The sequence below is a fragment of the Prorops nasuta genome, unplaced genomic scaffold, assembly GCF_024137725.1.
Source record: "Prorops nasuta isolate Cenicafe-Biocafe unplaced genomic scaffold, Cenicafe_Pnas_1.2 PNAS00004, whole genome shotgun sequence".
Classification (NCBI taxonomy): domain Eukaryota; kingdom Metazoa; phylum Arthropoda; class Insecta; order Hymenoptera; family Bethylidae; genus Prorops; species Prorops nasuta.
In genome coordinates, this window is record NW_027116801.1 from 10,821,916 (window position 1) to 11,110,273 (window position 288,358).

The 288,358-nt window shown below is 36.6% G+C and overlaps 25 protein-coding genes, 3 long non-coding RNA genes and 1 pseudogene across 51 annotated transcripts in view; 17 read left to right on the plus strand and 12 right to left on the minus strand.

Annotated features, from left to right (window-relative positions):
• Positions 1–5,513: 5,513 nt before the first annotated feature.
• On the minus strand, positions 5,514–7,691 carry LOC136772787 (protein FAM200A-like). The gene has a single exon (XM_066725914.1). The coding sequence runs from the start codon at positions 7,689–7,691 to the stop codon at positions 5,514–5,516; it is 2,178 nt and encodes a 725-aa protein (XP_066582011.1).
• A 7,974-nt stretch (positions 7,692–15,665) lies between these two features.
• On the plus strand, positions 15,666–17,756 carry LOC136772789 (protein FAM200A-like). The gene has a single exon (XM_066725915.1). The coding sequence runs from the start codon at positions 15,666–15,668 to the stop codon at positions 17,754–17,756; it is 2,091 nt and encodes a 696-aa protein (XP_066582012.1).
• A 1,562-nt stretch (positions 17,757–19,318) lies between these two features.
• Positions 19,319–20,269, plus strand: LOC136772790 (uncharacterized). The gene is made up of 4 exons (XM_066725916.1): positions 19,319–19,334; positions 19,435–19,461; positions 19,592–19,785; positions 19,866–20,269. Exons 1-4 carry the CDS (start codon positions 19,319–19,321, stop codon positions 20,214–20,216), a joined length of 588 nt encoding a protein of 195 aa, XP_066582013.1. The 3' UTR covers positions 20,217–20,269.
• A 279-nt stretch (positions 20,270–20,548) lies between these two features.
• Positions 20,549–21,533, minus strand: LOC136772920 (putative nuclease HARBI1). The gene is made up of 2 exons (XM_066726171.1): positions 21,331–21,533; positions 20,549–21,252 (listed from the first exon to the last, which is right to left on the minus strand). Exons 1-2 carry the CDS (start codon positions 21,464–21,466, stop codon positions 20,696–20,698), a joined length of 693 nt encoding a protein of 230 aa, XP_066582268.1. The 5' UTR covers positions 21,467–21,533; the 3' UTR covers positions 20,549–20,695.
• Positions 21,534–28,843: 7,310 nt separating this feature from the next.
• Positions 28,844–31,693, minus strand: mTerf5 (mitochondrial transcription termination factor 5). Its single transcript, XM_066725635.1, has 7 exons — positions 31,523–31,693; positions 31,209–31,455; positions 30,972–31,102; positions 30,462–30,762; positions 29,940–30,370; positions 29,617–29,841; positions 28,844–29,552 (listed from the first exon to the last, which is right to left on the minus strand). The coding sequence occupies exons 2-7, from the start codon at positions 31,395–31,397 to the stop codon at positions 29,297–29,299; spliced, it is 1,533 nt and encodes a 510-aa protein (XP_066581732.1). The 5' UTR covers positions 31,398–31,455; positions 31,523–31,693; the 3' UTR covers positions 28,844–29,296.
• Positions 31,694–36,091: 4,398 nt separating this feature from the next.
• repo (reversed polarity) lies at positions 36,092–40,173 on the minus strand. The gene is made up of 4 exons (XM_066725195.1): positions 38,978–40,173; positions 38,814–38,892; positions 38,167–38,390; positions 36,092–38,035 (listed from the first exon to the last, which is right to left on the minus strand). Exons 1-4 carry the CDS (start codon positions 39,387–39,389, stop codon positions 37,422–37,424), a joined length of 1,329 nt encoding a protein of 442 aa, XP_066581292.1. The 5' UTR covers positions 39,390–40,173; the 3' UTR covers positions 36,092–37,421.
• Positions 40,174–72,238: 32,065 nt separating this feature from the next.
• Argk1 (Arginine kinase 1) lies at positions 72,239–79,153 on the plus strand. Its single transcript, XM_066726184.1, has 4 exons — positions 72,239–72,316; positions 77,178–77,538; positions 77,700–78,074; positions 78,265–79,153. Exons 1-4 carry the CDS (start codon positions 72,276–72,278, stop codon positions 78,610–78,612), a joined length of 1,125 nt encoding a protein of 374 aa, XP_066582281.1. The 5' UTR covers positions 72,239–72,275; the 3' UTR covers positions 78,613–79,153.
• LOC136772935 (phospholipid scramblase 2-like) lies at positions 78,763–92,047 on the minus strand. Of its 6 annotated transcripts, none has more exons than XM_066726186.1 (7): positions 91,915–92,047; positions 88,518–88,631; positions 82,674–82,772; positions 82,095–82,312; positions 81,142–81,297; positions 80,693–80,854; positions 78,763–80,591 (listed from the first exon to the last, which is right to left on the minus strand). In XM_066726186.1, the coding sequence occupies exons 2-7, from the start codon at positions 88,600–88,602 to the stop codon at positions 80,568–80,570; spliced, it is 744 nt and encodes a 247-aa protein (XP_066582283.1). In that variant the 5' UTR covers positions 88,603–88,631; positions 91,915–92,047; the 3' UTR covers positions 78,763–80,567. The 6 variants fall into 6 exon arrangements, with proteins under 6 accessions (XP_066582283.1, XP_066582282.1, XP_066582285.1 ...); XM_066726185.1 differs by lacking the exon at positions 91,915–92,047 and adding an exon at positions 91,126–91,235; XM_066726188.1 differs by lacking the exons at positions 88,518–88,631; positions 91,915–92,047 and adding exons at positions 83,043–83,631; positions 86,328–86,419.
• Positions 92,048–92,225: 178 nt separating this feature from the next.
• Rap2l (Ras-associated protein 2-like) lies at positions 92,226–98,240 on the plus strand. The gene has a single exon (XM_066726572.1). The coding sequence runs from the start codon at positions 93,433–93,435 to the stop codon at positions 93,976–93,978; it is 546 nt and encodes a 181-aa protein (XP_066582669.1). The 5' UTR covers positions 92,226–93,432; the 3' UTR covers positions 93,979–98,240.
• A 175-nt stretch (positions 98,241–98,415) lies between these two features.
• Positions 98,416–101,443, minus strand: LOC136773138 (uncharacterized). Of its 2 annotated transcripts, XM_066726570.1 has the most exons (2): positions 100,940–101,077; positions 98,416–100,824 (listed from the first exon to the last, which is right to left on the minus strand). In XM_066726570.1, the coding sequence occupies exon 2, from the start codon at positions 100,817–100,819 to the stop codon at positions 98,441–98,443; it is 2,379 nt and encodes a 792-aa protein (XP_066582667.1). In that variant the 5' UTR covers positions 100,820–100,824; positions 100,940–101,077; the 3' UTR covers positions 98,416–98,440. The 2 variants fall into 2 exon arrangements, with proteins under 2 accessions (XP_066582667.1, XP_066582666.1); XM_066726569.1 differs by having other exon boundaries at positions 98,416–101,443.
• Positions 101,444–101,784: 341 nt separating this feature from the next.
• Positions 101,785–103,399, plus strand: Adi1 (acireductone dioxygenase 1). The gene is made up of 4 exons (XM_066726571.1): positions 101,785–102,195; positions 102,611–102,730; positions 102,806–102,985; positions 103,080–103,399. Exons 1-4 carry the CDS (start codon positions 102,073–102,075, stop codon positions 103,209–103,211), a joined length of 555 nt encoding a protein of 184 aa, XP_066582668.1. The 5' UTR covers positions 101,785–102,072; the 3' UTR covers positions 103,212–103,399.
• A 141-nt stretch (positions 103,400–103,540) lies between these two features.
• LOC136772791 (ribonucleoside-diphosphate reductase subunit M2-like) lies at positions 103,541–106,289 on the minus strand (annotated as a pseudogene).
• Positions 106,290–116,714: 10,425 nt separating this feature from the next.
• Positions 116,715–118,365, plus strand: LOC136772456 (RING finger protein 32-like). Of its 2 annotated transcripts, none has more exons than XM_066725463.1 (4): positions 116,715–116,821; positions 116,917–117,509; positions 117,682–117,826; positions 117,903–118,364. In XM_066725463.1, the coding sequence occupies exons 2-4, from the start codon at positions 117,334–117,336 to the stop codon at positions 117,963–117,965; spliced, it is 384 nt and encodes a 127-aa protein (XP_066581560.1). In that variant the 5' UTR covers positions 116,715–116,821; positions 116,917–117,333; the 3' UTR covers positions 117,966–118,364. The 2 variants fall into 2 exon arrangements, with proteins under 2 accessions (XP_066581560.1, XP_066581561.1); XM_066725464.1 differs by lacking the exon at positions 116,715–116,821 and having other exon boundaries at positions 116,876–117,152; positions 117,227–117,509; positions 117,903–118,365.
• A 3,992-nt stretch (positions 118,366–122,357) lies between these two features.
• LOC136772473 (uncharacterized) lies at positions 122,358–126,730 on the plus strand. The gene is made up of 5 exons (XM_066725484.1): positions 122,358–123,470; positions 123,807–123,941; positions 124,118–124,389; positions 124,746–125,003; positions 125,810–126,730. Exons 1-5 carry the CDS (start codon positions 123,389–123,391, stop codon positions 126,278–126,280), a joined length of 1,218 nt encoding a protein of 405 aa, XP_066581581.1. The 5' UTR covers positions 122,358–123,388; the 3' UTR covers positions 126,281–126,730.
• Positions 126,731–126,877: 147 nt separating this feature from the next.
• On the minus strand, positions 126,878–130,467 carry LOC136772474 (adipose-secreted signaling protein). 3 transcript variants are annotated; one of them, XM_066725487.1, is made up of 5 exons: positions 129,941–130,467; positions 129,410–129,441; positions 128,976–129,093; positions 128,253–128,390; positions 126,878–128,191 (listed from the first exon to the last, which is right to left on the minus strand). In XM_066725487.1, the coding sequence occupies exons 3-5, from the start codon at positions 129,038–129,040 to the stop codon at positions 128,008–128,010; spliced, it is 387 nt and encodes a 128-aa protein (XP_066581584.1). In that variant the 5' UTR covers positions 129,041–129,093; positions 129,410–129,441; positions 129,941–130,467; the 3' UTR covers positions 126,878–128,007. The 3 variants fall into 3 exon arrangements, with proteins under 3 accessions (XP_066581584.1, XP_066581582.1, XP_066581583.1); XM_066725485.1 differs by lacking the exon at positions 129,410–129,441 and having other exon boundaries at positions 129,941–130,466; XM_066725486.1 differs by lacking the exon at positions 129,941–130,467 and having other exon boundaries at positions 129,337–129,441.
• Positions 130,468–130,806: 339 nt separating this feature from the next.
• LOC136772478 (uncharacterized) lies at positions 130,807–132,798 on the plus strand. Its single transcript, XR_010822465.1, has 3 exons — positions 130,807–130,933; positions 131,264–131,356; positions 132,058–132,798. It is a non-coding gene; the product is annotated as an uncharacterized lncRNA (long non-coding RNA).
• Positions 132,799–134,446: 1,648 nt separating this feature from the next.
• On the plus strand, positions 134,447–136,889 carry LOC136772476 (B2 protein-like). The gene is made up of 5 exons (XM_066725489.1): positions 134,447–134,603; positions 135,416–135,497; positions 135,600–135,688; positions 136,312–136,417; positions 136,592–136,889. The coding sequence occupies exons 1-5, from the start codon at positions 134,550–134,552 to the stop codon at positions 136,669–136,671; spliced, it is 411 nt and encodes a 136-aa protein (XP_066581586.1). The 5' UTR covers positions 134,447–134,549; the 3' UTR covers positions 136,672–136,889.
• A 327-nt stretch (positions 136,890–137,216) lies between these two features.
• On the plus strand, positions 137,217–138,582 carry LOC136772477 (general odorant-binding protein 83a-like). Its single transcript, XM_066725490.1, has 5 exons — positions 137,217–137,344; positions 137,758–137,833; positions 137,914–138,002; positions 138,076–138,181; positions 138,365–138,582. Exons 1-5 carry the CDS (start codon positions 137,294–137,296, stop codon positions 138,439–138,441), a joined length of 399 nt encoding a protein of 132 aa, XP_066581587.1. The 5' UTR covers positions 137,217–137,293; the 3' UTR covers positions 138,442–138,582.
• Positions 138,583–140,046: 1,464 nt separating this feature from the next.
• Positions 140,047–141,545, plus strand: LOC136772475 (general odorant-binding protein 83a-like). The gene is made up of 5 exons (XM_066725488.1): positions 140,047–140,198; positions 140,503–140,584; positions 140,795–140,883; positions 140,956–141,061; positions 141,285–141,545. Exons 1-5 carry the CDS (start codon positions 140,136–140,138, stop codon positions 141,362–141,364), a joined length of 420 nt encoding a protein of 139 aa, XP_066581585.1. The 5' UTR covers positions 140,047–140,135; the 3' UTR covers positions 141,365–141,545.
• Positions 141,546–142,129: 584 nt separating this feature from the next.
• Srp72 (signal recognition particle 72) lies at positions 142,130–145,063 on the plus strand. Its single transcript, XM_066726009.1, has 8 exons — positions 142,130–142,413; positions 142,498–142,615; positions 142,698–142,953; positions 143,032–143,511; positions 143,579–143,941; positions 144,008–144,312; positions 144,517–144,726; positions 144,802–145,063. The coding sequence occupies exons 1-8, from the start codon at positions 142,323–142,325 to the stop codon at positions 144,935–144,937; spliced, it is 1,959 nt and encodes a 652-aa protein (XP_066582106.1). The 5' UTR covers positions 142,130–142,322; the 3' UTR covers positions 144,938–145,063.
• A 48-nt stretch (positions 145,064–145,111) lies between these two features.
• Positions 145,112–151,930, minus strand: LOC136772839 (coiled-coil domain-containing protein R3HCC1L). Of its 5 annotated transcripts, XM_066726004.1 has the most exons (9): positions 151,746–151,930; positions 151,411–151,513; positions 150,358–150,507; positions 149,430–149,602; positions 149,049–149,163; positions 147,754–148,729; positions 147,447–147,687; positions 147,074–147,310; positions 145,112–146,363 (listed from the first exon to the last, which is right to left on the minus strand). In XM_066726004.1, exons 2-9 carry the CDS (start codon positions 151,488–151,490, stop codon positions 146,299–146,301), a joined length of 2,037 nt encoding a protein of 678 aa, XP_066582101.1. In that variant the 5' UTR covers positions 151,491–151,513; positions 151,746–151,930; the 3' UTR covers positions 145,112–146,298. The 5 variants fall into 5 exon arrangements, with proteins under 5 accessions (XP_066582101.1, XP_066582103.1, XP_066582102.1 ...); XM_066726006.1 differs by lacking the exon at positions 150,358–150,507; XM_066726005.1 differs by lacking the exon at positions 151,746–151,930 and having other exon boundaries at positions 151,411–151,699.
• Positions 151,931–152,165: 235 nt separating this feature from the next.
• LOC136772406 (protein ST7 homolog) lies at positions 152,166–154,515 on the plus strand. Its single transcript, XM_066725360.1, has 2 exons — positions 152,166–152,878; positions 152,957–154,515. The coding sequence occupies exons 1-2, from the start codon at positions 152,452–152,454 to the stop codon at positions 154,078–154,080; spliced, it is 1,551 nt and encodes a 516-aa protein (XP_066581457.1). The 5' UTR covers positions 152,166–152,451; the 3' UTR covers positions 154,081–154,515.
• Positions 154,516–155,294: 779 nt separating this feature from the next.
• fwd (phosphatidylinositol 4-kinase beta fwd) lies at positions 155,295–162,585 on the minus strand. Its single transcript, XM_066725359.1, has 11 exons — positions 162,447–162,585; positions 160,905–161,151; positions 159,890–160,728; positions 159,707–159,824; positions 159,497–159,631; positions 159,260–159,426; positions 159,036–159,166; positions 158,718–158,948; positions 158,019–158,620; positions 157,452–157,924; positions 155,295–157,380 (listed from the first exon to the last, which is right to left on the minus strand). The coding sequence occupies exons 2-11, from the start codon at positions 161,087–161,089 to the stop codon at positions 157,193–157,195; spliced, it is 3,069 nt and encodes a 1,022-aa protein (XP_066581456.1). The 5' UTR covers positions 161,090–161,151; positions 162,447–162,585; the 3' UTR covers positions 155,295–157,192.
• Positions 161,249–163,727, plus strand: LOC136772407 (uncharacterized). The gene is made up of 3 exons (XR_010822450.1): positions 161,249–162,423; positions 162,508–163,444; positions 163,527–163,727. It is a non-coding gene; the product is annotated as an uncharacterized lncRNA (long non-coding RNA).
• A 5,822-nt stretch (positions 163,728–169,549) lies between these two features.
• On the plus strand, positions 169,550–172,820 carry LOC136772763 (uncharacterized). Of its 2 annotated transcripts, none has more exons than XR_010822514.1 (4): positions 169,550–171,218; positions 171,286–171,464; positions 172,076–172,588; positions 172,691–172,820. It is a non-coding gene; the product is annotated as an uncharacterized lncRNA (long non-coding RNA). The 2 variants fall into 2 exon arrangements; XR_010822513.1 differs by having other exon boundaries at positions 172,648–172,782.
• A 1,262-nt stretch (positions 172,821–174,082) lies between these two features.
• Positions 174,083–182,237, minus strand: LOC136772762 (ATP-dependent RNA helicase DDX54). Of its 2 annotated transcripts, none has more exons than XM_066725888.1 (10): positions 181,930–182,237; positions 181,472–181,848; positions 181,084–181,399; positions 180,807–181,017; positions 180,321–180,736; positions 179,908–180,239; positions 179,692–179,830; positions 179,457–179,607; positions 178,692–178,878; positions 174,083–174,791 (listed from the first exon to the last, which is right to left on the minus strand). In XM_066725888.1, exons 1-9 carry the CDS (start codon positions 182,050–182,052, stop codon positions 178,694–178,696), a joined length of 2,250 nt encoding a protein of 749 aa, XP_066581985.1. In that variant the 5' UTR covers positions 182,053–182,237; the 3' UTR covers positions 174,083–174,791; positions 178,692–178,693. The 2 variants fall into 2 exon arrangements, with proteins under 2 accessions (XP_066581985.1, XP_066581987.1); XM_066725890.1 differs by lacking the exon at positions 181,930–182,237 and having other exon boundaries at positions 181,472–181,661; positions 181,726–181,838.
• A 404-nt stretch (positions 182,238–182,641) lies between these two features.
• LOC136772222 (angiomotin-like 2a) lies at positions 182,642–191,947 on the plus strand. 5 transcript variants are annotated; one of them, XM_066725055.1, is made up of 12 exons: positions 182,642–182,728; positions 183,530–183,644; positions 183,732–183,913; positions 184,132–184,590; positions 184,679–184,968; positions 185,059–185,459; positions 185,527–185,672; positions 185,745–186,067; positions 186,166–186,300; positions 186,371–186,552; positions 186,704–186,858; positions 187,719–191,947. In XM_066725055.1, exons 2-12 carry the CDS (start codon positions 183,566–183,568, stop codon positions 188,616–188,618), a joined length of 3,252 nt encoding a protein of 1,083 aa, XP_066581152.1. In that variant the 5' UTR covers positions 182,642–182,728; positions 183,530–183,565; the 3' UTR covers positions 188,619–191,947. The 5 variants fall into 5 exon arrangements, with proteins under 5 accessions (XP_066581152.1, XP_066581156.1, XP_066581154.1 ...); XM_066725059.1 differs by having other exon boundaries at positions 186,371–186,504; XM_066725057.1 differs by lacking the exon at positions 182,642–182,728 and adding an exon at positions 182,767–183,061.
• On the minus strand, positions 190,999–195,905 carry LOC136772223 (cytochrome P450 4C1-like). Its single transcript, XM_066725060.1, has 13 exons — positions 195,518–195,905; positions 195,245–195,426; positions 195,058–195,167; positions 194,898–194,988; positions 194,085–194,270; positions 193,900–193,993; positions 193,638–193,740; positions 193,467–193,584; positions 193,285–193,394; positions 193,153–193,221; positions 192,931–193,099; positions 192,670–192,849; positions 190,999–192,587 (listed from the first exon to the last, which is right to left on the minus strand). Exons 2-13 carry the CDS (start codon positions 195,396–195,398, stop codon positions 192,424–192,426), a joined length of 1,548 nt encoding a protein of 515 aa, XP_066581157.1. The 5' UTR covers positions 195,399–195,426; positions 195,518–195,905; the 3' UTR covers positions 190,999–192,423.
• A 15,698-nt stretch (positions 195,906–211,603) lies between these two features.
• Positions 211,604–288,358, plus strand: part of LOC136772432 (uncharacterized) — a 154,392-nt gene continuing 77,637 nt past the window's right edge. For 4 of the 5 annotated variants that reach the window (XM_066725403.1, XM_066725406.1, XM_066725407.1 and 1 more), the window contains exons 1-2: positions 211,604–212,039; positions 212,847–213,216. The gene's annotated coding sequence lies outside the window, so the exon portion shown is untranslated. Of the gene's footprint in view, positions 212,040–212,846; positions 213,217–269,036; positions 269,170–288,358 lie in introns of all 5 variants that reach the window. The other variant, XM_066725404.1, reaches the window with a different exon arrangement.

Consider the following 288,358-nt stretch of genomic DNA (forward strand, 5'->3'; position numbering starts at 1 on the left):
TTTATATATTAATTAAATGCTAATACTTGTAAGCGACAGTACAAATTTTTCGCTAACCCACAAAACACCAAATATTTTAAAGACATCTTTTAGGTGTCTTTTAGTCAATTAGATGACTAAAAGATGTCTATAAAACCACTTTTACTCAAGTGTGCTGTATGGGAAGTTACCGATAGATTTTTATTCTTGGGGTGCTTTGGACACCACATGCGCTTACTGATGAGTTAACAATGTGTAGTATTAATTTGTTTCTTTTTGCAGAAATACCAATTTCCTGCGAAATGGTTCCCATCCTCGCACAAGTTTCATCTCCGATGGTATGCAAACCAGAAGAATTTAGTAAGTTTTTAACATATAAATGTTATTATATATAATATTTATTATTTATAGATGTTAAAATGCTCTTCTATTATTTTTATAGATTTGAAGGTTCAAGATTAAAGACCTCCACCCCCATCGAAAAGGGCAAGGCGTCGAGGGAGAGGTCTCTAAAGAATCGACACTCAGGTAATTTTAATACAATTTTTATGAAATTAATTCGTCATTTTCTTCAGTTTTAATTATAACAAATTTTTCTGTTATATTGTAGATTTCACCGTGGACAATGAGCCCATTCGTAAGTTTCATTTTTCTAATAGTAATATCAATATCATGACATTAAATGTAATATGAAACTTATCTATTTATTTTAGCTATAACATCGACAACGCCCACAGCATGGGAGAGGTTCCAAGGGAAGAAGAAGCAGCCTACGTGTAAGTAACTTGTTGTCAGTCACATGTAGTTAAATTTAAAATTTTATGTATTAATTAATAGTTAATTGGAATTTATTTTGATTTTTTTTTAGGCTCCAAGGCATCTTCTTCCCGTGGAGAATCATTGGCGTCAGGTAATATTGTACTTTTAGAATACATACAAATTTATTGTATTTCTCATTAATGTATAGCATTCGTTTCTTAATTTTCCATGTTTCTCTTTGTTTATTCAGCAAAAGAAACTTCGACGCGCGGACGTGGAAGAAAGAGGGTGGGAGGTGCCCTTAACTTCGACGAGAAAGTAAGTTCCCATAGAGCAGCTAGTGGCTTAAAGACATCTTTTAGGTGTCTTTTAAGTCAATTGAATGACTACAAGATGTCTATAAGACCACTTTTATAGTCAAGTGTGCAGTATGGGTTTATCCAAATTTCCCAGATAGCCTTATCCGATTGTGCAAAAGTAAACGAAATTCTGCTACAAAATCCAGTCAGCAAAATGACACCATATTGGAAACAGAATCTGACTTGTCAGTTTCTGCTAACAGATTAACAACAATATGATATCGCTTTATGCGGCAGAACCTACAGTACATTTGTAGCAGAAACGCAAGTGAACATGCAGCAGATTTACAGCAGGAACGCAGTAGACTCTGCGGCAGAGCCTGCAGCAGATTTGCAGCAGAAACACAACAGACTCTGCGTACTTGATTTAAATGTCTTACGCCGTGTAACGCATGCACAGAACGATAAACTTAACGGCATGTGTTAGTACAATGTAGTCACTAGGTGGTGCTGGTGCATCGTTTAAAATTTTATGAATTTTATTACAAATAAAATAGGTTCATTAAACAATTATAAAAATAAAATGAATTTATGTATTCTTCAAATAATAGATTTTTATTTAATACTAATAATCCTTCACACATATTATTTAAATGATACTATATAATATTATATATTCATATGAGAGTACTCTATATCTAGCGATTATTCGAGTTTATAACATGCAAATTAGGAATGTTTGTTCATAATTTTTACTTTCTTTTCTTTCTTTAGTTACTCGTCATACCATTGTTTCTGTCTATTTTGAACAATCTTGTCTTACATCATTTAAAACTTTTGAATGGTTTTGATACTTTCTTATCTGATAGGTTCTCAGGTATACATTGTAAATTATACATATTATTATTTAACTTTATGGAAAATCAAAACGTTATTTTTAAGGACCGATAATAGTTCCTTTGATTTCAAATTTATCAAAAAGAATTTGTGTTATATGTATTATGAATATGAATGTGTATTCCTGTAAATATTTTATAATGTAAGAAAAAATAATTCTGGTAATAAAGATTGAAATGAAACGCTTTAAATTAAAATAAAATGTTTTTATTGAATTTTCAAGAAAATTATCCATAACTAGATTTAAACAACAATTTAAAACCATTTAAAGGGCGCACATACACCGCGTAAAAATTACTGCTTTATTTTTGTTTTGAATCTGCTGTCAGAGCCTGTACTGCAGACCCTGTCGCAAATCTGTTAAAAATCTGCGCCTAGGTTATGTTTACAGATTCCGTTTTGTTTTTGGCGCCATTCTGCTAGAAGGCTAGTATGTGCCAGTTCTGACAGCAAACACCAAGTCAAATGTTTCTATAGTTGATAGCAATCTGACAACAAAATTTGAGCATTTCTGTTGGCAATTTGCTAGCAATCTGCGCACAAAATGTTATCTGGGTAATTAATATGATTGTTCGAGATCGGGAGGAGCAACAATGCTGAGAAGTAGATTCCACATTTTTGCTATATCTCCCTGTCTCTATTGCGTTCACAGGGGACGGCTAGACCAACAGCGTGTAGCCGCTCCTCCTGTCTCTCTCTATCTCGCACCGCGGCGCGCTTGCGCGTCTACAGGCCCTGGCGCGTCGCGGCCGCGGCACAGCTTGCGCGCCTGACCACTAGATGGCCAGCGCCTCGAGCAGCTCTCTCGCTGGCAAGTTTCGTGCCGCGGAATTATATAGATGGGTCCTTGATAAGGACCCCATCGCACCTCAGCCTTGCTCAACCGACTGCCCAACCAGCAGCAACCGCAGCAACAGGAGCAGCTTTTTTTGACGCCTCCACGGCAGCGCCTCCACCAGGCAAACAAAGAGTGCCTCCACCGGCGAACTCATTGGGTACCATATTTTGGTAAGTATCACCCAACCACCCACCGCCTACCAAGAGGGGACTACCCCTCTGCGGCAATATCCTACCTCCTAAGGGAAAATTCTCCGGGGACTACCCGGGAGAAGTTAACCCTCTCCTTCCCCTCCACACTGTCTCCGAGGACTCCCTCGGACCCAGTGTTCCGACCAGAGATGTTAACTTGTGGGAATTCGGTATCCCCACCACGCCGCCACTAGCTTGCACGCACACAGTGCCAGCGGTACATCGGTGAGCCAACCCCACTACTGTCGCCGCTCGCTGGTCACGCACACAGCTACATCGATACGTGCGTGTCTCGGCTTTCGCCGTTGAAGTTCGGTTAGCTCCGGTGAGGTATGAGTACGAGAGGGATGAATATAATTTTCTCGGACCTCTCTTTCGCTCTCTATTTCACCTAAGTTTAGCCAACGAGCCGCGCGAAACTCCTTTTCCAAGGGTGTCGGCCGGCTCGATGCGCTCGTAAGAGAAATTTATTTTTTGACAATTATAATACAGGAAAATTATTAAATGTTACTATAATTTAACAATTATCCTTAAAATTGTAAAAAATTTTTGTATATAAACAATTATTATGAGATGAAATAAAACTAACAAAGAAATAATATTATCCGTGTAACTAATTGAAAGAAAAAACCCTTATTATATTGCACAAAATGATCACTGAAGTGTGACATTTAAAATTAATTAAATAAAAAATTCTACGAGAATACATGAGATTGATTAATTTGAAAAAATGGTTAAAAATGAGGTAAAAACTCGACCATTTTCTTGCAACATCACTGTACCGATGGTGATTTGGATTTGCAAATATCACAAAATTGTCCAAAATTCATCAATTTCCTATGAAATGCAAAAATCTGACATAATTTCTATGATGAGAGCCTAATAAATGAAAATGTGGGGCGGCTAGGATGTTTCTTCGGTTACTTTCTTGTATGGTACACCTATAAGCGAATGAAATCTCCTAAAAAATATGCCAAAATAATGGCAGGAAATAAAATTGCGCCTTAATATTACAATGTAAAATACAATGTCAAGAAATAGCTCAAACTAACAATTTTCAAACTTGTTTCATGCAAAATTTTAGTGTAGGAGGTACTTCCGCCTTGAAAATTTTGCAAATTCATGTATAATTGTTGATAAATAAATAATTATTGATCCAGAATGCACTTAAAATAAAGGATTATTAAAATTGAGTTTTACACTATGAGCTTTAAAAATCTGACTTTATTTCTATATTGAGAGGCAAATAATTCCGTTGGTCAAGCTTCTTGGCTCTTTTTTCGGCCATAATCTGGTGTAAAATGTCCGAATGAACAAATAGATACTATAAATGATAACCAAATCACGTTGGAATCAAAAGTTGGCTTTCATAGCTATGTTGCAAAATCAAGCCTAGAAATGGCTAAAATTGTCCATTTTCAAACTCATTTTCTACAAAATTGGAGTGTCGTAGCCGCTTCCGGTTGGATTTTTTTGCTATTTCAGGTATAATTGTCAGTAATAATAATAAAAATACCCTCTGATTGCATTGGAATTGAAATATTCATGCAATTGAGTTTTACACTATGAGAATAAAAAATCTGACTTTAAGCACATATTGAGAGGCAAATAACTCAATTTCTCTTGCTTCTCGGCTCTTTTTTCGACCATAATCTGGTGTAAAATGTCCGAATGAACAAATACATGCTATAAATGATCACAAAATCACCTTGGAACCAAAAGTTGACTTTCATAGCTATGTTGCAAAATCAAGCCTAGAAATGGCTAAAATTGTCCATATTCAAACACATTTAATGGGAAAGTGGAGTGTCGTAGCCGCTTCCGGTTGGATTTTTTTGCTATTTCAGGTATAATTGTCAGTAATAATAATAAAAATACCCTCTGAAAGCTCTGAAATGGTAAGTTTATTGAAATTCAATTTTACCCTATGAGAATCAAAAGTCTCTCTGAATCTCCATACTCAGCGAATAAAGCTTGTTGAATTTCTCTTCGTGTTCCATGAAATATTTCCTATTGGAAAAATGAAAACAATTTTTAATTGTAAATTGTTGCAGTGTTTTTTTTTTTTTTTTTTTTTAAGGGAAAAATGCATCCTGGCACACTTAGTATTACGGAAACATACATTTCTTCCTATTGTGTTCTTTCATTACACAAAAAGTTATAAAACAGTTGTGTAATGTAAGTTCAATTGTTGGAATGAATATATATTTTAGCCGTATACTAAATAGTGTGGGACTCACCATCTCCATGCTTGTGTCGAATTAATATACTTATTAAGTTCGAACTACATGGTTCTTCTGACAGCGCCTACCCACTAAAAAACCCTCCTTTCGCGGTTTACGTATTTTTTCGGTCAATTTTACGTATTTTCTTTGAACTGTCGAATCCGTCAGACACTATTCTCATTTGTCGAATCCGTCAGACATTTTTTCACTTGATTTTATAATTGTCGAATCCGTCAGACATTTTTTCACTTGATTTTATAATTGTCGAATCCGTCAGACATAGTTTCACTCGATTTTATAATTGTCGAATCCGTCAGACATTCCTTCAATTATCGTAAAGTACTTCGTCATCAAAATCACCATCAATATCATCATCGTCATTTGTGTATCCATGAATTGTAAGAGTTACCTTATTTTCGACGTAACTTCTTGCGTATAAATTATCTTTTTCAGTTAATTTTATGTGTTTTTTACTTATTGGCATTGTAATGCTATCATGATTTGTACATTTCAAATAATTTTTAATGACGCAAATTGCATTTAAAGTAGCAGAACTTATACGATTCCTTTTTTTCGTTTTGACATCAGGAATGATTGAAAAGCACCGTTCTGCTTCTGCATTCGAATGTGGAAGTGACCGTACTATACACGATAGTAATTTCAACAAAGGATATTTTTCCTTCCTTTCACATTTAGTTTGCGAAATTTGTATCCACATGTCATCGAAGGAAAGTCTAGACCATTTATATTTCTGATCTGCTGACTCATCGTTAAATAAAGAAAACCATTCTTTTTTTAGCTCTATGTCATTTTTTATACCAAATGTATTGCCAATTTTTAATAATGCTGCAGCCGATGATTCTCTATCTGAGTTAAAAAGTGAGTTCTCGTTATCAAGAACTGTAAAATTTTTATAAAACTCATCATGTATTGGGAAACGGTTACGAATTTCGTCAGCAGCTTTTATTAAAAGTTTTAAACAATTCTTTTTAATATCATGAACTTGCATTTGCGTTAACGTTTCTTTACTCTTTTGGTCTTGCAGATATTCTTCACAATCATATCCTACGTTTATATCTTCCAACGGAATAATATTAATATCCTTGGAAAAATTAATATCACAGAAATTTGCTTGAGCTATGCAAAACTTCAATAATGCAGGTTTCATGAAATTTCTTAAAATAAAAATTAAACTTTCAACCGATTTTGGCTGCAATAAATGCAGTTTTGTTTCGCGTGCTTGAAACTCGGCATTAAAAGTATTGAACTTATTTAAAATAAAATGCAGAAAATACAAATACGCTTTAGTTTCAGCGTTCTGCATACATTGGTGCAATTCATAGGCTTGCATATTATTTTCTGAGGATTGTTCTAATAGAAAGTTATTTAGAACATCCCAATATTCTAATACACGATCAATACATTTATAGCGAGTAAGCCATCGAGTTTCGGCATGCTTCAACAAATTTGTTATTTTTCCTGCAAAACACCTTTGAAATTCCCGAAATATTGCCGTCCGTTTAGGGCTTCCGCTCACGAAATTAACAATTTTCTTCACAAATTCTTCCGGGAATGAAGGTAGCTCTTTACAAGCAGCGGAAGCAACGAGTGACGATAAATGACATATGCATGGAAACGTTATTATATTTGCATTCTTTTCTAATATTTTCGTTCGAAAAGACGAATTTCTACCGATCATAACAGATGCATTGTCACAGGCTATTGCTAATATTTGGCTTAATGGTATTTGTTTTTTTACCATTTCATTATTAAATGCGGAAAATAACTTTTCGGCCGAACAATCTCTTGCGTCAAGATTTATTAATTGCAATAGACGTGTTTGAATTTGCAATGACGCAGGTTCAATATACCGAACCATTATTGAAAACCATTTTTCATTTGTTAAATCCGAAGTCTCATCAACAAATACCGAGAATTTTGTATTTTGTAACGTTTCCGTGAGACTTTGTGTTTCTTCGCGACAAACCACATTAGTTATAATTTTTGATAATTTAACACGTCCTAATGTTATGGCTTGTAGTACTTCCGGTTCCTTGCCTATCTGTTTAAACATATTAACCATTGCGGAGCTTGCTATATACGGGATATTATGTTCTACAAAAAACGTTGACAATCTTATTTCCGCTATTTTAACGCGTTCAAGAAAATCAAATTCTTTTTCCTTCGAAAATTCTGCGGAATTAGATGAGCTACTGGAGCCTTGCGGAATATGCCGATTTGAAAATTGAACAGCATTTTGCACGTGAATGCTGGAGGACTCATGTTTCTGAATTTCCGAATAACCGCAATTTAAAACTTTATCGCAAATTAAACAGTGAAACTTACTACTGTCATCAGGTATCGGCTTTGCCCACTTCATCCAAGATGGGTTCAAATCATACCAATGATATTGAAATTTCTTTTTGTGGCTGCTTTTTCTCTTTTGCGGATTGGAAGACATTCTAGTCTTTTTTGATACCGGGCTATTTTCACTGGAAGACATTTTCCACTCTTCCTATCACTTTAATCACTTTATATCACGAAACTGTCAATTAATCCGAACTTGACAAATTAATAGCTTTAAGGCAAATGCCCAAGATACAAAGGCTTCATCTACTTTTATACATTTATTAAATTGTGTACAAATAAAGGCAGAAATGGGGTAAGGTTCAACGATTTGTAATGTAGGGTTGATGACCTGACGGATAATTAATTAGTTGGCATTAAAAAAAACTGATAGTTTCACTGGGAATCGAACCTGTGACAACAGGATCAGCATTCTTATGCGCTATCCACTCACCCACTACACGACTTCCCCAGAAAATTAAAAATTTCCGATATAAATAGCCAACAAGCTATTAGTAATAAATTGAATTAATAAATAATTCAATTAATAACAAATTCTTTTAGTCTAACTGCCAAATAATATTTTATTAAAGCATATAAAATATTTACGCATTATCGCTTAGATTATATAGACGATAAAGTTTTAACTATCCAATGGAGCCTTGTGGTGTAGTGGGTAAGGCGTCAGACCTCTGTACCGTAGGACGTGGGTTCGAATCCCACTGCAGTAGTCATTTTTTTCGTAAAGATTTTCATGAAATAATTAAAATATTATTAAATGTAAGTAATACTTAATTTATTTCAGTATCGGAAATTAGAAATTTAATTTATATCGCGTTAAGAAGAATTCCAAATCGGTTCCTTCTCGATTTAAAAGTTACGGTTACTGTAATGTAGAAGAACTTGTATATAATACACAGGGTATACAGTAAATAATAAAGATGGCAAATAGAATAAAGCAACTAATCATGTGAAATAATATCTCCAACAATAATAGGTTCTCATGTAACAATTGTGTTAGAAAACCAATAGGACACCTTGTATATTTAATTTGAAAAGTATTGTGGTGATTTGGTGAAGACGAACTTCGTTGGTACCTCACTCGTATCTTGAATCTCGACGGATTAACTTCGAAAGCAGAAGCAAAGGAAGGATAATGTAAGTACTTTCAACAGTATTCAATAAATTTTTGACATTTCTCTCACTTTACTTTCTCCATTATAATTGTCTCATTTATCGAATACAAAAACCTTTTCCTTCATATAATAATTTCAATTCTTTTTGTTTGTTACAGAATCATGGCCGAACCTATGCCCAATGGGAATGGTGAGTGGAAACGAACTTTTTAGTAAAGTCTATTTTGCAAATAATAAATTTTATTAATGATTATCTGTTACAGAAACTACAAAGGATCTCCTGCGAATTATAAAGGAGCGGGTGGAGGAGAACGGGGTTCTCCTCCACCAAATTAAGGAGCGGCTGGAGCGGCTGGAGCAGCAGCAGCCACAGCAGCAGCAACTGCAGCCGCAGCAGCAACTGCAGCTGCAGCAGCAACAACAGCAGCCGCAGCAGCAGCAACTGCAACTACAGCAGCCGCAGCAGCAGCAACTGCAACCGCAGCAGCCGCAGCAACAGCAGCAACAACAAGTGGCAGTGCAAGCGTTCGTGCCTGCCACTCAGGCGGCGAGACCCGGCTATATACGTAAGCATTAACCATCTTAAATTTATAGTTCAACATTCAAAAATTTCCATTTAAAAACCATTGCATTGAATAGTTATTAGAAGCATTAGATTATTTATTACAATGGTATGGAAATATAAGAATGTTTTCTATTTTTTTGTTACAGCCCGAGCTTCTAGTAGGGGCAGCAGCCGGACACATTATTATAGCCGGGTCAGGGAAGAATACCCTAGCCGGGGAAGGCCCCGTCAACGTCCTACGGGATATTTTATTTATTATGAATAAATGTAAAAAAAAAAATAAAAAAAATTAAATGAATTTCTAAAATGTATTTATTTCATGAACCCTCTTACCCCTATATTATTTCACAGAAGGAGCACACTTATAGATATCAAGAATGCAGATAAGAAGGTTTGATGAGCTCCATTATAGTCATTTAAGAATATAATTTACCAGCATAGCCATGAGACCCAACATTTGATCGTAGCCTGAATTGATTACTATAAATAGCATCTATTTGTTCATTCGGACATTTTACACCAGATTGTGGCCGAAAAAAGAGCCGAGAAGCAAGAGAAACTGAGTTATTTGCCTCTCAATATGTGCTTAAAGTCAGATTTTTGATTCTCATAGGGTAAAATTGAATTTCAATAAACTTACCATTTCAGAGCTTTCAGAGGGTATTTTTATTATTATTACTGACAACTATACCTGAAATAGCAAAAAAATCCAACCGGAAGCGGCGACGACACTCCACTTTCCCATTAAATGTGTTTGAAAATGGACAATTTTAGCCATTTCTAGGCTTGATTTTGCAACATAGCTATGAAAGTCAACTTTTGGTTCCAAGGTGATTTTGTGATCATTTATAGCATGTATTTGTTCATTCGGACATTTTACACCAGATTATGGCCGAAAAAAGAGCCGAGAAGCAAGAGAAATTGAGTTATTTGCCTCTCAATATGTGCTTAAAGTCAGATTTTTTATTCTCATAGTGTAAAACTCAATTGCATGAATATTTCAATTCCAATGCAATCAGAGGGTATTTTTATTATTATTACTGACAATTATACCTGAAATAGCAAAAAAATCCAACCGGAAGCGGCTACGACACTCCAATTTTGTAGAAAATGAGTTTGAAAATGGACAATTTTAGCCATTTCTAGGCTTGATTTTGCAACATAGCTATGAAAGCCAACTTTTGATTCCAACGTGATTTGGTTATCATTTATAGCATCTATTTGTTCATTCGGACATTTTACACCAGATTATGGCCGAAAAAAGAGCCAAGAAGCTTGACCAACGGAATTATTTGCCTCTCAATATAGAAATAAAGTCAGATTTTTAAAGCTCATAGTGTAAAACTCAATTTTAATAATCCTTTATTTTAAGTGCATTCTGGATCAATAATTATTTATTTATCAACAATTATACATGAATTTGCAAAATTTTCAAGGCGGAAGTACCTCCTACACTAAAATTTTGCATGAAACAAGTTTGAAAATTGTTAGTTTGAGCTATTTCTTGACATTGTATTTTACATTGTAATATTAAGGCGCAATTTTATTTCCTGCCATTATTTTGGCATATTTTTTAGGAGATTTCATTCGCTTATAGGTGTACCATACAAGAAAGTAACCGAAGAAACATCCTAGCCGCCCCACATTTTCATTTATTAGGCTCTCATCATAGAAATTATGTCAGATTTTTGCATTTCATAGGAAATTGATGAATTTTGGACAATTTTGTGATATTTGCAAATCCAAATCACCATCGGTACAGTGATGTTGCAAGAAAATGGTCGAGTTTTTACCTCATTTTTAACCATTTTTTCAAATTAATCAATCTCATGTATTCTCGTAGAATTTTTTATTTAATTAATTTTAAATGTCACACTTCAGTGATCATTTTGTGCAATATAATAAGGGTTATTTCTTTCAATTAGTTACACGGATAATATTATTTCTTTGTTAGTTTTATTTCATCTCATAATAATTTTTTATATACAAAAATTTTTTACAATTTTGAGGATAATTGTTAAATTATAGTAACATTTAATAATTTTCCTGTATTATAATTGTCAAAAAATAAATTTCTCTTACGAGCGCATCGAGCCGGCCGACACCCTTGGAAAAGGAGTTTCGCGCGGCTCGTTGGCTAAACTTAGGTGAAATAGAGAGCGAAAGAGAGGTCCGAGAAAAGTATATTCATCCCTCTCGTACTCATACCTCACCGGAGCTAACCGAACTTCAACGGCGAAAGCCGAGACACGCACGTATCGATGTAGCTGTGTGCGTGACCAGCGAGCGGCGACAGTAGTGGGGTTGGCTCACCGATGTACCGCTGGCACTGTGTGCGTGCAAGCTAGTGGCGGCGTGGTGGGGATACCGAATTCCCACAAGTTAACATCTCTGGTTCCGACCCTCAAGTCCAGGGCTCTCGAAAGAGTCGGGTAGCGGGAGGGGTAGCATTCACCCTAGGGGTTGGGGTGGCACGGAGCCACTATCAGTGAAGCCAGATCGTGGACGGACTTTCGTCCCCACCACGCCTTCTGCTGCGCACGCAGCTCTCACACAAAGAAAGCAGCTGCTAGGTCCGTGAGATGCTTCACCAGCCGTTGCACGCACACTCTTCCACCGGGACATACGTGTATCGGTCTTCCCCGACAAGCTTCGGTAGATCTCGGGAGCGAGAAGGAACGATGTCGAATCTCGGACCTCTCTCTTTCTTTATACTATGTTTACCAAACGCGACTCGCAAAGCAAAACAAAATCCTTTTCCTAATGCTTCGGTATAAAATTACCGAAGGTCCCAGCCCGAAATTCAAACTTTCCTAAATTAGTTTTAATTATTATAAAATGCTATATGCAGCCATTAACTTATTAGATTTAATAATAAATACATAAAATGCGTTCTTACAATGTAAAATGGGTTGAGGTATAAGAAACTCAATGTTTATGTACTAATCTGTTAACAAATGCATTTTTATATTTATTATTGAGTCCAATAAGTTAATAGTTATTAAAAAAAAAACTCCCCGTAATGCAAAAAAATGGAAAAAAAAAAATCTCTGCCAGGAATCGAACCCGAGCCCACCGCGTGACAATCTGCCATCGTACCGCCTGCGCCACGAAACTCACTTATCGTTGAAAGGGTAAAATAGCCTTTTCTCGGCTAACTCCAATTCTTTTATTAATTCGTCATAAACGATAAAGAATTAGCTGAAATAATAAGAACATTTATTTATACAGTATTATTACATATGACCTATTTTTTTTTAATTTGAAGCACACATTTTACATGAAGATACGATAGTTTAAGGGTAGTATCCATGCAGTACTTTAAATACAAAAACTGTATTCATATGTTCCTCTGTCATAAATTATTCTATTACACGTAACATATAATATTGCTTACTTTATTCGTGATCGGGGGTGTTTACATTTTCCGGTGACAAACTACTTACTTTTATAACTTGATGATCGTGGTTAAATCTTTCGAATATACCTTTACATATTAAATTGGTGAGAAACTATACCAATTTCGATATGAAAATATTGTTATTTAGCCCAGCTCTTATGGGTAGCTCTAGCTGTTAAAGTGACATTTCAGTTCTTATGGAGCAGCTGACTCAACAGTTTCAAGCGTAAGTATACTCTTACTTCTCTCAGTATATAATGTAAAATTTGAAAAGTATAAAATGTCTTGTGTAATATTTTAGCATAATTTACACAAGGCAGTTATTACTAAATTAACAGTTTTTATTTATGTTTCATTTCATAATGTATTTTTCAGAATGTCGAGCGACGAATCATCGTTAGAGAGTAAGTACAATTATTTTTTCACCTTCCAGCACATTCTATATTTTAAGTATTCTTTTTATTAATTGAATGAATTTGTTTGTCTTATAAGAAATGGAAGAAGAATTGGTTGCCTTGGCTGGGCCGGCTGAGGTGGGTCCAACCACCAACCAACGTATCGCAACGTTGGAAGAGTTGGTGGAAAAGCTGCTGAAGGGGCTGCAACAACAGCTGCAGCAGCAGCAGCAACAACAGCCGCAGCAGCAGCAGCAACAACAGCCGCAGCAGCAGCAGCAACAAGAGCCGCAGCAGCAGCAGCAACAACAGCCGCAGCAGCAGCAGCAACAACAGCTGCAGCAGCAGCAACAACAGCTGCAGCAGCAGCAACAAGAGCCGCAGCAGCAGCAGCAACAACAGCCGCAGCAGCAGCAGCAACAACAGCAGCAGCAACAACAGCCGCAGCAGCAGCAAATAATGCCGGCGCGTCACCGTAAGTATTAATATTCAATATATTTATTTATTATTTCTCCTCTAGTCATTTATACTATCTTTCTTTCTCATTTGCCATTTGTGCGTCGCTTTGGTAATGTGTTCCTTTATGTAGTAAAGGATTCACACACTTCGGTCACACACAATTTACTATCATAAATGTTTCTTTTCGTTATTTCTTTATAAATTAAATTATACATTTTCCAATATTTTACAGATAACAAATATGGTGGTGGAAAGGCGCGCCGGCATTGGGCACAATTGCGCGGTGGAGGAAGAGGACGAGGAGGAAGAGGAGGAAGAGGAGGAGGACAAGGAGGAAGAGGAGGAGGACAGGGAGGAAGAGGACAGGGAGGAAGAGGACAGGGAGGAAGAGGGTGGGGTGGTAGAGGGTGGGGTGGAAGAGGGTGGGGTGGAGTAGGAGGAGGAAGGGGATGGGGAGGGAGAGGAGGCTATGCTCCAATAATAAAAAACTATTATATAAATTAAAAAAAAAATTAAATAAAAAATATAATTAAAATTAAATCGTTTGGTGAAATTCATTTTTATCTCCCTATTACGTATTTTAACCCTTATAAGTACAGTGGTACTTACGGTGTACCACATATGCTATTGGACATTTATCTCTGTAAAAGTTTTATTTATTAGTATCTATAGATGGTTATAGGTTTTTTTAAAAGTTAAGAGGTTTTTCTACAATACTCTCTCATAAAAATTACCATTTAATTTGTTATTAAATTGTTATAAATAAACAAACAAAAAAAACGATGATATTTCAGAAAAAAATCATTATAGAGCTTATTTAATGTTCAATTTTTACGAAAATTTAGACTTGGGGGTTTTGAGGTATGCTGATTACGATTCCGGGGTCACATTTTCAAAATTCAAAATGGTGGATTCAAAATGGCGGATCGAGAAATTATTTATATCACATATTCTGCTCTAAAAATAACTACTCGGGGGTTTTCGTGGTCGCTGAATATAAATCTGTTAGTAGAATTTGTCAAATTACGTTCGCACACTCGAAAGTAACTAGTATTATAATTATCTGCTGCTTAGTCAGAATTTTGTATTATTTGGAGGGTGAAATGTAGTCTTTTAACATTTTTCCATATCGAAAATTTAAATTTCCATCTAATCCATTTAAAAATAAAAATTCTACTTGCAGATTCGTATTCAGCGACCCCAAAAACCTCCGAGTAAGAGTTTTCATGTCGAAATAGTTAATAGAAAAATGTAAGCTTCTAAGGGTTAAACATTAAAGGTACCATCTTTAGGTGACATGACATTTTTAAAATAAAACAACCAAAAAATATTTATCGGTGCGTTTAGTGTTAGTAATATTACCGATTAGAGCTTAAAGCAAATATCGGTATTACATAATTTTATAGTTAATAATACTGTTGCTTCAAATATACATAGTTAATATTAATATTGAGAACAAGATAGTTACAAGTATTTGCATTGATATGAAATATATATATATATATATATATTATGTAAGAAAATAAAGTAATCGAGCATTTTTTAATTATCATATAAAACATCATAAGTTATTCAATTACACGTAACATATATTATTACTTAGTTTGTTCGTGTTAGATTTGCTTTCAAACTAAGTTGAAAAAAGAAAAGAAAATGAATATCATTTCACGAGAGCATCGTCTAACATTGTCTGTTTATCTAAGAACTATCGGAAGGTTGTGTAGCGTAGGTGGTTAGGTGCTTGCTCTATACGTTGAACGTCGCAGGTTCGAGTCCTCTTAAAGATTTTCCCTTTTTTTTTATTTTGATAATTGCCTAGATAAATTTCACCTGTATTTGAATCCAAGATGTAAACAATAATACGACTTTTCAGCAAATATCTATGTGTCTCGTTCAGTCGGTTTCAATCGGTTGAATTGAACGACTTAAAATTAAATACGCGAATAAAGTTTTGCAAATTTAAGTAATTTATCAAACGTATTTTTCTATCGTATTTCAAAAATTTAATAGCACATAAATTTTTCACGTTAATATCAATAGTGTTTTGGTTGGCTTTTGTGTACCTTACGTGAAAAGTGATTTTTGTGTTGAGGATATTTCCGGCTAGTTTCATAAAGGATTAAATATTCATAATTGTGAGTACAATATTTATATAATACAAATAAATTGTAGAAAAATGGATATTGAATTAAAAGAAAAAAAGAGATCAAGTAAAAAGTTCCAAATTGATTGGTATGACGAATATCCATCTTGGGAGAACTGGGTGCTTAGAGTGACCGGTAGAGACGATTTATTCGTTTGTCTTGCATGCGGAAAAATGTATTCTTGCGGTGTTTCACAGATTCAAAGGCACGCAGGCCAGAAAATTCATATAGAAAATATGATAAAGAAGGAAATTCCACTCGATGACGAAATAGCATATCCCACTACATCTGAAAATGATCAATTTCGTTTTAATGATAGAGTAAAAGCAGCTGAACTTAAAGTGGCAGCGTTTTTCGCAGAGCACCAAATACCATTTAAAAATAGTAGAGAATTACTTTTATTATTTCAAGAGATTGGTAAAGAGCCGGACGTTCTTCAATCTATGACTTTGGGAAAGACAAAAATAAGAAATATTATTACTAAAGTCTTATGTCCCTATGAGACAGAACGAGTAAGTGAAGATTTGAAACGTCATAGATTTTCTGTTTTTGTAGATGAAACTACAGACAGTACGAACGAGAAAAAAATGACTCTTATAACAAGACATGTGGACAGTAAATCATTGCGTACACAAGATAATTTACTGTATTTAATTAATTTAGACGCAAAAGACTGTTCTGCGGACAAAATTTTTAATGCATTCAAGAATGAATTGAATAAAAGAGAGATACCTCTAACCAACATCATTGGATTAAGCTGTGATAATGCATCAGTTATGATTGGAAGAAATGACTCTTTCAAAACAAGGCTTTTAAATATTTGTCCACAATTGATAACAATGCCATGCATTTGTCATTCTTCAGCATTAACAGCTTCTAGTGCATGTAAGACATTGCCAAACGAATACACAATTTTCATAAAAAAAATTGTGTCTTTTATAAATGGAAGTACTAAAAGATTTGCTATATTTAAAGAATTTCAGGAATCTTTTGAAAATAACACTAAAAATTTAGTGAAGTATGGAGAAACGCGTTGGCTTTCGCGTCAAAAATGTATTGAACGCATTCTGGAAAAATGGGATACTATACACAAGTTTTTGGTAGAACAGCAACTTGAAAAGATCAAAGAAGCAGAGGAATTGTTAATTATAATGGAAAATAGCGAAACAAAAGCATATTTATATTTTTTGGAAAATGTTTTAAGAAAATTTAATACTTTTAACGCTCTGTTTCAAAGTAAAGAAACAAAAATTCACTTACTGAATAAATGTTCCAGAAATTTTCTTTTATTTTTCTTGCAAAAATTTATTAAACCTATATTATTAAAGCAAGATGTATTTTTGCCTTTTGTACGCAATGCAAGATTTTCAAGAAATGAAAACCTTCTTCCTATAGAGACCATTAATGTAGGTCCTAATTGTGCTAGTTATTTGACAATAATGTTGAAAGAAAAAAAAATTACTGAAGCACAAGTGAAAACAATTCGACAGAATTGTTTATCCTTCTTCATAAAAGCAAGTGAAGAAATTCGTGATCGCTTCCCTATATTCGATAATTTATTAGAAAATCTGAGTATTTTTGAAAAGGACGTGACATTATTTGATCAGGATCGAGAAGCTAGTAGCTTCCAATTAATGCAAATATGCCGTCGATTAGGAAATTACAATGAAAATGAAATTATAAACGAATGGGAATCTCTAAATGTAAAAGAAAGCGATATTAGAAAGAAATATTGGTCAAAATTAGAATTTGATGACATGTGGATAGCAATATGTTCTGCCCAAAATGAAAAAGAGGAATTGAGATATCCACAATTGCGGAAATTGTTAAGCGTAGTGAGATCTCTTCCTCACTCAAACGCTGAGGCAGAACGATGTTTTTCTATGCTACCCGATATTAAAAGCAAGAGAAGAAATAGGCTTGTGCATGAAACAGTTAATGCTACGTGTGTCATCAAATATGCACTTAGAATAAGCAATGAAACACCTATCTCTATGAATATCACAAAGAAACACTTACAAATAATGAAAAATAATTTGTATGAGTCACATAATGTTAAACCAGAGAGTAGTTTACATGTATATACTTATAACGAGAGTGATGATGATATAGATTATGAATAAAATAAAAGTCTGCTTTGGCGACTACTTTGCAAAGCTTATATGCACAATAATTAAGTCTGCTTTGGCGACTACTTTGCAAAGCTTATATGCACAATAATTAAGTCTGCTTTGGCGACTACTTTGCAAAGCTTAAATAAGAAAATTAAGTCTGCTTTTTGGCGACTACTTTGCAAAGCTTCAATGAAAAATTTCAGTCGTTTCTTCGCGACTACTTTGCAAAGCTTCAATAAAAAATTTCAGTCGGTTTTTCGCGACTACTTTGTAAAGCTCATTAAAATTAAAGTCTGTCTTTGACGACTACCTCGCAAAGCTTTGAAATTGTCAGTCTGTTCTTAACGACTACTTTGCGAGGCAAAACTAAGAATATTAATGAAATGAAATATCTTTAGGTACAGAGGATTGTTTAGTGGGTAGAGTTTGGGCCTTAAAGATCCAGGGAGTTTGAGCCAGCGTGTAATTCCCGACACAAAGGTGATTCCTGGGGGCCATGAGTCCCACACTATCAACGAGCAGACAAATTCCTACCATAATTAATTGGAAGGATGAGCCTACTGGTTGGTGTGCGTAAAAGCATTTTAACCTCTTAAAAAGAAAGAAAAAAAAATCAATCCAAAAAGACTATATCCTTCTTCAATGTTTGTACATTATTCCTCTTTCGTGTCACAGCTTCAAATTGTAAACCTTATGAAGACTGTATTTCCAATCATGTTTTAAATATTTCTTAATATATATCGAAAACAACTCCAAATTGTACAAAAATTGCGTATTGAAAATGTTGCGTGCAAAAGCGTATAACGAAAATACGGTGTGCACAGCAGCTCTATAAATTTAAAAGCACATGAAAACGTAAAAAATTCTGATTGATGTTGCTAACATATGTATCAATTAAATACGTTGCCGTTTTACAAATTTTTTCCCCCATAATACATAAAAGATTATTTTCAACAATAACTAATTGTCTTCAATTGCAAAAGCCTTCTTTAAACGATAGACTTTGTATACTTTTCGATCTATTGGATCGATCAGCTGTTTGACTGTACGAAATTTCTAAGTTCAATGGCCTTTAGGCCCGGTGTCACAAGCCTTGATTAACTTAAGTTGTTGATTAAGAAGTACTGACAATCACTACAAAATTAAAATAAGATACACCGAGACATCAGTTTAAGTTGTCGGTACTGAGGTGTGAATTGTTAGAGAGTGGTTGGAACGAAGGAATACTGTGGAATATTGGAATAGTTAGGAGAAGGAAAAAGTAAATTGCAACAATTTAAATATAAATTTAATATTGAATTGCATGATATAACGGTAAGCCTAGTTGTAAATATAAATTGAATTTTTTAAATAATAAATATATTATATATATTTGTATTAAATTTATTTATATCAAGAGTATTGTGTTTTCACAGATTGTGTTTTATATTATATATCATGGCTGTCTTTAAGAGACAAACAAATTTTAATAACGTTGAAAAATTAGCCTTAATAGATTTGGTGGATAAATATGCTAGCATAGTAGAAAATAAAAAAACTGATGAAGTTAAACCAATAGAAAAAGCAGAAACATGGAAGAAAATAGCAGCAGAATATAACTGCATCTCGAACTTAGAGAATAGAGATGAAAGAGCCATTAAAAATTTATGGACTAATTTAAAAGCAAACACAAAAAAACATTTTGCAGAATTAAAAAGGCAAACAAATCTTACAGGTAACTACATATATATTATAAAAAATAATATGCATAACTAATTTATTTAAAGTGGACATTAAGTGGTGATTTTCTTAAATGGTTTGTTTCAAAGACCATTTAACATATTAAAATCAATTTAAAATTATAGGTGGTGGACGTTCAAATGTGAAACCAAATATCATATTTGAAAAAGTATTAAATATAATTGGGCATTCAAGTGTTTTCGGTTTAAACAATAGTTTTGATTCTGATGCAATAGAAGGTACAGGCACAGTGTGGAATATTATGAATGTACATAAAGATGAAAACGATGATCCAGATGATCCAAAAGAAATTTATCAGGTAAAATACTTGAACTTGTTTCTTTTGTATAATCGTTTTGATTACACATTCTCTATTAAGTATATTATTTTTATTAACAGTATCTTTTAAAGGACAATGAAATTAATGAATGGAAAGATTGGAATCCAAGAAAGTTATCACAGCCTATTAGTAATCCTTTAAAAATGATTGTTAAGGGAGATTCTATAACTGGTGTGAAAAAAAAGAATAACCACAAAATGCTGACCGAAACTCAAAACATATTATTGAATTCTAAAATTGAATTAACAAATTTGATGAAGGAGAATTTAATTCATAAACAAGCAATAGAAAAAAATGTCATAAAGGAGCAATTACGAAATGAAAAGTTAAAAGGAAGATTGTTAAAAGCAGAGCTAAAGAAATTAAATCAACAGGAGGAAGACTTCGCTTCAAGTGACTTATCAAACTGAAATCCCAATAAAAGTTTGAAAACAACAAAAGTTCAGAAATTTTAGATTTTATTAAGAAGTATATAAAGTTTATTAATATAGTATAGCGGGGTTATTACATAATTTTTGTTTTAATTTATATCAATGTGATATGTGCAATGTGATATATGATTTACATATGTATTGTAACCAGTTTATAGTACCAATGTGTTAATTACAAAATATTATTTAGCTATGTTTAAGATCATAGAGAAATAAAAGAAATATATTTTTGTTTTAATTAAAAAGTTTAATAAAATGAATTTAATTCTTACATCATACGTTAAAAACGTATTGTTTATCCTTAGCTTTACCATAACAGTTCAGTTCTAAAATTTTAAGGCGACGTATTTATCTAATTACAATATTTTTTATATTTATATATCCATTTAACTTTACAGTTATTATATTATTTACTAACGTCTAAAAGCAAACTCCTCGGATTTCCTTAAAGCAAAACATTAAATATTTTGAAAATAGTGATCTATTAAATATCTTCTTTCATCGTTATGCAGAAATTCATTTCCTTGTTCTTGTATTATGGCATTATATAAATTAGGATCAAAATCTTCAACATCTAATGTATGTCTTAATATATTATGTAAAACAGCTGTAGCTCCTATAACTGCAAGAGTTCTTTGCACTGTTTTAAAACGTGTTCCGATAGATAAAACAGGAAAACTTCTTTTCCAAGTTCCAAAACAACGCTCTACCATAGAACGAGTTCTAATTTGTGATTCATTGTATAAATTTTCAGCATGCGTTACAGGATTTTGCAAAGGTGTCATCAAGTACGGTAAGTTTGGGTAACCAGCATCTCCTAGCAATAGAGCGTTCCCAAATTGTCCAGCTTCAAATCGCGCTTTTATTGTAGAGTGATTAAATATAGTCGAATCGTGTGCTGATCCAGGCCAACGTGCTACAAAATCTATTATTTCTAATTTAGAGTTTGCAATGACCTGTACATTTATTGAAAAAATACTTTTCCTGTTTCGGTACAGTTCAGAATCATCCCCACCTGTTTCATTAACATTGGTTAATGATAGAAAATCTCAACTTTTTTTTTGGAACAAAATATTTGACAAATGCATCTTACCATATGATTCAATTTTTACATGTGTACAATCAATAGCGCCTATAACCCTTATAAATCCTGATTTTTGGAAATTTCCTTGCTGCATCCCCAAAATTTCATCATTATTTACGGGGAATTTTATAAATTCAGAATGCATATTTGCAATAAGTGGAGAAACTCTGTGTATTATTCTCTGAGCAGATTTTTTACTGAAGCCGCAAAAATCTGCACAAGTTACCATATAACATCCAGTAGCATAAAAGCGTAAGCAGGCAAGTAATTGATTAATGGGTAATATATTAGTTGATCTGCAATAAAATAGGGTATAAATAATCTTGCTTTAAAAAATTATGTGTAGCTTTATTTTGTAAGAAGAACATTTTAGTAAACATCTTTCAAATTGAGGTTGTTGGCTATAGATAATTTTATTATAGACTATTGCATTAGTACAATAAATTAAATTAAAGAAAATATATTTTATTCCAGAATGAACTATAAGATATTTGAAAATTTATTCAGGGTAAATTTCAAGTAAACTTTAAACTAATTTACACAATGAATTAATGACATTATTATCTGTCATCCTTTACATCATACAAGTTTTACTTTGAAAGTCTAGCTATAATAGTATAATTAAAAACAAAAATATTGGATTAAACTAACCTTGTTCCATTTTGGTATATTAAACCTCCATATATTTTTCTTAGAACCATTATAAATTCATTTTTGGTAAGACGAAATCTTTCTCTAAAATCATCATTATTTAATATATCAAACCAATTCTTTTGTTGTCTAAAAGTTCGTGTTTCTTCTTTTTGAGCTTGAATATATAAGTTCACTTGTTCATCTTCCTCTTCTTCATCTTCCATCCATTCCAAAATAAACTCTGTCAGACTGTTGTTCATGATAATCTTCAAAATTAATAAGTATCAATAAAAAGAAGCAATATCAAAATTACTACTTAATGTTTCTTCTGCTTGTTAAATGTCATATACAAAAATTAATTTGTCGTGGAGAATCATATTTTTCAAAAAAAACTTCGTCATAAAATACACTGTGTAGCCAAATAAATATATATCATGTATTTAATTGACATTATAATTGTGCGAAATGTTTCTTCAAATTTACTTGTAAATATACTCCACAAATTTTTTCTTGTTTATCTATGTTCTTTAAGTTATCATTTATATTATAAAATATAAAAATTTGTAAAAATTCAATACTCTTGATAAAAATAAATTTAATGCAAATATATATAATGTTTATTATTTAAAAAATTCAATTTATATTTACAACTAAGCTTACCTTTATATCATGCAATTCAATATTAAATTTATATTTAAATTGTTGCAATTTACTTTTTCCTTCTCCTAACTGTTCCAATATTCCACAGTATTCCTTCGTTCCAACCACTCTCTAACAATTCACACCTCAGTACCGACAACTTAAACTGATGTCTCGGTGTATCTTATTTTAATTTTGTAGCGATTGTCAGCACTTCTTAATCAACAACTTAAGTTAATCAAGGCTTGTGACACCGGGCCTTAGTGTTTCTATACGATGCCAAACAATATTTATAATGCTATCATTTTCCCGCACTATATTCATCGCACGCTCTCTCTCGCACACGGTGTCTTAGCTATTTGTTGCGTAACATATATTGTGTCTGTTTTATTTCGTACCTTTAAAGCAGACGTTTTGATCACCTGTTAATAAGGCATGTAGTTTCCTAGTCATAAAAACGCATTGTTTTGACTGCTCGCCTTTACTCGGTCTGTCGACCGTGTTTACTTTTAAAGATCAATCTGCCGAATTTCGGTGCATCAACTGTACAGAAATAAATCGATCACGAATAAAGTAAGCAATATTATATGTTACGTGTAATAGAATAATTTATGACAGAGGAACATATGAATACAGTTTTTGTATTTAAAGTACTGCATGGATACTACCCTTAAACTATCGTATCTTCATGTAAAATGTGTGCTTCAAATTAAAAAAAAATAGGTCATATGTAATAATACTGTATAAATAAATGTTCTTATTATTTCAGCTAATTCTTTATCGTTTATGACGAATTAATAAAAGAATTGGAGTTAGTCGAGAAAAGGCTATTTTACCCTTTCAACGATAAGTGAGTTTCGTGGCGCAGGCGGTAGGATGGCAGATTGTCACGCGGTGGGCTCGGGTTCGATTCCTGGCAGAGATTTTTTTTTTTCCATTTTTTTGCATTACGGGGAGTTTTTTTTTTAATAACTATTAACTTATTGGACTCAATAATAAATATAAAAATGCATTTGTTAACAGATTAGTACATAAACATTGAGTTTCTTATACCTCAACCCATTTTACATTGTAAGAACGCATTTTATGTATTTATTATTAAATCTAATAAGTTAATGGCTGCATATAGCATTTTATAATAATTAAAACTAATTTAGGAAAGTTTGAATTTCGGGCTGGGACCTTCGGTAATTTTATACCGAAGCATTAGGAAAAGGATTTTGTTTTGCTTTGCGAGTCGCGTTTGGTAAACATAGTATAAAGAAAGAGAGAGGTCCGAGATTCGACATCGTTCCTTCTCGCTCCCGAGATCTACCGAAGCTTGTCGGGGAAGACCGATACACGTATGTCCCGGTGGAAGAGTGTGCGTGCAACGGCTGGTGAAGCATCTCACGGACCTAGCAGCTGCTTTCTTTGTGTGAGAGCTGCGTGCGCAGCAGAAGGCGTGGTGGGGACGAAAGTCCGTCCACGATCTGGCTTCACTGGCCACTATAGCTCTAGGAGAAGTAGGCCGAGGGGTAAGGGGACTTCCCCTTCCCTAAAAACACTTCTCCTATTTCGCTTCCTCCCGTAGCTGGGGATTTTACTGGGGAATAGTGGGGAATACTCCAGGGAAAATTGCCCAGTCCGGGAGCTTCTTAGTCCGCGTTCCTTTCTGGGAATTCTGTTTTCTGGGGTTCTAGGGAATCTTCGTAGACCGAAATTCCCTAGAAGTTGACGAGAGAAAATTCCCTAGAAAGTCGATCATTAGTCTAGCGGTTCTTTTGTAAATATATTGTAAAATTTTGTACATTTTATTTATTCAAATAAAAACTACTTTTATCTCTTATCTTGGCTTTGAATACTTTATTCTAGAATAAGACCTTCCCTTCTGACCACAGGTTCGGAGCCAACTTGGGACATTGTTTCGCACAATGATAGTTAGCAATATTCTTTTCATCTAACCAACCTCTCTTTTTCTTTTCGAATAGTGATATGATTTATTAGTTATTAACGATAGTGCTTCTATCGTTAATAATAGTTAGAACTTTATTCTTTTTCTTTTCCGTTTTCTACTGACGTTCGAACAGTATACGGTAGCATAATACTGTACTGTTTATATCACCGGTGAGAACTCACCTTTATCATGACATCGAATGCCTTGTCGGTAACCGACAAGCAGCGCCATCTCTACGAACAAGCATGAATTACTAATTACTACTTTAAAGCATAACTGAATAAGATGAAATACATCGAGAAACAGACCAAAACGCGTTAATGAATTCTTAAAAACAGGTGCAGAAATAGAAAGAAATGAGGAAGAAGCATTTTCCTAATAGCAAAGAAGCATGACAATCGAAAAATAGAAACAAGGCGTTCGATGTCATAGTGAAGGTGAATTCTCACCGGTAATATGTTTTTAGGTGCAAATGAAAGCTTTTTTAAAACCATTTTAAAAAAAGCTTCACTTAAATAATGGCAGTAGATTATTCGTCGAGAAAAATCGGTTTGAAAATTGGGATGCCCAAATTAGCTGTATAAGAGATTAATGCCTCGACGGCTGTATAGGCATGACTTTTCTACTTTTATGTACTTGTCATGGAGATACTATCGTGTCTTTTAATAATAATTAATAAATATAGATTTAGTATAAAAATTTATTCTCTTTGGCTCTCTCTCTCTCTCTCTTTGTCTCTCTCTCTCTCTTTGTTTCACTCTCTTTCTCTCTCTTTTTGAAAAATAAATTAAAAAATGTTATCTTTCCTCTTAGATGGATAATGAAAATGTTTCTGGCGCTGCTGCTCCGGTTTCACCGACGGCATCACTCCACGCCGCCGCCTCCACCACCACCTCACCGGTGGGTGATGCCGTCGTTGAAATTATGATGCCAACTAGAGATGCTGATATTGTATCAATATATCGTAATATCGATATTTTTATGAAATTGTTCGATATTTTATACCGATATTTCTAGTGACAATATTTAGGTGTATCGATACTGAAGCGCTAATATCAAAATTTTTTTATAAGTTTAGAATGAGATTAAACTGAGAAAAGTTAACGGTGCCATTTTTTCTATGATTGCTTTGCTGTAAAGCAAGTTTTAAAAACAATCACACTGTACAAAATATTAGGTAATTATAATTAAATATATTTACTTTAATGAATTGTTTTTAAAATTATACAGATTACATAATTTTTTCTTATATTTTAAACTTAATAAACTTTTTCTTTATTTTTTTCAGCTTCACTTTTTGAACAATATTTATACCTCGATCCAAATAATATATACTACCCTCTATAAAAGTATGCATACCAAATTTCCTAATACCCTATTCCACAAATAATATAAGATAATAGTGATTTTATAAGTATATTTTATTTCTTTAGCAAATTATAATAAGTTTCCTGCAATACTAATATGCCATATATGTGATAAGAAAAATGACTGCTTTCATATGTATATTTGTGTGCAAAATATATTAAGTTATTATAATAAAAACTGGATAATATTTACTAACCGAATAATAGGTAATAAAGTAATTCTCTAAACTATAAATTATCTCATTATAATAATATCACTGCATGAATTTGATGAAAGTTTCAAAAATTAAATAAAAGTATTTGTTATAAATAAAAGATCACAAAAGTCAATGTATAAATGAAAATGAATATATACTTTCTTAATTCCCTTATACAATACTGATTAAAATTGTCGTCTCAGCTGCAGTTATATGATGAAGGCTCATCCATCGCACCAAAAATAACATCCCATCCTTGTCCAGAACAATAGAACCTTATATGATTTTATTACCTTATATCTTTAAATTAATTTAACCTGTAAATATAATTCGCCATCAAGTATTTATTTTTTTCCTTTGATATATATAATTTATTATTGTATTAAATTATACTTATTTATAATAGTAAGATTCCATTGTCTTCTATTATTATTAATTGGTGTTATTTTTTATCATTTTTTTAAAAATATCAAGCTGGGTCATCACGTTTGACAACTACGCTAGCAATATTAGTAATATCGATATTTTGGGATCGATTTGTCTCCGTATCGATAATGCTGGCTTTGATATATTTTGATACTAATATCAATAATTTCAGAAATGCAGGTGTTTTGAATTCCATCAAAACACGTATTATATGCGGAAGCCGGTACACGGCATCCCTTATGAGACGCTATTGAATACTCGCCTTTATGACAAACCTTAAACTCCTCTAGTCCTCCCCTCCACTTCATTGATTGGTTCGGAAGAGTCACGTGGTCACCGCGTTGGTGCAAAGACTGTGAGGTTCTTCGCACTCTCTCTCATAGGCCGGTATTCATAGTCGTTACTTATATTTAAGACCGACTTAAGCATAGGTTATCTTTTTCTATTACTGTTAGGTGAAAAAGGACAATCGATACTTTAAGTCAGACTTAAATATAAGCAACGACTATGAATACCGGCCATAGATTCTCATCCAGTAAGACCCTTACCGGGATGCCGTGTATCGGCTTCCGCATATAATACGTGTTTTGATGGAATTCAAAACACCTGCATTATATGCTATCGGCCGATACACGGCATCCCTTATGAGATGTTGTTTGTTTTCTACTGGTGACCTCCCCCCTTTTTTTTTTTTTATTTTTTTTTTTTTTAAGACTCAATGCTATGTGACGAATAAACTTTAATTTTCTTTGAAAAATAATCAACTCCTCTATGACAAAATAAAAACTCTTACATCTTCTTAAATAACACCTTTTTAAAATAAAATTTTTATCACAGTCGTATTTGGTGCTTACAATAACTCTTAATCCTAGATAGGCTGAAAATTACTTGTCTCCTTTCTAGTAGGAACTAAAACCTCTTTATAATAATGTCTTCTAAATGTATCAGCCCTCCTCCAATTTCCTCTTCTCAAAATCTCTTCAACAGGTAGATTGTCTAACCAGCCTCTTGATGCTACTGCTGCTCTGCAAGTGCCCGGAGATGCGTTAATATCTGCGTCCTTCAGTACTGAACGAATCCAATTTCCAATCATTGTGGATGATGCAGGTTTCAAACCTCCAGCCAATGTAATAAATAAGGAGTCTGTGTTCCCGTCTCTTCTTCTTAATTCTGATTTCTTAAGCATTGCCCTGATCATGGTGATTGGGCACAGCCACACGTTTGTGTTCCTTGTTAGTTTCCATCCTGTCTGAAAGAAACCCGGTCTGTCTTTGATCCAAACTCTGGCCACAGAATTATTTCAGTTCCTGTATAAACTAAGAATCTCCTTGAAATTTTCAACAGGGTCAAGTCGTGCACTCTTCTTTCTGAAAGCAGTAGCAGTAAAGTTGCCGTCCTTCTTGATAGTTCGAATAACGTTAATCTCTCTGTGCCCTTCTTCAACCACTCCACAAGTCTTTCCGTGTCCCAGACCTCGGAGCTAATCTCCTTTGGTTTTGCCAATCCTATCGACTTTAAAACTCGTGAAGATAAGAAACCTATTGATTTCGTTATTCCTTTCTCTCCTGAACAGTATGTCAGTATGGCTGATTTATGTAGTAAAATAGTACTAAATGCCAACCCCTTTTCTAAGAATAAATGAGCTAAAAATCTTGCCAACTGACTATCCTCTGGTGCTCTGGCATTAACCTTATTTTCGGTACACCAGACGATCCACCTTTTAATTGGAGTCTGCGGGACCGAGTATTCACTGGTATTCACCACTGAGGGCACTGAGTTTGTAATCAGTAGCTGGCACTGGCAGCACATACACTGAAAAGGAAAAATAGTTTTACGTTCAGTACCGAGTACCGACGGCAAAATGGAAAACCTTAACCCCCCACCAAGGTCCTCGGCCCTCGCCCTATACTCCTAACGGGAAGGGAAAAAAGGATAGGAATAAGACTACGCATCCAAAGCGGAAATACGTAGATGGGTTATTATAGAATTTAAAGGAACCGGGTACCGTAATCGAAAGGTAAAGACAGTGCTAGTGCACTCCAAAAAGGAAACAGGGCACTAGTCCCTGCTCCCTACCTCGAGTCTCGAGTTCTCGACAAAGTCGAGAGAGCGAAGTCTGGCGCGGCTCGCAAGCTTAAATACTTCTCGCGCAAAATTTAACTAGCGAGAAACACTCGCGACTGAAACGGCCATCTGGCGGCGAGTTGCCAAAGTGGGGAGCGTGGATTTTTACATTTTAAAATTTGGGAACAGGTATAAAAATACCCATTGTCCATGTGTGTATGTGTGTGTATTTGAAAGAAAATATATTTTTGTTACAGAAAATCATGTTTAAAGTAGTAATCGATCGAAGTAAGCGCTTTCTTAACATGCAACGTCTAATATGACATTTTAATTTGGTTAATTTTAATTTTATGTGAATGCTATATATTTATATATTTTTTTATTTTATAGATAATATGGGCTTCACACATTTAATTAGGTTGTATTTTATTTAGTTTGATATTCAACAATTTTTTTTCAGCGAATATTTGTACTTTTTACAAGAATTAATGTAATACTTTTATTTGCAAAGTAGAGTTTCTACTTTCTATATTGTTGTTATCTTAGTATTAGCTTTTTAATTTATTATATCTTATTGCCTAAGAGAAAAAGAGAGTTTAAAACGGTAAATTTTCTTGTATTTAATTAAATTTTGTATAGCAGCTCTCATTAGCTTCCTATTTACATATTTACAGTTTAGCTAATTTAAACTATAGAGTTTTATCACTAGACCACTAGCTAAAATCTCGTGTTTCAAATTTTTTATCAATATAATTTTGAAAGTTTTTTAAATCTTCTGCTATAGTGGGCTCTATCTTCTCCTTAAAACTCCTCTTAATTTGTTCTTTAGGCCAGACACCAATTCCACTAAAATGATTTTCTTTTTCTATAAAATATACACATAAAGCTAAATATTGTGAAGGAGTATAATGTAATCCTTTCATTGAACATTCTTTTGCAGCTATTAAAAGCGTGTCTTGTATTTGTTTCCTAAAATTAATTAGTTATTTAATAAGTAGTTAATATACATTAAGTTGTAATAATACCTGCTTACCATGGATAAAGAATAATATGGATTTGTTTTTCAATATCTTTTAATGAGAATAGCTGCTTCAAATTTTGTATAGAATGGTTTATTTGATATACAGACACTTGCTGCCAAGAAGGGTGACGCTTAATTTCTTTTACCAGAGAGAATTTGTCCTTGCCAAATTCTTTTATTATTGCATACTTTATAGCATTTCCTATAAAAATATAATGGAAATCTGATGTCAAAAACCTGTAAAAGATTATTAATTTTATTCAACATGTTTACTGCAAAATAATGAAAGTCTTTTTTTTCATTTTAACAATAATAGATATATGAATATAATTTACCTTGTAAAATTCTTATCACTTCCTAATAAAAACTGTAAGTGACAATATTTAACACACTCAAAGTGTCTTATTTTATTTAAACGCTGCTTTACCACATTGAATCTTAAAATAATAGAGAGAAATCTTGGATGATTTATCCAAAAATGTAATAATTCATCTTCCAAAATTTCATTCATAATATTATTAAATTTTACATCACTTATCATAATAAAAACAAATAAAAATTTAAATATAGTTTCATCTGAAATATTGTACATTCTCATACTTCTTAACAGTTTAACCACTTCATCCCATTTTACTATAAGTAATATAGGTTTAATTGCAACTATTTCAGACCAAGACTTATTCCCTATTCTTATTTCTTTTAAATGATGCAAATTTCTAGTAACAGTATTAATTTCACAATCCAAAACAGCTGCATTACTTTTAATCTGAAGAAAAAAATGTTATATTTGAGTAATTATTTACTGGATATAGCAGTTTTAAAGAAAGGCTTAACAAATTTCAAAATGAAAAACTTACTATTTCTGGAGACATATTTAATTCTTTAGTTAAGAATTCTATAAGGTATTTCAACTTTTTTAAACTTCTGTATTTAGATATGTATCGTTTTTTAGTTGTAGTAATATGTCCTATGGTATCCAATAATAACTGATTTTTACACTGTTCATATATATCCTTGACTGAGGCTTCACAAGACATTTGTATTACATCAGTACTATATCCAAGGGACTGAAGCAAATTATTTGCTATATCGTGGGTAGTCGGAACATCACATGATTTATGAAATTCAATTAAAGGTAGACTCATGTATTTCTCAATGCTGAAAATGAAGTTTAAAATGGATTAAGGTTGGATGTCTTAATGATACCATGAAATATCAATTAACTCTGATTCTATTATAAATAATTGGAAAGGCTTAAACTAATAAAAAAATCAATATCTGTAACCTGTATGTAATTATTACTAACTCGCTAATTATTTTAGATACTATTAAATATTTAATAAATATAATAATTTTATAATTATTACTTATAAATAATATCAAATTTCAGTTCGTTTACTCCTAATTCCTGAAGTAAACAACATCGTTGCTCAATTTCTTTGGTCGAAAGCTTAACAAATTTTGTATAGTTCTCTTTATTAAACTTAATATTATATTTCTGTAAAGAAAAAAGGATACTGTCAGATTATATTTTTTTGATGTTGATATTTGACATATTCACTTAAAAGAACTACGATAATATTCAGCAAGTTTAATTTACTTACTTTTTGCAATCCATAGTATTCGCCATAATTATTTAAAAATTCTGTGTCAAATACTATTTTCGCTTCTACAGCTTCATTTGTATTGCTGAGTAGGTTGCTTAAATTATTAGATGTTCTTTTATTGATAAATGAACGAATAATGTGTGGTCGTCGAAATGAAATATTTTTCAGTAATGTAGAAGAAAACATGTTTTATGCATTAACCATGGGCATTAACTATCAAGTTTTATGTCAACGTGTGTGTCGGCTATAAAATATTTATATAGGTTATATTAAAATAAGGATCGTATAGCCCTTTACATAAAAGTTCTTACCACGAAGTGACATTTGATTAACGTTTAATTTTTATGCTAAAAATGAAATAACGAGACTAACTTAAATGTCAATGCTTATTATTAAGCTTTTAATTATTTAAATAAAGCATGACAAAATTTCACCGATAGCCACATAACCACACTCACATCGTTAGGACTTAGGTATGTACATCGGAGCAGGGGCTGCACCGGCTGCAGGGGGGTGACACTGCCGTGTTAAGAAGTGGGGCCGTGATTGCAGCGCCACCTAGGAACTATGAGATTTTTTGGAGGAACTAACCGGGCTTTTCAGTATGGACCTGAGACACGCGTTTGCCAACACCAGCGCCGCCTACCGGTAGGGATTGCCTCGGGACCTCGCATGAGCAATCTCCCGTTTCATCTCTGGTACAGTTTCGGCCATTAATCTTGCGTCAGGCGAGGGGAAGTAGAAATTAAAGGGGTGAAGGGATATCTAGGGAGTTTGTCCGTAGCTGTCAAATGGCGCGATTAACCCTCAATTATGGATTGTAAACAAAAGTAATATTTTCGGAAAACGATTGCGGAAAAGAAGGAAGAATTTTAATACATAACAGAGAAGAAGAAATATATCAAATGAGTATAAATTAATAAAAAAAATGAAAATTATTGTGAATTTTTAAGAAAATATACTTTGTGGCTATTTTATTTTTGTTACAGGTGAAATCCTGTTATGATGGCTTTCTATTAAGGAAAAAAGTTCTTATAAACAAATAAGTGCAAAAGCATTAAGATATGAAGTATTTCTGTGTGGCCCAGTCATTTCGATAATTGTGACTTAATGTTATGATAGTGAATGTGTAAGCGATTAGTGTATATACAACAAACTCTTATTGTAAATTTAATAATCTTGTATGACAATGTTTTAATTGCTATTATTTTAAATTAAAGCTAGTTTAATTAACATATTATTTTTATTTCATCCCTTTCACAAAATTCTAAACACACATGGTAATTACCTATTCTTGTAGTAGTCATATATTCGTTAAATTACTTACAGAATTACAGCTGTTTATATTTGTAAAGCATAGCTGTTTGTTGCAATGATTTTTATTATTCAATGTGAGACAAATTGCATTGGGTTTAGGCAAATGTCTTATTGATCCGCCACATCCTTCCATATCTTATGTAATATTTATTTGCCTTGTTAGTTCTTTCTTTTAGTTTTCAAAATATACCAATATTTTTTTGCTATTTTTATATACACTCAGATATGGCTATTCTATTGAATAATTAATCTTATAAATGTCAAGATGATTGGTAAACCATTGTTCTATTAAATTTGAAGAATGAACACTTGAATTATTTTACTTATAATGTTTGGCATCTCTTCCATAGGATTTATATTTGAGAGGATGTTGTTCTCCAGTACATTTAAGTATACTGCTGAAATCATCTTGCTTTTAGCTTCAAATAATTCACATTTGGATATCCTTCCTCAATATATAATACATATTTTGTTAGTCCTATTTGTTTGTGAAATTTATCTGTTCTAAAACCTTAATTAATCCAGTTACTAGATATATAAAATATCATTTGCAAAGAATTGATATCTTTCTATCAATCTTAACAATATCATAATAGATGAAATGAAATAAGTATTCTATATTCAAAATGGATATCCATGCGTGTAGTTGGAAAACTATTTGAAGCTGAAAACAAGATGAACTCAGGAGTAGTATTGTCAGATCTGTGTGTATGTATAAATGAATAAAAAATTAATGTTATATGTTGTAGACTAGAAGAAAATAGTGTAACAGAGCCAAATAAATGTCGCATAAGATATGGAAGGATGTGGCGGATAAATAAGACATTTACCTAAACCCAATGCAATTTTTCTCACATTGAATAATAAAAATCATTGCAACAAAAAGCTATGCTTTACAAATATAAAACAGTTGTAATTTTGTAAGTATTTTAACGAATATATGACTACTACAAGAATAGGTAATTACCATGTGTGTTTAGAATTTTGAGAAAGGGATGAAATAAAAATAATATGTTAATTAAACTAGCTTTAATTTAAAATAATAGCAATTAAAACTGTCATACAAGATTATTAAATTTACAATAAGAGTTTGTTGTATATACACTAATCGCTTACACATTCACTATTATAACATTAAGTCACAATTATCGAAATGACTGGGCCACAAAGAAATGCTTCATATCTTAATGCTTTTGCACTTATTTGTTTATAAGAACTTTTTTCCTTAATAGAAAGCCATCATAACAGGATTTCACCTGTAACAAAAATAAAAAAACCACAAAGTATATTTTCTTAAAAATTCACAATAATTTTCATTTTTTTTATTAATTTATACTCATCTGATATATTTCTTCTTCTCTGTTATGTATTAAAATTCTTCCTTCTTTTCCGCAATCGTTTTCCGAAAACATTACTTTTGTTTACAATCCAAAATTAAGGGTTAATCGCGCCATTTGACAGCTACGGACAAACTCCCTAGATATCCCTTCACCCCTCTAATTTCTACTTCCCCTCGCCTGACGCAAGATTAATGGCCGAAACTGTAACTACATAAAATAGTTGAGTTCGGAATTAAACTCTTTTCACTCCGACGGAGCTTTCCCTAGAATTCCCTATTCACTCCGTCTAGTAATTCTGTGTCCGGGAGCAAGTTAGAGAGTGAATAGGGAATATGGAAGAGCTGTGATAGCTAATTGCTATTCTATCCCCACTTCTAAAAGGAAAATAGGGGTAAGGATAAATAAGAAATATTGGCACTAATTGGGAGCTCCGTCTGACTAGTTTAAGCGGGAAAGAAGCAAAATTGACAAATGTTGGTTTCATTATTTTGGAATTAAATTTCAAACGTTTGTTTATATAAATCTAAGGGCCTGATAAAGTAAGTGAAATAAAATTTAAAATAATACAATATCGTGTATAGTTAAAAAATTAATCTTTTATTTCTTTTTAACAGTTGTTATGAATAATGAATATAGTTCGTGTAGACTCTACCAATTTTAATTTAATTTATTTTGATAACTGTCTTCTTTCAATTAATTGCAATAATTTAGTAGTACAGCAAAAATGAAAAATTCCAGTAGCAACTTTATCCCTCCATATATTAATATAATTTTATAAACTACTCACTACTTTTTTCTTGCAGTAGGACATCCATTTTTATTTTATCAAAATAAATTAAATTAAAATTGGTAGAGTCTACACGAACTAAATTCATTATTCATAACAACTGTTAAAAAGAAATAAAAGATTAATTTTTTAACTATACACGATATTGTATTATTTTAAATTTTATTTCACTTACTTTATCAGGCCCTTAGATTTATATAAACAAACGTTTGAAATTTAATTCCAAAATAATGAAACCAACATTTGTCAATTTTGCTTCTTTCCCGCTTAAACTAGGCAGACGGAGCTCCCAATTAGTGCTAATATTTCTTATTTATCCTTACCCCTATTTTCCTTTTAAAAGTGGGGATAGAATAGCAATTAGCTATCACAGCTCTTCCATATTCCCTATTCACTCTCTAACTTGCTCCCGGACACAGAATTACTAGACGGAGTGAATAGGGAATTCTAGGGAAAGCTCCGTCGGAGTGAAAAGAGTTTAATTCCGAACTCAACTAATGAATAATAAGTGAAACAAGGAACAACAATGTATCTGCGCACGCAGCCATAACGGAAAGATTTAAAAAAAAACCCGCGAACTTATTTAACCCTATACAAAATTAAAAAGTAAACTCACACAAATATCAAGCCAAACGTTTACAAAATATCACATGGATAAATAAATAAGAATTAAACATAATTGCAATACATAATATGTAAAATAAAAATTGATAAAAAATTATTCCAATTGTTGTATTAACTTTCCCTCTATCTTATCCATGCTGAGAAATTGCAATAGAAATAAGAAGCTGTGTCGAGAACGATGCTGGGATGTGCATCTCCGAGATCTCATTTGAGTACATTTTATCGTGATAGGTTTTACTAGAAACAGATTGCACTGCAAATGCAACTAACTGTGATTTTCAAAATTATCTTTATTTCTTTACCACAATCAACCGGACAATCTCCTAATCTCTACTTCTTTTACTTGATTACAAGCGATACTCTTGTCGTACATATCTTTCTCCTCAACACTGCTCACATAGTAATGGCGCCAACCACACGTAGACCTCTGTAACACGCCATCTATTGGTGCCCCTTGATTGGTCAGTACATCACCACGCTAGTCAGTTCGTTTCAGCGCCATATTCAAATGTACAAATTAACTATAATTAACTTAACATATCGTAATAATTAGTATACCCGAATAATAAAAAAATAGGTGGAATCTTAAACTTTTCAAGATCGGCCATGAGTCTGTACTATCTCTAGAGTATTCTCATGCAATTTCAAAGAGATTGGTCCAGAGAATAATTTTTCGTGGAAAAGTAAATGTTCCCGCGTAGTACATGCATAATCATACAAAGATCTCAAATTAGCTGAAATTTGATTATTTTCATAATTTGTAGGGTCTATTTAAAAAAAGGGATTTTTATTTTCAATAAAACCTTTATTATTAAATATGTCATATTTAGAAAAAAATAACGTTGAATTGTAAAGAGTATCTATAGAATAGACAGCATACAGTAAATATTTAAAAAGGCACTGGAATGCTCTATAGAAATTATTCACATCAATTCTAATACATTTTATTTAAATCTATACGAGCGTTCACTCTACTTATGTTTTTACAGACTATTCTGCGTATTATTAGCAATATAATAATTTCTCTTACAGAAAATATAAAGTATACTTTGATTTTTATGAAGCTGCACAAAAAAGTCTTATATCAAAAATTATTTCTTTGTAGTAAAAAATTTATTTGAAGATTCTTATATTCTCTCGATGAACCTGTCTCAATTTTAGACATTTTTTTTAATTTTGCAATATATTGTACATTAAGTGAACGTTTTTGGAGCATTGATGAGAATTTAGTCTTGATACTATATGTTTAAAAATTAATTATAATATTATGATTCTTTGTGTATATACAGCTTATCGAGTAAATAAAAGCAAATTATAGTACAATTCAAGCAACAAAAATATCTTACATTATTATCGATATTCCTCGCAAGAAACTTGTACAAGACAAAACCCTCTTTTAATTTTCTTCTTCCCTTTATTATTTAATTCCTATAGTAAATAACAATAAGAGCTTTTCATGAGCTATCACGTACCTAATATATACAAGAGTATTACAATATTATAATGAAACTCATGCAAAATATTAATAATCAAGATTTAAAACATACACATTCGTCATCGAAATATTTAAGATAATTTACTTTTTATTAAGTATCTATTACTGTTTAAAACAATATTATTAGAATTCTACTCATTCTATTCATAGAATAAAATTTATTGGAATATTTTATCCATATAAACAATAGAGGAATGAAACAATATACTACATTTAAAATACGTACGTCATTAAAATTATCACTAATGTTATTAATATCATTATTGCATAATAACAAAGCCAAACACAATTTGAGTTATCATTACATACTTACTAATTTACACAAGCAAAACACAAATGTGGGTGATATTGTGGTGGTATAGCGCTTACCTAATAATATTCGATAGAAAATCACATCATTATAACATGTACAATGCTGATATGATAGGAAGAAAAAATTGTACAGTTGAGAAAGAATTAATGTCACGTTTTTAAATAATTTAGGTAGACGAAGAGAATATCCAGTAATTTAATTTCGATTACTTGTTATTTGAACGTGAAATGAAAAGAGTATTCTACAATGTACGTATTTACTGCAACAGAGAATTATATAGACAATTAATCCCCATCGTCTAGGAAAGTACAAATTTTTGGACGGAGATATCGAGTCAATTCAAAAAAGGAGGTAATTGTACGTAGCTTTGTTGAGTATTAGGTTCGGTTTTAACCATAACTTGATCCTTCAGATTTTGTCGTCCAGGTGGTGAAGGAATTCCATAGTCTTGCTTCTGATCTTGCTGTTGTTGTTGCTGTTGCTGCTGTGCATAATCCGACTGTTCGTGTTGATACTTGTCGGCAGGGCTGAGCCCACTCACGTACTCGAGTTGTTTGTTTTGTTGATGCTCGTCCTCCGGCATGGCGCTGCCTAGATGAGTGGGGGGTGAATGCGTGCTCACCATGTTTTGGTAATCCGCTCTCGTCATTGGAGGAGGAGGACTGTTACTGGCGTTCATGTAGTCCTGGTGAACACGCATCGTATTGCCGGACGGTGCGGAGAACAGTGATGCGTCGTGCTGCGGTAGCATAGTTGCGTAGGAATAAGCGGATCCATTATTGCTTGGCCCCCCGAAAGACGTAGAGTAAGGCGAATTGGATGGACTCAACAGGTTCAGATGCGGCGCTAGATCGTATGCCGGCGAGTACGCCCAAGCATCAGGAGGCGCAGCTGCCGTTGTTGGTGATGCAAATGGATTCAAAGTATTGTTCAACGACGTGAACGAACCTGAAATTTGGAGCAACCCTTTTTACTTTTTTCGATTTTTTCTATCAAACTGCTGAAATCTTGTAATTTCCATTTATTTTTATATTTTCCCAAATGCATTTTAACTTTGAAACAAAAAAGATGTTTAATACCTGACAGGCCAGGGCTTGCTGATCCGGTAGCCATATAACCGGCAGTTTTACGGGGTGGCTCTCTCTTTCGCCACTTTGCTCGACGATTTTGAAACCATACTTGCACTCGGGATTCGGAAAGCGCCAACTTCATGGCAAGTTCTTCCCGGGCAAAAACATCCGGATATGGAGCACGCTCGAAGGCCCTTTCCAATTCTTCCAGCTGATACGCCGTAAATGTTGTCCTGAAAATTTACATTTGTACACTCACTAAACAAAGTTTTCACTGAATTTTATTGCAGAATGATCAAAATGCGAAGACTCTGAGGACCATATGTCGAAGAGAAAAAGTGAACGCGTTCTTTTTTTATCGGAACACTTGCGTTTGATTTCAAGCGTAAAAAAGAAGACATGCGGTATGATAGGGGTATCGTTAAAAAAATACAAATTCAAATTGTTTCACCCTATTAAAAATATTTAACTGTCTTTGTATCATTCCCAATTGCTCTCCCTTGACCTTTTTTAAATTAGATATAATTATAATAAACTAATTTATTCACAATATTACATAAAAAAATCTGAATAACCAGTCCTTTGCTTTCCACATGCAAAAAGATAAAATCAATTTATTGTATCAAATCAATCTTGTTGTCATATCATACACGTACCTCGTTTTTTTCTTTTTTATTCCATTGTTGTCCGTCTTTTTTTTGGAATCCTTCTTAGTCGGCTGTACTTCAGCGCTTACTATATATTGAAATATTAAAAATTTATTTTTTGTCATTCTCTACTCGATTATTTTCTATTTCGGTGAAAAAAAAACAAAGTTTACCTGGTGCTAAGGAATTCATTGGATCATCCGCTTTTCGTTTGAGAGCATTTCCGAGTTGCAATCCTTGCTGAAGAGTGGTAGAAGTAGGGGCTGATGTCGTAGAGGTGGATGTCGTCACATCCTGCGCTTGTGCCAGTGGGGCGTACATCCCGGCAAGTTCGAGTTCCTTTAATTCTTTTTGTTGTTGCTGTTGCTGTTGTTGTTGCTGCTGTTGCAGATGATGATGGGTGGCTTGGTGATGAGGAGGACTGTTGGATGAGTCTAGCTTGTGCAGATGGCCGCCCGACGGCATTAATTCAGCTGCGTGATGTCCTCCGTGCAAACCCAGCATCACTTGAATGCTGTGTACACCTGTACCGCTTCGACCACCAAAGTCAGAGAAGATCGGGTCGTCGAAAGGACCACCGTCCATACTTTAGCTCGTTCGTCTCTCGCTCAACGATCTCTTTACTCACTTTTGGACTCTGTCCCTTTCTCACTCTTCCTCTTCCTCTCTCTCTCTCTTCTTCACCAAATACCCAATCACCACTGATCAATAAAATGTCGATACAACGATTTGCCCGGTAAGGAATGATTAGTGGCGGTTGTATTTTGGTGTGACGCACAATTATGCAAAAAAGTAGAGAGGGTCGCGCCTTGGCGATTGTCGCGGGTGGCGCGTAATGGAATCTGAACCAATTGCGATCAATTGTTGGCGGTTACGATTAATTTTTATTAGTTTCAAGCGAAGTTAACGAAGAGTGCGCGACCGGTACAGACAGAGGCTCAATAGCTAACTGGATACTGGTTACTGCGGGACGAATGAGACGAGTTGAACGCAGAACAGCGAGACGAGAGAGTAGCACCGAGGGACCGTGGCTCCGGAGCCGAGTAGTAGGGTAGTACTAGTGAGTACTGTTGCTGTATTCGAGCGGGAGACACGCTTACACCACCGACGATCTCTCCGAACTCCGCTAATCAACGGACACTCACACAGGTTTATATTTTCAACGATGTACCGAAAAGGCCGCCCCCACACATGGGCCTCCGCCAATCATGACGTGACTCCTCTCTCCGACCCGCGGAGCCTCTTCCAGTTCCACCAAGGGACGCGCCGATATTATGCGGGCATTGCGGCCATGTCCCACCGCGACTAGCTAGCCTCCGATATCTCAACCTCTCCCTCTACTTTACCATTTTGCCCCTTTGCCCTCTGCCTTACCACTCCCCCCTCCCATCGTCATCATCGCATCCCCTCCCCCCCCCCCCACCCTCTACCAACAATTCCATCATTTTTCAATCCTTTCTCATCCTCTTCTCCTTTCAAACTTTTTGCCAGCTATGCTCGACGCACCACGGACAACCACCATGGCTCCCAAGAACGACCGCCCCCGATCCGCAACACTTGCAAACCTGTGTGCTCAAGCCCTACGAATACCCAATTGAACACATTCGCATGCGTACGCGCGGGCGCCCATGAACACTAGGGTACGTGGGAATCGGACCCTCCGATTCGATTAGCTCCATTGCCCTCTGTCCTATCCACGAAATGCAACTGTACTTAATGAAAACTATACACTTGGATGATTATATACTTGATCTTTCACATTTCCTCAATGATTTTCCTGCAGAATGCTGCACGATTTTCCAATAATTGCAATATCGAGGTATTATAACCCAAAAACTGCGTAATTTCTCTTCTTTATGGGCAGGTTCGAGAATCGAAGTAATGTTGTTGCACACAAACACAATAATTAGATGTAGTACACTTTTCGATACACCTTTTCGAAGATTTACTCGGAAGAAATTTTTAAAAAGATTGACTGGTTTTTGTCTTGATTATCGTTTCGTCAGAGAGAGGGCAAGACTCGTGCAGGATCGGTTGCGTCGGTAGCGGTGGGATTCTTGGCGGTTTTTCGCCGTTTGAAAGGGGATGGTTGAAGATTGTAGGGATTTTGGATGGTGAAGAAAGTAGAAAAGAAAAGAATCGTTTAGTTGAGATCCATGTCGGTTGACCGGCTGCATGGTACTGAGCTCTTAAGCGCAGACTCAATGAAACCAGCAATCGCCAGGAATTGCCTCGAATTGGCCCAATCAAACTACCCCCATTCCATGTGTACACGCCTGTATTAACTGCTAATTTCATCGCTGCTAATTAACGCGCGACGTGTTGATTTAATCGCACCCGTGCCATCTACGGCAGTCTTGTTCCCCGCGCTCGTAGACTCGTTCGATCGACTGATTCGTCAACATCCTTTCGTACGTAAAACTTTAAACTTACGATCATCCTGTATACCTACACAACAATGTTATGAATCTTCAATGTTAACTTACAACTTTTGTAACCATTCATCAACCACGCCGATCCTTACGCCGAGTGGAACTTGGTTAGGTTATACATTTGGCAAACCTTCGTTTTGAAACTGACAACTCACAGATGGGGTTGCGGGGATTGGGAGATTAGCGCTTGTTTGGTGCAGCGGCAGGATTCCAAACTTATGGTTAAGAAGTAGATGGCTTGGCCTACTACAGGGACTCGTGAGTTGGGCGAGCGCAAGAGCGAGAAGTCGGTAACTTAACTGGCCTAAATGGGTTTAACTCGATGTGATTTTGCTGGCGAACCACTAAATTGAACGAATACGAACTAAACTGAACTCAACTAAGCTAATCATATCACATTACTAGCGTTATTAGCCGAGCGACGATATAAGTGAAGGTCCGGTGATGCCAGGCTGCAGTACCGGGTCGCCTCCTGCACTGACCCTCCACTCGTTTCTTCCTATTTTCCCTAGAAACACACATAACCTATAACCCATAACCTAACATCTCTTGCATCTCGAGAAAATTCTTTCACTTTCTTATCTGCCATTGTACCCAGATTCCTTTCTACCTGCCATATTGCACATTTTCTACATTCAGTCATCCACCTGTGAGATTCCAAAGGTTCTCGAACGTTATCTGGTTTAAACTGTATACTTACAATAGAAAAACTCGATAACTTTTGTGCTATACTGACCAGCGGCAGTACCGATTAACCTCTCGCGCCACCGCCACCACTCCCCCACTTCTTTCTTCCAACAAAATCAGAACATTTCAAACATAACCTAACTCTTCTTTCATCTCGAGACGAAATACTTTCTTTCATCACTGTATCTTCCACTTCTTTCCCACTTATCATATTTTACAATTCGTACAGTTTACACTGTAAATTTTCAATGCATAACGCCTTCGGTAATTATTGTGCTAAACTGATAATATCTGTTCATGTGCCGGTTTATGTTCTGTGACATTCACGCATAATTATGAACAGAGTGAACAGAGTATTGAAGATCAAATTACGAAATTATTTATTATTAACTGAGTGTGAATTGTGTGATATAGTGAAAATAGTGTTGAACAATAAGATTTTTATTCCATTCGTAAAGGACATTAAAACAGCTGATGTAAATTCGTGTGCCATTTTGTTAGGCAAATTCCGGGTACGTTCGCAACTACCCGAGTTGAGCCGAGGATACCCGAGGACGAAATATAAGTTTACCATAATGTTTCATGATGTGCTATACCATCAATGTCAATAGATCTTCAACAAAATGAATTTTAATCAAGAGTTTACACTTCATTTTTTAATATTATATTGTGTGAAATATAATATAAATAGAAGTATTGGAATATTTTTATCTAATGATTTTATACAAGTTTTCAATAAATATTTAAAACATTCATTAAACTAGTACAATTGAGTCATATTCTCTGTTTTTAGTTTTTTCAATTATTACCTAAAATTTCTTAATGTATTATAAATGAAATTACAATTTACAAAATCATTTGCAAATATACACTTAGATTCATACATATGTAATCTTTTTAAGTAAGCACACATACAAAACATTAAAATATATAAAAAATATATTTAAAAAAATCGAACTCTTTAAACCATTCAATAATATTTCAATAATAATACATATTTTGCATATAGAAGAGTCCAATTTTTTAAGTATACTTTCTTCGCGCGCGTTTTAATCTAAAATTATCAAAAGCATTTATTATTTTAAAAAATATAATATACATCATGAAGTATAACTAAACATTGTATAATAGAGAATTCTAAGATCTAGTCCATCCTTAAAAAGGTGTAAAGAGTTATAAATTCTTTGATTCGATGCTTTCAATTACTCAAGAATCAGTAGAACAAATTGTAGCCTTTACCCATTGGTCAGACGCCGTCAGTTCAAACGATTGAATAATATAGGGTGCTTCGATTAACACATTCGCTGCCACCGCTCTAATTTTTCTCAGGAAACATGAAAGTTTTGCTTAGATTTGACTCGGAATACATTTTTGGATGATTCTATACAGTAAAATTTAATGAGTAGCCTACAATTATTTTTTAAGTATGTCTCTCGCTGGATGCGCTGGTACGTGAAGGACTTTACTTTAATGTTTTTTTTATTAAGTAAACTTTCAAATCAATACAACCCATAGAGCACCAAATGACTTAAAGACATCTTTTAGGTGTCTTTTAGTAAATTGGATGACTAAAAGATGTCTATGGGACAAATTTTAATCAAGTGTGCTGTATGGGAAGTTTACAATCCTGTAGAAATTTAAATCAGTATTATTAATTAGACTTTATATTTGATATTTATTTTCCCTATTTTATTTCCCTCTCCTATTTATTATTTCTTTTCTATTACGAATTAACCATACACCAGGTATATGCATGATAGATATATCAAAGTGATCATACGACGAATTTTTTTTCTAGGAGCCAAAATCATATACTCTCTCAAAAGAAATTCTTCAAATAAATGTACTTTGATAAAATAAATATTATAAAATTATGTATATATTTATTTTATTTCATTTATTTCGATTATATCCCAGTCGAATGAAACATACAAAAATATAAATCATTCATAGAAATATCAAATAATATGTCGATCGTTTTGTTCACACTTGATGTAATAATGCATAATTATTACATCAAATTAAAACTTGTATAACTTTTATGACAACAACAATTAATAAGAACTGTGCTACGTTTGAAACGCGACTTTTGTAAATAGCGTGAATCAATGTTAGATTTATACTGAATTTACTTAACAAATTTCTGCCTAATTATGAACGAACAGTCCAGCAGACCCTTGGCTGTAAATATTCCAAATCTTTCTAGTGTCAATTTTTCTTCCTCCAAGGTGAAGTTGATACCGTTAAAATTATGCGTAGAAAGTGCGATACGAGAATAAATTATAACTAACCAATGACAAATCAATGACATTATTTTTGTGCATACACGTTATTAATAACAATTCCTATAGTATTTGTTCCCTCAAGATTTTTCTATAAACTTAATCAACTATAAATTTTGATTATGAGCATTGGCTGGAAAATGTATTTTCAATTTGGAATATTATTTTATAAAATTCAAAGTTTAACAATGAAATATTCGCTAACTGCACAATTATTTGTGTGCGTGTTTAAACCATATTGCAGATAAAAATTAAAATAAAAACACTTTAAAGTACAATTAACCACACATGAATTAAAATATTTGCCAACAATTTTTTCAAACTACATCAACAAATATATTGGCGAACAAGATAAGTATAAACCTAGATTTTTACAGTAGAATTATACAAAAACAATTGTATTTATTACTAGATGTATATAATAATAACAATAAAGCTCCAAGTCACCAACCAAATTTAGATATATAACAATTTTTTCAATAAAATAAAAGTTTTCCTATAAAAATCGTTTTCTCCACTGAACCGCAAAGTTCGAAATATCCAAAAAAATAACTTCTATAATTCTTAAAACTAAGAAAAATCGAAGAATATTGGGAGTGAGAGTAGAAAATTAAAAAAAAGACTAAACGTTACAAATAGGTGAGAGACCATAAAGGCTGTCTATCGACAAGAAGATAATGGTGCGAGTTTCGTCTGGTCTTCCGAGAGCTTCTCAACGATAGTTTTAGTATATTTTTTTGTCTTCCTTCTGTAGAGACCGGTAGGTATGTCGCGCGGCATGCTGGTATTCCTGTGTGGTTGCAAGCATACAAGCAGGAGCGCCAATTGAGCCTGTTAACGTCAATTGAACCAAATTGTCTCAATTGAAGATAATTGCGCGGAGGCGACGGGGTAGCTGCGACTCTTCTCTCTGCCTGTCTCTCGTTTACGTTCTAACGCATAAAACGTTATCTCGAACACAGCGATATTTCGTGTATTGGTCGGTGATGCGAGCGAGAGAAAGATGGTACGTATACGTGTATGTGTGGTTCTCTTCTCATGACTATTTTTTTCTTCATTGTTCAACCTAGGCCATTGCTATAGTTGCCCCATCTTTGCCCTCTGTCTCTCACTCTCGTGTACGTTGCACACACGCACATGTATCGCTATACTCACGTTCCCCCTCCTCCCCCCTCTTTGCCACCCATTCTCCCATGTATATTACACACACACACCAGTGTGTATACTGCGCTGCTCACTTTCCTCCTTCTCGCCTCCTGCGTACCGCCTCTACGTCTACGTGCCATGGCTTCCACGTCAAAACGCACGCCCTTCTCAACGCGGCTACGACCACCATCCCAATCACGGAATCATGCCGGCTTACAACTAGAAGCAGCTTTTCAATGAAGACCAACTGCACCCGTGCGGAACAAACTGCTTTTATTTAAATACATTATGCTTTATTATTAATTTACCTATTTTTCTTCGTCATTTCTGCACGATCAACTCATTATCGTTGTTGTAACGAAACGCGTGGTTTATTGTTCGATATTTATTATTGTTATTACTATTATTATTATCGAGGAGATTCTGATTAAAGGGAGAATTGGTTTTAATCCAAATCTCATTCGACGACTCGATAAGTCCTTTAAATCAATACAGTCGTTAGGATTACTTCAAGAATCAGAGCTTTTTGCTGCATAATTACGAGTTAGTTTGATGTAATTAGAAACTTTATAACAATGTGAATGAAAGATTCGAATGAATGGATTTAATTTTGAGCAATGCCTTACGATTTGTATAATTTTAATTAAATTTACTTTTTGTTGCAAAATGAAAAAAGGCAATCATTTCAAACGGTGTATTATAAATTTGGTACAGTAGAAATTACTAATAAAGCGACGAGAATTCTTATGATTGTATTGTCGAAGAATACAGACGCGTCAAATAATCAGTTACGAAAATTGCAAAAAATTAATTTGAAGAGTTTTTCTCAAAATAGTTAAACTATTATTATTATCTATGTCAATATGGGGACTTGGCACCCACATAGTGCTTCAAGACCGATTTTAGGGATTTCGGTATTATAGTTTTCCTTCGCCCTCATGCGATGCCGTGAGATCCACCGTTCACCTATATATGCCACCCATATTAGTCATCCTTCTCATGGTGGTATAATAGATATATAATAGCGTGTGTACGTAAGTATACACTGCCTATGGATCATTGACAGACCGAGCAAGACGTATTTCTATACAATTGTGCTTCGTATGGTCTTCACGTGCATACTATATATATATGTATACCGGTAGCCATTTACTCTAATCTCGACCTTACCACTCACGATCCTGCATTGACGAAAATTTTTAATAGTCCCCCCCCCCCCCCCTTCATAATTTTCTCATGCAAGATTATTTTGTTTCTAAAACGCTCAGCGAAAAAAAATTAATTCCTTTGTAATATATTCGCAGACTTCCTTAAAATAACACAAATGTTTAATTTGGATCAATCAATCAACGATCCACGTCACTTGACACTGTACAAAAGTTTATAAAACATTCAAAGTCAGAAATGAATAGAAAAAAGTTAATAGAGTATATAGTGCGATGTATATATACATATACACATATAAATACACGTCGTTTCCTGATTAAAGTGACGGAGCTACATCCGCTGTTCTTCGCGTTGCTATTCACATGAAGGGTGTTCCTTCCATTTCTATCTTTACCGCATTTCGGTTCAGCAATGGTAATTGGCACCAATGGAGCAGTCGTAAACTGTAAGGAATGGGATATGACTTTTCCAAATTATCTCTTCTATTTTATTTTTTATATAGAACATTTATAAAATATTAATATTAGAAATTCTCAATTAGTCTGGACTAAAGAAATTTGTAAAAAAATTTTTAATAACGAAGAAATTAATACACAACGAATATTCACAAAATGCTATATACAGGGTGTTTCGTATAAAATTGGAAAGTCGATAAATATAAGCAGAGAAATATATTTTAAAGAAAGAACTATCAAATATCTCGAAACTTATTATTAATTAATAATATTTGATTCAAAATATTATGAATAATTTATTAACTATACTGACAAGTGTTGATTATACCAGCGATTGACCAATAAAATACCTTGAATCAAAGCATCTATATAAGTTTTAATAACTTTTTAATTAAACGTTGGAATTAAAAAATTTAAAAAGACTTTGTTTTTCAAATTTTCTCGTCTATATAAATCTATTTAGTTTGCATGATAAGATCGTAAAACCTGTACAAGATTTTATGAGCGATAAGAAAACGAGAGGTATTTGGCACCTGTAGCGAGATTGGTTATTGGAATACGTGGGAGGGGGGGGGGGGGGATGCTTGAGTGTGAGAGATTCCGTCCATCGACGATTAGCCAACAGCAGCAATGCAACAATAACAACACAGACCCTCATGTTCCGTGAGAATAGCGGGAGCTACTTTGGTACGAATTCACTTTCTCATAACGTCGAGGGCTGCATAGGGTGAAAACCCTGAAGCCGCGGGCCAGTCCCGCATCTAGCCTACATTTTCTATATGGCCCTATAGTACACACATATATATAGATATCTTATATAGGCATATTATACACATAGAATGGCACGCAACTGCGGGTGGGAATTTCGACAAGTATATCCATGAATTTGTACGTTCAGAGAGAGATCGTCTATACCACATTGTAAACTGCACCCACATCAAAGTCATTTTTGATATTAAATAGTGGGTATATCTGTCCTCCTTACCAAGTTTTATCTTACATCTTTAAAACCCCCTATATGATACCTACTCACTTGTAGATCATTCTTGTTTACACTATATCGACTCTTTCCTTAAAAAAGCATTTTAAAATTGCTGAAAAAAAGAAAAATGATGGTAAATATTTTCTTTTTTGTTATAATATAATGAATGATAGTGATTTTTTCTAAAAAGACATTTTGTATTATAGTTTTCCAACTGATTTTAAAATGTCAGTAAAATTTGCAATTGAGTAAAGGAATTTTATTGGAATTGATAAGGAGTGTTCGGCGATAAAAGATATAATTTTGTTGTATAAAAAAATGGAATGGTAGTTTTTTTTGTATTTTAAAATTTTATTTATTTTATTATAAGGATGTGTAAAACAAAGTTTAAATGGTGCATTTGCAATGAAGGTATCATAAAGATGCTTGGCTGAGAATGTCGTGTGAAGGGTTAGTTAGTTTCCACTGCTCCCCTGTGCACGAACCATATGTTTTCATGTTCAAGTATGCTGGCCGAGATGACTCTTCCTGACACGCGACCCGCAGCCATCAACCACTTAATTGATCACGTATTTTTTCGTGACTCGAGGAGAGACGGATAAGTGCTCATGCCATTTTAGTTATATGTATAAGAAACCATCTTTACTGCAATACTACATTTGATTGCAAACATCAATGGATTAATTCTTCCTCGCGTGAATTTCGACGCGTGTGAAATGTAATTTAGATTAAAATCGCAACTTTAGAGTTAAAGTGGCAACTAATGGCTGAATTATCGTTGTTAAATGTTTTTTCTTTGTTCATGTAAGAGAAAGGTTTATGATCCATAAAGAATTTTAATGAAAATAATATTTTATTTCTTGTAATGAAAATTGTAAAGGAAAAAATATCGATACACAATCCACGTTTTTTTAACGATTTTAATTATTTTCAAGATGGAACTTGTATTTATTTTGTTTTAATTTTTAAAAATAACATTGGGAATTCAGTTTCATATATATACAGTTAGAAGTGGATATATTTCCAGTATTACTGCGTAGTTTATATGTTATTGATATATACAAAGTAATTAAATTACCTGAAATTTACTTATTAAATAAACGACCGAAAATAAACTTATGATTTTAGAGTTTATTGAGTCAAACTTGTGGTTTCAATATATATTTTGCACAATGGAAAGATTGAATGTATATTTAATATTATTCAATTTGAATTAACGAGATAAGTATAAGCTAATATTTTCCATTCTCTTTAAAAAATTATTTCTTTAAAATACTATAATTTATATTCGTTTAAAAGATTATTTTATAAAATCAAGTAGAAAACTAGCTATATGCTCCGACATGCAACAACATCATCAATAATCAAGTGGTAATAATGACAGTTTGTACATAATACCATTTGTAGGTAAATGTCGCCATCTGTTTTATCAACTAATGAAGCATGTAGCGCAGCCCCCAGACCAGCAGCGCTATCTGCTGTGTAACGCTAGGAACCTAAGTGTGATAAAAATTTAAAATATAAATTAAGAATCTCAGTCATAATTATAATAGAATAGATACATAAATATCTCAATTATTAAACTTAAATATTCATATAAGTTCAACTTTTTTTGTCGCTATTAAAAAAATTTTAAATAATCTTTTCAAATTTGTGGAATTTGTGAGAGGTTGTACACGTAATTTTAACAGCATAATACATACAATGTAATCGTTTATTACATCGTAATTTTATTGGTTGAGTTAATAATAACATCAGCAGAGTCTCAATTGAGAATTCTGTTATTGAAACAATACGAATAGCATAATGGATATTGATTGTCGCTTTGTATTAGAGTCCAGCAGAAACATTTCTGAAGACGAAACTTTAGACAAGACGCGTGTCTGAAAATATCAGCTATATTCTCTCTTGACGGGAGAGCAGAGCTGAGTGAAATTAGCTGGCACGAAGGAAATAGATTAGTACCATACCAAAAACAATATATCTCTTCTCTACAACAAAATTGAATAGACAGGAACTTACGTACATTAGCTGCTTTAAGAATGCACAGCCTCTTCTAAAACTTAACCTTCAATATCTGTTATTTTCTTCTTTCTCTACTGAAAATTGACAATACTTTGATAAAATTTTTCACATGAAATCATCTCTCCTCTATTCTTTAATTCATGCATACAGTCGGTTTTTTTTATTTCAGAAAATTTGTAAATAATCTTATTCTCTTTGCAATAAACATTGTTGACAAATTTGTTTCGTTGGTCGAGCAGCTGGGTATTTATACAGATAAAGAGAGCTCGAAACAGCAATTCTTTTAGCTCTAAAATAGCACACAGCTTTATGACTGACTCCCTGGATTTCGCAGCGGAAGGCAAATGCGTCAGGTCAAAAAACCTAGTAGGAGTCAATTAGCATTCTCTCAAGTGTCTAATACGTAACGGTCTATGACTGTAATCTACTGAAACAGTGAAATTCCCAGTTAAACAAACATTCTTATGCAGTTTTTACCAACAAATTCCATTATTCACAAAAAATAAATTTTCTATATTGCAATCTATACATAATCGTTATCGTCAAGTACTCTCCAAACAAATGAAATTAATTGTTGTAAAAAATGTCAACAATCTTTAAGTGTACTTTAGCTTTACAATATTGAATTGTTTGTTTTCTGTGCAGTTAGAGTGATCAATCATAAACATGCCAGTTTGTGACTGAAAATGAAATCATAGTAGTGCTCTTGCGCGGTCTCTCATAAACACAAGTCCAATCACATTGCAATGACATTGCGTCATAATACTCATAATCGCATGCCACTGGCCACGTAGTATATGTAAGATACATATATAGTATATAGTATAAATGTATATTCGTATCACAGCTCTTTGTACTCATAAGGTGAGGTGACTAACATAATTCATCAGAAGTTGTACATACCTTAAGGAGAATAACCGTTAAGCCTTTATAATCTGATATAGCATTGAACTTGCAGGCATGTTTCATTAATATTTTTACAATTCCTAAAATAGTACAAAAGCATTTCAACAATATTGCTGAACTACATGTAAGCTTAGTGCTGTTAGAGTAGTTCATTGCACTTTTTAATTTTAAACAATATCCTTATAACCTTAAATTTTAAATTCTGTAATACGATCTTTGATATAAGGGGTTATGATACCGATATTTAAAGTTTTACGTTAAAGGAAGAAACATGCTTCTTTAATGACATTTGTATAATCATTTGTTTCTATTCTGATCCATGTAATTTAAGCATTCGGCAGAATATACTAATTATGATTTAAACGATTGGTTAAAATAATTGTCAAAAGACTTGCTGGAGTGACTGTACAACAAGATTGTGGTGATCTCTCAGTTGGTGCAGGAAGACTTTAGTTTTGCTAAAAAGAAGACCGAAACAATTCATGCACACTACTCGTGGACTCTGAATACTCTGCAAACGTATTTCGGTCCTTTAGCAACACGGCACTGGCAGTCGACAATCTCACGACTCACAGCTTTCCAGTCTATTGCTGCTGCCAATTTACGAAAATCACCTTAACTCTAATTCTGTTCTTAGCTACAATGTAATTTACAATAGTGCTGTAATAAATTTCTAATCTCTCTCTTATTTCTTTAAATACTTTTATCCTTCGTCTTATAGCAATTAATTATGCATAAATTAATATTTTATTAGAAAAGGATTATTTTTAAGCAAAATTATTTTTTAAATAAATTATATAAATGTAAACAGTTTTCGAACACTGGGCCAACCAAAAAAGTATCAACATTAAGGAAGCCAAGATATTGGGCCATTTTCGTGTAAAAATCATTTGGTTTTCATTTGCCAAGGTGAAGAAATCTCTCTCGCTGTGACTTGATCCGCAGCCAGTAGAACGATCACAATGCAACGGGGCAATTAGATTTAACATTTGACGAACCTTGAACCGATACAATGTAGGGCTATGAAGAAATAAGTTTTTTTTTGGTCTCGATAATTTTTTTTTCACTTTGTGACAAGGTTTTTAAAATTTTTATGTTAAGGTCTAGACAGTGTCGGCTATAGTAACCGTAGAACCCTCGGCAAGACTGGAAATTCCCCTCCTCTTTATGAATAAATCTGGAAAGTAAAAGTAGAAAATTACTGTATAAAATATAGTATAAAAGCATATTTGGCACAAGGTTTCGCGTTGGCGTGGAAAAGAAAACGTTAACACCTGGTTTCTGCAAGCTCATATCTACAAATGACGCGGGCTAATGTTTCCGAAAAGCTTCTTCATATTCTTCGCCTGCAAAATAATAATTATAATTCCCTTGACCTTGAGTTTTGCCATGATTCTTGGACTGGCCCATCGAGTTCTTCTCGCTTTGCCAAAACTAAATCAGCGCTTGACGTTATTACAAGTGACAAATTTACATTGAAAACAATAAATGACGCGCTTGGGTTCAGCAATAGACATAATCGTTTTAAACAAATATTATCTGGCTGACAGAAATAGTCATTAGAGTTTCTATGCTATACACCTAATAATAAATTTAAAAAACCTGTGTATTTTGTTTTCCTTTATTGAAAGTTTTATATTTTTTGTACGCAAATAAAAATAATAATCAGTTGCAATTAATTTGTGTGGTTTATAGCCAATTTGTTAATAATTAATAAAATTTTTAAGCCAGTTATTAAAGTACCTTTTACATTTAAATAAATCGAAAAAAAATTTGTAAATTACTTTGCGAACAAATCTTTTAAGAGTATCTTTTAAGAGCAATTAAATTTTTATGTATTTTAAGGATTTTTTATGGATTTATTTTTCTACGTTCATTTAATTTCAGTATACTAATTACTTTAATTACTATAATAAACTTATTCGGAGATTCTGTAATGAAATTATTATGGATAAACTATGTAGTGTCACATATTCTGCCTTAAATCGTTTATCAAACAGATTAGCTTATTATTTATTACAGATGTAACTTTACCGGTGTACTACCGCTGCATTCTTTTTGGAAATAAAATCGCTGACGCATTAGCTATTTCAGAATACTTATTACAGTGAGTTAACGCGACTAAATGATACTGAAAAACTGTAATTTTTTACAATACAAAAGAAAAACAAATTTAATTTTAAGACTGGTATTTTTTTTATATACAAAACTGAACCTCTTCATTTATGTAAATTAAATTTAATAGCTTAAAAGTTTTTCATATGTTTAAAAACTTCATCGTTGAAATAATTTTATTTTATATATTATAAATAATAAAATAATTCGTTCAAAACGTTTAAAAAAATTACCAAAAGCAAACGAGGGTCTGGAAGGAACTAACGGTTTAAAGAACAGGTGAATACAAACAGGTGACACGGGAACAGGTGAAAATCTTCAAAGGAGATTTTATACTGTTAAAGATAAATAAAAATACGGAATGGAAAAATCTTACCGATTTTTACAGTTATTCTTTTTTAAATAATAACCAGAAACTTCCTTATCCGGAAGAATCGCTATGCTTTAAGGTAAGACGTAGCAGTGAGGATTAAAAATCATAAAGCACGAGAAATGGCAGCCGAGGAGCATGAAAGTAGTATGGGAACAAAATATAGCTGCCAGTTGTATCTATAAGAAGAGTATTATTGTTAGCGGGAGCGAAGCATTTTCGCGGAAAACATCTTTCCGTGGAAGAGCAGCCAGCGTTACGTAATTGGTGGCAAAGTGGTTACCGTTGTTGAGTGCAGCGTCGATTCGGCCACCGATGCGAGCTCTTATTATTGCGAGGCTTCAAACGTTCCAATAGCAGCGGTGCTCGATTGTCCGAGACATTGACATTGAACCAACAATCTCCATATTAAAGCTCTCACTCCTCTTCCTCTTAAACCAGCTGTTCATATCAGCAACCAAATCAATATACTTACTTACTTCCAACAAACTCGATTATCCTAAAAATATCTCTCTGGTATTTAGTCAAGACTATCAATTATTTACCCTTCATTAAAAATTCGCTTTTGGTAATGTACGGGATTAACACTGGTATAACTGAAAAACACAAAAGATTGAAAGATTTAAAGATTAGTGATTTTTATATTGCAGCGAATTATATACAGTATGTGATAAGTAGGGAATATTTTAATAAAAAATAGGTTAATCTTTTGGAAAGTCCTATTGATATAATAGGGAAGGTGGGTATGTAGGTTTTGGTATTGATCTACCCCACGTTGAGGCGACCTTTAACATCCCCTCTTCGCTGCTTCCGCTAGTAGAACAGAGTAGGATGTCTAGCAATGAGGAAAAGAGAAGGATCTACCTCCTAACACTCCTAGCGCGACCTACAACACAATCAAAGTCGCTCAGCTGATTTCATAATAGTCATACGTACTCCCAGAATGTGGTAAACCCCTTCCCGCTAAAGCACATTATGACCTACATTGCAATTGTGAATCAATCTGTGCGTACATTCACACAATTCCTCTTAAACCATTTATATTTTCATAATTTCTTGCCGGTTGTAAAATTCTTCTCGAAAAATTTTGTACTGCACTTTTTTCATTCTTATCAAAACACTGGATTTAATAATAAAGTGTTTAAAACTCACTGGTATATTTTGCAAAGCTTTGACGTTCATGAGACAGTTGGTAATAAAGTATATCGATTTTCTTCTGTAATCTGTGCATAATCCATAACATCATTATTCTTTTCTTCGAATTATTATACTTACAGTCCATGTTACATGTTACCATAGCATTAATTCGAATAGGGCTGTGGTAAGCGAATCACGTTTTTGCTGCAGAAAAGATGAGTTAGTAACACATACAGTTATATGATTTGTATTTGAGCTGAAGAAAAGTAAAAATAAAGTGAATTGTCGTTTGCAAAAATATATACTAGTACCGTTTATAAATACATCAAAGTATACCTATAATATCAAATATCTAACATTTTTAAGGCCCACGGAGACGCCACACTAAATTGTTTATTTACGATAAAAATGGAGGTAAAAGAACCTATTTTCGCCTAAGATAGTTTTAAGAAACAAATATCTTTCTAAAGTTTGTTAATGCTTGATTAAGTTTATAAACATTAGGTATATTATCTAACAAAGAGTAAGGTGTGGGAGAAAAGTGAAGTAAAAATATCTTCAGGCAGCAGCCAATACATTCCCGGATGAAAGTGGAGGTTATCGAGTCGAATAACTGTGAGCATCACGTGACGGGACGCGGGAAGAGTGAAAAAATTAACGATTGTCAAGACAAAGGAGAGAAGGAGATGAAAGGTTATGAAGCACTGAGAAAGAATCAGGGAATATACAATAAGGGCTAGGCTATGGTTTGATAATGGGTTCGACAATGATCATGGGAATGAAGAACGAAAAGTTTAACCAGTGGAACGTATTTGCGAAGGACGTGGACGAGAAGGAAACGAGAGCTGAGTAGAGCGAACGGGGTACGAAAGGGGTTTTGTGGAAGGGGTATACGAGGGAGACGATTGGCCGAGTGGGTAGACTCGCAGAGCGAGAGGAGAGAACAAAAAAAGAGAGGAGAGGGCCTCGCTGTCGCGAAGCGCAGCGCCAACTACGATCGCCGTTAAATCCGCGCCACTTCGTTTCCGACTGGTGTATTCGCTGGACGTGTACATACCACACTACACATTTGCAAGGCTCCTCATCTCTATCTTCTCATCAACCGCAGTTTTCTTCCTCCACGTCTGCAAAAAGGTAGGCCAGACACTGCAAGATTATTAATTTCTCTATAAACTCAAATATTTTGATCAACTCTCGACGGTTACGTTCATTCAAAAGTCTCCAATAAATGAATGTCTTTTGGATCCTAGCGATCTTTCCTCCATTCTTCCTGGAATTCATGAATCAACCACTCGTCTCGCGTACTTCTTTCGAATGTACTTACCTTCTATGATGCAACGTAAAATTTCTTTCACGAGTGGTGACATTGTTGCCAAGTGGTATTTATCGACACCTACTGTTCATCTCATCGATTCGCAATGCTGCTCAAGCTGGTTTGTCTCCCTACCGGTGAATTCGATTTTCTGTAATATATTTTAACGAATAATTTGATCAAATATTGTGTAGGTTTCGTGACGTGTCATACTACATTTTAAACAGAATAAGCGAATGCCAATTAGTTAGTCGTAAATTGGTTCTGCAGCTCTTAACATCCTTACAAGAATTCCTCTTGGACTATGGACTACGTACCGGTTTATAGGTTAGTACCGGTTAGAGGGAGAACGGTTCGATCCGGTACAGGCAGGTTACACTAACAGCGAAAAACCAATAGGGATCTAGGAACTTATATTACATTCGACATTTTGTACAGTGCTTTTTCGTTCTTGAGATTCTTTGAACACATTTGATGCTTCTCAGTTGTTGTCTCACGCGTGCCCAATGACCTAAAAGGTTTAACTCGGGTTTAACAATGTTGCGCACGCCATTCACCAAGCTCACCTTTGCACACCAATTAAATCATACTTGTTTATTTTTTTTTTGTTTTTTGTAAAATAAGCATAATTTTATACAAAACTTTTTCACTCTAAATATTATATACTGTATATCGTACAGTATGATATTGCAATATATACTTATTCAAAATTATAATTGGCCAAAAACTGTAAATCTCAATGTAAATATTATTGTAACACTAGCTGCTGGTAAGTTTTGCATTATGATTCATTACAAATGCATTATATAAGATATATCTCCTAGATCTCTGCAAAAAAATGCGCATTTGGTAATTTGGTCATTGTTGTTAAATTAACACCTGTATATTGCATGATTAAATAAGTCGGAAATTAGTAGAACAAAGTACGCACGTATAATTCATGAAAATAAATAGGCGTTGCTTCAAATTTCCGCTTTCCAGATCTTGTCAAAGTACATTGGTGGCTTATACATGTATACAATTACATATACGTATAGCACGTAATATCTATGTGTTGGACGAGACGAGTGGGTGCAGTCCGCTTACGTAACGCCAGGGATATCCGTGCTTCTCAAGTCCTTTTTTTGGCTAAACTATCAAGTTGAAATGCATTTAGATCAGTAATAATTCATTATTTTAGTCGGTACCTCTTAATGTTATCTACGATAAATTATCCTCGAGTATAGTAATCATCCTACCAAAATAAAACAATAACATTATTAAAAAATTCTTCCCTACCAAAACCTACAAACCTACATATTAATTAACAAATATATTATAATTAATTAATTATCACCAAAACTATTAAATATTTTACAATATAGGGGAGCGTACATCATAGATATTTAATATTAAATCAAAAATACGATCGGGGAAAAAAACGTGATTGAAAGTAACGAAATGTAAGCATACATTTCTTTAGAGTAAATTCGTTACGCCAGACGGCCGGAGATTCGTTTGAGCGAAGCATATATATACGTGCATTATGCATTTAGTAATTTAAAACGGAAATTGATAGTTTGCTGCCAGCCGATCGTGGATGTCTCTGTTAGAAATACGTTACACGTATGTATACAGCACACAGGGGTATGGGACGTGGTTCTTTTCTATACGCGTCGTTAATCGATCTGCTTTATCGACCGGGCGTGACTGGAACGATCCAAGCGTTCGATTTGGTTACTTAAATGGCGTCAATAGGCGGGAGAACGAGATGGATGAACGACTAGATTACTATAAAACGAATGACGTGTCTCTTTGATTCTTTTAAGACTCAAACCATGTGTGACCTCTGTCTTCATATCGCTTCATTCTTTTTTTCTTGTATGTGTATACACATGTTTCATTGATAAAGTAAACAAGGTAAGCTAAATACATCACTGTAATTAACAATCTGCTCTGCAGTAAACGTAAACGTGCTCTCTTGGTAGAAAGAAAGATATATCTTACCTTTCATTCTTATCTGATTGATCAAAAACTGTATAATCTTATTTTTTTGTCCATGATAAGCAATAATTAAAGGAAATTCAAATCGAAGACCACTCGTAGATTAATTTCCAATGACACGACAATGACGTCGTTCTTACCTTCGCTTATCTGTATTTATACCATTGATTTTTTCAGGATGATGTAAATTTGATTCCTATCTTCATCGATGGTTACATGTATTATGTTGGAGAATTTAGGACACGTACGCTTAATAGCAAGTCAATATGCAGATCAAATATAGTTCTCTATGCACTTTAGGAATGCTTGAGAACTATCGATTATACGACGAGATTTGTTTTAAACCAACGGCGTACAGACTCGTATGAAATTTCAAGAAATAAGGATTGGATGTTCATCGGCTTAAAATGTTTGTTTTGACTGTAAAAATGCTGTATATGATTGACCTTGAACAGTTGTATGTTGGACAGGAAAAAGTAATCGAACAGATTTGGAAAAACGAAAATTCTAATTGTTATTTATTGTGTAAGCAAGAAATTGTCGTCTAATAGTTATTTTAAGTTAAAGATGTAGGGGAAGGCTATTGTAATTGCGTGACATTGATATTAAATCGATATAACGTTTTCGCTTACTAATATTATACTTCTGTTAAGTCGTTAGTTTTATAGTGACATACAGACCTGATCCTTGGCATATTGTCGCGACATTTTACAACTATTTAGCATAATTTTAGGAAGATTACTCATTGAATAAAGGTAAAATGACTAGTTTTCCATTGCTTTGCCTGTTAACGTGTTTAAACGCGATAATACGTAACAGCTCTTGCTGTACACAGCAAAGTTAAAAGTTTGTGAAAGTAGTCCTATACTTTATTAATATAATAGTCTATTTTGAAACAATACAAGCCAGAGGGTAAATTCGATTTCTATTTTTTTATTTTAAAGAAATTTATAAGATTTATTCTAGTTTATTTATAACTAACGTTACTTAACATAATAAAAACTTTTGAAGAAAATATAATAACTGTTAAGTGTTAAGTCTCGTAGAAAAAAACGTAAACAAAGCTTTTATGGTTATCAAAATTAAGGGGGTATATTTTTATCATGTTTCACCAATAAATGGTTGTTAGTAAATGTTAATAAAAATTGTTTACTTGTTATATTACTCGTAAACATTAATGTGTCATATTTTTTGTTGCATCGGGGTTTTTTTTTAATACTAAACAACTTTATTACAAATTTTTGTAAAATACACGTGAAGATATAATTAGGTGAGGTGTGCAAATTAGATATCTCTCGTCCTATAATATTGTGTTCAAACGAGTTTTGCAGGACAAATTTAGAATTCATACACACGTGTGGCTCTTTCAATTTTCAACTTACACAAGAATATACCAATCTAGACAGATTCACATGCCAAAAAATTGATGGAGTTCCAAAATTAGACAGAGCGAATGTTGCATTGATTTTTTTTTTTTTTTTTGTATTTTGTATTTTGTAACATGTCAAGTTTAGAAGAAATCAAATGTTAGAGCTTTGTTTATTCTCAATAAATCCAGAAAATTGTTCTTCAAAGTTTTAAATAAAATTGTATAAATAAGTAGAATTATTGACAGCTCTCGAAGTGATTGAATTAAAAATAACCAAGAACAAAGTGTTTGAAAAACGTGCTGCTGTGTGCGATCTGACACGGTTGAAAGTCTTCCAAGTGGGCTTATGCATACATGCTTTATAATCCTAGCCGTGGCTTCTTTGTGTAGGTTTATATTTACATAGTAAGGTAAACACGAACCGAGCAAAAACTGAAAAAAAAGCAAGTATAAAAGGTAACATTTTTTTTGTTGAAAATTCAACTCAATTCCAGCGAGTTTCACTATTTATATGCGCTTTTCACGACTAGTAATAAAATTGTATGCACTTTTTTATAAGAATTCAAACAGTTTGTGCTTATAAGCAGTAGTTACGAATATTTGTATTGTCAAATACAAATTACAAGAATTTATTTGATTCTGTCAATTGAAATTAAGCAGGTAGTATTTTTAATTCCAAGCTGGTAATGAAATTTAAGAATTCTCGATATTTTACTAAAGTTATGTATAAAAGTATAAATTTTATATAATTTTCAAAAATAATGTTTAAACTTGGAAAAATATTGGGAATATCTCGACGTAAGATAACCAAAAAATACGCGGTTACCATCGCGTACTCTGTGTCCTATACTGTAAGTTGGGACTCCAGCCAAGAGATGGCGCAACGAGCACTTGTTGATTGGAACGCTGGCAAGTTCCCTACGAATATCTGTTCTATCGGTATCCGTGAAATTGAAACATCTGATAAAATATCAGCCCTTTGATTGCACATATTCAAAAATATTTAGATTTTTCCCCTTTGTTAATTCTGCCATCGAAATTACAAGGATAAAAAGTTGTTTATCTTTGCAAGGAATTCAGAGGGTTGGCTATCGAGTAACCAAAAATAAATGGAACTCTTTCATAATTATTCTGAAAATAATTTTTTGAACACTGACGGAGTATGGTTTAAGTTTAAGAATATTACGTAATCTTTATTGAAAACAGCGAGAAGAGATTCCTTTAAACCAAAATGTAATCCCAAAAATAAATTTGCTTCTGGTGGGCGACAAAGTTATTTCCTCCACAGTCCAAAAATGTTTGAACTTGGTTACATAATTCGGTGGTTGAAAGGTAAACATCTCGTAAATATCCAAGTTTCTTTTTCAAACTGTAAATCGCCGTGATCTCTCCAAAGTTGAATTAATTTAAGAGTTACTGTTGAGTTTATGATTTAGTTCTATGATGAGAAAACTTCGGGGGTTTAACGAAATTCGAGGAAAATGTAAAAACCCCACAAATTACTTTGTTTTTAATCATCGATCCACTGAATGACTCTTTGGTGTTCTCAGTTCAGTCCAATATAAATCATGAATTCTTTCGTTTACGTAAACAAAATCCTTAGAGAAATGAAAAATTGGACCTAAGACTCAATTTTGTTTGTGCTAGACACAACAACAAATAAATCCTTGATTTCTTTGCTTCGAGATGCTGAAAGTCGTGTCAAGGTCACGTGTGAGTAGGTTTGCGTGTCTACCAACTATATAAACATAGAAAGTGTAAGAGATTGATCTTTCCTATGATAAAAGTTTAACGTATAAAGGGGCAAAGGCATTTGCGTGACTTTTACTGTAATTAAAAGATTTACATTGCAAAGAAGAACGAATTCCATGAGTTTTAATAGTCGAAGATTAGATTATAGCGTGCTACGTGCTACCAAAATACAGACCTCGTAGGCTCGAAGACATCAAGGTAAGATGTGAAATTAAATTTAGAAGCGATTTGGGATCTTCGACCTCGAGGTTTGCAAAGAAAAGCGTTCTGGCTCGGGTAAAATCGAGGAGCATTGTTTTTCTTACTCTTCAGTTTTTAGACTGAAATATACATAAATTTTATACACACATCTATAAGGTGTCTCGTCTTATAATTTGTTCATTCAAACATTTCCAATACTAATGATTCTGTGTAAGAAATTAAACGTTTAGGAGGGATGTCGATTTTTAAGTTGCGGTAAAACATGCAACAATAAACAATAGAGATTTTCGACTAAAAATAAAGTAGGATATCCTGTATAACAAAATAAATAATAGTTGGTCAACCGAATAATTTCCAGCTCACGGTAGGAGGCATGAAAACAATTTGTATTAAAAGTTACGTCATTTTTTAAAAAAGTAACCAACACTAATTAACAAAAAACGTGGTTCTGCGTTACTTCAATCGTTAAATTATACGTTCTCCTTTTTTTACAACGATCTAAAATATGTGATTTTTTTAGGTTTTTTACTATTGTAAATTAATATTATGGATATTGATAAAATAAACATTTTTCGTAATTTTTTTTTATTCAATTTTTAGTTAACTAATTTTAGACAATTATATCTTCCTACAGTTGATCGTATTAAATAAAAAAATTGCAAAATTATAATCTCGTTATAACAGAACATTTTTGCATATAAACCTCATCTGAGTTAAGAAAAACAATTGAATGTTTATAAATTCGACATTTTCTATCGATGAAGCATCATTAAAACAGTCCAGTAACACGATGATATATTTGCCATTAACGATGACGATAAACAGTTTATTCCATGCTATTGACACTGCATGCACTCTATTTTAAGTCCTGCAGTCATTACAATTAAACTTGGCTCATATTCTATAATATACAATGATTCTTGGCGAATCATTGACTGGTGATTTTGTTCACAGACTTATCAGTTAGTCATTGTATGACTGTAACACTTAGAAATTTATTTATACCATAAATCTTGTTCTATTCTTTGAAAAATTATGCATTTAATTGAATTATAAGTTTGTTATAATTTTGTTAACAACAAATAATTTCTCCAAATATTCTATGATATATATATATAGATATTAATTATACAAAGTACATATTATCCTCTCTATAAAACAAATTTTATTTTATCAATAAAATATTAGTTTGCCCTGCAAAGTTCCCTTCCATCTATTTCCACCAATTTATTATATAAAATTAATTTTGAAAATTTTCAAACCCCAAAATTGAGCTCTATAAAATTTATTTTTTATTATCAATATTGATCATTAATTTTATTTATGGCTGTCATCCCACTGCAACAAAATCATCGTTTCACTTAAATACTTGCATTCTCTACTGAGAACCACTGAAGTTGCATATTTACATCATTAAATACCAGTTTAACCCTATAACGAATGCCGTGCACACTTTGGCCTCTGTATTATTACAGACCTTACAATACGAACTACCAATTATATTTATATTACTGTATTTCAGTCCCCCTCAATCCCCAAGTAAATCACATAGAATTATCAAATAAAATAATGTTACGCAATTAATAATAACTGGAGGGCACGTGAAAAAATAGAAATGTGCATTATACAATCATCCAACGATCTCTCTCTCTCTCTCTCTCTCTCTCTCTCTCTCTCTCTATCGTTGAAATATTATTACCACTCTGTAAATTTTCATCTCAGTGTCTCAGATTTAACAGAGTTTTTAGTCATCGGTTTTTAAACAGTTTCGTCACGTACATTTTCACTTCCGGTAAGGATATCACGGAAGTAATGAGAATTCGCCGAGAATATTCGCATAATCCGGCATGGATTCCTTCTTGGAATTACTACTGCTCAACTGAAACGACTGCATCCGGCTAGAATGGCACGACTTGTGTGACTCGTCATTCATTTCCTATCTTGTTATGGCTTGTTGTCCCTCGTTTACACACCACTCCAACATCAAATTTAATCCAAAAGTTCGTTTAACTAAAATATTGATTTTAAATAGTTTTATCCTTTTTTTCATCCTACCACAATATTTTTACAATATTCTCCTTCAGTGACAGAAATCTACAATTTTAATGTTTAATTTTTAAACGTTGCCATAATTCAAGAATTTTCTGTTAGAGTAATTTTTATTTTTTCAAAATTTGGTTCTCGCTTACAATTAAAATTATTTTCTTGATTTCTTGCAATAATTGACACATATGTAAACACTTTATGTGACTATGTTTAAGATTTTAGTTAATGATCAGAATAAATCGTTGATTAATTTCTATCTTATTTTTTTGACATTAGTGTCGTGTTGGCTAGTGCATTCACTGTACAATTTTCATTATTACGCGTAATTACTATTAATCAAGTATAGGGAGAGTATGTGGGTAGCACAGTCCTTGGTTGTTCACTCAAGCGTTTATATTTCCGCAAGACTATTGCAATACAGATTATTAGGTATTTTTAGAACCACAGGAATAGGAATGCCTGTTTTACCTGCTGTGCAGTTCTTATCTTTGTTGCTAATTATTCTACATTTCTTTGACACTTTCGCGAAGTCACATTGTTTCTTAAGTTGTCACTAGCATTTTTCTATTACAAGTGTAATAATTATACTTTTTAATTTTCTCACTTATAATTATTTTTACAACTATGCTTATGCAATCTGATAATATCTGCCTTGTACGTATTAATTACGTAATGTACGAATTATTTGACTATTTCGGTAAGTAAAAAAAAAAAAGACGATTCGATTGGGAAAACTCGTTTCAAATTTTAAGGCTTATCACGTTAGTAGTTGATAATTTGTTGTTTTAGAACTCATATATTAAATTCGTATGGAAGATTTGTCCTTAAAATCTGTTTATTTACTGGGCTGGTAAGGATTAGATGTATTCTCTGTATATGTAACAGTTGCGTTTGTGTAAGAAGTGTCATTGGGAGATAAGCATGACAATTTTAAGAATCTTGGTCTGACATTTTAGAAAGTGTAAAGTTATTATCAAAAATGGACTACAAATATACAAAAATAGAATAACAATTAAGAAATAATATAAATTTTAATATATTACACTGTTCATACAAAACAATGTTTTATTATAAGCCACACCTAAAATGTTACAGATTAAGTAGGGGAGTATAAACGTAAGAAAATATAATAAAGGAAAAAATAGAACAATATTCTTCACACAAAAATAACAAAATCTTTGTATTTTTATTTTAATTGTCGGCGGGGCACTATTTTATTTCTCGAGAATTATACTAAATTAAATGATTTTTTAATAATATAAAAATTATCGCATTAAACTTTTAATTAAAAAATCACTTATTGTACTAAGTCGCGTCTAAAACGTTATAAATTGAGTGGAGAAGGAAACGAATATAATATCTAGGAATTAAATTAAAAAAAAATATTCCAATGAATTGTAATGAAATGTGATAGAGAAGGACAGCAGTGGTTGGCGGCTTACTGTTCCTAAACTGATGGTGGTGGTAGTTATAGCGATGATTGGAATGGGATGGACCTAATACAACACACACACACACACACACACATTCATTCTCGACTTGGTGACGTAAATCACTGATTTAAGAGAATATTGCTCACGCGACGTGCACACATTCATGCATAAGCTGAAACTTTTAGCCAAGAGCACGCTCGAGGCACATCTGCACCACATAGTTTTACAAGCCAACTTGCGTAACGTTTGCACGACGTGTTAACCAGCTTCGACTCAGAAAATTCGTCTTTTCCCACAAATTTATCGCTGTCTACATTCTTTCGCCCATTTCTGCCTAAACAGCTGACTTGTATTTAGCATAGGCTCAATTTTACCTCTATCTACTAATTTTATTTATTAACAAAAAGTTCCTTTCAAAATTATCGTAAAATCTTCGTTTTTTCCTATTTAGACACGCTCGCTGAATTTTTAAATATTGCGAAATGAGTTTGGCTTCTATGCCAGATTGTTGGAATTATTAAAAAGAAACTGCTGTGCGAGGGAGGAACGTCTCTTGACGGTTTAATAATTAAAAGCGTGCAAATGTTCGCGAGGTGTGAAGATATAACGCGTTATCGTGTTTCCTGATAAAAAAATGTCTCTCTTGATAATTTCGTTGATGTATATACGAGAAGACCGTTTTGAAACTCGAGTTGTAAAATCAATATCATCTTTCGTTTTCTTATCTTTCTGCGCGTAGGAAAAATTGTACGAATGCACTTGGCGTAAAAGCAACGAATCATCGCGTGCGTGTGCCGTAAGCCAGTGAATGTCTTCATTATTCAACGAAAAATCTAACTCTTTATTATCTGTGAAAGAAATGTTACTTAAATATCATCTGCAAAGTACCAGCTCTCGAATCCTTTCGTTACTAGATTTTCTCTATTCTTTATGCATTTTTATGTAAAAGTCAGAAGAAAGTAATGGTAGAAATGATTATAAAATGAAATTTGATCTGGTGATAACGCTTATCGAGATCGCCCAATTTTTGTTTATTTCTTTTCTTCTCTTCTCTGCACACAGATTTGTATATTAATGTAAGAAAAAATCTCACAATGGCTCACTGCTTCGAAAAGAGCCTCTCGTTTGAGGTTATTCAACAGTTTGACATTATTTCAATGAGGCGTGCAATTGGACATAATCTTACAGGCCTGCATGACTCATGAACAAATGTTAAATACTGTGGTGTAGGCTTCTTTCCCATCTCGTAATGTCAACCTGTGTTGGTGGCTCATTTTAACACAATTTGACACGGATTATTTATTTTATTCTAGTAAATAACCAACATTCCATTAAGTATAATTAAGATACGTTAATGTGAAATAAACTGCAGGATTTCAAAGGATTCGCGATGATTAGATTTTTTTAAGTTATAGTAGCACTCTGTAATTGATAATAAAATGAAGAATCCTGAAGAACAAATGTATGATCGTTAGACTGAAAAATTCTCAATTTATATCTAAGGTTTTTTTTACTATTGTTATTATTATTTTAGCAAATACGCTAGTTTGCTGATACTAATAAGATAGATCGAATAAAACAGTTTTATCAATTTTTGAGATATTGTTAATTAAATGATAGACTTTACCAGTGACGTGACTAAAATTAATTCAAATCTCACAAAGATTAAAGAAAATTGACAATCAGGAAAAATCGAGGTTAGAATAAGCCTTCTCAAAAATCTAATGCAACTAAAAAATTCTACATTCCATTAAATATACAGTACTATAAAAAAAATTGAGAATACATAATGCATAGAACATAAAAGAATGCATCGTACCCTAGTAGTAAACTGGAGGGTGTCGAAGAAACGGGGAGAGAAATGCAAGGATGGTGAGCAACCACAACTAATTAAAAAATAAAATTCTATTCTACACCCCATAAATAAATCTATTTCTCTAAATAAATTAAAAGTGCTACCAAAAAGAACCTAATCTGCTCACTCCATAAAATAAAGGGAAAAAATACTTATACTAGGAAGGGGATCTATTAGGACGTAGGAAGAAACAAAAACGATGAACGAGAGCAGGAGAAGAGACCGTGAAGGATCTCGCGAATGTGTTTGTACGTGTGTATGGTAGCTGTAGATGCGTACTGCGTACTATCGACCGGGTATCCTTCCGCGCTGGACGGCGGGGCGCGTAGCTGAAACGACATAACGTTCCATGGCGTGCTGCCCCACCCTGAGTCAGGGGTAGGGAGCAGCAAGCTGTGGATTGCATCGAGAAGAGATACGTACAACAAGTGGAAATGAGAGAACGCAGGGCTTCCGAAAATCCTGGAGGAAGAAACGATTGGAATAGAAAAACTAAAAAAGTAGCGAGAGAGCGAGAATGGAGAATACGCGAAGATGTAAATTTAATGAAGGTGAAAGCGAGACACAACAGTGACGAGAGCGAAAGCGCGAATAAGCGTGCGTTAGCTGCTGTGTTCCATGAGAAAGCCAAACAAAGACGGGGCAAGAAGGATAGAGGGAGAGAGAGAGAGAGAGAAAAGAGCGCAGGCGCAACAGAGAGATCGCGTTGTACGGTACGCACGCAGAAGTGCCTCTCTCGCGCTTAGCGATAGCTTTAAGCGTAGTACAGAGACTGTAGTTGAGTGTAGTGCTCGTGCAGCGCACATACCACGCACGATAGAGTCGAGCTTTCCTTCGTAAAAGAAACTTGTGCAGGTGTGAAATTACCTCGAAGATCTCACAACGCTCGTATCGATTGCGTTGAAGAATGTTCGATATTTTTCTCTCGTTCCTCGACGATTGATAAACGACACGAGGCGTTCTACTGTAGTCGCCAAAACTTTTCAGTTTCGTTTGCAAAAAACACGGTGCCCAAAAGGGCGCGACTCCCAACAACATTCTTCCTGGAACATCGCGCGTTATTATTGTCATCGCGTTGTTGTCCCATGTGACTCGAAAATCCTTTCTTTGTTGCTTTGTTCGATGCTTGTACAGTTTGAGAGGGCGAAGCGTTTGGATGTGCCAGTTATCAAGCCTTGAGACAAAAGTTGAGCTTACCGGCTAATTTGTAGGGATGAATATGGGCACTCGTGTACTTGTACGCGCGCGTGTGTGTGTGTATGTGATGGGTGTAGAGTCCCGGGCAGGAATCAGCTTTTGGTTTCTTTAGGTGAGATTTTTTTAGTAGGACTTTTGTGTTTAGTGAATTTACGTAGGTGGATCAGTTTGTTTCTTAGTTGAAATATTAATTATTTCTTTAATTCGTGCTGTAGGAGAACCGAGCTTACCGGCTAATTCGTTAGGATGAATCGGGCACGCGTGTGTATGTATTTAGAGTCCCGGGCAGGAATTAAGTTTTGGTTTTTTTGGTGAGATTTTTTCTGCCAGGATTGTACGTATTTTTTTATGTAGATGGATTAATTTATCAGTTGGGAAATATAAATAAATTTTTAGTTTTTTATGCAAGAGAACCGAATTTTTACCGACTTATATGTACGGATGTGAATACGGATACTTGTGTGTGTGTGTGTGTGTGTTGGTAATAGTTTTAAAGTCCCGGGCAGAAATTAAGTTTTGGTTTCTTTGGCGAGATTTTTATTTTGCCAGGACTTGCATATTTTCTTATGTGGATGAACTAATTTATTAGCTAGGAAATAAAAATAAATTCTCAATTTTTTCTGTAAGAGAATCGAGTTTTTACCGGCTTATACGTATGGATGAATACAGATACTTGTGTGTTTGTGTGTGTGGGGGGGGGGGGGGGGGGTAATAGTTTGAGTTCCAGGCAGAGGAATCGAGTTTAGTTTCTTTACGTGAGAATTTTTCTGTTAACGGAAGATATGTACTTCATGCTTTTATGTAGCTATATATATTACATTCCTCATGAAACAATTAAAGAATATAACCGTGAATCCTTTGGTTAGTTGAATAGGAGAATTGAGCTTACCGATTAGATTGTGCATGGATGTGAATAGGCACACTTTTGTGTACATGTGATAGACGTAGAGTCTTGGGCAGTAATTGAGTTTTGATTTTTCATATATATATATATTAATAAAAAACATATACTTGGCAAAATTACGCGTCTAAATTATAAGTTTTATAATTCGTCATTTTATTTGTGATATAAGAAAATCTAGCTAAACTGGCTAAATGAGTATTTGTAAATAGAAACATTTGTGTGTATTTACAATATAAAGAGTAGCAAAATATTCAGTTTTTTACCTAGAGCCCCGGGCAGGAGCTGGATCTTGATTTTTGTATAATTATATACATATTTTTTTTAATAGGATATGTATATCTGTAGCAAAATTACATTTGTAGATACATTGTACATTTTTGTCGGCTAATTATGTCTGGACGAGGATAGGTACTTTTTTGCACATGTGAAATAATTAGTCAAGAGTATTCATTTTTTTGCACAGAGTCCTTGCCAAATTCAGTTATCTCTGTCTCAATACAAGAACAGAATTTACCGATAGGACATGCGTATATAGCGTTCCTATTACGTATGTAACCATAATACACATCTTACATTACATTAGATAACGAGCAAAAATGAACACATTTGATAGTGGTAGAATATATACAGATAGAAATTCCGTGTACAAAAATTATTGTTAAAAAATGCTAAAATATACTCTACGTATAATAGAGATGCCTAATAAAAATACTTGGGAATTTTAGAATAAAGAAATATATTTCGCTTTGTTTACTAAGTTTCTTGAGTCTTTAACGTAAGTTTTTGTATGTTAGTCCATTAATAATTGTACGTAGATCCATTTGTTATTTACGGTTACCTCAATAAAATTTCTAAGATTTCATTTCAGCCCCGAAATATTCTGCCTAGGACGGTATATATATTATAGGAAATTTTCGTCTCGTCTTTTAAAATATACATTTTTTAATTTAAATATCTATACGATTGTTAATTGAAAACTCATGCATTTTTTAATAAGCTTGTTTTATCGTACAGAATTAATTTTTAAAAAGCAGTTTTTTTCATTGAAAAAACATCCATTAGTGCTAAATGTAAACGACATGTGAATTCGGTAATGAATGAAGCAAAGTGCGAAATATTTTTCTGGCGTAAAAACTTGCCAGGTGAAAGTACCTGATTAACGCTAGGTGAAAATGAACGTTGAAGCCAGTTTTCTTTTCTTGTTTTCTTTTTAATTTAATCGCAATTCCTGGTTTTAAAGTAGCTTTGACTAATTAAAAGCTAAACGAGTATGTGAAAAACCTCCAGAAATTTATATAGCCAGAAAAATTATAATTTTACACGAAAAGGGCGTTGAAAGAAACTACAAAAATTTTAACATACGCAAATCGAAGATTTTCTGATTTTGGGACTCAAAAGTTATTAAATTGTGTCGATTAAAAAAAACTTGGCCTAATTAGGATCTAAACAAATGCATGAAGAGCTTGCAGGAATTATATGCACATAGCCAAAAAATGATAATTTTAGGTGAAAAGGGCGTCGAAAGGAATTCGACGAGTAACGTGTGCGCAGGAGTGGTAATTTCTGGTTTAAGGGCTTAAAGGGTGTAAATTTGTGTGGAGGGTTAGCGCGACAATTTGGGGTATCCGGAAATCCAAGGCTTTCACTGTATCTTGAAGCTAGTATCACGTGCCAGGTGGTGCATCCGGTACAATTTCTCAATGGCACCCGTCGCCCTTCGTGCGTGTGCTGCTTTCTCCCCTATACACGCTTTATCTTGACCAATTAAACCATTACATCTGAATTAATGTCCTTATTTGACAGAAACATTTTTTAATCATTTATGTTTGCATGTCCTGATCTCTCACGTGGCTAGAAAATACTTTGATCAATGTTTTAATTTTATTCCAATAAATTTTCATCGCTTACATTTGCACGTGCTATTCTCTTACGGAACCAATAATCACTGTAATCGTTTAATTAATGTTTTTATTTTATTCCAACAAATTTTCATCGCTTTTATTTGCACATTCTATTCTCTTTTGGTGCTGATGAATACTTTAATAAATTAATTAGCGTCTATATTTTACTCCAAGAAACTTTAATCATTTTTATTCGCTCATCCTTTTATCTTACGAAATTAATAAACACTTTAATGATTTAATTAACGACTGTATTTTATTCCAACAATTTTAATTACATATCTGTATGTCTCATTCTCTCACAGATCTGGTAATATTCTAATGATCGATTAGTCAAAGTTCATTGAATTCTCTATCGAATAAAATTGGTTAAAAACTAAAACGTCGTTTTTATTCACTCTTGGCATCATTAACGCTGCAACTATTAAAAGTTACAAATTTTTTCTTTAGGCTTGTATCGTTGCACAATAATGTTAAGATATTCGCGTGAACCAGATGCATAATTGTTTTTAAGATATACCGTTAAACTCTGATAGTTATAATAGTATATAAAAAAAATTACTGAAAAAATTATATTTAACCCTGAATACACGGGATTTTTGCGAAAGAAAAATTAGTAAATGACTTCGTATATAGAGAACCGTTTTTTTTTAACTTTCACCTTTCTACCCAGTTGCTGTCCTTCACTTTTAAACACACGAGTCACTCAACCCACAATTGGCAAAATTTATTCAATCGTGTAGTGATTTTATGTAAGCAAATGACTATTTTAAAGTTCAAATAATTCCCATGCATGAAACAATTTATTCAATGACAACCCACATCGATGTAAAATACGCACAAGAAAGATTATTCATTTCTATTGTTATAGAAATGAAATATTTTCGTCCTAAAAACAAACAGAGAATTTATGCTCACTTTTACGAGCAGTGCCTGACCGAGCTATTTGTTTAAACCTTCGCACACCTTGAAACGCTGCCATCAATTGTGGAGTAAACGTGCATAATTTACAAATTCGTCAATTTTATCGTCGAGCGTCGATTGCTACTGTCGTATACATATATCAACAACGTGTCGTTTATCAATAGTCGCTTTATTTATTCAAGTACAGAGCTTAATAAAGCGTATATACGCATCGTATAGCGTTAAATTGTTATTGATTCAATTTGTGCAGATACAAATCAACGCGAAAGACACATACAAAGTGTCGCAAAGCGGATATAAAGCTAATAACGAGAGTCGAAAAGAAATTAGTGTCGCGAGTGAATCTTAACGCTGCAGCAAGAAAGAATAAGAGTGTGCGTGTTTGGACTGAAGAGTAAAACAGAGTAAGAGAGAGAGAGAGAGAAAGAGAGAGAGAGAGAGAGAGAGAGAGGGAGGGGGGGGGGGGGAAACGCATTTGTAAAGAGAGACCCTGCTACTAGCTCGCGTGTGGTAGAAAAAGGAATTAGAAGAATAAAAAGTGTTAGCCAAAAGGTACAGGTGTTTCTTCAAAACATTGTGGAGTTTCGAGATTTTTTAGCCTACTGCCACCTGGTTCCTGGATTATTTACACTTGCGCATCCCCTACGTTTCTCAGTCCTTGTTTTCTTCCTTTCTTGTTTTTTTTTATTTTCTTCTCGCTCTCCTTCAACTTTGACCTTCCTTATTCAAGCTTATCAATATTCGTCCTTGTCTCTCTGTCGTTGCTCTGTTTTTCTTTCCCTCTCTCTTTCACTCTCTCTCTCTTTCTCTTTCTCTTTCTCTCTCCCCCTCCTCGTCTCAAAGTCTTCTCTAAAGGAAAAAATCATCTTTGGCGCCATCGACTCGTAAAAATGGGCGGATGCACTTCGAAGGATACCACCTCGAGTGACGAGTACGTATTCAAATAAAACAGTTTATCCTGTGTTAAGCTGTACCAAGTATACCTTGCGGCTTCCGCTATTCATCGAAAACCCCTCGAATATGTTCACGAGAACGAGAACCAATACATTGCGAAACTATGACTTCTTAGAAAATCTATAAACACTTTTTTCTCCAAGCATACCCTTCCAACCAATTAACTATTTCAAACCAAATTATTATTATCGTAAAAATACTGACTGATAAGTATCATTCTTTTTATGATTTACTTCAGTATAAAATATATTCTGTGAAAATATTTTATAATCTTTAATTTAATGAATTACATCAGTCATAACTGGTATGATTTAATTTCCATGCGATAGGGAAATGAAAATTAGCAAAGAATATTGATGATCAATATTTTATATGAATGTTTATATCCTTAGAGAGACTAATTTGCAATAATCATCCCTATAGTAATTAATATAGCAGTGGATGATAATTAAATCTATGATTTATTTTATACAAAAACATTATTATCATTTTTAGAACGTTCTTAGAAATTTCCCGTTCATTTGAATGAGTAAAAAATGTAATCCCAGCCTTCGTGCAGTAATGGATATATTTTTTGTTATCTTTTTCGGCTATTGTGTTTGAATATAAAAATGATATAACAAGTTCGTGAAAATTATAAGGAAGGTGATATTATGTATACAAAGAACACAATAAAAGTTCTCAAAAATGATTTGGGATCTGCCCTCTGAGATTACTACTGAGTAAATAAGCTACTATTCAAGATTATTGACTTGGGACAAAACTGTCATGTTTGCCGATTCGTAGAATAGGGTGCCTGATCCGTATAGATACTTGGACTCTATATCATTTTCTCAATGATATCCATTCACTGACAAAGAAATCTTTGGAAAAAGAGTAAATAAAGCTTCAAGCTTATAAATATATTCAAGGAGATTTTTCTACTATTTTTACAGCATTTATTCTATTTACAAATGTAGATTACACAAACATTGTAAGAAACATTTTGTTACTTAAATAAATGTTAGTAATATTTTTCTTTAATTTTAGGTAATTTTTGAAAATAATATTTGATATTTTAAAACTCGATCAATCATTTGTTGAAAACAATAATAACATGATTGCTATTTTATTATAAAACCTATTATAAAATCGTATTAATTATTTATTGTGTTAAACGAAACATCGAAGAGTTTTCAATCATTTCTGGGAAAATTTGTAATTTCAGTGGGGGTTTACTTTGAAAGGCATCCGTTACTTGCTTGTTTTGATTGTTCGATCAAGTAACGAAGAAGCGAAGCGCGTTTTGTTATGATCAGACAGGGAAGCAAGTAAGTGCTCAAACAGGCGGACAGGCAGGCAAAGAAAAACAGGCAGGCGAATCGCTCGTATATGTAAAAAAGAATCATATTCTAAGTGAAGAGCTGCACCCAACGATCGATAAAAAGTAAATCGTGGAATAAAAAATGACACCAACCAACTAGACGTTACACGTAAAAGCATATATATCTTACGGAAAACTTTAATATTCTTTACGCGAGCTCGAGAGAAGTACATTTGCGAAGGTACAAAAATATACAGCTCGATAAGTTTCAACAATAAATATCTTGTTTAACATTTTTAACTCGATAATAATTTCCAAGAATTTTCATAAAATTTCTGCTTCTAAATCTTGCTTAACGTAATTATCTTTAGTCAACTTTACGTAATTAAATATACAAACTAAGCGAAGAATTATCAACGGATCTTTGACAGAATTGGACGTCAAATTATAATGCAATATGTAATTCGGATACTTTTAGGATGGAAAGTTGTCATTGTTGACATTTTCGAAAACTCAAAATATAAAAGTTCTTATTTTTATTGCAATATTTCATTTGTGGCATGTTTATGCTTAATTAGCCTTTTGCAATGTAAAATATTAAAAAACCAAACTAATTTCTAAAGTGGTAGCGTTCTGCTACTTTAAAGTCCGATGACCTTTGACCTCTGGAACAATACTAAGGAATGCAACAAAGCTTGCATTATTTGCATTTAGATACTTATGACCTTCCATTCTCCATTTATCAAGGAAGCTTTGTGGTTTACTTAAGGTGTGTAGTATAAGCAATTTGAGAGATGTTATTCATCGCACGAAAGGATGAATTTTCCTTGCTTGCTTTTTATCGAGCATCGTTATTATCAATATAGTAGATTCGAGTTTTATAAACAATGCTTGCAGATGTTTCTTAGTAAGACACGGTGGTTGTATCTTACTACCACAAAGATATTATTACATCATTAGAATTACAAATCACAAAAAGAGTATATAAAATTTCAATAAATATTATTGCATTTGTTATAAATAAAAGTTTGCAAATCAGGAACTAATTAATTATAATTTTTGCAATACAACTGTATAAAAAACGTAACTTAATTTATATTAAAATAATCCTTAAAAAAAATTAAATAAACAAAATGAAAAATTAATTTCTGGCACTACCCTATTGTACTGATATGTTGAAGAAAGTCAACTTTTCTAGGATGATATACTGAGCCATTATTATATGCGGAACAGCACAAGTACACAAAAAACCTATTAAAAAAGTTGTAAAATCGAAAACGTTTCCAACTTTACAAAATTAAATAAACAGACTGGACGGAAAGTTTTCAAAATCGATGCAACATTCAACATATTTATAGCTTCGTTCGTTTCTGATTCAGTCCACGTGTCTATAAGAATAATCGTGCGCGTTGGGACTAATTTATCAACAATGTAATGTTTCTTCTATCATCCTAAATTTACCCAATTTTTTAACGCAAATTTACAGTTTTTGTGCCGGTAAAAAAAATCACTGATCAGACCACTTTTTGTTGCAAATCCAGATCGTAGCATTGAAGCTTAGTGGCTTTTCATAAAGTTGAGACTTTTGTGGTTCGCTCGTAGGCGTTAAAAAAATCATTTCTGTCGAGAGCGCATAATGGGCATATGTCAATCTGCGGACGAAGACGAGCAAAAGCCTAAATTGGCTCCAGAAACGAGGAAATCGGCAAAATCGGCTCAACGAGTTAAGGAAATGAACGAGGTAAACGAGCTTAGCGAGCAAAACGAAGTAAACACAGTAAGCGATGATGATGATGATGATGATGATGATGATGATGATGAACGACCTAATTCCGAGGATGAGTACGTATTTTGGCAAAGATCTCGTTTCGCCACTCAAATTCTTTGCACATCAATTGCGACTTGTTCCCGGGTCACTATAAATCAACACCACTCACCAAACAAATCTATCCAATCGTTTGTTCTTATCCCATTATTTTCCATTGTCAGGAAAATCCTTTTCCGAGTCTCACACTATTTTCTCATCGCGAGCCATTTCAAGCTTGAACGATAATACTTGTGCAAATTTTACACTCCATTGTTTACTCTTGCAAATGCTGAAACTGGGTTTTGTCGCAGTAGCAGAACAACTGTGTCAATTTTACATACGTAAACACGTAATTTTCACGCGTCTTGTGTCCAAGAGTCGTTATACTCTTAGATGGTATTCCGTAGCTGATGCTACCTTACCGAGAATTATATGCGATTATTCTATAGAGAAACAAGCACTTTTTATGCACGTCTATGTTGATTCTTTATTTTTAATGGAATTGTATTGGAAATTTCGTTGCTAAAAATCTCTTAAGGGATTTTTGCCCCTCCCTCGAGTGTGTATAAATAAAGAAAAGTCGTTTTGCACTGTGTAATTTTAACTTGTTAAGTGGGGATGAAAGTTAACTCGTTTTTATTTTCACAAATTATTGACATTTGAGCAATGAAAAATAATAGGTTTGTTTTCATTTGGAATCGAAGCCTGTGTTTTGTTACTGCACTATAATGGTATGTAAAATAAAGACTGTATTAACGATCAGATGTCAGTGTAATAAGACCGTCTTATCCTACTCTGTGATAAGTAATAAACAAGGCCACCCTGAAACTCCCAACAAAATTCACCTATTGTCTGTTTTCTTGGAATGTTCCTTAATTAATGTTAATTAATTAATTTATATTCGTTATAAATTAGAAGATGGTGCAGTGTAGATGGTAGAAAGAATAGAAAAGATTCCCCATTTAACTAGTTAATTTGTGTTAAGGTAAACTTGGCGCGAGTGGTTCGATGTTTGCTTCGCGTAATTCATTGTTGAAAAGGCTGTTTATCAACTCTGTGGATACCGTAAAACGAAGAAGCAACGCATACTTCGGTCCTTCATTTTACTTGCTGTTTGTCAGAACATTTCAAACGTGAGTAAAATACGAAGGGTCCCTTGTTTTCATTTACTTCAATTTACCATCATGATAGATGTGTCTTCATGCAACAATTATGGAAATCAGTCACCGAATCTTTAAATGCAATTGTAACTGTTATATATTCACTTTCACACCTGAGTAATTGTCGAGCTGTTGTATCATAAATAAGCTTCGCAGTCGTTACAACATTTGATGGCCGATATGTTTAATCTATATGTTTATTTTGTGTGTAAATCTATTGGAAAGATTTACAGTTTTAGAAAAGTATGAAAAAGTTAACGTTATTCATATATGAGTATCAAAATCTTTTAATTTCTTTGACATTCAGATAGGATTGTTTTAATTTTCTATTTATATTTATTATAAAATCGAATGTAACGATAAGTAAAAATGTTTTCTATAAATTAATTGTAAAAGTTAAATTTTTCTTTGTATATGTAAATATATAATTATCATTCTATAAGAGCAAATGCTCTCTGTGACTTTATGAGATTTTTGAGATAACAGGGTTGATTGTTTTTTAAAAATTGGTAATTTTGTGCTATGAAATGTAAGAGATTAATGACTTAATTAATTTTTATTGTTTCAGTAAAAAAGGCGGCGAGATGGTTGATCAAGCAGTACTCGATAAATTGGAGGCTGGCTTTGCCAAGCTTGCTGCATCTGACAGCAAATCTTTGCTGAAGAAGTATTTGACAAAGGAAATTTTCGATCAGCTGAAAACAAAAAAGACCTCGTTCGGATCAACTTTGCTGGATGTGATCCAATCTGGATTGGAGAACCACGATTCTGGTGTAGGTATCTATGCCCCAGACGCTGAATCTTACACCGTTTTCGCTGATTTGTTCGACCCCATCATCGAAGACTACCATGGTGGATTTACTAAGAGCGATAAGCATCCACCCAAAGATTTTGGAGATGTTGATACTCTTGGAAACCTTGATCCCACTGTAAGTTTCAGTCTGCAGCTGTTAATAATATTTAAACTGACTAAACAAAATGTAGATCAATACAATCTGTAAAAAAAACATCTTGTAACAATTTTTATTGCTGTGGAGTTAAATAGAAATTAATAATTTTTATAAACTGATATCTTATCATTATTTTGTAGGGTGAATACATCGTCTCTACACGTGTAAGGTGTGGACGTTCTTTAGAAGGATATCCATTCAATCCTTGCTTAACCGAAGCACAATATAAGGAAATGGAAGAGAAGGTATCGTCCACTCTATCTGGATTGGAAAACGAATTAAAGGGAACCTTTTACCCTCTCACTGGCATGAGCAAAGAAGTCCAGCAGAAGCTCATCGACGATCATTTTCTCTTCAAAGAGGGTGATCGCTTTTTGCAAACTGCTAATGCTTGTCGATTCTGGCCTACTGGTCGTGGTATTTTCCATAATGATGCCAAGACCTTCTTGGTCTGGTGCAACGAAGAAGATCATCTTCGTATTATCTCTATGCAGATGGGTGGTGATCTTGGACAGGTACTTATTAATCCTACAAATGTGTATTTTAATTGAATGAAAATGGAATAAGTAAAAAGGAAAGTCCTTTTATTTCTGTCGGCTAGAGAGAAAAGGTATTATAAGATTAGGCTTGCTGGATATTCCATTTTCATACTGACTTTATTAGAAAAAGAATACGTGTAATTAGTAAATTGTGTTATTCCTTCAGGTCTATCGTCGCTTGGTTACTGCTGTGAATGATATTGAGAAGAGGTTGCCATTCTCTCACAACGACAGGCTTGGATTCCTCACTTTCTGCCCGACAAATCTCGGCACAACAGTGCGAGCCTCTGTTCACATTAAGGTACCGAAGCTTGCAGCCAACAAGGCCAAGCTCGAAGAGGTCGCTGCCAAGTTCAACTTGCAAGTGCGTGGCACACGCGGTGAGCACACCGAAGCTGAAGGTGGCATCTACGACATTTCCAATAAGCGACGTCTCGGTCTTACCGAGTATCAGGCTGTGAAGGAGATGCACGATGGAATTGCAGAGCTTATCAAGATCGAGAAGGAACTTTAAACGAGTACTACCCATCATGCTTTACCTCCTCTCCCCTCCTTGTCCCCCCTCCCCCTTAATACCCTCATCCATTTCCTCCCTCGATTACAACAATTATCTCAAGTAATAAATACACAAAATGTGTATGAAAGAGAGTGGGAGAGAGATGTTAATTACACCCGCGAATACAAGAAACACGGAGCTGCCCGAATGTCCCAAGAGCTCATCATGCAAACAGGCTGACTCAGGGTACGCTTTCAGCATGTATTAAAGTTTGGCTAATGGCCAAAGATACAAGAGATCATAGAGTTGTCATTCGTCTAGTTAGTTTCTTTCTCTTATTCAGTATTCATTATCTGTCGATAGCTGAGGTTTTCCTGACTCTCTTCCTTGTTGCCAGCTAAAGCGTCCCTGTTTTACTTGTACGCAGATAAATACACCCAAACACAAATTTTAACTACCGCTGTTATTAATAATATCTTATGTTACTTTTAACGAGTTCCTTTTAATTATCTCTACCAAAAATGTATGAATACAAAGCAATACAGTCTGTTGTACTATACTTTATGTTGTAGTATTTTATTTTCTTATTTTCTCGTAATATTTTTTTCTTTTTGCTTAACGGTACCACCTCAGTCAGTCAGTTGTGTACAATGAATAAGCGCAGTATCCTCGCTTTTACTCATTAGAACATCGAACCATTACTACTTGTTATCTATACGTAGACCACCATTGCATCCAATGCCAGCAGTATAGTGCTACAAAATCTATGATTGTCTAATAAGTAGTATAATGGATAATACAAATGAGTAACTAATTGATTAATATTAGTGTATCAGTTGAGTTTTGATTGGATGACGGAGGATAAGTGAAGTTCTGCAGCGCTCAAGGTTTTTAGTCCAAATTTGTGGGATGCCGATGTCGTTCACGTTTTTTCATTATCTTTTTTACCAAAGTCAACATCTGCGAAGCAAACGACGCAAAGTGTAAGCGCTGCAGTAAGCACTATACCTATCTAAGAAACAGATGTACGAAGATACCAGTTTAAACACACAAATAAAAAGACATACACCTTATAACATCTTGTGGCCACATTTATTTTTACCCTGAATTCTGCTTGGCTATTTTAAAAGCGGAAAAATCCGTTAGAATTATCGACCACTCTTTTATTTAATTCTACGTGTAGAATCGTAGTTTTAAATACTGACAAAGAAATATACATTTTGCATTTAAAATGTTTATTCATAAATGTAATGCGTTTAAACGACTTGCAAAAGATTACACATCAGTACTATGAATACATTTAATCAGATTTAAAATAAATGCTGATTCTGAGTTTTAAAAACATCCTTTATATAAAAATATACTATAAGTACATATGAGTATACTTATAGTAAATACATTTAATTTTGGACATATATTTCAATAAATATACATATATGTCTAACATGCCAATCAAATGTTCGTCAAAATAGTATTCGTTAAATCGATACTAGAAAAATATAATATGCAGTAAGCAGTCTCAAGAAAGTTTTGTACATCTTAACGTTATAAAAGGATATTTTTAGAAGATAAAATCTTTATGTCAATACAATTATTGAACAATTCAAATAATTGCATATAATAGTGAGACTAATTTTTAAATAAGATTCGTGACAGTAAGAAATTCTTTTTAGAAGTATAAGTATAAATCGACGATTCACAATTTTTAGGTAAAACATAGTCAAGAATCACCCTGCTATGCCGGTTTTCGTAACAAGTGAATATTTAAAAACTAATACTCGCATGCATAAAATTATTTGGTAGCATAATTATAAAAATGAGAATAATGATGAAAAATATCACGTTTGGTGCCACACGCAATGCAAATGTTGATATCTAATAAATAATAACATTCAGTAACACTTAAATAGGAAGTTTGAGTCACAGCACTCTTCGTATATGTTGAATAACCTGGTTGAATCCAGAAATCATTTTTAATGTTCAAAATACATAAAGTCCTAAAAAAATAAAGAGTATTAATTGGTGTTTAACCAGAAATATAAATATAGGATATTCTCTATGATTTTACTGTATAAACAATTTACCAAATAGCACTTACAATTAACAAGCATGCCCCCAGTAAAACAGCTTTTATACTGACGTCGAGATCTAGGGGAAAATGTACTGCAAAGAAGTCTGTATCAGTCAAAAACTCACGAGCGATTCCACTCCATTTTTTCCTAATTTGGCCAACTTGTCTTCTACCATCTGTGCTTAGTATCTGAAATTTATTAATAAAGGTAGTACGAAAATTCTCATTAATCCATTGGCCTAATTATTCTAATTGATACAGAATATTATCAAAATTACTAAATTGAACACTCCAATTATTAAAGGTTCAACTATAGTCTACTTTGAGAGCCTAATTAGTTTTTATTAGGAAAGGAAATAGAATTATTTTAAACATTAAGGTAATACATTAAACATATTAAATTTATGGTTCTTTTAATTTCTTGAATATTTTTTGTCAGTAGGATGATTGTCACTAAATTCAAATAAAACGCTTACCTGGTAAGAAACGTCAACGCAACAACGGAAAAGGGGACCTTCAATCTTTAGCACAGTGTCACCGAATGCATTTTTAATTGAAAACAAAGGCCTCCAGAGGGTCCATTCTTGTATTACCGATCCCAATAAGTTTCCTTGAGAATATACTTCCATTTCCTAAAATTGTTAACGTCTGTTTTTAATCACCACAGGCAAAAAATGAGTTTTTAAAAACCAACAGAATATACCAATTGGTGCAAAAATAGCTCATAATATATAAAAACAACAATCGTACTGGCTTTTCAAATATGATACAATAAACATATAAGATCAGTAGTTTATTATTTAACCAATATATATGATAATAATTTGTTCCGAGTACATAAAGACTGAAGGAAAATCTAGATTATTCATTTTAGTAGTATAATATTTGAAAAGGCAATAAACTCGAACCAGAAATGATTGAGAAACAAGTAAAACAAGGGAATTAACTTTTCAGTGACTAAGAAGAAGGATAATGGTCTTTAGAAAGCTTATATTATGAAAGTTTTTGTATTTTATGAAGCTGAAGTAACTTGCTGGAAAGAGTGTGCAAAACTAAGAAGCTCTAAAATTAAATTCAGTCAAGTGGATTTTGGAGTTAGTCGAGTGGTGGTGTATAGATAACGCAGTGTAAAAAAGGAGCTAATACATTATAACATTAATAAACGACGAGGGAGAGAGAGACTAATATTGGTAAAAAGAATCGATAACAGAAAAAGTTAAAAATATTGAATTAAATGGAGCTACTTTTTTAGAGTAACGACATTACATAGCTAGGTCGTTTTTAGCACACACATAAATTACCACAAGTAAAAGTCGACTAAAGCCATCGTCAAGGCGTAAAATTACAATTTTCCAATTTAAATACAAGTTTACGATAAATTATCAGTATATATTCAGTGCTAATAAAAATTAAACTTAAAAATTCTTACCTGTAAACAGCAAGGATAGCAACACCTAGTGCATCTAAAAGGACGAGTTATAGTCAGGACTTGTCTCATGCTTGCATCCATAACGTGAAACTCGCATTCTCGTTGTGAACCACAGAACGTACGTGATAAACATGAGGATTGTTCTTTCACAAAAAATACAGTCTCACCATTTGCATTAGCCACATTGTACTTGTTCTTCGTTTCCCAGCCCGTGATAGCTAAAACCAAAACACTCGTCATGAAAACTATCCAGTAATTTTGTTCAACTATGCACATAATATAAAGGAATTGTAATTAATCATCTGAAAAACTCCTATGAATGATGGACCGGTTTGAAAATCTATAAATAACTAAAATTTCTTCGAAATAGAGAAATTTTTCATTTTCATCGTGGCACCGAATATAAAATCACTTTGCACTAAAATTAATGAGGAGTAAAAATTTTAATGCAGAATAAGTATCAATTGTCAGTTTAAAAATATAAGAAAGTAAATTTTATTGCATTTTTTCTATCTTAGTGCAATTTAGGTAGAAATTAAATACAAGTAAATAAAAGAAAGAAGATCGTAGTAAACATACCTTCTAGGAACTCCAGTTTCTGATTAACAATTAAAGAATCAAGGCTCATAAGGTATTGCAAGCCTGGTGGACAAGTCGTATTTGGCAGCTGCCATCCACCTGGAAATATTCAAACGATTGTTTTATAATATTTAAACTATATATACAAAACTTTGATTCATCTTTCTCTATCGTAAACTATAATCTATTCATCAATATTGTTTCAACAATCAGAAAAATGACAAAAGTACAATTTATCACACATTTAAAAAATCTTTAAAAATCACATGTTCCTGTTAAATACAAAATAATGCATTACGAATAAAAATAATATTACAAAGCAGTTTGGGAGTGTAATATAAAATATTCATGTGATACTTTATTGAAAACCTTTGCTCCTCTTCTGTAAGAAATCTCGTATAGCCCCTTCTTTTGCAATATTTTCTCACAGTCTGCCTTAAAAGCGTTCTTAGTCTCCGACGAATTTGTTGTACTCTAATTTTCCATGAAACTGCCAGGTACTCAGATTCCATCGCGTGAGTCAGAAGAGCCAAATGCTTTTAAGATATTTTTTCTTTAAGTATATACAATTAACTCGAGCGAAGCTTAACATTCCTTAAATTCTAATTGACTATTTTGGCCATTGCGTAACTGTACTTAAGACACGTTCGACTCAACAATATTCGTCCTAACGATACAGAGAGTCTCACTGGATCACCAAATTATTAAGTGCATATATGTATAAACTATTGATGGATCTTGAATATGGATGAGACGTAGAAGAAAATGGTATTTCTTGGAGACCGACGTGACGAGTGAACCAAGTCGTGATGAACGTGCAATTGTGGACGTTGATCGTCTTACTGCAAGGCTTTCCTTGCTCTCTAGTATATCCTTGTAGTCGTTTGCACCCCCGGACAGATAAGCTTGTCTGTTTTCCATGCGACACATTCACTTCCTTGCTCACTCTTCTTTTACTCTTATCTCACATAACAGATAAATTAAGAAAAACTATACAAAAAGACTACGAGGAGTCTCATTATTCACACTCCAGAAACGAGACTCTTGGGTACTTTCCACATTAACAATCATCCAGATAATTCATAACTATCAGAACAAAAAATATATATTTTAGTCTAAACAGAAATATACATTACTTTTCAGTAACTCTGACAATCTCTATTGAACGTGACATTATAGCAATAAGTTTATTCAATTTTGTCATAAATAACATTTTCTTGCAAAGTTTAACCGTTTGACAGCTGAGGAAGCGCTATCGCGCTCTTCTTGTAAATGCGAAGTTTCTGTAAACAATCGGTATTTTTTAATTTTTGTTGTTGCAATGCAATACAAGTGAGTTTATTGTATGAAAAGTGTTTTACATATTTTCCCATGCACACGCAATTAGTGCCGCAGTTTAGGCATATGTCCGAAAAAATACGTCAGCAGCCAAACGGTTAATGCTTTTGCATGTAAACAATTTTTAATATAATTTTCTTTTATTTCTGGAATAATAATATGAAAAAATAATTAAGATTGTTATTTCTTTGTAATTGAATAATTGATAATATCACGTTCGATCGAAAAGAAGTCAATAACAATTGCATATATTAACAGAAAAAATACAAAATTTCTTGTACGAAAAGTTTGCTCCTTTTGAAAATAATTCCAATCGGATTATCTTATAATACTATTTAAACGAGATTTAACTCGTAGAAGAAGCAGAGATAGTTGAGGGTAAATATGAAAAATTTAAATCGTTTAGAAACGAGAGTGAATATGCCATGTTAACGGGATGCTCCGTCTTGCTGGGAGATTAAATGATTGTGACGTCATACGATATCATAACGTGCTGTTAATTGAGCGGTAAAAGCTGGACGAGGGAAATAACGGCATTTTACATTATAGCACTTTTTTTTTTTTAAATAATAGATCAAGGAGCAAACGAATCAATGCACCCAGTACGATAAGATTAAACAGAAGAATATTCCACAAATAAATATTTAAAGTATCACAAACTTAATAAAATTTCACAATTTCATATACAATAATATCGGTGAGCTGCTAACAGGGTTCTTGTACTTTTACAGAATTTTCAGCTTTACCACAGATAATGCATCAACGTTATCTTCAAAACCTTCGGTAACGTAGAAAATTGTTTATCATTCCGTTGTTCGAGTTCATCTAATCGATATTATCTCTTTAATTCAGACTACAAAAAAGAAGATTCCAAACCATACATGGGTTTTCTTTTATCATTCTGACACTGTGTCTAAGATTACGTTTACTGTTGTTAATAAACAAACAAGATTATTAATATTAATAATATTGCTCCTATTCTTAACACTATTAACAATGTTTAACAATTAATTAATAATCTTTACACTAATATTCGGTAAAAGCACCAAGTGTCTTACAAATTTCCAAGCTTTAACAGATAATAACGGTACAACATAAGTTTAACCACACACATCACTTTTGTAAACTGCAACAGCATTGCAGAGGAGAGAAACTTTTATAGAGTGATAATGAATAATGTGCAAAAACACAGGTGTATTAATTATATACACATAACAAGATGGAGAGGTTTATGATACTTTTAAACACGAATTGCTATTAGAGTATCAATCTTGAATTTTACAAACATATAATGACGAGGTGTTTCTTTGGAGAAAAAACATACCTATAGTCAAGTATATCACAATCGCGATTGATAAGTGTATGTACAGTAACATAAGGCAGCTTTGATAATTTAAGATTGTTCAGAGAAAAGCGTTATTTACACAGCACCAGATAAGAGTAGACAGTAGGGAGAAGGAAGCAGACGAACCAAGAGGTTTAATTTTTCTCGAACGTGCTGTACATTTTTAAGACTAACGAGAAACGTGTTCTTGTATGACAAACACTTTTTACATCGAAATTTGCCTTGAAAATCAAACCTTTTCTAATTTTTCACTTTTAAACAAAACATCCTGCATATCAATATCTCAGATGTAAGTTGTAGTAAATTATTGCAGATTTAAATATCTCGTAACTTTGATAAATAAAATTGGCAAATTTTTTTCACTTTAAAAAAATATTGAGACTTTTAGTTTTTATTTATCACTATTATACTTTAAATAATTGAAAGCATTTAAACAGTTTACCTCTGAGTTGCCGATATATAGTCCTCATGTAATAAGAAACATTCATGTTATACAAATTATTATCACCTTTACACAGCAAGTCAAACTTAAGGACGGTAGCAAAAAATTTTAAAACGATAAGAAACCATTGAATTTTAAATCAACTATATACTTTGTTTCACAAAATTAAACAGTTTTCTAAATGTTCAAAACGTCGTTTATAAACAAATCAAGGATGAAGAATACGATTTTTATGCATTTCTCGTAAAAGCTTATGCAAAAACTGTAATTTTCATTCATGGATAAACAATAAACGGTGCAAAGAAAAGTTCTAAAAATATCAGAGAATCTTGCGCACTATTACAAATGAACTGATTGAATTTTTAATAGATTCCAATCAATTTGAACAATTATTCATTTTAGTTAGCAAAAAATTTATGAATATCCTTGAAAATGATTTATATTTTACGAACGAACGTCACTCTTTGAATTTTTTTAGAATTTTAAATTGCACAATTAACGAGAAAATTAAATGTAATTAAGAAGTTACAGTGTGTTAGTTTGTTGATTCGAACGTCTTTAAATACGAAAAATTCAGGCCAAACTTAAATTTGTTACACGATTATAACGAAGAACTTTGGAGAACAGACTTGTATAGAAGTGTCATTGTACCGACTACAGATTCAAATGTGTTATAAGAAACGTTGAGACGACCTGTTTTGCTCGACAATATCAAGTCAACATACGTACCCGTCCCTCTTTCCCTTAATGAAAACTATCATTATCTACTTGTGTCCTCTCTTTCCATCCCGTTCTCCCATAACTGCCTGATAAACAATTCTCTTTCCATCTTCTTCATCTTCTTCCTCTTCACACATCTTCATCTCTTATACACCAAATCTCTCATGTCACGAAAGAATCAAAAACACCATTTAATATTGCATAATTTGTTTAAAATATCAATTTTTATGCATGAACAAAATGCATTAATTTGTTAATCATTCAATTTCACCAGTGACTACTATGTAATAAGTTACTACAAAATTGATTTGAGTATATAAACTAAATCAACTTGATTAATGTTTAGCTTAGACCCCATTACTTGCTATTATAGAAAAATTTTCTAATGCTTCAACTTCTCCACCTTTCATCGTGTCACACCTTAGGCCCTCTTATTCTTCTCTATCTTTTTTTAAAATATTAATAGAACTCATCTGATTATAATTGTATGTACAAACATATTTATTAAAAAATATATTCATAAGTTTCTCTCTGTTATGAGTAATTTATATTTAATTGTAACTTTGTATTTTATATCTGCATAATTTCAATATTTTTAAAATTATTATTTTATTATTATAATTATGATTTAATATTTACTTTCAACGTTATTTAAATGGAATATTTTTTAACATAATTCAATATTATAACAAAACTTTTTATACTATATATTTTTTAATTATTACATTTTGCAGAAATTTGTGGTCCATCATCCGCAGGATGCTCAAACTTACACGGAAGCGATAAAATGATTCACTATATTCGAGTGTCTAAAAGAAGCTTGGGATATCTTAAATTTTATTGATAGCGTTCATTTTTCACTGTATGAAAAATTATATAAACTTTTATAAATTTGTTTTTATTTTTTCAAAAAATAAGCGCACATATGTGATACAATTAAATATTTGTTGGGCTATGTATGTATCTCATTAACCAAAGGCCACCGAAAATTCAATGGTAGGCCATTTATTCTGAATGATTCATACTAATTACCAGCCAGTTTGCCTACAGCGTTGCCGCATTTTCTCGATATTACTGACGAACAAGCTCGGATGACAAATCTTGCTTGCTGCTTATTCAAAATCTTTAAATGTCACTAATTAAGTACAAAGTAAGAATTTATTAATTATTGTCCTACAAAGTTTTTAAAATATATTTAGCCGAGTGTTATCACAATCAATTTATAATTAAGCCAATATAGCTTTTTATTATTTAACATTAAGTACTATACCTAGAAAAAATTATCTTGTTAGTTTACATATTTATTTTGGTCGAGGTAAAATTCACCAGACTTTACACGATGCTAATCTCGACCGATTATCCAATAAATGTAAAGTTATGCAATTTTTATCCAACATATTTTTATTTTTTCTTAAGAGTTAGATTTCGATATTTATTTAGTTAAAGATTTAAAGTATTTATCAATTCATTTTATGAAAAATTTTATTATCTATTGTACGTTAAAAAGTACCTTTTCATATATTCATTTTATTAAATAAAAGAAAAATATATCGCATTATTTTTGTATCATTATCTATTAAAGTACAAATAAAAGTGTATTTTATCTTGAAATACTTGTACAATGCTAGCATCTAGCAATGAATCATCAGACTCTTTATTTCGCTGTTAATGTGTTGTAGACAAGCTCTGGCGAGCCTATTTGGTTTTATCATTACAATGACAAAAATAGCTACAATTTGAAATCTTACAGATTATACTTTATCCTAGCTAAAAATCTGTGTACTAAATTTAATATTTATTACGTATATTAACATTAAATTTACCAAAGGATCATATTCATGACTGTGTATTTAACTTTTATTTAATGTAGAGTCATTATTATTATAAATTCAATAAATTTGAAACGTTCAAAGATTAAAAAATTGTCTATATACTTAAGTTCCACAACTCCTTTTATCAAAAATTTTCTATTTTATCGAAAACAAATAAATAAACAAACCTGGATTAGGATAATTCATCATTGGTTCAGGTGGAACTACTATTGGCTCAGGATGTAGTGCAGGTGCACTTGGATGGTAAGCCATTATGTAAAATTATTGTCACACACTTGTACCTGCAAAAAATAAAAATTTATTTATTAAAAATTGACACTGCATATAATAAACAGAGGAAATACATACTACCATGCGTTGGTAAAATGATATACATATATATAAACAATAAACAAAATGGAGAAAAACGAAAGTTAAATTATAATTATTACTTATTAAAACTATTAGTAACCCTTGTCTCTTATCTATAAGATCTTAAATACGTAAAACATGTGTTACTGATAATTCAATAAATACTAATAATAACTTAACTTTCGATGTCCACGAATAAGTGTTTACAGAAGATATGAAATTCTGTTATTAAACGATTTATAGATAAAATAAACTAATCGTTTTATATTGTGATGTCAAATTCACCAAAATTTGGCTTTGCTTTTCCACCAGTTACAAGTTTACTTTATAATAATTTATGTAAACAATTATAAAATCCATCGTCACATAGCCTATGTTTTCATAGAGTGATTAAAATCGTTTCAGGTTAGAGTAAACACTCCATTAATATAAACTCTTAAAGATGGACTACAATTTTTTTTATTAATGGAACTCTAATCATATTTTAATCCCTCAATTTAAATACTGTCGAGTAACAATTACAACTATCTCCAGGTAGTCTTATTTCATAATTACACTTTTATTCCTATGAAATCTTGTTAGATTTTTATGTTTACTGCATCAGATCTTCACACAGATCTGGTCTTGCAAAAATATTTCAAGAATGTTAAAGAAATATTGCTAAACGCAGAAAAAATGAAATATATTTTAACAGGGATTATTGTAAAAAATTATATATAATAATTTCAATGAACAAACCTACTCTCTAGACGTTTTACGTTTGACTGAAGTTATCATGCTGCTGCTGCTAAACCGTGATTCATCGAAGGTTTTCTTGGAAAAAAGTCGAAAAAAATTGATTTTCACTATCAATGTAAACTGTTGCTTAGCGTTGCTTAAGAAACCGCAGTTTTAAATGTTTTTACAAAAATTAATAAAATCCAACTTTATACGCATGGATAAAAAGAGCATTTAAGTAAAAAATTGCACGTGTTAATGCTCCTCCTATACCACGGTTTTATAAACTTTAAACACAGCATCCATATTCAATCACACTCACACAGGCTGATAACAATTCTTATAATTTATCATTTATCACTATAATAATTGTCATAATTATCGCTTATTCTTGATAATAATTACTGTTAAAGTTAATGCTCGACCAAAACAATATTTAAATCTGCAAGTGAATCAACGATCTAATTAATTTACCGAAAATCTATCAATAGTAAATAATAAACAACAAAATACACTCATCGTCTTTTTTTTAAACTAAATTAACGCTTCTTTAAACATTCTTTAAAAATTATTGCAAAATGTTAAGCACTTTTATAAATGATTTATAAAATTTGAAGTTATAAAATATTAAATTGTATATTAAACATATATTGGCTGAATTTAAAAAATAAATACCAACAAGTTTCGTGTTAAAATAGAAATGAAGACTCTGGTTATAAATATATATTGTTTGCAGGGGAAGATAAAATAAAAAATATATAAATTAAGTAATTTTAAATTGTTAAATTTAAAATGTGTATAATAAATAATAATAGCTGTCAGGTATATTTTATATTATAATTTATAGTCTATAAATGTATGTATGTAGATACGTTAATATATTTGTTTAGAAAATACTTGATAACACGAAACATTATCCAGACATTACTATACATTATTAGGTCATCGTACACTACCACCTTATCGCATATTATTTATTGCAAGAGGTCATTGTTGCTTTTACGGGCAATCAAAAAGCGTTTATTATAAATAATATCAGGATATACTATATTTGTCACCATTCATACGGACAATAACCTATCAAAAATAGTAAAAAAAAAAATTCCTCCTTAATATCAAACCTACCAACAAACTTTTATACGCGTGTCTTTACAGTTAAAACAGTCGGATCTCTGAATGATTGATTTTGTGTTGAATAAACATTTTACAAACGGGTATAAAACTGCTATTCTAACATCTCGAAAATAAGTATTAAATACTACTGGTGATTAAAAAACTATGATTTGGTTGAATAGCTCTACAACTCGTTTTTATTTCTCTAATCGTTCCAAGGTAAATGTTCGTATTTTTTTAAATGTTTATTATGAATAAAATCAGGTAGTTAATACTCCGATAGAAACTGAACAAGCAAAATTATTAATTTTTATAACTTTATTATTATCAAAAAAGAAATTAAAATTTCATTGATATTAAAGACAAGAAAAGTGAGAAGAATGACACTACACAAACTCCTATGTTATGACGTCATCGTATCAAGTAAGAGTCCAGGATGAATCTACGCTGTTGCATATGCCAAGGTCGTAGTCATAGAGCTCCCAAATAAAGAAATGTACACAAACGTGATTGTAGAAAAGAGAAAGCAATGAATATCTTTTATGTTGGGTATGATAACTGTTACAAACATTACAATTTTAGGTTTTAACTTACTTATAAAAGAGAGCAGCCGATGCTGCTCTGCTTCAGGTAAACTATTTTAACGTATAAATGTATTAATGTGAATAGGTATACAGAATAGGGTATATATATGTATATTCACACCATTAAGTTTAGCGTTGCAATGCGCACACTCGAAAATCATTCCGAAGCACATGCTGCACATGTGCGTTTGGAATGGCTGAATGAACCGTCCTATGTCCTATTGTTGAATGTTCTGTCCCGTTTTCTATCGTTTGTATGTGCATCAAACACTATGATTTTCTTTCCTTTCCAATTCTACAATTTTCGAAACATCTGCTAGTATCGAGTTTTCATAATGTTTCATTTTGATTGCCAATATATATTCTTTTAATATTTCTCGTTTAGTTACACCGAAAATCAAATAACTTTATGAAGCAATTATTTCAAATGTTCCAAAATATCCACAAAAATAGTTTTCTATAGAGCTTCCTGATAACTTGGAAGTTCTGAAATATAGCCTCAAATGCGATCAGTTATTTCTTGCTGTGAATAAAATATAGGGTATGTGGAAATCGAAATTTTAGGAAATTTCACTAAACATGAGTCATAGTAAGTGATAACTTAAAATATGAGATAGATTTCTGTCGTTATAGGGGCCTGAAAGGAGATGATGAAAAAAGAAAAATGTTAAAGCAACAGCGGTAAGTCATATGAAAGATAAAGATAGAACGTGAGAGAGTTCCGAGGTCGTGGATAGCCTCGTCTGAAAGATAACAAAGTGACATTCGTATCCGGTAAAAGGAATTACCACACACTTACCACCACGCCGTGTATATTCACTTGCAATTTTCTACTTGTAAGTTGTGTATTTTCATCTCTAGCGTTTTCTCTTCTAATGAATGCTCGTTGGAAAGGCGGCATGAAAGAAACTTATTGAAAACCACAGTCGTCGATGTCGTCGTATGAATAAGTGGCGCTGATTGGTCGATGAGTTTAACGAGAAACGTCCACCAATGGTATGATGCTTCGCTCAGTATAGCGAAAAGTGACGAGACTATAGGTTGAGAAGCGATGAGACAATCAGAAAGAGAGGGGGGGCTACTTGCAATTTGGATTGCAACTTCCATGATTCCATCCATGCAGTCTTGTTGCATGGAACCAGCCGGTTTAACATGGAAAGAATCAGTGAGTAAACGAGTAGTGTAGAGAGGATAGTTTGCGCGAACAATGAATGCTCCAATATACACGTATGCAGTATAGTGTATTATATTACTAGTGAGGTGGATTGCAAGCAAGTGGACGAAAACGGCAAACGTGTGGAAAAGAGAAAGAGAGGTAATACAGTTCGAGAAGTACCAGTGATAAGGTCGAATACTACTCCTCTCTGCTGCTGACTGCTAAGATTGAGAGTGTTGAGGCTGGTTTGCGAAGGAGCAGTACTGAACGACGATGTTCATAGAAAATCCAAGTGACGATAAGATGGCGTCACGCACGTCAGATCTGTTGAAGAAGTGAGGAATAAAAAGTCGGAGAGTAAAGTGTAAAGACTGGCAGACAGGGAGGCTGCTAAAAACCCAAAGGAAGTACAGTGGATAAGCAGGCTAGCACCAGATCAGAACGGGACGAAGACTGCTGAATGGATCAGGAAAAAGGAGGTGGAAACGGAAAAGGGACTAAAAGGATAGAGAACAGGAAGTAGAAGCAAACAGACTCCTTTGCCTGATGTGGACAAAAGTCACAAGTGTAGTGAAGCATAGAAACCTAGTAGTGTCATGCTTTGATCAAATTCAGAGTCGAAACAATCAGAACGGACGGATGCCTTTGTGTTATAGCAGAGTCTCGCCAGGGTAATCCAACCTATTGAAAGATCGATGTCTTTGTTCGTAACGGGTATTTGCCGTTTAAACTCTAATTTTGTTGCTTGTTGGACTGTGCCTCGCAGGACAAAGACAGTAACGACGTCAAACGCAACGAAAGCAACAACGACGACGACGACGACAAGAACGGGTAAAACGAAAAGAACGAGGAGGCAACGAAACTCGTAGCAGCCAAAGATCGACAGAATCGTCACAAGTGCGGTGGAAGGAAGTGAGGAAGGCAGGAAAAAAAAGAAAGGATAGATGACGGGTTGTGAGAGGGGGGAAACAGAATAAGAAGCAAGTGGAAGTATTAAAAGGAAGGAAAGAAGAGTAATCGTGTACACGCACACGCATACGAATATATATTTCTATAGAATACATCAGAAGTGGCTCGGTGCTGGACACGTCGAGGAGAAGGTGGAGGTGGTGGTGGCGGAGGAGGAGGAGGAGGAGGACGTCAGGAGACGACGACGACAAGATGCGTGAATTCAAGGTAGTGGTGCTAGGCTCGGGCGGGGTAGGCAAAAGTGCACTCACGGTACAGTTTGTATCCGGATGCTTCATGGAAAAGTATGACCCGACTATTGAGGATTTCTATAGGAAGGAAATCGAGGTGGACAACTCACCTTGCGTCCTCGAGATCCTTGATACCGCCGGTACAGAGCAATTCGCCAGTATGCGTGATCTTTACATTAAGAACGGCCAGGGCTTCGTTGTAGTTTACAGCCTGACAAATCACCAGACCTTTCAGGACATCAAGGCCATGAAGGAGCTGATAACACGTGTCAAGGGTACAGAGAGGGTGCCTGTCCTTCTCGTGGCTAACAAACTCGACCTGGAGCACCAACGGGAAGTTGATACTGCAGAGGGGAATGCTCTGGCGCAAATATGGGGCTGTCCATTCGTCGAAGCTTCTGCCAAAAATCGCACAAATGTCAACGAAATGTTTGCGGAGATTGTACGCGAGATGAACTTCAGTCCTGAAAAAGAAAAGAAGACCTACTGCTGTTGCAGCGTCCTCTAATACTTAATCAAATTTCAAACTAGACAGACTGAAGCGTGCTAGATAAATATATGGCTGTTCCAGGTGGAAATTTGTCCACCATACGTGTCTTGTTCTCTCTTCGCTCAGACAAGTCAAAGTGAACTAGACAATTTGTAAGACTAACCTAAAATATAACTGGATTTGGTGATTCCAATACAGCTAAAAATGCTATGCTGTTTGAGTTTTTTTTCTACTGCAAGATGACGGCCACTGGTCTGTGCCCGTTGAATAGATATTTTAATATACATGGATAGTATTATATGTAATATTATTGTAATATATAATAATAATAGTAGATTAAAGCAGGCAATTAGAAATGAAAATGTAACTTTTTGGTAAAGGACCAATAATTGAGAGGAAGGATAGTGAGAAGGTCAATGACTGAGCTGCCCTGCATTAGTTGTTACTAGTTAATGGCAAAACCAAACTCGATATCATTAGCTTTCTGCTCAATTTAAAATACCCTTTGTGCATTCGTCCATCCTGGCCTGTGAGCCAAAACGGAACTCAAAAATTAGGTGCTTACAAAAGAAATGTTATTCAAGTTTGCGAAAATTGAAGGGACCACTGTCGTGGTTGGCTACATGAAGTAGGAACATCCAAAGTAATGAAAAGGCATATATGGAGTTTGTGCAAATATATTTCTCTTTTTACATATAAAGTCAAATGATGTACAGATAGTTTATTGTAATTGGATTATAAACAGGATAATGAGTTAGTGTCAAATATTCTCTGTACAATGAGTTGTAGTAATGGTATGTTATTTTAAGTATATTGGAGGCTGAGGGTATAAGTCTGTCTTGTCAAATTTATATAGAAAAAAGTCCTTTATGACACAGACATCAGATGTACAGTACTAGCAATAATGGTTTATTATTTTAATACTATAAAAGATTTGAAATACATCGGGTGGATGGATGTTTTGGGGCATTGAGAGAATAAGTTTTATATTCGCCGACCGTAATGATCAAATAGAAAGGACATTGGTTTTTTAGCATAATACATTATAAAGATCATTTTAACTGTTGTACCATAAATTAAAGTATCTTAAAGTTTTTAGTAAAATCACGTCAATTGTTTAAGAAGAACACTAATTTAAAACTATATAAAAAGGAGTTCTATAAATAAATTATACTGAGCAAAAATGTCTGGCTATCAGTTCTGCTGAAACATTAGAGATAATGTTTATCCATAGTATTGAACTAAGTGTAATTTAAGCTTTGTAAAGTAAACATTTTTTTATAGAAAGAAAACAGTTTCATATTTGCTTTTAATCCTATGATTGCGAATATTGCAGGTTTTTACATTCAATTTATGCAGTAATTTTAAAAGGAATAGGAATATACAAACGTATAGACTGAATATTGCTCGCTGGTGCATTGATCCCTTCAATTAAATATAGAAATAATAGTAAAGTAAAGAATGGTGAAGTCCATATCTTGATTTTGTAAACATTGTGCACAAAATCTCTTTGGAAAACTAATTATTATTGAGTCAATCAATTTAAAGTAATAGACAGAGAATTAACAGCTACTTTACAAATAATGGTAGGACAGTGTGTACTTTTTCGAGTGATCAAAATCCAATTATCTACTGTTATGTATTGCTTGAATACCTTAACCGAATTAACGCATAAAACGTGTTGTTTAAAGTCAATATGAAAGTCATTCAAGTTTTGTGATCTTTGCGCAATACACACTAGACAAGCAGGAATGCTGTTTAATGGAGTACTGTTTCAATTATATTAATCTGTTTAAATAATTGTACCTATAATTTGTATAGTATCTACTTATATTGTTTTTAACTCGTCTTTCGTGTTAATTGTGCCGTTAAACAGTACATGTACAATACAATTTCCCAAATAAGCAAACAACATTTAAGATTAAGCTTGAAAAGGAGTAGGGTCATTGTACAGTCTTTCTTAATAAACATTAATAAATGAGGTAGAAAATGAATTGGGAGGAAGTATTGTTCGTGTACAAAGTGAAATGTTAAGTTTTTTAATCGTCTGTCATATAAATAGGGAACTGAAATATTACTTGAAAACTTTTGAAAGAAAGAGGAGAAGGATGAGAATAGGAGAGCCAGTAGTCTGGAAACGGATGTGATTTCCATCGGCTATTTTTATTTCGCTACATTTGTAGGCGGCAAGAAACTGAACAAATATTCATAATACTATTTCAACAATTGAAATTCATGGTCTCTCTGTGATCCTGTAAATGTTAATATAATTGAACTTTTGTCAAAAAAATTGATAACAGTGATGAGTAATGTTGGGGCAAATGTTACCCTTCGTTCTCGTGAAGTGAAACGATGGCGTTTAACGAGCATTTGCTATCTTTTCTTATACGTATTGTCATTATAAATACATTCTTCAGAATAAGAATAATCACACGCACGCAAAGATAAAAAGAAAGAAACTCTTGGCCGGCTTTGTCGTGGCCGTCAGAAACTACAGATCACATATTGGTAGGCAGCATGGGCACAAAGCCCGGATAGCTTTCCAAGTATATCCAATACACAAGATCTATTTATATATTTGTATGAAGGACTTACTATCTCTTAATCATACGCTTGTTCAGCAAGAAAAATTGCATAATATTTTTCTAAAGAGAGCCGAAAATTTTTTTATATTAAAAAGAATTTAGTCAATGCATTACTTGGTAAGCTATCTCTATCCCTATTTCTAACTTACTCTGTCCCTCTTAACTTTTTTCTCGTTTATTGGGTACGTGAAGAAAAAAAATAACCTTCTACCCGAGTCAGTCAGCATATCAAATATATATATAATATAAGTGTATATTATTATAACCACCAACAAGCTCTTTTCTTATATTTTCAAATTGGCCATTTAATTATACCCTGCTCTATTTTTCCAACTATCCAAATAAAATTAGAAACGATCATCCATTTATGAGCGTATATAACATTTAATATTTAGATTTGTACGTATTTGTTATGCAACCGGCCACATTAATTGGAGGAACACCACAATGTAGATGTATATCGGCCTTTCAGTACTACCTGCGTATGATATTGAGTACGAAATATGTTATATTTTTTACAATGTGGAGATACTGTAAATATTATATAGCGTCGAATTATATGTATGTATATGTACATATATACATTTTACAGTACGTATGTATATATATGTATGTGTTTACACGATAACAAAAAATTATATCTGTACCAGATATTTGAAAGGACAAACAATGAATAGCTTACAGTAAAAAATGTGCATTGCACAATAGATAAAGATATGTATACTTCATGTTCAACGTCAAATGCATATGCAGGATACTTGATCCATTTTACCCATAAAGATTTCACATGGGTGGACTAATGTTGGATACACAAATCATTCTCAATAGTATCCTTCCGAAACTGTAATTAGCTGGTAAATTCTGTAAATAATTGACGTTTTCCTCCTGAAATGTAAATCACTGACCTTATCGTTGAATAATACTAGTTTTCCCTCTTTTTCGTTTCTCCTTGACAACAGATTTTAACAATTTTCAGGTCAACACTTTTTATTTTACACACTTGTACACGTGAATGAGTTAATGGTGAAATCATGAATTATTACTTCGAAATTACCAGCACACAACCATCTAGTCGCAAAACAGCATATTTATATTACGATGGTTTTAAGCGATACTAATAACTCGTTGTTAAGTTCCTGCTTAAAAGTAGATCAATTTTGTAAATTCAATCATGTTAAATTATCAATCAACTTATTTTTCTAATTATTATTCAGTTTATTATACATTCCAAAATAGCGCAATTTCAAAACCATTAAAAGAATTTAATCAAAATGCGTTTTTCAAAACAACACGATAATTATCCTAAATTGCTACCCATTTGATAGATTTAAACTATAAGACTGGTGCACATTTTTTCTTTGTATGTAACTTTTTTCACACTTTTCTATTACTAACCATTGTAATATGACATTTGGCAATATCGCACAAATATAATATAGAATGAAAGCTAATCTTTGTATTGATTGGATTCGTTGAATATTCCTGGGCAATACATTTTATATTTGTTAAGTTTTTAATAATAGGATAAATATAGATTTTTAACATATTGTCGATTGGTACAAAATGTCAAGGATGCATACGTTTAATTCCAAATTCTGAATTTACTCATTACTTTATTAAATTAAAAATAATATTTTACATTATATTAGCTGATTTCTAATGCTTCCCTGTATGCTCATATGCCATCAGATCTAGTTTTATGTTACACTAAGTAAATAAAAATATTAAAATTACTATTTGTCTAATTTCTATAATATAATAATTATATTAAAAACATAAAACAAAAGAAAATATAACTAAATTTTTGGGCAGCATACAAAACACTCAGAAGATTTATAAAATATAAAAATTTATTGAATTATTTTATTTTTCTATAAACCAGCTCAAATTATGTTCTAAACACAACATAATTTTTTTTTTATTTCCGGATCAAACAATTTATCTAGTTGATTAATATAATTGTTGTCTTCTGTCATAGGTTCGTCCATGCAAATGGTAATAGCTTTATGTATTATATGAATCTTAAATACTTGTGATGATGATGAACTTGATTTTATGTTGGTACATTCATCATTTAAATTTAAGCATTGAGTAGAAAAGTTTTCCAATGTCTGGATAATCTCTTCATTACAAATCTTTTCAGAAATTTCACTTTCCCTAATTAATTCGTTTAAACGGGACATTAACACCAAGTATAATGATTGATAGATCGTCGTTTCTATACTGGACGAAAGGACATTCATATTTCTATATACTATAGAAATAATATTATTTGTTTTTTTCATATTTTCGAAAATTAGAAACAGTCTGGCAAAATGTACAGAACATTTGATTAGAAAAGGAAACGTATCGGATGACGTTATGTTTGGATATTCAAGCGATAAGCAACAAGCTTCTATTGTTAAGCGTAAAAACGCATCGCTTGCTTCTATTTCATCTTTCCACCCAAACACAGGCCAGTGTTTTATTGTCACTTCATATCCTAATTTTAGATATTCTTGTTCAGTTGAATTTATAATGATAAAGCGTAAAAAATCTTCATTTGTAAATTGAATATTTTCGTTATTAAATTTATCTGAAGTATTTGGATCTTGCTTCAATTTCTCCATTGTAAAGAAACAATGCCGACTATAATTCTGTATTATATCCAAAATAGGTATCTGGTTTAAAGTTGAGGTCCATAGAAGTGCATAATATGGTCTATCAATTGGCTGAAGCACATCTTTAAGCTTGTCTGCAATATTTCTACGTAAAGGAGATTCAAAATGAAGTTTTCCCAAAAAGTAATCCAATATTCTACTTATTAGGGCAAACACATTACATTTTCCATAAATTGAGAAATCTGTATATTTACGAATTGCAGACATTCTTTTTGCCAACGCAAAAGCTAGGATTTCAACATTTGTTTTGTCTGTGCAATTGCATTGAATTCGACGAATATTATGCAAAATACAAATAAGATTATCCTTAATAAATTCTTCATTCTCTAAATATGGTATGAAAATATAATTCATCAAGTCATCCCAATTAATAATGCAATTGTCTAGCATTACTTTTATAAAGTCTCCAAATTTCTTTAAATTCCATCTTGTATTTTCTAGAATTATACTTCGTAGAATATTGGTGAAAAATGTTTCATTGGCATTTTCTTTTATGTTCATAATTGGTCTTAAAAGCAATAAATCATTAGGCAAGATCATAATATTTTCATAATTAGGAAATCCAAGTGAAATTTTAAAAAGAATAGCCATTATCTTCTTAGGATTTTGTAGACAAAATAATAATATTATTCTTAAACTTCTTGATGACCTAAAATTTTGATTTTGAAAAATAAAATTTTTGAAAGCTTCTCCTAGTTGCACAGTCTCCAAAGGATTTGCATAATTATTCTGAGTAATATGTTCCACAACAATTTCATAGATAGTTTGTATACTTTGAATAAGTATTATATTATTGATTGCAATATAGGCTGGCAATTGTAATTCATTTTTTTCTGTGTTCTTATAAATATACTGCAAATATTCAAGTAGGAGCAAGCAGTCAGTCTTATTTAATAATTCTTTAAATTCTTGAATAAACTCTAACATTGTTGAATCCCATTCATTATAACGTTCTAAGAGCTCTTTCATACATTCTTTCTTTCCATTTCTAAAATTATGGCATAGTTCTTGTAAACTTAATATGGAATTACTGTTTATTTTCTCAGGTTTAGAAGATATTACTTGTAGACACTCAATTAACTGATGACACTGAAAAAGCTGCACATTTTCTTTTAAAAATTCATTAAGAAAATAACAATCATTTCCAATAGAGCGCTGTAATGAAATTTTAAAGTTATCTTTATCATTAATTTCTGCCCAACCTAAATAGATATTACAATCTATTTCTTTTATTTTTTCTAATAAAAGCTTCAGAAGCTCATTATTTAGAGTGGTAATGGTATCTTTAACTAACAAGATATCATATCTCTCAAATTGTAAATTTCCATAGGTAACTTTATACATTTTTTCTACAAATGATGGTATTTCAGATTTACTTAAATCTGTATTTAGACAACCAAAGATTAATTTTATTAATTGTTTTATTATTATTCCACATCTCTCAAATCTCTTTAAGTCTGTAATTTCTGATAAATTCAGTATTTTATAGTTTTTCAATAAGCCTCCCACTTCTTCAAAATTGCAAATTAAATTATTCAAGTTTTCATTATGATTTATGCTTTGAACATTAGGATCTCTCAAAAGATTACTAATTTTTTTATATATTACTGACATAAGACCTAGAATAACATTAACAGCTCTGTCAAATTCTAATTCCTCTATGCATCTTCTTATAATTTCTGTAATTTCTACACACAAATCTATAGGTATGAACATAAATGATTCTATTAATACCTGCTCTAGGTTTAGCTTCCAAAGCACTTGGATTAATAAATAAGGTGATATAAGTGGACACATATCGGCCAAATGGCCATTATTTATATCTTCTGCAAGGTACTCTTGACTTTTAAAACTAGTATTTAATAGTAAATATTTAAAGACTTCTATATTGTACGGATCAAGCCTAGATTCTACATTTGGTTTTGATGGTAAAAGTGTAACATAAATCTTGCTAATACATTCGCACAAGTCATCAATATTTGTTACATTTTCCTTTGTACTGCGTGAATTAAGGAATTTTAATTCACCAAATTGTTGATTTTTCTTCATCAATAACATTTGAATTTTTTTGTGGAATTCGTCTATTTTTGCCATTTTTAATTAATTTTGGCTTTCAGTAGATGTGTCTTCAGAAAACGTCGCCTACTAGACAACAGATATACAGTTGAGAAGTAAGCGTAATAATAATATTTTTTCACTAATGAGTAATGAGTGAGACTCTTCAATTCACGTTCTATTTGTAACAGTGGGAAATTGAATCGTCGTCTTCATGCTATAGTGAGTATAGTGTAATGGAGTCAGTACTCAGTATAGTAGTTTAGCAGAAAATATATGTATATGAAGTACTAAAGAGTGAAGTTAACCAAAAGGCAATCGAATCAATGGGTATATATTCAGCCCAGTTAACTGCGAGGTAGCGGTGTATGTTATTGGCTATTACTCTTAGATCGTATAATTTTATCCAATAGAAGTAGGAATTTAAAAAGAATTACTCAACAGTTCCGCAACTGTTGCCTGGACTGAATGCACCTAATTTTCCCGCAGTGTTACTAAATGCAACCAATATTAACCTTCTTGAAATTAAAATATTGGTATGTATGTATGTGCAATTTATATGATCACGTGTCTTTGATTGATAATTTTTAATGAGACAACAAATTGTTACGTTGCTTAATGATAATTTTTCCTTCTTATCACATCACTTCGAAGCTATAAATGCGTTAATGTTACGGTTCCATAAAAGGCAAAGTTTTATGTGGTATTTGGACTTTGGAGCTGTCTTAAATGACAGTTGGACATAGAAAATTCACTTCACTGAAAATTGAAAAAATTTAAACGCCTCTTTTACGAGGCAGATATTAACAATTATGGTTCGTGCTTGGTACATGGCTAACATTATCGATGATCAGCGAAAAGAACATCACAGAGATCCCCCGCAATATATTTCTTTAGACGAATTATATAAAGCAACAGGTGTTGAACATTTCAAGGTTAGTGAGCATAATGCGCATATATCTTGTAGTTAATTTTTAATGACCTTCAATTGCAAATAACAAAATGAAATGACATTAGTATAACCAATTTCTACTACCTATTAATATGATATTAATTATTTATTTTCGTTTTTCTTACTCGAACTGTCTTGACATCTATAGTTTTCATTAAATAGTACCAGTTTACATTTTAGAATAAAAGTGATAACTTCGACTAATTATGTCGAAAATAATGATTAAAAAAGATTTAAATTTTTATAATCTTTATTAATAAAATATATTAAGTACGATTTTTGTTTTTAAAGTCTATTTAGCTCTATTTTATACAGAACTGATAATCTATTTAATTTTTTTTAAATATAATGTATTTAATAATAAAGGTTTTATTAAAAGTAAAAATAACCTTTCTTAGATAGACCATAAAAACTATGATAATGACAAAACTTTAACTAATTTGAGATCTTCTCGTGGTTATACATATGAAGATGAAATTATTTGCTCCAAACAATGTTTACAAAATTATGAAGAAAAGGTAAAATATTTTTACTAATCAGTAATTTAGTACAGATCAAGCTTAAAACTAACTTCTATATTTTTAAATTACTAGCTAAAGAGCTTCTTCACTGAACATCTTCATACTGACGAGGAAATTAGATTGGTGCTTGATGGATCAGGATATTTTGATGTTAGAGATAAAAATGATCAGTGGATACGTATTGAAGTAAAGGAAGGAGACCTAATTATTATTCCTAGTGGAATATATCATCGATTTACTTTAGATCTAAATGTAGATATTCTTGTGAATTAATATTGATTCGTTTTCTCTATGTGCAATATTATTATTATAAAATGTTTCCATTTTTACATTTTTCTTTTTTCAGGATTTTATAAAAGCAAAGAGATATTTTATTGGTGAACCAGTATGGCTACCATACAATCGACCAGCTGACAATATGGAATGTCGTCAAGACTATCTTAAACGCTTAAGTGGTGGCTTCAATTTGACAAAATAATGGTGAAATTTTTTAATTATGCTAACAAATTTAGAGAATTTAACTGTTATATGCCAGTCATTTTATATAAAAATGAACAAATTTACTCTTTGTTATGTTAAACAACATATATGTAATTTTCTCTCTTGGCATAAAGAAAGCATTTATCATTTATTCATATTGTAAATAAATTTTTGTTTTAATGAAAATTGGTATTTATTAATTTTGTAATCCAGCACTTAGATCTTAAATTGTATAATACATAATATCATAAACTGGTGATACAAACTAGTACAATAATAATGAAACACCAATTTTAGAGTTCTAACAGATAATTTTAAATTTATTCAATTGTTTATACTGTCCACATATATAATTTTTGTTGAAACATACAATGCTTCACAGTTTTTTAAAAACATAATTTTAGTTATTGTCAGCTGAATTTAAAAATGTCAAATTATTTTGTGTAAATTTATAATGTCAGATTTTATGTCCACACGTATAATAAATAATGTAAGCAACGTTATTTTAATTCTTCTGAAAGTAGGCGATACGTCGTTTATATATTAATATACAGTCAATATTTGCCACAATTTCTTTAGAAATGGTTTGTTGGTAATTGTTCTTTAACTTATTTTTCTTAGATGATTCTCTATTTGACATATAGCTATATGTATTGACTATAAAATATTAGAATAATAATCTAACAATAACAATATTTTGGCATAATAGTTAAAAATGTGATTATTTTTCATACAATGTCTGCTTTCAAAGTGAGAAAATTAAATATGATTTGTCAATAATTTCACTGATCTATGGTTTGTAAAATATTTGTACAATTTTCTTTCTCAACATAGTATACAGCATAATATTACAACTCTGCTTGTAAGTCGAAATTACTTCGACCATTTCCCGACATTATTTCCAACTTCTGGTACTCCCTGACTACCTTTCAAATTAATCAGCTGACATGTTACAAGATAATTGTTCCATAAAATCAAATGGATTCTTTGAATGGTAAATCTTCAAAGTAACAATATTTGGGTTAGATATACTCTTACAAAAAGTAAGGTAAATTATATAAAAATGTTTACTTTCGAGAAAACTCCAACTCAAAAAGTAATCTGTCTGCAACAAATTCAATATATTAACACGAGTTTGCAGTTCATGTCTATCATGTTAACTGGTAATGTCTCTTAAGAATTCTTGTTCAATTTTTACTGCTTCCTTAATAATAGATATAATACGACCTTGAGTAGGTTTTTGTTCAATATGCTTCAATATTAGATATGCAAAATTAGAATGCAATTCCTACAAATAAAATTAATATTAGTCCTGATTAATAGTGCATAAAAAATATAGTATAAGAAGTATTGCTGTAACCTGGTCCATAGATATTAATTCATTACTGTATGCAAGATTCGACGTTAGGTGCTTCTTTCTTAGCCAGATTGAAAAATACTGTAAAACTAACACTCAAAAAGATGCTTTTAGCAGCAAAAAATGCAACAACACTTTCACCCTGTGTGGCAGTATCACGACTAAACCAATTTAAAGCCCAGTTAACTTTCTTAGCCACACATGGAAGATTTTAGATTGAATTACATAAGAAATCTCTTTGTTTTGAATTTGTTATATATGCATGTATAAGCAAAGAGTATATTTCTAAATGTTGTGTTTCCATAGCTACATAAAAATAATAGAAATAATGAGCTTCTTTAATTTGAATTGTTGGCTTAATTAAAACAATCATCTAGGATTTCATTTAAAATGCCTTCTGAAGCAGCAGAAAATGCAAGAATATGCAAAATAAAGCTTCTTTCGTCATCAGTAATTAGTTTCCAGTTAAGGCATTCCTATAAAAATATTTAACTAAATTTATGTAAATACTATTCAATAAACAAAATAAATATTTAGATTCATTGTTTACAATTTTTGTATGTACCTTATTACAGTTTCAAGAAACAATTTCTAATATAAGTAAAGTTTTTAATTTATTTACCTTTATTGAGGTGTTTTATTTCTTTTGTCCAGAGAAATGCTTCAACTTTTTTATATATTCTTCAAATGTCAACCCACTGAATAGGATAAACATACATCTCTCCCTTTAGAATTCTTTTAAACATGGAATTCAATTGAGAACCATATTTATTACTGTTAAACTGTACTTCTCTTACTGCTTTGGTTTTGGCCAACTAAAATAAATATAATTAAAACATTTTACTATTCTTTTATTCCTTTTAACTTATATCAGCAAAAATACATTTTACATCATATGATAATTGAAAAAGCATAAATTATAATTTTACAATTCTAATTTTAAAAACTTAATTTTAAGCAAAATCTTGCTCCTTCTTTGATATAATTTTGAGATTAATAGAATGAATATATGTTTGAATGCTGCTGATAAACTCAACTTCTTAAGCCTTGTCTAAAATAAATTTTGCAATTTTAAAATTATTTTTAAATCTTTTTAAAGTCTGAAACTTAAACAGCAAATACATAGAATAAAATAGTCTATACACAACAAAATAATGAAAGAGAATTAAATGGCATATATTTTTAGCTTTTTAAAAAAATTATAAACATGGTATATCTCTTTAAATTGAACTATTTTACATAATCTCTATTTATAACAAAATATCTGCAATTTTTCTACGTAAATCTAAAATATTAAAATATACACAATATCATAAAGATTAATGTTCTATCTGCAATAGGAGTAGTGTCCAAAAATTAATATAAAAATATAGTATAATAATCCCAGTAAAGGTAACATTATTGTTGCTATCGAAATTTTTTGTCAAAGAAACATTGCAATAATGTCGGACCTTATGTGATATAAAAATGTATAAAAATATGTCTTTACTTGTTCATTTATTGTGTGAATAACTTAAATATTTTGTTGTATCATTTGTTAAATATTATTTACTCTTATCTTCCTCCCATATAAAAATATCTTTTAAAATAAGAAAGTAATTAACGTGTCTTAATTTATGGGATTTTTAAATATTTTAGAATACTTACTGTATCTTCTAATGTAAGCGTGTCTAAATTTTCATCGCTAGTTACCTCTGCGCTTGAAATGTTCAGCGACATCTTAAAATATTTTCGTTAAAAATGTTATTTTAAAACTAAATTATCTATTAAAGTAAATACTGGTACTTCGCGACGAATACGTTGTGCACATCTAATGGTCTAGCCATGTCTTGCTTGACAGCTGCATTCGGCTATACAGTACATACTACACTGCAGTGCACGATGCCGGATGCTATTCTACAAATACGCTTTCGAGAAGACTGAAGACGCTTGGGCCGCTTGGCACTACTGCGCATAAAAAAATGCCTGTAATATATGCGCACTGAACAGTAGCGTTAATAGCACCTCCGCGTGAACGCATCACAGATTACGATACGCGTAAAGTTTTCCAATTGACTTCCAGGCGCAGAAAATTTGGCGCGAAGGTACTACACCAATCACCGACTAATTGTTTACCGCCAAATTTTATACGATATTATGAAATCCTTTCAAGTACCGTCCACAGGATAGTTTAAAATTGTCTAAATTTAAACGTAATAATTTTTAAATATTTTCCAATATCACCTATATATTGTTAATTTTTATAGAATTAAGAATAACTTTTCCCGCGTGTTTCTTCTGAATGTGCAATACGCTACGCACAAATATTTCCATTCCCTTCCTATCCTCAATCACACAATAGTGAAGATCCGAAAAATGAAATTACTGTGAGTGAGTGGGGGAACTAGTAATATTTTTGAGTATGTTCTAAAATGGGTCCTACACTCCTACATTGCAGATCTTAAGTTGCAAGTGATTCGTTAAAGAACTAAAGCGATAAGCTGATAAAGTGCATATTTTCATATATTTCAAATATATACTACATATAAAACTATGTATTCAAATATTTACATAATTTTGCATAGTCGAAATCGCTAATTTATGAAATATCATTGTGCTTTTTAAAAAATATAACCTCTTTAGCCCCATCGTATATTTGTGATTAACAAAAATATGAAACGATGAAAAAATGAATAAGTGGAACTAGTAGAGCAAAAATTTTCATTGGCGACAGCTGTGCGTTAACAGACCACGATTTCCTGTGCTTAGAATTTATATACACAACACCCTATAACCTCTCTTTCTTTGGTAGCTATACGACAGAATAAAGCAGGACTAAAAGTTTCTTTTTTTTCAAGTATACGATTTTCTGCTATCCCTAAAAAGGCAAAGGAATATTAATTTTTATTGCAGTCATTATATAAAAATTATTGGCAATAAAAATAACATTAAAAATACACTTTATTGTAGATACTATTAGAATTTACAGCTTTTATTGTTAATGAAATTGATCGTTTAAAGATTAATAGTTTATTTACCAAAAATAGTTTAAATAAAATTTTGTTGACATATTGCCAGCAGAAGAACTGTCCAATTATAATGATTTTTAAATATTTATATGTATAAATTATACAAATTTTAATTGAAATAAAGATAATTAAATTATAATTAATAAAATAAACCGCCAATTTAAGAATTTAAACATTTGAAATAAACGCGGTAAGGTACGCAAAGCACGTGTGATTTCGTCACGTGATCCGTTTAACTGTTAACATGATAATTCTAATGTCTTCGCAGCACCAATAATACGCGCGTTGTAAACATGATTCTTATTTTAATTTAGTAAAATATTTATAAAAACTATTTCCTAAACAGGAAAACATAATATTTCGATACTATATTTAATTTAAGAAAATGTTGCATTTAAATGTAATTTCAATTTTTTAATAATAATAACTAATGCAACGGTATTCTTGTACGGTATTATAATATATTAAGCAATTTAAATTTGATCTATCTGACTAAATTAAAGATCGGCATCATAACAATAGGCTCTTATATACCAGTAGAACTAGATTTTCTAGTTTCATATAAAAACCGTTTCTTATTCACTCTACAGTTATTTTTTTACTACGCTTATACACTTAACCACGTGTAAAAAATTAAAATCTTAATATACAATGCACAAAGAGAGCGTCGATGGACATAACTTTACTGAAATAATAATTTAGCTTTATTTATAATTTAAAAGAAAATAAACTCGTGTACACACATACAGGTAAAAAATGAATGAGGAGTGTAAGAAAGTTTGTGAAATTTACTATATAAACACGTCTGAACATTTGTTAATTTTAGTTATATTTTATTATTATATTGTTTTTATTTGTCAGTGAAGCGAAAAATAGCTCAAGCAGGCGCACCCAGGAACATTATGTATGTTCGACTTCCGGCTGTGTACGAGAGCGGCCACATATATAAAGCACAGCGTACTCACACAAACAACGCAGACCCACTTCCTCGGCGAACAAAGATCTTTTGAAACCCGTCCCAAACTGTAACGATGGTTCAAACGATCGTTTTCAAACGCGTTGCAATTTAATACTTTTCCAACGAGCACCTTCAGATTGAAATAAGAAAATATCTATAGGGCTGAGTTGATCCTAATCACTGTAAGCGTTATATATATTATTGAAATGTTATTACCAATCGACAGCCATCTTTATTTATCTCACATTGCTTTATCTTATAATTTCTTTGTTTTCATTTCAGAATTTACTCTTGGCAGTATTTTTATATTATGATATAATTTATTTAAACATTTATCAAGGAAAAGCGATTTTTATATGGTTATAGTTCATATTGTAATTAGGTTTGAAATAGGATTGATTCATATCAGTACTATTCATCCACCATTAAACACTTTGTGAGAAATGGATTATGTAGATATAATGGTGGATGTTTTCACGAAATAGTGACAGCACCGTGCAGAAGCAGGTGGCATAAGAGCCAGCAGTGGTATACCGTGGTTAAATTTTAAGCAAGGGATCCGACGCTTGCCATCTGGGCCTTGTGCTTCAAGGTATACACGGTATGTTGCTTGTAACGCATGATTGTAAGAACAAACACGGATCAAGATTTCCTAAATTTTCCCAAGAATCGTAAGAGATTATTTTTCTACGAAAGCTGCTACTCGTAATAATATTGGAATAATTATTAAGCAACCACATTTTGTGGTAAATCATTTTCACGTAGTCCGCAATAGTTCGGAATACAAGTTACAAAATTGTAAGTATCAAATAAAGGTTTATACGTTAAACGTTTATAGCCGGGATAGTGCTTGAGATCTAAAAACGTGTCAGAGCCCAATTTGGCACGTTAGAACACGTTGACGCTATGTTTGATATATGGGAATGAAATTGAAGAAAGCACAACGATAATATTACTAGAAACATAAATCTACTCTGTCAACCGCATGTACGAAATATTTCACTAATAAGGTACAAATTTAATAGGTTATGATGATAAGCGCATACAGAGTTTTGGAATCTTTTCTTCAAAACAACGAAAGGAATGAGATATCTTGTTTATACAGCATAGTTCTCGGGCTATAAGAATGAAAACAAGCATGGTTGACCTTGTGTCATCTGTATAATATTATTTTATCGAATAAGCAAATTGTAGGGCAACGAGGATCTGGCCATAACGCCATTGGCGGATTCTCACTTTGACGAAGATGACAGGTATACGAATAGACAAAGAATCGAACGAACGACGCGAAGGGTGAGGTTAGAGATAGGGGAGAGACTGTAGGTAATTCCACCGGTAGGCAAAACCCGAAAAGTTCTCGGAATTTTTCAAACCCGCGAGCGTGGTGCGGTGAAAATCCAACAGACAATGGGGACAAAGAGAATTTTCGGGTGCGGCGGTAGCCGTGTATATGTATAAACCAAGTGGCAAGCTGCAATATGCCATTGGCTTCACTACGGACAATGTTCCTGTCGTGCTCCTGATCTGTAAACTGCTAGCCTGGGTATAGACACAGGGTATAGAAAATAGAAAAAGATGGGAGAAAGAGAGGGGAGGGGGGGGGGGGAGACGAGAGAGTAAAGTGACAAGAAGAGACCTTGGAGAGACCTGGTGAGCATCGGGTGCCCTATAAACACCAGTTGAATCTCTCGGACCGTAAATCCCTTCTGGGACAGTCACGGACAGTGTGCTAGAAGTGGTGGAGGGGAATAGGGATGGATTTTAAAGAGAAGAAGGTCCATCTCCGTCAACTCCCGAAATATCGGAGGAGACACGCGTACTATTGGCGAAGGAGCGAACATAGCAACGAAATTTCCAGGGTTAAACTGCCTATGGCTTAGCGGTCAATGCGTGGAGGGGGGAGGGGGGAGGGGAAGATGGAGAAGCTTCGAAGGGGAAAGGAAAAGGAGAGCGCGTAAAAGGTGCTCCTCGCTCGTTGGTACGTGGGCTTGAAGAAGGGAAGGGGGGAGGAGAAGACGAGAGGTGAGATGGGAATTGGTAAGAAGAAGAGCATGCGGTGGAGGTACGTTGTGGAGAAACGGTGGAAATAAAGAAAGAAGGAGAAGTAGGGTGGTTAAGAGCGAAAGAGAGGAATCGTGTACACTAACGCGTGTATCTGCACAAGCTGCATGTGTAACACCTATAGAGGAGAAACAGATGTAGGAGAGAGAATGAGTGTGTGTTTACATGGGAGAGATAGAGATGGCGTGAGCGTAGGCATAAACGTAAGTATATATGTAAGCGCGTGCCCGCGCAACCGACAGCAGATGCGCTGGTAAGCGCAGCTGTCCTCCTACAAGTGGTTCTCAATCATCCCCTTTCCACGATTTTCTTTCCCCTTCACATACGCGCGCACGCTTCACAAAGGAAATGTAGGGACGGCTGCATTTTATCGCAATAAACAATGTTCCAGTACTGCCTCTTTGTATTACCCGATTCCAACAACTCACATTTAATACCTTTAAATAAACCACTGATTGCTCTTACATCGCAAAATACCCCCCGAGCGTCGATTCGTCATTCCAACGATAGATAATGCAGACCCTCCAACTCACACTTGGCTCACTCACTTATTTTTCCATCCTCTCCTGCAAATGTTTTTCCAATTTCCTCGTGACCTTTGTCGCGCTACCTATTATCGCTATTTCCTTTATAAAAAAATTAAGGTGTGTTTTTATACGGCAATATATTAAGCGGCATAAACGGACGTCCATATCGAACAGCGCGCTGTGCGATAAAGATGACTTGTATAGATTGACAATTCATAAAAATGCTCTCGAACGTTTCGGTTGAATAGAGCAGTTGGTATAAATCAAACGACGCAATAATATCCTGCGGTGACCTGCGAACACTTACAGGGTGAGCGTAGAGCAAGTTTGAAAAAGCAAGTAGGGTGCATCGCAGCGTTAATTATAATAGCTGGTGCCGTTGGTAAATTTGACAGTTTTCTCCCTTGTCCCCTCCTCGCCCCTTAACGGCTACCTAACAGAGGAAAAAAAAGATCGAACGAACTAACAGACGAGCGATCGATGGAACGAAAAATACGTGGTCGATCCAGTGTTCTCGGTAGAGGGCCAAATTCAGGACAGCTGATGGAAATTTTGGCGGGTTGCTTAGGTAGCTTTGGTGTGATGGTGGTACTGGCGTGCGGCACACGGTGCGCTGTGACATGACAAAGAAGAAAAGAGAGAAGGGCAGGGGGTGTGGAGGGGTAGAGGAAAAGAAATCAAGAAAAAGGGACGAAAAGGGAGGAAAGAGGGAGGCTTGGAGCTCGTTGTTGCTTCTGCTTGTACTCTCCGTTGCCGTTAAATAGGGATAAGTCCCCACCACGACGGTATAGCGAGGCACCTATATAGCCTGAGGCTCTCATGTACCCAGGGCCCAAAAGAAATAAAGAGGCGGGACACCTGGCTACGGGCAGCAGTTTGCTCGAGAACGCTCTGAGCGAATCATCGTCGTCCTCTGTTCTCTCACTTGCCTCTCGTCTACCAGTCACAGCCAGCAACGTATCGAGTTCGCTCTAATTCTGCCTCTGCTTTTGCCTTTCGTCGTCTTCTTCTCCTGCCAACGTGAGAAAGGACTACGTCAGCCACGGAGATCTAATAAGTAGCAGCAGCAGTAGCAGCAGTGTTAAGGAGACTAGTGTTGTGAAGTGGATCGCGACAAATCTACACGTCACTCGGCATCGAAAGGAATAATTTTCTGTTTTTTTCTCTATCCTCTCTTTTCTTTTACTTCTTCCTTTTCCTTTCCTTCTTTCCTCGGATCTACCACATTTCGAGCATGGCCTAATCGACTCTAAAGTTTCAATCTTTGCCAATCTATTCGATTTGCCGGGAAACTGATCGTTTATTGTTCGTTTGGTAATGATAGCAGTTAGTAATAGTAATAATGAAAACAGTGGCGATCGGCTCTATAAAACTTAAAAGCATCGGGGTTATTCTTCAGTATGTGAACGTGAGGAATGTGATAATAACCACTGATCGAATATCTCGTACAAAAGTTCGAGCTTGGCAACGTCGCTGCTTGTGTTTATGTATTTTTCTTTTTCTCTCTTTCGTCCTCTCACTCTCTTACTAAACTCTTCGTTTGTTCACGTTGGTTAGAAGTCTACAAAAACAACGACTTTGTGTACACCGATTTACTAAATAGTATTTTATATCATTGTAGTTACGAAAATAAACGTAAATTAGAAGCAGCAGTAAAATTTGAATTTGAAATAATCGTTTGCATTTGGTGAAATACTGCATGACTCTCAATCGTTGTAAGAGAATCCTTACCGTTTATCGATACCGAGAATCGTTCGTTAGTGATGCATTAATAAAAATACTTTACTGATATCGCGCCACGAGGTCTAAACACGCCGTGTACACATTTCTCAAGAAAACATTACTTTTCTTTGTTTGCTGCGCTCAGCCGTGCGATTTTCAAAGAATCGTTAATAAGGTGATAGATCTTGTTGTAAAATTAGACAAACATAAGAAGAGAAATACGAATGAATTTGGTTAAAAAGACAACAGATTAATTCGGTATCGAATTGGAAGGTAAGAACGGTTTATTCGCGGTTAGGTTTAGAGTTTCAAGGGACAGACCGACGCTGGCATATAATATATAACGATCGATTTGGCAGAGGGCGCCGGAGCCCTGGTTTTTCGTTTCAGAGAAATTCCATCCGATAGCTCGAGGCTTCTCTCAACCGGCAGAGGCAAAAGCAAAAGTAACGGCAGCAACACCAGCCCATCCGTCCGTTTACGCGTCGTTACACGGTCCACGTGATCTATCTCTCTCTCTTTCTCTCTTTCTCTCTGCCTATTATTTGTGATTCGTAGTAGACGCTAACTCTCTGATTTGAAGACTGACCGCCAAGGCCAAGTCGGAGAGACCCTACGCGCACACACGCACAATTCCCACACGCATGAAATGGAACGTTTTTTCATAAATGCTTTCTTGCCTGACTTGCCTGCTTTCTTGCCTGCCTGTCCTGCCTGCCTGTCCTGCCTTCCTATCCCGCCTATACAGCTCTTTACCCCTTGCCCCCGCCATGCTTTCCTCTGTTCTCATCTACCCAGTCTGTCCCTGGTCCAACTCGAGCCACGTGTTTGTAACCACGCAGTGTCTGCAAGTCATTGATAGTCGACAATTAGAGCAAATTGTTATATCCAATATAGTTATCATAAATAAAAACCGAGCCTTTTGTTAAATTCTTTTGTATATCTGCAAAACTTTCGTTTATAAATTAGTTAGGTTATTTTTTTTTTTTGCCAATTTCAATAAAGTATTGCAATTTTGGCCATTGAGGGGCTTCGACGAATACGCTTCCAGCACTGATGTTTATGACAATGGAACGAAGATCGGAACGAAATGACTATATCGTCGTGTCAAAAAGTATATCTCGCCGAGCAAATATCTCCTTGAAAGACTCGGAAGACACTGCGACAAAGAAGACTATACTTGCATCGAAGATAGGTCGAGATTTGTGACAATGTTTCGTGTGAAAAATGTTTTTCAATATTGCACTTGTCCCGGCCTATCAAAATGCATTATTTTCCATCGTCGTAACTGAAGAAACATGAAAATTACGCAGTCGGACACATGAAAGAAGACAAGGCACGAGAGTTTCGGCAGGCAAGGATGGGGGCATTATTTGTAATATTTGAACAAATTGCACTCGTCCCGGCCTGCTGAGGTTTCTCGTTAAAACATCATCCGAAGACTCATCATTCTTATCAAGTTTCATCCCAACGAGAAATTCTATGTCTTACAATTTTGGTGGATTACTTAATACATGAAATAGGTTTAAAATTTGCCATTAATATTTTTATGGGATGAATATGATATATACATATATGCTTTATATAGGAATTTGTGTAATCATACTTTTGTATTCTCATAATTTTAATCATTCAGTTTCCTGTCATTGGATCATTATGCAGATGATGAACAATTATAGATTTCAATAGAGAGCTTGTGTACACATGTTTACAGCTAATAAATTACAAAAAAAAAATAATACACAATGGATTACTTTGAAATATATATATCGTATAAGTCCAAACATGTAAAGCTATGTTGGTGTGAGCCGATAAATGCATAGTTTCATCTCTCATTATCTGATTTTTTAATACATCAAAGTCGATCGAAATATTGATTTCGGTGAGGGCACAACTTAATAATAATGACAAAAAGATCCTTTTTCCTTAAATTATGACCGTCAATCAGAAATTTTTCTTCGATAGAAGTAAATCTCTTTGTTTTGGTTAATCGATTTAGCTAGTTTCAAAAATAGTAAAAAACAAGAATGTAGAGGTTTCTTTGAAAGTATGGATGACCTTGAATCAGTATGCAGAAATCAGGTGCACGAATTAGAAGAGTTATGAGATTCAAATCAGCACGACGTGTGGCGGCGTTGAGCAGAAATTTTGAATACGCACATGGTGGTGTGCATGTACACACATATTTAGTGGTTAGTATCGTTTTACCTCTTTTGCCTGGTGCATAACCCTAATTTGAGTCCAGGTCAATCGATTTAACGTTGTTGTTAAAGGGAAATGTATAAAGAGGTGAAAAAGTAAAGATGATAAAAAGATTTCTACTGGCGCGGATCTGTACTGGTTAGAAAAAGAAGAGGGCTGGCGTGGTGGAAAAAGAGGTGGAGGGAGGGGGAATGTAGGGGAAAAGGTAGCGGCCAGGAGGAGGGGGGAGGGTTGGTCTTACGTTACGTTCGATCGAATAAGAAAACACAATAAAAGTTGTGGAGCCCCTATAGAAAATGAATCCTGTTTTTCATTCATATCCGCTGGTGGAAGATGTATGTACGGTGGTGCACAAGCATCCCCTTTTTAAAGAGTCCCACGGTTGGAAATAAAACACCTGGCTCCTTGCCTGGTACATGCGCGGGCGCGCGTGCACACACTCGCAAGTTCTCACGCTACAGGACCTTTCCTCCTCTTACTTACACACCACTCTTAACTGGTTTTGGCTTCCTTATAAACTTTATTCAATTCTTTGTAATATCTCAAAGGGTTCACGGGATATATGCCTACTATTCATATGCTAAACAATAAATTCGCTGAAAGAAACGAATCCCTATCTTGCACTTCTTTTACCAGCTGCTTCTCCGCTGATGGGGCTGTATAACAGGAATTTTAACTAAAAACTGGCATAAAGCTGTTATTGCTAGTGCTGTTCTTCTAGTTGTTGCTATCAAAGCTGCAATTTAAGTGGAAAACACACACACACACATATATATAAAGTGTATTTTATTATATATCCTTTTATTAAAATTCAAATGTTATATGGATCATCATCTCTTGGCAAATACGATTATTGATCAGATTTATTATGTTTACATTTATTCTTTATATATGGTGAAAATTTATCAATCACTTCTTGTTTTTGCTCGACTAACATATACATATTTTGATTTTGTAATCGTCCTTTAATATTATTATATGTATCACCTACATTCTATATGTAGAAGTATTAAAAATATCTGTTTTTTATGTAATTAAATTACAGTAATAGTATAATAAATTGAGTAAATATTAATTGAGTTTAAATTAAAATATTATACCACTTTTGACAACGTCTTAATTATAAAATAATAAAAATTATTGCAAGTAAATAAAAAAATTATTTGGGTGAAGTTTATATCTTTAATTTCTTTCTATGAATACTAAAAGATGTTGACATGATGTATATATACACATATACAACTTTTATTCTTTAAAATTAATGTCGGTAACAGTTTTGTGTATTTAAAATTCGCGCGTATTATTTGTATGTACATACAGAAGCAGCACGTGCTTTAGTGCGTTCCGAAATAAATTCGCTGTATCTTCCTTTCCGTTCGGCTTAGAATACATAGATCTGTTCCAGTCTGTTCCTTTTAGCTGTATGTACTTTTTTTACTTTGCGGTTTCAATAATTAATCCGTTTGAAAAATAAAAGGAGTCGAAAATCTAGAAAGAACATTCGACTGAATAAATCTAAAGGTCTTTTCTTTTTCGCTGTTTCTGCTGTTAATGCAATGAGTTAATTAGAATCGAGGAACATACATATGTTTGTCTTATTTCAATCAATTGCACCAATTTTATAGTGCAACGAAAAAAAACAAACCCTATTTAGTAAAGGGACGATTGCTCAGAGCAGTCCATTAGTTGGCTGTATTTTAGTCTGGTTGCTAGACCTAGGGGCTAGGATCTAAACTGCAAACATGGTGGCCGCTAGAGAATTCGTTTACGTTGGTAATTCCAAATTCTGACATTCTGATTTTGAGTTCTGACAGTTGACACTTCTTCTGTTCTGAGTTCTGTACTGAGTGTTCTGTTCTGACCATTAGGGCTGACGGCGACGGGGCTGGCCAGCTCTATATATTTTTCTTACGACGACCGACGACTGCCAAAGTGCCATTTTCAGTCATTTTCAAGCACAGCAAAAGAAGAAATTAATAAATAATTAGCGTCACTTATTTACTGCTGCGATCGATATTGAGCCTGTGTCAAAGTAACCTGTAATAATAGCTTAAAGTTTAAGAGATCTTTGTTATTGTAATGATGCTAATTCTGTTCAGATCTGGTTAGTGTTGATCAACATGAAGTTTAAAGACTGCTTAATAAAATACCGGTTTTGACATAGCTAAAAGGTTTTAGGCTGCTGGTTGCTTCAATCAGAATAATAAATCAAAAAGCATAAAAATTTGATATAGAAAGCAGTTTTGAGTTTACACAATTAAAAATTATAAATAAAATTGGTAAAAATGACTCATCCAGGAATAGCATTAGCATTATTGTTTGGAGTTGGTATAGGTGCTGTGATGTATTTTGTATTTGCTGGAAGACAAGAAGCAAGTGGACATATGAATCAATCTCGTGAACAACGTCCTGAGCCTAGAGCATCATCTAGTACGTGGGATGAATCTCCGACTCCTACTAGGTATAATATCTTATTTTTAGTATAAAGAAAGCACCAAATATAAGTAGAGCTCAATGTGCCTTAGAAATTATTGTTATTTTATATTATTGCTTGGTTTAATTATTTTTATATATTAATATACGTATAAGAGACTTAATATATAATATTTTGATGAGATCATATATATTTTTAGAAGACGAATTCCTAAGAGAAGAACATCAGGGCCACAAGATTGTGTTATATGCTTGGAGAAAATTGAGTATTCAGCAGTAAGATTAGACTGTGACCACTATTTTCATGAACCTTGTATTCAAGATTGGTTTAAAAAAGGATGCGAGGTTCTTACATTATTTATTTAATAACTTAAATAGTTCTAGTGGCTCAATGCTTGATAAGTGTTTGTATTGATTTTAGGGTAATAAACAAGAGTGTCCATTGTGCCGAGGAAAATGTAAGAACGTGAGATTGTTAGCCTAGAGACAATTTTTAAATTAACTGTTACTTATATTTAATCAGTAATTTTTTATAAAAATTTGCTCAAATATTTATGTTTATGTAAATAGTAAGCATTGGAAAATTATTGATAATTTAAAAGTATTTTTCTGTTAAGGGGATGCACTGCGCGTCGAAAAAGTACTTCCAAATTATTTTCTACCATTTTAAAAATTTAAATATATTAATAGGGACCAAATTGGCTCGTATTGATCTGCTTAATTAACGTAAACGCTTATTTTTTGGATTAAAAAAAAAAATTTTTTTAGTTCGGATATTAATAATAATATTTTATTTTCCATCAATAATTTCGAAAAAGGGAGCCTTTACGACGCTGCGCCAAACTTCAACGAGTAATTTAAGACCAACAAGAAGCAAATATTCCCATAAATGTAGAAGATTTTTTGGAAATACTATTGTAGCGCAACAATGGCAAATTTGCACATTTTTCCTTGTTGCGCTACAATAGTATTTCCAAAAAATCTTCTACATTTATGGGAATATTTGCTTCTTGTTGGTCTTAAATTACTCGTTGAAGTTTGGCGCAGCGTCGTAAAGGCTCCCTTTTTCGAAATTATTGATGGGAAATAAAATATTATTATTAATATCCGAATTAAATAATTTTTTTTAATCCAAAAAATAAGCCTTTACGTTAATTAAGCAGATCAATACGAGCCAATTTGGTCCCTATGAATATATTCAAATTTTTAAAATTGTAGAAGATAATTTGGAAGTACTTTCTCGACGCGCAATGCATCACCTTAAGCTTTAGTTGTGTGATTTTAATAAATATATAAATATTTTTAAAAATAAGTATTTGCTATGACATGACTATTTTTTGTTTGAGCAGATCTTTGCTATGATAAAAAAGTGAAATAAATAATTATAAACTTAAGGACAAATCTAGGAAAAATTATTTTATCAATGCAGTTAATAAAACAACTTGATAATTCAAGATATGTATCATCCTGATGATAAAAAAGGGCATGCTTTAAAGTAAAACAAACTTTGTACTTTGAGTTACATATAGGGATTGTTTTAAGTTGATGAACTATATGAGAAGTGAATTCTTTCCTTTGATTGTATGTGGGTCTGAGTAAACTCAACTATATTTTTGAGGTAGACATTTAAAAGAAGTCACATAGCATAGGTACAAAAAATGTGTGTTTATACAAAACTTCTTTCTATGCGCAGTCTTAAACAAAAAGGTTATAGTACAAATACATAAATATTTTCTTAGATACGTGCTCTGTCAGGAGACTCGGTGGAGGGTTTCGCCTAATAGTAAAAGTAAGCTACGCGTTAGCTAGTACTTTTCTTGAGATACTCAATTTTTAGTTTTCTAACCATCAGAGAATTAGGATTTTTCGATTAAAAATCAACTTTCATTTAACAGAAAATCAGCCCATATATGGAATGTATACTTTGTGTTGAATATTCAAATATGTGGGTGGCCACTATTCGCTATGTGCACACCTACACATTGGTAGTCAGGTAAGAATGTGTAGTGATGCATATGCATAATTTCAGCGCTGACTGTCGGTAAATTTTGTCATTTTTGCCGGACTTTTTTTGTTTATGTATATTGCTACACATTCTTACCTGACTGCCAACGTGTAGGTGTGCACATAGCGAATAGTGGCGGACCCGTCCTGTACTGGTTAATTTAATGTGTTCCTGCATAGAATCATAGGATTAATGCTTCAAATAAGTATAGTTTTCAACTTAGCTTGACATTTCTTAGAATGTTTTTATGATATTTTTTATTACCCATATAATAGTGCAAAGTATATAAATTAAAAAATGTCAAGTCTGATTTTAACAGTTAAGTTGAATAAAGTATATTTTATACAATAAGAAATGAGATTTTATTTAATAAATTGTTTTTGATAAAAAAATAATCAGTTGTAAATTAATCAAATATATTTAAACATGTTATAAAACACTAATAATAAAAAAAATTTAAATCCTATAGAACCTTAATTTATTTCTTCTTTTCATTTCATTGTTTATAAAATTCAATTGAAAGGTGAAAAGATAAAATAATCAATGTAATAAATCTTTGCTTTTATGCATTATTAATTTTAAAAATTCCAAACGTTTATTATGGAATAAGAATAAAATAAAAAAGGAAATTCCCTTTAAGTTTTAGGCAATTGTAACAAGAGATTCATTATTATAACATAGTTTATAAATCATGTTTGCCTTTATATGCCTTTCTTTAGAAAATGAGAATAAATTATTGGTTAAAAACAGAAATGATGTGAACTATATTAATTAAATATCTTGTTACAATTACATGGAAGTAAAACTGAGCTTCCTTATTTATTCAAAATACACAAAAAGTAATAGAAAAAATATTTAATTAATATTACACTATAGTAGAAAACTATTTAATATAATTTTTCTCGTCTCTCTTCAATTACTCTAAAGGATTTTATGTAAAATTAATTACAGTAGAATTTAAGTTCTTTTAGAACCAGCGAATAAATAAAAATCCCATCGCGCACAACAAAAATCAAGACAAAAATTAATATTTACTAACTACACAATGCATCACTCATCGAAATGCACTTAAAATAAACCGCTAAATGTAATTCTTTCGATTATGAAAAATTAAATAGATATCATAAAAATTGTTTAGGAAGATTAAAAATAAATATTAAAATTGGTAACAAGTTGCCTGAAATTTGTTGGAGCAATTAAGTCATAATAAAATTTTTGTAACATTTCGAGTTTTTAATTATATTCTTCGATCATTTTTGGAGTTATAAAAAGAAACTGTTATTTATGCAGCTTCTCAAAAGTTTTAAATTTGTAAATATAAAAATAATAAGCACTGAAAAGTATTAGTAATTCATAAGACAAAATTAGATGAAAAGAATACGAAAAGGCATGCGCCTCTATAAACAGGCGTAACTTTCCTTTTTAAAAATCGTTGCATAAGAGATTTAAGACGCTCAACGGCGTATTTTTAAGACAATTTGAAGCATTTTCTTTTCCGTGATGGAATTAAAAATATTGAGTAACAGTAGCATAAGGTCGCGCATAAAAATGCTTCGAAAATAACCTTAATTACTTTCTTTCTCTTTACTTTTTTCTCCTCAGCACTTGGGAGATTGTTACAGGGTTATATGTTAGAATGCTCTGCGATTTCGCAAGTGACTCGGTATACGCTTGCTTTCCTTTTCAACCGAACAAGAAGAGAGCATCAAACGAGCTTCCGGTGTGGTTACATCGCAATGTTTCTTACTGGCTCAGTCAAATCGAGGAACAAGTCAATTCGTTATAGAAACAGTATATTTACACACATATACATGATTGCCCAGTACTTGCAATATTTTCCTTATTTGTATGCTACAAATAATTTGTGTATAAATTGGACAGTTTTCGTACTAATAAAGACATTTTAAGAAAATATTATATTATACGGAGATACTGCAGGAGATACTTAAGAATATTAAAGGTCATCTTTGAATTTTATATATGGAAAGCTATGTGTTTAAGTAGATATAAATAGATATCTGTACAACTAACCGAGTTTTCCAAAAAAATAATAAATGCATTTCGGATATTTGTATTTAACCTTTAAATTTTAATTGCCTCAACCTGGAAAATTTTAATCCCTATAAAATAGTTCAATTTTTGTATAAAGCTAATTTGTTAAAATATCAATGATTAATAAGATATTGTAGATGGTTAGAATAACTGGTTTACTCTTTCCACAGATACAGTTTTGATTGTAGGTTATAAATTTTTATAGACCAATTCTTCCACGATCTTACTGAATTCTCAGTCTTCACTTGTAGATTTTGTAACGACTGACTAACAACGACGTATTCTGGTGCTGTACAATTCAAAAGAAAAAAAGGTTTAAAAATTTTTGCTCTTCCTCTTTAATTGGTATTTCTCGATTGTTCCAAATCTACATACATTGATACATATCGATATATCGCATATCGAATCCAAAGCCGCGCTCATTCTCACGCATGACAATCTCGTGTACCTTTAAATTTATATTCTAATATTAATAATATTTATTTATAAACAGGCTTATAGAAGTGTTCAGAACATAAATATATTCCATTTCAAATAATTAGTAATTTTATAGGGATATCGATTTGATTGAGAGAACAAGCAGCGTATTACCGTGTACTTTCCAATTGATTAGTCGTTTGGATAAATGGAGCACGAGCGAAGTCAATTGAAACGTTCTGCTCGTAATAATCTTAGGATTGCGTAAGGTAAAAACGAAAGTGATGATTCGGATGAAAGGCGAGCAAGTGAGTAGATATTATAGTTAGGTAAAATACGTTGTTACAGAGGAAGAAAGGTTAAAAGCTGGAGGGGGGGGGGGGGTAGTACGCGAAGAGGTCTGATTGGGCAACGGATTTGAAGGTACTTTGTGCCCGATACTGGATAGAGGTAAATTAGGATGCTTAGCGCGTGTGTAAGGAGGTTCGCGCGCAATGTTTATCCGTTAAACGGGCAAATGCAGGGGGGGAATGTTGGGCTTGTTTACTGGTTGGCGAGTGTCGAGTGTGTCGACCGGGCACACTTGATTGTTGGCAAAGTTGCTACAGTCACCAACGGGATCCGACGCGAATTGTATCACGTGTTAACGCGCACCACTCTTCAAGACACTCACCTTCCACACTTCTTCCTTCAACATTATTTTTGTTTTTTTTTTCTTATCTATCTACTCTCTCCTCACCCCTTTTTTACTCATTATTCTTCCGTCATACCTTTTATTCCTTATTAACGTGATTCCTCCCTCGCTAGACAGGAAACGATCAAACTCCTCCATATATACTTCTCAGACACGCATCGTGTCGGTTCTTCAACCGGTTTCCGTCTGTATATTTTGCTCTCATTGCTCGCCGCATCCCGCTGCATCTTCCTCCGTTATTCTCTTTGCAAGACACGCTGACCCGAATTCAACGTCTTCTCCTTCCTCCCTCCTTATCTTATCCTTTTTCCCCCTTGTGAAAGAAACCTTCTGAAGTAAGATAGGTAGTTTTTACGCGAATCTTGTCATTTCCGGTCTTGCGCTGCTCCTACCCCGGAAACTCGGTTCTTTATAACGATTTCTTCTGTCACAAATCACAACTATACTTTGATGAAACAGTGGACAAGGCAGATTCGCCGCGTGTATCTTTAAAAATGTCAAAAAAATGACGTTGGTGGTGATCTGTGCAGGGAGTTCCGAGGTTAGGGTTAGAAAAGTGTAAAGTTTTGTTGAAAATAATAACGGAAGGAACAGAGTGGGATTAAATTTGGGTATCGGCTACCGAGTCGTGAGAGAAAATGGAGATAGGACTGAAAGATTGCGACCCATTGCCGTTTCGCGGTGACTTGAATGCTTAGGTCAATATCGGTCAGGATGTCATCCGATCAGAGAGGTGAATATGGTGCGCCGCTTACTCGTGACTCTGACTCTACTAACAATCTTTACAGCAGCGAACTGTCAGCTCCTCAACGACAAAAAAGGTATTTCATTGACCGATAAAATTTAACAGCACTTTAAATCAATGACTCAACAAACATCATTGTTTTATTGAGCATAAAGCTTTAAACTTCACTTACGCATAGCTTTATTATTATTTACGGATCCTCTCTCGCTCTATAACCACTGTTTAATACCTATTAAGTAAACATGAGATAATTAAAGTTGATATAACCTAACAAATTTGTTTAATCCAGTACAATAGTTATTTCGATGAAGTTGTTGAATAGTCGATGACTTTTCCTCGTTAGAGTTATGCTTTGCGTGTCAATTTAAGTAAGGAGACGGATAATTGGGAAGAAATTAAAATTAATTTGCAGTGAGCGAGCTAATTCGTGACTGGGCCCCTTTAGTCTGGCTTGCTCCAGGAGAGCGCTTCCTGCCACTCGGAGTTCCTGAATTTCTAGAAAATATGCAAGCAGATGAGAGTTACTTGCGCACAAGAGTCGACTTAGGTGAGTAGTTAGTGTGTTAGCATGTCGTTTGACCCGCCCATTAACAAGTTATTTATTATAGCCTCAATGGCACCTTTCGAACTAACCTTTTTTCATCATAAAATAAATTTACTTAATTGATAATAATTTCATTATCAGAGTATATTTTTTAATTAATCACGATTGGTATCTCACAGAGCTGTTGTTACACAATAAATCTTCGTTCTTGTACGGGAAGGAGCCAGCAGATAGCGTGCCTGTTTATGCCTTCGTGAGGAACTGTGTGGATTCCTTAGAAACGCTGAAGTTGACAAAACTTAAAAGGATAGTGAGGGGTATTGTGGAAAGGAGAGATAGCTCGAAAATAGCAGCGAGCGGCCATCAGCTTGATGCGGCTACCCTCTCCATGATACAAACTAATGCGGTCTCCATGAAAGAGCTGAATTTGGCCTTGAACTTTCAATCAAAGGTAATATATAAATATTTGCGTATAAATAAACACATTAAAAACTTTGCTAAAATGGCAGTATTAATAATACATTAAACTAAATTTTTTTCTAAGTTGATATTCCTACATATTGTCAGGAACGTTCCTGAAACGTGTCCGAAACCAGTCTGCACGTTGTGGAACGTTCCTGATGCCATTTTGCCACGTGCTTTCCATCGCAAATGGCCAACGTTCGTAACAGCAAATTTATGTTGTATTTTTAACGCGCATATGGTACTTCTTGGAATGGAATTCAAATTTTATTGCGACCAATGTAACGTCCGATGAATCGGCAAATAATGAATTGGCAATGTTTCTAACGGAACGATCACGATTAGAGAACCGACGATTTCGAAGAGGAACGGAAAAGAAGGAAGAAGGAAAAAGAGGAACGAAAAAACAGGTTCCGTAAGCTGCACTTTCACGTGACCTATTGGATGTTCTATCCATTCAGCGAGGGAAAAGCAGTTTGCGTCCTGAATTTAGGCTTTTTGGGAAGCTGGCCTATTCCAACGTTGGGAGGACGCTGTTTAGGAAAGCTCAGGGAGTATGGAAACCACGTGGGGGATTGGGAACACGTCAGTCTTTACTTTGACGTAAGTTTCCTTCCATTTTCGATAGCAATATAATTGCACTAACAATTTTATTTTATAAAGTTTATTTTCATTTCAAACTGGTTATATGACCCGTAAATAGTAATTTTAATGTTAATCCAACAATTTTCTCCATTCTGCAAATTTTTCTATCATTGTTTCTATTAACTGTAACGATATTTTATACACGTTTGTTTAGATTTAAAAAAGTTCTATGATTGATGAATAGTAACTTTGTTGTTAAATATTGCTTATTTAACATTTAATAGTTAATACATTGACTAATTATTTGTCAAAATTGGTATTTGTTGCGTTAATTTGGAAATTGTAAAAGGTTTCATAAAATGTAATCAATGTAACATTTATAGTTATAATGATGATTGTGCTATCTTGATGTGCAAAGTGGTATTTAGCACATATATTTTGTGAGCCGTGCGATAAAAGAGCTTCTCCGCATAGCTGGTGTGTAGCAACATACTTACCTATTTTAATATCACAGACTTGTCAAGGAGTCAAATTGACCTTTCAAAGTTCATTGTCTTAAATGTAAAATTACAAATTCAAATGGATAAATTTTACTATTTTAGAGTATTAGTTTTGTGTTATTGTATTTTTGTAAAATTTAACTTGGAGTAAATTTTTAAAGTGTAAAGTATTAACGTTCGAAACGGTAGATCTAATTTTAGAATAGAAAATAGCCGTGGTATGTTTTATACTTTAATGTAAGCTAATTGATAATAATGCGAATCAATTGTATTAGCGGAAATGAATGAGCCTTTTTTTATTACCTTTTTTGTTACTGCATTTAGGGCAAGGACTATCCTCTGGCAATGTACGTTTCTGCACACGATGCGGGAGCATATTATATTTATGATGCAAGAAGAGGGCATTTTGCATATGCCAGTCAAGAAACGAGAAAAGGAATCTTTCAGAAGCCAATATTTCCGGAACGAGTTTTCACGGATGCAGGCTCACATCCAGTGTTATTTAGTGCTCGTGGGTCGCATGGTTTGTGGACTGCCCCAGGAAAGCACAGATTCGTCAGGTTACCGCGACTTTATGATGAAAGTGGCTTTGGGGCTCCGTGGCCGACCTGGCGAAAGTTAGAATTCCTTTCCGGAAAAGATAAGGAGTCTCTTCCAGCCTGGATGACCTTCAGGGGTAAATGGGGCAACCCAAAAAGTAACTGTCATCCTTTGGCTCACTTAGGGTTCGACATTTGCGAATTTGTCGATGGTCCTACAGGTATTCCCATGAAAAAATCCAATTTTAAATGTTGATTGGGCACTTAATTATAAGATGACCAACGGTACCTCTTATTCATACAAAAACAGTACGAATGAAATTCCTTTTTAAATGGTGACTGAAATTGTACAAAACCGTAGAGTTGTCTTTATTCGACTGTATATTTTCTAAGTAATTTTTCAAATTAAAAGTAACTCTAATATTTCAATTTTTTATATATTTTATCTTTGAGACTGTCAATGTTTTTTCTAAATGAATTTTTAATCGTAGCTATAACTATATTTTTTCTATTATTAATATATTTAAGCGCTAAAAACGTTACGACAAAGAATTTGCAGGAATTAAACGCGCTAACATTTTAAAAATTAATCAGAGTACGATTCACGAAAAAACGAGTACGATTGGTCACCTTATTATTTTTAGTCTTTGTTTGAAAATGTTTACTGTAATACTTGAAACAAAATGCCTGATTTATAGTAGTTTTATAGTCTATTTCTAACAAAAGTAACAGTAGACAACACTGATACATTTAGTAGCACATTTTAAATATCATTTGTTGTCTTAGAAGTGAAGTGTTTTAAAATAATTCTGTCAATCAGATTGAGTTGGTAAAATTGAAAAACTATTCACTGTTATATCATTGAATGCATATTTGTTAATATTAATATGTTTTTATTACAATGTACATACAATTTTTTGTCTAGTTAGCACGGTGCACGCTGGAATTAGTATAAGGTTTGTTGTGAATGTTATGGGTGAACTTTTAACTCCTTTTTTTCGCAAGGCCAGTAGCCAGCTTCATGCATTCATCAATTATTATTTGATTCGTTGGCAATGACCGATGTAAAGCGATAATAAAATATGTTTTTTTTTTCGTATTTTCACATGTCACAAAAAATATTTCAAGTAATTTAGCACTTTTTTAGAATCTATCCAAGAGTATTTAGTATATTATTTTCCTATGAATTCACATAAAATCTAACAAAACTGAAGTATTTACTTGTGTTCAGAGCATAGAGATTGTCTTTAAACAGATTACTGAAGTCTTTAAAAGCATTTAGATATACTTTGAGCGAAAGTACAAATTTATACCTTTTTTTGACAAGGTAAGGTTTTAGTTTAATGGGATTATTATAGTCTATTTGTTTATACACTGGTCTAAGTATGACGACTGCAGCTTAATTAATTATATTAATCTCATACGTTGCAATCCTTTAAATTTAAATCTCCTGTCTGTTCAGGCAGAACCTACGTATTTTACCTGTCCTCGTTTTATTTTAATAACTTCTATGTATATATATATTTAGGCCTAATTATCGATAAAATTAAATAGTGTATGAAAAAAGTGAAACATCTAATACTTTTATTCCTATCTATTCATCAACTGGTATTGACACCAGTTTTTTCTGTTAGAAAGAAATAGTTTCTAAGTTAATATTTAATTCGAGTTTAAAACTATTATTACTTCGCTTTCTCTTTTTAAAATTTTGATATCTTCTTGCTTGAACACTTAAATTTTCGCAGTATTATATTTTATTAAATTATTTTGTCCACTCATTTCATAGGTCGAGGAATTTTATCTGGTGGCTCATTTATTTATCTCATAATTCATTTCGGTATATTTACCTACAGGCACTTCTCAGGCCTTATAGTCATAAAGTATTATGCATAGAAAAGCTTTCTTCATATTTACAATACTAGCTTCTAATTAATTTTCTTAATAAGCACTTGTTTCGCCCTAAAGTCAAATTGTGACTTTCTTTTAATCTTCTTCATCTTCCACACCAATATTACGTATGCCGTTTCTCAATAGAGGAGTACCTTTATCCTTCCCAAGAACACGAGCGTTCAGCCAAATTTTCAACGGCTCTCCATGTCCGCAACACATTATTTCAATCACTTCCTTTAATATTTTTTCCTTATGAGCAAACAGCTCGATTTTTAACCTGTAATAAAAACGCTGGTATGCATTTACTATTATATATACAGAGAAATAGTGAAATATACCTTAAATTATCCTTTTCGTGAGAAAATTCAAGAATTTGACTATTGGGATTCGGTTCTCCTGCGACAACAGCGGGAGGTTTAGGACTTCCTTCGTCGTGAATGCAGAGATTCCATGGAACCGCAAACTCCACGAGGTACCTGAAATTCAATTAAAAATACTTAAAATTAGTACAATTTTTATAGAAAGTTAATTTTTGCTATCACTAATTACTCGTAATTATTTTTAATATTGATTTTTACATAGCTAAATATTAATCATTCAATTGTACTTATTCATAGAGAATAATTTTCTCGCTGATGTATTTATCAAGAGTAAATTTATTTTTTCCGAATTTTTACAAGTTCTGATATCATACGAATCTGGTTTTATTTGATTTGTTAGGTAATGATAATTTTTATGAGCGTAAGAATCAGGAAGCATGTAATTTAGTTTATGGAGAAAGTGGAGGAAATAGTTCTTTCATGTTCTTTTCATTCATAACGTACAAGGTATAATTTTTATTCATTAATAGACTATCGTTTATTTCTTTATCACAGCTTATAATAATTAACGATAATTAACAAACATTTTGAAGAAACCGACACGCACATAAGTATTCTTGTCTTTAATTAGATAATTATTATTAAATAATCAAAGATGATACTTCGATTTTCTAAAGAATCAACATTTTAGACAATCTACAAATAATATTATAAAAGTTATAAAATAAAAAAAATGAATACCTATGATTGTGCTGTAGAAATCCAAGATGAGCATCTATGTGACCATGACGTTGGGGTTGGATCATAATATTATTATCTTTTCCTAGCCATCCACCACCACTAAAATGTACGTGATGCTCTGTGGAATTTTCAATTTTACTTTTATTCCTAATCCTCCGAAAAAATTCAATTAATATATAGCTATAATATAATTCTATTTTATTTATTAATCGAAATTTTTAGCGAACACGGATATTCTATATAGTAACAATATAATTTCTAATGCACGAATAAAACAAAAATATTTACATTTGTAGTATTAAATTAAGAAACGCTTATTATGAAAATAGAAAAGAAAATGTTTTAAATAAATAGTTAATACCGGTTAAATCGAGAATGTGTTTAACTTTGTGTCAACAATATAGTTTCTTCATAATACACTGTTCAATGTTTACCTCTTGCTTAACGAGTGATATAAGTTATTTTCCTAAAGAAAAAATTATTTACATATTAAATTTCAATTTAAAAGATACATGTATTTAATATTTGGTAAGTTTTATCAGTAAAAATTCCAAAAGAGTCTGTATTTATGCATATGAGAAAAAAAATTGAAAGTGAAATAACCGGCGTAGATGAAACGTCTTACGTTTAGCTGTATAGCATGCTTAGTAAGAACTGGTTTTCAAAGGCTTCCTAACCTAATTCAGCAACGATTTTACTTGGTAGTTGAAACGTGTATGATATGAAGAAACTGAATAAGTATAATACAGCAAGGGAAGAAAAAACTTTACACCCATTAGTTAGTATTTGTTGCATTATGATTTATAAACATACTGAAAATATATACATTTTAAGCAGACACTTCAATGTAAACAATTGCAGGGCATTCTTAAAGATACTATATTGACTATATAGTGTCGTAATTCAAGTTTGTTTTGACACATGGTGATTGAGTTGATGAGATGTTGATTAATAATGCCACTCACCTTTCTCCACCATTTTTCAACTAACAAAATACGAATCACTTTCTCAATCCACTATATTCTTTAAATGATTTTGTGCATCTCGCTGTATTACCACAGGAGTGCATGGGAAATAAAACAACAATCGTGATTTTTTACGTTGTCGAATCTTAAAGTGTGTTGTATAAAAATGCTGTTAGTAAAGCTACCACTACTAATAAATAGCTACTAGTGTTTTGGCTTTGTGGTAAACTTTAGTTGATCAAACTACTACCGGTGGCAGCACACTGCAATACGCGCGCTGCAAGCTATAACACACCTGGAGAGATCAGCTGATACCCAGATACCACATGGCGCCAAAAAATGTTCATGTTCCATTTTTTATTAAGAAAAAAAAGTTATAAACAAATACATCGCCTACATTTTTCAAATCAAGATCCTGCTATCGTAACAACGCAATAACCACACACAAAATAAATATTCCATTTAACAAATTGGAGGTAACCTTCAAATTACTTTTAATTGCATCATTTGCTCCAATATATTGTGCATTATACCAATAAAATGATTACAGTCTTGAACTCATTTAAACCCCTATAATATAATTTTTGACATATTTTTGTTTATAGCATCATAAATAATTTATATTATCACCGTTACTAGACTACCCTGATATAGCATAAAATATTTTTCCTTGGGATTTAAAGACGTTATTGTTATTATGAAGTAAGGTTAGCAAATGAGTCAGGGGTATCTCATTTTCTATACTATGCCATTTCCGTTTCTAGTCCAATTTTCATAATACGTATAATTAAGTAGAAGTTTGAGGACAGAAAAATTGGGTTGGTGGAAATGCAGTTGTAATATATATAATGCATTGTCCTTGCTTGGAACGGTCGAACTTGTGCCGAGGAGATAAAACCAGGTAACACCAGGTGTAAGGCGTTGACAGCTGCAGCTGCCTCAAGAATAATGTAACAAAAGGCACGAAAGCCCGTAAAACTTTTCCTTTGACAAGTAAGATTTTCTTAAATGTAATTCGTTCCTCCCCGATAGAAGGCTTTTTCTTTCGACGAACTAAGGCCACGTGCCCTTTTCAATCCAAAATCATTCACAAAAGATTTAAAACACACTTTTACTTCACCTTTTAACAAATACTTTAATAAAGAACACAGTGATAAATATAAATTATAAAAATACTTAATACGGATTTCCGCTATAATTTGTTTTTACTTTTTGGAAACTTTTTTTCCTAATCACTTTAGGAATGACTCAGCCAGACCATCATTATATTTAGTTCCTGTGCGATAATCATAGGCTAAATAAGATCATTAATTGTAATTGCAGCTCCTTCCAGCGTCGTACCCACATACACAGCTTACTCTCAATAGTACGCGATACCGACATTGTCTGCTTATTGCATAAACCGAGAGATTTTATGTAAGTATGTTTGTATTATTTCTGTGAATCGATTGTCGATACACATTATATAAAACCTTTTTCAAACCTGAGATAATTTCAAGCTAATTTCTCTTTTGATTAACCAACTAATCATCTCCACTATTAAATATAATTGCAAATTCAATTTCTACCGATATACGTATAAAAAAATTTAATTTTTATTTTTACCAAAATTACAATAAACTTGAGCTATAACGACTACTAGATTTTTTTAGTTTCATATAAAAACGTAAAAGAAACAATTTGGAGTAAGTTTTAAATTTCGTTTAAATTTTAATGGCATTCGCTTCGGCAGGAACACAATTAAAGCGAGAATATGTAGTATTGCTTGTGCATTTTTATCAGTGTTATCTAGCGGTTAGTTTTTATAATATTTTGAGTGTACTATATTGTATACGTATACAGCTACAAGTTCTACTTTATTTTGTTCGTGTTGGTTAATTCGAGACGATAGTGAACGATAAACGGTGGGTGATTATAATTATTGGCAATTAAATAAATCTCTTGCATTAATTTATTTTAAGTATAGTCATTAGATTAAATGTTATCAAGGATTAACAATTTTGTAGAATCAAGGTTGCTTGGAGGTTTCATATTGATCAGAAATCGGTAGGTTAAGCAGGTGACTAATAGGAAACCCATGGTTAAAAAAAATTAATCTTTAATTATTTATTTTTCAGATTACCAATTGAAGTCTTTATACGCATTATAATTAAGGGCCACATCGTATAATTCTGTATCCAGCATAAGTAGAAAATTCTACAGTTCTACGAGTTTACACTAATTTTAATTTAATATAAATTAACATATTCATCAAGGTTTTAAATTTAAAGTACAATCGCAGTGTTCCAAGGTTAAAAGCTTTTTGTTTTCTCATTTAGCTGTAGCTAATAGCCTTCCTGATTGCATTTATTGTTTTTTTGGATATCACATAACGAAACATACAATTATTCATACTACGAACGTAATGTACAATTGTGCATAGTGTTTAAATTATAGACAAAAAGTTGTCTTAATTAAGTTCATCAAATAATGCGAATTGGTTAATTTTAATGTATACACATATATACTTTTATGTACATATATATGTATAGCTTGGGTTATATCACTGTAGATATATTTTGCGCATATTAGATAGAAATTAAGCAATATTACTAAAATTGGTTAATGCATTGTATAATCGGGAGATGCACGGTTGAAGTGGTTGCAATAACCTTGACACTGGTTTCGGTATATATGAGAAACATTATGGATATTTTTAAGCAGCGAGCGTCCAAGTTTTCGATCAATTACGGTGTAAATTGCGTGACGCGGGAATCGCTCGAATCTTGATTTTCCACTTTGAAACATCATTTTATTTGCTTTATCTATAGCATATACAGAGGAGTCATTATCCAATTGACACGTTCAGAATAAATGATATTAAGCACAGTAATATGACAATAATTTTACCTATCATTATGTCCCTAAATCTCTTCCGATGCCAATTCTGTATAATTTACAATATTTAGCTCTCATTCCTGGAGCCTCTCCGGTCTTTTTCTTCATCCCACAAGTTATTGACACTTGGCTGCCCATCGAGCTGAGAATATTGGCCAGTACAGCGGCTCGTAAATTAAATATCTTGAATAAACGTTATAAACATATACTTTTCGTAGCCGCAACCCGCGAAGGACAATTGACCACCTCAGTTTCCTCCATTAAAACGAAACTTTCGTTATCACCTGATTCCTGTGATTCATACAGCTATTCATTACTTCGTCACATCACTAACGATCTTTTGTCATTTTTATCCTTCCCTTTGGCAAATAATCTTCAATATTCACCACACGAGTTGTAGGAGTTCTATCAAATAATGTTTTTGTATTTTCTGGAAACGTCAGATTTGTTGAAATTCCAAAACAAGCTCGCGCATTGGTTAGAGTAAAATATTTGGCTGTCGAGTGACATTATTTATGCAGCAAGCGATTGGTTAATAAATCAAGTAACGAGCATAAACAAAAGAATTTATTGCACGGGCCTTGGAGGTCTCGTTTCTGCAGTGGGGTATGGAAAATAAACTAACATAATCGAAGAAAAGCCCAATAAAAATACGCTGAATAATGATAAAGTTGCAGACTCGATTTAAATTATTCTTATTATTTTACGTCAGTGGAAAATGAGCGCTAAAATAGATAATTCTTAAAAATACTTTAAACACAATTATTCGCATAATTATATATTCCTTGGCGTAAGATCTATCAGAATAAACTTGAAATTCCAGTAAACAGCGTAAGGCACGGCTGGCGTTCCACGAATGTCTACCAACAATTTTGATGTACTTGGTATTTTTGTAAACAATCAAACCATATCCTATTTTCTCATCATTTACATTATTATTCATCGATTTTAACATCAGGTGTTCCTGGCACTTGAATTAGATATAATCTCTGATCTTCGAATAATTACATAAGTCAGAATGCTACATTAGCTTCTATTTTTTACTAATCGAATCAGCTAATATGTATTATTATTACAACGCATCTTTTATAATAATATGCAAAGTGGAGCTTTAAAAATATTTTGTAAATTTCTTTGCAAAATATTTATTCATAATTGTCAAAACTGGTGTCGTATTAAATATTAATTAATAATAATTATATAGTGTTAAAATTCATTTTTCGATGCAACTAAAAGAGATATCATTTTCTTGCATGGGACCATTTTGTAAATCCTTTCTATTTATAGTTAAAGTTATATAATATTATGCAAAAAGAACCGATATCTCTCATAATAATCAACAAGAATTAAAATTTGCGTCCTCACTGTAGGGTGAATGAAAGTATTTACTCTGTGTAAGAAAAATGTTAAAAACAAAATTATAAGCTATAAATTTTTTTGCAATAATGTAAAAAAAAAGATTGATGGGTGGTTTGAAATTTTATGCAATAAAATTGATCGTAATTGGTGGATTCATTTTTTAGCTGCTTAGGCTGTTAGTGGCCAGGGTTAACAATGGTCGTCGACCGAAGGAAGGAAGAATAAAAAAACGAGACAGAGAATAGAGGAGGGAAGTGTGCGGCGATTATTGCTGGAGAGTCAGGAGTTCTAAGGTATAAAAAGTGAAGACAGCACTGACTGAGCATTCAGTAATCAGTGAAACTAACTCTGAGCACTTCAAACTCTAAAAATCATGAAAGTTCTTTTCTTCCTCTTTGCAGTAGCTTATCTGGCAAATGCTTCCTTGGTATGATATTATTCTTATTTTTTCCTTCATTCTCTTTTTTTCATTCAATTTTGTATTTTTGTATTTTTTTATTTTAAGCTTTAAAAATGAGGAATCTTTTAGAATTTCGGAATTTGTTAACTTTAAATATGGGATTCGTTGTTTCGAACGTTTTCTTTTCACCCTTTAATAGTATCATATTTTTAATTCACATAAATCATATTTTTCATGTTTTATAACCGCAAAATATTTTACAATTCTAAAAGTTCTTGTCATGAGCTTTCTCGTTGCGTAGTTTTTTGTTATTTAGAAGCTCAATCATTGCTGATAACAAAATTATAATTAATATCAATTTTTCACAAATTTTTGTGAACGTAGAATCAGTATATTGATCTACTAATATAGGATTGAACTAGATTTGTGCAACTGAACCTGGTTTAACTTTAAATAACAAGTGTCCCGTTTTTTTTTAAATTGAAATTTAATAATATTATTAATCCTAGAAAGAACACACATACGGGGATTGTACACAAATTTTTAAAGATTTTAAACTCTCTTAAATTTATTTGAATTTATCTTTATATTAAATAATTTTCTTATTAATTTTGTTTCGCATTATCTATTTCTATTAAAAATCATTCTGTCTCTTGTAAAAATGAAAAATGCCTTATAATTGAGGATAAATATTTATTGCAAATAATATATATTACACTATACAATCAATAGAAATTAAAGTCAGTAATGATAAAATTTTTCTTGCAAAAGGTAAAAAAAATTGTCTTTCCAGTTAATATTGTAATTTAAATATAAGCATTAATTAATATTTTGTGTAGGTGGAGATACTCTCTCCGGAGCAGCTTGCAAAGATACGAGAATACAAGACTTCTTGTATCGCAGAAACTAACATCGATGCTGGTTAGTATTGAATAAATCATATTCAAAATATTTATATAAAATTTTAAATTATTTTTATGATTGAAATATGAGTTTTCAGTGTACTAATTATATGAATTTTAGCTCTCGTAGAAAAGGCAGCGAAGGGTGAAGCTGATGAGACTGAAGAATTGGGTTGTTTTGCCTCCTGTATGTTGAAGAAATTTGGAGTCGTACGTATCGCTTCATTAATATATATTATTATTATTAATATTATGTACAAACATCAAAGTTTTTAATTTTCAAACTTTATATACAATAGGGGACATTGAAAACGTAACCATTTTTTTTTAGAAACGACAGTTACTTAAAAGAATTTTTGAACCTATCAATTTAGTTTTTTACGGGAGGCTTTCTATATTAACTATTGTTGACTTTGTCACATGGTCTTTGACTAAAGAGACGAATTGCCCATAAAAACTCGAATTAAGAGGGGTGCGAAGTGCTACATCATTTCAAAGCCTTTTTAGCTTCTTTACAAACTGATATTTTATTTTCTTTTCTTTTTATTGTAATTTTGACAGACTGTTACGAGAAGTCATATTCTTAATTTTGATTCAGATAGTAAATTCCTTGTTTATTAATTAATTATGAATAGAAAATGCTCATTCATATCACCTGCTAAGATATGACTTTTGAAGATATTTCTGACTGCTTAAAATTGCATTATAAAATAATTAGTACAATTCGTATTGAAACTGTTTTCGCTATATGAAAGAATAAAATTAATAAATATTCTGTGAATACTGAAAAACATCTCTTTCGTTCTTAAATTGGTTTGCCTAAATTTTTCCAGATGTCTCCTGATGGCTCGATCGATTTTGAAACCATCAAAGATAAACTTCCCGCAAGCATAAACAAAGAGAATGCCGAGAAAGTGATAGAAAAATGTAAAAGTGTTGGTAAGTATTTTTAACTGACATAGCAATTAAATTATTATTTTTCTAATAGAATAAATTTCTTGTTTTTTTAATAAAAATATGCGTGAGCTAAAATAATTTTTATAGCAATAATTAAGAGAATAATACAATGATGTATTGAATTGAAAATTCTACAAATCTCATTGTTATTTGTAGATGGTGAGAACGAATGTGCCAAAGGAGCAGCTGTAATGAAGTGCATAATGGAAAATAAGGCATCGATCTTGGAACACTAATTATGTCACAAGAATAGAGCAGTTTTCATTTAATCAACAACTATGTTTACATGTAACCGTAGTGATCTACCAAACCAGAATTCATATTTCTCTAAATATGGCACTACAACAAAACTGCACTTATATATTTTCTATATTTCTCTTCTAAAACTGTATATTTAAAAAACTGTAAAATTCATTGTGCTAATTTAGTGAAATATAAACGAACATCATAAATATTCCTAATTGTATATTATTATTTTCCTCTTTATAATTAACTCAGCTCTTAACTGATTATTATTCGAAGGATCAAAGTTATCCATTATAATTAATGTTAAAGAAATAAAAATTTTTATCATTTATCTTTTAATGGTACTAAAGCAAAGTTAAAAATAGTTCTATGTACATTTAACATGTAAAAACGCAACGTAGTGTCTAATTGCATAGGGGACAAAAACTATAGTCTTAGGAAATGCATGAATGTATCGTTTTCGCAATTTAATAACAAGTTGCTCGATCAAGTTACACCAATGGAAAAGCTATAAAAGGATAGTGCTGCATATTCCTGTCAATTCAGTGTTTTTATACCGCCAAGCATTGATACCGAAAGAACATATATTTCCTGGGAAGAATAAAAAATAAAATGAAAGTTATAATATTACTTGTAGCTTTGTGCTCCATCTATGGTGCCACGGTACGAATTAACAAATATATAAACTCTTTAATTTCTCGGTAGATCTTCAGTAAGGTAAATGTATCGGTCGCAGGAGACGTTCAATGACTTTGCACATCAATCTAAACTTTGATAAATATAAATTTTAATATTATTGCAAGATACATAGATAGTACTGTAAATTTTCTATTGATTGAACATGTTCAGTGACTCGTACATCAAATTAAAAAGTTCTTATAAATGTATATTTTAATATTATTACAAAGTGCATAAATACAATACTTAGTAAATGCGTCAGTGACTGAAAATGTTTAATCACTTGCACATAAATTCAAATTTTATAAATAAAAATGTAATTGTTATTACAAAATGAATGGATACTTTTTTATAATTAAATCTTTCACTTATCTTTTTGTTTATAACGATCATTAAAGGCCCTCTCAGAAGCAGATGTAGCCGATATACTTAAATATAAAGATGCCTGTATTGCTGAGTCTGGCGTTGATCCTGGTATCATTAAATTTCTGTTCTTAGAGCTGATCACCTTTAAACTTAAGCTAGAATTTTATTTAAAAAATGGTTGATTTCAGATTTAATCGAGAGAGCCAAAAAGGGTGACATTGTTCCTGATGAAAACTTGGCTTGTTTTGCTTCCTGCATGATGCAAAAACTTGAAGTGGTCAGTAGAGATTTTAATTATTTAAAACGCAATCGATGAATTGATTAATTTCATAAATTTTTCTATGCTATAGATGGACGATCAAGGTGTTTTGAATCTTGATAAAATACGTAACATTGCTCCTTCCACTATTGATAAGGCAACAGTAGACGAAATAATTAACAGCTGCAAAGACGTTCGTAAGTAAATTTAATTTAATTAATTACCATATATAGTATTGATATCAACAAATTCATCTATTGTATATGCGTTTCTTGCAGTATAAATAATAACATTTTAAAATGATTTTTTTTCTTCAAATTATCGTCATATCCTTGTTATTTAACAAATTTGTAAATCTTCTTTTCGTTTTATAATTTTAGCCGGAAATCACCCATGCTTGAAGGCGGCCAATTTCTTACAGTGTGTCATGAAGAGCAAAAACTTTACTGTTCTATAAAAAGAAGACTAGAAGAATTTCATGGATCGATCAACGATTCTAAAAAATCAATTGATCGGTATATCCAATTCATCCACTGGCGTACATGTACATGATAGTTTTCCAAAAGCTGCAAATTAATAAAGAGCACCTTCGATATTATTTTAAAATTTTCCTTATTTAATCCCCTAGTAAAATTTAATTTGAAATAAAATGATGAAAAAACAAATTTATTTATTAATAATGTTCTTGTGTAATCAAAATTTCCATTAATTTGTGGCTATTATTATACTTGTAGTTGAGGAAACCTTTAAATATCTTTCTATTTAAAAGTACTTCATGGTAGTTTATATAAGTAGAGAAAAAAATTGAATTATGAATTTTTTGCAAGTTTTTATCTATTAAGTTTTAACAATAATTATAGATCAATGAATGTATTATCTAGATTTACGTTGATTAATACGATATTAAATATAACTATACGTAAGAATTTTCCTAATCCGCAATTGTTTCTATAGTATTATACAATATGTAGTTTATAAGAGTAAATTAAATAATATATGAAAATTTAATTCAACAATTTGCAATTAAATGAATTATTTCAAGCAAAAATCATTCGAAAAATGGGAACTTCAAATTTACAGTACAAATTTTGTGCGTTTCATATCTTATTTAATTTGCATATATGTGACTTAAATAATTATTATAATTTGATTAAACGAGTTTACTGTTATAATAGTTATTCTGTGTTATTGTATAAAACACTTAATTAGATACGTGCTATAAAAATTATAGGCGACAGTGTACCGCAGAGCTTAAGACGTTTAGTTAATTGACGCTTTTAAATGCTCACTATAAAATTACTACCTACACTGTCATATTCCTACCATTAAAATCCTTTTTTCAGGTATTTAGTTAATAAATGGTTATGTCGTATGCAATTTTAATTAATAGCTGCACACTACATATACCTCTCCAAAGTTTCCCTATATTATGCAAAAAATTCTAATTCTTGTCAATATCATTAAACCCTGTTCAAAATTAAAGCTTTGTATCGAATAAATTCGAAGTAAAAATTGATATTATTAGTAGAAAATTACTTTCCTTTAAATGTGTAATATAGTACTGGAGCTAAATGCGGAATAAAGGAACTTATTGCAATTCTTTGTTGGTAATGAAAAAGTTTCCCCAAAATTCTATATGAATTGAAAAAAAGCAATAAAAATATTTGTAATTTATATTCCACCTTAATGAAGCTTTTATAAATTATTGAATTTTCTAGAAAAATAACTAACGACTCAAAAAGTATAATAATTTTTGTCTTTGACCGCCTTTTAGTAATTTAAGAGCTCTGTATAAAATTACAAAAATTATGTTAATAAAATGGCGTATTCGTTGATTTGTTTATAATTGTATTAATTGTCAGTTTTGGAATACGAGATTAAAATTTTCGAGGCTCGTGATTAGAGGGAATAATTGAGAGATTACGATGTCGCGTGCGCTAAAATCTAATAAGAGCTTTTAAATGTCGTAAAAGGTTTACGTCCCAGTCGTGACAATAGCGGAAGAGGAAGGAGCTGAGGAGGATGGGTACGAATGAAAGAACAGACACAACAAAAGATGCGACTGTATTTTGAACTATAAAAAGTCTCGAATCCATTTTGAAAACGCCTCAGTGTCCGGTGAGCGTTGAATCAATTTTATTCTCACGAAGCATGAAAAGAACACTAACGCTATTTGCTGTCCTTCTTATCACTGGCGTCCATCATGCGCGCTCCGTAAAGCACCGTTTTATTTTTTTCATCGAATAAATTATTTTAAATATTCCAATATCGTACGTCATATTAAAATTTTTATTGTAAATGCATCTTAATTTTGATAAAATCTTTAATCGACGTTTTCATCATTTAAAATATTTAAATCGTCATTGAAAAGATTATTGAGTGAAACTGTTTGAAATTATTACGTACGGTTTAAGGAACAATTAAAATATTACGTATATATATATATATATATATATATATTGTTTGATTTGTTCTCAAAAGAAATCTTGTAATTTATGTTAAATCTTGCAAAATGCAGGCATCAATGGACGATGAGGAAGAACAAGCAAAGATGAAGGTGTTTAAGGAGGAGTGCATCCCTGAAACTGGAGTAGATCGGTGTAAGTTGTTTCATTAATTAATTGCAATTTAAAATTTTTTATATTGATTATAGTGTTTGTCTCAGTTTGGATTCTACAGTATTGATAACTTTAAAATGTTTGGACCTATCTACGTAGTAAATGAAATGTTTAACAAATTTCTTAATGCAAAATTTTTTGTTGATAAATAAATGAAAAATCTATTTATAATTTTTAAAACCTGTTTTATAGCATTCGTGGATGATGCAGAATTGGGTATTCTAAGGCTTGACGAAAAATTAGCTTGTTATGCTGCTTGCATGATGAAGAAAGTAGGAGTGGTAAGTATTAACAAGAGTGTATAGTGTATGTTTTAGAATGCAATAATAATAATAATGGATTGTTTAAATTAGATGAGACCGGACGGTAGTATTAATGATGAAGTGGCACTCTCGAAGATCCCTTCAGGTATTAATCAAGAAAAAGCCATTGAGGTCTTCCACAAATGCAAACGCGTCCGTGAGTAACAATACGATTCTAATTAATTCTACTAATTATTTAATATTAAACATATTATACCAACTAATTTTTTCATCTGCCTTTCCTTTTTAAATGGTTATTTGACCAAGTGAATTGTAGTTTTAATGTTAATGAAAATATTTTCATGAATGTTAATATAAGATTAATTATTAATATGTTTTTAAGCTATTATTTAAATATTAATTTTGCATTTATATTATAGCAAGCAAAAACCATTGTCTGAAAGCCGGTTTAATGGCCAAATGCTTCGTGGACAATCAAGATTACGTTCTGGGCGATTAAACCATTTATAATGACGAATTTTTAACTCAAGGACTTCTAAAAAAAACGTTTCACCGACTTACTTTAATTATTTTAACACCATATTATATATATAAATATATATGTACATGTACGCGCCACTAGTAACTTTGTACCGATTAATATATACGTAAATAAAGTTTATGTTAGTTTACACATTAAAAAAAAACATAATTTTATTTTTTTGTAATCCTTCCTTTCTGAATAGAAGTGCATTTTATTTATACATTAAATATATACATATTTAATATTTACTCTTTAGTTAAAATATAATGCAAATTGAATTCATTTTGAGTGGTAGGCAATTGATTTATTTTACAACATACATATAGGATTTTAAATACATGTAAATTTGAATATATATTATAAATATTAGATTTTCAAAGTTTGTGTTTATTGAACGTATTTAAATATATTAAAAGTTTCATATCGATAAGCGTGATAAAAATAGAAAATAAAATTGTTTCTAATATCTAAATAATCTTTCGAGCGTAATAGATCTAGATAAAACCTAAGATTTTTCTATTATTATGCTATTATTACTTTAAAGATGGAAAAATACGCCCTTTTATCCTCCAAATCCTCATTAAATTGACATATAGTGAAAAGTATTTTAAATGGTTCGTTAAAATTTCATATTTTCTAGCGCTAGATTTTAATCTCACTTCACACACTCCCCCTACTCATATCTACTGCCCCCTCTATGCCCCTGGATCAGCAACGTGGAAGTGTGCCGTGTGGAAGAAATTGGAACCACTATGGTGATGGTGTGGTCGGAATATTAACCTCAAACACAATTTTGACGTTATATTTGCTTTTAACAAATTATTATTATAAAAATATAGAATAGATGAAAAAAGTTTAAAAATAATAAATTTAATTGTAGCAAAGTTATAAATAAGTAGATTTATAGGAAGTGTTGAGTTTTAAATGGTTCAATATGGATACAAAATTTTCCGTGTTATATGCAGAATTAAATAAGCTAGGCCAAAGTGGAGAGTACGAAAGAGCTCTGAAAACTGCTAATAAAAGTATATTTATAATAATATTTATAGTATATCACGTTTCTTATCTAGTATAACCATTTCACTTTACATGTACGGTTATATTTACAGTTTTAGGAGTAGCTGCAAACGAAGAAGCTGCACTTCACTGTAAAGCTATATGTTATATACAGCTCTCTAAATTTAATGAAGCTCTGCAATTAATAACAAGGAATTTTAAATCTCCTGGGTATATATCTTATAATACTTCACATCTGCGTTAGAGGTTTTTATTAATTTTTATTGCATTATAATAAGCTCTTAATTTATAGGAACCTAGATTTTGAAAAAGCGTACTGCCTTTATCGTCTTAATGAAGTTTCAGAAGCATTAAAAGTTGTTCAAAGCATTCAAAATCCTTCATTAAAAATAAAAGAGTTAAAGGCACAAATTTTATATCGTCTTGAAAAATATGAGGAATGTTTTGCTGCTTATAGAGATATTATTAAAAATTCAAATGATGATTATGAAGATGAAAGAGAAGCAAATCTTGCAGCAGTTTTGGCAAACCTGGAGAGTGAGGGTTCTGTATGTGTCTTAAATTATTTTCTTTACTAAAAATTGTATTACTTAGAGTACAAATAACATTTTTAAAATATATTTTAGAACATAGAAACTCCTGAATTAAGAGAAAGTACTTATGAACTAATGTATAATGCTGCCTGTCAGCTGGTTATGCAAGGTAGTAAGGGTAATACTACTGCACTAGTTGAAGCAGAGAAGAAGTTAAAAGCTGCTGAGAATCTTTGTCGAGAAGGGCTAGAAGAAGATGGATTGACAGAAGAAGCAGTAGAAGATGAACTAGGAATTATAAAGGTTCAACTGGGTTATTGCTTACAGCAACAAGGGAGAGAGAAGGAAGCTCAAGCATTATACACAGCTGCTTTAAAAGCTAAACCAGATGATATTGCATTAGCAGCAGTAGCTAATAATAATTTGGTTTCTTTAAATAAGGATCAAAATGTGTTTGACAGTAAAAAGAGAATGAAAAATGCTACTCATGAAAGTCTTGAACATAAATTAACATCTAAACAGAAAAAGATTATAGCTTATAATCACTGTCTCTTATCTCTGTACACAGATCAGGTAAGAGTACATTATGATTTTTATTAAACTAAAGAAATATTACTTAAAAAAACATTTTATCTTTTAGAGTGATCAGTGTCAACAGCTTTGTAATAAGCTTGCTAAAGATTATCCAAGTTTAGCTTCGGATGCTATGTTTGTTAAAGCTTGTCAACTTAGTAAGGATGGTAAAGTAAAAGAGGCAACAAAATTATTGAATGAACATGCATTTGGTGAAAAAGAATTAGATATGAAATTAGCATGTGTACATCTGCTTCTTAGTCAAGATGAGAGGAAAGAAGCTATTAACGTTATTCAGAGCTTGAATGACAAATACAAATGTTTACCGGGTATCGTTAGTGCACTAGTTACTCTTTATATGGCCAATGACAATCGCGAAGAAGCCTCAGAAGTTTTGAAGAATGCAGTGAATTATTATAATAAAAACAAGGTATATATAAATTATAATTAAAATATTATGTTCAATGTTAATCGTTAAAAAAAAAAATATTTTTAGGATCCTACTATTAATTTAGGAGACCTCTATCGACAAGCCGCTGACTTTTATTTACGTGGTGGTGAAATTAAGGCGGCGGCAGACGTCCTACAGGAGCTATTAGATGCATCACCTGACAATACTAAAACATTGGCACAATTGGTTGTGGCTTATGCTCAGTTTTCACCAGCCAAAGCTCAACAACTGTCTAAAAGATTACCTCCAATAAGTGAATTAACTGATAAAACTGACATTGATGCATTGGAAAGCAGCAATTGGGTAATTGGTACAAAGGTGGTCAAGAAAAAAGTGGAGCCATCTCCTGGGTAAGTTAAACTGTTAATGTCATTATCCATTTAGGTCAAATCCTTAAGTTTTATAAGGTTTGTAAACCTTCAATAGTGCTTATTAGATATGACTTAATTTATTTCTTATTAAGCACTTTAAAAAAACTATTTACGTGTAATAAGAAGTATATTCTCTCACTTGTATAGCACCTAAATTTCAATTAATAATTAATTTGTGTTTAGAAAACCTTCTGGTGATTTGATAAAAACGAAAAAGAAACATAAACGCAAACGAAGGCTGCCGAAGAACTATGATCCTAATGTGCAACCAGATCCAGAGAGATGGTTACCCAAACATGAGCGTACTACATTTAGAAAGAAGCGAGATCGTAGAAATCGCGACACTACTATGAAAGGAACTCAAGGAGCAACTGCAGGAGCGAGTGACTTATAGTAAGTTATTTTTTACTAAATTAAATCGTTGTAATTATTGAATATTTTATAAAACAATATAATTACTTTTTACAGTGACATCACAAAAATGCCTGCAAATGTAAAACCTTCTCCTAATCCACGTCAAAGTCCAGCTGTTGAAACACCTGGCCCTAGGCAACAACAACGTAAAGTTCAACAAAAGAAAAGAAAGAAAAGCAGCAAATGGTAATGCTAAGACAAGAAACATATGCGGGCTATATATATATATTATATACACTCAATTTTAATAAAAAAAAAATATACCAATTAATATTATAGTATTTTATATTGGTACTCCTTCCTTTAGTTATGTTAATTATTAAAAACATTTACTTAAATGAAATGAAAGAAGACTTTCACACAGTACATAAAATATTTTTTATTTAATGTTGTTACAAACTTTTATTTACCATGTGATATTTATTGTATCCATTGACTAGGGATTGGCGCTGTATGAATCCGTCATTTCACTAATAACAATTGTATATAAAAATACAATCTGTATTCAGATTATTTATGAAATTTATGGTTTGAATAAATGTGATTTATACATAATATTGAAGTTCAATAATATTGTAACAAACGTATATTCGTGGCACAAGTTAAGATTGCTCTGTGCAATTATCGAAATAATTCTTAATGCCACCTTATTTTCCTCATTACTATATCTTAATCATACGTATCAATTATTTGTAAACGCGCGAACTTCTGTAACTATAAAAACAAAATCTGACTATGTACCACCATGATAATTTGATGTACTTGTTATATATAATCTTTTTTAACACAGTAACTTATTGTCACTTACTTAACATATAATGTAATAATATCATCATTTCACTTAAATTTACAATAACAGGTAATCATTAATACGTAAACATAGAGCTTATATTACCGGAGTTATGTTTACTACACATTTCATGTATAACATCAAACATTTCTAGAAATGCCAGTAAAACCAAATTTATATCAGAAAAGCAAGTGTGCATATTCATATATACATACCTACAGAATAAATATCATCATAACAGTTAAGTATAACTATATTAATGTAATAGTAGCTCAAAAATTTGGAGAATGTTTTTCTTTATAAAACATCTATTGATTCAAATAAAATTTTAATTAACTTCAGTTGTTGCAGTAAGATTCATGAAAGCTTTTGTGTAATATTGTTCAGTTTTTAAAATTTTTGGGAATAGTATTGGTACAAAGATATTCTCTTTGTACAAAGAAATATTAAATTTTCTCTTATATAATATTCGACATAAAATATGATTTTATATAGATAATATAAATTGAAGTAAAAAGAAAATTTTAAATAAATATACAAATAAAACTGTTAGAATGTGTTATCGTATGCCACACCCATCTATCAGCAATTGATCCCTTAATGTTGTCAGAATCAAATATCTACTACATGTTTCATAAAATATATTTGCTCATGATTAAAAATAGATGAGCAAGGCACAAACATACGAATAGCAGAAAATTTAAATGTAATATCAGGGGAAAAATATTGCTATAATCCCAGGTAAAGAGTTGACAACATTTTTATTTTTGGGGAATAATGCCTTCCCATGCATCTTCTCGTTGCTTATTTGCTAATTTTCGTTTTTCTGTAATAAATTAAATAATATATAAGAAAATTTATGAAAAATATATTCAATTTGAAGCTTCTAACTATTAACACAGTAATAAATGATGATCTAATTTATACAATATAATTTAAGTAACTAAAATTATCAAATGAATACCTAAATGAATTTTATATATATATATATATTGTATTTATTATTTTACTAAAATATTTAACAGTAAACAAAACGATTGTTTTACTATAGCTAATTTTATACTTAACGGGATCCCTCACGCGTGCTTTACCGACAGTACAAGTTAATAAACAATTCGTTTAACAAAAGTTAAATGCGAAGCAAATTGCAAAAACGGGCTTCTTTATGACAAGGTGCCAATTCTAACGAGTCAATCGAGCTTAAAAAAACTCAAATCGGATGAAGAATAACGCTGTACCACTGTCCCGCGTTCTTGAAGTGGAAATGACCAAAAGTAACCTCTCTTCAAAAACGCGACACAATGGTACAGCGTTATTTTTCAACTAATTTGAGTGATTTTAAGTTCGTTTGACTCGTTAGGACTGGCACATTGTCCTACAAAGGCACGATTGTTCAATTTGCCTCGCATTTGAATTTTATTAATAGAATTGTTTATTGACTTGTACTGTCGGTGAAGCTCGCGTGAGGGATCCCGTTAAAACTCAATTTATTCTTGCTCGAACATGATAGAAAAAAATTATATTGTCTATATTTACCTTTAGCTTCACGAAGTACATTTTTTTCTAATTCACGTTCTTGTCTAGCCGTAGCTAATCTCACGCCTAAAGCCCCAGTTACTAGTCTTCTCGCTAGTGCAGCGCAAGTTTCTGGGCGGCTTCTATAAGGTTGTAAAAACTCAGCACTTCGCCGTGCTTTAGATTTGCTAAGGGCAGTAGCGTCTCGCAATGGTCTCGTTTTTACAAATGGATGATTTGATGCTAGCACTTCTGCAGCTAATTAACAAATAAGAGTTTTAATATAATCTATGTATTCTTGTATTATTTTAGGAATATTCATTCTTAAAATTTACAAGAACATACACTAAATTTGATTAATAATTTTATTTTTGAAAAAGAATTAAAAACCTACCGATTAAAGGACTGCTAAAAACCCCAAGGCAATGTGTATCATCCACCCATTTTAGTTCAAAACCTCCGTTTTTAAAAGGACTGAAAACAGCGGCAAGATCGCTGGTTTTGAAATCTGATGGGAAGTTATAAATTTCTACGACATGAGCAAATTCATCACTGGACACTTCAATTTGCTTAGTGTACGCTTTATAGGTATTTTTAGGTTGTTCGATTGTAACCTCACCAACAGCTGATGTCAGCTAAAAGAAATAAAATGTATAACAATTATAAGTTAGTATAGAAATACAGATGTAATATATTCTTACTTCTTCCATCATTGTAGGATCTAAGCAATCGCCATTATCGTCAAAAAGACTATCCCAATCACATTCATCACGATTAATTTTTACAAGAGGAGCCGGAGGCGAAGCTGGTTTACTTTTTGGTCTTTCAACTTTTTTAACTTTTTTCTCTGGAGGAGTCAACGGGGTAGGTGTATCCTGATTGGATTTCACTTTAGACGGTTCCTTATCCGATATTCTAATTACCTCGGGTATTTTCTGTCGTGTCTGCAATCTTTCTTCTTCATTTATTATATCGTCCTGATTTACAACACTTGCGTCGTCATTTCGTTTATCCCATGAACAAATAAGGGCATTATCACTATTATGATCATTGGCTTTATGCATGAAGTTATGGATTGACTCTATATACTTTTTGTCATTAGATACTTGCGAAAACGAACAAGGTTTCAAATCATCTAAATAAATAGTATCTTCAGACTTATTTGAGACTTGATTAGATTCTTTATCATTTTCTATTGATTCTACCGTAGCTATTTCAAGCCTATCACATTTATTTGTACAATCTTCTGTAACCTGACTGACGTCCGCGTACATGGACGTGCAAGCCTCATAGTTTGAAGCATGAACTTTATTAGAATTTAATGATTCATTAGTAATTAAAAGTTTACTCGTATATTCAAGATTTTCCTCATATTTATCTTCGCACTGTACTTCAGCAGTATTATTCGAGTACGAATCAAAATTGATAATGCTTAACGATCGAGGGTCAATTGATTTGCATGAATCATGCTCGGCATTGCTTTCCTCTTTAGCATAATCATTAGGAGGCGATGTTAACAGCGATGCATTATCGTTAAAAGCATATTTTAATTGATCCGATACTGCGGGCTTCGAACGACTTGGTTCGGAAGATTTTAGACTTTCTTCGACTTCTAAACTCCGCCGGTGTCTTGGAACATACACAGCACGATCTGGTCTTCTTCTTCTATTACTATTTCTGCAATAATATAAAATTCATATTAAATCTTACACAGTTGGTTTTCGAATTATTTGCTGTTACATAATATTCATCTACATTTAATTACTACTATACTGTAAATGATATTAAATCCTCAACTTTAATATAAATTCAGATAACTAATACTTTTTTGATCTAATATAATGAACTTTTTAAATATTACAATTTTGAAGTTACTAAGGTCCCAATAATTTAATACGATTATCAAAATGAGTAATACGATCTATGTCGATATTTTAATATACGGTAGTAAATAACGTACAAAAATCATGTCTACTTAAGATTAATATTTGTTTACTTGATAGAAGAGCTATCAGACTGCGGTTGAGCCGGTTCTACGGAAATCTGGACATTTTGCGTAGCCTTTCGCGCTGCCGGTGGTCTATAAATTTCCACAGCTGGAGTTGATTTTACTGAAAAACGATATTACAAAATATATTAAATCACGATTAAAGAAACTCGTTACATGCTAATATTTCTCTTTCGCAAGTATATGAAATACATGAAAATTCGCATGTTCGTCTACTACATCTGTATTCATGCATGTGATAGCGTATACCGAGAAACTTAAAAGATTGAAATAAATACTTTCGCGAATTACTGCACAAACATTGTTTAAAATCTTTATATACGAATTAAATTTAATTCGTTAATGAAAAAGAGTTTTTTCTGTGCAAACCTTGTCTTTGAGGACGAGAATGTTCTGGAGAGGCTGAAGTCGACGCCGAAGTTGAGGAAGACCTTCGTCCTTCGACACCCATTATACTAACAGTATTTTGTGCACTTTTTGTGCATTTCACCTCATCAGTTTCTTCTGCATTTTTATACGACGTACCATTAGTTTTAGGATCCCTAATAAAAGCAAAAAATTAGTAAGACCAATAATTTTTTAGAGGATATTTGAACATTTTAATAATCCTCAAGTTTGTATTACATTTCATATTTGTATAAGGGTAGTAAAAAAAATAAACAAGTGTCTCACTAAAGTCAAGAAAGTTAAATTCTTGTGGTCGTTTAGGAACAATGCGTAACTTCCAACCTTAGCCCGGCCAGTTTCACTTTCGTTTATATAGCATACTCTTACCGCTCTACAAGCTTGCTTTCGACATTCGCATGCTTCGTATCTTATTATTAAATGACATTCATTGATATTCTTCTGTACCATAGTAGCACTATAAAATATCCTTTCATTGTTAGACTTCAAAATAAATATGAATGTAGTAAATAAAATATATTGATGTTTTTTTAATCAAAACACAAATGGAAAATGATAATTAAAGGTAACGCGTTAATAAATGACAGTAAGATTGAATAATGTTTCAAAAATTTAGGTCGATTCAATGCGTTTTTTCGCTGTGATATAATATTACGTATTTTGTAGATAAACAATGATTTAACATTCATAAATCGATCCAATAAGAGACAGTGTTTTTTAGCACTATTTCTATTTTAAATGTTAATGCTAAAGTGGTTGGATTAGTAAAAGCATATAATGCAAATAATGTAAAATAAAGAGATATAATCCAATAAATTGGATAAATAACATTTAAGTAAAATATATTTGAACAGAAATGCAGTAAAATTTTAAATTGTGGATCTTTTTGTACCTTTTCACATCACTTTTAAAACAAACAACGGTTCTTCTTTCGGACGTTTGACCGATGGAGAAGGTGAAGAGTAGATTCGAGAAACGATCTTGCACGAGCTGATGAATGAGAAATCGTCGGTAATTGTTTACAGGTGGAAAAACGAGGACTCTGCAAAAGTGAAAACTCTACTGATCAAGTCTCAGTGGAGATCCGAAAGAAAGTGAAGATGCTGGACGAGATTCCAGCGCGGACATCGGACGCAACGACCAAAGTAACTCAACCACGCTCAAATTGAGACTCAACTGAGTGCTGGTAAGTTTCAGCACTTTCAGCTACGGTGTTGGTGCGTACCTCTACGGATACTCGCTAGCCAAACTCTACAGACTAACTTTTACATAACCCACTATAAATGCTTTCTCTTTCTTCAACTTTACTTCCTTTCATCAGATACATCCTCATTTATGCTATTTCTCATGCTTCATTGCTTAATTAGTAATTACCAAACAATATCCTTCCACATAGTTTTGCATCTATTATTTATTTATGCAAATCAAATTACGATCTAAGATTTATCATTTCTACATTTTTCTTGCGACTATGAGCTTTTTGATTGTGATTATTTATAGTATTATTATAAAAAAACTTGGAACGTAAGAGATAATGCATTTTTACTATATTATTTAGCTTGGAGTAAACAGATTAAAACATGAAAAGTTAAACATTATGATTGCGTTCATAAAAATACAATAAAATATTTATTGTTTTGAGGTAGAAGAAATAAGTTGATCCTAACACTCTGAGTACAAGTATTTTTGAAGAAAATCTGTATCATTAAACTTTTAGTCAATCTGAATGATTACAAACCCAAAAGCTTTACGATATGTAATATACTTAAAATTATATTAATATTTTTATTTGTTTATTTAAATAAACTATGAGCTGAACATGATTAAAACAACAGATAAGTCAAAGAAGAAAGTATTGCAATTGAAAAGCTTATATTATAAAAGTAACATAAATTATGATAAAATATAAGTATTTAAATTAAGAAAAATTATTTATTGCCTGTACCTTTTGCGTATTTCGTCCTTCGAAAATTCAATCACATCATTTTCCACATCTTCAGAAAATAGACTGTCTTGTAAACTCATTTATCCAGGCACATAATTCAACGCTGCACAGAATTGTAATTTGTATTTTTTGGATTATATGGGGCAATAAAGAAGTTTACTTTTACAGGAAAACAAATTTTGATTCATCTCGCGTCGTTTTAGTTATTAATTAACAATAAGATAAGGATAACCCCTTTTTAGGAGCAGATATTTAATGAAACATCGATATTATATAGGTATATATGAAAATATGATGTAAAAATATCTACAATGGTATTAAAGAAATTTATTTACTTTTATAACTTTATCCAATATTTCTTCCTTAAAGATCTGTAGTCTGAACTTAGATCCGAACTGGACTCAATAGAAAGGAGAATACACTCCCTTTCGGCTTTCATATACACTCAAAGCAGATTAGAATAGATCTAATAGCATCACAAATAGTAGATTCCGTCGATTCCGTGTAAGACAGTGTAAGATTCGATAGGCAATCATCATGTCATGCGTTATAAAATAAGGCATAAAATAACAAATAAGATAGAAAGGGAACTACGGGCTTACGGGCACTACTAGAGACAATTGTCGAACGTTTGACTCCGTTTGAGATCATCAGCGCTGTCTATCGGCAGAGAATGCGGGGAATTGCCGCGACCCGCGGGCAATTTCCCGTTTCATCTGTAAAAGCCATTGTTGAAAAATGGCCGTAAAGTGGTAAACAGTGGTAAAAATAAACAGTTCAAAAGATTTAATGTAAATAATCTAATGATTTAAAGAAAAAAACTGCTTCCCTACACACGTTTAAATAAATAGTGTTTAGATTTACTTAGATTTAAATATAATCGACTGATCATCAACTAAATAAAATTAAGAGAAAATATTTGGTATTTTTAGTCGATAATGCAACTATATTTTTACGATTTAAAATTGTAATAAAATTAATATTAATATCTGGTTGAAATTTAAATAACTGAGTCTTGGATAAAGCAATCGATAATTATAAATGGCACTTTTATTCACAAGTATGTGGGACTCAACAATGTTCCTGAGCACCTTAACCCCTAAATTTTATGTAGCTTTAACCGGAACGTCTTCCTTAATTTCTGGTTTAATTTTAATCTTTGAATGGTGGTACTTCAGAAAATATGGAACATCTTTTATTGAACAAGTATCTTTAAATCATATTTCCCCTTGGATCGGAGGAGGAGACAATGGATCAGATAACAACAACTCTAATTTAAATGGCTCAAATTCATCAACCCAGCATAGTGTCCCTGAATGTAAAGTTTGGCGTAATCCAATTAATTTATTCAGGGGTGCTGAATATCAAAGATTTTATTGGGCAACGAATAAAGAGCCCCTTACTTATTATGATATGAATTTATCTGCCCAGGATCACCAGACATTTTTTACATGTGAAGGTGACACAGGTAAAATTAAACTTATCTTATATTAGAACTATTTTTGTTTTAATTCTCATTAAAAACAAATATCTATCATTTTCACAGGTAAGGCAGAATATGAAATTATGCAAACTGCTTGGAGAGAGCGTAATCCAGTGGTAAGAATTAAAGCTGCACACAGTGCTTTAGACCGTAATCCAGATTGTGCTCCAGCTTATATCTTGTTAGCTGAGGAAGAAGCTACAACAATTGTAGAAGCAGAAAAGATTTTAAAACAAGCACTTAAGGTAGCGGAAAATAATTATAGAAAATCACAAAATACACAACATCAAGGCTCCATTGCAGAAGCAATTCACAGGAGGGATACGAATGTATTAATTTATATCAAAAGAAGACTTGCTATGTGTGCAAGAAAATTAGGCAAACTTAAGGAAGCAGTAAAAATGTTCAGGGATCTTACAAAAGAAGTACCACCCATTATGAATGTATTAAATATTCATGAAAATCTCATTGAAGCATTACTAGAAATGCAAGCGTATGCAGATGTACAGGCAGTACTAGCAAAATATGATGACATAAGTCTACCGAAATCAGCAACGATTTGTTATACAGCGGCTTTATTAAAAGCGAGAATAGTAGCTGACAAATTCTCCCCAGATATTGCCAGCAAGAGAGGACTTACTACAGCAGAAATGTCCGCAGTTGAAGCAATTCACAGGGCAGTGGAGTTTAATCCTCATGTACCAAAATATTTATTAGAAATGAAACCATTAATTTTACCACCTGAACATGTTTTGAAAAGAGGAGATTCAGAGGCAATTGCTTATGCGTTCTTTCATTTGGCACATTGGAAACAGATGGAAGGAGCCCTTAATCTTTTACACTGTACTTGGGAAGGTACATTTAGAATGTTACCTTATCCATTGGAAAGAGGTCATTTGTTTTATCCTTACCCAACCTGCACAGAGTGTGCCGATCGCGAGCTTTTACCCTCGTTTCACGACGTTAGTGTATATCCAAAAAAGGAATTACCATTTTTCATTTTATTCACAGCTGGTTTGTGCTCTTTTACAGCACTTCTGGCACTCCTTACACATCAGTACCCAGACACAATGGGTGTAGTCGCTAAGGCATTGCTCGCTTGGTTTTCCCATCCATTTTATTATATTCTTGATAAGTTGGAAGCAATCTTGCCATCTAATTTATTACAACAGCTCTCTAGAATATAAGTTGTTTTTAAAATCTTTCTCAAACTTAATGTGATATTTAAAATACTTGCGCTTCTTTTCGTTAATCATGATTACAGATAAAGAGGCCAATATTCGCGCGCGCGCGCGCGAATGATACCTTGAAGCTTAAGATGGTAATTTAAGCTACTACAGTTTTACGTATATAAACATTAGCCACATACATACTAATATGTCTGTTGACTTACCAATTCTCTTGACTGACATTCGTGTATTTATAAGCTTAAGTCTTTAGTCAATTAAACTCTTTGTAATGTAGGAAAAAGAAGAAATTGAAGATTACAATTTCACAGTAATTCACTTCCATTATTCCTCAATTTATTTCATAAGAATCGTTATTTGTTAAGGTATGCAGATTGTATCTGTTCTCATTTGTTTTATTTCAAACAAATTTAAAAGTGTAACTTTTTTCATTATTTTACTTTCTGGTGAATAAAGATATTCAAAACAGAATACTTAAAATACTCGTTAACACTAGTATTGTTATTTTTTTCCCAGGATTATAGGATCCATTTTTAAAAAACAAAAATCCTTACTTTATTCATGTTTATTTGATAATTAGCATTATCAATATCTCATACTGAGGCGAAAGATCTCAACGGACCAGAAATATTCAGCAGGTTTTAAGAGAATAAAACCCGATATGTATATAATTCGCAATAAATTTCCCTATGTTTGAACTTATAATTTTTTTAAAGCTAATTATAATCTCTTTATTAAATCAGTATCAGAAATCAGCTTTTATTTTAATGACTAAAGTAATACATATTTAACGTAGAATATTCGGAGCTTTGTATCGAAACGCGCACATACATGCATGCACTCATTCAAAGATTTTTGAATTGGTGTTAGCATATCTCTGGTCTGACTGTTGATCGTGAGACGGTTATGATAGGAGAAAGAGAGAGAAAGAGAGATAAGACACTTGGAAGTCAGAAGGCTCGGGTCTCTCGTAATCCGAGCCAACTTTTTGTGACTTTTGTAACATTCCTTTTACATTGACATGATTTTAAACGGCTCAACTGAATAATAAAATTCTGGAAAAAATGTCCATATTTGTGGAATTTTTTTCTGTAATTTTATCATGTAATTGAGATGCTGAGCTCAAATTTTCTGCAAGAGGAAAACTACTTTTGATTTTCTTTCTGTATTCTGAAATATCCTTAACCATAAAATGATTTTTAAGTTTCGTCATGTGTATGTACAATATTTCATTTTAATTTATAATTTATACTTAATCAAACAAATGTATGGAACGCAGAAATACTATTAAATAATAATTTCCACATATCTACGATTTTCGAATTATAACTATGAATGTGTAATATATACAGGGATAATAAAATGACTGCACTTCTTAACGATGGTTTCTCCTTAGGGCTGTCTGATAACCGTTAGAGCTACATTAAAATCAGAACAGTAGTTATCGAGATAAAGACCTTTAAAAATGATCTTTTTTTGACACTTATGAACAGCTGAGACTGAATGGTGAGCTACGGCGATTCGGTGACGTCATATGGTAACGTAGCTTGGAGTCTTTGTACCAATTTTAATGTGCTTTAAGATTTATAATCAAGTAAACCATTTATGCCTTAATTTGGTGCGGTCATTTTGTTATACTTTGAATATATGAGATCCACCACTTAAAACGCCCTAAAGCATAGATACAAGAAAACGTGATATCTTCGTAAGTATAAGAGATTAAACTTTTGCTTAGGACATTTTCAAAACCTCTTACTATTCATATTCAGAGAAGTTTTATGTACAGTTTTGATATTTGTAGTAGTTACAGATATAAACATAAGTGTTTTGTTACGTATATGTTTTGGAACGTTTTAAATGACGGATCATATATAGACACACATAGAGTTCGTCGCTTAAAACGCTCTACAGTATGCACGTAATTGTTTATCTTCATAAATATTAGAAGGTTTCAATTTTTCCATAAGATCTTTATGAATTAAATAGAAAGAAATTTCGAAAAAGTCCTGTGTGCAAATTGATATCTCTTGTAGTTATAGGAAATATACGTCTGGTTGCGTTTATAATCTGGAGCGTTTCATGCTGCACCCCCCGTATGTATATATAATATATACACATAATAATTAAGAACATGTAAAAACTTTCAAATGTGATTTCCTTAATCACTCTAATTATCTTTAACAGATGATTCTAGTAGGTATTAATCTATAAAGTATGAAATATTTTGAGTATTCGTCTCCTGAACTTGTACAAGCAGCTCTCATATCGTTTTATGTAGAGTCCTTAATTAATAAAGATTCTATAGTTCATTTCGCTTAAAGGAGAATTATTTATTGCCGACATCTAATTATATCCGACAAAGATTTATGAAACTATTTACAAATTAGTCTATTCCGTTTTTACAATATTTCGCAGACTACGGTAGAGGTCCGTTTCACCGTTACTGATTCCAATCATTTCTATCAACCCCCACAAATAAGGCACCATTAACAAATTACACTTTTACAGGCTAGGGCAATCAAGCAATTCTTTTCTCACATTCACTCCATATTTATAAGGCTGCAATAATCATAGCTAAATCTTAATGTTAATCAAGGGTGGGCATGTATGTTGAACAAAAGAAATATTAATCGAATATTGTATAACTAAAAACTGCATAAATTATTCCCTACTTCGTTTACTATCTTTTCTCAAACTTGAATAAATATTTCTGCATTATCAACACGTGGATCATTTCCTTTTTTTAAAAATTAATATTTAACGAGTCAGTATAGAATTTAATTTCACAAAAACATTTTTAAATAAGTCATTTTTTTCACATAACAATTCATCACATATAAATGTATGGATCCATACATAGTAACTGCTTTACTACAATATCTCTTCATTCAGAAAAAAATGCCAGCATTAAATTTTGTTTAAAATCGAAAAATAAATTAAAATATTAATGAAGCATGAGCAATAAGATAACTTTGAAACGAATAGGTGTCCTACACTTTGTGAATTGGAATGCTATATTTGCGATGAACGTATGAAAGAAATACTAAGTCCTGCCACTCATATTGAACCTGAGATTAATTACTCTTGAAAAAAAATCAGATTTTTTGCAAACTTAGAGCGTGCCATTTGCAAAGTATTGGTATCTGTCATATAATTTTGTGGACCATGAGCGAATGCTACCTTTTACCAAATCATCGACGTGGCGCTTAAATTGATCTTCGGTTAACCCCTTAAAAACTCTGTTCTTCAATCTTTGAACTGTTGCCTCTCCGTCATAACGGAAACACGGAAGTTGGGATGCTAAAAGTTTTAATTGATATTAATTAAACGACGAAAATAAACTATATTTCATTTATGCAATGATGAATTACCTGACAGCATAATCTCGACAAGATTAGTTATTCTTTCTGAATGTTTTCGAGCAGCAATTAATCCTTGAACAATAAGGTTTTTAAATTCCATAAAGACTTCAGACTGGCTACCACCCATAACTTCTACAAATTCAGGAGTCAGCTTAAAGGGACTAGACTCAAAGCCTAGATTTTTTGGCGAATTGGATAGTATAAATCCAAAGTCTATGTGGATCAAATGACCATCACTATGTAATAAAATGTTTCCATTATGACGATCCTTGACTTGTATAATGTAGCTGAAGAGACAATAAGCTGCGCAGCTCTCAACAAAATTTCTTTGGGCCTTTTTGAAAGCTTCTGACCCCATCGGACCAAACACTCGTTCGAAATATTGAAGAAGGGTCAGCTTACAGTGTTTCTTGAATTGGTGGAGGGATATAGTATCCATTATTGGTTCGATTAATCCACTATCATTTGACAAACACAGAATCCTAAAATAAAAAAAAAACACAAAACAAATCAGTTAAGATTCAATTCAACAAAATTATAGTTGTATTTAATTTGTTTATAAATAATGATTCTTACTTGTAAGGTCGAACCCAAAGTCGTACTTTTTCATCCTGCCAAATTTTTTGCAACATTTCAAGCAATTGCATTGCTAGGAGCTCTTGTCTCAGATCATCGCCGCATTTTACAATAACTGCAAGTACTTTCCACGAGGCTAAATGTCCATAGGGGCTAGAAGCTTTTATTCGCTTTTGTTTTAACTCCCAAGGCTCTTTTAATACGGCAGCCGATGGATCTTCAGGGTCATGATTGAATGTTGCACTAGGTGTAGCAACCATTTCGCATAATTTTTTTTTTACTTCTGCAGGAACAAAAACTGGTCCTCTTCGATTCTCTCCTTGCCTCCAAATATCGTTAGAATCATCGTCATTAAATGCTATGTCTGTACTCCTAGTTGAATAAGGAGACGCATTTTTCACTGGGGTCTGTCTAAGAACTGGAGTTATATTCTTTTGTTTTTCTGAAGATATGTTATAAAAATTTGTGTTAGATTGTTCTCCTCCAATTAAATTTTCCTCAGATTTTGTGTGCCTCAAAGAGCTTCCCATTATTTTAGTTGGAATAGGCGATGTATACAAGTCATCCACTTCCAATACTTCTACATAAATAATGTAAGGAGCCTAGAATTATTACGTAACGTTAAAATTATGATATAAAAACATTTTATCATCAATTATTGCTTGTTCTTTTATACTTAAGATAAAGAAATCTACAAACCTTATCTTTACTATTGAGAACCGCTGCATATTGCGGTGGTACCCTTACTATATGATGCGGCACACTACTGTGCAAGGGAAGCCAGACTCTTGCAGGGAGATTCAAATTGAGAGTGTTGAGCTCAGCTACTAATTGAACAATTTTACTTTCCTTTGTTGGAATGGTACCAAGCAATTTACCAATTGATATCAGAGCTTCAATGAATTTACGTTCTGGGTCAAGACGTGGTGCCTTAAAATTATAAATAGAAAATATAAATAGCATGAAATTAAAAATATTCTTCTTTTAATAGAAATTTTCTTTACTTATAAATCTTACATTACAAAAGCAGTCAGTTTTCTTTCCTCGCAAGTCATTGACGACGCCTTGGCAGGAATCAAAACAGGTACATCCATTATCAAACGCTCGGCCAGAGCTCAGGTTCCCAAGGCTTACTTTATTGATTGTACCTTAAAAATAAATCCAGGATAAAAATAAAATATTTAGTCAAACAATAAATATATAATATTTATTGATAGAAAATAAACAAAATATATATATACCGGAATGGGTATAACGTGAACTCTGAAATAATCCAGTAGCATCAGATTGAGATCTATGATGAGCTTTTTTGTTAGGTGATGAAATATTTTGAACTGAGTTTGGTGGAAGGGCAACAGGAACTTGTAAGTCATTGGATCGCTGCTTTTTAATTTCACTTCCCTTTGGCCTGTAGATAGTGTAATAATTTAATAAATGTCTACTTCTAATGTAGTTGATTACTGATAAATGATTATAACCTGAGTTCATCTGATAGGATAAGCTCTTTAAAATTGGTCCCAATAGACCGTTTCTTGGATGTTGAAGGAACATCTGAGCTGTATGCCTCTAGAAGCCAGGCACACTTTAAGGAGAAATCCGCTGACTGCTTACATCTATGAAAATACATTTTTTTCTTAATAATTATTCCTTTTAAAATGTACTGTAATCAATGAAGAATTTGAAGTTACCTATGGATAAGATATGGGCGAAGAACTTCACTAAGACTGGGAATATGTATATACATTAAAACCAGTTGTAGCAAATAGAAATCCACATCACTATCTTGGAAACTAAACATCTTGTTAGCTGTAATCAATGTATATGCTGTAATATTTCCTGCCTTTTCATATTAATATTTTTTGTTTAGTTACCTAAATAACTCAGTACTCCAAGTTCTTCTGAGTAGTTGAATAAATAAGAAATTTCCATAAATATATCAAAATGTTGACTTTCGAATAACCTGAGCAAGCATCCTTCGGCAGGTTTTGGCTGCACTGTTTCTTGTGTCCTAATTTCTACTTTTTTAGTTGGCTTCTCTTCAGATTGAGTAGCAGTGCCACAGCACAGAGTCATGGCTGCTCCTGATAGCTCCCTTTGCACTGTTACCTGCATTGTACTAGTATAATCTCTTTCACTGACAGAGTTTGCACTGCATGGATCCACACGTAAATAAGTAGAGTTTTGTAGGTCTTTTGAGTTAATAATTCCATTTGGCATGTCCAAGGTTTTACAAACACTTTTTTCCACTTTACTTGATTCACCTTCAGCATTTTCCTTTGGCAAAGGTTCGCTGTAAAGCACTAATTTCAGAGGGGAGACAGACAGAACACTCTCTCCGTCTACCACATCTACACTATCCATATCACCAGCCTGAGAGAAGGTAGAATCCAGACTCTCCCTGCTATGAAGATGGTCCACACTAGATTCTCTGGTAGCTACATTTGCAGTGTCACTAGAACCACTGTCCGAACCACAAAGGATGCCAGAGTCATCGGATCCAAGACTAGCAAGATCATCCCTTTCTCTATTCTGGCCCTTACAAACATGGACAGATTTTACCACTGGAGTAGGATTTTCACACTCTGGACTCGGCGTTACATCCACCTCAGGGATTCGTTGAAGAGCAGAATCTAAGCTCCGATTTCTATGATGAATTATCAAAGGAGTTGTGCAAGTTTGAGGAACAGGATGCAGCAATATTCCCATTGATCTGAAAGCAGAAGAATTTAGTTAAAAACTATTTCTGAAAAATAAATTAATGTAATATAAATACAAATTTCTCGACGGCAAAAACGAATAAATAATCGTCGAGACTTTTGATTGATTTATTATACAGGGGAAATTAGAATTTAAATGAATTTCATAGATTATGATAGGGTTACAAACCTAAAGTCTAAGCTATGATTTCGTTGGTGAGTTGTCAGCCTATTACGGACGTTAATTGGTTGGTCTGGTCGACCATGGACAAGAGGAAAATTGCAATTGGCTAATTTGTGCATGTTTATATGTGCCGCACTTTCCTGGCGTGTAGTTCCACCAGTGGGCACTGTTGTAGCTACTACTTCGCTCATAGTAAAATTAAATGAGCACCGGCTTAGCCGACAGTCATCTGCTGCTCATCTTTACAGCTTCTCTACAACAAAAGAAATTTCAAGATAAACTTCCAAAAGAAGTATTTACTTGACGTATTCGATCTGCTCCATTATTACCACAATACCATGTATGTACAACCGTATCATGAATAATCAGACTTTAAGATTCTTTCTCGCTCTTAAACCTGGATTGTTTAAATAAATGCATTTTTTTTACAAATGTTAATTTGGTACACAGCAATCGTATTACCCTTAAAAAAACCAATAGCTTTTGTTTTCTATCTCTGTAGGAGAATAATTTTGCTATTTGTTAGCCATGTGCGTATTTGAAGCTCTGTGATTGGTTTTTCGGGTTACTTTATCGTTCCACGAAATTGCCGGGTTGTTTGTGAGAGTATTTTACCGAAATACGATATGAGATGCGTCAAATTTTAAACCTTCATAGAGATACGCATGGATTTGCTTTCACTAATCTCTCCCCGACCGCTTCTTGTTAATTGGAGCCACAGAGAATTTCAGAACTATATCGCAGTAATATATTATTGACAACATGCTTGGTACTACGAATGCATGAAAAAGAGAAAGAAAATGGAGCAGGAAAAATAATATTCGTATTTAAAGTAATTAATAGTGCAACAGAAAACATTATACAAATTAACGAAGTGCGCGAATCAAAAGATATGGCGTTATGCGGGGGGCAAAAACGGAAGGATATTTTTTTATTTAGATTTAGTTTCTTGCCAGAAGCAACCGGTTGTAGAGAAAAATAGCACGAGGATAGAACGTAAAAATGTCGATGCTAGCGATGACGTTGGAGTGTTGGTTGATGTCGTTGCTGTCGTGAAAGTTTGAGAAACAGCGAAGAAGCGGAATCTAGGCTGCGGTAATAGACTTTATTCTACACATTGAAAGATCCTGGGAATTGCAAAATTGGCTATTTTCCATTCGACGATGGCCACCCTGTGATGGGCGTGACACCTTAAGGAACGGCCCTTCGACCGAGAAAAAAGCCATTTTAAAGCAAAAAAAATCGTACTAAAAAGAAAAAACTCTGACTGTAAATTTATGCGCAATACATCATGTATAAAAGTTCCTTTGGTTAGTATTTAATTATTATTATTATCTTGTGTGAAATTCACCAAAAAAGGATTCGTCCGCGAGATTTACGAATTCGATACGTGACACTAACAAACTTTCACGCTTGGAACGTCCAGTCTAGCAGTGAACAACAATAGTTGCTGGCGTTGATACTCTCAGTTCCCACGTATGGAGAGAGAAATAAAAAAAATTCAACGATGCACATAGCCAAATAAGTAAAATCCCTGTGGACACTCACCTCACACACTTAAAAATTAAACTTCGTTTCAACAAGACGATGACATTTCATTGAGTTGCAGGAATGAGAAAAGCGAATAACTGATAGATAGAAAACGACGCAAAACAGGTAAAACACTCGTCGCAATCTCAAACGATGAAATCCACGCTATCCATAAGAGCTAAAAGTGGGGAGGGAAATACGTAGAAGCTTCTGTCACACACTCGCGAACTGACAAAAAAAACGATGAAAAACTATCGTGAGTATCTTCCAGTTGTTTTCCATAGGATATCCGGAACGTTGATAATAAAGCCGCGTGGGTGAGCGAAGTTAATGTTTTTAATGTGTCAATGGCAGGCCCTGTCACTGCTCGTTTTTAGAATTCGACGATCCGGCTACGCCCAATGCGTTCGCCTACCAAAACACGTCTCATTGTGCCGAGTGTAGTGGGATTTGGGGGAAACACTGGAGAGAAACGCACAAAACTATCGACGGCAATTTTTCAATAGGAATTGTGAAATTTGTAGCGAGAAATGGGTCGCTTAGTGGCAACGCGAAAGGCGACCTCGCCAGAGCCAGACTTGACTAGTTGACTCAGCAGTTGACTGTCCTGTGCCTCTGTGTGCGCTGCCTAGCTGCTCTGCTGCTGCTGCCTCCTGGCGCAGTCTGTCGAGAACCCACTTTTGCCAACTTGATCTCCACGAATCTCAATAAGCACATACACGGAACAATTCCCCAAGGAGCCCTCCGCTTCCATTTTTTATCATCGTTGCTCCTATCACGGTCACCGCGTAACACATAAAATATTTTATCATTCCGCCTGTACTTGCAGCGACAATAAATCAATACATTACTTAAATAATAGAGGAATTATCAAATTCTAATTGTGGACAAAGTAAAATCTAAATATGATTTAAATGTATTCTTTAAAGAAACGAGTGAGATTCGAACAAGGGCGATATCATTATTTGTTTGTGATATAGATTACGACTGGAAATAAATCATAGAAACTAAATGAGGTTTATTATTTTTGTCAATAGATAAGAATGGAATGCGAAATGTGCTTGGTTAATGCGTTTTTCTACACTCTGCGAAAAATAGGTGGAGCTGATGGCAAGAAGAAGATAGAAGAGAAGGAGGAGGACGCAAAGTGTGGATGGTAGGAAAACAGCGCCAGGAAAATACGTGGGTGTTGGCTGGAAAGTTTTGGTTGGCATGCCTGAATGCTATAGGTGGGAAAGGTCGTGCACAAGCACAGCACAAACACAACTACTAGTGCAGCTGCATCTGAATCCGAATGAAGTTTTGTGAAGGAAAGAACGCAGAACGAAGGGGAGGTGGAGGAGAAAGGGGCTGGGGTGGGGTTGGTGGCTTCTGTTTGACACGACGTAAAAACTCCCGCATCATTTTATTACTATTAAAATTATGTGAATATACAAACCATTTTTCTATAATAAAAAATGTATTGCTTTACTTATTTCAGTTTTCGAGAGAGATGGTTATTTTACTAGTGCCGATTCAAAAGGAGTTTCCAATGATTTTCACACTTGTCAAAACTACGAAGAGTCGGCGTTAATTCTTGACAATTGCCGAGCTCTCGGTGACAAGTAAAATCATGCTGTTATTAGTAGACAGGTAGAAAGCGTATAAAATTACAGGAAATATCAGGAGGAACGGTCTAATCGAGAATCGGTCGATTTATGAGTATACTCGATTTTCACGAGCAAATTCGTCTTTGTCAATAATAACAATAAGAATATAACAATTGTAAGGGTACTTAATGAGCATTGCGTGAAAATTGCCAGTCTCAAACACAGTTTATTTTTCCAATTAGTATCACCATGTTTTCCACGGTAAAAACACAAGGACTTCTGATTATGAAGCAAAATTCGCAGAGAATTGAAAATGCAGATTCGAGTTCTGTTTGTCATGAATGCTTAAGATTGTTGGAATATTTGAAAGATGAAAGGGGGAATTAACGCTAACGTTCTTGCCGCGTACGGTCATTGTCCGGGTAATCTGTGCCGTTTTCTTTCTGAATCTTGTTGGTATGTGAGAGGAGGTCAAGGATTGGGTGACACACGATGCTTAGCGTGTCACATCCACAGGCTCTAGGATACATCGCGTGCTTCATAACATATGTATATCACGTATCGACCATACTCCAGCCGTTATCTCAAGACTCGGCGGTCTAACCTAAAATATGACAAATTTGTTCATCGCACCTAATAAAAGAGGCACTGATCCAGTACTTTCCATCTCTATCCTTTTCTCTGTAGGGCGTGTGAGATTCCATTCGTAGCGATTTTGCAATTTGCTAATTGAAGCGAAGAAAATGTAATACGTTTAGTTGCTGCATTTGTTTTGCAGATTTTCTCGGAAGGCGTTTCGACGAGCAATGAAATTTAACGGTGGTGTTGAGCTGAGAATATCGCATCGCGCCGAGTTATCCGAGGAGGAATCGGTTCGATATCTCGTCGACACCAGACCAGACCATCAGAGAGGTCAAGGATTAGCAGTAGAAGTTTTCACATGCGTAATTCCACATTCCATTCCATTTGCACGGGGCGCTTCTTACAAAACGACTTTTTCTTCCTCGACGGTCCCTCCATCTGCCAATTGAATATCGAGACTTTATGTGCATTTACTGCATTGCTGTAGTTTCTCATTTAGCACGACATTTTACGAACGACGCTGACGAGCTTTTATTGAGCATACGATACGGAATGCGAGAGAAAACAAACTAATTGATGTGTCCGCGGTGGAGCTATGCATGTACAACCGTTACCCGATCGCTATTGGCCAAGGAATGTGAGATATTATTTCATTTGAATACCAAGCTCCTTCCTGTCACGCATACTTTGACCCTTGCCATTGGCAACACACACGGACACTGAACGAGTTCAAACAACCCAATCAATGGCCAACGAGTCGAAAATTCAAATAAACATCATATTATTCTGCTTGCCAGTCTTTCGTGTTCGGTGTATGTCATTAATCAGGTACATTGCTATCAACAACAAATTATGGTCAGTGATCGAGCTGCTGACTGAGTATCCCCCCCCCCCTCTTTCTCTCTCTCTCTCTCTCTTCATAAACTTCCATGAAAAGAGATAAAGAATCCGAGGAAGTTGATTCAGATACTATAATATTTATCTTCAATATCATGAGTCATTTATTAGAAAACACAGCGTTGATTAAAACGGATTACCAGTCATGTTTCGTGGCTCGCATCTATATCGTTAACGATTTATTCAAAAGTTATTATTCAAGCCTGATAATTTAGTTTTAGCTCGATGACATAAAGTTGATTTAATTTTCAGGCTTGTTATCTCCAGTCTGGGATGAAAAATTGTTTGGTAGAAGGATATTTGAAGGAGCGCCCCTTCTGGACACTGACACTTTTAACTCGACCCTTGGAGAACATCTGCATCAACCCATCGACCCGAAATAGAAGCTACTACAATGATTCATTTGTTGGTAGAGAGAGAAAGGGGGAGGAGGGGGGGATTTCTTCACTTCTCTTTCCAACCCTAATTCATCTCTATTTATATATTTTTTCCATCGTAAAAATCGCCATGATTTACAGAGCTGCGAGGAAAGCTGAAAATTGGAAAAATTCGAAGAGGATAACGACCTATCCTGTTACAACTTCCCGTGAAGCGTGGGAAGCACTTGGGGGAAAATTGCTGGCAACATCAATTTTTCCCCAAAATTTTCTTCCAAGAAATATTCTACGTCAATACCTTAGTTTCTTTTAGCCACTGTTATCTCATAACTCGATCCAAGCTTTACGTTTCTCTCGACGAGGAAAAACAATTAGGCGAATTGAATTCCTACGCGATGTGCGGAATTACTCTGTAAGCTGCATAATTTGTCTGACGTAAATGTGCTCGACTGTGATATTGGTTGTCGAGTTGGAAAAACTAGCTGTTTATCAGAGCCATTTCAGATTATAGGCAAAATCGTTTGTTTACAATGTTCTAATGTTCAAACATTGCTCGTCTACCTTTCAACGCCTCACGATTATATCTTTTTCCCTTTATCTCTATACTTTTAGCTTCTAAAATGCACACGCACACACACATATATATACATAGGTATTTTAAAGAAGATTTCAGGTGTCTGTAAGTATCGAGTAACTCAGTTTGGCGAAGAGGGAAAAAATTATAATGCACAAGATGTAGCGGAATGTGGCAGGGAAAGTAAACTCGTTTGGCTGGAATTTGAAATTCAGTTTTCTCCTTCCGCGCTCAAAACGTGGCTCTTCTATATGTTCTTCCGAGTACACGTGCACTTTGCGCTCGCTCGGTTATAATGTATCGAGTACACGTGCACTAGTGAACCAAGAAAATGGAATTTCTGGCTTGATTTTTAATGCGAGATCGACACGTGGATGGAAGAATTTTGCCAGGAAGATGTAAAATATGGCGTCGTAAAAGTTTGTTTATGGACGATTGGTCGATGGTGGGGGACTGCCACGGTATTGAGGTAAGAGCAGGTTTGAGTAAAGTTGTCGAGCATCATAGGCGTCTCCGGTTATCAGAATGGTGAGGAAGGACAGCATGACTGAGTCCTATCTCTGCCAGCACACTGCACTTTCATGACTCTCTGTCATTTCCTGTCTGATATTACATCGAGTCTCCATCTCAGTGCAAGCGTCTCTCCAGTAGACATGCGTTCCCTTTTCCCTTCAAAGAGTTCCTTCAACTCGTGCGAGTTGTGCTTTTCAATTATTCTCTCCCGGAAATCCCTTGCATCGCTACAGAACAACGGCTACCATCGGTATAACGCCACATTGCAGCCAAAGAGCATGTAACAAAATCTTGCTAGTAATCTCTTTTATTTTTCACGCACTTTGGATGAAAAATGAAGGACGTCGACCGCGAGGGCCAAGTAGGCGTGATACAGCGACTAATTAATTAAGAGCCTCCAGCGGGGTAAAAAATGCAATTATTGGCGAATCGTTGATGCTGTGCGATAGGACCGGAGAAGAATAACTTTACAATTGCGGCGCAGTTGTGAAAATGATGCAGCTCTACTTTCCACCTTCCATGAGTTTCACTGTTCACGTTCTAATTAATTGAATTAAGACGGCAGGCTACGCTTACTTTACGCCGCTCATTTCTTATTACTTGAGAAATCCTCGCCTATTAAAAATAGTCTGTAAAAAAAATTCTGTTTCTATAAATCGTTGATATTTTATGAAGTGCTCTAAAACTTAGACAGTTTTCAAGATAGGATATTAACATTATTCAGATTACTCCTTGTTCCTCATTGCACGGGAATTCTAGATTATGTTGATAATAAATTGTTAAAAAAACAGAGTTAACTTTCATATTTGACTAATTTTTCACTATGCTTTGTTGAGTTTAATTCTTATTAAAAGTTGATCAAGACATACGAGAGGTCTGTTCTTTTTCGCTGCACTATCGAACTGGTGCAATTAGTTGAAATAAGACAAACATATATTTTCTCACTCTAACTCATTGCATTAGTGCAGCAATACAGCGAAAAAGAACAGACTTATTAATTTCATTCAGTTTGAAGTTGATTTTGAGGTTATGCCGGATAATTTGCTGTATAGGTTGGTAGATGGCGTCTCCAAATGTTTTATGTATTCACTTTCTAGTGAGAGAAGCTACGGAAGCTACTGTATTATAAGTTTTCAAATAGCATTTTCAGGTTATCAAGTATCTGACTGCATTCAACTTCGATGAGCACGAGTAAAGAAAGCAGCTTTGATTCGGTTGCTCGACGAGAGTTTATCTCGAGTGCGTAGTACACCTTGCCAAAAATATCTGCATCTGTCGGCAGATGCGCGAGAGAACCGGTTTCACAACTGGATATTATCCACCCTTTCAACGTACTGCTGATCTTCCTCAACTTGTTACAACACCCGATACGCGACTGGCGCCATTTAGAAAAATGACATAATCCGATCATCTTGGAAAATCACCATCATCAATACGAATCGAGAGCTCGCCACTTGCTAAAATACTACACGATTCTTATACGAATGCAACAATATCGTTCATTGTCGGCTGTCAATGACAGGACACAAATGATTGGTTATCTCACCACAAAGCGCCACTGTCTATGAAATTAGGACGCTAATCTGGCAAGAAAATAAAACGACTAGTCTAAGGGAAATATAGAATAGCGTCACGTACTTTTCGCTATTTCCCTCGATTACTTACAATAGAGATGAATAAACACAGATGCTTTACGCACGCATGTTCGGTTTGATTAGAAGAAAGAAACTGTTGAACGTGAGGAATAGTACGTTCCGCAGCAGTGGTAGTGACGTTTGCAGCAAGAGTTGAATTTCTTTGTTTACATTTACGTAACGTATGGCGAGGCGAAGTTTGGCCGATCAGCGTTCATCCTACATAAATAACCTAAGTGCCAGGAATTTTTCTAAAACCCTTTAGGACTCAATTTGACACGTTATAATATTATTGATAACGCATATGCATGTAATTTAGGATATTTGTCTTTTCGGGACATCGAACGTAGATGTTACGTCATCAAGCAAGATATACTCTAACCTAAAAAGTGAAAATTATCCATGATTGTTGAGATGCAACCGTAAAAAGTTTAACCGTGTTTAGGCTTTGCAGCGTCGGTGGCGGAGTTGATAAACCGGCAGCACCTTGGCACAAATTCCCAGCTAAAATTCAGTTCTCGCGGAGAACACGCTGTATGTACTATGTACTATTAGACGCGGAAGAAACTTGCCAGAATTTCGCAAGGGACTTCCCTAATTTTAGTTACCGCCCTGTGCGAACGTCCGTTCCCTGTTCAACATGCCAATTGTCTTGTTCGTCGAATGAGATATTATCAAATTTTCACATAAGCGAAAGAAGCTTTAATGCGATACATACGACATATTTTTCTTACCAGCATTAATTAACGAGAGTCAAAAAAGTTGCACGATTCGCCAGAAAATGGTCGGGAACGAATTCTTGACTATCCCAGCTGTCAGTCGTGTTTCTTAGTATCGCTAATCGTTTTTTTAAGATTACGGCTGACGTTCTATGCTCTATGTTTCGTAACAAAAAAATATAAAAACCCTTGTTTTATTACTGCAGCATTATGATATTTTACATATAAAGATCACAAAAGAAGCAAACATATAATTTGAAAATATGGAAAGTGCGAATTTATGGATTGATACATTCGATTGATTAGAAACTTTATAAGCGGGAGTTACGTGTATGCATTATGCACCTATTCAATTTTATTTTTCGTCACGCGAAAAGCCAATTACTCATCCCGAATCAGACATATTTACCGTACAATAATTTATTTTGATTTTTCTCGATAAAGCATTTACGAAGAAATTCGTAATTATCGAAAAGCTGTTTTATATAATTATCAGTAAACATTAAGCCAGCATTTATTTTGTTATTATCACACGTGTATAATAGATATTGAAACGATTGGAATGAATTCCATATCAAATTTGTAAGATATAGAATTGTAAGAGGAGAAGAGGAAGGAGGTGGATTGAACTTTGTGTGAAAAATGTGTTGATACGTGAATTCGCTGCACTGAAGAGTTCTCTTAGAAGTCTATTTCCGAGAGATCGTAAAACTTGCGTTCTCACAATTGTTCGCGCCGTCGTTTGGCTTCTCCTCCATTAATGGTCGCTCAGTATTGACCTTCATTCAAGGACAATGCACTACACCATCCATAACCTATAAACAGTCGGTCCAATTGTTTGATATGGAACTCATCTCACACCTATAGAAACAATTCTTTCTGATAAATAATAAGATGATATATGTGAATAAAAGTCGACACCGGTTTTTTTGTTCGTTGAAAAACGCGTTGTTTTCTAATTATTATTCCTGGATGTGATGGTCAGAGCGACAGTTAATTTCTATCTCGTGGCAGAGCTCCAATTCGTCGCCAATGATAGCTTAAATCTTATCAGTTGCCATATACGAAAGAATAAAAAAGGTTGAACGAAAAGTTTGTGCCAATGACACTGGCTGGAGGTCTGTCTAAATATCTACATCTGTATGTATATACTATTGTATTTCAGCACGAGTCGCGAAAGACAACAACGCTTCGTTCCAAGAAACAATAGTATGGCGATTGGTGTAACGCGAGATACTTCGAAGGTCGGATCTCGCTGGAATTCTGATTCTGCTGCGTGCTAGTCAAATTGCTATCGTTGAATACCATTTGATTCGCCAGAAATAGTCAGTAGTATTGTACGAAACACGGAGGTAACATTCTCGTCGTATAATTTCATCCGAGTTTACTTTCCTTATCTGTTTATGCGTGGTACACAAACAGAACGGAAAAAGTTATGGCATATTTACCAATTTCGAAGGCGATCATATTCGTTTTTTGTCAAATAATAATGATGTACGAGAAATTTAACGTCCAAAAGGTTGATGAGGATAACGTTGGGCCGTTCAATTAATATTATAATAAATTTATAACGTTGATCCGCTTTCGTAAGTAAAGCAGCAGGTGGCGTTGAGGTTAGGCGAAGATTTTTATAAAGAGAGGCCAATCGTTTTTAATCACGGCCTTGTTTTCACGACTCTTTTCTCGAGTCTGGGGACCCCGTGACCTCGTGAACCACATCAGAGAGACGTCATGCGTTTACCAAGGCATTTCCAGCGGGGATTACCCTGCAAATTAAACTACTACTACAGAATTAATTCTCCGCCATATTGGACACTGATGACGTGTGACCGTGTGAGGGAAGACCGTTCGTTCGGTTCCCGGCAGTCAGTGCTACATACATGTGGCTACATGTAGGCTTTGAAGGTTAGACAGATAAGAAGAATCACGACGACTATGCAAAAGCAATTAATTTCCTTTTTTACATTTATAGAAATTTTCACGTTGCACAAAGCCCGCATAACAACTCTGAATAAACATGTCACATTTCATGAAACATGGGAATGGCGATATGGGGCACACACGAGAGAGGCTTTTAAGGCGACCTTGAGTGGATATCTTGTTTCTTTTAGGAGGGTGCGTTCCGCTCATTGCCTATTGGCTTTCCGGCAGGTAATCTCCTTAAGAACTTAGCAATGAACAAACTCATCGACTCTGCCATAAAATCTAAAGGATCCTCTTGAAAAAAATGACAATTATAAATTACATAATTTCTATAATTGTGTCTCATACAAGATAATAAACGATTCATATTTGATTTCCTATAAATTTGAATCTTTATTTAACATATTTATGCACAAGTCTAATAATTGTCAGGACTAGAAGCGACTGTCTGCTTTTCTTACACGTTCAAATTTAAAGGCTAGCAGGTATGGTACTATCGCAATGCAAACTCAAGCACCTTTTTCCGCCATTGTCTACGTCTCAGACTGAAAGACTTTAAGACTCGTCCGATAGAAAAGATTCTCTCATTAGAATCCCGCTGATTCATTCTTCAACTACGTGATGCATATTATAACCGCAATCTTTTTCAATCTCACCTCACCCCCCTCTCTCTCTCTCTCTCTCTTTCAATGCCATAGAGTACTCTTCAAATATTCGATTCCTTTCAAAAATTTCTGCAAAATTTCGGTCTCCTATTCTTTGTCCTATTCGAGCGATTCTGTCAATTTCCTTGTTTTTCTTTGTATTATCGAATTTTATTAACACAGCTCTATTTTTAGCTCCGTTTCTGCTAAGAAGAGCGCGAGGCACGAAGAACTGGAATTTCAAGAGTTTTTTTTCGAAAAAGCGATTCCGTTGAGTTTGCGCATAATAATAGATGATGAAGGAAAAACTGTCAACGTTTTGGTTCAATGTCGAGGAGGAGAACCGCAGTCATTGTCAATTGATGTTTCACTAACGCAGTAGGATTGCGGCAAAAGAACGCATCGAGTTCTGAACTTTAGTCATAGAGCTTTCTAGGAAACCAATAACTCGGATAAGCAAATATAATTTTTTTTCTTTTCATGTTTCTTATTTATACTTTTTTACAGGCTTTGTACTTTGGGACAGAAGAATCTCGTTAAGTATTGATGAATAAATATAATTAAAAAAAAGATAAACGGAAAGAAAAAATCAGCTAGCTTTGTTTGAGGATAAAACATACATTATTTCATGGGTCACGCTTGGTAACCACGGAATTCCGCTGGAAATTCCTTTCTACCCTTCGCTGAGAAACTCACTGAATTTTCCCTGTAAGTATATGAACACAAAATAACTTCAAAAACGTTTACCATTTATTTCTCGTTTGCAGACTGAAATTTAACTTAATCTACTTACTCGTATCTCTACTTCAGCAGGCTTTCCTTAATCAACTTAGCTCAGAGGCCTATTACACCGTTTAGTTGAATAATATGTTGCGCGCTTTGACGCATAATCCTCATTGCACTTTGTCACTGCGCGAACAATCAAGCGACACGATCAATATACTTTAAACAAAATGTGGAATTCTCGGAAAAATCTAGAAAGAGATTCCAATCATAAATATTATTGTTGAGCTACCCTCGCCAACAAAGAGAGGTGTAATGGAAATTTAATATCAAACCGTTCAGTTTGTTTGGGACTGATAAGATGCGAATCTAAAGAAGATTAAAAGTCAGTTATCTTGTGTATATAGTTATTTAATACGTCACTGAAAAGAACACGCGAAGATGAAGAAATTCAGCGACGTTCTTATTTGTTAGACTTTAATTCGGATAAATTCAGAATTTTGTTACTCTATATAGCAAAAATGTTTCAACGTATATTAAGTGGTAGAACAAACATTTCTAGCTTTTGCACAATGTAGTTTCTTGCGTGAATGTTTACACGCGGGGGACCTGTACGATCAATGATGTTTTAACATTAAAACGAAAAAAGGGGGAAGGTTCCGAGGAAGAATAAATAGCAAATTAAGCCTTAGTGAGCTAACGCGTAAGGTATGCCTACGGTGTAATAACTAGTACTTTATATGTATAATACAGTTAAGACGAGAAATATTAGGCCAAGATTAGGTCAAGATTGAATGACAAAATGAAGCAAGCTGCTCATGCTGGATTTATCTTGACCCACCTCAATTCCGTCTTCGAAACGAGGAAACCTTTTTACCTCGAGCTATTTCAAGCTTGTCGGCTTTCACTTTTAATCTTCATCTATATAGTTTTCCTAAACTCGACGAAAAATCATATACTACATATAGATATGCAAATGTCATTTTGCTTGTGTAATTTACAGATATTGCTTCAAATTTGCTCCTCTCCCTCTGGCTCTTTATTCCTTTTAACGAGGCACGTACGATTTAAGTCGACAATAACTTTCATTCTTATCCGTGTATTGCATAATAATTATTATCAATTCGTATCGCGATAGTGTTACGCTAACTTTTGCATAATGCAATGTAAAAGACTTCGTTCTGTCATTTAATAATGGCACAGGTATATTACAGAGATTTACCGGTAAAAGCTGACCATTGTACAGTCTTTTTAAGTTTCGTGCAAGGAAACAAATTGTGCAATTGTAATTCACTTGCGTAAAGTAAAATTCATATGCTTCGGTACCTGGGATCTTGCGTTATTAAATGCTATTCGCTAGATCCACTTATTACTATTTGTTATTATCCTAGTCTATCTGGCGGTGGAAGATTAAATTAACAGAAATAGCAAAAAATTATTCTTTCTTTATTTAAGCAGTACTAATCTCGTTTCAGAGTGATCTTATCGAAATCGTCCTGAATTATTGTCAACTCGTAGGAAAGCACGAGACGCAGATTGATTTAAATGGAGCAGCGGGCTGTATTATTGTGATGCTGAGACAACGGAAGGTTCGTCAAGCATGGAATACTATATCAGAGGCGAGGTAAAACTGTGAATATAACCCAGTTCTCCTCTTGCCGATCGAAGATTTTTTTCCAGCCAATCGGCTTGGTAATTCTTGCAGAATTGTTCGCTCAAGCTCTTCGAGTAACTGCGGCGTATATCAAACGAATAACATTGTATTATAACTACTAATTACTCCAAATTGTTCGAGGAATTATCGTTAATCGCAAAAACATCTGCACACGAACAAGTAATTTCTTATCAATTATTTTCAGAAATTGGATGAATTGATTTTAATTAACAGTTTGATAATAGATTTATTGAAATTAAAATAGTTGATAAGATCTGAAATACAACGAGACAGATATGAGATAAATTATACCAGTGGAGTTTATACAGGATTAATTAAAGAAGGAGAGGCTCATAAATTAAGAGTAGGGTGCGACTGTTGTGTGTCTGGGAATCGTTGACCGTGTGGTTGGTGGAAAAGATTCTTCCTGATGTTCCCACCTTTGCACGTAATGATCTAGACGGTGATAGGAAGTCTCTGCCCTTGAACCTTCGACCACGATGAGGTCACTCGACAGCCAGAATCATCGGATACCTGCTCAAAGAAAAAACTTTACAGCTGTCGTCCAATTACTCAACTTTTTCATTTGAATTAATAAATGACAAAAGTGACGTGCGTTAAATCGATTTTCTATCAAACCTAACGATTGTGTATCATTCAAAGAATCAAGAAAAAAAAAAATCGAAGAAGTTTGGGATAAAAATTGTCGAATGATAAATTCATTATAGCTAAGGGAATGTAATTGTCCAGTTTTTTTTTATAGAAATTACCATTATTGACTTAATCGAGGGTTCAGTGATTGTTTCGTATCGCTGATAGCTTTATTTATAAGTCAAGCATGAATAATCCTCCGAAACTGGTACGCTTTATTAAAGTTTCACATGTCACTTACGTCATTGCCACTACTCCTTTCACTCCTTTTACACGGGGCAAAAGCCGAATTACAATTCGCTTTATCGTTCAACATATCGCGACACCAGGCCCTCGAGAATCACGTGAAATTTTTAATCATTTTCTTATTAGTCACGTTGCGACAAAAAATTTCTTAGCTTGTTTAAAAATGTTTAGCTTTGTTTCTGAAAAATAATTTTAAGCGAGAAAATGATCGATTAAGGACATAAGAAAGAGGAAGAAAGTACAAGCAGCTGGTGTACCTTGCTATATACGCATAAGATTTGTTAAATTTCTGCGGAAGTTTAACTGCCTCGTTGCGCGATACTGATCGATACTGCTAACAGTCGAGACAGAAATGACGAAAATTCCGTAATTTTCAGATAACAACGACGCTTCGGATGATTCGTTCAAGGAAAAAAAAGAGGAAAGTATGTGTGACAGAGTTTATAATATTCACGACAGTCTGCTTTATATCCGCGACTATTCGATTCAAGGTCGAATATTCCATAAAAAGCAACGACTACCGTGCACGAAAACCCAATTCAATGGACGATATTGATCTTTTTCCGGAAAACGCTAAGGGGCAAAGATAATTTGTTCAAATACTCATAAATGCAAAGTGTCGAGTGTTTGGGTGACGTCATTACTTTTTAAGATATGCTATCGAAGAAAACATACTATTAATCAAAGAGTCTCATGAACCTTAATTTTACAGCTATATTCTTAAAGAGATGAAGATGGAAGATGCAAATATTTGATAAGCTAACAGAAGCACTTTGGCAGAAAAAAATTATTTAGTGCATGCAGCATCCATCTCAAAGATTTATGGTAACAACCTCAAGGCTGTGCATGCTGAAATTTTGCACAGTTACAGTGTAACGGTTTTATAATGCTCAAGCTGATCTAAAAAAAGTATTGAAATAAGGCTCGAAAAAACTCAACCAAGCCTGCGGTCAAATGAATCGAGCAAATGGTCAGTTATTTATTTTGAAAATCAAAGCAATCTTGTTTTTTTTTTTTTGAGCAGAATAGGAAAAGATGAGAATGCTGTTATTCTTAAATGGTTTTAATCGATAATAGATTAAATTATAATAAACTGAATGCTTCCTCTTGTAAACTAGAGTTAATGATCATGAAACACTATTGGAAAATTTGCAGTTTATATTATAAAGTTTGTAGCAAACCAACTAGGTATAATCTTTATCGATTCGCGTAAACAAAGTAGCGTGTGGTTTATCATAGCTTCAAAACGAAATTGACTATTACAGTGGACTGTATAACTATGAACAGTTTGCAAACATTGTATTACTCATGTATCCATACCACAACAGGTTAACAATATTGATAAACTTTTGCAAGAGGTGTCAAGACACAAAACATTATAATTTGAGTGTTTATAATTAAAATGATTTACAGCTCTATACGATTGATGGGGGAAATTCAAGAATGAAGTACAATTTTCATGAGAGATGACAATAGCGAAAACAGAAGAATCAAAACTGAATAGGCTCGTATATGCAGTTTGGCTTGCTATCGATTATTATGGCTCATTATGAGAGGCTTCGCTTCATGCTGCGTCAGGCTTCAAGAGCGTGAAATATATCGAATAGCAGTCAAACGAATTTGTGTTGTGAAAAGCAACTGCACGAGAAAACATAAGCTAAATCCATACTCTTCTCTAAGTATTCTTCATATGGCATTCACTTTCTAGCGTTTGACTTGTTTTATTTATCCGTCGTGTTTACATTGAGCACTTCGACCGGCACTTCCGTGCTTGGGATCGCATTCCCGAATCCTCTGGTCTTAAAATAAATGACGTCGTTACACGATCTTGAACTCTAATCTGTTGAATCGTTGCTTAGGTATAGTTTCAGTGTTTGTTTATAAACAGTTAGCGAGGTAAACGCTCAAAAATAGAGACTGCTGCCAGGGTATAGCAGAGTAAGCAGCTGCTCATTCGTTTATCAAAAGCAAAGAATGGCCATTGTGCTCACACGCCATACACACACACACCTACGTGAGAAATTAATGGATCATGTAGCCAATCTTGAAAGTTGCAGCAAACTTTCCATAACGTGCGATGAATTAGAAAAGAAAATCTACAGGGAGAAATAGTAAGCACGAATTATTAAAATAAAGAAATGGACCAAACCAAATAAGTTCCAAAGTTTATTAAAATAAGAAAAAATAAATATTCAAATTCTAAGTTTAAAATATTATCTTTCACACACTGTGTACTCTTGAATCGTGTACCACTCTGTGCAAAGTACCGTGTGGCGTACAGACTTGGGCATTATCATTGCATAACGGACAGCCAGTATTAGTATTAGCCTTGAATAAATTTACGCGAAAGGATATTGCCGGGAAGCATTGAAAAAGGACGCAGCCTTTGGATTATCATTTCAAATTTTTGTCACACATGTCCATGAGGAAAATCCGGAAGGGATTTTCGAATTGACGAATAATTGTGTTTTGTCGATAAACAGGATATATTTTTTGTATATCAAATTCAAGGAAATGAGATGTGATTGAGAATGACACGGTGCTTCCATGGAAATAAGTGGTTCAGTTACATTGGAACAAACATTGGAAAACTGTCGCTTCGATGATGCTTTACACTCGTTAGTTCCTGTGCTACTCCTGCGTTCATTGACATACGCATGCTATATACGCGGAATAACATTATCAATAAACATGCATATACTGATGATGCACATATATACATAGCATTTATACGTCCCAGCTCTTCAGCAACGTTTTACTGAACAAATCACTAATCAATATTTTTGCAGCTCCATCAGACTATTAAGTTATATTCAGAATATTATACAATTTATTCATTTATTCAGATTTATGGATTTATTTGGAGATAAATGGAATACGTAAACATTTTATGTTGAAATACATTTTAAATGCACTTGATAAGACTTGCAGTTTGAACCTGACATTAACCGATGTACTTTCTCGAACAAGCGTAAATGCATGGTTTCATATTAATCTGCAAAGAATTTGTGTGGTAACTCGGAATACTTAGCGATTTTTAGAACTCTGATTTCATTTGATTTTGCGTATTTGTAATATTTAAAATGCTACTACTTCGTACATGCACTATGAGGTTCCGCCTGCCTTGATTTACCGATATCAATATTATTGATACGATAGTTCATTAAAGGGCATATTAGCGACATAATAAAAGACTAAATATAGCTTTGCTGGTACTCCAGTCCCGATGACGAATCTTGAAATTTATAAATCTGTATGAACCACATATTTTCTGAGATTACGTAATCGCAATATTGGACTTGGATAGTACACGAGAAATACCTCTCAAGAGAGATTCTAATAACTTGGCATCATGGATCCACTTGAAATATTCGAATGTGCAGAACTTTGGAACATAATACTTTCAAATTAATTATGTGGTTGTGTAAACCATTGTTTTGATAATAGATAGTATTCTGTTAATCAAGCCAATCTCCACGCATCTTTGCTACTCGGGGTCTGATAATATTATATGAACAAAAAATGTTTCTTTCTTACCTTTAACGTCTTCTGCCTCCTTTTTTCTGACCCTTTTTTTTGCCTCTTGCATTTCGATTTCTCCTCTTTTCCAGTTCCATTCGAGCCTTCAAAATCTGCTCTGGCCTCTTTATTTCAGACTTCGCTTTGACCTTCTCCTTCAACTTTTTATTGTGACGAGCCCAGTGAGTATGTGGTTCAGTTCGTACTAAAATATACAAAAGATACATCTGATTAATTTTCAGTATTTTTCTTGCATTTTAATTTTAACCGTTTCGTATCTATTCGTATGAAAGAAAAATGTATTGCGTTGCAAACTATTCTTGCGTTTATAGGACACGCGACGCGATCTTGTAATTCGATGCAATGCGTAATCAGCCACGTCTCTCTGACATGCTGTAGTTAGTAAATATACAAAGATAATATCTTAAGTTAAATTGATGTCGAGAAGATAATATATTTTTTATAATGAAATGATAGTACGGTTATCTCTTTATGTTGAACAAAAGAAGGTCATAATAAAACAATGGCGAACTCTGTTAATTTATACCGCAATAAAAGAAACAATCTTACTACGCCATGAAAATGTTTCATAATACATTTTGTGTTCCACTATTGCATTGCTTACTAAGGTAAAACATTTTCGGGGAATATTAATAACGACTTTTACCCCTTCATTTCCTGCACGATAAATTCAATGTCCCTATGTGCCGGAAGTGTTGCAGACTTGATTATTGTATCATTGGACCATTCTTTATTCGACATAAAAGTTATTAATCCACTTACATTTTTGCAAATGCTGTGGCTCCTCGTCGCTGTCATCGTCATTCACAGCATCAATTTTACTCTTCTCTTTCCATTGTGCATATCGATTAGATTTGTAAGTTGCTGGTATCCATACACCGGATTCGGTACGAATTTTTCCAGCCTTTGGATCCTATATAAACATTTAATTGCTTTTATTAACAACGGTGAAAATAGGTATTTTTTAAGTTGTGGGAACTACAGCTGATGAACTTACGTTATTTATCGTAACCATTTTCTTCTTTTTTCTATCCCATTTTTTTAATTGAGTCTGTAACCTTCTAGAATCTTCACTATCTGCTGTCAAGTCCATTTGTGCTTTTTCTGCTTCGGTAGCAAATGTGTTTACAGCTAAACTGTATTGGTCAAAATAATATGAAACATAAGATAAAAACATAATGCTAGTAATATTTTGTAATAAAGTTATTCTTACCCATCTTCTGTGTGTTTATCAGGAGCACAATATGGAATATAAAACTCATCATCTTTAATTTGTCTCTTCTTCTTTGACTTTTTGTATAGATCCTCTATTTTCCGTTTTTTTGGCATTACAACTTGACTGAAAGTTTCGTTTATTTCATCGGTGGTACTCGATGGGAGAGTTGATTTTACCGAAGAAGATTCGTTTGCATTGCTTTTTAATTTATTACACAATTCTTCTCTTTTCCGTTTGAAATTTAAAATATTTTCTTTATGAAAACTTCTCTTTTCTTTCATTACTTGGTAATCTGCCGAAGATGCATTTACTCCAATTTCAAATATTGTCTGTAAACAAAAAAGTCAAAGTATTCAATATACTATATCTCATTTTTGCCAATTGAATAGTTGTAAAATATTAGCTCTTACTCCTTGAGGTCTGTAATTTTTCATTCTCGCTAGTAAGTCTGTAACGTCTGATTGAATGTTCGAGTACCCAGAAATCACTCCAGCTTCATTAATTTGTAATTCTTTAATTCGTTTAACACTTTCCGATGATGCACCAGGTCTTGATCTAATATATTGCTGATATGCATTATTGCAAACTTGCTCCATATTTACAAGATCTGTAGAACCATTGTGCCAATTTATTAATTCTACTAATTCCTCTTCTACCATTGATAATGGTAGCTTTCCTATTTCACCATTTGCGTTACTACCACCAGAAGGTGGAACAATTTGAATTGGGCGTCCCAAGAAAAGATGCAAGTCTAATAGATAAGGATATTCATCAGCAGATACAATATTGAAAGCTGTTCCCGTTCGACCAGCACGAGCGCATCTTCCTACGAAAGAATAGATATATAAGCAATGTGTTTTGGAAGAAAATTGTAGTACAGTCTTAAATATACCAACCAACTCTATGTACAAACAATTTACATTTTGCAGGAAAATGAAAATTTATTACATAATCCAAATGTGGAATATCTATACCACGAGCCGCAACGTCTGTAACAACCAAAACCCTGGCTTTTCCATTTTGGAATTTTGCTGTATTTATTTTTCTAGCAGAAGCATCCAAATTTGAATAAATAAATGTATTGCTTATTCCTGCCTTATCTAATATCTAAAACATGAAAACATATTTAATGTTTATATATACAGCTTATTATGTTTTGTACAGTCGATTTACCTGATGAATATATTCAACATGATGCATAGTTGCAGCAAACACCACTGTCGATGCATCTGATTTTATAATGTTTTTTAATAAACATAATAATACCGCCAGTTTTTCTTCTGCTCTGCAGGTAATAAAGGAAAGAGTTAACTCCTCAGGTAATTTACTTTCAACATCCAAACGTACTAATACAGGGTCTGTCAAGCCAGCTTTTGCAAACTCAACTAAAATTTTTGGCAGTGTTGCAGAAAATAGCAGCGTCTTTCTTGTTTCTGGCAATCTGTTTGCTATTTCATGAATTTGTTCCCCAAAACCCATTTCAAATAATCTAAAAGCAAAATAAATTACTTGTAACATTTAATTAGATTATGTTTAACAAAAAATGTAAATATAAACTTACCTATCAGCCTCATCAAAAACAACATACTCTACATTATTTAATTTTAAATCCATCTCCACACAGATATGCAAAAGTCTTCCTGGAGTTGCAACAATAATATCTGGATTTCCATGCATAATACTAAATTGATTGTCCATACTGTCACCTCCCAAAATTACAGCAGCTTTCAGTTCAGTAAATTTTCCCATCTCTTTAATAAATTTCAATGTCTGCAATGCTAACTCTCTAGTAGGTGAAAGAATCAATGCACGTACCCCAGTCTTAGCTTGTCTAGTTTTCAACTTTTCAAATAGTGGGACTAAAAAACAAGCAGTTTTTCCACTACCAGTCCGGGCCATAGCCACTACATCTCGGCCTTCTAATGCTAATGGTATTGTCTATTAATTTAACAAGAAAATTATTACCTGTTGTTAACTATTATAATCATTATTTCTCTCATATCTACATAACCTTTCTACCTTTCTCTGAATAGGAGTTGGAATTTTATATCCTCGTTTCAATATCCCTTTAAGTACTGGGTAACTAAGCCCCATCGCTTGAAATCCACCGGATTTCTTTGATGATCGCATATTTCCACCCATCAGAGCAACTTTTTACAAACAAATCGCCGTAAAGAAAAAGCTTTACTGTGCGTGCAATAAGCATGTAATCACATGTATCACGTTTTCTCCTCCCATTCAGGCTGATACAGGCTTCGACACTCGGCGGCGCTGCTTTGAGTATTTACCGATATTTGGTAAAAGACATTATCAACATCGTTCCAAATTTTCTGATCATATTTCTAATAATAACGATTTATCAATTCTTAATTAATTGGGATTTTTATACAACATTAGAAAATTATCGAAAACTTTTTGGTCATAAGTTATAGCAGTAACAATGTTATCGATAGAAATCTGATAGAATCAACCTGAACCATTTTTAACGAAATTGTATTTTAAAAACCTATAATCGTTGGATTATAATTTTTCGACAATAGATGTTAGAAATAGCCCTATAGCCCGGAGGGCCAAAGGCAGAGTGATAGACAATTAGGTATGTATAGATAAATGGAATTATCATCATACAATAAAAAAAAGAAAAAAAGAAAATGGCCGGCATTATTGCGTCCCCTGTGCGTCCCCTTTTCAGAAGTATCGCTCCCTGGCGAGGAATGCGGCAACTAAGAATTTTTATTTCTCGTGCGCGGAGGAGTAAAGTGTACTAATTTATTGAAATAATTGCGATATTCGCTACGATTTCGCATCATCTCATCAAGTGAGTAATTCGACGATAATCGATTGTCGCTTAATTTGCGTTAGAACGTAATGACCGTATCGGAGCTTGGCAGATCTGCCTAGTGCGATGTTCTTTTGTTTATTTATAATGGATTTCCAAGTTCGGAAAACCGTAAAAATACGATGACCGAATGTAAAATCGGAGCTTACAGAATTCTCCGCGTAAATCCGTGGCCTTCTTGTGTATTGTGAAAGGCCAGATCGATGCTTGCCTCGCTTTCGCAATAACAAAAAATCTCATATATGTAATCCCCTATATCCCTGGGTTATCAACATTTCGGAGTATTGACACCTCTGTCAGAGCAGAGCAAAGGTGTTCTGCTTCTATTTTACTAATTCCATATAATATCTTCGTTCGTGTTTGAGCAGACCGTACACATTTCTATCAATGCCCTCCTTTTATCTTTCTTTCTTTCACCTTTCTATAATGTTGTGTTAAATGGGTTTCTCCAGCACAATGTAAGGATACCAGAAGGAATACATACATTCCACAGTAGCTGTTTTTTCTTGCTCGTTAGCACGGTGTCGCGATTAATTCTTCAATGTGTCTCTCATCTCTCATGCTCTCTCACACTTTTGTAAATAGCTGGAATGCTTTAAACTTCTTCTAACTTGCGAAAATATAAATTCGGTAAATCTATATAAAGAACAAAATAAATGTTCTATATATTTCTATTTTCAATGTGTGGCATTGTTAACTTTTCTATAAATTAGTTTATAGAAGCATGCATCCGAAGATACTAATTTCATCAAATTAATCAATTGCTTCCATCTTTTGCAGATATAAAACATACTTCTCAATGAATTAATATTAACAATGAGTTCCCTTCAACAAACCAACAGATTTCTTCCCTTCTCCAACAATAATATACAAAGAAAACAGCTGTCATTACAAGGTATATCTTTATTCTTTTTTTTCTCTCTTGTCCATATTGTCTATTGTTTGAAATAATTTTTTCTTATGGCTCGATTACCATTATTAGGAGGTCTCCCTCAAAGTTTAAGCGGCAGTGATACTGATGTGTCAACGTCCAATGAGAATTTGAGCAATGAAGAAAGATATGTAATAAGACACACGGCTCGTCAAGAACCACAAGGCCAGGAAAATCAACAACAAAGTCCATCTAGGTCTTCAAGTCATAAAGAAAATATACCAAATATACAAGTAAGTAGAACAAAATTATTTCCTATTTTAAAAACTTATAAAATCATGTGTTCGTACTGAGATATATTTGTATTTAAATTGTAATGACAAAAATCCTATTAGACTTCAGCTGTTTCTAAAGTATGTCTGTGTGTCGCAGTTTGTTCAATTATACATTTTGCCATACTCTTGTGTATATTTTGTTGCATATAAGAGCCAAATATTTTATTCATTTTTAGGGTAACCTGCTCAACAGAAACAGTTTAAAAGATAGCTTGAATGGTTCAAACAGAAATAGTTTGAAGGAGAGTCTTAATGGATCTAATAGAAATAGCCTGAAAGACAGTATCAATGGCTCTAATAGGAATAGTCTAAAAGATAATTTAAGTAATCGCACTAGCATTGGATCAAACAGGAGCAGCTTGGATGTGTCAACCAGTTCATATAACACACTTATAATTCATAATGCGAATGATGAAAATGCATGGACTCCTTCCGGAAGGCTATCTAGTGTTGTTCGAGAACATGGAGACTTGGGTTACTTGTATTGCGAAGGTGGAGGTAAGGGACATTCAAATAGCCCAACTATGCAATCTTTAACAAGTTTGCCACACGAGGATCATACCTATGATCAGTCAGGAAATGGCGGCTGTCAAGAGATTACCGATATTCCTGATGATTACCTCAGTCAATCTCAGGTGATTATAAAAAAAGTAATTATATTTACTAAAGAATTGTATAACCACTTTTGTTATGACTTAAATGTGTGCTTCATTGATTCATCAGGTTCTAAAGCATCTTGCGAAAGAAGTTAAAGTGCCATCGTATACAAAAATACCCAATAATACGGGAACGATAGACATGAGGATGCGAGAAAATGAGCGAGGAAAGCAAAATGATCATGAATACGAGGATAGGCCACCACCCTCATATATATCTACTTTGTTACCATTAAAAAGTAAACACAGACTTCTTGGACCAACTGAAAAATTAACTTTGTCGAGATCACAACCGGACTTGTCTAGAGTTGGGAAGGTGGACATTGAAAATTATGATCCTCGTACTACGTCACCACGGTATTTCTATTCTTCAATAAATATTACCAATAAATTCGTCATCGAGACATACAATCTTTTAATAACCTGGTATTGTTTAATTGTCGATAGGCCTCAAACGAAAGGCAGGGAGGAGATGGAACAAGCAACAGGTGAAATCTGGCCGCCGTCTGAAATGATTCAGATAGTTATCCAGGAGAATAGTGCTTTAAAACTTGAATTGGAGCGTTGTTACAATAAAGTGGCGAAGTCGCAAAAGTTGGAGCAGGAAATAGCGAAAGTTCACAGGGCGCACGAAGAACTCGCCGCATCCTGTGAAAGAAGGGAAAAATTAGAACGAGCCGCAAGGCTAAGGCTGCAGAACGATTGCAGACGACTAACCGAGCTAAACTGCGCGCTAAGGGACCAAATCGATTTATTATCATCACGAACCGATAGCCCACCTATTGTAGAATCCATGAGAAAGGAATTAACCCAAAGGGAGCTATTGATTGGACAACTAATTACACAAAGTAAACTTCTCTTCAGCCCAAAATCTAAAGTCGGAGAGAGATTTTTTATTATTTCTTATAATTTCAGATAAAGAGCTGGCTGCTGCAAAAGAGAGACAAGAGATAGAATTAGCCGCCCAACGAGCAACGTTACAAGAGCAACGCACACATATTGATATTCTAGACACAGCTCTAACAAATGCACAAGGGAATGTAGTACGCTTGGAAGAAGAGGTAATAAAATATAATATAAAGAATGAAAAATATATAAGAGATGGTATTATATAACGAAAAATGTTATCTTAGTGCTGTAAAAAGCAAGTGTACGTGGAAAGGGTAGCCCAACTCCAAAGAGCTCTGTCCTCTCTTCAAGCATCAAGTGACAGGCGAGAAGAGACTGAAAGGCAGTTGAGGGGCCAACTGGAGAGGGAACTGAGAGAAGGCGGGGGTGGTGGTGCCAATGGTAATGAACAATCGAACGGAGAAACGATTGCTGAATTGAAACGTAGACTACGCGAACGAGACGAAAAAATTATGTCACTGGAAGGCGACGTGGCTAAATGGGAGCAGCGTTACCTTGAGGAAAGTGCACTCAGGCAAGCTGCCATTGATGCTGCTAGTCTTCCGAAGTACGTCACACTTTTTCTCGTATCGATTATAAACTGTTCAAATTAATGAGTAATTAACTATGGATAAAAATTTAATATCGCTATTAATGATTGATCAGGGATGCGAAGATAGCTGCCTTAGAAAAAACCAGTCAGGATGCGGAGAAACTCATAGCAGAAGCCAGATCTGAGAAAATGAGGCACATGGACGAGGTTCATGCGGCTCAAAAAAAATTGGCTGACCTTGAATCTAGGTAGACAAAGAGAGACCAATTAATCGATTATTTGGAGCGAACAGTATTTAGAGTCTATTACGTTTTTCAGAATGAAAGATTTGGAGTCGAAACTGGCCGAGAGAGACGCAATGATCCGAGTACTCCAGAAGCACACGTATGACAAGGACAGCAGTAGCAGCAGTGGAGTAGGAAGTTATCCCGCTGCACATTCGACTCATTCAAGTACGTCGGCAGATCATCATACTGCACTTGTCAGCACACCAGAACTTGGTAAAAATAATGAATACAAGAATAGAGAGAAAGAGAGGCAAGATGTGTGTCATTGATGGGTACATCAACAATCGGAGAAGCCTTAAACTTAGCCAAATGCGCGTAACATTTTTCATAATTTTACATATTTTGAAATAGTTTCTTATTGCAGTGAGTAGTGTTCTGGGAGGAGGCAGTGGTTATGGCTGCACCAGCTCGTACGGAGTTGCGGACAGTTATAAATATAGGAAGCAGGGCAGCTTTGAACAAACTAACAAAAGTCTTGACGATCAGCTCAAAGAACTCGACTCGCAGCTGCTCAGTAAGGTAGGAAGAATGTCGAAGGTGTAATTTTCTCTATTACAAAGAAATCCTTTCAAACGATCGACTTTTAATTAATTTTTATAAATCAGCTTTTATATTCGAATTCTAATTAGTTGCTTTAATTTTCCTTTTACAATATTTATACATTTAACCATTTGGTGCCACATGACGTTTAAGATTGAACATTTTTATCTTGTCGATTATCGAATCAGTCAGGCTTCTTTGCTACCATCAAACTTGATTCTGAGCGGTTCAACATCCTTTATTTCTATTTTACCTCGTATATAATAGCTACCGTGGAACATGAGAAACTAGAGAAATTACACTTGAAGGTATTAGTGTGCTTTGCGAGTGACGAGTTGACTTTTTTTTATACGAAAGCAGGAACAGTTAACATGAATTACAATTCTCGAACGATATGTGATGTTCTTGATTTCAACAAAAGTTAACTATTTCTGATTTATATAACATGTATTGCATTTCACTGTGTGACTTAACAATGTGTAATTAATGATAGAGAGTAATTTTTTAACTTTTTTTTTATCTATATCTGTGCAAAATTGATGTTTCTATCGAATGGATAGAACGATTCGGCAATTAAATAAGAAAAACAAACAAAGATTGTCTTAATTCGAAACCAAATTATTTTCTGACGTCCTTAACAGAATAGAGACTATAGCGTAAGTGAAATTGATGGTTCTCTTTTGTTTTGTTCCTTTTTGGTTGATTTATTTAAAAAGAACTCCCACTAATCCTGAAACCAGACCCTATCCCGAGTGTGCATGCGCTGTTGTGGCGAGCACTAACCCAATTCCAGGTCCCGGTATCCTATCGAACGTGGGCGATTTGTTCTCTTGTTTCAGCGGGCACTTTGCTGTTTTCCAGGATTCTCTAATCCAGGCACTGCGTCGCGAAAAGGAAAAATACCCAAGCCACTATTGGCGGGTGTAGATAGCACGGGTAGCTCGAGTACAGTGTCGAGCAAGTCTCGCCTGCTGGACGACTCGGGGGGTGAAGCCTCGTCAGCCGGGATCATCGAGTTTGCTAGCGCAGCTGCCCGTTTCAAGGCCAACGTGTCGCGCCTGTCGGACGGCAAGCCCGAGGATATGATGCTGCTGGAGAAACAGGGTAGAAGCTCGCAGCGACAGAGGATGCAGGAGGGCGAACCTCGACGAGCCGGAAGCCTCCCACCCAGCTCGCTCCCGAGGCCCCCGAGGAGCTTGAAATCCTCCTCGGGCTCTCGTTACTGTCGTCTCAGTGACTCGGAGACTCGAAAGAAATCCGACCCTGGACCGGTGATCGAGCCCGCGTCACCGATCAAATCCAGGGATTCTGGTAACTGCACCCTGGAGTACGGTAGATTCGACACAAAGGCTCAAAGGAGAAAGAAGTCCTCGGAGTCTTACGGCCAAAACTTGAAGAAACCATCGTCGAGCAACGATTACGAGCGGCTGCAGAACGAGATAGAGAGAAAGAAGTCACCCAGCTCGATGGAAATGGTGAAGCATCGGGAGCAGGTTCGTTCTCTGATCCCACCGCCCTCGAGGAGGATCGGGGAGTATGGGAGATTGAGCGACGGTGACAACGGCAAGGGAACACTGAGGAAGCAAGTGAACTCGCGCGGCCAGAGCACCGGCAGCACTGTCAGCAGCAAGAGTGCCAGGGACTCCGGAGGAACTGCGAGTTCCGAAGCTTCCACGTCCTCGCTTCCTCCTACCAAGGCCAGGTCGATACCTCGCCCCAATTACCGAATTCAATTTTAAGCTCTTTACTCGAAACTCGTGCGGCTGCGTTGCGTTGCAGCAACAGAAATATTCGATAAAATCGAGCGTAATTCTGCCAACAATCCGTGCCTTTAAGCGATCTTTTAGAATTCGATTGTAAAGATTATTCTTTCGTTTCCGAAGCCACCACTCTTCCGCACGTGGCCATAGAGCAAGAACAACGACCCAACTTGAGTTTCCTCAGGCATCTGTTGCGTCTAAGCCAGCATATGCTACGCCATAATAGACACACTCTCCAACTCTACGCGCTTTATACTACAAAAAAAAAAAAAAAAAAAAAAATTTTTAAAGTAATAGAAAATAGAAGAAAAAATAGCGTTATAGAATATGACCTAGTCATTACCAAAGTAACTCTCGCGTGAAGAAAAATGGGAAGCTATGTCTCCTTCAGCAGGAGCCTATTCGGGACGCGAGCTTTCTACGTGTGCCTTGCGAAAAAGTGCCTTTCGATTTTATACATACAAAATACCTTTATACAAGAACGAGACGGGTTCGCATACCGATTCGTGGCTGTTTCTGATAATCCCGGTGGGGACAGCCAAACTCCTCCTCCTTCTCTTCTAAACCATAATGGTTTTCATGCCGAGCCATGAAATTACGCCTTAGCTGGCATAATTTCCTGTGAGACTGAGCAACAGTATCTACTGAAAACTTTCTCCCTCGTGCTACCGATTTCTATCGAACCGTCTTGAATCATTTTTTCACGGACTAATGTTGCTTTATTGCCTTCTTGCCATTGGCAAGCTTCTAATATTTTTTGTGAGATATGCTTAGACTCATAAATAACATAATGTCATCTCCGAATGCATTGGCCAAGCCTTTGTCTCCCCGATTTACCGAAAGGGAATATTAGACACTCAAAGTTACACACCCACACACACACACGTGCACACACGATTCAGACACAATACCCGTGACACATACACCAAAGTGTAGAATTCATTCTTTTTATAACAAATGACTCCTAATATAATTTTACTGTATTTATTTGTTTCTCGTGCTAATTATATCTATTATACTATTACTATTATTATAATTATTACAATTTACCCGGCGAAGTATCTTTCGACGTGACGCAATAAGATCGAATCGATGTTAAAGCTGGATAAAGATAATGAGAGAGTGGGAGAGAGAGAGAGAGAGAGAGAGAGAGAGAGAGAGGGAGATAAAGAAGAGAATTTGAATTGCATTAGAAAACAAAGCGTTAATGTTTCCAAGCTGTAACATAGTGATACGTTGATTGTGATGTAGTATAGAATTGCGTATCGATTTAGCCAGATTTATTTCATTTCTGTGTCCCTTTTGCGAGTGAAGACATTCTATTAGTGTGAGAGACGAATGTCGTAAGTAAATTATTCAGGACGATCGCCCCTCCTCTCCCTGCGAATATTTGTGGTCGAAGAGGTAGAGCGGCTAACAATTATTAAAAGGTGATCGTATTGATAATCTTGCATCAAATTTCAAATCTTTGATACTTCCGACGTTCTATCGGTATACTTTGTAGTCAGCAGCTCTTTATTGGTTGTGTTGTAACAGCCGTTTCATAATAATCACACGGTCTTTGCATTTTCAATCGACGTCCACTGTCTCGTCGTTAGAGTTTGCTTCGATTCGAATGGAACCAATTCCTAGTGTGTTTTCAACATGCATGTTAATTATTTATAAGAATAAACTTGTAATCCTTTTATCAGCCAGATGCTTAAAATTTGTTTTGTTCTTCGTTCGTCGATGCTGATATAGTAATTTTTAATTCTCTATTCTTATACCTTGCAGCGGGTATAACAATTTCTACATTATGCTAATACAATTTAATCAGTAGCTCCGATATACGATTACTCATTTTGCATCACGATCAAATTTTTTAAAGCTATTTGTATTCCAATCTTGTGTCTGAGTGTGAGAGCGTGATTTATAGTCTTTTTTTACGTTTCTAGATAAAAGACAAGTTACCGTTTTTACGCACGCCACAGTCATTTTTTGTTTACTTTCCTTTATCATTCCAAAGTCGTCAAAGTTCCTTCGATAATCGGAAAGAAAATTCTTGCGACGATGACAAGACAATTGACATTGAAATATATTGAAACAAGAAGCATAATAGGTTTGTTGATGCTAGTTTCTCTAAATCTCAAAAAGAATCGTTCTTTTTACGTAGGGTATACCCTGCATTTAGTCAGATTTACCATTTAGACGTAAAAAAGTAAGGCTGTTATTACACAAAAAATAGTGACTCCAAACAGATTCATTGTTAATAAATTAGCGCGTCGCAAATTTTTAATAAATATATAAATATTAAAAATTGCTTTTGAGACGCAGTTATGGTGCAAGCTCACTTATTTAACTCGGTTCAATTGGAAGTATGTACGACCTAAGCGTGAAGGGTTCGTGTAGGAAAAATTATCCCCTCCCCCCCCCCCCCCCCCCAGATTTTATAGAAAGGAATTAATTAATGTTAACGGAATTAGGGAAGTATGAGAAAAAAGAAATCTGTACCTTTCACATGCAAGAATACCAAATGCAACGTCACCAAAGATACGTACTGCGTATGAGTGACTATACGTCGTATCCAAATATCGTTGCTACGATATTTCTGCGTGTTACGCGTATAGGTCACCGATAGTAACTCTTAAAATGACGGGGGCGCCCCCGTCTACCGTTTGCTCTCTATTTTTGATACGGCCGTTTATAAAACGACACACTTTATTTATTTATTTTTTCTCGTTCGTCTCCTCGAGACTCCCTGGAGATATTGCATTTTTCTTTTGTTCAATGTCTCGCAGATCCTAAGAATATCTTGTCGTAATTGGTTAAAGAGCTCCTGCCATATGTTACAGGTGAAATCGAGCGATTTCCAATCGAGTTAGCTCGCAAAACTATCAAATTTCTCGTTACATGTACCATAGTCAATGTAACTCAAAGTTTTTATCAAAGAATTTGTACTGTAACGTTTGAAGGATTTTGCGAAAAATTGTTTGGTAGGACACTTGCAATGCGAGAAGTTGCACAGTTATGCGAGCATAATTTATTGTCGATGAAGGATAAACTTTTTACAACGCGAGGCTGGAAAATAGACAGAGTAAGCAGACGTTAAGAGGAAATAATTCGCGATAGCACAGTGCTCAGTCGCGCTGGTATATATTGTATACACGTTATAATATATTAGCTTTATACTAACCGGAAAATGTAAAACGAATATCCGTCGAACTATGTATGGTTTTCAGCGGATTAAGCTTAGTACATGAGAAAAAAGCAGTGATAGTCGGTTGATGTAAAGAAATTATGCGAAATACAGGCTCTGTTGTAAAGTATAATGTATCTGCTTTATTCATCGTATACACCTATTATATTATTTCCTTAAAGAAACGCTATCGCAATTTGTCGAACTAGAGATATGCTAAGAATGTATTTATTTGTTCTATTGATTTCATACAAAATTGACTAGGCCTTAGATTGTATTTTCTTTTTTTTGTGAAATTATTGCTGTCTTTTCAAATCTTTCAACATTCATTTATAAAAAACATATATTCTAACGCTGAGAATATAAAAGATAAAATGATTTTTGTTCGTTTACTGATTTCCACAATGTTATCCTAAAAAAGAGAATCTACAGTCTTTTAATTATCCTAAAATACATGGTCACGTTTTCAGTTCTTACATCTAGGCAAGTATATTTTTAACGCTAAACTCTATTTTACTACTGTAGGAAATTGATTTTGTTTACGATTATATGCTAACAAGGAATAATGTTTATGATTAGGTTGATAAGAAGAAGGAGCAAAGAGGAGTTTTAATGTTTGATCGGTGTGAATTTGACACGCAGTGGATGGGAAGCTCGTAATACTAGATCAGCCATGAAAACAATGTCTTTGATCCGATCGACTGGCCCTATGTGAAAATTTCTCAACAGGTATGCAACGAGACATTTCATCTCTAGAAATGCGAATTTTTGACCTGAAACAAAAATTCGCTTTATTCGATAACATTATCATTAATTTCGTTGATTTTGCATCTACCAAATTAGGGGAAAAATTACCAATGCAATTACGAGGACCAGCGCTGAAGGGGATGTAAGAAAATGGATGTCGACCTATAATGTTCTCCGGCAAGAATCTGTCTGGGTCAAATTCTTCCGGGTTTGGCCAGAAATTTGGATCTCTGTGGACGTCGTAGATGTGAACGTGGGCTATGGTTCCTCCAGGAATGATGTACTTTTCTGGAGAAAGAAAAAGAAATTGTCAAGTCGATGGAAGCTATGCCAAAATGAATATTCTGCCTTTGGTGTTAAAGTGCATACTCAAATGTAAATCTTCTTCGATGTAACGAGAGATAAATGGAACACTCGGGTATAATCTCAGGGACTCTTTGATGCAACGTTCCAGATAAGGCATGCGTTGTAAAGTTTGCGCATTTATCTCCCCATCATTCTCCAGCCAAACTTCTTCCACCTCTTGTCTACAACGTTCCTGAAAATGTGCCTCGTGAATAACGAGAGTCTCGAAAAATTGTCAAGAGTTACCTGAGCATCCTGGTGTTCAGCGAGTAAGAGAATAACAAAAACCAAAGCTTGGGCAGTAGTGTCGTGTCCCTAAAAGATTTGCTCTTTCATTGGCAATAGTGTCTGCGATGATATAATTTAGAAGATAATTACCTCAAACATAAAAGTATCGACTTCCTCCCTAATTCCATTTTCATCTATTTGGTTCCCATCCCTATTGGCTGCTATTAACAAGTCCAACATGGCTAATCTCTTTTTTCTTACTGATAAATTAAAAGAAGGGAACATTTGAGATTATCGTTTTTTTCTTAATAATAGTAGAAGAAAATTCTTACTCTTGAGAGGTTGTTCGTCAGATTCCTGCATATCTACAGGGACTCCTGGCTTGTTTTCAAATCCCTTTAAATATCGACCGCCAGTTATGTTGTGATAAACATTTCTTTCTCCTATAATCTACAAAAATACATTTTCATTTTCATCCCACAAAAATTGTTTAAAAAAATTACCTTTTTTGTAAAACCGTGTAAAATTTTGAGGATTCTGCTTTGACGTCTGTAAGTGGGTGAGAGTGCGAACATCCAGTCTTCGTGTAGCCAGGGGTTCACCAATCTGAGTAGCAAACGAATCGTTCAGCGTTTAATCAATCTACTCAATCAAGCTAGTGTTGTAAAAAAATTTGCTGCATAAAAGAATAGTGCCTCTCTCGACTGTGTACAATATTTTTTTTTAATTTCTGTCGATGTACTGCATACGTGTCTTCAGATATACCTGTGCACAAGCAGCTCGCCCATTTGATGGACAGCCTCGCGATATTTATATTGAAACTCTCCACGACCTTGCAAAGAAGTTCCCATAGCTGTTTCTGCATGCAAAAATTTTTTTCTCTAGTTATAATTTTTTTACTCTTTCAGATGGACGAGATTTAATCAAGGCGAAATGAAAATGAAAATTACCACAAACTGCATTCAACGTGGATTCACTGAGAAGAGGAACTAGATCCATGACTACCGGACCCTTTTCGACCTTCAATGAATCGCACATTCTCTCTGATTCCTCGACGAATATGTCCACGAATTGTTGAAGAATGTTAAAGTGAAAAGCTGGAGTCAAGATTTTTCTTCGATTTTGCCATTTGCTACCTAGAAAAGTGAATACCAGCGATACTAGTTTAACACAGTGTAAATTGATAAGAGAATAATTGCGATATATACTAAATTTAAAAGTCACATTGATCGATGATAAAACTCTGATGAGTTTACAGAAGCAAGAATTATCTAAAGCTAGATTTACAAATTTGAAATCCGCACTTTCAGCCGACGATATATTATCTAAGCTCTCTAGAACTGAAGAACCAATCACATTTTTGCAATCCGCAGATACGATTTTATCCAGACATTCCGGTTCATTAGTATAATAATTGTCATAAATCATATCATATCGTGTATTTTACGATGGTTTATAAGCTTTTCTGATAATACTGCAATTTCTTTAACAGTTAATAATGATAAATTCAGTCTACGATTCAACACAAGCTATTTTCACTTGAGATAAAATAAACTTTTAAAGTTAATTCTTGCTTTATAAAAGAGTTGGCGCGATTAAAGCTGGAATTGAAGAAAAAAGGTTAAATATCAGTTGGAGAAATGTTTACAGTTTGTGTGGAGCGAATAACATTTAAAGAGTCGATGAGCAGCCGTGTTTAATTATAGAAACAAAATCTGAAACGAAGATTTCTTTTTATCTATTATGAATGGATTTTTGTTTACCTGTGCTGGTTAGCAGTCCTGTGCCAAACCAAGGGTGTAAAAAGTTGTACAATTCGCTTTTTTCTATATGTTTCGTGCTCGTAAGGAGAACCTGGATTATATAAAAAATGTTCAAATCCTTTCACCATTCATATATATATATATATCTAATAATTTTTACCTCTGCGTCATCCGGATGTCGAATATTTACCAAAGCAGTCGTTATACTCCAGATTTTATAAATTGGATAGTATTCGTTATTCAAGTATCTCAAATACGTCCAAAGCTCCTCTAAATAAAAAAGATAAAACGCACTGTAATCTGACTGTAAAAATGTTATGAAATTAATGATGAATTCTTGCGCTTACTCATCGAAAGTTTGAAGGCGTACAAGTTTCCAATAATCGGATAAGACTTAGGACCTGGAATTTTACAAATCAGTCTCCCTATTCTTCCCTTACGGATAAAATAGTGAAAACCGAATAAAGCAATGGCAAGTGCCAAAAGTATCGCAGTAATCATCTTGAAATTGTGAAAAAGTAGGGATTCACTGCAAAAACGACAAATTGAGATTTAATTTTTGACCGGACAAGAAGCGCTTTCCTGATAAGACTGTTATCATTATAATTTATCGGCATTACCCAGTGTCAAGCGTATATTTTGACAAGTGTAGCAAACAAACTTTTCCAATTGGCCAATGCCAGTTCGCGAATAAATCACAATGTCACTCGAAAGGAAAGAGTGGCTCGAATCCAAACTACCCCTAAAAAAGGGTGAAATTTTCCAAGCTATCTCAAATGCTCATCGCAAATCTTCATCGATCTATGTATTCACAATGTTAAACTAGGATTATAAGGAATTAAAATAACGAAATAAATAGGAAACAGTATTTGTATTAGCGTGCGTTCTCCTGGTGGAAAGTAGGATATTAAAATTGTTGAATTTTTCAAATGAGAATTGAAAAAGCTGGAGCTGGGTTTCCGAGCTTTTATTATACGTGTACGACGGGTTGAGCCGATCCCAGTACGAAGCGACTTTGAGGCGCGGCGCGACTACTCGCTTAAAATGTTATTTTAGCCGCTATATAGCGGCTGCATTGTATGACGTAGCCGGCTCAGGGAGAAAAAGAGAGAAAGAGGGAGAGAAAGAGTCCATTAGATACCACGCGGAGACTAGTTTATCCGAGTTGTCAGATTTAGCTTTCCATCGCTAGGAAATGTAAGTAAATTTCGCGTTTACCGAGATATCTTGATCTGCGATTGCTTCTCGATAATTCATTATTATATCCATCGTTGGAATTATTATTCTGCGCAACTGTACTCTTTTATCTCATTTATTTGCATTAACGCCATCTCAAACTCGATTGTTAAAAATAATTAGTGTTGCATTGAGAGTTCGAGTTGTGGGAGGAAATAAGATTTATAGAGGAAAAAAGTTGATAAGTATAAATAGAGTGGTATAAATGAAGTTTGCGATTTTCTGTGTAGAACTTTCAAAAATTTAAAGGATCGTCGCGGAGTAATAGCGTTGCTTCATTTAAAGGAGAAAAAAACTCGTCTAACAGCCACTTTTTTTTCATTACATTCCAATTATCTCAAAGGGTCAAGGTTCCTGGCATACTTCAAAATGTCCGAACGAATTCCTTCGATCCGATTGGCCCTCGTAGGTTTTAATATTCGGAGGAGAAATAATCGCTTTGAACGTTAAGGTACCAATTTGACAATTTGACAAATCGAGTAGGAGAAAGTATTTGAAAATTTGGGTCAAGTTGGACAAAATAGAAATTAAATCTTAATCCTATAATCTTGTATCATTTTTATGCTTCGATTTTTCCATTGTCGAGTGGGAGGGAGCGTTTTAATAAAAGGAATATCAATACAGCGAACCGTGAATTTATCGTGCAGACGATGGAACATGTTGAATTGTCGTAAAACGATAACCTACGGGCAGACCATTCCAGCTAGCAGCGATAAATGTTGTTCGAAATTTCATATACCCGGATGAGGAGGCACTGGCAGAATAATTCTTTCCATTTCGGACCATACTTGTTCTCTCTCTCTCTAATATTTTCAAAAAAATCGAAAAAAATCGCAAAGACGATAAATGATTTGTTTGTTACGATATGACTTATGCTCGAATGTTAACGTTTACTCGATGTCTCAATTTGTATTTAATGTTTTCATCGTCGAGATTTATTTATCTTTTCTGTAGTTACAGCTTTTGCAAAGTTGCACGGGTCATGGGTGAAAAGCTTGCGTCGTGCATGTGTAATAAGAATAATAATAATAGTAAGCGTGCTTGGTTCCCCAAAAGCCCAGAATAGTAACAGGATGCTTGCATGTACATTTTGTAAAGTATATGCTTTAAGGAAAATAAAAAGCACCTTTATCTCTGACAGCATAGACGATTCCAAGCAAAATAACTCGTGTTTGTATAACTATGTTGATAGAAAAGAATTGCATGCGTCTTGATAACGCAAAATCCAATATTCTGCTTCCGACTAACTTTCGCGAAAGAATCTCGCGTGGTCGTGAACCATGTGCGTATTGCGTGCGCAAAAATTGCATGTCAGTTTTAGTTCCTGAAAAACCAGGAAGAATCTAGTGACAAAGTATAGGGATAGTCTCGGAATCGATCTCTATCGAGTTACATTTCGTTCCGAGTTGGGTGAAACTACATTTGCAAATGAACATTTATCAGTTATTTAATGCTGCAACTGTATATATATCAGTGGCAAATCTCTAATTCTTTTAACTGTCTAAATCTGTGTGTGTGACTCTCAATAAAATAAAATTATTACTAAAATCTGATCATCCATCTAAATAGGCCTGTAATGGATATACGAACTGATAAGATATCGCAATATTATCTTCATGTTATTCATTAACAAACAAAAATCAGAAAACTTAATGTTAATAGTTTATAAGATTATTAATCAAATTTTTGTTGATAATCAATTATAAATGTTGAGAAAAGATCCTAATAGGGAAAAACGTAGAGTGTGTTAAAGATATTTTTTAAATGTTCATAATTAATTAGTTTTTAACAATAATGAAATCTACTATATCCACCTTTAAAAGGTCTCTCTCGTTAATACAGTTTTACTCCGGGAGGTGCTACGATCTGTGAGCCACTGCGACAACTACGCAGCAAGTTTGTTTGCGGTATTTTGTGCATTCGACGATAGATGTCTACACTTGGCACACTTTTTAACGCGACTGGTCATCTCTAATATTTGTAACGAGAGCACAAGAAACCATTCGATATGAAGTTTTTCAATTAGATCTTTCTCCCGAGACTTGCTTTCTATTTTTCCTCAAATACGCAAAGATAAAAAGTTGTACGATAAGTTTCTACAGGAGAGTTACTTTTGTGTTATAGGAGAATGAGTTTAATGGATTGTGCGTCAAATATTTATCATCTTGAGAAACGAGTGGTAGAAAGGAGAAATTGAATGAAAGAGAGGGAGAGAGGGAGAGAGAGAGTCCTTGGTCCTTGAAGGTATTAGTCCTCGTCCTTGCCTATATAGAACAACATCCTGCGTTGAGGGGCTAGAAAAGAATTGTTGGGTGATGGAGGGAGGAGGTGGAGGGGGGGGGGATCTCGCACACAGCATATATATATATATATATATATATAGATGATGGGTTGCCATAGCTACCGAAGAATTCTCCTCATATCCTTTTACAGGACGAAGGTCTTCCCCTCCCATTTTGGTGGGCGATACCTCTTTCACCTCCTCGCATGTCCCAATAACCCACTTATCACTCCCTGCATTCGGGACTGCTTTTATACTTACACGCAAATCCTTCCAATCCAACTACTCACTTTAATTTATTTTCATTGTTTCTCGAAGATATTTTTTAACACGCAATATTAACATCAATCAAGGAAGATTATTGATTTATGGGTATATCGAGTTTGCTTAACGTCGACGTAAATTTTTCTCGACGCTATCCTTTTAACTGCGAGGAATCGATATATCGAACTGCCTGTCTCGTAATGGCAGCAGCAGCGTGGACGACAGATAACACAATAACTCTGTCAAAGAAAAGGACAACGTGGCAAGGAAGTATCGATTTTAAAAACCCTTAAGGCCATCCAACTTGTGACATTCTCTAACCGCCATTTTGGTCCTTTCTCTTTTTCTATCAATCGAAGTGTCAAATGGATCCTTATCGAGTGGAATCTCCAGCATGATTAATCAATATTTTGCTCTATTCTGAAAAAATCCACTCTGAGCGCTTGACAAATATGCTTTCGATAACTGATCAATAATAATAACGCAACGCTCATGGCGCTTGTAAGAAACGATTGTACGGTCATAAGGTTAGGAAAGTTGGGGCTGTCTTTTGTGTAAGATGAGTACGAGTCGACCGGAAGTCCCGTGGGAGACGTCCGATTCACCTCTTGTTATTCCCTTTCCGTCTAGTTCTTCTCGATCGTCCTGCATTGAAAATTGCTAATTACACTCGAGAATGGAACGCCGATAAATGTCTAATTGTTCCCGATTTACCAGGCTATGATTTATAACAATGCCCAAGTTTACTCTTATTTATCATTAAATGTAAAACAGAGAGTCGACACCATTCTTCTCTCGAAAAGAGAATTGCAAGTTTTCTTAAACTGACAAACTTTTAAAATTATATATATCAAATAGTTTATTAGCAAAAAAAATACAATTGGTGAAAATAAAGGACTCTCATAGTTATTTAGCTTAATAATAATGGACCGGAAGTCCCTTGAAGAAATCTCGATCGCCTCTTGTTATTTCTTTCGTCCACATTTCCTGTTTATCTATAAACCCTGTAATAATGAAAATTCGTAAAGGGAAACAGATATTTACACTTGAGAATATACAGCAGCAATAAATCTCTGCTAGTTGACTATTTTCTAGAGAATAATTTAGAGGAACGTGTAAGCTCGCTGTTATTGGTTAAATTCTCCTGGATGACTAGCCAAATATCCACATAAGTTAAGCTGGTAACTGACGGATCTCGGATGCATGCCTCAAGATTCGTATCGCGGAAATATGGTTCGCCCTGCACCCCTTGCACCCCCTGCGCACTCTCCTCTCGTCATCCTGCTCAACGAGACAGAGTCCCAAGTCCCAAGTTTCGAGAATGGAAAGCACTGGCATTATTCCAGCATTACGACTGATGTAACTATATATATAGAAGAGAGCTGCGTCGTGTGAAATAGTGTTACAACGATGCATGGAAGCAAGCACACACACACACACTGGAGTCGATGAAAATTCAAAGTAAATAATTTTAGCGAGTGTAAAATCGCGAAACGAGTTTCGCTAATAAACTAAATTCGATGGTTTATTGTTGCGGTACTTGCTGTTGCGTGGAGCGTGTAATTCAATAAATTTCGGGCTAAAGCTAATTAACATTCGATTAGGTAGAAAGGGGGAAAAAGCCAAAACTCGTTTCTATATGTAACACGAGCGATCGCATAGGTGTACGATAAACGCACACACACATATATAACGCTGTAAAATGGCGAGTTCATTAAAACTTTGTTAGCGTGTAATGGAAGATGGTCCTGGATTGTCGTTTCTTTCTGCATGGATGTCCTTGTTTGTGTTTGTATTGGATGGCGTCAGGAGTGAAGCGTGCAAAGCTAATATCGATTGGCGTGCACGCACCAGCTAATGCGAACTTGGTGTTTCCCGTAGGTAAGCCAACTGCACTGGCACGAGGACCGATGGACTTTTCCACAACTTGGATGCATGTTTTTATTTCTTTTTTCTTTTCCAGAAATTAATCAATGTTGATGTCCAATGGAATAACCAGGTTCACATCTAGATAAGGCAGGGGAGGGAGCACGAGGATGGAGGAAAGAAAGCACAAGCTGCAGGAAAATAAAATCTTCGTCGAGTAAGTTTACAAGCTTCCGGAGAGGGAGAGAGAAAGAGAACCCTCCGTGAAAGGGATGCAGAGTCGGTCGGTCGGTCGGGGAAAGATCGGAGAAAATGGCTTGGGGTTTGAGGGTAAAGTGGGAAGAAACTCGGTTGTGCACCCTGGAAAAACCTATATCATCCCTCAAGCAGGATTATAGGAAAGACTGCCGTAATGGGCTTCGGCTCGGATCTCTTTGTACTGATCTTTGAACCGAAGCAAAATCTTCTTGCCACAGCTTATTTCTGTTTTTTTTCTTTTTTGCTTTCTTTTTTTTGTTCTCCATCAAACATTAGCGTTACCCATTTACCGTTGTTATTTCAGTTCGTATACACGCATATATATGTGTACGCATTACGCATATACGTACGTACTTTGTTCTCTTAATTGGTGGAACGCAAAGATGGAGAATCCGTGACGTCACACTGTTGACGCAGTTGATCAGTCTGTCGGTCAGTGAACCGCCAACGGTTACTTCCACAATCCACAGTTCCACTGCATCCTGTCCTGCGATCGGCAGGCCAGTCCCGTTATATTCAACCTGTAAAACAACCTGCGCTCGCGCAGTCACCCCTTTTTATTCGGAGAGCTACAGTCACGTGACAGCAGGAATTGTACAATTGTCGGGGAAATCCAGTGGAATTATTAAGAGTGAAAGTATTGGATTATGGAGCTGATGGTAATTTAATCGAGGCTCTTGGAACGCGACGAGCCAAAGGTTCGAGAGAGAGAGAGAGAGAGAGAGAGAGAATAAATTTTGTAGTTGGAGGAGAGAGATCATATGGCTGGTGTAGGTTTATCAGGAGTAAGTGGGATCATAAGATGTTTTGCTTATCCTCTCTCGGGTCAATAGCGAGCAACGTGTCGTTGCTCGTAAAAGGAGAATGACGTCGCAGGTGATAAGACGATTTTACGGGCTCAGCCTCGATCCTCCTTATACCATGCTCCATACCCTATTCTTAACTCACAAAGAAAAAAGCAAAATACCTGGAAGATCCTCATCCAATTTCAAAGACACCTTTTAACGAGATTCCAGAGAGAATATGAAGAATTTTCTATTTTCATGCAATTTTTTATTCAAACGACACGCGCGCGTTACATAATAATTACAAACTTGAAAAGGTTGCAAATAAATAAATATGCATATAGGTTTGCCATGCGTTTGGTTATTCGGGATAGAATTGAAAAGGGTTTAAACGTCGAGTTACAGCACGAGCATTATCGGAAAATCTGCCAGTGTTGTATGGAATAAAGCCGATCAAAATTCTAGCCGAGATAGAAATATGCTTTTAATTAGACGCGTAAAATAATTACGAAGTTGATAAAAAGTGTGGAGGGGGAGGAGGTATTTGTTATTTAATTTTATCTGCAGTTTTAGCGCTTTAAAAATCGTTTCTTCATGGACGAACGAGCGAGGCGAGCGGTCCCTTTGAGCAAAAGCCATAATCGTTATACTTTCTATTGTTTGCAGTGGAATGCGTAGTTCATCCGGCTTGGAAGGAATTACAAAGCTGGGGAGAAAGAGCGATAACGGTATCGCTCGCTGGAACCAAGCGTTGATCATTTTTCTTTAATTTCACTCGTGCAACGAGCTTCCCAATCCTTATAATAATAATAATCCTTCGATATGTGTATATGTGCATAATTGACGATCGTGTGCAGACAGGTGCAATCCTCGTCTGGTTTTATGATTTTACTACCTCTTACGCGAGGTTACAGACTTTATTAAGATATTATATATGGAAAAAATAATATTCCTAATTTATTCTTTATCTCCCCACAAGGATAATTAGCTTCTCAATTTAATATCGAATTTTGTCATTTAAACGAATTCACTTGATCAACGTTTATAATACTCGATATAGCTGTCAGATATTCACTCGATGATAATTTCTTGATTTCCTTAATTAGTACAATTTTTTCATAAATATTAGCTAATATTTCTCTCGATGAATGATGTAAAACGAGTTGCAAAGTGCTGTAACCATGCGAGTCGAAAGGATCGAGTGTGTGCGTGCGTGGAGCTCGCACATGGACCAATCGATGATTAAATAATTTTCATAAATTCTGGCGAAGTAACGAGGGATCATTGGATCCCCCCCCCCCCCCCCCCCCACGCGGTGCCAAGTGGTCCAGCAGGAGAGTAGTCGTTTGCGCGCTCGAAGCGACCAATTGAACAATCCGTGCAGGATTTTATCACGCGACTCGGTGCTGACACAAATATGGCTGCGTTAATGCGATCGTTAAGGTGTCCTTGCTCCTAGCAGTCCTCGCCAAGATCCACGCTTTCCTGGAAAAACGCCTTGCGATAGGAAATCGTAAAATGGTAAAATCGCGATGGATTTTTATCGCGCATTCCTCTGGACACCGGTATTACCCCCACCATTTGGAGAATTACAGAGCGATTGGTCGCTCGGTTGATCCTAATCGAGACGGTTCGCAGGAGGGTACCAATGGACAATGATTATTTCATCCGTGGATAGAGAGAGGGGGGAGGAATGGGAAAGAGAGAATTCCAATTTTCTCGCGGGTCAGTATTAAACACGAGCGGGATGCCGCTCGTGACGTGTATATATATATATATATATATATATATAACGGCAGATCTATGGGCCAAGGTCGCGAAGATCGAAGGACGTCGAGGATTGGACGTCGGAGGACGATATTTTAATAATGCAATTGGAACGTCTATTTGCTAGATGACGTCAAATCCGAGAAATAGATAATAGACGGGATAAATCGATGTTTGACGATTAATCGAGGTACGATCAAACACTCGTGCCTTTTTTTGTTAACCTAACGCTTTCTTCGACGTAGCGTCAATCTTATATATATATATATATATATATATACTTTAACGAGGAATAAATTCAAGTTTTCTGGTTCATCGAGGCACACACAGCTGTAAGAAGATGTTTTCTCTGTTCAAAATTTTCTTGCCTATAATTGTCATCATTGTTCCTCTCGTATTAGGAATTAATTCAAGTTTTCCGGCTAATCGCGAGCTACGACAAGGCACGAGCGTTCTTTTTATTGGAAGATCTTTGGCGTAGCGTGATCCACGTCTTGATAAAAGCGCGGACTCGGAATGAAAAAGGAAGGAAGCGAGGAGCCGTGAATTTAGCGGGATTTTGGTTGAATGGGAGAGGGTGGGGTGGGGTGGGGGGGGGAGGGGTAGTTTTGGCGGAGTAATTGATATCGCAGGTTGATATCGAGTGACGTCGTGTCAGGGGAGGTTGGTGGGGAGGGATCGAACGAGGGTCGGAGGGGTGGTGTGGTTACGCAAGGCGTGCACGGGGAAGGACGCGGTCGCCATGGCAACCATGGCTGGGTTTCAGGGCCCTGCCACCCCTGCCACCCACTCCGATGGTGCTTCGGGCCGGGGGTGCTTCGGGGGTAATGTTGCGCGCCGCCTTGAAATGGATTTCTCTCGCTTCGCCAGCAAATGGGGTTAGTCAGTGCTAAGTACAAGCTCTCCTTATTAATTGCCAAGCATTGGACTCTCCGTTACGCGTAGACGCTCATTTTCCACCAATGGACTCTCGCGAGAAGCTGGAGATCCCATTTCTAGCCTGAATTTATCCTTATTGTCGCGGACTCGTGAATGCACCGATCTCGCCCCTAAGGGATTTCTCGTAAAATAATACACTCGATTGAAATATTCCCTCCTTCCGACAGCGAATCGAGTTGGTCAGTGTGTGTGTGTGTGTGTATACGTGCGCGCGCACGCGCGCGGAATTTCCTTTCTTTGTTAATTAAAGCGAGCAGGAGTCTCGTGGATATTCAGAAATCTCGTATCTGTTCCGGGTCTATAATTATTAGCGCCACAACTTAACAACATATATATATATATATATATTGATCGAAGGATACAGTAGCGTCTCGACGGCAAGTCGTCTAAAAGAAACCGATAAGGAACTAGAATATCTTTTGCGAAATTATACCACACGTATTACCACAAGAAACTTATTACTCTCACCAGCTACCATTTTCCCTCGATTAATCGTTCGATTACAGCTGCGAAGAACGTTTATATAGAAAAAATTGCATTGGTACAATTATTGTCAAGTCGTTCCTGCAGTATAGGGATAAAAAAAGACTGCAGAAACACACAAGTTCTCACTCAACGATAACGAATCATCGAAACGATACTTCACAACTGCTTTCAACCGTCATAAACGAAGTTTCCCATTGAAGAATTTTCACTGGGACAACTCGGAGCTATTGGAGGTTTCGCAAGCGTTGTTTGCCAATGATAAGCGATTAGCGACGCTTGATTGTTTTTCATAACAAAAGACAGAGTCGCTTCTAATCTTTCTCGATTAGTTATTCTTCGTGTCATGCGATACACGCTCTAAGTTTAAACTTCGATCAGCGATAAGGGCTTTCCATATATATATATGAACATGTGCCATTTGCCATTGTATGTATAACCTGTTATCAAAGCACGAGCGTTCTATATCAGCGGACGCTTTCACTGCCTGGTCGTGTGCAGTGATTCATGCTTATTACGTCAGAAACGAGCGAGAAACGAGAAACCGAAGCCGAACGATGTTCCCGCGACGATGGAGAAAAAGCCTTCGGAGATTTTCGGCACGGCAGACTGGTCGAATCGATCGCGATAATCGGCGGGAATAGAGGGAGAGAGAGCGGAAGTTGCAATGTCAGGGACGCTCGTCGTGGCGAAGGTTCAAGGTCGCGTGTAAGCACGCGTCAGTCACGGCTCAGCCTCGGAATCGGAATAGGGATTCGCGGGTCGTGACGAAAGCTCGCGAGAATCGGTGTCCCTCATTGGCCCCCGGCCGGCCAATCACTCTCCTCCACGACTTTCCATCTCTGCCGCTCGACTGTCACGCCACAACGCGTACGCGTGCCGTTCCATCGCGAGTAAAACCACTCGAACCACCGCCAATATCTTCCGAACGCTTTAAAACCACGCGATTCCCGCACTCTAGCAGAGTCGAATCCTGTCGAGATTAAAATCGTAGTCCTGGGACTGTCGAGTATCCGCGAGTGCACGGAGAGTATTTTGGGGGGAGTATTCGAGTCACGGATGTGGGATGGTTTCTATAATTTTCGTAGGAAAAGTCATACTCTCGTCGCACGAGTGGCGAACGCGTCGATTTTGCCAAAACGTGAGATTCTCCTCGGCTGCTGACGTATGTATACAGTCCCGGGAGAGGCCCGCGTAATGTCACGTGCATCGTGACGTAATAACTTAACCTAACTTTTCTTCCCTCGGATGCAACGCGTCAAGCGGAGCCACGGCTAGACGCCACGACTCGTATTTGACGAAATACTTTTGGGAATTACGCTGCTATTTGTAATATACTACGTATGTGCTATGTAGCAATATTTTCGTCGGATTTCTCAATGTTTCTTTCTCACGCGTTTTCGAATCGGGAATGAGTGTGGCGGTGGAGAAGAAGGTTAAAGTAGAATTGAATTTTTGTCGCTGCTTGGGAATAAAAGAATGGCCGAGTGGCAGGCAGCGAGGAAAAGAAAAGGAGACGATCGTTGGTTTGTCTGGCGAGAATCGAGGTCGAGCAAAAGGTTAACGCGACTGAAAATAGCTGGCGATAACTTCCTTCATTTCGCGTCAGAAAATAAACGTCTGACGTGTCGCGCGTTTCACCGTCGGTTTATCCACATCGACGACGTAACGTGAGCGATTCGATCGAGGGGTATAATTGTTGCTGTGGTAATTAATGTTTCAGCTGGCCGAAGGAAAGTTGGCGGGGAAGAGGGAGAGAGGGGGAAGGGGGGGGGGGGAGGCTTGATTCGAAGCAGGATGGTGGATGGTGGAACGGTCCCCTTGCGGCTGGACGTTGCAAACAAGGGGAGGGGGCAATAACCCTGCTGCCCATCAACCGGAACCCATGGAGGGTAGGTCAGTGATGCTCACTGACGGAACTGTGATACACGCAAGATCCCAATAGCGCCGGTATATGATAAAAACCGGATTTCCTTCTTCTACTACAAAGGATTCACCACCAGACGTTTGATTAATGGATTATTGCAATAATAATAAGCATGCATTAAGTAGGAGTATTCGTCATGGATAGGTCAGTTTAGCCAAGAAATTATCATCTTTGCCTTGTACGTCTGTTATTCGCCAGCTGCCACGTATTTGTATCCGCGATACGGAAGTTCGTCTCTCTCTCTCTCTCTCTCTCTCTGTACGCAGTCAGGTAAGATTCAGTGAGGCATGATCCTGTATATAAAGGGTGACCTCGACAATCCCGTACTTTAGATATATTGTGAAATGTAAGTTTAAATCCCCCCTGAAGGGAAAACTTCTGATTAGTGTAATTAAACGTATGTGAGGCTTCAAAGACTACGGATTCTTTAAATATATTTGAACTCTGTATATCGTCAAATGATTTTTCACAGAGAAATTTGTAAAGATCGAGTGGACTCGCATTTGAAGGTAATTTATGTTTTGGAAAGTAATTCGATAATTAATATTGCTCTATAAATATCATAGATCATATTTTAAACGTAAGCCTCTTGTGAGTTATGCTAGAAATCTAATGCAGAATTAAGATTTAAAATCTCATTGGATGGAGCTATTGGTTTAATCCAGGCTTATACTTTCTATAAAAATATATTCATGGACCTTTGAAAGAGGTGTAAGAACGTAAAGTAAAATTTAAAGCAGCTTCTAGAATATGCGAGAGAAATGAAGGATTTCTATTGAACAATCTTAGGACGATTTTAAAGGTATTAGACGCGTGTTTGATCATTTTTCAGCACTCTGTATAGTCCCGTACAGCGCCCTTAAAACACCTGCGCCACCGATTACGCTTCCCTCGAACCGTACGTCGCGTCGTTTCCTTCCTCAAAGTAACATTTTACCATGTAATTCCTTTCAACCACCTTATCATTTTCATTTTCTTCCTCTTCTCCCACTCTATTCACCAGTTATCGTACACCGTGCAACATGCACGATACGTATTTCACGCGATTTCATAAATAATCCAGCGGACGAAGAGAATGTATACATTGGGTAGGATGATGTCACATACTAGTACGCTATACATATATTCTAGCTAGACCAATTGGCCTCGATCTGGCAGCTTGCCATTATCCTCGAACCCAGTGACGCGTCACAAGGTTACGTTATTCTCAAGCCATACAGACAGTATTTCCCGACGTAGAGGACCAGGCTTTACTCTAATAGTTCCAATGATTTTCCCAATTTTCACCATCGCATTTTTATCCTCGCGCTCAATTTTATCCATTGGCCAATTGACTATAACGCGGCTAGAGCGAGCTTACTCGTGGAACACTTATTGCATTCCTTATTACCACTTACGTAAATTGGGACAGAATTCTCTCTCCCGTATCGGATCCATTTGATTTGACCACCTGTACCTGCAACACATTACCAAATGATATACTTCAATTCGCTTCGAGAGAATTTATTTAGTTGCTATATACATATATAGGTATATGTGTACACGAGAGCGCATATGGAGAAAAAAGGATGATATCGCTGCGGAGAATTTTCAGGTCCATTACTTCAGTTGTATCCAGACTCGCGAGGAGATAGGAGAGAGAATTACAATCCTCTGTAGAATTTCGGGGGACGGGTATCTCCTCTCAAGTGCTTTCAGAAAATGGTCTGATGAGGTAAACTGAAGTAGAGTGCTATATATAGTACAGCAAGTAATTACATCGTTGTCGTCTCTTACGAATTGGCCAAAGTTACACGTTTCTCTTAAAGAGCAGAGGAGTTTCAAGTGAATTACTTCCCGTGCACATAGAGAGTAGCCCAGTTATAGACACAAATATTCAGCAAATATTCTCTCGTTTATCTGAAAATAAAATTTAACGTTTAATATTTGGCGGGAAGAAATGCTTACCTGTGAGTTTACTCCATTTTTTCCTCTATATTAGAATTGCGGTATTACACGCGCTTACAGTACAAAGCAATTTAGCCGAGTCTGGAGTACTGACCTACCCTTGCGCAGTATCCTTCATGGCTGCGTGTGCAGACTCTGCGGAGTTGTGTGCGAGCAACGCAACGATATTTCATCGCCCGTTGGATCCACGCTTATAGCGTTCTCGTACTCACACTACGAGCCAACTATACGTATACACACTAGCATCAGCCTCTCTCACAAAGTGTGCCGCCTCTATTCATATTTCATTTTTATATCGCATTTATTAGCCGCTTTTTGCGCTACCCACGACGACCAACAAGAAACCGATTCGAGAAAACACGTCGCGTCGCGTAACATAACCTCCATAATTCATTATTCGCTTGCCGATTTGTACGTATCCTTACCATCGAAGATACAACGGGGACTTCTCGGAGATTGATTTACGGTAGCGCGCGTTTGACGAGAATCGAAAATTTATCGGTGAAATGTTTGATAAGGGGGGAGGTTGTTGTTAGCATTGAAATTACTGTAGGGGCCAGCCTGAGCGACGAAAGAAACGTGAACGACGGCTAAGCCTCGCGTAGTCAGCGGACGCGTAGAGAGAACACGTGCACGTGCAGGGCACAGGCAAGCAGTTAGCACTTTTAGCTCGCTGCATTGCTTCAGTCTAGGTTTGGTTTGCCTCCCGCAGGAAGAGGAAAACGAGGAAGGCTGCACACGGAGTTACTGGGGGAGGAATGAGGAGAGTCTCACAGTGTTGCCAAGTCTACAGCTGCCCAGCAACTTTCCCCTTTCCCGGCTCGCTCGGCTCCGCTCGGCCAACTTCGGCTCCAACTTCGGACTGTTTTAATCCGACACGCGGTCGACTCGACTCTCTCGACGTCGTCCGACACACAGCTTGGAAATGGAACGGCGCAGTGCGTACTGCGCAGAAACTCTGCCGGCGGCGTGCGACCGGCGACCTGCGACTGCGAGCTCTGCTTCAAGACTTGCGCGCGAGACCTTAAATCTTATCAATTAGGACTAACTGCACTTGCTTCGCATTTACGAGGCAGCTTTAAATTTCCAGATGTAATCGGGACCGAATTCCTAACCTTTACCTATCATCAAAGCAGTGATTTTTTTTGTAGAGGAGGAAGGGGAGAGTGATACGTCGTGAACAGAATCTGGGTCACGACCTAAAATCGTCGGCCTCCATTGGTCTGTTTCGCAACGCACGAAAGTACCCAAAGCATTTCGAAAGCCAACCAAATCTTTCCAACTGTTTTCCCTATGAAGATAAAAAACCTCCGAGTCACCTGGAACCTCCGACTATTTGTGTACTATTATTAACCGCCTAGCACGGAATTTAACGATTTATAGGTTATGAAGTCGTAACCAAATTTCAGGACGGATTAATATATAAAACTGTTAGCACACGAGTAGCAATAGTGGATCGATTCGTTTTCACGAGCTAAAAAAGTAAAACGCCAGGATGAATTTTCGTTAAAAAATATAATCAAACGTCCGTTTGCTCCAATGAACGATTATCACTCTTACTTCTCATTATCCGCGTTACAAGTCGCGTCAAATTGATGAAAATAATCCAATTTTACCGAAATACGAAAGCTCTACTCATTACCGGGAAAACAAAACGAGGCTCGATAAATGTTTAATAAATTTTAATATGCAATATCCCATTGGAGAATAATTGATTCGTGGTAAACGAATAAACACGTTTAAAAAAAGAAGAATATACATATATACGATTCATCGACTGTGGAAGTGTGGAATGATGAAAAATGAATCTCCACAATCGACGATTGATAATTCGACCAAATGAGGAAGAAGATAAGATATAGGCTTTCCTGTGTTAAATGACACATCTTTAAGTGGAATTTTCATCTGCAAAGGCAAATATCGTACTCGTATACACTCCTGCCAAGAAGCATTTTGAAATCTGTTGGACTTGTGCCATTCCTGCCACACAGCTTTTCCTTCTAAACTAACCTATACTCGTACTTTGTAAAGTTTCAAGTTTGCGTTTTTCTCCCCGACACACAATCGATAATTATCCGAATGGCGCCAAAGTGTCACTACTTCCGCCCCTGTCAATCAGTTTATCCAACTATAAAGCAACAAAAACTTGTCCAATCGAAAGATTAATATGAACAGTATAGTAATGGGCACGGCGCGTAATAATTACGATAATAACAGTAATGAGATTAACGAGGTTATATTAAACGTACGGTAAATGGATGAGGCCACGCTGGGATCGGGATAGGTTATTAAACGGCTGTACAGTCCGAATAAGAATAAGAGAAAAGCGTGTGAGTAACCAAGAAAAGACGCGCATCTAACCCTAACCTAACCACCTTGCGTGTGTGCACTATATATTGCACGCTGCGTGTTCGTCGACTCGTTCGTGCAATTATCTGACCAGCGAGATCCACTGGGCCAGCTAGCAGCATTGAGAAATCGATGTTAATTAATTTTCTTATCAGCTGTTTGCAATTTCCTATCGGTGCTCTTTTTTTGTCGTTCCTCGGTCGCGCGAATATAGCCCGTAGCTCGAGCTGCAGAGAGGACGAAAAAACGAGCAGAAATCGAGGAGAGAATAGAGGGAGATAAAGCGGCAAAGTTTATTCCCAGCACGGCGAGCTCAAAAATGGTACTTGCGCGTTTCGTGTAATCGTAGTCGGTCGCGCGCGTATTCGGTATAACGAGTAAATTCCGATAAGTTGACGGTGCGCGTGTTGGTGCGAGCGAACAGCGAGAGAGCGCGGGCTTGAAAATGCGTAGCGCGGTGGGGATTGTAGGGGAGGGAAGTCGGAGCGAGTGGGAGGGAGGTGGTGGGGATGATTCGAGCGTAGTCGGTCGTCATCGGCGGATCGCTTCGGCGGTCGGCCTCGATCAGCCGCTCGGCGCTCAGTTCAAGTCGGACCACCGTCGCTCTTGGATTACCGTAACGTTCCGTCGAACAGTCTCTCTTTCTCTCTCTCTCTCTCTCTCTCTCTGTCTCTCTCCCTCTCTCCCTCCCCTTCTCTCTTTCTCTCTCACTATCTTCTATCAATCTATCTCTCTTTTTTTCCGATTCTGACTTTGACTCTCCTCTCCCCCCCTCCCCCTGCCCCATGTCACTCCGCGAAATCTGTCCGAACGCCTGGCCTATGTAATCCCCCAGTAAAACTCCTCTGGCCGTAAAATCGCGCGCAACGAGTCTACCGCCCTGACGAACGAGAGTTCCGACAGTCGTTGCTTCGATTCTCTCTCCGGGAGAGAGAGAGGGAACAAAATTGGCCAAAAACTATTTGGAGGAGAGGAGAGACTCGCGACGTGTGTGTCATGTGCCACTTTCTGTGAAAACTTCTGTCATCGCTAGTGCCACAGTAATATTAATCTCTCTCTCTCTCTCTCTCTCTCTCTCTCCCCCTTCCTCTCTTTCGCTCTGTCTGCCTTTCTGTCTCTTTCTCTCTCTCACATTCCCTTTATTATTCATTCTACGTTTATCTGTGCCATTAAAAGTGTACCAGTTGTTGCTGTTATGGCTGATTACGAGGATTACTGGCTGAAATGGAGAGTCTCCGGTGTAGCTCGCCTCTTGGCTCCTTCCATCTCGTGAATATCGTCGGCAATGGCACTCGGACCCGACGCGCACTTTTACGTAACAAAAGCGCGTTTTCTCTCGTCCAATTTTTTTTCGAAACCTCTCTCCTTCCTATTAAATTGCCGTCTATTGTCGCTCGTAGTTTCACCTTGATTGGACGATCAATTAAAAATCATCTGTTCTCCTTAAACGAAACGCGATTAACTTTACTGACGGCTTGATTCTACCGTACATTGCCTCTTTAACGTATTGTCTTTTGTTTACCTTAAAGCTTTAGGGTTTGTCAGTATTTTCCCAGCAAGCGTAAAAACACTTGACTTTTCTCCGTTGTTCGTAAGCGTCAAGAGTCAGTTTCTCCTTTTCGTTGAATTTTCTCGAGTCGCGTCTGTACTCTGGTAATGTTTGTATCTCTCAACTTTTTTTTTTTATAAACGTCCTCTCTATTTGAGTTTCTATAACATATATATAGGTATAACCAACGGTGAATCAAAGTTTGTCGAGTCTCGTAAGCGGTGCTCTTCATTTCGGCCACGTTTTTCATAAGCCGGGAGAGGAGGAAAAAAGTGCCAACAGGATTTGTGGTTTTCAGGCTGGAGTAAATCTTCCCGGCGGATATCGTGTGAGATCAGAGTAGTAATGGTATCAGTGGTGGTACTATTACGACGCATATAGGTGCATAGACACCGAAGAAGATTGGTGCTATTTTCGCGATGGCCGTGTCAAGTACTCGTCGTTAGTGCATTGGGAAAGTGTCGCGCGCTAACCTCGTGGATGTGTAATCGGCTCAAGTGTGATAAAATATATGTATAGTACATATATTCGAGTGATAGTAAAATCTGCCGAAATTCGGCCAAGTGAGAGTTACAGTGTGCTACCAACACCCATTACCGTGGATTATTATTGGATATACAGTTACGAGTCTCGGCTGGGGATACTCAGCAGCGAGGACCACGATTTTGGTGAGTCTCTTCATTCTCCATCTTGGATTTAGCGCTGTCCCCCCCCTCCCCTCCAATGACTGTTCTGTTGACCGCGCATCATTTTGTTTACGTTCTTCTCGAAGATTTTGGCGCGAGCTGCGTCTCTGCAAACAAGTTTCTCTCTGTCCACATTGCGCGGTTACTTTTATTTTTCTCCTCGTATTAATAGCCACACGCACCGTCTTAAAATTTCCATATTTTCGTAAGCTCGCAAATTCCATTTTACAAACGGCGGAGTGTACAGCGTTCATCTCACCGACGCTCTTTCTTCGGGGGCTAAGAATTACAGCGGAGTAGTTGAGTGCGATTAATTTCAGGGCCGTCGTACGCTTCTCGTCGAATTAACGCTACTCCCCCCTCCTCTCTCTCTCTCTCTCTCTCTCTCTCTCTCTCTCTCTCCCTTGCGCGCGCGCTCACTTTGACTCAATTGTACTGGACTAGCTGGCTGGTTGCTTGCTTGCTTCGCTTCCAGGATGTAGCGACGTGGCAAAGGGGATAACGGAGAGAGGGTGGCTGCCTTTGACGTAGCGTACCGTACAGTAACGTCGTGCCGTTGGCGCTACCCTGCTTTTCTCTCCATTAATCAAAACGTCTCTGCAAACAATATCCACCTGGACCACGTCTCACTCTCTTACTTTCATCATACTCTTCTTTTACACGACTATTGCTTCGCTTCTCAACACGAGTGAATTCAATCCCATTATAATCAATTCCGAGCCTGATCCTTTTCTGTCTTTGAACTTTTCCCAAAGCAAACGTTGCTGCGAATAATATACGCCTCAAATACTGGCTCTCCCTCACTTATTTTCATACTCTACTTTGACAACTATATTGCTTCGCTTCTCAACGCTCCTAATGTACTCAGTCCTTTATATCTGTACAGGATATTTGGGAAGAATGCGCTAAACTCTTGGATTGCATTGTTTACGAAAGAAAAAAGTTGGTTTAACGTCTCTTGCATTTTTTTGTTATTTTACTTTTATCGAGCTACAATATCAGTAACAATGTCATGTGTTTATTATTTCTGTAGCAAACAGCTTTCGTATACACTGAATGTTTAAAAATATCACCTTTGACCTCTAAACATTTTATAACTCATCTAAGTACACATTCGTTGCTTCTCTCTATTAGATAAAGTAAAAATAGAATCGAGGAATATTGCTATTGACATTTACGTGAAAAATAATTTAAATTACAAAAAAAGTGCAAGATACATTTTAACTTTCTTTCAACAAATGCAACACGTTCGTAGAGTTTTAAAAATTCTTTCGGAACATCCTGTACATCCAATTCGAAACCTTGCTTGTTTGTCGTTAAATTTGTACAAAATCAAACGTTGCTGTGAACACAATATACTAATGACAATCTTCACTTTCTTACTTGTCTAGAATTAAAACTTAAAGCGTGTTATTTCAGTATAACACACACAGAGTCAAACCAGTGTTTTTACGAAAAGCTTGCAAAAAGTAATAAAAACACGTTTGGTAGTGTTATCGCTACCACTCTGAATCATTATTCAAATCGTAACACTGACCCGTGACAATCTTTAACTTTTTTATTTTTTCACAATAATACACTTTCGTTTATTTTTACTTGAAAATATCAGAAATCAATAGCTAGATAAAGCAGAAAACAAAGACATGGCTAGCTAGTTCCGTATAAAGGTTAAACGACTATTGCTCGCAAAACTAACCTCGTTCATGCTCGTCCACCGTACACGCTGACAACTTTAAATAATCGATTCTTACTTCTCTCTCGAGTTTTGTCTTCAGTTTCGTTTAATATTTCCAACTGTCCGTCCTCTGAAAGGATTTTCCAATCGCAATCAGCATCAAAAATAGTTAGTGTGTTTGTATTTATGTTAGGGGAGTTGGGGGGGGGGGGGGCTGAGAGTCCTCTACTCTCAGGACATAAATCACAGCGGCAGGCTTAGGCGACACTCGAACTTTGCTCCAGACGACGCAGCATTCCACGTGAATTCTCTGGCTGATCCAGCGAAGCGAGGACCACCAACGCAACGCAACTTGGCTCACCTCCTGCATCCGTATATCATTACTGTATGCGTGCCCCCCCCCCCCCCTCCGCCTCTGTTCTATACTTTTATCGACGGAACGGAATTCACCGTTGAACCGTGCGTCGATGAAGCTTGCGCAAGCCGCGATCGGCCAACGTGTGTGTCGTTCGTCTGATTCGTCGTCAACGTGCAATCGGGTTACATCAACAATTGAGAAAGAGACGAGCTGCCAGCTGCCACGTGACTATATATCAACCGGTATATGCCGGTTTCCGCTAACGGAATTCCTACAAAATTGACGACTCTCTGCGAAATCATTTTTTACGATTTACATAAGTAGCAGTTTCAAACTATTTTCAGCATTTCATGGATTTTTGTTTATATTTGTAAGGTTTATTGTTTCTAACGATAAGCGTTTGAATTTTTTTAGCCAAACTAGTGGTTTTTCCGTCTTTGAAATTATACCCGAAATGTCCAGCTTTTGCGTTACTGTTTTTTTCTACGTAAATAGAAGTTTTCCCAAAGTTACTACGGAAAAAACTGAATATCTTTTATGGTTATCGTGATAAACAGAGTTTTTTTATTCTTGTGCCAACGCTCTGCGACGAATTGAAGTAAAAGTTGAGTAAACGCGTTGAGAGCAGGTGATTGTTGTTTATTTGGAGAGAGAGATTAAAGGTTATTTATCGATTTATTTACTTAAAGAGAGGAGGGGGGAGAAGGGGGGGGGGAGTAGATCTGACTATATAAATCAAGGAACATCGGAGGCAAAAAAGCGTCTGGTGAGGAAGAAAGAAAGTTGGAAGTGAAACGGTCTATATTGGCTTGGGGCGGATTAGCTGGATTCATTTACGGCAAACCGATCGGATAGCCTTCGGGAGAACCCCGGCGACCATTCAAGGTTACCGTATAGCCGACCAAGCGAGCGAGCGAGCGAGCGAGCCAACAGTAAAATAGCCTTAACTGCTTCTCGCCTCCTGCCTACCACCCCCTCCCGCTCGCCTTAACAATATCCACCATCAATCTGACCTATACACAAATATAAACCTGTAGAAATCTCTACTCGCCATTATATTGTGCAACGAATCACCAACAAAATTCAACTTTCCCACGCTTCAATCATATTTAATCCGGATTTGCTATACACGCGATGCTTCAACAATGCGAAAATGGCATTGAACACGTGTACCGATCGGTCAAACGGATATTTCTTCGGAAATTGTCGACCGTTGTAAATTTTTCCCGCCAAAAACTCGAGTGGATGGAAAAATAAACGATCGCTTAGTTTGAACTCGTTTTAGAATACGCGTGGTATTTTTTAAGAGTGTAATAATAGTGTTGGATACGTGTAACTGCTCGGGCAAATCGATATTTCTCTTGGAAAATTTTCACGTGCCTCAGATTTTTCCCGCCAAAAAGTTTGATAGTGTATAAAAACGACGTCGAGCACGTGTACTGAGCTTGATAGGAATGACGTTTCTTTGACCGGCGTCGACCGTTTTAGATTTTTCCCGCCAAAAATTTGTGTTGATGAAAAAAGTGGAGGATTAGCTGCTTTAAATTGATTTTAGAATACACGTGGTACTGTAACGGTGCGAGAAGGGGGCGTCTATCGCGTGCACCAATCCGTGAGAGCGATATTTCTTCGTAAATTGTCAGCTGTTTCGGATTTTCCCGCCAAAAAATCTGAGTTAATGGAAAACAAATGACGAGCGTTTAATCAGCTTAACGCGAAGCTGATTTACGGGTTATTTTACTTCCGATTATATCAGACCGCTAGATAAAATTGCCCGACAAATTGTAACTTTCCCACGTGTCGAGCGAAAACTCTTGGAAAATTGTCAACTGGTTCGGATTTTTCCCGCCAAAATAATCCGAGTTGATGGAAAATGGACGATTGGTTATTTTATCATGTGCTTTGTCGAGTTTGATGGTGTGGCGAGGGAACGCAGAGTCGAGCTGATTCACGTGTTATTTTCCGATGATTGCATCGCTCGATTGCACTGGCAGTGAAAGAGAACGGCAACAGCGCCGACGACAGCCACACACCAGTCATTATGAAGTTCAATAACCAAACTCAGGGAGGCAGGCAGGCAGGCAGGCAGGCAGAGACAGGCAGGCCTCGGCCCGAGTCTCTCTATTCCAATTATCTATATAGATCCTCTTCTATACTGTATATACATACCTTATAATGCTCGCTATATGTATATACATAATGTAGAGATGGTACCGAGCTAACTATTTTTACCTCTTATTTCGGTTTCCACCACTTAACTCAATCTTCCATTTTATTACCGTGTTTATTATCCTTCATTCTTCTGCTTGCTTCGCCTGCCTCTTGTATGTATACTAAACTTTCTACGAATTGTATTCTATGGCAAAGAAATAAATGTCAATTGGAAGTATTTATGATGGTTTTTTTGAGACCGTCAACGTTTTGCAATCATAACACAAAATTCGTCAACCTCTTTCATCAGTCTTTTTTTTGCGACTATAGAAAAACCTCAAAATAACACACAAGCGTTATTTCAATTATTTTCTATGCGTCTTTTCGTGGAAATCTCTTGAATAGGAACTCGTTGACTCGTGAGCACTGGATATTTATTCACAAAGTTGTCGGGAGGCTATAATATAACTGAACTTTTAGTTTAAATAATATTCCGTTGAAGGTCACCGGGCGGTGTAACGGTCATAATTTTTAAATTTGTTTTGTTGCTTTGCTGTTATATTACAGTATTTGTTATGAACATATGCTTTTCTTTACAAACAACAAGGTTAATATTTTTTTTTGAGAACACGTTTTTATTGATCGAAAGAAACTTGTGACACTATTCGACTAACAATCTTATTTTTAATACGATCATTAGTATTTACATTATTATTTACAATTAAATTCCATTCTGCTTTAAATCAGATAAATTCGATGAAAAAAAGAATCACCAGTTTTGCAAGCTATGTTGTTATTTTTCTAATAAAAAAAAAAAGAAAACAGTTGTATAATCGTGTTTAGAGACGAAATAAAAAATCAGTAATTAAATGCTTCCTCGTTGCACGTGTTTCAGGCCAGTTTTCTCCCCCCTTTTTTTTTCGAAAAGCTGGTAGTTTTCTGACTGCGGGTATAAGGGTCGAAGGTGATAAACGTGGCGGCCATACCGCCTCGTAATAAAAGATCCGTCGAGTCGAAAAAAAAAAGAAAAGAAAGCAAGAGGCATGGCATGGCTTACAGACCCAAAAGCTCTTCGCTCCCCCCTCCCCCCCCCCCCCTCGCGCACGCTAGAGCCACAATCGACCAAGCTTATTAACCTCCGACGAACCTTCAGGATTCCTCAATTTTGTCTGCTTCTCAAGTTTTACGACAATAATTTTTCTAGCACTGGATTTACAGTTAATTTCGTAATGGGAGTATAAAAGGATCGTGCCTCTTGTGATTTTAGCAAGTTATCGTGCGAGAACGATTTACTTGGGCTGGTTCGTTGGAATGCTGCTGCAGGAAAGTTCGCAGTTCGCAGTTCGCTTTCAATTCCGACGAAGACAGTCGAGTCGAAAGCAGCAGCGAGTTTCGTCCCGTTGCCGTTTAATGAATTATCATAATGGAGTCGACTGAGATCCTCCAGTCACACACACACACACACACACACACAAGAAAATCCTTTTTTTTACATTTTTTTCTTAGGTGAACCAATTTTTTGCTTTGTGCCGCTATCACCCTTGCTCAATTTTCCCGCCAAAGTAAGTAATTAATTCAATATCGATTAATTTTTTCTCGCTGCTGCTTTTTTCCACGAATCAACTTTATTGTTGACGTTACATGAATAATTATCACAATGCAGCGTCGACTGAAATCCTCCAAACGCAAGAAAGAAACTTGGACGAAAAACCTTCTTAGGTGGAACAATTTTTTGTGCCATCTTAATTATACCGTAAGCTTTTGTGTACCGGAGCGGACAATGTTTCATATCGATTTATATCCATTCTGTTTTTTTACTCGTGAATTTTGTTGCTGCTGACGTTCGATGAATTGTAACGGGGAGCAACGAGTGGATTGCACCAAACGGAAGAAAATTGCAAGAAAAACTTTTTTAAGTGGAGCAATTTTTTACACAGTCATATAAAAATCGTTTATTTTTTCCATCGTCGCTTTCATTCACATAAATTCTCTTTTTGGCGGTTAACGAGAATATCGTAGTAACGAGACTGTACACTCGACGAAATCCCCTCTCCGATCGTCGACCAGCCAATTTTCCACTTTACGCGATCAACGGTTGCTTATAGCTTCCGCGAGAAAGTAAGCAGCGATCGATCGAAAAAATCAATTTTTATACTCCATCACAGGAGTTTCGTTCGAAAATTAATAACTCTTGTACGGCGAGTGAGATGGACGAATTTTCATGCTGAAATTCCATGGTTAATGAAACGACGACGACGACGACGACGACGACGATGAAATAGCCTGCATATATTTTTTGTGTTAGTATATATATATATATATGTATGGAGGAGAGAGAGAGAGAGAGAGAGAGAGAGAGAGATCGTACAAGAGCAAGCTATGCAAATAGAATCCGTAACGTACTATTTCTGTCTCATTATTATCTTATCGTGAGATAACGGACGGCGGCGGATGGCGTGAATTTTTTCGATTAGTTGTCGCGTATGCCGGAACGCAAGGCTGCCGCAGCCGTTTGTCGGCCCTTTGCCTCTTTGTCACGGGGAAAATCGATCGAGAGTGGCGGAGAGTGCCAGAGTCCAGGGGGAGGAGGGGGGGGGGGGGCAACCTGAAAAGACGTGGATTAACGAGGGGCTGCTAGGAGGTATTTGTAAGATCGATCGAGCCATTTCGCGTGATAGGAACCGGTGAAAATCTCCCGAAAATTCACGAAATTCTGTCAAAATTTCCAAAGAAAATGGAAAGCTTGAAATTCGCTCGCGGGGATCGCCAGTCGTCGTTTCGCCAGAGGGAAAGGGACGAGTGAAATTCTGCCGAAATTCCAAAAATGAAAACTCAAAATCCTCTCAGGATCGAACCGAAAATTTTCCGGCAAAAATTACAAAAATCGTTTCGAGTATTTTGAAAAAGAAAAAAAAGGAAGATTAAATAAAGTTCGAGTCTATTGGTATAAATTCTGCATTGAAAATATTTTCATCTTTGAAGAAAAATAAGAATACATTTCGCGAGTTTTCTCGCGCGCTGATCTTGCTATCGGACTATCTATATATATATATATATATATGTGTGTGCTTACACGTACAGTTATACAAGGTGGTTGTAACTTTGCGAGAGCGAGCGAGTATTGGGGCGTGAAACGCTTGGCACGCACGCACACGAATGGTAAGGAGGATTGCGCACGTTGCACAGTGGAGTTTTCTAGTCCTGCAGGACCGTTCGCAGTTTGTTTTGCAGTTTAACGAGCAGTCCTCGCAGCACAGCAACACTATCGCGTTATTTTTCTCTCTCTCTCTCTCTTTTTTTTGCTCGCCCCCCCCCCCCCATCCCGCTTCGTCCCGACAAAACTCCATCTTGCTTCCAGTTCCATTATGCAATTCGCTCGTTTTTTCCTCTTGCCACCCCCCCCCCCCTCTCCTGCCTCTTTCTTTCACTCTCATCCTCGATGTTTTCAACTCTTTTCTCGGTTCGTAATTGCTTTAACGAACTTTTATCCGCAACACGTGGGAACGGAAACTTGGTCGTTACGTATCTACCATGAATTAAAAGAGTCGCCCGATAGTAATTTGTAAACGAAACTTTTAGCGGGGAATCGGGTGTTTGGCGCGCGAGCTCCGGAGAGATAAATAATTAACGTCTCGTTTTCCTTTTTTTCTCTCGCTCGCTCGCTTATTTTCCTTTCCCCTTCTTCTTCATAGGAATAATTTTTTATGGGCCGATCGTTGCGGCGCCGCGCGTCGGGGAACGAGTTTATCGGGCGAGCTAGATTCGCAGCAGTCGATACTAATTAGCAGTCGTGGAGTTTCCAGAAGTCGCTCATCCGTTAAACGCCGGCGCGAAACTCGGTAATCGAGCGCGAGTTTGCTCATTAATGCCGTTTAAGCGGCCCGGCCCGGCCCGGCCTGGCCTCGAGGAGTCGAGTAGGTACCATTAGACGAAGATGCCACGCTCAATTATCCAGCACTCCTGCTATCCATCTCGCACGCCTCTCTCGCTCGCAACACTCTCTCTCTCTCTCTCGGCCGAGCAAAAATAATGCGATCCACCGTTTTGCCGAGAAGCGCGACGCGAGCCTACTTCGTAGACCCGACGACGCTTCCGGATTGATGTTTCGCCCATCGCGTCTTCGTTGCAGCGATTTTTCTTCGAGAATCCTTCCACAGAGTTACGCAATTTTTGCTGCTGCCTACAGAAATTTGCAAAAAGACGTCGATTCGCTAGATTTCCGCTTCTATTTGTCGTTATTTCAAGATTTTTCGCGTCGGAACGTTCCTGACACCTTCCAGGAACGTTCCTGGAACGTTCCGACGTGTCAAATTGATTCCGGTCACGTTTCTCGGACATTTCTCACACTCTACGAATATTCTTGACGCAGTACGTTACTTTTAACTCGATTTCCACGCAGAATCGTCAAATTTAGTTACGTTAACTTTGTTGAGGATTAAGAGAGATGTGGGATTTATCGGTTAATTGACAGAAATTTCGAGTTTCCATGTTATACTTCCGGCTTGATATTTTTGGCCGGTATAAATTTTTTGGTTCATGCACGGAGCTTCTATAGGTGATCGATGCTCGCTGCTATATATCCTGATGCAGATTAACGAGTCTGCCTCATTAGCATACGCGAGGACTCTAAAACATCGATCCCAGCAGCCAAGTTTTCGCGCACAACGACTTTTACGACGAAGGATTATTATCCCCGGCATTTCGGAGAAACTTCGCCAGGAGTTGAGAAACGGCGATGGTAAATATTTTTGTCATTGAATTTATTCGCGTTCGGTGGGGGGGGGGGGGGGGTGAGGAGGAGGAGGAGTAGAGTCGACGAGAGTGTCTTTTATTAGCTCGTAGCCCGTAGCCTGGCTGCGATCGCGAGCGCTCTCTCTCTCTCTCTCTCCCTCTCCCGTTTCTCTTCCATACACCGCTGGAGTTTCCTTGACCCACACAGAGTTACGAGATAGAGGGGGGGGGGGGGTCGAAACGCTAAAGTACGTGGAAAATGGCGGGAGGAGAGGTTGCAGTTTTCTCTACGTGGCCTTGTACCGAGTAGATTGAATTATCATAAAATACGTTTGCACGTGTGCGCGTGTAAAAGAAAGACGTGTCGGTTATACGCGTTTAAGGAATGGATTTGCGAGAGACGAAGCAAAGAAAAAAATAATTTCGATGGTCGAGGTGCGTGCATTGAGACGAGTTGGCTCGCGGGAAAAGAAGCGCGTGCGAGAGAGATGGTAAGAGGGCGGGGAGGGGGGGGGGGGTGCGAGCAAGAAGGCGTAGGAGAGATACCGCGTAGACGTTGTAACGGTTAACGCGGTACCAAAGAGAGAGAGACGGTTGGCGTGTGTGGGAGACGTGGCGGTGGTGGGGGTGGAGGGGGAGCGAGGGAGATAGGGATGCGAGTCCGAGCGGGTCTGATGGGAGTGAGAGGAGAGTTGCGTTGGCAGGGTGGGGGGGGGGGGGGTGTGTAACGCTGTTGAGACGGCCAGGTTATGAATGAGGAAAAAGGATGGAAAGAGAGAAGACGTCGAAGCAAGCAAGCAGACTCCGCTCTGGCTGTGGCCTCCTCTCTTCTGGCGCTGCCGCCGCTGCTGCTGGTTGCCGTGACGACCCATACCAAACCGCCATCATGCCATGCCGTTCCAGCATAGTCACAGTCACGCTTCTCTGGACTTTTCCCCATTCTCCTTCCCTTCTTCCACTCTCCCCCCCCCTCCACCCCTCCAAAATCCTTACCGACCGAGTCCCCCCCCCCCCTCCTCCTCCTCCTCCGCGCTTATCCATATACATCTCCGACACCTTTCCTTATAACCTACTCTCCTCTCCCTTTTCTTCCGACTGCCAATTCTTCCCTCGACCTCTTCGTCCTTTCTCTCTTTCACGCGATTCTTGCCACTTTCCTCTCCGATGCTCCATCCCCGATGATATTCCTTAATTCAGACTTTTTCTTCTTCCTCTTCTTCCTGTTTCTGCTCTCGCTCTATATTTTTCTTCTTACTCGTCTCCATTGTGGACGACCAATGCCCATGGACGAAGGAACCATTTTTCTCGTTCTTCTTCTTCGTGACCTCAAATTCTCTATACAAATAAAACGTCCTTTGCCTCTCGCTTCGATAACACTCTGTACTTTGTTCCTTTATTTACAAATATCTCTATGTACACGTATTCTCAACATATATGTATATACATAGCCTGTTTACCAGTTGCAAGGTTTTTCTTAGATACAAGATTGGTAAAATACCGTGCTTTTTCAGCGGTACGAAGCGTTGAAATCGAAGAATCAACGATTTTCCGTGATTTTATCGGGGTAAGAAGCGTTTTAATGAAACGCTCGAGTAAGAGAGACGTAAACTGTGTAAGTGAGTTATGAATTTTTCTTTAAGCGACTGATATCGTACATGGAGTGTTTTATGCGGCAAGTTGCGGAATCACTATCGATCGCACATTGTTTTCGATCAAGAGTCGCCGAGTTATTTCTATATACATATGTATATAGATATATGTTTCTTGCGTCGCTCCGAGAACGTTAGTCTCACTCCCTGTGCGATAAGGGCGAACGAACACACACACACGCATTCTCCTTACTTTCTCTCCTCGATAGAAACAAACATTTCTCTATTTCAATTTCAAATCATTTTAATACTGTCGTTAACAGTTACGTTTCAACGCAGTTCAGAAAAACAATCGCTTCATTCAAGCCCCTTTGATCATTACGTTTCATCAACGGAATTGACAATATTTGACCCCGCAGTGACGTGTTCCACGTTAGATTCGAGAAACTATCGAATAATTGCTTCCTCGAGCTTATTTTTCCGCGTTACACTTTAAACTTTGGTGCACTCTGGTGTGTACGCGAGGAAACCTGGCGTTGGATTGAAAGGAAAACGCGCGCGCGCGCGCGCCTTGTGGTCTCTAGAAAATAATAATATAAAGAGCAAAGAAATGTCCAAGTTTCAAGTGGAATCACTCTGTGTATATGTATATGGTATGAGCCGTGCGCGTGTCCCGATGCTCTCGGAGCTATTTCGATGCAAATGACGTCAATTTGTCGTTCTCTCTCACGTTCACGTTCACGGGGCGAGTCGTCGACATTCTCGAAATGTGTACGCGCGAAAAGAGTCGGCATTTCCGGCTCTTTCCGGAATTATTATCGTCGCCCGAGGACCGGCACGACGTGTCGTCACGGCGCTCCAGACTTTTAAAGTGGCTAAACGTCTCCTTCCGTCTCCAACACCGCGCGCCAACTTGCCCAAACTTTCTCCTCGAATTTTCCCTCTTTCACCCACACACGCACAGAGTTTCGATTACACACGCGAACCAGAGACCGGTGTATAATTTGGCGTATTGGTCTTAAAGGCGAAAGAATCATCCGCGAGTGATATAAAATCCCTATATATATATATATATATATCGAACGAGCACCACTCTCACAAATTTCAGAGACGAATTTTTGTTTCTTTGAGAGATTCGTGAAATAAGCAAAGTTTTAACCCGACTCGCTCCTTGTTCGTATATATACACCATAGATTCCTAGTAGATATATAGACGACGTGTGTACAGCGTCAGTGGTCGTGGTTGCTTATTGTGGAGCGCCTTGCTGACCCAGAACTGCCGAGCGATTTCCTTTGCGAAACCAGGTCAGACCTTAATACAGCAGCGAATGCGATAATAATTTGCGCGGATAACCGGCGAGCGTAAAGGAAAAATCAATGGAAGCTCGAACCTTTCTGTTCTATATATACATATATGTATACGGTGCTGTGTATATAGAGATGTAGTTGCGGTGCAAACAATAGTGTGAACCACGCACGGTACAACACATACGTATATATGCTATTTGCGAATTGTTATTCTTTATTAAAAATAGCTGGTCATCTTTGCAGGTCTCTCTAGCTGCACTCTCTCTCTCTCTCTGTCAGGCCGCTCTATATTAACTTACAAGGACGATGACTCATCGGTTTTATACCTGTTGAATACAACGCGCTGCGAGATCCCACCGTCGAACCGTATTGTGCAACTCCGACTTGTAACGATTCAACGCGTAGAATCGACGTTTAAACGCTCCTTTCGAGGGAGACGGAAAATTAAAAAAAATTGGCAAAATTGGCTGGAAAATGAAAGCTTCCAGAGCCCGTTACGTATACACTTGTACGATATCGCGCAATTGTTTCGAGTTGCGACGGTTGAAAATGCGGAATCGACTTTTAAACGGTCCGTTACGCGTGGAGGAAACGGAAAATTGAACATGGAGAGTCCAAGGTCAGCCAAGGTCATTCCACTATATGTATATAAACTTGTGCAACATTGCACGACTCGAAAGTGTGTAACTCGCAACGATTAAATAAATGCAACGGACGTTTGGAAGACCTTTGACGACGAGAAAATGTTTGGGAATCGGGTGGAGAGTGGAAGAATTGAAGCTGGTCGATGAATCGGCCAGTTATGCACGATGCATATGTATCTGTGTACAATATCGTTGGAGGCGAAAAAGCGGAGAATCGGGTGGAAGAGGGAAGAATCGAAGCTTACAACGGATTTGAGGGACGAGCGCGGAGGATAGGAAAACTCGTTTCTGGCGGTGCCAGTGATGAAGTAGACGTCATATACCTGTATAAGGAACCCTCGAATGTCCCCCCCGCCCTCCTTCTTTCCCCTGCCGTGGGTGGCCACGGAGCTGTTTCCAAGCGCGGGAAGACAGCAGGCTGCAGGCAGAGAAGACCCTTTCTGGCGAGGCGAACCCCACGGGTCCCTCTCTCGGGACCTCCCCCCCCCCCTCTTCCTCCTCCTCCTCCTCCTCCTCCTCCTTCCTGCCTGCCCGCATCGCTCACAGAAATGTCATTTTCATTCCCGATCCATCCGGACGATCGTTACAGCGACTTTTTGACGTCATTTAATGCTCGTCGTCGATACTATATATATATTGAAGTATTTTGACTTTTGTATACTATATATACCGAGCCAATCGATGCGAACCCAAAAATCATGCGATCCTGCGGAACCGATCAACCCGAAGAGTTTAATCGTCTTGCAAAGCCGGTGCGACCTTCCTGTATACGAATGAAAGTGGAATCTTGAAATTCCCATGCGTTTACCGTGGTCAGAAAGACGAATATCGATCTCGCGATGGACGATCGATCGACTCGAATGGAGCAACGGTCGAAAGAACGACCTTGAACCTGTCCTCTAACGCTCGTGGGAGTCGGAGCGACCTTGAGGATGAGGAATTTCCATCTCCTCGACGATTTCGTCGTCCCGTCTCACGATCGAGCTCTTATCGATCGTTCCCAACTCCTCGCTGCGGAGTGACCTTGAACCTGTAGAGCCTACGACCAACGGTCACTCGTTCCTTCCTCGTCCTTGAAACTCTCTAGCCTCGATCATCGAATTCAGCATCGATCCTTCAATAATAGCCACTCGAGGATGACCTTGAATTAAAAATGTACCAACGCGAACAGTGGGTTGATGTTATATTGATAACCAAACCGTTTTGTTGCTGGTCTAACTACTCGAAGAACTTGGAGAACGAAAGTTCGATCAGTTGTACGACAATAAACATAAATTTCACGAGGCAGAAGATATGACGCGACTAGAAGAAGAAGAAGAAGAAGAAGAGACTGGTGAAATGGAGCGGAAATTTGGTTGGGTTCTTCGTGGCAATGAGAACACGAAGATAAACGCTGTTTTTCTCTAATTGCTGCAATTTCAGTGCTTACACACAACTACTGCGAGAGAGAGAGAGAGAGAGAATTGCAGAGTATAGATAACTAGCTCAGCTGTACGATCTTTGGTGGCCTCGAAACTCTTGGAAAATCAGCGAAGCGTCTCGAGAACGAAGCTAGAGTGGAACAGGCAGGAAGAAAACACTCAATCGCTAGAGAAGGAGAGAGAGAGAGAGAGAGAGAGAGAGAGAGAGAGAGAGGTTGCTGCCTGCAGCCGGAGATAATTAACGATGAAAGTGGCTCCGAGTTATGCCAAATGGCTTCCAACAATGTGGAGATTAAATTTTCATCGTCATTCTTGCCGCGAGAGTCATCGAGTGATCCGAACCAACCGTTCGGTTAATTCCACCGTGATGCTTCCAGGCAATACTATATATATATATATATATATCACCTCTTCTACCGAGGAGTCCATTTATGGCGTTGGGTCAAAGGTCACCAGAGATACGCGATCCTGCCGAAACACCATTGACACGTTCGAAATTTGCCATGTAGCGATGTTTGCTCTCGATGAGATGGCAGGGGACACGTGGAAAAACAAAGAAAAGGGGGGGGGGGAGGTAGATTAGTTTAAGGAGTGATTATAGAATACGCGTTAAGAACAGTGCATGCCTATTTAAAGCGTGCTCTTAACATACGTTTAAATACAGAGTGGTGTGAGAGAGAGAGAGAGAGAGAGAGAGAGAGAGAGAGAGGGAGTTGGTGGAATGGAGGGAATCCGTTAACCGTGGTTGCTGGAGTCCCGGTAAGCACACACACATACACACACACACATACACAAACTTGCTCAAAGCTCGCTACGTGCATGAGAGACGTCGTTGTTGGAAGTTGGCTTGGGACTGGCAAGCAAGAACCAGCTTGAAACTGTGTGAGTCCTCTTCCCTCCATGTGTATATATATATATATATATATATATATAGTGGTTCGCCGAGTCCCTGCAGGTGAACGTAGACTCGAAGAGGCTGCGCGAGCGAGGCATGCCGGATCCTTGGAATGCAGCTGAATGCAACTGAATGCATTAGCCGAGCATTCCGGCTTAAGGCTAGGACCAAACTAACTTGCTACTGGTGACAAGTGCCCCCCTGGACGGTTCACGATTGGTTATTACCGTCGCACACCCACACCGCTACACCCCCCCTTCTCTCTCTCTCTCTCTATATATATATATATATATGTATACACTTTCACATTGAACCATCCGCTCTGGACCAGCCACGATTTAACATCTCGAAGCGTGTGCAACGATACTTCTCCTCTTCGTCTTTAAACAAACCAACTAATTAATTTATGTTTTTATATATAGGAGATTTTCTTTCGAGAGAAGAAACCTTAATAATTGTTCACGGTCTCGTTTTAATTAGTTTCGTGATCGTACGAGCAGATGCTGCTGACGCGTATTATTTTATATTCGCTTGCTTTTCACATATATATTCTCCGCTCGAAAGAGGATCGTTTTTAAGCTGCTTTTAACGAGCCGAGCCAAGAGGAGGGTTAAGAGAGGTGGGTGGGTGGGTGGGTGGTTGGGGAGGGGATGGGGGGGACCTTGCCAGTTATCTCTTGTTCTCTATCCCCTCCTTATATTTCGTTCTACCGGGCCCCCCCCCCCCATCCCACCAACTTCCCAACCCTCCCTCTACTCTCTTTTCTCGCATCGACCTTGGCCAACAGGAATATGGCTCCCTCGGACCCGGAAACGCCTTCTTTTTACGACCGCTAAACGGGAAATTCTTTGGTGAATTAAACCCACCGGCGAAACTTTTATTCTTTCATAATCAATTTTTCCTCTCCTTCGTCGAATCGTCTCCTCTTCCCACCCGCATTAGGCATGCACTATTGCCCCATCTTCTCTCGATGCCTCTTCTTAAACCGCCGCTTGTTCCTTATCACCGAGCAACTTTCGGCGGTTCAAACTTCATTCTCAGTCGCGCTTTTATCGAATTTAGGATCTGGCCGAAGGTAATTGGGCGATTCCAGCAAATTCTTTCGCGAGGCTCGCGAGGGGAAAGATTCTTGCTGCTGGAGAACGAGTCGCGAGGTTGCGCGGGAATTTTCCTGCCAAAGGCCCGAAACTCTTCTCTTTCGACAATGGAACATGGCAAAGGCAAAACTTTTTCGTGACTGTCAATTTTTTGTTTAACATATTTTCCTCTTTCTTCCTGAACAAGCACTTGCATATATACCACGTAGTACGATGGACCACCACGTGTTTTCCTCATCCCGGTTGATCCTAAACGATTCTACAATTATCGTATACGAAACTTGATAAATTCTCATCGCATTTGTGGACACGAAATTTTCCTATGAAAAAAACTATCTTCGATCTGTAATTTAGAGGTTATTTGGAGTGAATACAGTGCATGGGCCACGTTGTATAAACATGATCGATTCTCCACGGTGAGGAGAACCCTGGGCTGCAAAAGTTTGAGCCATCGATCTCCGCGAAGCTCGACGATTAACTCGAAACATTAGCAAATATGTGTTGGAGGTCAAAGTGAAATTAGCTCGAGTCGAGTAATGTTTAATAATGAATTAAGCGTAAATCTTTTAAATCCATATTTGAGAGCGACGATTGTGTGTTATATACCTGAAGGGAGCAGGTTTGATGGTCTAGGAGGAGGATCGAGTTCGTGGAAGGTAATTAAGCTTTGAAGAGGCTGTCTCTGAATATCCTTCTTCGTTCATTCGAGTCCACGTTTCGTCCTCTTTGCTCGTAAACACACGCGCACTCGCGCACGCACACTGTGCTACCTATATATATATATATATCGGATGGACGATGGACCAAGTCTCGGTCAGAGACGAATCAGTCGATCCATCGATCGTAAAACGAACAAGAGGAATGTTCGCTCCTTGCATACCGAAGCGAACCAACTTGAGAGTGTGTAGAGATAGACACTATGTGTGTGTAGGTGCAGCTATAGGAAAAGAGTCGAGCGAAATGACAAAATTTATCGATGGACAGCGCTAATCGAGTATTCATGGTATGCGCGCGCGTTAAGCGAGTAACAACATAGTGCTATAGAGATTTGGTTCGATCGTCTTTCAAGTGGGTCATGGATACCGACATTACAGATCGTGCAAACAAACGAGTTCCTAAATTATGACGCTATCTTACTCGTTAGTTCATTGTTTACAAACTTATTTCATTAAGATTAAACTCGTGCTCGTAGGTGAGATTTTCGTTGTTGAAGAGAGTCAATGGAGAATTTGTTGAAATTTTAAACAAAAATGTCAATGTTGCGATGAATTTTAATGTGTTCGTGAACCACTAAAGGTTTATTTTTTTGATAATTTGTATTGGGTCGTAATACGGTTATTATTTGGAGATAATAAATTATCAGGACGTTGTATATATACATATAGAAGTGCATCGAGTGCACCGATGGCCAATCTCGACTCGACGACCGCGTCCTTTCGCAATGACGTAACGCAGGCGTCACGGTACGAAGCACCAACGGCCTATCCAGATCGATATCGATTGTCCAACGAACAACGTCATTTCAACCCGCGCACTTGTTCCTAATAATACGCGCACACTGTGCTTCCTTCCGGTCTCTCCTACCTATATAGTACACCCAAACTGCCTCATCGGCATTCGAGTCGGTACAATAATTACGCGCTGTTTTCTACCAATTACCCCGTCCATCCCTCGCCCCGCTGAAATCCAAATTTATTTTCCAATAAGCCGAATTTTGCAAGGAGAGCCTCGCTGTCTCATTGGTCGAATCCTCTCGTTCATTTATCTAATAATACCAGGACTCCATTGCTTTCGCGTAAATAGTGCACAAATGAGTTTACAGAGAGTTTTCAGCAAAGCACGTGGCGTTGGCTATACGTTCGTTTGTTTGTACAAAGTTTCAAAGGACCGACCGACTGCTGGTTTTAGCTTCTTCCTTTGCCGTTAAATTAATGACCGAATTGTAGGAAATTCGTCCTGCCTCGATATCACGTTCGTTAAATTGGAACGAGCCTCGTTTCCATTCGTTCGTTTAAACTTTGCCTTTTGCATATAGCTGGATAATAATAAACGCTCTTGAATTGCGAGCATCGAGGGGTGCGTATATATATATATATATATATATATCAAGGCTCAAATTTAATCTTATAGGATAAATCGTGGATGGGTAATGTATGAGTGGGGAGAATTTTTGGTTGGGTAGATGGGGGAGGGGGGAGGGTCAGACTGGATGTTGCTAACGTCAAGAATATAGGCGAGTATAGTGTAGAGAGAAAGCGCGCGCCTGGGGAGGGTAATATCGATTTAGCAAAGCTTTTTCTCCTACGCGGTTCTTCTTGCACTCCCCCCTCCCCTTCCCCACTCATTTCTTCCTATCATATGTACATATATATATATATACACATATATACGCTCTACGTGCTTCGTAACCGAGATAAACTTTGAAACTCCCCCCCCCCCCCCCCTCCTCCTTCGGCCACCGCAACTCGATTTCACCGCTTCTCTATTTTTCCATTTTCAAATTCTCTCTCGCTCCTCCCCAAAAAACCGACAAGAATTTCCATCCGACGATATTCAACAATAACCGCTCCTTCGACAACACTAATTTCGTCAAATTGTGCTCCTTCTGCCATACACACACACACACACACACACACATGCATGCACCAATGAAAAATGTGTGTGCGTGTGTCCCCCTGCTACCCATATCTACCTGCATTATTTATTCTCGCGCGACAATAATTCTCCCCGCGGTTGATGCTCGAACGCTGCTTTCCACGTTTATCCTAGCGATATAATCGATTTTAAGCGAGAGGGAAAAAAGCGAGGATGCTTCCGGTCGAACGACCCCTCCAGTTCTCTTTTATTTATCTACCCGTTTTTCTCATGGAACATTAATCCATCCCCGATCTTTGCAATCTACTTTTTTATATCGAGCGTTAGAAAATTGAATTTTTATCTTTCTCTCGTGATAAGGAGGCTCGGCTATTGGATTTGATAATGCAGGATTATATAGCCGAGTATTATTGTCAAGGTCAAAATTTGAAGACGAAAGTTCCCGAACGGTTTTTCGATCCAGCCCTTGGTTCGAGATTTACGAGGGATAGAGTGTCTTTCCGATCGGGGCTTCCCATTGGTCCTGGGAAGACCGGAGCGATCCGCCAATGGCGAGCCTCGAATTCGACAACCTACGAGCCTCCGTATCTCCTTGACCAAAAGTTGGATTAAAAAATTGCAAAGGAACTTTCTCCCTAGAATCGCGCGATCCATCCAAAGTTACATCGAATCGACGATAAAACACTGTTTTTACAATCTCTTGGATAATCGTAATTTTCATATAAATCACGCGACGAAGAGAGTCACAGGAGCTTCTGGCGTTCCGGCTGGCGTATCCCAAGAAACACGCTATACATAATGCAATACTAGCAGAAGCCTTAGCTCATTTTGCCAAAGCAGCAGGCAAGCGGACTGCTAATTTCTTAGAGAGTTCTTGGCGACTTTGCGAAACATTCGCTAATCTCGTTAACCTCGATATGCGAAGGAAAAAAGTTGCTTTTATCCGGAAAGCAAGACTGTTCCAATTTCACGATAAAGAGCATCGTGTTGGAGAGAAAAACAAGAGGACGATCCTTCGTAAATTCATAATTCAATTAGCTCGGCCAAACTTTTCGGCGGCAGCGAATCGCTCAAGACTCGGTGGAGCTATTTTCAGATTAAATTACGGAGCAGCAGGAATGTTTTAGTGGACGAGAGAGAGAGAGAGAGAGAGAGAGAGAGAGAGAGACGGAGAGGGACCAACTCCCCCCCCCCCCCTCCTGCTAGATCCTTCTTATCGTCGTTGTTGTTACCGGGTGGAGGGGGCGGGGTTGAAAAAAAGAATATCTCCACGCCACTGTTTAAATCGGCCCGAGGGTGGTTGGTAATAATTAGGAGTTTGGTAATAGCTGCAGCGCAACTGGAGGAGGATTACGACGTTAATTCCGCTGTCGGTAATAACGGCTGGTGGTTCGGCTGTCTCGCTGACATTCCCAGCAGCACTGAAATCCGGAGAGTGCTCCCTCTCGACTCTCGACTCTCGTCGTGCTACAGCTAGCGATGCTACGCTCCATAATTTAGCTCGGCTTTATCGCTTCACTCTCCGTATATCTTTTGTCGGAGGATACCTCGCTAAAATTGCTGCTTGCGAGTGCTTTTCCATTAATAATAACAAAAGCCGCCTGCGCGACGAACGCGCATGCGCGCGCGAAATTCAGCTACGAAATGCAAAAACCCAAACGGTGTCTCGATAATACCTGTATATACATATCGATGAGATGGATCGATCGCGTAGGGTCGCAAAGAGGGGGACTTTCCGCTCTATCCATTTTCGACAGAAACAAAAGAAACGCGCGCCATTTCCATTGTGCGGCGCGAAAGTGTTTTTGCTCGAAAGTGACCAACGTAAGCGACGTTGCACAATTGTAGTGTATATAAGTTGGCCGTTGCTTGGGCATCGACCCACGCGTGGAGGAAAAAGGACGAGGGTACGATAGAGAGAGAGAGAGAGAGAGAGAGAGAGAGGAGGGATGGGGGGGGGGGGGGGTGAGAGAAATTAGAGAGAAAAGAAAAGAGCGGAGCGCCGTTGCCGTCAAAGCGAAACGAAGGATGCCGCTAGCGAGTGAACGAACTCTTCGTGGTGGAATGGAACCGGTCGCTGGGGGGAGGCGCTTCTTTGTACCCCGGTGGTGCGTTCCTCTCTTCTCCTCCACCTAGCCTTACCCGAGATCCCGCGTGCGGCAAGCGCGCCGAGTCACGACGCGACGTCGTCGAGCAAAACCTTAAGCCGGTCGTCGTGCACAGTGCTCGCCCTTTAACCGAGAAACTCGCGTTTGCCCACATGCTGCACCAATCGCTACCTCCTGTGCTCTTCCTCCACACATTTTCTCTAATCGTTGCTCCTCTTCTCCCTTCTTCCATCTGTCAAAGTCGACGAGCTCGAGTCGCGCGCGCGCGCGCGCAAAGAAACGTCTTTACGCGTTTCGCCTGCTCGATGCTGTACGTACTCTATATGTGTGTGTGTGTATCGATAATGCGCCTGGAAGTGGCGAGATAAGCTCCGCCAGCTGTCGCGTTCTTTTAACCTAATCTTATCTCCGATATAGTCCTTGCAAAATATTTTTATGCCTCGCGGTATAACGTCGCTGTACACTTTCTTTTTTTCGTGCGTTTCTTTTTTTTCTTCAATCGACTGCACGCTCGCGCATTTTGGGTTATCGCGTTTGTTTCCTGCATATATCGCTGTATCATTTTGCCTTTCTTTCTTCTTCGCGTATGTCGTCGTTGAGAGAGCGTACAGAGCGTGGAGTAGTTTTATTGGTGGGATTTTGGCGTTATCGGTTCTCTCGCGGCAGCATTCGCGACACTGCGCGTACACGTACGTGCGTACTTTTAGATATGGCTAAAAGAGATCCAAGGTCAAGCTCGGGGCTACCGCCATTCGCCGTTGCTCAGCCGAGCTTAGCCGAGGCGAGCCGAGTCGGGCCGAGTCGCTAGAAATCGGAACGCGCTCGACTAGCGCTTTGTTATGCAATCTACGGAGGGGGGGGAGGGGGGGGGGGTTGTATCTCTCTCCTCGCAACTCTTCGACTCAATCGCCTTTTAAACCTGACTTGGCCAATTTTGTTGTTGTCGTTGTGGACGCGGCGGGTCCGAAGGAAAGCAACGAACGCTGGCCGATGCTACTGGCGATAATCGCGATCGATCGCAGCGACCCATCCCCCCCTCCCCCCCTCTCTCCTTATCAGCGAGATAAACAGTGCGTTGGAAAAAATGGCAAAAAACACGCTTCGCATACTGTGCTTTACGTAAGTATAACAGCGATCGGTATACGGCACTCAAGTTTCTGTATATATGGATCTTTGTTGGCTAATCGATTGTTTATTCGCGCAAATCTGTTGATAAATATAACGTTGATAAACAAACGTTACAGTATTTCGTTTATTGGAATTTTCACAGATATTTATATATACTAAGCGTGAGTAATATCTTAACATTTTAAAGCTTTATAAAACAGTTATTACGAGATATTATAAGCTTCTCCTCGAGTCTATTCCTATATATATACGAAATTAGAACAGTACATCAATTAGAAATTTGGACATTTTCTCGAATCTTTGAGAACCTTTTAATTGAAGCATAGATTTTAAAATTATCTTTTTTTTTTAAACAAATAAAATGGAGGATTGATAAAAGGAGAGAAGAGTCTATGAAAAAGTTCGTGTTCTCAAAATTAACTCGCGTGTCTTCTTCGAAAAAGCTCAATGTTGTCTGTGCTAATCTTATGGAGGATCTGTAAACAGTTAGCTATATATGTATATAGCAAGGGATAAATAGAAGAAGAAGAAGGAAAGAGAGACAGTTGCAGAGGTACGTTACAGGTGGTTTTAACCGTGCACTCTTTCGCTCCTCTCTCACCTCTACCTCTTGTACATATATATATATATATGTATATAGTTGCGCGCGAATCACGTATCGATCGTCCTGCGCATCCATACTCTTCTTCTTTTATTTCTTCGCTATTATTTATACGAGAGCAAGATTTTCCTCTCCTGCTCGCGCGACGATACGCCGCTGTGCCGCGAAGCTAGCTAATTAATCACCGATAAGCTTTATCGCGCCCCGAGTTTCTTCTTCTGCTCTCTCTCTCTCTCTCTCTCTCTCTCTCTCTCTCTCTCGTCAACTGGGCCGTACGATAACCCCTGGCCGGAGTGTTTCATCAAACCGTGGCGTTTCTTGCCGCGTCGAAGGAAGGAAAACGCGTAGAGAGAAGAAGCTTTTTGCTCGGCCTCCTCCTCGATATATTCTATTGGCAAACGTCCTCGCTTTTCCTCCCTTCCAGTTCCACGCGAAGGGACCTAAAATCCTCCTCGAATCTCTCTTCTTCAACATGTATTTATTATGTCCAATGATGTACCATGCATGATTTTTTGGTGGTTCCTCTACGTAAACGACGATTATCTCGCAAGGGGACTTACAATCCTCCTTGAATCTCTTCAACATAATGTGCAATGACGTCGGGGTACCATGCACCATTCTTTACATAAACAACGATCCGATGCATCTCGCTGGATCATTTCTGTTAGTTTCTTCGAGAATCTAAGCTCGCAACGCGAGAAACACGGCACGAATGCAGAGATACGCACGCACACATATGCACGCTTCCGATTAAACGCTCGGACGATTCGCGCAATTTCGCGCAATGGCGAAACTATGCGTCGTTGACAAGGTCGAACGAGCAAACGCGAGTTTTCACAGCGAACGTGCTTCCAGCAACATTTTTCACGCGTTTCGATCGACTCGTTGGAATTTTCCCGCCAAAACTTTAAATGCGTCTCACGCATGAAAATTGTTTTTTTTTCTTCGTTTGTTTATGATGAATTGGGAGAAGGTCAGTGCTCGTCGATGCGCGACGCGCTAAATGCAAGTGTATACATATATATATATATATATATATATATATATATAGTCTTGTGTTTCTCCTCGATCCAAAGGTCATGCTCAACCGTTGCGCTTCATCGTTGCGAGCGAGCGATTCCTGCAATTTCTTATATATATATATATATATATATATATATATATAATTGCAAAGTGGTACCAAGGTCGAGCGAGCGAGTAAAAGCCAAAAGTTTCTCCGATTATCCACGTCGATAGGCGAGTTTGCATTCTGATACTGGCTTGCGCAACATTTATCCAAGAAATGTCGGTCAGAGCTTCAAGCGCGATATATATATGCACAGTATAGATGGCTGTCTTGTATTGACACAACGGGAATATTATACGCGAACCAGCGAAACTCGTTTACCCTTCCAATTCGAGCCAGTTGTCACACTGGCGATCATTTAATTCGGGCGTCGATAACTCGCGAGACTCGATCGCTGCATCCATTTTTCCAACATTTCCCATCTTCTTTCCGGAGACTGTAAAATGGTTCCTGAGAGAAGAAGAAGAAGAAGAAGAAAAGAGTTCTTCATCTTCCAATAAAAAACTCCAAGTTTGCAAATTACTCAAAATTATCCTTCGTTTTTTCAATTATTAATTTTGCATCTTTAAGAAAAGCCGCTTCTTGACAGTCGTTGAACGCTGCTCGAGTTTCTCGCACCCTTTACAACCTGTATATATATATATATACACGCACGCCAGGCAACAACAACGTCTATTTCGAAAAAAAAATCGATGCAAATTCCAATAAATCTTTTTTTAGACTTTTCTCTTTTTGCATACAATAGCAGCTGCGAGAACCGTTGGAAACGCGACACTTTGCAAATGGGTCTCGGTCGATTATCTTATCAGAATATTGTGTTCACGCGACTCTCCGCTGGCTCTCTCGGAGCAGGAGACTTCTGTACAATGAACTTGCACGGTTTAACTGTGAATTCCAGTTTTCGAGGTCAAGCGAGAGGAGAATTACCTGACTGCTTGCACATGTATATGTATATACACACGCACATATATAAGCAGTAGCAGCAATATAATAATTCACGCGATGCTTAACGAGCGCTCGGAAGATTTTTATCGTGCCGGATAATGTAGAGCAGTGCTGGATGAGAAAATGCCGAGGATATAATTTAGCGTTCGAGGAGAGAGAGAGAGAGAGAGAGCGTGCACATGCACATACATAGAGACACACACGCACACATGGGGCGCAGGCGGAGTAGCGGCTAGGGTCAACGCATTGCCAAGGTGGCGGCCATGTGGCTGTTTGCTGACTGGCACACTCCGGCGCATGCCAAAGCGCATGCGCGCGCGTCCCATTCGTCTTTCTCAATTTTCCTCCAACATCCATTAAACGCGCTAAATCCACTCGCTTTCCTCCCTCCAGCCAGCATCATCGTCATCGTCAACGATAAACTCGCACTTTCGCACGTGATGCTGCTTCCTTACCCCCCACCAACCACCCCAATCATGAAAATAACAACCACGATTGGGACCTCGGCTCCCTTTTCACCGTCCCATAAAATCTCCAACAGCTATGCGCGTATCACACAGCCGGCCCGCTGCATCACGACCAATCCGGTCAGCCTGAAACATTAATAATCGTGTCTTGCAATATTGATCTTCCGCGAGCGAGCGATTCATGAATTTGTATGAGCGCTTCTACTGCCACGATCCGCATTCGTGTGCCGCTTATTCCACGAAACTTCCTTCCCACTACTCGCAGCTACTTGCTGTGTTTACGCCAAATGTCAGATTCCATTTCCAAGCGTTTTTAAACTTTGCTCGTTGCTCTGTCGATGCTGCAAAACCGTGTGGATGTATATACGTGTGTGTGTCTGGATTTAAGCTGCCAAATGTTGTATATTAGAATTTTACTTATTGTTCAGGTAGCACTGCTTTCGAACCTCGCGATACGTATAGTGGAGAAGAACGATAAAAATACATTGATTACCATGCACCTATGTTGTACAAATTGCATTATAATGCGTCGTAGAAAAATTGTGGAGAAGAGTCCTATTGGAATTAATTCTGTCAGCTGATACACGGGAATCAGTATTCCCTGCTACAAAGTGGCGTGTATCACGTGACCGAATTAACGTGGACCGTTATTGAATAGCCGAATACTGTGCTGTACAACAAAAGAGACACAATGACAAAGGAAACTGCGTGCATAAATACTGATTTTCATTTCGAAATCGTTTGATTCTAACGTATAACGCAACAATATATATATATATATATATATATATATATATAGGAACGATGAAATAATTAATCGAGTCATTGGCTAGCGCGTTGATGATCGATTTATAATTCCTCTCCGATTCTCGTCGAGTCTACGCGAATTGCGAGGAATATAGATTGGTCGATCAACGATTGGAGGCTGTTTTTGACAAATGTCCCTGTAATGGCGTCGACTCGCAACAAAAGGGGAGGAGGGGGAGGGGGGGGGGGTGATATTTTGGCAGCAGGAATTTCGGCGAATTCCCTCGAGGAGAGTTGCTTCGGCTGGGGCTGCAACGCTATACGTTTTAGCAATGTCAGGCGTTTGCACGGAAGCCGAAGGAAGGAAGGGTCGTGACCTAATCGGAAGGGTAGGTAGTAGCCACTTTCCATGAATAATTCCGGCTTGTCGTAGTTGTAGTGGGGTAGTTGCGAGAGGGGGGGGGGAGGAGGAGGAGGTTCGGTCCTCGCTCGACAGTAACAAGACTGATTATATCGTTGGCGAACCACGAGCACCTCCGAAGAAATCTCGTATCTCTTTGACTCCCCCCCCCCCTCCCCTCTCACCCACGAGTTCCAGATCCTCGCGCAGTTTGACGACAGAGCCGCACGTTTTCCTCCTCTCCTCTCCTCTCCCATCCCTCTTCCTACGTGGCAGCTTAGTTCTCGCGCCACGCAAGAGAGAGAGAGAGAGAGAGGAGAGAGAGAGAGAGAGAGAGAGAGAGAGAGAGAGAGAACCCTCGCGACGAAAAGCGAGAAAGTTTATCGACTCTCTAAATTCGACCGTAGAGAGATAGCGGTATATATATAGGAGGCATGCCGCTTTTAACCCACTTACATTGTAAACGGACGGACCCACGGACGGATGGAGAGCGAGCGCGTTCATTCATCCGATTGATTCCACGTTTCTTCGCGCGTCACCGACCATTCCGGCCATCCTCGTGAGAATTTTTTATCGGGAGGGGAGGGGGGGAGGATACAATGTTTCTCCCTATATATATATATAATGGGGAGAGACACCTATAGCAGCGTCTGGCTTCCCCCCCCCCCCCCCCTCCTCCTCCCGTGCACGCTCGTCGTCAACCAACTTGGAAATTATTTCAAGGAAGCAGCTACTCCTGCGAAACACAATAATCCCACTGCTATACAGGGATCGTCTCGGGGATCGTTGTTCCGCCACTGGTTGTTTCCTTGATTCCCCTCGTTAAGCACCTTTTACTCGTTCTCGCTCGCAGGAAGAGGCTGAGCGAGCGAGTTAGCCTCCCAGGATATATTTCACGGCTAGTCATCATCTTGCACTGATACCGATAACGCGGTAGAGATGCTGAAACGAAAAATCACGATCGCGTTGGTTGCTGCACACACGTACGTGTAATATGTATATATGTATATAAAGAGGGCGGAGTGTCTTTTCGAAGCAGTCTGTAATTTTTTCATTCAACGTCCAACGAGAATTCTAATTATAAAGACTCGCTAATTTATCATCAACGATCCTGTGCAGTCGGACAAACTCGTCCGGCTCGCGACCTATCATTGATAACCCGATCGATCGGTCTCTTTAACGCGCGCCGCTAATGCACAAACGCGCTGTGGCGGCGAGAAAGATGGACTTTTACAAAAATATGATCGATTCGAGCCCGTTAGTGCAATGTGGAATCTCACACAAAATGGACGCTTGAATATTTGAAAGGAAAAGTAAGCTCCATTCACTTTTAAAAGCTTCTGCCAGCTTCGTCAATCGTGAATTAACCATACGCTACGATGATATAACACCGCTCGACGAAAAAACTCCAGCGAGCAGAAATTATTTTCGAAATATGCGCTTATCGTAATGTGTATAACTGTATATATATATATATATATATGGTTGTTGCAATGCTATTCTTCTCTTCTCTCCTTATGGGCCGCGTTCAATCGAGTTGGACGAAGAAGAAAATTTAGTTTCGATATTCCGGGACGTCCATGTCGAATACCTCGAGCCGAAGCGTTACGAGAGAGACTCTCGTGATTGGTCGACGAAAAACTGTGCTACTCCTCGCTCGTGCGACGCGATTAAAGAGCTATATGCACCTTTGATCGGTCCCTGCTCTTATCACTGTACTATCGCAGCTCGTCCGATCTCTTTCCTCCACTCTCGATCGTGACTCGACAAATATTTGAAATCTGATCCTGGTCTCTCGTTACGGTACACGACACGAATTTTCATCCTTTTCTCTTACGTAAACTAGAGATTTCGCGTTTTAGCAGTATAATACGCCCGGCGGAAAGTAGCTTTTTATTGATACATAAATTCGAAACTGCGCATTATTTATACGAGCGTTTAAAAAAAGCAAACGGGAAGAGAGAATATCATTCGCGTATGTTCTTATTAATAAAACTTTTATCACCTTTTTACCGATCGATGGAGATAACTTTGTGGTTCTTCAAAGTGATACAGTTTTTGTGAATATTGTGTCGCGTGGTGCAAAAGGGTGGGGGGATTTGCGTGGATCCTGCAGTGACGTGGCCAGGCGACGATACCTGCAGGTCGCGCGCACGGAGAAAGAAAGGGTTCGACGAGTGGAGGGATTTTCCAGTCGGAAACGAATCATCGTGTCGACGGACGTCTTGTTGGAATTGTCTTCCGAGTCGCGATAAGTCGGCATTTCAAGGGTAAACGAACTCGTTGCGGTGCAACGCAACGTAACAGTCTTGAGAGGATTTTTCTCCAGTATAGCTGTGTGACTGACGAAAATTTTCATTCCAGAATATCAACATCTTTCTGGGAAACAAATTCATTTGTTTATAGTCATATGCGCTCCAGGTCGTTATCGCGTTACCGTTTCTCGAAAAATGACAAAAACATGAATAACGCAAATGTTAAACAATTATGTTTTGGTCTATGTCAATAATTTCGGAAAAAATGGACTACCTAGTGAATTTGAGTAGGATTTAATCAAGAATTTCGTAACATAAAAATGCAACATTTGTCTAAAATTCAAGACAATTTTCTGCAATAATTAATTTAGCCCTACGATTGTTACACTTTTAAATTGTTTTATTTATAGCTGAATTAACTTTAAAATATTTTCTGGGGATATTGGGGGATTTTAATCTTTCCCAATTTATTATTCAATCAATGTTTTGTTCGTTTTATTGTTCACAATATATGTATCATAAATTTATTAATGTTATACGCTCGTGTGCTGAATAACTCGGTCTTTCTCACTGTTTTATTTTCGCATTGGTGAGTGTATACGTTCGCTAAGGCCTTTCGAAAAAGAAGTGAAGTTAAAAGTTTATGCATCAGGCCGGAGGACCTGTTCTAGCGACTTTCGGCGGCTCTCGCCTCGTTTCCGATTGGTGCGAGACGTGTACGTAAAACTCGCGACCAATCATATAATTTGTTGTACACTGACTTGTTTCGATTCGTTCGCATCGCTCGCATAGGACAGTCCAATAGCGATACACAATAGATAAATGGATAAAATTCTAAAAAAAAAAAAAAAAAAAAAAACTGTACAGGCTCTTCTGTATGTCATGCAACGCGTAGTGTGACGCATAAGCAATGTTTTTATTCAACCAAAAGACTGTAAAACTCTAAACGAACGCTATTCGGCGCGTCTAGTATCACATCCTCTTAACGTCTGTAACGTACTCAGGGAGACGCGAGTCTTACGAAATCCTTCTGTCTCTCTCTCTCTCTCTCTCTCTCTCTCTTTACGAAGAGGAACGACAGAGATCATCTCGAACGAGTGTTTGCATTAGACTTATTAATCGATGGACTGTTGAAGCGGTGTTCCTGTCCATCCACTTCCGGGTTGCAAAGTCCAAAGTACTGTAAAAGCAGCGCGTTTTGCGGAACGTCCTTGCTTTCTAATAGTCACGCAATTACGGCATGCATGCCATGCCAGAGACCTATTAGCCACTGTACACTCGGTAATGCCGAGTCGAGTCGAGTGGAGCCGAGCCGAACCGAGCAGCGTCTTTCTATTCTCCTCTTCTCTCTTCATATTTATATCCATTGTTCGAGCCTCGCAACTCTAAAGGTCGATTTCCACATGTCCGCTCCTCCGTATCCGATCCGTCCTGCACTAACAATGACAAAAAAGATTCTTTCATAGATTTCAACACAACGTACTATTTACAAGATTGACCTGCGTGTACTTTTTCTCGTACTTTTTTCCGAAAAATTTATCCAAAACCGCTATTTCGGAGAATTATTGTACGTGTTACCATTTGGGGGTCTATATTTATCTACGTAATCGTATATATATATATATATATATATAGCTTTGATTCGCGAGCTATTTTCAAATGTTATATTCCTTGTTAAGATAAACAGTAGTTTTGTATGTTTATTATATAGCGTTACACTGGATGCTGACCTACGGGGAACATCACCGTGGCTCTTAAAGCGTCAAACTTACAATCGATAGTCGCAAGACCATCGTAATTGCGATCAAAAGCTATGATAGTTGAAGAGTCAATAGAGTACTTGCAGGGAATAGTTAAAATACTAGAAATAGTCGTTAATCGTGGCTCATCTCCTCCTCCTGCTCTCTTGCTGATAAGTTTGCGGCTTCCGATAAGAGGTCAGCATCCAAGTATACAATATTCGCCCAACTTCTCAGCAGTTGGAGTCAATATTTTCACGTGTATAGTGTATAGAACGATAAAGTAAACTTGGGGGAGAATTTTGAGAGAAATTTCTGCATTTTTGTGAAGAAGCTGGCTCAGTAAAGCACACACACACACACACACACACACATATATATAGAGTGAATTAAAAATTGATCGATCGATCGTCCATTGGACGGTTCTCGATCGTTCTCAAGTTCGGGCCGAGGAGGCTACGGTTACAATTTCCGATAACGTTACGAACGACGGCTCTCTGTACACACACACACACACATATAGAGGAGGACTGTTCCAACAGCGTGGTACAGGATCGATTTTACCGAGTGTGCCGACTGCCGGCGTTGGTTAGCGCTCGTGTGCCAGTGACGTAGGAAATTTTTGGTGCACCATTTCTTTCGAGCAAATCAACCGGCTGCAGCTGAAAACGAATTGTGCGCAGTTAGCAAATAACCAGCCAGCCTGTAATCTCTTTTCCTGCAAATTACGCGAGACACCGTGTCTTTATTTTCCATCCGGCACAATGGCGCCCTTAATTAATTACTGCCTAAACATATTACGTTTTTTTCCCCCTTTCTTTTCCTTTTCCCCTTTTTTCCAACGTCTGTTGTATCCGGAAAACGCAACGCTCTCCAAAGCTGCCTTTTCCTCCAGATCTCGTTCGCTCGCTCGTTTTAATAAACTCGCTTCCGACTATCGCGTTTCAGGGGGGAAACAAATGAAAGGAATAATGGAAAAATTCTCTTATCGGTGTGTGAAGGAGGGGGGGGGGGGGGATTCAACGTTGCAAGATTCGTTGGTTGCGAATTTCGGCTTGAATTATACACGTATAAATTATGGCCGGGTTGATTTTTGCATCTGTTGGCTGATAACGCGTGCGTTGGACGTTTAATTGACCGAGGCTCGTGTCTGTCCCACGAGAGGAGAGAGCCGTCTACGCCAATGCGGTGAGAGCGTGGGCGTGCTAGTCGTGACCCCGATCCGCAGGTCATAGCACCATGTCCAACCTGTGAACCGTTTCTGACCGAGCGAGCCGATCGTTGTTGTTTTCTCCCAAGCAAGCAGTCTGCTAGCTACACACACACACACACACACACACACGCACGCTTGCTCTCTGTACGTGTGGAACTTTGAAGGAGAAGGCCCTTGCCCTTAAATCGATTGCCCGCCTTTATCCTCCTTCAACTTTGTGTCCTTTTTCCCATTTCTCTTCTCCCCCCCCCCACCCACCCTCCACGAGCATTCAAAAACTCCAACCACCACCAATTTTCTTTCATCTCGTGCTGCTAAAATTCTTCTTCTTCTTCTTCTTCCTCCTCCCCCCCCCCCCCCCCAGCAATCCCTCTCGACGAATAAAAGGGAGAACGACGGGAAAATGTAGGGGTTCTCCACAAATACGAGAATGTCAGACGCAACAGAGACGACAATTTATACATTTGCATTTTTAGCCTCTCCCAATTTTTTCATCCAATCGTCCTATATAAACTGTAAAAAACCCAGAGCAGTGTTTCAACTACCCCCCCCCCCCCTCCTCCCCCTCCGCCCTTTTTTTGCATCGTCGTCCTTTTTCTATATATATATATATATATATCGTCCACGTTGAATTTGCCACGCTCGCGTTTCATTCGTTTTTCTCGGTATACTCAGGATTAATGCAACGCGTTGTTGTTGTTTTTTGTTTATTCTCATCGATTTTTCCTGGTAATATCAAACGTGCGCGACGATGGTTCGTTCGATTCGCGCTCCATATTAAAGAATCGAAAGTACAACTAGCCAACTTTTCGTTTGATCCTTGACCTTTTAAACTTTTGTGCCTGGAAGGCAAGTTTCGTCATGTTGATCGTTCAATGAAAATGCAACAAGGGACGATGAATGAATAATCAAAGGAATCTTCTCCGAGTAACATTTTTTCACTCCTTCGTGCAATTGTTCCCAGTGCGAAATAAGAAATCCACTGGAATTTTTCTTCCGAGCGAGCAGCCTTTGATCCATCGATCATAGCTATAAAAAATTACAAGAATATTGCAACATATGTTTGTGTCTCTCTGGACTCGATGTTTTCATTTTGGAAAAGAGAGAATCGTTGAAAAATGATTCTTCTAGCGAAACAACGTCAAACCCATAAGCCAATCCAATGTATACTTGTAACTTGTGTTGAACGACCATTAAAGAATAATAAAAATAACGAACGAAACGCGTTTAACTCTGCTCGATGTAAAAAGCACACAAGAAAAGAAGATAATTTTTGGAGAGAGAGAGAGAGGGTTGAATCGATGGATTAATCGCAAGGTTTGCTAGAGTGGAGCCTGTAGATATGAAGAGGTGGAGGGGGGAGGGGTGGAGGCTCGTCGCCCTCGTTGGGCGGTTGAATTAACGAGGCTTATGTTGGCGCTGGAAGTGCCTGGGCCTGGAACAAGGTGAGAGAGAGAGAGAGAGAGAGAGAGAGCTTTACTTATTCAGAGAAGCGTGGCGTGGCGCGAGCCACTCTATCGCACTGTAGCGGTCAGCTTTATTCGTCCGAACAATCTCCTCTCCTCTCGTCTCGAAAATTTTCTCCCAACGTCAGCTGCACGCTACTTGGAGGAGTATCCGGTGGCCGCGCCGAGTTTATCGCGAAGAACGAGTCGAGTCCGGCGGCTCGTTATCGAAATTCGCGAAGAAAACAATGATTGAAAAGTCAATTGTTTCGTTCGTCGATTTTCCCCTCAATTTTTCCGACCGCGTTGAAATTTCTTTAAGAATACGTACATCGATATGGATCGGGAGGTGTTAATGTCATTGACTGTGTGTGTGTGGAAAGCTGGGGAATATGGAGGACGAGTGCAGGCCGCAAAGCGTAGCACACACGGCGTAGCATGTCCGTGATGCGGCAAGGGGATCGATATTACCAGTGTGTTATCCCGCTGTCGCGCCGCTACAAACACGGACACCGACTCCCTTCCTCTCGCCACCCCCGCACATCCACGGACCTCTCTATATACATGTACAGTATTTATACTTATACCCCCCCCCCCCCCCGCCCCCGTTTGTGTTTATACGCCAGAGCTTTCCCACTATATATTCGTCTCGATCTCTCTTTTCATTTTCCAAACACGCGCATTAATCTTTTCTGCATCTCCCAATGTTTTAACCAATTTTCCCGTTACGTTTTTTTTCTCTCTTAATTCTACTAAATCTTCGCTCGACTCTCGCTACCTCGATCTGTAGATAATTAATATATATATATTTGTGTGTGCGCGTGGCATAATTGTGAAGAGAGCTTTCGTGAAATATTCGTCTCTGTCGAGACGAGTACTCTAATAAATATTTTTTACAGCCTGTTGTTCACCGTATAATTTCCTATGCAGTTTTTTTCAAGCGTTCCCCACTCACAAACATACGCGTGAATAAATCTTCGGCACGGTGCGCGAAATGTTCAAAGAGTTTTTTTTAGTAATTTTGTGAAAATTCTACTTTTCTTTTCAATTTTCTTGCGTTCGTTCTTTGGTGCAGAAATTATCAGCAGCGAGTGCGGGGGCGGGGGCGGGGTTGGGGGGGGGGGGATGAGAGGAAAAAAAGGAAAAATGTACCATCGGGCATCATCGTATGCGGAAACACGACTGCTATTATCGGTCGCGCCCGCCGCGCGGTCCACCAGCAACCGCTTAACACGTTCGAGAGCGAGCCAAGTATTCCGTGCTTCGCGCCGCGCGTGTCTGCGTGCTTTTGTTCGTTTGTTCGCACGCGTATAGATTGACACGTGGTTGCCGCTCGCGCGCGCGAGTTTAAACGTTTACGAACATTCCGTGAGAAATTTAGTTTGAAAATTCGCCTGTAAGTGGAATTTCTTTTGTTTTTTGCTAATATTTCTGCCTTGCGGTTGCTCCGCCATCGCGAATTCTCCGCTCCCTCGGCTTCGATCAATTTTCGAGGCTCGAGAGGAGAGGCAAATTTGTTGACGCAACTCGAATAATAATAGCGCGAGATGCGAGCGAGGGGGAGGATGTTAAGAGTGACTCTTTGGCTGGCTCGTGTGTACATCGCGCTTAACGTCATTCCGGGCATTGCAGCACACGGTGGTTTCCCTTATTTTCAACCTTCCTTCTCTCTCTTTTACCCCCCCCCCCCCTCCTCCTCCTCCTCCTCTCCCGCTACGCCTGCCAGGAGCTCGTTCCCAACTAACGATAGAGGATAGAGCTTCCAGTTTTACGATCCTCTCTTCTCTTCTCCCATACCCCGGAACCACTATTCCTCCACCAACGCAACACACTCGCATTCACGTACGACACACCTGTGCACCCTCCAACAACTTTCTATTACCTTCAATTCTCCATTTTCTCCCACGAAAAGCCACGATCGCCAAGCACAATACCCTTTTTTTAGTTTTGTTTTTTTTTTTCCCCCTAGTCCTTTTGCCCTTTCTTTCCCGTCCGTAAAGTTGGCGTGTATCGCTCCGCTAATACTCGTCGTTATACCAGTGAAATAAACGTTGAAGCGCCCTCTAGGATCTTTAACGCGTTTCGCAACTACTGCGCAAGGTGTGGTAGAATCTCGCAGTGTTGCTTTGATAATAAATAATTTCAGTGAAGGAATGAAGAGAAAAGTGTCGAAGCGCTCTCTATTAACGCGGCGCGCTTCGCGCGTTGCGTCGGGGATGAAGATGTTGAGGATTTTATTCCACGTACGTTCCAACCATTAATTCTCTTGGTCGTTTTTGCAATTGTGTATAGAGAAAGCAGTGGTTTTCGGTTCTCACGAGAGTTACACGCGTGCTCGTTGCAGTTTTTCCGTTTTGTTGTTAATTGCTGGACGAGCAACAGGTTTGTCGTTGAGTCTCGCGCAGAGTCCCGCGGATTGGTGGTCTCCGCGCGAGTGAGCGGAGAGTTGCCTTCCAATTGAAACTCGCAAAGAGCAATTCTCTCGATATTCCTCTCCTTTCTTTCTTCCTTCCTGCGATTCGTATACGAAATTGCTCAAAGCTCCTCTCTTCTCGTCAATTTAACGCTTTTCGCAACAATATTTATTTTTTTCCCTCGATACGACATATTCTCCATTTTCCCTGCTTTCCTCTTTCAACATTTTCCAACTCGCTCCTTCTCCCTCCCCCTGCATTCATTCATGCCCAACAACTCAATTCTCGCGTGGAATTTTTCCACCTCCCAATCCCCGAGCATCTCTCTAAGCTATAAAAATATATTCTAATATTACAACGGTAATCGCGCTCGACTTTCCAACCGACCGACGCTAAGGAATATATATACATATATATATATATATTCTACTGCCAAAGAAAAACTTGGGAATTTCTATTGAGAAATTATCTTAAAGATTAAAAACCAATTTTTTTACAGTATAGTTTTAATTAATTTATATAACTGCAATTTCGATACGAAAAAAACAATAATTAAATTTGTTGTTTTCTTTGTTCTCATCATGATAGAAATAATCTACTGCTCGACTCCTCTCTCTCTCTCTTGCAGTGAATTTAACGAGTTTAAAGAAAGAAAGAAGAATATCGGCTGGAATGGATTATTTTCTTTTTGATCGAACCCTATCTGTGCTTTTTGCGATTTACCGCTGCAAGCTTCTCTCATCCTCCTGCACGATTCTCCTTTTGCTTTCATTCTCGGCCAACAACTCAATTATTCATGCGGAATTCTTCGAGACCCTCGCTCGCTTCCTTCCTCCCTTCCTTCCACTTGCCCAGTCTTCGTAAATTTGCAGCTGCACTTTTTATATTGGGCAAACTTTATGCAAAACAATCTTTTACCTCACGTACAATACTAAATTTGCTTTTAGCCACCCCCCCCCCCCCCTCTAGATTGTTTTAGTCGTCGCGCGAGCACTCGCGGGGAGAATCACTTTTATCGAATTTCTTCGTCGTGGATGATTGATAAACTTTCTCTCTCTCGTAAAATAACACTAAGGAGATTCCCTTCTTATCGCTTCCACATAATTCCTCCCATTTCTTTATTCGATCAATCAGCTGCACAAATATACCTGCGTAGCTTTCGGAAGCCTCGTGCATTCTTCAAGGTCAAATACTTTATTTTCAAAGGGTGCTTCACTTTAAGCGCTACTCCCGCAATTGTACTCGAAAGCTGGTCAATCTCTAAAAATACATAGCTCATGGTAAAACGTTGGAGAATTTCATCTTCTTGGCAGTGCCTCTATTCAGCCGTTTTATGTTTAGCCTCGCGGACACGTTGCATACGCTGCCCGCCTGCCGCCATGCTATTCCCAACAACACGAGACCGTATCACCACCACCATTCTTGCAAATTCGTGCAAACAATAATTATCCTCTATGATAATATAGATATTATTTCTTTCAATTGCTTGCTTCTCGCTAATTAATTTTCTGCTATGGAAAATTGGCCGTGGTAGAGAATATTTGGCAAAGAATTTTCTTCCTTTTACCCCCCCCCCCCCCCCCCGATAATAATGACGTAGAGATGAAAATTATCCAGTAATTAAATCTACGACTCGTCAATATGAAAAAGTGACTTTAAGAAAGGTATAAATGAGAAGATTCTCTTCACGCTCTTCTTCTTCATCCAACAACTATTTTTAACCTCGAGCGTCTTCTACTTTTCTTTTTATTTCTTGCCGGATGGAAAAATGACTCGTGGATTAAGCACGTGGCTCGGCGTAAAAAGATCCGAGGAGGAGGGAATAATTAGAGTAACGCAATCTCCTTATTCCTCGTAGAATTATTAAGAGAATTATGCGTTTTATTATTATATTTCACTCGTTATTATCGAGGGAGGACGAGAAATGTCAACTTATTTTTCCGCAAGTACATTATTTGCACGATAATAACATGTAGGACGTTAAGGGGATGCATTGCGCGTCGAAAAAGTACTTCCAAATTATCTTGTACAATTTTAAAAATTTGAATATTTTCATAGGAATCAAATTGGCTCGTATTGATCTGCTAAATTAACGTAAAGGCTTATTTTTTTTAATCGGATATTAATAATAATATTTTATTTTCCATCAATAATTTCGAAAAAGGGAGCCTTTACGACGCTGCGCCAAACTTCAACGAGTAATTTGAGACCAAGAAGAAGCAAATATTCCCATAAATATAGAAGATTTTTTGGAAATACTATTGTAGCGCAACAATGGCAAATTTGCAGCCTTTACGTTACTTAAGCAGATCGATACGAGCCAATTTGGTCTCTATGAAAATATTCCAATTTTTAAAATTGTACAAGATAATTTGGAAGTACTTTTTCGACGCGCAATGCATCCCCTTAAACGCGATATTCCGAGGAGGGTGGGGGAGGGGGGGGGGGGGGTGCAGGTTTCTCGGGGTTGCAGGATAACGGACGAGCTACTCGATAATTTGGAAGCGAAGCAAGCAGAGTCGTCGTCGACTGATCGATACATCCAGAGAGAGAGAGAGAGAGAGAGAGGAATATCGATCAGGTACTAAAAATTGATTTTCGACCAAACAAAATGGAATTATAACGCGCAGCCGACTCTCATCGCATCACGCTCTTAACTAATTGGACGAAAATGAACGTTAGAACTGACAAATTGGACAAGGCGAATATCGTCGTTACGTCGAACCACCTGTCAAGCAGCAGCAGGATATATTTTTTGCGTTTAACGATCTGCCCTACCGAAGAGGGGGGAGGAGGATCGTGCACTGTTTAGCTCGACGAATATTTTCTGCCGTTGCTAAATTTTGTTGACGAATTTGCCTGAAATTGTATATATATATAGCAGTCTCGCTTAACGAAGCTTGCAACTTCTGTAATATTCTTGAGAGAGAGAGAGAGAGAGAGAGGTCTGTGCATGACGTAGAGCGTACACGATGAATATAGATCAAAAGTTGATGGAGAATTTCCGAGAAATAATATTATTGGTTTGAATGGTTGCAGAGGGGGGGGGGGGGGGGGGGGGGAGGGTTGGACTAGAGAGAAACGGATTCTCATAAATATTTCCAAGCGAACAGCAAGAGCAGCAGCAGGAGGAGGATTAATAAAAGGTGGTCGAGCCGGGATTTGGAATCACAAACAGAAACGACATAGCCATGGTTGGTGGTTGAGGGAGAGAAGAAGAGACGGTCGAAAGAATTCACTGTGTCCGACTTCCCCAATCTTCCTATTCCGTTTGCTGGTCCACGCGCGCCAGGAGGGAGCCTCGGAAATTCCACGTTGTTCCTTCTCCTCCCCCCCCCCCTCTATTTATCAAGCTATCCATCTCTCTACCTCTCTCTCTCTCTCTCTTGCCCCCCCCCCCCTCCTTTAACATCGATTTTATTACTTGGGGTGTTATTTCAGCCTTCCCCCCCCAAACCACGCATCGCTATAATTTCACCATCGAAACATTCGTCATGAATCCGATATTCTTATTTTCGAACGAAAAAGTATCGCTTTGACCCTAAAAACAAACGTATCGAGTTGACGAATCCAATGAAACACGACGATCCTATTCTCTTTTCTCTCGTTGGTCAACGCATGCACTACTACCATGACGCTGAAGTTAGCAGCGACTTTCCAGCAGCGAGTTTCGGCGTCACATAACCCAAAACTAGCGTGTCACCCGGTACACGACGCATTTAGAAAACCTAAATAAAATGCTAATATCAAATTAAAAGCAAGATACACGTTGTATTTTTTTTTTTTAAATAACATCAATTATGACCTAAAATAAAAAATAACAATTAATAAATAGAAATAAAAGTCAAAGGAAAGATAAAAGTTTAAACTCTTTATCATCATATTTCACCGATAGGGAAATTTTTTTAATTTTTTTAAATCACACAGTCTTGTAGCCTATTAAATTCTGCATAGACCAGTATGAATTTCATTAGGGATCTCGACACCCTTTTTAGATTTTTTTAACATTGAAAGCAAAGATACGAATGAATTTTCAAGTTTTTCGACATTTGGTCAAGTTTTTCAGTTTGCAGGAAATTTTTTTCAGTCATTCTGTCTTTTTGCTTAGGAAATTCTGTAGAGAATGGTGTTAGTGTTGTGAGGGATCGCGCCCTCCTTAGTCCCTTCTTTCAAGAATCAACCTAAGACTCTGAATCACAAAATCACGTTTTCAAACTGTCGGCTGAGCTTTTCAACGGGCGAGACATTTTTTTAATTTTTAAAAATATACAGGCTTTTACTTTATTAAATTAGGAATAGGCAAGTCTAAATTTTATTAAGGATTGACACTTTTTTATAATTTTTTTATAACAGGGAAAGCTGCCGAAACTCAATTATATTTCAAGCAATATTTCGTTTATTTATTCTGCAAGCTATATAATCACATGTATTTTTACTACCTATTCTAAAGAAAAAACATTAACGTAATCGCAATCCCTAATGAAATTCATACTGGTCTATGCAGAATTTAATAGACTACAAGACTGTATGATTCAAAAAAATTAAACAAATTTCCTGCTATTTGAAATACTTGACCAAATGTCGAAAAACTTGAAAATTCATTCGTATCTTTGCTTTCAATGTTAAAAAAATCTAAAAAGGGTGTCGAGATCCCTAATGAAATTCATACTGGTCTATGCAGAATTTAATAGGCTACAAGACTGTATGATTCAAAAAAATTAAAAAAATTTCCCTATCGGTGAAATATGATGATAAAGAGTTTAAACTTTTATCTTTCCTTTGACTTCTATTTCTATTTATTAATTGTTATTTTTTATTTTAAGTCATAATTGATGTTATTTAAAAAAAAAAAATACAACGTGTATCTTGCTTTTAATTTGATATTAGCATTTTATTTAGGTTTTCTAAATGCGTCGTGTACCGGGTGACACGCTAGTTTTGGGTTATGTGACGCCGAAACTCGCTGCTGGAAAGTCGCTGCTAACTTCAGCGTCATACTACTACCACTACTCGGGAGAGAGAGAGAGAGAGAGAGAGAGAGAGAGATAGTGACGAGGAGGGCGAGCGATAAACGGATAATAAATTAATCGATCGCTCTCCTCCTACTGGAATAGATGAGTCGATCGATAATACGAGCAAACATCATTAATCGAATTGGCTCGTTCGAATCGATCGACCTAGCGGCTTTAAAGGGTTAATTGGCTGGCGGGAAGAAAGGAAGCTCGGATCGTTAGACTCTATCAATTATTACATCCAGTTTATAGAATTTTCTATCATTCTACCGTTTATTTATTACCCTTAACAGGATTAGTCAAGGTGAAAGAATTAACGCGATTTGCAAATCACTATTGCTGGCTCCTTACGTAGAGCAACATTTTTTTACGAAAAATCAAAGAGTGTCGAAAAGTTTGCAGTAAAGTTTCTCTCTTAATCCACTGGCAAAAGATGAACAAAATTTCACGCGGTTGGTCGAAATCGCACAAAATTTACCATTACAGTATTTAATCGATCGCGCGACGCAGTTGCAAAGTTCAAGGTCAAAGGTAAAACGGAATATTTGAGAAATCGTAAAAGAATTTCTCTCGTTATTTTACCGTAGCAGAGATGAAAAAAAGAATGTTGAGCGTGCAGCAGCAATTAGCTTTGCGCAATTTGATAAATCCGCAGTTGGAAAGTGTTCAAGGTCAAAGGTGAAACGGAGTGTCCGAGGGATTGGACGATCGAGGGGTAGGCTAACATAGGATGGAAAAAGATGGAGTTTATAGGCAGAGCTCGATTCGCAATGGAGCCAGGCGTTATTAATAGCTTATTCATGGCGGCAATTGGAGCACGCCTCATCGGGCTCAACTCGCCTCCTCTCTCTCTCTCTCTCTCTCCGTAGATATAGATATAGCCAGTGGCACACGCGAAATCCGTCGCTTGTCTTCTGTCCGCGACAAACAAGCAACCAAGTTACTCGCGGCGACGATGCGAGGCTGCGTCCATCCGTCCAGTGGACCGGAAATTCCCTCGCAGAGCCAGAGCCTTTTTAATATTTTCCTTTTGCTTTATTATTAATTCCATCCCCCCGATTCTCTCTTTTTGCAGCTCTCTGCGTTTTTGCCGTTTTAATGGAGCGCGAAGAATCGCCGAGAGTATCGTCGGAGAGAAAGAGAGAGAGAGAGAGGAATACGTACTCCACTCGAATCTCTCGTTACAAGTGTAATCGAGTCCGCTCGTGTTCCGTTAGTTTACGCTCGCACTTATATCATTAGCGAGCGTGAATGGAATGACCGATTTCGTTCGAGCCATGAGCCAAATGGTTTTTCTGCCAAACGCTCTCTCCAGGGAGAATCACCCAAATATGCTATATATATATATATATATATAAGTGTGTATATCTCCCGCTCATCGATTATCGATTCTCCATTTACCTCGTAATTGGCACCCCCCCCCCCTTCTCTCTATATATATACAATATACGCGTGCATTCCTCCGCACGCCTTTCCTTGTTTTTCTCAAATAAAATCTCGTCCAATTATTCGACGATGACTAACCATCCAGTTGGGTTCGGTACTCGGCTGTATAGTTTGCATTTCCTGCACGACCAAGTGAAAATTTGTAACTGTGTTGCATGGGAAAGAAATTTTGTCGATGGTTTATCGGGGGGAGAGAAGGCATATGCACCTCCCGACACAAATTATTATTTATTATCGCAGTAATTCCCGCGCACAGCTGATGTAATTAACATGCATAAATGGAACGATCGATTGCGTTAGGAATCACGCGAAATGATTTTTTTATCAAGATTCCCCAGGGAGAAGGAGAATCGGAGCCAAATAATACATAACTCGTGCTCATCGATTATCGATTGGCGCTCCCCCCCCCCCCCCCCCTCTCTGACATTCTTCTTCGACAAAATCTCATCCGACTTATCCAAGCCGATAATTACCATCCATTCGTTAGATTCCCTCTCTCTCTCTCTCTCTCTCTCTCTCTCTCTCTCTCTCTCTCTCTCTCTCTCTCTCTCTACTAGAGTCCATTTCTTCGCGTCTGTTCGATCGGATCTTAAAGCCGTCGAGTTTTTTAGCCAGCAGCTTGGGTCAATCGGACGATTCAATCGGGCAACGACAATGCGAAGTCTCGTTATCACCCGATGCTTCATCACGTTTCGCATTTGTCACGGGTTGTACGTATATACAGGGTGTTTCGTTCAAAATTGCAAACGCGAGCTACTTGGACAAGAAACTCCACTCGATGTTAAAAAGAGAAAAAACATTACTATATCTAGTTTTTTCAGTTGTGTATTAAATAATTAACAAAGTTATCGAGGATCGAAGAGCATTTTATTCGAAGCTTTCCATTGGTCAGTAGTCACGTGACTGGTCTATTAATAGGTATTGCTAGGTTTGGATGTTTTCTTTATAGACACACACACAATTCAACTTTTCTACGATATAAACCTCTCTCAACATAACTTATTTAACAGCTTTAAAATGCCTTATTTATTCATAATATATTCTCACTATATATATATATCTGTCGATTCGACTGGATGCTAAAGGGCGGTGGAAAAACGGTAGCGGTCGAATTTTCATCGAGTCACCCTGTACATATCATAATAGTATTCAGCGACATTTGTAGAACGGATGCCGCCGCTCTTGGCCCGAGTCCAGTCGCTCTGTTCGGAATTACATACACACCACCTTCTTCCATTGCTTTCTCACTCTTTGCGCTAGCCCGTGCTCTGTCTCGTACACCTCTACGCTCGGCCCCGTCGCTTCGTTCCTTTCACCGTTCCACGAAACGCCATTCGATTTTATTATAACAACCTCGCGATCCATCAGAGATCTTGAACCGAATACGTGAAACGATTACGAAACGACAAATCGACGACGTTATCGAACCACGATAAAACGTCCATCATTGGCTTGTTTATCGCAACTGTAAAACCATAGCGCATCGGGCTTGAAAAATTTCTCTCACCGACCTTCTAATACTTTGCCTCTGATATTACTACTTTTCGATAAGATTTCAATTCCACTGTTAAAAGTGACAGAAATATCTGTGTGTTCCAACGAGTTTTACACAGTCATCGGTCCGATATACAGGATTATTTTTATCGAGGAAGCAGAGTGTAGAGTAATGATATGTGTATGAAAATACGAGAAAAGTTTTTTTCGATATCAAGATATAGTCCACGAGCAATAATCGAGGATGAAGAAAATCTAAAGAGTGCATAACGAGAGTCCAAACTCTCTCTCTCTCGAAATTTTCTCAATGTACAAAAATGTTCATTCAATTTTTTCTCTCTCGTGTAATTATTTACCGACCAGTTTGCGTCACAGTTTCGCAGTACAATTATGAAACAATCGCGAATGAGCGCGAGAAAGAAGAGGTGGAATTCATAGCCAGCCAACAACTCGTAAATCTATCACCAGCGTCCAGTCACCCTTCCGCGTACACCACCCCCCTCCTTTCCCCCTCGAGACTCTCTCCCGCTCGCTCTCCCGTGGGAAATCTAATAAACTCGTCGATTCACGAGCAATAATTAACACAGCTATGCTCTCTCTCTCTCTCTCCACTCGTGTTTACCAATAAAAACTCATCTTCCGATGTACCGGATGAAATCTTGAGAGTCCAGTCGAATTTCGCTCTCGAGTCTCTTCCAGATTTTTCACGCATCGAGAAAGAGAGAGAGAGAGAGAGAGAGAGAGGGATTTTTAACGAGGAAGCAACTGTACAGTTTTGACGGGAATTAATGACAAAGCTTTTTGCGTCGGAAGAAAAATTCTTCTCTACGTTGGAACGATCGTTGCGAGACTGCCGCTGCTCGATCGGGATGTCAAGGTCGCATAATATTTACATGGAAATATACTAGCTAGGATGATCGCGCAGGCAAACGTAAGACCATGGGGTATATACGTATGGATCATCTTACCACCGATGGATGTAAACATTGAACAAAAAACTCTGTGAAAAGATTCCTTTTCAATGCTCCTCTTGAAAAGAACGTACGCTCCTCGCTAATGTTTACATGCTGCAACAACAAAAATAATACCGAGAACAAGAGAGTCTATTCTTTCTTCTGTCCCAGCTCAGAATTTTGTGGCCGCTTCTCCTCCAGGAAACTCGACGAGTCGACAATAATTCCGGCAAAACATTAGCATTCGTACGAACGGTTTTTTTTTGTTGTTTTTCTTCTCTCTCAAACACAATATTTATCTGCCATAGCAATTATAATAATTGCATAAGAGTCGTTCGTTTGTTCCTATTTTCTCTTTTCCGAGAAATCGCCGGTAGAATATTGTCGAGCTTATTTAGCAGCGAGTGGGGATTATAATTTTGGCGGGAAAAAGATGGAAGGTGCAATGAGTTTGAGCGGAGCGATGCGACGAAGAACGGAGAAGGCTCCGAGCGTTATCGTTGATCATCGTTAGGATCGAACCGGTCCGAAATTGGGCTGATGGGCCCTCGGGATCCTCTCGCAGTGTGTCAAGGTCATCGATTCGAAGGATGCGACGAGCGCGCTCGCGCGGGTGTCTCTTCTGCCGCGTCTTCTTCTTCGTCGTCGGACGTCGAGAGCGCGGATGGTCCCAATGACGTCACTCGTCATCCTCAAACAGGCCTTCGTCCCCTTATAAGGAACCGGTCGGCCGTTCCAATAGCTTCTATAAACAGCTTTCATCAATTTTTGCCCTCTTTCTTTTCGAGCGTAAAAAAACTCTTACCGATTCCCGTAATTTCATTGGACGTTCGCCAGCAAGGTCGAGGAACGAGCGACTTGGAGTCACTCTCCTTTCTTCATTCCAATTCTGTTCCTCGACGTCGCTTTCCATTCCGATTGGTTGCACGGAGTATAACGTTAACGCGATAATGTACCAGGCGTTTTCCACTCTTCAAGGCCCAAAACGTTCGTAATGGTTGCTGTAACACTCGTTGTAAATTGCCAGCGTTTTCGGACTTGAGTGGAGAACGCTCGTAGTGCTGCTATATATATATATATATATATATATATGAAGTATAATTATCGTTTATCTAGTTTTCAAATGAAAATTCTTGTAAATGTATATAAACAACCGAGAAGAATTCATTATCTCAGTATCGTTGTATCAGTGCTCACGATCTCCGTAGCATATACACTCTACCAACCATCATCGCTATCAGTCCCGATAAATTTTGTCACTTTTTATCGACTCTTTGTACGTATCTATATACACTTGGACATTTTCACTGGATATTATCACCGTATTGATATATAGTTCCCAATAACTACACTATATATAGTTATCTCTTATCGGATAGTTGGAGTGTGATAAGAGAATAACAGCAATTAGCAAATTTGATTGAAATTTCTGAAAAATCTCGTAGAGTTTTGTCACGAGTGCATGGCTAATGATTTTACCTGGTATACTGTGCTATATATATATATATATATATGCATCGAGGATGATAAGAGGTTTCTCTCTCTCTCTCTCTCTGGACGAAGCAAAGCGTTGCTAAGAGAGCAACGAGGAACCATCGTCTTAGGTAATTCGTTTCGGCAAATTACTCCCGCGGGGCGTACCTCGTGATTTCTCTGCTCTCCGCAGTTTCTCCCGGCCTTTCTTTCCGTGAAAAACTTTTACTCCGACAAGCTTGGTAAGCAGAGACCTGCGGAGACTCGTTTTAACGCGATACGCCAAAAACCAGCCATTCTTCCTCGCTCTCTATGTACACGTACACCACTCGACTCAATACGCTTCACGACCGATATTCCAATAAACGACTATCAACCGCTATGAAAATAACACTTTCAATCGGTACAAACATTTTTATTGCAACAACGAAGAAATTTATCGATACGATAAATAATTCATTAATAATAATGAAATTATACGCGATTGATCGTCCGAATAAATTTATTCTTACCATCGATGAATTATCCGTTCGTTATTTTCACGCGACGAAAATGTTTACCGAGTGAAAAACTGCTTCGAGCACGGAATAAACCGTTTCGATGAAAAAGCTATACGCACTGTATCGAGAGTCTTTAATATTAGATCCGAGTTTTCCAAACTATCCATGAAATGTGCCATTTCTAGCGGCGAGCGTATTCCAGCCGCGGCATGTGCTACAGATACATATATATATATATATATATATATATACAAAGAGCGCGAGCCAATCGAAACTTCTTTTCCCCGATCTCGGTCAACAAACGACTGGTAATGTGTGGCGCTGCCTCGTAAAACACGGAGCTCTATAAGCATTGAAATAGAAAAGCGAGATGTATGGATTTCCAATGGCCTTATATGGGCCTCCCCCCTCCCGCCCGGTGGCGGCCGGAAGGAATCGCGGCTTGCATGATGGATAAGATCGAGGGGGAGGGGGGCGGGGCTCCAGCAACGGACATGCGAAATTTCGCGAGTCACCGGAAATCCCGTGAAAAATCGTTATTGGACTCTTATCGATACCACGAAGGTTTTTATTGAAACGTGGAAAATCCCTTTTACCATTTCGCCCATCCATCGGATACTTTGCTTTATAACCTCTCCTATTACTACATTTGCATACAATTTCCACCCCCCCCCCCTCCCCCCTCCTTTTTTTCACACATTCGAAACTTTCCTCCCGACCCTCCAGTGGAGAGATACAAGCGAATCTTTCGCTTTGCAAACTTGTAAAAGCGGAAGTATTTCCAGGAAGAGAGAGAGAGAGAGACGAAGTTTTTAGCAGACATTTCCAGAGAGACGGAGAGTCGAGTCGTCGAGGTTCGAGTGTGTATAGATCTTTGAATCTCTCTCTCTCTCTCTCTCTCTCGCGCGCGCGCGAAGGTTTATTGCCTTTTAGCAGCGCTTGTTTCTCATATCGCGAGATTTATGCAAGTTATGCTTCTTCACGGTTGGGGGTGTTGGATAAAAAGAGTCCACGAGCAATAAGTTTGCCTAAAGGTTCTTCTCGAGAAGGACTGGGGGGGGGGGGGGGGGGGTGCTGGTTAATGGAATCGTAAGGAGTATTTCTGCTGTGTCGAATCGATACGCTATATATAGCTCGAGCCACCCAAGCGAATCTCGTCCCCCCCCCCCCCCCTCCGCGCTGCACAAGGTGTCGGCATTCTCTCCTCCCGACTCTCCAACACAATCTCATCTTTCGCTGTATCTCACCTAGTCGCGCTACGTGTCACGCGTAACCAAAATAACTCGTTCCAAAGTCCTCCCTCCTATATACACATATACATACACGTATAATCCTCGATGATGGAGAATGGTTGTTCCAACTTTTAGTCAAATACATTAATTCCACTCGATATAGCGATACGCGTTATGATTTCTAATAGGAGAGGAGAGTTTGTAACTGCGTGTAATAATCATGACGCACACATACAGTGAGAGGAGGAGCCCTAAAGTGTTGAGCGTCGTGGCGAAGGTCGTGACCGTTGCCTTATTATAGAGGCGCGCGAGCTCTATCGGTGTTGCGTACATACCAGTCTACGTATACCTATATATATATATATATATATATATACACACCTGTCCTGTGGGTGAGGACGGGGCTGGTGTATTCCCCGACGCGTCGACACACAACGCGTGCTGCACGGATCGAGCTTCGGCGGCCTGTGATTCCCCTTAAGCTCATCCATCCGACAACCTGTTAATCGCTGAACGAAAGTCGTTGGACCTTTTTATCGAATAAACGCGAGTGAATTTGATAAGAGGCTGCGGATCGTAAAGGACGAATTAGATATTCCGTGGTTGCGTAACGTATATCTCTCTACGCTGTGTGCTCTTTATTATTACCTTTATATCTATATATATATATATATATATATATACGTATATTCTTGCCTGACACGTAGGCGATTTACATAACTGACGGTAACCGTGCTACGTGCTTTATAAACAGCCTTGATACCCACAGATAACTCTCTATCTATCCAACAATTCAATCTCTCCAAACTGTATCGCTCTCCGCCATATTACACTAACCAATCGACTTAATAATCGAACCTCTAAACTCTTTTCAACCCACTGCTATGATTATTGTCATCTTTGTGTGTGTGGAATTACACGGACACGCGCGATTGGATATTTCGTCATTTTTCACTTACACTTGTCTATCGATTTGTTCGCTAATCTCAGTTGTAAAGAAATTCATATATCGTTGATCAATGAAACCTTAGTTGGCGCGATTAAAACCAGAGGGAGTTTCGGTTTTGGCGGGAAATATTTTCCGGCTTTTCCCGCTCCGCGTCGAAACAGTTTTTCTCTCAATCTTGTTTACGCGATCGCGAGCGTGAAATGTGTTCTTCCTCGACGCGTATATATAGTGTGCCGTGGCAAGAAAAGGTTGGATGAATTTTTCAGGTTCCGTTGGAGAGAAGAAGAAGCTGGTCAGAGCGAGCTTCGAGTCGAGCCCGATTCGATCGATCGTAATTAATGTCATTTCAATGAAATTTCCATACGATTGGCACACGATTCGTACGGAGGTCGCTTGTACACTGAACGGACGAAACTCCACGGCGGGAAATCGATGAGCGAACCTCCGGCCGACCGACAACCTTCATTTTTTCCTCCCTTCGATCCCTGCACACACACACACGCACACACACAACGGTGCAAATAAATGGCGCGCGCGTGGAGAAAGAACGCGATCGATCGAACGCGATTCTTATTTATTGTTTCTCCGTTCGAAGATGGTTTATTATTTTTTCATCTGCTTTATTTATAGCGCTCGTAAAATAATAATGCAACGTGCCAAGATGGTGGTGGTGATTCTTTGTTTATTTACATTTCTCGTCGTAACGGGGTGTGTCATTTGAATATAACGCGAAATCGAGTCGAGCGTCGTTTTTTTTGGCTGGACGAGGGGAGGACGTTGGGAAAAAGAGGAAAATAGTGAGGGGGGGATGATACCCCCCCCCCCCCCCCCTAGTAACGGTAGCCAGCGAGCAATTACGCTTCGAAGGATAATGTTAACCTGCAAGAAAATTATACTGGTCGAAGAATCCAGCTCGCGCGCGCGCAGGGGAATGCTACACCAATTGCACGCGCGTGTGTGTGTGTGGGCGTGCGCGTGTGATCCTCCTCCCGTACCATAACTTATCTAAAGAAATATAATTCCAGTGGAAACCTGCTACTCTTATTCGCTACCGCTTCTTTGTCCGTCCAGCTAAAACACAGCGAGGAATCTCATTGGAATCACACTCGACTTATATAATAGACACAGTGGTAAACTGTAAACACACGCACGAGGAAACGATGATCGATTCGTACCACGAGCGTTTGAATGAACGAATCTGTAGGTCTCTTTCTCGAGTGTTTAGGTTTTTTTCAAGAGTATTCTCTCGAACCGCGATTATATTATTAATATATAAATATATATATATATATATATATATATATAACAGTACGAGTGTAAAATGATAATGCGAGAATTTAGCGGTGGAGGGTGGGGTAATTTTCGGATCGCGAGTACGTTTGAAGGAGAATGGGTTGGGGGGGGGGGGGGACTGAGAAGGATTCCAATATCTCCACGGAGCAAACTGCCATAAAGCGGAAGCGACGAGGAACGGGATCCGCCTTGCTAAATCCCATGACTGCGATTCGCGCGTATTCCCGGAACAAACCGAGCGCCTTGAGAGCAAATCGCGCTATAAAGATCACATCTACACGCCATGACTGCTTCTTACCAGGCCACCTACCTTTCTCTACCCACCCCCGAGTGACCCCGAATGGCCCCGAGTCCCGACCGATAACTTTCGGCTAATGAAATAGCTCCAGATGCCACCCAATTTCATTTTACCCTTCCAATTAACATCTCCGATATAAATATTACCTATACAGGTCGCGACAAACGTTTCTGCAATTTCGATGGATTTGGCCAGAGGAGGTCATCCTCGAACAAAAAGTCTTATGGCGTTTTTTTCTCCGACTCCTAATTTAGCACTAATTGGATAATTAAGGTATTTTTTGCGCTACACGGGCCATTATTCATTGGCGTGCAATCTCATTGTTACTCCTACTCGAGTTTCTTATATATGTATATATATATATATATATAGCAATTAATGGATGGTACTCTGGTAATATTCAGTCTTCTTATAAACGTGAAAATCAACAAAAGTTTTGCAATTTTCATCCTAATGAATTTCACATTTAAATTTAAAGTCCAAACGCAACGTATGTTTATTTTTCTATACTATTACTAAATTCTATTATAAAAATACTTTACATTCATTATAGCAATTATGAACCTGTTCGACGCGCGGATTCTACAGGTGTACAAGTTTTTTTACTATAATAAACTACTCCGGAAAGAAAGAGAGAGAGAAAACGGCACCGTATAGCGTACCACCAATTGTGTAATATATAAAATTTCACTATACGTCGATACACCAGCTTTGGATATTGGCTGAATAATAACATTGCCACTAGCTACATATAATTAATACGAAAATGCAGCGTAGAAATATAAATTGTAGATTATTATCTAAATTTTTTAAGGTACAGTTAAACGCGAATTAATCTCGAAAGCAATATATACGCGTGCAGTATATCAAGTGGATCCTATTTGACAAATGGGTGTTCCGGCGGCAATGGAGGAGGGGCGGGGGAGAAGGTGAAATCGCGCAAAGCGAGTAAAAATGGTTGAAAATGAGGATAAAAAAGGAGAGAGGAAGCACAGCGAGGCGGAAGCAGAGCGGAAGTGCGATGGTTCTTAGCGATCTTAAGAATCGGTCCTAACGGTGGCGGCGGGCGTGCTGCTGGCGCTGCTGCTTCGACTCACCGACTGGTTTGCTCGGTTCAAGGCTTATAATTATTCGAGCAGCAAGTAGGTCGCTTTCTCCTTGCCACTTTGCCTCGGAGATCTCTCGAGCAGCAGCAACCGGCTGACTGAACACCACGTGAAAATTCCTTCATCGGATTCAACTGGCACGTTGGCCGAGCGACTCGTGACGCGCGCTCGCTCTCGTCTCGTCTGCCAAATTGGCCAAATCCTTTTGCAGAGACCCGCCAACAATCGCGTTACAGCACTTTTCCTATGGAAATTCGAGCGTCTCGCCAACGAGACGGATATTGAATTCGACTAACGCGATATGCCGAACGAACCGATGTTTCAACTGCTTTCCCATTAGTCTGGAAGAAAACAACAATTTATGTATATACAGGTACTTGCATGCTCTTGTCCCTCGACTCACGTCCGGTATACCCCCCACCAGTCAGCAGCAATCGAATGTTCAAGCTCGAGACTTCCCGCCAATTCAACTTTCCAAACTTATTCTAATTCCACCAAGCTTCTCTAGTTTGCAGGAAAACGCGAGAATTATATCTATATATATATATATATATATATAGTATATGGTATACAGGGTCTGGATTGTGGAAAAATGAGAAAGAGAGGCTTTCGGATTGCGAGGGTGGATTAATGTTTGGGGATTCGAATGGTTCAATTGGATATTGCTCCGGTCCGAGCTGCTTCCTGGGTGGAGTTGTAGTTAGAAGCCAGTTGACTGTGTAGTGTCCCCTGGCTCGTGCAGGCTGGCTGCGCGCGAGAACGAACCCTCAGGCTCGCTCGCTCGCAGGAATCCTCTCTGCGCGACCGTTGACCTTTCCAACAACCTGCTCGCTCCCCGAACAACACTCGGACCGTTGCAAGCATTTTTCAAACGCGCTTTTTTTTTATCGCATCTCTGTGATTTATCTGCCCTGATACGAAGATGGTATACTTCCTCCTGTATCATTGGTCGACCAGCCCAACATATATATATATATATATATGTATTTATTTTAAAACGCAAATCGCAAATGGCAGAAAGGACGTAATTAGGTGAGTTTTGTGATGTAAATGACGTACGATTGGGAAGAGAGTGGTTGTTTGGCGCGTAAACGAACGAGACGCAGGATCTGCGCTTGTGTGTGTGCAGGGTGGTCGGATGGTAGAACCGTCGGGATCGTCGGGCGTCGGAGCTGCTGCTGCATTGATCGGGTGGGTTCATCCGCCTCCACCTCTCCACCTCCAACAACCCCACCCCAGTGAGCCACTCCCCCGCCCCCGTACCGACCCGACCCCACGAATCCCGCCATCCCCGAGCAACTTCTCGCCGAAGCGTGGCCGCCGGGACGGGTGGGGGGGGGGGGGGGGAATATAGATATCCCGCAGCAGACACACGCGGTACCCTTAACGACTCCCAACGAGACCCTTCCAAAGGGCACCAATCCCCCCCCCCCCCCACAGCGATTCAACAAACACTCGGCAACACCACATTCTCACCCCACCTACCCTTGAATAATTTCCTTTCACCACTTTTTATTACAATCTTCGCTTTGATTCCTACGAAAAATATAAAATAACGTCACCGACGCGTTTCACGCTAAACAGAATTTTTGTCGATCAAACGACTGACTTTGCTACGGCGAACGTTTGAGCAGCTCCTCGATCCTTTCGACGTCACCTCTGCATGCAACGTCATTCTCCCGGAGAATAGGCACAGTTTTCACTGGAGATTCAACGGAAAATCTCGGCAATGTCCTGTTTGCCCTCGATCTGTATAAATCATTCAATCATCACTTTTAATTACTTACAAACTTCATTCCGAGCAAAAAAAAAGAATTGGCTAAAGCTTGGAGGAGAAATTCTGAATTTGGACGGTGAAACCAGTCACGTCGCTACCTTACACGTTTCCGGAAGATTCCTGACGCGTTGAAAAAGCTCGACCATTCCAACTATCGGAATCTTTTCTCATCTGGTCACTCGTGCCAAAGAGAGAAGCTAGAACACTGCTATACAGTGTTTCCCTTTATCGAGAATCATCATCAGTCGCGCTAAAGACGGTCGAGACAAATTATAGACGAGTTTTAGATGTAAAAGTTTAGTCGAGCAGGATATAAGGGAGAAAGAAAATTGAGAATTGAATTCTCAAGGGTCTCGCCTTCTCGCCTTACACTTTTTCCTATAGCTATTTACGTCGACGGCGATTCCAGCCATCCGGTTCCCGTGCGCTGTGCTATGACGACGACGACGACGACGAGGACACTGACGCAACGTGGCGAAAAGAAGCCGGAAGATGCGAATAAACGTCGACCGACTCGCCAAAGTCTTTCGTGTGCTTAACGATATTTACGAGAGCCATTTGTTGCAGCGATACGTGAGTATCGCTGCAAACACACACACAGATGGAAAGCTGCATTTAGAGGACGCGCGGAGTTTCGTTAAACGAGTCGGAGCTTCAATATTTATCTTCTCCAAGGCAGAGTCTGTTTTTTTTTGCTTTCCCATTTCTTTGTTTTCGCGGCATTCGCTTCGGGCTAATTTCAGTCGAACGGTGATCACTGGAGAATTTATACGACTTTTTTTTCAAGTTTAAATGGGGAACGATCGTTGAGCAGGTTCGGGATGCATCCTGTCTATTTTATATCGATTAAAGGAGGGAGGGAGGGGGGGGGGGGGTATTCCGCGCTACGCCTCGCGTTGCTTCTGTCGATCCAAATGAATTACAGCCATTAATGCATATCTCGTTCCTCGAGACCCCCCTTATCTCACCGCGCGTATGCTCCATAACAATGAAACTGGCCACCGCAGCAAACCATTATCTCCCTGCAACATCGCACCTCGCAAAACGAGTCACTCGGCTCCAATGACGCCTCCCCCCCCTCCCCCCCCCCCTCGTAATCAATATAAACGTTCCAATCTTCGATTCTTGCGAGAAAAATTTACAATAAATAATTTCTCGACATTCTTTATTATTCTATTAAAAGAAAATCAATGAAGAATTATCAGTGACAAATATATGAACGGCGTTGCGGAGAGGTCGCTTGAAACATTCGATCGGAAGGTTTGCTCGAACGACGAGAAGAGTACAGCGTTGCGGGAAAAAGGCGAGAGAGTCGTGGAAATATTGGCGAGGATCGGGAAGAATGCGAGTAAAGTCGATAAAAATTCATGAGGGTTTTTCAGGCTGATTACGTAAGCTCGTAATTAGTCGTTACGCGGGAGGTTCGAGTCGGTCGATTAATTATGAAACGTTGGCCGGCCGGTCCGTGCGTCGCGCGGGGCGAGCGCCTTCCACGGAAATGCAACGAAGCTGCCTGCGCGCGCGCTGCCCTGCGTTGCTCCCAGGAATCGCCTGCCGTCGTCGTGCGCGTTTATGCACCGACCGTTCGTTTGAATTTATCATGCTCCCCCCCCCCCTCGGTTACGTGGACGCGCTCAAGCTTGCACGGTTCACCGGCGACCAACAACAACAAGCTTTGCTCTTACGTGCACTCTCGAGTATTCTCCCCCCTCCCCCTTTCACCCCGCTGCCAAACTACAGCGCTCTCTTTCCAGCCGCTTCCCCCCCCCCCCCCCCCCAAGACTATACACATATATATAGCGGAGCGATAACAGCTCCGCGATAAGCCATTTAAATCAGAGCGAAAAGTTTTTTCAGTCCAATTGCACGCAGGCCACGCCACGCCACGCCACGCTTGGCATTCGAGCTTAACGAGCTGTCTAGCGTTATTCGCCGAGAGAGGCCGAATTATCATAAAGAACCGTATTTTATATCGGACTTGCAAAATATGAGAGTCCGGTGAAAATAAGCAGCAGCGCTGGTACAGCGGGTGGCCACGAGGCGATAAAGCACTGATATAAGTGAAAACCCAGTGCTAATAAATGCCACGGAACCCACAGTCATGCTTAATGGCATCCTTGCACGCGATACTTTTCTCCCCCCCCCCCCCCCCGCCGCTTCTTCTTCTTCTTCTTCTTCGTTAATACGACAAACTGGTTTTCACCGAGCAGAGCGCGCGCGAGGCGAGCTGAAAAAGAGAGAAAAGAGGAAAAGGCGCAGACGCGCGTTTCGCCGGGAGAGGATAGATCCGGTGTATGCTCTCTCTCTCTCTCTCGCTCACCGATTCGGTGAGGAGATCCAAAACCAACCCCCCCCCCCCCCCCCTCTTCCAACGGTAAATTTTGGCTCGTGTGTATATAGAAACGGTTCGAACGCTCCCTCGCTCGCTGTTTTGCCTCTAAACCCGGTACGATGCACTATATAGCCTATAGTTTCTCGGGTCAAATTATACGGACCAATGAGAACGCGCGAAAGAATTTGTTCGTAGCGGAATTCGACCAACGAAACACTATATAGAGGAATTTTGTGCAAGTGCAGGCGTGAAATATTAATTGTATGTACTATACCGACATGGACGAAGCAGCAGCGGCAACAACACGCGACATTTGGACAACGCGCTTGACCTTTCGGTTTATCGTCGAACCGGACGGACGCATCGTGCGACGTATGCCAGCAAGGCCGATGTTTATCTAACGCGGGACAACAAGTTGCACAACGCAATCACATGCTAATTCCCTTTGTATCGCTACCATTCCACCACGCTCGCTTTCGCTCTTCCACTGGATCTCAATCATTTTCCCGCCATTTCTCCTCTCCAACTCCCGATACATGCCTATCGTGCGTTCCACGTTTTCAGACAAATTTTTCGGCTTTAATACCGTTGCACCATTTGCTGATTTTTAATACAGTATTTGTATTATTCGGGATAAATGTATACTTGACGAATGGGAATGCAACATTTTTTTTTTTTGTGAAATGGAGAAGAATTATGGATATTCCATTGATTCGGAGTTTATATGTTTTGCTTTTTATTTGAATGTTTACTTTGTATTCTTTGATTCTTTCCGAAACGTGGCAATTCTATAGCTATATATATACGTAATAAGTGGGAAAAGGGTGAATGATCTCGTAATGAAAATTCTGTGACGTAACACATGCGTCCACTGTGATGTTTTCACGTGCTTTTTACGCGACAACCAGTGACTAATATTATTCCTTTTTTTTTTCTTTGTTACAGGTGAGTAAAGGGGTCGTCCGATGCATTCGTACAGGGTGTCCCAGAATTACTGATCAAACCTGCAAATTCTTACAAGTGGCGAAGGACTCAAGTCTCATATAAATTTGTCAGATTATCACCGAAGAATAGCCAGGTATGATTCGATCGATTTCCATCACGGTTTGTTTTTATAAAAATACTCTAACGCTTCGCTTTACGAGATTTTATCAATTTTATGCTCACACACATGAAAACTTGATGAAAACGTTAGAATATCATGTAAAACAAACGAATTATTGACATTTATGAATTACCGATCAAATAATTAGGTACTTGTCGAAAATTCATCAAAGTTAATTTTATATTGCTATATATATACAGTAATCACTGGAATACATTCTAGAAAAATACTCTCCTATCTATTAACAAGATGACACAACATCGCATTGAAAAGTAAAAATGACTACAAATTTAATTGAATTATTGAAAGAAACGAAGCAGGCAAAGTGGTCCGCTTGAGACGAGATATTTCCAAACGCTCGAGTCTTCTTAAATCCGAGAAGAAGAAGCACTTGTCAAAGATCGTTTACCTCCGTTACGGTTGCATAATTAGGCCACCTAAAAAATGACCAAAGAACAGAGCGCTTGCAACAACTTGTTCCGGAATCCCCCGTATTTACATTCATTTGAAAAGTACACCAGCAGTTTTTATGACGTCGACTGATAAAAAAAAGTTTAACGATAAACCCATCAAAAGAAATTTTGTACACCGTTCACTCCATAAACAACGAGCGCTATTACATTGTGCATAAATTATTTGTCCTATGTATAGTATTCAGGACTGGATGAAATTACTGGCAGCTGTAACGATTAAAGGGAGATTTTTTTTTTTTGTTGGTCGAGTAGAAAAAATATTCTACTACATTTTTATCCCCTACATATATATATCGAGGAACGGTGGTTAGAAAGGAGTGGGTGATTGGACGCGAGGTTGATTGGTGTGCGTGTGTGCGTTCTTATGCTGTATCGGCGCGCGAGTGGCCAGCAGCACGTGGTCCCAGGAAAGATGGCTGGCAGGCAGTGGGCAAACGTTACCGAATACGGTTCGTAACGTAATATGGCCCATTTGAATACACGGGACACGCGATATAACGACCCTCCGCCACTTTCATTTAAATTCAATGCTCGCCACTGCCCATGCTGGATTCCTCGCATACAAAACTCCCGCTTACTTTGATCCCTTTGTGCCAGCTTTCTGCCTCCTTCCCCTTCCCCCTCCCTTCCTTCCTTTTAAATATCGTTGCGAGATATCTCCTAACCAATTTTATCCACATCCACGTTTTTCTCTACCCCCCCGCATCATTCCCCAATAACGATATCTATAACACCTCTTAATCCCAATTGGGATCTCAAGCCCGGAACCCCCCCCCCCCCTTCCACTTGTTACCCAACGTTCTCCATTTATGGCAGAATTTTAAGAACTTGCAATTTCTAATAAAAAATCAATCGGAAGAAAGTTTAGCGAAAGGATCGAATAATAAAGCGTGGACCAGTGTCGCTGCATCTCGTTTCAGCTTTTTCCATTGATTCTTCGCGCGAGAAATAAAAGCTATCGATACGAGACGCTGAGATTGTTAGGCAAAACTAGAAGTCTCGAGCAAATTTTTCTCTTAACATCAACGAGAATCAATATTACTTTTTTCATTTATGCAATGGAATAATATACATATATAGGGGTGGTCGCGATCACCTTGCAAATTCCAATTGATCTGCTAACTTGTAGAGAACAGAGAGGTGTGTGTGTGTGTGTGTAGTGGGCGACGAGACGTGTCCAGAAAGAAAAAGGCAGGCGAGGAAAGCCGCCTCGATTTCTCATTGAAACGCAGCGTATGGATACTCGTGCATCTTTCAAAATTCCACCTGAAATCCCGTGGGAGTTGGGAATCCCTATGGGAAATACGCGACGGCAATTTCATTGCTGCGGAGACTCTCTGAAAAATCCATACTTTCCATGCGATATTCGCTCCGGCTCGTACGCTTTCGGCGCCCAAGAAAACTCTTCGGTGATTCCAAAATATTCATATCGCTTTGAAAATGCAAAGAGGGAGAACTGCGACTCGCGCCGGAACGAAGATGGAAAATGGGGGAGGGGGAAAAGTGAATTGATAAAAAATAGCGCGCAGCCCCCCACCACGTGACTGCACTTTTCCGGCCGATCGAGAGTATCACCCTTTGGCCAGCTCGTTCTTCTTAACGCGTTGCGGACTCGAAAGCAGTTTATGGTGGCTTTACGGCCGTAAATAAATTACGACAAGCCGTTGCGGTGGGAAGCGTCGACGGCATCTCGTGGGAAACGCGAGATAAAATTGAGAAATAAAGATGCCGAGCGCTGCATTTGGCTCCTGCTGCAAACATCACGGACCAGTTGTCCCTTGTCACGTACCGCTCTGTATATCCATGAATGCATGACTTTGACGATTCTCCCCCTCTCTATATATGTACATCTATAAATTTATACTATATATATATATATATATATATATATATTGAAATTGAGATGGAATCGATACTCCTACGGCTTGCCATTGTTAAAAATTTTGCCTTACACCTACACACACATATATTTATATGTAGACGCGAAGGTTCTTCTCTCCGTGTGTTTCTAATTGAGATTAGGGGGCACCTGTTGCTTAACGAGTACGAGACGTAAGTCGATGAATGATGACACGACCAAGTAGACCGTCGACGACGAGACGAGTAGTCAGTATGTTTACGAGCTGTCTGTCTAATTGGCGCGCCAACTTGTCGAGAGAGAGAGAGAGAGAGAGAGAGAGAGAAAGAGATTGATTTTGTCCTTCGCGTATAAATGTACAGAACTACACCTTTGTACCATCGAGACTCCTCGCAATCAAGCACCACCCCCATCGTTCTTTTAATTAATCCCCATTTCTATATTCTGCCCAGTTGAAGCAAACAGCCTTCGATTTTACCATTCAACACACTCGCACAACGCATAGATTCGTTCTTCCTTTGTTTATCGGGGTGCACTTTCCATTCATCGAGATTTCCCTGTACAGCAAAGAAACAACAACGCGAACTCGGAGATACCTCGAGAGCCAGGCAAAATAATCTCGAGACTTGGTTGGGAAAACTCTTGAAAAATGGACGCTGGTGGGGGGATCGATTGGTGATATAATTAAAATCCTTGTTATCCTGATGATAAAGAGAGCGCGCGAGCACTCTTTTTCATCCTTCTCCTTTCTTTCTTATGGAAATTGGCCTTGGATGATCCACGTGACAATTTGTGTTGTTTCTTTGTCCCTTTCAATTAACCTTCATTCCCGTAGCACAGCTCTTATTCGCGTTGTACGTTCCATCGGTCTCGCAATTATTCGATAAACTTTCGATATGATTATTCATAAATCACTGCAATTGTTCGCTCGGATTATTAGCGTTATCCGTTTCGTTACACACGTACTAATCGTTCGATTGTATTAATTATATCGTCAGACTGCGTTAATTACATTTATAATATTACTCGTTCCATTGGATTATTCAGCAGTTGCTTGAAAAATTCAATTTAACCCAATGAATTAACGTCATATGGAAGTTTTCCAATCGAAAGCTTCCTGAGTAACAGTTATAGATAGTAATCTAGTCGAGGAGAGAGAGAGGATCGATATTTTTTGCGCGTCCAAGCATATTCAACGGCTTCTCCTTCTCCTTTTTCAAATTAAACGCAAACTCGCTGCTATCATAAATTTGTTGCTTTTGCACGGCCGAAAGGTCTGCAGTGTTAATTTTAGAGAGCGTGTATCGATGGTGAGATTGTGTTGTGTGGAAGGTGATTGTTAATTAAAAAATTACACGGTATTAGAGCAGGAGTTAGCGGAGGAAAAGCTTTATGGTAAAAACCTCCGACAATGATTGTTTATTTAAGTAAACTCGCTTTGAAAAAATTATACATATACAAAATGTTCGATCGATAAACACACGTGCTTTGCTTTAAAAGGACTGAATCAGAAGTGAACTCAAAACTGTGTAGTCTCGTGGTTCTTATACCATATGATAGCACGGACCATGGAGAGATCCAAAGTTCTCGTACAGAGAGAATCACACACACAACTCGTCGTCGTACGCTGCCTTTATTCAAGGTATAGTAATGCGTACGTCGCTAATCTTTGTAGTGCTGCACCGCTCTGTCTTTGTTGCTTATCAACATCAACGAGAGTATACAATAAATCAATGGGATTATTAGAATTCAATGTATGGGTGATTCGATCAAACGAATATTACGAGTCGGACCGGAAGTAAATTCCTTGATTAACGCTTTCAATTAATTTGACAAATTGCAGTAATTGATTCATCGTAAATCATTCTTTTTAACTTTGATGAAACAGATTGGACACGAGTAGAACATTCCAATAGTCTAAAAACCTTGCAAGTTTCTCATATAAGTATTTACCTTTTTTCTACATCAAAGAATATTTTACTAATCCCTTCGTTATTAAAAAAAGAGTAAAGTTTTGTGTTATTAAAAATTCGCAGCTTTTGCACAATTAAAAGTTATCGTTGACTCGAAAAAGGATATAAATGTTAATTGAAGCGAAACGGATTAATTATACTCGCATTATAGTATATATATATATATTCCATTGGAAAAGTTGCCATGCCTGGTGCTGATCTATTTAACCTTTTTTCTGCTGCATCAAAGCATGCATTCAAACAGTTCCTTCGTTATTAAATAAAATGCAAACATTTCTACCATTATATATATATATATAATTTTATAACAGTTGTATGTACGGTTAGAAGGCTCGCGTTTATACATGCAGCGCGCAGGCACAACAATGTTTATATACATGTCCTACAAGCAACGCGTAAAAATATATAATATTTCGGGTGTAAAATAAAAGACCCGAAAGTCAGAGGCGTTGGCTAAAAGCTTTCATTGGCCTGGATAATGGGAAATGGTTTGTAGAGTAGAGGAAACAGAGAGAGGGAGAGTTTGTAGTAAGCTTTCATCAAAGCAAATCAATGTGCAATTGCAGTATCCATCTGGCCGTGTAATATCGCGAAACGAACAAACTCTATTCTGACCAGCAGCAGCAAGGACGCCCACGCAGGAAAACTCTTTTTTCAAATATTTTCCATCCCTCTTCGTCAATGTTTTTCCTCCTCTCCAACGAGTATAGGCGCGCATCGGGCGATTCGATGAATTTTTGTCGCGTGCAGCGAAAGCGGATAGTTTTGTTAAATTGTCCTCGATTTGGTTGGTTTGCGAAATGTCCGACGGCCTTGAGCAGCGAAAACTTGGTCGACCGAGTGTCCCGACCGGGCAAACGACCACAAGCACTGTGAAACGGAACACCCAAATCAACTGTTGATTCCCCAGCGCACCGCTAGATTTCGTCCTCTCCTAACTGTAATCATAGCTCGAGCTTCAATTATCTCCGATAAACTCGCCGAGAGATTTCTACAATGCTGCCCCGCACATACATATATATATATATACAGGTATAGGTATTCCACGACTATTAGCAACGTCACGAAAATAACTGCGTCGCATCGGCTCTTACCGAATTTCACCGAAATTTCCTCGATTCTTCCGTTTTAATTCCTCCTCGCTCGAGTCTCATTACAGTTATTCTCTCCTTTTTTCTCTCGATTGTTGATATCGAGAGAAGTAGAGTGCAAGTAATAAAAGAGACAAGTGCCAATTTATATCGAAAAATCAAATTTAACCGTAGAAAAGTTTCGTGCGTCGTAAAGTATGTCTGATCAAAGTTCCGAGGATGAATGTACTGTTCCAAGATAAAATAGGGTGTAAATTGAGATGTTACTAGCAGGAGCTATAGTCATTTTTCAACTTTTTATATATAAACGTTGTTATCTCGATTTTACATTTTTATTAAGACGAACATTTGTTATTATTTTTTTTTATCAATAAATTAAATTTATTCGAGAAGAATTGTGATTACCCAGTATATCTAAAGTCTTAAATTATGCATGATCTATACATCAGCTGCTATACTATATAAATATATCTGTTTATATAATGAAACATCTTCTTGCACCTCTCTCTCTCTCTCTCTCTCTCTCTCTCTCTCTCTCTCTCTCTCTCTCCTTATATTTTGCTCCGCGTTACCCGATTGATTATGCAATTGCCACTTCCAATGTAAACAGCAAACTTGCCATAATAGTCATAATAGCACAAATATCCCCAGGATTATCCTTAGAACGCTCCGAGGATAACCAAAGGTACAGTGGACATACCGAGGATGTCTCGACCGAAGACTGCGTTGTCAAGGCTGGTATACGTGTGATTGCTATATATATGCTCTATACAAATTGTTCCATTATTCTTCATCGTTCGTGCTACTAAATTATACGAAATATATTTTCATATGGGAATGAAAAAAGTTTTGGAGGTTACCAAGCAGAGATGCGGGTGGCTGGCTCATTATACCGATTATACGCTCTAAGCGCGTTCTAACACACACACACACACATGTAGACACACACCTATAATGACCACTCCGAGAAATACCGCCAGTAACAGCCACACTCAAACATCATGAATTCTGGAGGCTTCCATACAAATCCTCCTACCCCTTCTATCAACAATTCCATATATACAGAGTGTCCGATTAAATCGCGTTAAACCGATAAATTTGTGTGCGGAGTTAGCAATCTTCAATGTTGAATCCTCGTACGATTTTCTCGCGAAATTTCTCGAGTTGCAAAATTTTTCATCCTTAATAACTCTTTAATGAAGGACTGCATAGAAATAACGCAAAGGAATTTTATTCTTCAAATCATTGACTCTATTACTGAGATGTATCGTTTTTGCACGATTGCGAGCGACACCCTGTATGTACAGGGTGCTTCTCTAATAATGGTATATATACAGGTGGAGAATCCGTATTATTCGAATATAGCACCCAGTAATTACCATATTCAATTTAATTAAGTATTGATCACAGTCAGAGATATTAATTAAGAAAAAGTCAATATTTATAACAAACAGGCAAAGTTATTAAAAACAAAAAGCAATCGTATATCGATCGTTCGCAAATAACCCGATTTCTACCCCGCACTTGGACAGGGAATCCTGTTACGTTGTCGAGTCTAGGAACAAAGACACGAACACTATAATGTTAAACATAAAAAGAAAATAGAAAATCCTTAGATGGAATTATATATATATATATATATATTGTGGAAATGCTTTGGATTTGTGGAGGATCGTGCGTGGATCGAGTATCGCAGAATCAATGTTGGACTTTAAATTGAAATCAGGTTCGACGCGAGAGCGAGGGTTTAGAGAGAGAATTGTGTTTCGAAGGGAGGGGGGAGGGGGGGGGGGGGGTGAGTCGAAAGTTTACGGACGTGCGTGCGCAAGCATACACCGCGTGTCATTTCGGTAGCTGGTCGTGTGCACGCACACAGGGAAGAGGGTGGGGTTAACGCACTCTGGTCACAATTGGTGCGGCACACGCGTGAGAGAGAGAGAGAGAGAGAGAGAGAGCGAGGGGTAGGGGGAGGGGGGGGGGGGAGGCAGAAGCAAACCGATTGCCAGTTGCCACGAGCATCGATCGAGTCCCTCGAAAGAAATCTTAGAGTCCACCTCGCCTCCGAGTCGATTCGCTTAAAACCTTCTTCCAACGAACATATCCATTTCCACCGAGACGGAGAATATAGCGAGATAAGTGTCTGGAATCGGTGTGTGCATTCGATAACAACGTTACACTCGCGCTTTCACTCGTCCCCCCCCCCCCCCCCCCCCGACTATTTCAATAAAGTTACGTGGATCCAAATGCGACATAACACCGATATTAACACGTGGCACTTTTTAAAACTCGCCTGCAATCACTTGTTTTCCATTCCCGTTTTATCCTTTAAAGCCATTTAAAGTTTGCATCTGATAATAATATTGCAGACAATAAAATCGTGATTTTCCCATGACGATTAAACCGAGAGCGAGATTGATGATGCATCGCGCTCGCTCGATAGACGCACTCCACGCATTTTTCACCTCGAATCCCATCGGTTCGACTTGGTTCTCCTCGGTAGGGAAGCGTGAATTTTGCGTAGCTCGACGAAACTGATCGAAAACTCTCCGGTTCACCTTTCTCTTCCGCCAAACTTGTTAGAAATTTCGTACAATTACTGCGAGCCTGTACAAGGGGAGGAGCCAAGGGGCTTCCCCGAGAGTCACCCCCACCACTTTCCCTACAACAATCCTCCCACTCTACAGGGTGTTTCTCTCGTTTCGTCGTCGTACAAGTGGCTCGATATGTTCTACATCGATCTCTGCGATATAAATATAATAATCTAATGAAATATAATTAACGAAACCTAATGTCAAAGGTGACGACGATTAGTGGGACAGTGGTGGGGGTATTCACCCGAGAAAACTCTCGCTTCGTCTCACCGGGCAAGGTCAAGGGGAAGCCGGCGAATATTCGAGAAAATTTCATCGCGTTCCACGGCAACTTTTTCGTCCATTGGAATCGACCGAGTTTCATTGAGCAGCAATTAAATTCAGTGTCCGATCGTTGCCTGCTGAGCTTTGAGCTCGTAAAGTCCGCCAGCAACTATCGAACGAGAACCAATTACCGTAACTAATTAGCTATTCGAGTAGGGGCTTTAGACTTTGGCGAGCACCCCCCCCCCCTCTTCAATCCACGAAGCTTGCTAAAGGTAAGCCAGCCAAATAAGCTGCTTATTTTTCTACATTCTACAAAAATATCTTCCTCGTTAAACCTTATCAAAAATGTACATATATGTATGTATATAGTGTAAAGTGCGTGTGCTGAAAAAATTAAGAAAGACTCGATAGGAGGAAAAGAATTATATTAACGCAAGATCATACATATATATATACATCTATAGAAGCGAGTGTACGTCGAGCAGAAGCTTCTTGGGGGGAGGATCGATTTTCCGTCGGAAATTTGCTTAGCCGTGCGACGACAGAATCGGATGATAGAAGAAACTGATGTAAAGAAAAGGTAGCAGCTAGCGGGAGAGGTGGATGAGAACAAGAGGAGCGGAATAGCAATGGGAAGGAAGCAAGCAGCATCTTTCACTAAAATTGCCATTTCTACAGTGCACGCTTATATATATATATGAGGGAGAAAAATTCCCTCTCCTCCCTCATCCGCCAGCAGCTTGGAAACGCAGTTAAGCTCAAAGCTAAAAACTCGAATCACCCGGGGCTTTCAGCCCTCGATTCCCATATCCCCCACAGACTCGCTCTCCCTCATCGATTTTCAAAGCAACCGAGAGAGCTTTGGAAAAACCACGATTGATCGGTTCCAACGAAACAATTATTTCATTAATTTTCCATAATAGAGTCGCAACGAACTCTCGTTTATTCGGCTCGTAATGCTGTATATATATATATATATAGATCGTACAAGCAGGAAAAACGGGAAGAGGAGGGGGGGGGGGGGAGGGATTTTCATGCGTGTTTTTCTCGTATTTGTATATTGGCCGGATTATCGTGGTTCGACGAGCCGTTGAGTATTAATTAATTATCGCGAATGGTCGGTTGGAAATCGGTTGTCAGTGGCTGGAAAGGGCGGCAGCGGTGGTGGTGGTGGTGGCGGCAGCAGGTAGCATGTTTATGTATCAGCAGCAACGAGGCGTTCATTATGCTAAGCGGAATCCGTTCCGGGGCCACCCTCCACCCCCCCCCCCCCCTCCCCAGTCACCGAGCTGTCCGCTAATCGATCGTTAAGTCACTACAACTGCTATTACCTTCAAACTCTCCTCCTCCTCCTCCTCCTCCTTTCCGACCCTCTTTTCATCGGTGATTAAATTTCCTATGATCCTGATGACGAAGCGACGCTCTCTCTCTCTCTCTCTCTCTCTCTCTCTCTCTCTCTCTCGTGTCTCTCGATGCCGACGCCGCGCGCTCACGGAATTCAACCTGATATCTTTCAACGGGAATCTCGGCGAATCTCCGTTAAACTCGTCGCTTGGTGAAAAACACCACCGAAGCTCCGCTTATTCAGAGTGACCGGACAGATATTTATCATTTTCTTGGAAATTGAACACGAGGCGCGTCGAGAAAATTCTTTCTTTGCCTCTCTCTCTCTCTCTCTCTCTCTCTCTCTCTCTCTCTCTGCTTGTACGATGACTCGCAAGCTCCGAGAGACGAATAAATAAATGATAAGCTTGATAGAGATAGAGCAGCGAGACATTGAGGAGGGGGGGGGGGGGGGAGAAACGATATTCGTTTCTTGCTCGACTTTAGATAGACCGTTGGTTGTAACTTCTCCATGGAAAGATCGCATTTCGCCGTAGAAAAAGGTTCTTTATATACAGATTTAATGGATTATTCGAGAATTAATGGCGGCTACGCAGCGGTTCGGGAGGATTATTCATAACAAAATGTCCAATCTCTTCCCTTTAAAGCTGCATGATCGACGTAATCGCAATTATTGTCCATTATGGAATATTAATCGAGTACCGTAAAGAGATACGTCTACGTTTTTAACGACATCGTGGAAAATTATCGAAGAATTCTTTGCGTCGTTTCGAAGGATTTTACTGGTAAGTAAGCTTTGGTCGAACGTTGATTGAAGCAATTGAAGATTAAAGGACAATATTTATTGCGCGAGATAAATCTATATATATATATATATATATATATATATAGACGACGAGTGTCTCAAGATATAATTCGGAAGATTATCAAGCTGACTGCGAGCAGCCATCGAATGCATAAAAAATAAATTGCTCGCTTTTTTAAGAGTTAGGTTCTCGGTCTGTTTATCGAAATGATGAAAATGGTCTGGTTCAGCGAACCACCACGTTGTTCCGTTAATCCACCAAATTGTGCTTATCCAGCGTGGTCCTTTCGTAACTCAATAATTACTCCAATATTGCATATATATATATATATATATAGACCGTGCGTGCATGAATTAATGGACAAACGGGGAAACCAAGCGATTCGATCGTGGCCCGCTTCTTCCCTCTCGATTGCCTCGGTAAGCTTATCATTTTGCCTGGGGAATCATCCGGAGGGAATACAAGTTCGCACGCCGCCACCTCCGCGATCTTTCGTGAATGCAGAATTAATACCGCCAGTGGAACGAGTAGTTTGGATAAATTGTTGGGCTTCCGGTTCATGAGAAGGCTGTAGAGAGAGAGAGAGAGAGGAGCAGGGTGGAACGCGAAATGAAGGATGGAGGGGAGAAGTGAAAGAGAAGAAGAGGAATATTGGAGAACGGAGGCTGGCAATTGAGACGAGCGACTATACTAATAGCTGGATTAATTCGCCGTCTTCTCTTCTCGCCCCTTTTTATCCGGCCCCTCCTGCTCTCCCCTCGCCGCACCTCCCGATCCATCTCGACACGCCAAATATTCATCAGCTACCCTACGAATTACTCAAATTAAATTACTCATTCTTGTCAGTGCGCAGTAGTCGTCTGTTTTCTCGTCTCTTTGAGAAAAAACTCTACTTTTGATTGTTTTTTTTTTTTTTTTTCGAATTGTCAGATTTTTGGCGCCATATAAGCGATACTCCGGAGCGCTCTCGTCGTTGGGATTTTATCGGATAAATTGGCGCTTGTTCGCTCGCAAAGGTCTCGCTCGGTCGGTTTTATCGGACGCTTTACGGGAGCTCGACGAGAGCCGGTCCTCGCCAAGTTTTCATCGCGCTGCAATTCCTCCTTTTATTAGTTCCGACGTAAAGTACATCGTTACGTCGATCTTTCGTCAATTTTTCCTGCCCGATCCGTGCGCCGAGTCTTCTTCCCTCGCCTGGCAATCACCTAATAGACCGTTCGATCGACTCCCGTTAGCTCCGCGCCGGTCAAAGGAGCGTGCACGTGCACGCACGTGAGCAACGAAGAAGGGGGAGAGAGACAATTAATGACTCGCAGTGTCGAACGCTGGAAAAGTACTCTCTCGCAACGCGGGGAGAGATCTCTTTTCATTGAAATTCGACGCGAGGATGACAATAATTTACCAATTTGCGTCGACGATTTGGTGAAAAAGCGTATAGCAGTCGTTTTTTTTTTAAACCGGAAGTCAAGTACCAAAGACGAGAATTGTCAGTCGTGCGGATTAACGGTGATTGGTGGGACCGCTCTCGATGCATTGGATGAATCTTCTCGTTGGTGTCAATGACCTTTCATGGGAATAATACGGTTCTTCCTTAACGGGATATTAAATCAAATCCAAAAGAGTAATTACAAAAAATGTTTCAAATTTACTGCAATTAATCTCTCAGATACAAAATGTAACGAAATAAATTTAGTTGAATGTCTGCGGCCAACTTTGCTTCGCAAGCTCTACAAAATTTCACATGCTATACTATATATATATATATATATATATATATATATATTATGCAAATAGGATAGAGACGATTGAATTTGACAGTGTGTGTGTGTGTGTAGAGCGAAGAACGTTTGGGCCGATGCTTCGTGGTTGGTTCGAGTGTGCGGAGAGTGTTGACCTTGACCCTTAATGGGTCGATGTACGTAGAGGGAAGGAAGCACCGGAGGTAAAATGGCGGCTTTGAGTCAATGCGGACGCTGGACAGGCGTTCCGGGCATTAAGCGGGTCACGCGACACGACAAGAGCGGCAGCCGGCGCGGCCAACGACTCAATACCGTTACCCTATCGCAACATCCACTTCCGGTTATCCCTCCCTCCAATCTACAATTACCTTTTCGCCAACCGCCAATTAAAGCCGAAGAGGCGATCGAATAGCGAGACGCGAGCTAAGATCAACAACTTTACTATACCTTCTCCTTTCTCGATCTACCCAACGAGAATAAAGCCCTGTATATATATATATATATACAAGTGTGTGTGTGTGTGCGTGCGCGCGGCCGCCCGACGCATAAATCACTCCGGTTAGTCCCGAACTTCCGGTGACGATTGAGAGACGCCTGATTTTTGCGCGATAAACACTTCCAGACGAGATTTTCTTACGTAAGATTTTTTCACTCGTGGAGAAATCACCGTGCGCGGCCTTGGCTGGCTGACTTCAAAGTCAAAGGTATTACTTGGCCATATCTTCTCTATTTGCTCGTTAGTGTTTCTGTCGGCAGTAATCATAGGAGTTATGAGCCGGCGTCTTCGCAACTTCTCTCGCTCTCGAGTATTTGCTCCTTGGCTCCTTTGCCAACTTTTATTTATATGTACGTGTGCGTGTTCTCCTTTTGTAAAAGAGTATTATTTTGACTGCTCGTACGCCGTGTGGCGAGAACGCGCGTGCACCAAGATTTCTAGCGTCGAATTGGCAAAGTAACGAAAAACCATAATATTTCCATCGGATCGATTTTTACCAACTCGACCCGAGATCCGGCGATGAATTTTCATGCCCGACGAGGAGCATCGAGCGAAGCAAAGTTTTTCCGCAGGGAAAATTCGTGAGTATAAAAATTCAGCGGAACGAGAGTCGCGTGCGCTCGCTCGCTCGCTCGACTCTGCTTGTTTGTGCAAGAGTAACGATAACCGAGGAGAGAGTGTAATGATGAATAATGACTGTGCGGGATGCGAAAATCTGCCAAGGGTCACCTTTGCAGAATTTTCGCGAATTTAATAATCCGGAGGAAAACGCTGCGATTGACACGATTTCCCAGGACTTGCAGCGAGCTCTGCGAAGGAAAAATAACGCCACGCGCGCGAGACGAGAAATTTTATCGTCTCTGGGATGAAAACTATCGAGAGACCCGGATTGAGAGAACCGGAAACCGAGATCATGCAGGGAAAAAGGGAAATTTCTTGGAAAATCTCTTCCAGAGATAAAAGCCTAACTGGCATAACATTTCTTCTCATTTGTCTCTGTGGACGATAATTTCTTTCAAAATTTATCGAGTTGGACGTTCAATTAACACAGCACGTGTGCAATTACGTAGATTCGACCAGGAGGCAATCCTGAATTTTGGAAAAAAAAAAGGATAAAATTGCAGAGAGAGAAATATTATCCATATATCGGTTGCATGCGATGGCGATTTATAAATAAAAGAGAAATTTATCACTAATTTGCATATTTATATATATATATTTATCAGAGGACACCTTTGAACAATCTCAAAATGCTTAAACTTAATTAGATTGTTTCATATATATATATATATAGATTTGGTATGTGTCCAGTACGAGCCGATTCACGTGGCTCAATTATTCTCGAGGTCCGCTATAGATTTTCGCTGGTAGCAGCCTTTATTTCCAAAGCCCTTCTCCCCCCTCCCCCCTTCCCTCAGGATCAATGATGCCTCTATCCCACGCGAGCAACTCGTCCAGGACTATAAAACACGTCCAAGGAGATTCTCTCACTCCCTCCTGGCGAAACGAACGAACCAGCAGCCTGCAGTCTACTGGATTCCATGACCAAGCGCTTTCCCGCTTTTCCTAAGATTCTGCAGATCCAGCTGAAATTTCTTGGATCAGCTTGCTTCCTTCCTTCCTTCCTTCCTTCGGCTCTTAATATTCTTCCGCCTATTATCTCTATATTTACCCTTCCATTTAATTTACTACTCCTCCTCGTCTCTCTGCTTCTCTCAATCTGCTGCTTTTCGCCTTTAATTGCAAAACTTTTGCTTCGGCTGCTGCTATGGCAGCTCATAGTCACGAACGAATTAAGAATCAATTGGATTTTCAAAAAGTGCGAGTTATCGTTCGAGATAAATTCCGAGGAGGGAATTATCGGAAATGACGAATGCAGTCCTCAACGACCTCCCGAGGAACGCTTGCGTCTCTCTCTCTCTCTCTCTATCGTCTACCCACCATCCTACCATTTGCTGCTTTCGCTTTCTCCTCGCGTGCCATCTCCACTAAAATCTCTGCTCGCGAACAAACTCGCGGTATATACGAAACCTTTGCCAAGCCTCCACTAAATCCTTGTTCTCTGCTCTATCGCTGTGGCGCGGTGTTCAACCCCAACCTCTTGCTCCTTTTCACCCTCGTCTTCAAAATTCACCACGTTCTCTCCTTTTTTATTTAATTCGTTCGGATGTGTACAAGTGTCTCTGGAATCAAACGTTTCATTCCTATACAATTCTTTTTCACGCGAATATCGAAAAATTGGTCCTCGTGTATTTTAAATCCTCTAGACGCAATTGAAATTTTCCTATAAGGACACCTCGATGTCTCACATCTTTTTATACAGTTTGGGCAAAATTTTCTTCGATGAACAATTCACTCGTGAACATTTCCATGGTTTATTTTGTACTCGTATGAAAATTATCTATCGATTGCTTCATTTTCAAAAGTCACTAGAAAGAGAGTGTGGGGAAAGGGGGGGAGGGGGATACTACCCCACGAGAGACCATGAACCAATATAAAAATATTGTTATATTTTATTCATGGATCATATTGAAATCGCTGTGGCACGATCAGTTAAATCGGTTTATAAACAAGCTTTGCACGAGCTACTCTAATGGACACCAAGGTCGAATAACGCGTGTTGCATTAAATTTTCATGAAAGTCAACGCAATGAAAACAAGCTACAAGCCTCCCCCCACCCCTTTTCTTCGAAGGTACATATTTGAAATACACGTGTATTTTTTCATTTAATTTTTACGCTAGAATATCGATGATTTTTCTCGAAGCACGACTCCCACACAGTCTCCTCGTCAGTCGTTTTCTCGTCGAATTTACGTGTATTCTTCGTGGCTGGAGGGGAAAAAGTCGCTCATGGACGATTTAATGGTTGTTTTTCTGTCTTTTCGGTTATGCTTCGTACGTACAATAAGTATAAGACGCAGCTACTATAGGAGAATGACGAGCGTATAAGAAGAGGACGTTGACCTTCTGGCGAACCGATACTTTCTTCTCGAGCGGTTACCGTGCTTCTCAAATTACGCTTTCGCAGAAAACGCTGACAGCGAAATTCGCCGTTATTTATTCCAGACACTGCATTCTTTTCATGGAAATCGCTAAAACGATTGCAACTATATGTTACTATATATATATATATATATATAACTTAGTGGCTTTTCTCTAAAAAGGTTCAATTGAAATTTTAGCATATTTTGCTGAATCCACTATCAATAGTGTACTTGTATATACGGTACCGGAAGTGAGGTTTCACAGTTAGGAAAACATTAAAATCTCTCTCTCTCTCTCTCTCTCTCTCTCTCTATATATATATATATATATATATATATATATATATATATATATATAGCAATCCGAGTGAAAGTTATTATAAAAGTGAGAAGTGATGGCAGAATCGATCGCAGGAATATTCGTGGGTTCCTCGTCTCCATTGCAGTGACGTCATTCGAAGAAATTTCGTTAATCGTTCGTCGTTCCGTCCACTTTCCCTCGCTGTTTCGCGATTGGATTTCAACAGGGATTTTCTTCGTTCCTCCGAGCGATTCAATTGGAATTTTAAGCTTTCGCTGGTATATATAGGAACGCAGGATAAAGTATCGGGCGTACGTGTCTTATTCGATTCAGCGAAACGCGACATATCCGAGTAACGTGAGAAGCTCCAGTCGTTGCTCGTCGCTCGTTGCAGCTTTTACCGTGAAACCTCGCAATGGCAGAAAACACTTTTATATATGATCAACCAGCCAGCCAGTCAGACATCTTCCATGAGTCTCGAAATCCGATCGGTATGACAAATCGAGGATTAAATCGATTTTTCTTTCTTCGACCCTCTTTTTCCTTCGTGTAACACTTCCGGTTCCTGGAAAAATTAACTAATTCTCCACTCGAACCAGATGGCACGTATTTTTTATGTATACCGATCATAGCTGCGAGCATCGAGAACCTATCGATTAGAATTGCACAAGAATAATTATACATACGAAAATGATTACGTATAATTCTTAAATCTAGAATTTATTAATAAAGAAATTACGAAGAATATAAAAATTGCTCGAGTCGTCAGGGCTTCGTAATGGTTAAAAGAGAATCGCAGCAGAGTCTGATGATGTGAATCAGGGAAGATCGTACCCATGTATAGTAGGAATGATCGGCCGGCCCAATACTGGCGCGATACAGATTGTGGTGGCTGAGTACAGATTTAAGAGTGCTATCCGGTACTGCCGAGACTGTCGAAATGATAAGACAGGTCCATATCTAGCCAACTAATACCGTTTCAATACCCCAATTCGGTATCGTGCCCCAGTATAGTAAACTGATACTATTTGCAGTACTTTCGTAGAGTACAGTGGAATGATCAAGTGGATGTACTGGTAAGTTACTGGATAATAATTTACTCCAGTACTTTGCTAGTACCAGTTACCAATTTATAAAAAATATGGTAAAACGAAACTAACTCTTATTAATAGTTATTACTTGGGATGGGGGGCGAGTTTACATATATCATACATATTACACGGTGCATACTGTAGCATGAAGTATACTACATATAGAGGCAAGAGAACATTATGCACGTATATATATATATATATATATATATAATCGATCTGAAAGAATACATATTTGAGAACATATGTAATAACACATTTTATATTACAAAGGTGCCTGGTCTAGTCGCCTACAGTTGCTCCTGAAACATATTTAGAGTCCATGCACCAGACAGAGTATATATATGCAGTTAAGTGTTCCACGGTCACTAGCGAGAAACTTTAAAGCATACGCCATCTGGTGTACTAAATCAGAAATTCACCATGTACCGATGTAATTACCAATTCTTCCATAAAAATGGAAATGAACTATTATCCAAAGGTAAATAATATATTGCTTTCTTACAAGAAAAACGAATTATTAAATACATTTATCATTCATACTAATACAAAAATTATACATTAATACCAGAATTATCCAATTTTTGTTGTTTCCCACCTTCCCGATCTGTGACCCCAGACAGCCATCTAGTCAGTTTTGAAATCACGGCTTCTGACGTAACTGCTTGTTGAAAAGTCAGTTCTAAGACTTGTAAAAACGAATTTATGGTTATTAAAATCATAACATTATCTTTAATATATTTATACCTTACCTAACAAACATTTGTATTTGTTCGTCCTAACAAAACTTAGCTTTTTGGTACCAAACGCTGACTTACGTTCACAGGCCGAAAAATGTAATTGTACACTTTTGCTTATTAAGGCCTGGATGATATTAGGGATGGCTTTATGGAATGTCGTGCATGCATTGGCCTTCGTTATCATATAAAAGGTTTCTGAAAGAGATGTATCAATAATATTAATAACAGCTTTTGTAGACTGTACAATTTATATAGTATTTTGATACATACTAAATAATTCATGCACTAAACTTCCATCGTTGAGTTTGGCATCAAATGTTTTAAATTCATCCAAGTCTTTGATGGGAATAAATGTAGTGGCAAACATTTCGTCTAAATGTTTGCTCACTGACTTTAAGTTTAGACCATAATTAAAAGCCAGATTGTTATTTAGTATATTGAAACGGTTATTCATTTCAGTTTGTAATCGAAAAGTAGATTTTCGAATTTCTTTTTTTAATTTATCCTCTAAGCCTTTTATCATTAGACCGATCCTGGATTCAATACTATTTGTATTATTTTCTGAAACATAAAAATTTTATGTAAAAAATTAAAATATTTATAATACGATGATTGGACGAAGATGAATAAATATATACTATAATGTAAATACCAGAATCGTTAGTGCTATCTGCATAATTTAAAGCAGACGATTGAGATTGTTTTTCTCTTATAGAAGCAGAGGAATCTATAAAACATAATAACTTTAATGTTTAAACAATTATTGACCAAATAAGTAAATGTTACCATTGTTGTATTTCCTTTTTCTCTTATTTGTAGAAAAAGTTTTATTTTCCTCTCTCCTTTAGAGATTCATTTTCTTTATCAATTGAAGTGTTGCTACCACTAGTGTTTTCCATAGCCTCTGTAAATATAAGTAAAATTAATTTTCATAATAAATACAAAACAAAACAAGCAATTAAATGATTGACTAGAAAGTTTACAACTAGTGCATTACGCATACTATATTCTAATCAATGGAAAAGTTAATCGACAGAGATATTAATTTAGGAAAACCCAAATTAGTATAGCGGGAGTAAACATGTAGATAACTCTAGTTTGTATGCACGGATAAGAAATATTTAATTCTACAAATTTATTCCTCATGGTTTCAATTTTCCTATGTATTTTAAATTATGAAAGGTCAATATCAGCTAAATTTATTAATATGTATTGAATTTTTGTGAGTTTCACATAATTAGGTAGAATTTAAAAAATAATATATTTAATTTAATAAATTTTTATATTACACACCTGTTTTTTGTATTAATTTCGCAATCGTTCTGTTTCTTAATTCCTTTATTTTGAAATTTCAATAAAACAATTGGTATGGTACGATGGTCTTAGTAGATTATGGATCGAGATCCC

Coding starts and splice junctions, on each gene's coding strand:
- LOC136772787 (XM_066725914.1), bottom strand. CDS start 7,691: ATGTCTTCCAGTGAAAATAGCCCGGTATCAAAAAAGACTAGAATGTCT.
- LOC136772789 (XM_066725915.1), top strand. CDS start 15,666: ATGGATATTGAATTAAAAGAAAAAAAGAGATCAAGTAAAAAGTTCCAA.
- LOC136772790 (XM_066725916.1), top strand. Junction 19,462..19,591: donor AAGGCAAACAAATCTTACAG/GTAACTACATAT, acceptor TTAAAATTATAG/GTGGTGGACGTTCAAATGTG. Junction 19,786..19,865: donor ATCCAAAAGAAATTTATCAG/GTAAAATACTTG, acceptor TTTTATTAACAG/TATCTTTTAAAGGACAATGA.
- LOC136772920 (XM_066726171.1), bottom strand. CDS start 21,466: ATGCATTCTGAATTTATAAAATTCCCCGTAAATAATGATGAAATTTTG. Junction 21,253..21,330: donor TGTAAAAATTGAATCATATG/GTAAGATGCATT, acceptor TTAATGAAACAG/GTGGGGATGATTCTGAACTG.
- mTerf5 (XM_066725635.1), bottom strand. CDS start 31,397: ATGTTTTCTTCTACATTACTGAAAAATATTTCATTTCGACGACCACAC. Junction 30,763..30,971: donor AAATTTGATATTATTTATAA/GTAATAATTATA, acceptor CTTCATTTTCAG/CATTGAGAAATACATGAGTC. Junction 30,371..30,461: donor TAAATATGTCTCCAGAAATA/GTAAGTTTTTCA, acceptor TTTTTTCTTCAG/ATTAAAAGTAATGCAGCTGT.
- repo (XM_066725195.1), bottom strand. CDS start 39,389: ATGGACGGTGGTCCTTTCGACGACCCGATCTTCTCTGACTTTGGTGGT. Junction 38,893..38,977: donor AATGAATTCCTTAGCACCAG/GTAAACTTTGTT, acceptor TTCAATATATAG/TAAGCGCTGAAGTACAGCCG. Junction 38,391..38,813: donor ATAAAAAAGAAAAAAACGAG/GTACGTGTATGA, acceptor GTAAATTTTCAG/GACAACATTTACGGCGTATC.
- Argk1 (XM_066726184.1), top strand. CDS start 72,276: ATGGGCGGATGCACTTCGAAGGATACCACCTCGAGTGACGA. Junction 72,317..77,177: donor GATACCACCTCGAGTGACGA/GTACGTATTCAA, acceptor TTATTGTTTCAG/TAAAAAAGGCGGCGAGATGG. Junction 78,075..78,264: donor TGGGTGGTGATCTTGGACAG/GTACTTATTAAT, acceptor TTATTCCTTCAG/GTCTATCGTCGCTTGGTTAC.
- LOC136772935 (XM_066726186.1), bottom strand. CDS start 88,602: ATGGCTTACCATCCAAGTGCACCTGCACTACATCCTGAGCCAATAGTA. Junction 82,773..88,517: donor GATGAATTATCCTAATCCAG/GTTTGTTTATTT, acceptor GAATATTTCCAG/GTGGATGGCAGCTGCCAAAT. Junction 81,298..82,094: donor GCTATCCTTGCTGTTTACAG/GTAAGAATTTTT, acceptor TAACAATTTTAG/GAAATGGAAGTATATTCTCA.
- Rap2l (XM_066726572.1), top strand. CDS start 93,433: ATGCGTGAATTCAAGGTAGTGGTGCTAGGCTCGGGCGGGGTAGGCAAA.
- LOC136773138 (XM_066726569.1), bottom strand. CDS start 101,299: ATGGCAAAAATAGACGAATTCCACAAAAAAATTCAAATGTTATTGATG.
- Adi1 (XM_066726571.1), top strand. CDS start 102,073: ATGGTTCGTGCTTGGTACATGGCTAACATTATCGATGATCAGCGAAAA. Junction 102,731..102,805: donor TACAAAATTATGAAGAAAAG/GTAAAATATTTT, acceptor TTAAATTACTAG/CTAAAGAGCTTCTTCACTGA. Junction 102,986..103,079: donor GATTTACTTTAGATCTAAAT/GTAGATATTCTT, acceptor TTCTTTTTTCAG/GATTTTATAAAAGCAAAGAG.
- LOC136772456 (XM_066725463.1), top strand. CDS start 117,334: ATGACTCATCCAGGAATAGCATTAGCATTATTGTTTGGAGTTGGTATA. Junction 117,510..117,681: donor GAATCTCCGACTCCTACTAG/GTATAATATCTT, acceptor ATATATTTTTAG/AAGACGAATTCCTAAGAGAA. Junction 117,827..117,902: donor GGTTTAAAAAAGGATGCGAG/GTTCTTACATTA, acceptor TATTGATTTTAG/GGTAATAAACAAGAGTGTCC.
- LOC136772473 (XM_066725484.1), top strand. CDS start 123,389: ATGGTGCGCCGCTTACTCGTGACTCTGACTCTACTAACAATCTTTACA. Junction 123,471..123,806: donor GCTCCTCAACGACAAAAAAG/GTATTTCATTGA, acceptor ATTAATTTGCAG/TGAGCGAGCTAATTCGTGAC. Junction 125,004..125,809: donor ACGTCAGTCTTTACTTTGAC/GTAAGTTTCCTT, acceptor TACTGCATTTAG/GGCAAGGACTATCCTCTGGC.
- LOC136772474 (XM_066725485.1), bottom strand. Junction 128,391..128,975: donor TTTCTACAGCACAATCATAG/GTATTCATTTTT, acceptor ATTGAATTTCAG/GTACCTCGTGGAGTTTGCGG. Junction 128,192..128,252: donor CACGAAAAGGATAATTTAAG/GTATATTTCACT, acceptor TTTTTATTACAG/GTTAAAAATCGAGCTGTTTG.
- LOC136772476 (XM_066725489.1), top strand. CDS start 134,550: ATGAAAGTTCTTTTCTTCCTCTTTGCAGTAGCTTATCTGGCAAATGCT. Junction 135,689..136,311: donor TGTTGAAGAAATTTGGAGTC/GTACGTATCGCT, acceptor AAATTTTTCCAG/ATGTCTCCTGATGGCTCGAT. Junction 136,418..136,591: donor AGAAAAATGTAAAAGTGTTG/GTAAGTATTTTT, acceptor TGTTATTTGTAG/ATGGTGAGAACGAATGTGCC.
- LOC136772477 (XM_066725490.1), top strand. CDS start 137,294: ATGAAAGTTATAATATTACTTGTAGCTTTGTGCTCCATCTATGGTGCC. Junction 137,345..137,757: donor GCTCCATCTATGGTGCCACG/GTACGAATTAAC, acceptor CGATCATTAAAG/GCCCTCTCAGAAGCAGATGT. Junction 138,182..138,364: donor TAACAGCTGCAAAGACGTTC/GTAAGTAAATTT, acceptor TTATAATTTTAG/CCGGAAATCACCCATGCTTG.
- LOC136772475 (XM_066725488.1), top strand. CDS start 140,136: ATGAAAAGAACACTAACGCTATTTGCTGTCCTTCTTATCACTGGCGTC. Junction 140,199..140,502: donor GCGTCCATCATGCGCGCTCC/GTAAAGCACCGT, acceptor TGCAAAATGCAG/GCATCAATGGACGATGAGGA. Junction 140,585..140,794: donor TGAAACTGGAGTAGATCGGT/GTAAGTTGTTTC, acceptor CCTGTTTTATAG/CATTCGTGGATGATGCAGAA.
- Srp72 (XM_066726009.1), top strand. CDS start 142,323: ATGGATACAAAATTTTCCGTGTTATATGCAGAATTAAATAAGCTAGGC. Junction 142,616..142,697: donor AGGAATTTTAAATCTCCTGG/GTATATATCTTA, acceptor CTTAATTTATAG/GAACCTAGATTTTGAAAAAG. Junction 144,727..144,801: donor GCAGGAGCGAGTGACTTATA/GTAAGTTATTTT, acceptor TACTTTTTACAG/TGACATCACAAAAATGCCTG.
- LOC136772839 (XM_066726004.1), bottom strand. CDS start 151,490: ATGAGTTTACAAGACAGTCTATTTTCTGAAGATGTGGAAAATGATGTG. Junction 149,603..150,357: donor TTTAAAAGTGATGTGAAAAG/GTACAAAAAGAT, acceptor TGCTTTTATTAG/GGATCCTAAAACTAATGGTA. Junction 146,364..147,073: donor TGTACTTCGTGAAGCTAAAG/GTAAATATAGAC, acceptor AATTTATTACAG/AAAAACGAAAATTAGCAAAT.
- LOC136772406 (XM_066725360.1), top strand. CDS start 152,452: ATGGCACTTTTATTCACAAGTATGTGGGACTCAACAATGTTCCTGAGC. Junction 152,879..152,956: donor TACATGTGAAGGTGACACAG/GTAAAATTAAAC, acceptor TCATTTTCACAG/GTAAGGCAGAATATGAAATT.
- fwd (XM_066725359.1), bottom strand. CDS start 161,089: ATGAGCGAAGTAGTAGCTACAACAGTGCCCACTGGTGGAACTACACGC. Junction 159,167..159,259: donor TTCACGTTATACCCATTCCG/GTATATATATAT, acceptor TTTATTTTTAAG/GTACAATCAATAAAGTAAGC. Junction 157,925..158,018: donor CTTTGGGTTCGACCTTACAA/GTAAGAATCATT, acceptor TTTTTATTTTAG/GATTCTGTGTTTGTCAAATG.
- LOC136772762 (XM_066725888.1), bottom strand. CDS start 182,052: ATGGGTGGAAATATGCGATCATCAAAGAAATCCGGTGGATTTCAAGCG. Junction 181,018..181,083: donor ATGTTGAATATATTCATCAG/GTAAATCGACTG, acceptor TTCATGTTTTAG/ATATTAGATAAGGCAGGAAT. Junction 178,879..179,456: donor GCCACAGCATTTGCAAAAAT/GTAAGTGGATTA, acceptor TGTATATTTTAG/TACGAACTGAACCACATACT.
- LOC136772222 (XM_066725055.1), top strand. CDS start 183,566: ATGAGTTCCCTTCAACAAACCAACAGATTTCTTCCCTTCTCCAACAAT. Junction 183,914..184,131: donor AAAATATACCAAATATACAA/GTAAGTAGAACA, acceptor ATTCATTTTTAG/GGTAACCTGCTCAACAGAAA. Junction 184,591..184,678: donor ATTACCTCAGTCAATCTCAG/GTGATTATAAAA, acceptor TTGATTCATCAG/GTTCTAAAGCATCTTGCGAA.
- LOC136772223 (XM_066725060.1), bottom strand. CDS start 195,398: ATGATTACTGCGATACTTTTGGCACTTGCCATTGCTTTATTCGGTTTT. Junction 195,168..195,244: donor CGCCTTCAAACTTTCGATGA/GTAAGCGCAAGA, acceptor TTTTTTATTTAG/AGGAGCTTTGGACGTATTTG. Junction 193,741..193,899: donor GGCGAGCTGCTTGTGCACAG/GTATATCTGAAG, acceptor TTTGCTACTCAG/ATTGGTGAACCCCTGGCTAC.